Here is a 288,358-nt window from a genome sequence, read left to right as displayed (position 1 = left end):
TTCACTGAATCGATCTAGTGGGTGGAGCATATAGGTTGCCAACGTGATGCTTGCGAGATACACAAAACAAACACACAAAAATACAAAAAAGTTGCTGTCATGTTCTGAAGCCATGTAACAGCAACTTATGCTCGATCGTTCGCCTTATATTTGTTTTTGAGATGAGGTTATTTACGGCGTTGTAACTTTTGCGTACTTGGACTAGAAGTCGTCCAAAAAGTGTGGGTCTCTAAAGCGAAATGAGATATATTGCTCCGAATTTCATTACCACGCTGAGGTGCTGATGAATTGAAGAAGCAAAATTAAAAACTGATAATGATCATTGGCATGATAAGGGAAGCAAAATTTGAAACTGAGCCATAAACTTGCAAATGTTTCTACAGCAAATGACGTAAATAGTAGAAACGAGAAAATTGAATAGAAATTGACAACTGGAGTTGAATTCTCATCAAATTTCTGGAAATTATCAAAGATAAATCGCTATACAGATAATCTTTTTCCAATCTGACCATTTGCCATTTGACAATCTTACCACAACGCCATGTAGTTTCTATTGCGCCCTAGTTCGATGCATCTTCGTAGCTGAAATTTTAACATGCAGCATTTACCATTTCGTTATCAAATTCCATGCATAAGTTCATACACATTGCGGTTTCATTCTTGAAACTTGTGTTGAAACAACGAAAAAGTTGCAATTGACTCCACCTCCTGCGCTTTTTTTGTCATTGTATAAGAAACTGAGATGTAGCTGCAATTTAGTTTCGCATAAGAATTTGTTGCTGTGATGCACAAAGTTCATAATCGAAACATATTTTGCTGCTTGGGTTGGTATCGCCGTTAAAACCAAAGTGCATAACGCCAACAGAGAAGACCGAATTAAAAAAAATTATTAAATTGAAAAAAAAAGATAAGAAATCAATTTTAAGTGTACGTTGTGATCTGATTATCGGTAGTGTTTTCCATTAGATAAATATTTTCCATTAGTGTTTTTTTGTTTTAAATAAACTTTGTTGAACGAAGCAAAAGTTAATTGGGCTATCCCGATCTAGAGCAATCTGATCTGAGTAACTATTATAGGCGAAAAAGACATCCTTAGCTTTCACTTAATAACAATAAAATTGAAAGAGAAATGTTTCTGCAGGAACTGAACACATCACCACAACTGGTTCTTTAAGCATATGAAACAGGTTTTAAGAAATCTAGCATACAGGATAACACAGTAAATTAAAAACAGACATGTTTCCATAATGTTTCAACATAAATACATTCTACCAAAAGACGCAAAAAATTTACAAAATCCATGACTTTTACTATCGAACAAATCTCTAGACTGTTGTTGAACCTATTTTGTAGTTTGACATCAAAGATTGATCTAATGTGCTCCTAATACTACCACTTTTTGATTTTTCTAAGAGAGGTTCAGGATTTACGATCACATTTTGTGAGAACTGTGAAGTGTTTTAATTTCTGGAGATACTTCAAGTGATTAATCCATTTAGAAGTGATATGAAGAACAGTCATTATCTTCGAAGAAATAGTAACAGATGCTTCTACTAGCAAGTTTGTTTAAGATGTCAATTTTCTATCTCTTATATTTGAGAAGATATAAAAGTTCACTCAAATCATACAACGTACTTTCCAAGTAACTTGTTTATTTGTGTTGATAGCGTTTTACAATCTTTATCAAATATATGAGCCCATAAGCATCGCACAGTTTCGTAGAAGGATAGATGCATTTTATCATGAGATTTATCACATGACGCAATCTAAAACAACACCCAACACAAACGGAGAACATTTTATTACTTTCTAGCAACATTTTATTACTATTTGTGTATAAGGACCGCGCCTTAGCCAAAAAAGGTAACAAACTAAAAGTAATAAAATATATGCAGCTACGCGCATGTATGTGTTTTTGCAGAGGAACATACAACCGAAAATCGCAATGCATGTGTTAGTGGAATTTCACTCACTGCATTTGTAGTGGTGCAACGTTCAGGTTCATTTCAGTCTTCTTCACTCATACATATGCAGAATCTCTCCGATAGGCGTTGCAGCCTCAAATGTCAAAATATTCATTCGCTTCATAGGGTGTTTTCTTTTTCCGGGCGTTTTATTATTGTTCCAGTTGAAAATCGAAATATCTCACGACTTTCGATATTTTATCTTATGCATAATGCGCTTAATGTCGCATCTAGTGCGCTCTATAGCGCCTCAGATGCACTTACCAGCGCACTAGATGCGACATTATGCGCATTGTGCATAAGGTAAAAAATTCGGAAGTCACCAGTCGTTATTTGATTTTCTAGAATAGAAAAAGCTGAATGCATGAGATAAAATGCATCCATTCTCTTAGTTTTAACATACTTCTTCGAAATAGCAACTATACACTGGTAAATAATTTAAAATGTTATTGCTTGAGTAAAAACAGAATTCAAGGTAGGCATGAAACATCAAACAACTTCCAAATGTCAGAATTTAAGTGACAGAACCCGAACTGAGTATTTGAGCAGATTTTTAAATAGTACGTAATCTGTTATGGAAATGACATGAATATGACTAGTATGACTGGGTATTACCACAAACAAAAGCCTTGAGTACAATGCCAAGCAAGATATGAACTACAAACGTTGGCTTCATAGACCGATAGGTCTAAGCTATAAACAAGAAGAGAAAAAAAAATACTACAAACATGAACGGTAAGCAGAAGCATGATAGCACTGATTGCTAGAGCTATTTTCTTATAATGAATCGAAAATACATGACGGCAGTAATAAATTTTACAAGATTCAGAAATAGAAAATACAACATTCAGGGTATTTTTCTATAAACCATCCTCCTTAGTGTTTTTATTTTATTCATAACAATGAACTACTTAAATACATGAAACTAAGTTTTCGACGAGCTACATAGGTTAACAATATATAAAAACTATCATCAGCGTTCTAAATCAGCTATTAAAGCTGTTGTTGTTGAATCGAAACGATCTCCACTATATGATATCTTATAAAAATGAAACTGTATAAACTTCAATACATTTTCGCATTCTTCTGCGTATTGCAGATGAAAGACTGAATGAAACTTGAACAAAAGGTCAATGGCAGATATAATATTGTTACATATAAACTTAATGCTATCCAGAATTACGACAATTTTTTTTCTAATGCTTGGCATCGTGCCCTTTCGGCACTATGAATGGCTGTACATTTTTTCCCATATTTCGAGCTTCAAGTCGTCGCGAAGCAATGGTCTCCTCTAACGTGGCCTCTGTCTGCAATTTGTAATGTTCAGAATCAACGGATTAAGAAATATAACCTTGAATATACATTACCGCCAGTATAGAAATAAAGGCCTGTCTACTTTGAAAAAGTGATGGCTTTGTGCGTTTCCTTCCTTTTTTGATAAAATGCTGACGGATTATTAAGGGTAATGCGTAAAACGATAGAAACATGGACGTCTCTGAAATAGTGGTTTCATGTTGTAATTATGATAGACTTTAAATATTATATAATTCTTATATTTCATACAGCTACTAAGACGCAGTACTGTATTAAGTATTTTTTTTTAAACTGAACTTGCTAGAGTTTTTGTCGCTTTTGAGTAATTCCACAAAATAAACGGACATACAATTAAATCGACCATTTTTGTTTTGCAGGAACTTTGCATAGATGTTTTTGTTGGCAAAAGATGCCATTTTGCGCTATTTGGTTTAATTTTTGAAACACGACTCATTTTCGAGAAGCTATTAAAAATGATATTTTGGAAAGGTATTGATGATTACAAATATTTCATAACCAAAACGGTTTGTTTGATCGGTGTGACGTGTTCGGCAAAGTTGTAGATAATAATTTCGTCTTTTCCAAGAAAAATATACCCAACAAATTATATTTTTAGTTTGAAAAAAAAAAGTTGAAAGAAAAATTATTCTGTAAAATAACCCATTTTGAATTTTTTTTTTCGTAAAAACTGCGAAAGATGACCTAAACATTTTTTTCGTGAGGCATATGTTTTTGGAAGGACAAAGTTTTTATCTACAACTTCGCCAAAGTCACTATACCCGTCAGACAAATCGTTTTGTCTGTAACACTGATCTCAATCTCCAATAGACCACTCTATGGAAAAATAAAAACATTTTTTGCAATTGAGACGGTTTGTTTAACTTGCGTAGTGTTTAAGGCAAAGTTGCAGATAATAGTTTTGTCCTTTAAAAGAAAACATACCCTGTAAAAAATATATTAAAATAAATTAAAAATACCTTTTTTTTCCTGATTTCTCCACGATCGGACAGCCTCCATTGCTTAGGTAATCTTTTGTAGTTTTTATAAAAAAAAACAGTTTTTTTAGAAAAAATAACTTTAATTTTTCTTTAAACTTTTTTTCAATAAACAATTTATTTTAGAGTGTATATTTTTTTCAAGGGCGAAATTATTATCTACAACTTTGTCAAAGACGCGTCAAACCGATCAAACCAACTGTTTTGGCACTAAAAATATTTGTAACCTCAAAATATCATTTTTGTAATCTCAAAATAGCAGTTTTTGATTTTCATAAATGATTTGTGTTCCAAAATATTAAAAAAAACAATAGCACAAAATGGCATATTTTGCCCACAGAAACGTTTATGCAAAGTTTTTGCCAATTCACAAACGACAATTAAAAAAATTGAAAATTTTGACATTTTTTGTGGAACTGCTCTCTTATAAAAAATTAAAAAAGTTTTGTTAAACACGTCTTGCGACTCGTCGTTATAAAAGAAAACCTTATAATTTGTCTATTTCACTCATTGCTTACCTGTAAGTTGAAAATTTTCTCCAAAAATCCAAGTCAAACTATTTAATAGCTCCGAGTCTTCTACAATAAATCTCTTATAATCCACGAATACTTTATTGAATCGATGAACGAAAGCAAGAGCTCGGTCCTCAATGCTAACATAATTGAGATGAATTCGTTTGAAGTCCACAGTTATCTGTGCAAAAGAACGTGAATAAATAAAAGAAACTTGTTATTAGATCGTTAATATTACTAATTCGTGCACATCTGCATAGTGAGTTAAGACATCCCATTCTTCGAACGCTAATTTTCCTGTGACGGACTGGAAACGTCGAAGAGGGTAGCTCGTATTCCATAAGTTCATTATTTCTTCCTTTTAGGTAAAACCGACTGTATTCAATTTGATCTTGGCAGCTGCGGGTTGAAATAAAAAATAATTGGTAAATTTGTTCCAATCAAAACAAATTCAAAACTGACTCATAATCATACTCAAAATCGTATCTAAAAAAGAATTTAACATTAAATTGTAATCAATTAGAAATAAAAATAAGATACAAAAAAAAAACAGAATCAAATTTAATAAAAAAAATTAAATTTGAAATAAATATTAAATTCAAAATTAAGATTAAAATAAAATTAAAATTAAATTCGAATTAAAATCAAAATAAGAAAAATATTGATAATAAAATTTAACAGAATCAAAATAAAATTAAAATATATAAAATGTTAAATCAAAGTACATTTTAACCAACACCAAATCAAAATTAGTAATAATATCAAAGTCAATATTAATAAAAATCGAAACTGAAATAGAAGTAAAATAAATTTTAAATAATATTAGAATTTTAATTGAAATTGAAATTTAATTTTAATTTCAATTATATATTTATTTTGAATATAAATGTTTGTTCTGCATATGAATTCAAACTAAAATTACCATTCAAACAAGAATAAACGTCAAATCAACACGCAAATCAAAATAATAATATATTAAAACTAATATTAGAAAAAATGTACTTAAGTGAAATTAAAATTAAATTGAATCTAATGTTTACATTAATTTCTTTTATTTTAAATTTAAATTAAATTTAAACTAATACACTACAGCCGCTTTTGACGCGGTTTTTGTAACGCGAGTTTCTTAAGCGGATTCCGGATTTCACACGTTTTTTAGGCGGCACGTATCCCCCGCGTAATAAGCGACTTTAGTGTATTTACATTCAATTTAAATTCTAATTTTTTTTTTTTCAAATGGTAATATCGATTATAATTTCAATTGAAATTACAATCAAAATTAAAATAAAACTAAAATTAACATAAAATAAAATTTGAATTATAATTGAAATTTAAATAATAATAAAACTTCAACAAAAACTTAATTGAATTAAAATGAAAAGAGAATAATAAGTAGTAAATTAAAATTTCAAATTCACTCGAATCTTAAATCCAAGAAATTCAAACAAATCTGCTAAATCAAAATTTTACATGTAGAGAAAGTAGTTTACCTAGGCATTGATCACGTTCATCCACACTTAAGAGGTTCCAGTGATCCTGAAATTGTGTTGTGTTTCCAGTCTGTTGTTCGATTACTGGAGCCGCTGCTGATGGATGTTTCACGCTTTTCTTGAATCTTGTATCGTGTTGTTGAACATATTTGTACCGAGTGTAAAGTAGCCCTCCGGCTGCTTGGTTTTGAGTTCTTGGAGTGTACCAAGTGCGAGGATCTTCCCTCGGCAATTGATTGCATATAATTTGTGCCATTTGAGTGAAATCCGAAGCGAAAATTTTTCCATTTTTCAAAACGAGGAAATATTCAACAACAGCATCTTTAATATATTTCCGGCATTCCGGTGTACAGATATTACTTTCATTGTTATTGTTGACAATGTCAAGGAATTTACGTCCTGATTCTGATCGCTCACAAATGCTTAGCAAACTCTGTTGGGAAAGATATACGAAATAATAATACGTTTTATTGATAATGCTCTTACACTCACTCTTCACTTGGAAGATTTTTTTTTATTGAAACACACTTTTTGAAAAATATTTTCACCGATACTTCAGCAACCCTTTTCTGAAGGATTAGGGAAAATATTGATCGTGAAGTGTGTTTTGTTATAAAAAAAAATTTCAGTGAAAAATGAGCGGTGAATGGGCACTGTACGATATCTCTTTATAAGCAAAAATATCTTAATATGTATGTACTCACTTCATGTGCGCAAATCGGCGCTGGTAAATTGGTTTGGCACTCTTTGTCTGCTACGATGTACTTTAAACATCGAAGGAAATCCATCCTGTCCCTCAAGTCTGGCAATATACATTGGAGCTCCCCGATGTTTGCTTTAAAGTACCAGAAATCTTCAAATTTTACTCCTGCATTTCCAAGATTTCCCTGAATACGAGCCAACCCGTGGCACTCGAGGGATTCTCGAGCCGCTTGATCTGCCATAGTCGTCACTGTAATCTGATAAACAAAAAATATCGATGTAAGGTATTTTTAAAATTTCTGCAAACAGAAGACGCCATTATGCCACTAGTCAGAAACGAAAACTTGCTCTGTGTCTCGAAATATCACACAATCAGACGGTTATTGAAACCGAACCGATATAAGTTTGGCAGATTTTTATTTCCTTGAAAACACAATAATAAATTTGGAAATGGAATCAAAAACTTACATGGATTTTCGAATGAAATATTTAATTGAACGCCGGCCACTGTTCAACTCACAAAATCATTTCACAGTTTACTCGTAAACGATCAGAGTTGCTATTCGACGTGAATATATGTTTTATAAATCGGCACAAGTTTTATAGTTGAAGCGATGAAAGAAAAGTTTAGTTTTTCTTTCACAGTTTTCAACATTGATTACATTCCCCTGCAAGAACGAAATGTTTGTGTTTTTCTTTAACGGACAGTATTAAGAAACCGCATTTTTGAGTTCAAGGAGCATATAAGTCTCGCATCAACATTTGCCGTATACATGATGGAGAACAAAATGTAGATGGCAGCTCTTGACACATTTTTTCTCTTTACCATTTGCGCACGGCGGGTATACTAACACACGTACACCAGATGAATCGGAGAAGAAACCGGTAATATGTGGTGCGATTCAAAAGTGATGTCTATTAGAGGTTAATGAAGGGGGTTGTTATAAATGATAGGTTGAATTTGAACGCTTTGTATCACAAAATTGACAATTGTTTACACTATGATTCGCACCGTAACGAATTGTGTATCTCATACAAGCCGTTATCAAGCTTTAACAGGGTATTGGTATTGTGGGTGAATCGAATTACGGAATATATGTTTAAAACCTGACATGTAAAACTAAAACAGCAAGTAGTATTTTTTTCAATCTTGAATTTACTTTTACCTTTTTTCGAAACTGTACAATCACTTCTTTGTTTCTGTTACTAAATCACTGAATCACAATATGCATCACAACACAGAAGACAATTTCGATTCGATATTTTTGCATCAATCCGGCGATTAACCACTTGTTAGTACAGTACGCGAAATCAAAAATTCATTCAAAAGGTTGTTCTTTTTCATCTGGTTCCACCGGTGACAGTACTTCTACTAGCTGCTGTTTTGTATAAATGAAGCCATCATATAACAAGGAATTCTTGGTCAATGTAGTTGTTACGGCCATCATGAGATAGTCGTGATTTCGAAACATGAGCAAAATATATGATAGTATGTGTTGTTACTTGACTGGGGATGAATGTTATTACTTTTTAAGTAACAAATTTATTGCTAAAGGGAGAATTTTATGGTATTACTTTTGAAGTAACAAGCAAAAATTTTGCGTGAAGACAATAATAGGTTTTTTATTATTTCTACGCTTCGTTGTCTTCTACATTGCTTGTTTCAAATTTCATTGACAAAGATTATGAATTTTCTGGAATTCTTAAGTGCGGCTACCAAGGAAATCGGAAACAAACAAATGAAGAAAACATCGAAAGGTAATAAATAAATGGTGTCTTACTCTAGATCAGCGATTCTCAACCTGGGGTACGCGTACCCCTGGGGGTACTTGGAAGCCTTCAGGGGGTACGCGAAAGAAAAATCAGTAATGGCGGACACAGCAATTTTTTATAATACTTTATTTGTTGTTCAATCTTGCTTTTAACGTGGAACGGGACGGAATCCGAGCATGGGATGACCGATGGTTTCCTCCAGCATACTACCGAACTTTTGGAATGCGTCATAAATTATCGTTTATTTTTCAACTGACCTGCAATTATTTATAGTTAAACTGCTGAACCAGCACCAGAGCACCTAATTCAATTACTTTGTTTTTGTGGTTTTACCGTAAAACCTTTCAACAAATACCGGTACAAAGCAGTCGCGTAACCACTCAAACTAAGTATTCTATTCTTTTAACACTGATAAACGTCACGATCGAAACTAATTTACACGAAAAATTGGCCGAAGTCGTCTAAAACTTGCCTATAAAGTGTAACGCCTCGAAAAATCCCGGTTTTTGCTCTTTTCTAGTTTCAAGTCAATTGTGTGTGTGTCAAGTTGTGCGACAGTGTTATTAGCACTATTAGCAGCAGGCTGCGCTGGCATATAAAAATGTTCAACCTGATGGTTGTGTGGAATTTTATGGCCTTTAAAAAAATAAAAATTGGGTAACCATGTCCTGTAACCTATAGTGAAATAATGCTTGGATTCCGTCCCGTTTTACCTTAAAACAAGACTGTAGCAATCAAATAAACCATAGTTCAATTTGAAACTTGAGCTAGACTACCAAAACATGATCTACCACCAAGCCAAGGGGTACAGTCGATATGAAAAATATCGCCAAGGGGTACGCGGACAAAAAAAGGTTGAGAACCGCTGCTCTGATGTCATATGTTAAACTTCGGCCAAAAATTCACATGTATTCGTTATAACTCTCTCCCACGACTATTAACATTTTTCCTCCCTGCTCCAAACTTGTACAATTCCTACGGGCTCACGTTTTCGCTAGAGATTGTAAATTCAGGAAGAGAAAAGTTATTCAAAAAACTACGAATTTTCATACGAAAGAATTTTCTGCAGTAAATTAAAGTGAAACCTCATTGAATCCACAAATGGCCGACTTCGAGTCACCACTTCAAGTTTTCAAAAGTACAAGACTCGGAAATACTCATTGCGTTCCCTGTGAAAATTCTATTTTATGTTTGCTTCACCACAGCAAACATAAAATAGCATTTTCACAGGGAACGCATTTACTATGTCTTGTGCTTTCGAAAATTCGAAGTGGTGACTCGGAGTCGACCATTTTTGGATTCAATGAGGTTTCACCTTAATCGACTCTATTGAACGAATGATTTTACAGGGCTTTTCGATTTCATTAACAGTCGTTTTCATCACTGCTCACCAAATTTACGCTCGATTTTCTCACGTTTTTTTTTAGTTTTTATTACGCTTCTTCGTCCTTAGTGCATCTGTATAGTTTAATGAACTCAATTCAATTGCTCACTTTCCTGGATAGGACAAAAATTGCCAATTGTAATTGAACATCGTTTATATTAATTTGAACATTCCATCCTTTTAAAATTCATCGCATTAGAGTATTCTTCGCATCGTTTCTTTTGTTTTGCTCGCCAAAAATAGAACTTATATATGAAGCATTCGAAAACGTTTGCAATCAAAAATGAAACATGATCTCATTTTTCGTAGCATTATAAAATTTAAAAAAAAATTAGAAGAAAAAATAAACCCGATTTTTCTAACCGGGACAGCCTTGACAAGCCACTAACCCATATTTATACTAGTTTTTGAAAATTGGTAATCCGTTTTCGTGTCTGTTGCATAGTGGTCCAGGAATGCAATCTACCGGAACGAAATTAGGAACTCCGGATTTTCTTTGTTTTCTGAGATAGTGTTTTCGACAATGTTCATGAGAATAACCAAGCAATATTTTTGTATGAAAATATTTGTACTAGACATGTACTAAACTAGTACTAAATTTTTCTCTTTATTTTTTTAATTCAGAAGGATGGTTTTTCACATAGTTTTTTTTTCACAACATATTCCAAAGTCACAACTATCCAAGAAGCCACAGTTTATAAAATATTGGTTTTTTTTTTTGACAAAATAAACAAAAAACTTCTATTTTTATTCTATCATTCTTACGCTCTCTATGAATTTCTAATTAAACATTTTTTGAACTCCGAACTTTGCCGCAGAAATGCTATGGTCTGTAGTTTTTGAGATATTAAAAACGAAAATGTTGATGATTTTTTTAATGTGTCATATCTCTATTAGCGCACAAAAGTGCAACATTAAACCTCTCAGGGCTGGAAGAATATTGAAATAGATGTATGCAGGCGAAAATTCAGCCCAAAACTCTTTGGAGTTTTCACTCCGTGAGTAATTTAGTATAATTCTACAAAATTAGAAAATAAATGTGCTATTTTGTTTCCAATATTATGCCAAATGTTTTCGAAGATGTTAAAGAGAATTAAATATGAATCTTTTGGTCTAAAAGTATGCATATGCACAGTTGTTTTATGAGTACCAAACTGTAGGGCAAATTGAAGTTTTGATTGATCTCATCTCTCAGTTGCTCACATAATAATACGTAATTTCTACTTCAAGGTCATTGGAGTAGACGCTATTTACGATTCATTGTTTACAAAATTGAAACACAAACACATGTAACGCACAATGCACAGTGGTCCAAGAATGCAATTTAGTGGAACAAAATTAATATCTCCGGATCCGGAACCGGAAGGAGAATTGAATATGAATGCTTTTTGTCTAAAAACGTGCATTTGTAGCACACGTAAACAATCTTGATGTGATCACAGTTGACATGGTTTAAAAATTGTACCTTGCATTCATGGTGACGTGTGAAAAATCGTTAAAAATCTGTCCACGAGGTATGTGGATGGCCCCCAACCTTCCCGGCCCATTGTTGCGTTTTTGAACGCTTCGGAGCACTTTGGCCCGGTAAAACCCACTGTTTTTCCTGTTGCGTTGACTCAGGAGTGTAGTAATGGATCCAGGCTTTATCCATGGTTATGAATCGGCGCAAAAACTCGGAAAACAATGACAAATTCTGCTGGGAAGTCCTAACACGAATTCGTTTTTGGTCCACTGTGACCAAACGCGGCACCCCTCGCGCGCATGGCTTCTTTATGCACAAAACTGAATGTACGATATTGCCAACGCGTTCCAATGAGTGACCCTACAGCATTAGCTCCCTCTCTCAATTTCACTTTGGGATCATTCAACATAATATCATGGATTTTTTCGACGTTTTAACTGTGCTCGTACGGGCACAACGAAACTCAATAAATCACTTATGAATCGTTCCAATCGATGAAGAAGTTCAGGAGAGACGGAATAAATCCATCAGGAATTATCGAGCATTTCACTCAAGAAAATTCAACCGCATCGTAAACATCGAAAATGTTTTCAAACGCCTTTAACTCACATCTTTCTTTGAATCATAGAACAAAAGAACATTTATTTGTTGAACTACCGAGTGAAGTTCAACATCTTTATAGTAGATGGAACATGAAGTTTAAAAATGAAGTTTGAATTTAAAACTAATACTTGAATTTCGAAGATAGTTTATAAAAAATGAAGAGGAATAGAAACAAATCATTCCTAAACAATGATCCCTTTAGTGTTATTGATTAGTATCTTAAAAAGTAGCTCATTTGAAAAAAAAAAATTTCATAAGACTGTTTACTACCAAGAGCTTTTTGATTCAAAATGACTCTCTGCATCGTTTAAAATCATCAGAATACAAATATTTTGAACAATGTTTAAATTAGAATTTTTATAAAAAAATGAATCTACCATAAAAAAAATACTTTTCATTTCTCCATCCTGGACTTTTTTTTAAAGTTGCGTATTAACGTCAAGTTTCTTTAAAAAAATTAAAAAAAATTCAACTCTTTTTTTTAAATTGAAATTTAATGTTTATTTTTAATTTTTTTTGGTCAAAAAAAATTTTTTTTTGTACAGTGTATATTTTTTATGGTGCATTTTTAATTCCCTACTACTTATTCTCAGACAGTTTTTCTATACAGCCAACGGTTTTTGAGCTACAATGCTTCAAATAAAACCTATGCCAGAAGACATACGCCCTTTTAGAATGTAACTCATGGGTGTAAAAAATCTCTCCACCTGTGAAAAATGCTCAGTTTGCTAAGCCAAATACGTGTGCAAAGTTTCATTCAAATCAAAAATGGTCGATATTCGACCATAGGTCATTTGGCGCGATCTTGCTCTACTGGCTTTTTTATCGCTGGATATGTGTAGTGCCCATTATTGTTGCGATGAGTTGGTATCAGACGATAAATAGATCGAGGTTATTTTCTTTCCTATCACGTAACATCTATTGCCCAACTTATGGAAGCGTCATGCAAAACATCAAATTATTATAAAAGGAACTTGCTTGACAAATAGGTTTAAAATTTTCTTACAATTATATTCACTTAACTGCGGAAGCAATCACAATCTTTTAATGAAATAAAATTTAAAATATATGTAATAGTGTTGATATGTTACCGTTTGTTGTGTGTCAGAACACACAATATGAATTCTGAATAATATTAGTAAATAATTAATTCATCACAAAATATCCGCCCTATTAAAAAAAAAACAAAAGAAACCCAAGTTATTTTTTAATCATTATTTTACGAAATTTCTTTTGATATTTAAGCTCAGACGTTGCAGTAGTTATGAACAAAGTGAACATAAAGGATGCTACATTTTGGTTATGGAAACTGTGTTAAATGTATCAGAGGATCTTGGAAGAAACTTGGGGTCATTTAAGACGACCAATTCATTGACAAAGATGACCTACCTTTGATTAAATAGAAGACATTACAGTAGAATACGAAGAAAAATGGCCCTGCAATAAGAGATTGATGGATAGCGGAATCGTGAGAATAGTTTCAGGAGAAGAAGAATCAAACGACAGATCGTTAGATGACATTGACGATGCTACTGTCAGTGAGTCGCCGATTGAAATCAATGTAAATGATGTCAATTATGCTAGTGAATCTTGCGTTCTTCAGTTCCCCATAAACAAGCAATAAATTCACCTAACTATGCTATAGAAAGGGCAGAACAGTACCAAATTGAAATTGAATTTATAATTGCAATGAGAAAAAATGCTATGGAAAAAAATATTAACCCTCTAGTGCTCAGTGCCGCATTTAGGCGGCCTTCAGTTAAACCTCTGAAAAGCTTCAATCAATACTTAAAAAATATTTATAAAGTTTAAGTGATTTTTTCGAAGTCCGTCTTAAAATTAGCTTGGGCACTAGCGGGTTAAAAACTTTTTTTTTATTCAATATAGGTTAAACTCATAATAAAAACTATTGAACTATCAGAGTGCGTTATTCTTATCGTTTCAGAATATCAATTATCTATATACGTGTTTTTGCGCAATTATAAGTCATTCAACGTTCAATAACCCTTCAAAACACGATAATGGTTAAACACTTTTTTTCAGAGTGGCGAAAAAATGTTCAAAACTAAATTCCCTGATTTTCCATGATATTCCCTGAAATATAACATTAATTTCCCTGATTGATTTCAGCATTCGGCACAAAAAAGTGCAACGTAGATCAACGCTACTCTAAAATCTCACTGGAGATTCACAAAATTCATTTAGAGCAAAATAAAATACACAATTCAAGGTCTTTTTTTTTACGTGGATTCAGGAGTTTACGCGTTTTTTACGCTGATTGCGGAATTTACACGGTAGGTTTTCGCAGATTGCAGAATTGCCTAAAAAGGCGGATTTCGGCCTTTCATTTCTCGTCAAACTTGGCTAACCAAAATTGCTCTAGTTGATTTTTCCTATTTTATTCCTATTTCTGAAACCTATCATGGGAGAGGAAAAAGTTGAGGCCGCTTTTGGTAGACATTAAATTTGGTTGTCGCCATATTAATATTCGCCGCCATATTGATTTTTTTTTTCAGAACAAAAATGATTTTTGGACAAGTGCCCAAATTTTACAAAGATGTGTGCAATTTGACATAGGGTATCGAACGTCTTCGTCAGTGGCTTTCTTCGGCAGTTTTTCTGCAGCAATCTTATGCAAAAGGGGGCCGAAGAAAACCACTGACGAAGACGTTCGATACCCTATTTCAAATTTAGAAAAAATTCGAAAACTTTGTTGAAAAATTTGATTCTTTGGTTTCTTAATCAAATAAAAATGATGGCAATTTTTCAACTCTCCTAAATCAAAAGTAGAAGAAAATGAGTAAATTTACAAAATATTTTATTGTTTGAAAATAATTGAGCTCTTCCTTTAAGTGAAGTTGTTCCTTGAATAAAAATAAGTTTTGATTTGTTCAGTGCGTCTTGAACTGTCCTACAGATCAGACGTTTTTTCGGTTGCTTGTGGACTGGTCTTTGACTGCCTATAGCTTCAAAGTTTGTGTTTTGTCAGTGTGTCTTTTAAAGACTACCTGAAAGTTATTTCCCATCAGTCTTTCTCAAGACTACCTACTTTTGAATTTAACATTTGTTTTAACTTTTTTCGTATCACCTGAAATGGCTGGATGGAAAAAGAAACCTCGCATCGCTGCGGGGAGGAAAAGAGAGGCATCTCTTTCTGACACTTCGAGTGTCTGTAGTGACAATCCTTTTGATATTTTGCCTGAGCAAGAAGCTGGTGAAATGGAAGTTACCAATAATGAAACTATACAAAATATAAAATCTTTAAAAAGGAGAAAGTTCCACCTATTGTGGTAACTATTTCTTCTGAATTTAATATATTCAAAAAGGAACTTTCAACGTTTGTTTCTGACGTTAAAGTTACCTATCAAATTGGCCGTAGAGGTGATTGCCGCTTATTAGCCGACTCAGTAAAGGGTCGTGATCGTCTTGTTCAGTATTTAACTGACAAGATGTACAAATTTTTTACATATGACACCAAGAACGCCAAACCGTTCAAGGTTGTCTTGAAAGGTCTCACCAACGATCAAACCGTTGACGAGATCAAATTTACTTTAACAGAATTACTTGGCATAGCCCCTACCCAAGTAATTCTAATGAAACAAAAATCACGAGGCGAAAACAGTCAGAGAACTGGAATTTCCCTTGTTAATTATTTAATTCGTTTTAACCGCAATGAGGTTAACAACTTAATTTTTTTTTGAAAAAGCACATGCTTTGTATAATGTGCGTGTAAAGTGGGAAATTTATAGGAAGTATGGCGGAGGTGAAAAGCATATCACCCAATGCCGTACTTGCCAACGTTATGGCCATGGTTCCAAATTCTATAACATGGACCAAAAATGTCTTAATTGTGGAGACTCTTCTCACAAAAAGGACACATGTCCTGTGAAAGAGAGTAAAAATTTTCGCTGTGCGAATTGTAACGGCAACCATATGTCAAATTTTTATCAGTGCCCAGTCCGTTTAGCAATTGTTAAGGCAAGGCAAGGTAAACAAAATTCAATTTCTCAATTAAAACCAACTTGAAAACAAAATTCTCCAAGCGTACCAGTGACGCATAGTTTACCTACTCCTTTGCATACCCGTTTAACTTATGCACAGGTTACAGGTAGTTCGAACATTATACCGCCTAGTGTTGGTAGTTCGAAAATGACCGTTAATATGGGTAAGCAAAACACGCTAGAAAATAATTGTACACCTATTACTCCAGCTAATATTGCTGCCGAAAATATTTTTTCTAATGTCAACTGCCTGGGGCCTATTACGGCAGGTAAACTTTCTTTTTTGCAACAGGCAATGTTCGATCTTATGAACGCCATGTTGCAGGCAAAATCAATGTTTGAAGCCATTCAAATAGGCACAAATTTTACTATTAAAATTGTTTCTAATTTAAAATTTAGCAATGATTTTAAATAAAACAATTAAAATATTAAATTGGAATGCTCGCTCATTGAAGGCCAATGAGAATGAGCTTTTTAATTTTTTAACAGTAAATAATGTGCATATTGCAATTATTACTGAAACATTTTTGAAACCTAACATAAAATTAAAATATGATCCCAATTACGTGGTTGATTCGTTGTTTTGCTTTCGTCTTGATTAGACGCAAATTGTTTATCTCCGTTTGATTCGCAAAATAACAATACACGAGTTATCGTACGGGTGTTTTTTTTTTCGATTAGTTCTTGTGTGCGATAACAATAGCCTGCAATATATCGGCAGAAACATCTTCTGCACACTGGTAGGGGCAGGCTACCCCGCCAGTGATCCGATACGCAGCTGATATATCAGCAAGAATAATTCTCCCGCACCGCTGTTACCCCGCTAGCAGCACGGACCACCATACGATCGAGCGAGTGGAAGTCAACTACAAGTGGCATCTACAAGGCCGCGTGTAGGATACGGCCACTGTGTCACAACACGAAGCTGGATCGTCATTGTTTGTTCTGCGGAGACGCTCGATTAATCCTACTATCAGCCGTGAGGTCGTGACTTAGACGTTCGGTGAAGTATTCACTTTAGAATTTTTATCATTATTATTAATAGTATTATTATTATTGTTATTATTATAATTATTATTACTATTATTATTATTATTATCATTATTATTATTATTATTATTATTATTATTATTATTATTATTATTATTATTATTATTATTATTATTATTACTATTGTTATTAGTATTAGTATTACAGCCTTTTTTTTTATTTTGATCCATTGTAGTTTGAAAAATTGTTTTTAAAATTTAATAGCAACTACTTGACCCCGCCTCACATTCGAATATTTATCGTTTGTGTGCGGTAGAGCGTAACGCTCCCGCAAAATGGACGACATGCAGGTGCAACTATTCCTGGATGTGGAAACAACTGGGGAAGAGATTGAGATCTCCCCCATCAATTCCCCTCTACCTTCCCCGCTACCTAGCCCCGTACCAAGGGTACCGGCAACACGGGTGAAAGCTTACCCAGATGCTTCGAAAGGTCCGTTCGTAGTTTACTTCAGGCCCATAAAGAAGCCTCTAAATATAATTCAAATCGGCAAGGACCTGGCAAAACAGTTCTCGGACGTAACCGAAATTACAAAGGTTAGACCGAACAAACTGCGAGTTGTTGTGAGTAGCTTGAAGCAAGCAAACGCAATTGCTAGCTACGAGCTCTTCACGAGAGAGTACCGCGTGTACATCCCTGCCAAGGACGTGGAGATCGACGGTGTGGTTACCGAAGGAAGCCTCACGGTCGATGACATTTTGCGTCACGGGGTTGGCTGCTTCAAGAACCCCCTGATTCAAGATGTAAAGATACTGGATGTCAAGCAATTGCATTCAGTATCCATCGAAGAAGGGAAGAAGAAATTCTTCCCTTCGGATTCCTTCCGTGTAACATTCGCCGGATCCGCACTGCCGAACTACATCTCTTTGGACAGGGTTCGTCTGCCTGTACGCCTGTTCGTACCGCGGGTCATGCATTGCCAAAACTGCAAGCAGTTAGGTCATACAGCCACCTACTGCTGCAACAAGGCACGCTGCAGCAAGTGCGGAGGCAATCATGCTGAGACCGCTTGCAGTGAGGATACTGAAAAGTGTCTTTACTGCGAGGGAACTCGGCATGACCTTTCGGCGTGTCCCGCGTATAAACAGCGCGAGGAAAAAATAAAGCGTTCCCTCAAGGAACGATCAAAGCGCTCTTTCGCAGAAATGCTGAAGAGTGCTGAGCCACCCTCGACAGGAAACATCTTTTCCTTTTTGCCAACCGATGAGGGTACATCTGACGATCCCCTCGAAGGGTGTTCTTATGCCATGCCAGAAGGATCTAGGAAGAGGAGAATGATCAACTCTCCTAATCTTTCTCGCAAAGGTCGCAAGATAACCCCTAGCGGAATGACCAATAAGCCAACACAAAAAGGAAGCGGTGAAGAAAAACCGAAGCAAGTACCTCCCGGTTTTAATTTTAAATCAAACCAGGAGTACCCACCGCTTCCTGGGGCACCAAAAACCCCTCGTGCACCCATTTCTCGATCAGAAGATAAAAAAGAAACAGGGTTCATAAAATTTTCTGATATTGTGGACTGGATATTTAAAACATTCAACATACCAGATCCCCTACAAAATATTCTTCTTGCCCTTCTTCCTACAGTGAAAACCTTTTTGATGCAACTAGCAGCAACTTGGCCCCTCATTTCAGCTATCATATCTTTCGATGACTAATACGGCGAAAGAGGTTAGGAATTTTATCACTGTATTACAGTGGAATTGCAGAAGTATCATCCCCAAATTCGATCTATTTTCTCATTTAATAAATACATACAATTGTGACGCATTTGCGCTCTGTGAAACCTTTCTCAATTCAAACGATCAACTCAATTTCCACGATTTTAACATTATTCGTCGAGATCGAGACTCACACGGTGGAGGGGTACTTTTAGGGATTAAAAAGTGCTATTCCTTCTTCCGAATCGACCTCCCCTCGATCTCGAATATTGAAGTCGTTGCCATTCAAACGAATATGAATGGAAAAGACCTATGCCTTGTTTCGTTATATATGCCTCCATCCGCGCGGATTGAACAGAAGCATCTCACTGATATAGCAGAGTTGCTTCCCGCGCCTTTTTTGATATTGGGAGATTTTAATTCTCACTGTTCGCTATGGGGGTCGCTGTACGACGACAACCGATCTTCTTTAATCTGTAACTTGATCGACGACTTCAATATGACAGTTTTGAATACTGGGGAAGCGACACGTGTACCTAATCCTCCAGCACGTGAAAGCGTGCTTGACCTATCCCTTTGCTCGACATCACTAGCGTTAGATTGCCGGTGGAAAGTAATCAACGATCCCCACGGTAGTGATCATCTTCCAATCGTTATATCAATTGCTAATGGTTCAACTTCCCCGAACCCAATCAATATTTCCTACGACCTTACACGTAATATTGATTGGAAGTGTTATGAGTCTATTATAGCGCAATCTATCGAGACTCACGAGGAACTTCCTCCGGAGGAAGAATACGCGTTCTTAGCTGGCTTGATAATCGACGCCGCGACTCAAGCTCAGACGAAACCGATACCCGGGGTAACGATTAGACAGCGCCCTCCCAACAAATGGTGGGACAAAGAGTGCTCTGAGCTGTACGCGCGAAGGTCCGCGGCGTATAAGGACTACCGGGAGTACGGCACTGTCAACCTGCTTCGAAAGTACGAGGCACTGGGCAGGCAGATGAAGAGCTTAGTAAAGGCGAAAAAACGCGGGTACTGGCGGCGGTTCGTAAACGCGTTGTCCAGGGAAACAGCGATGAGCACTCTTTGGGATACCGCCAGGCGCATGCGGAACCGTGACGTTTCGAATGAAAGCGAGGAGTATTCAGATCGCTGGATACTCGATTTTGCCAAAAAGGTCTGTCCGGACTCTGTACCGGAACAGAAAACCTTTCGCGACGCGTTATTAGTAACTACGGAAGAGCCTCCATTTTCGATGTTGGAATTTTCAATGGCTCTCCTGTCGTGCAACAATAAGGCTCCAGGGTTAGATAGAATAAAATTCAACCTGTTGAAGAATCTACCCGACTCTGCAAAAAGACGCTTGTTGAATTTGTTCAACAAGTTTCTTGAGCTAAATATTGTTCCGCATGACTGGAGGGAGGTAAAAGTCATTGCTATTCGGAAACCCGGGAAACCTGCCTCTGATCACAATTCATATAGGCCGATTGCGATGCTCTCTTGCCTCCGGAAATTAATGGAGAAAATGATCCTCTTACGGTTAGACAAATGGGTCGAAACAAACGGGTTACTTTCAGATACTCAATTTGGCTTTCGCCGGGGCAAAGGGACGAACGATTGCCTAGCGTTGCTTTCTACTGAAATTCAACTTGCCTTTGCTCGAAAAGAGCAAATGGCTTCTGCGTTCATGGATATTAAGGGGGCTTTTGACTCTGTCTCTGTAGAAGTTTTAAGCGCGAAACTTCATTCGCAGGGACTTTCACCAAATTTGAATAACTTTTTGCTCAATTTGTTGTCAGAAAAGCATATGTATTTCTCACATGGCGATTCGACAACTTCCCGAATTAGTTACATGGGCCTCCCCCAGGGCTCATGTTTAAGTCCTCTCTTATATAATTTTTACGTCAATGACATCGATGAATGTCTTGCAAATTCATGCACGCTAAGGCAACTTGCAGACGATAGCGTTGTATCCATTACTGGTGGCAAGGCTAGCGATCTGCAAGGACCATTGCAAGATACCTTAGACAATTTGTCTGAATGGGCTCTTAAGCTGGGTATCGAATTCTCTCCGGAGAAAACTGAGCTGGTCGTTTTTTCTAGGAAGCATAACCCAGCTCAGCTGCAGCTCCTACTAACGGGTAAAACGATCTCTCAGGTTTTAGTCGCTAAATATCTCGGGGTCTGGTTCGACTCTAAATGCACCTGGGCTTGTCATATTAGGTATCTGACACAAAAATGCCAACAGAGGATTAATTTTCTTCGTACGATTACCGGAACTTGGTGGGGTGCTCACCCAGGAGACCTTCTAAGGTTATACCAAACAACGATATTGTCAGTTCTTGAGTACGGCTGTTTCTGCTTTCGCTCCGCCGCGAACACGCACATTATAAAATTAGAGAGAATACAATATCGTTGTTTGCGTATTGCCTTGGGTTGCATGCAGTCGACCCATACGATGAGTCTCGAAGTGTTAGCGGGTATTCTTCCGTTGAAACATCGTTTTTGGAATCTCTCTTACCGGTTGCTAATTCGATGCACAGTTATGAACCCATTAGTAATTGAAAATTTCGAGAGGTTGGTCGACCTTCAATCTCAATCCAGATTTATGACTTTATATTTTGACTATATGGCTCAAGATATTAATCCTTCTTCATACGATTCCTCCAATGTCGCACTTTTAGCTACTTCTAATAATGCTATATTCTTCGACACCACCATGAAACAAGACATTTCTGGTATCCCGGATCAATTGCGACCCCAAGAGATCCCTAAGATTTTTTCCAATAAGTTTAAACACGTTAGTTATGATAAAAGGTTTTACACTGACGGATCTAATCTAGATGAGTCCACTGGCTTCGGTGTTTTCCACGAAAATTTTACCGCCTCCTACAAACTCGATGCTCCTGCTTCCGTGTACGTCGCAGAACTTGCTGCTATTCAGTACTCTCTTGGAATCATCGAAACCCTACCCATAGACCACTACTTCATCTTCACAGATAGTCTCAGTGCCATTGAGGCTCTGCGATCAATGAAGCCTGTGAAGCACACCCCGTATTTCCTGGGGAAAATACGGCGGTTTTTAAGTGCTTTAACAGATAAAAATTACCGGGTTACCTTAGCGTGGGTCCCTTCTCATTGCTCGATTCCGGGTAACGAAAAGGCTGACTCTTTAGCTAAGGTGGGTGCTATTGACGGCGATATTTATGAAAGACCATTTGCTTATGATGAATTTTATAGCATTTTGCGTCAGAGAACACTCAACAGTTGGCAATCATCATGGAACTCAGATGAACTGGGACGGTGGCTACATTCCATTTTTCCTAAGGTATCGACGAAAGCATGGTTCAAGGGGTTGGATGTAGGTCGGGACTTCATTCGCGTGATGTCCAGACTTATGTCCAATCACTATACGTTAAACACGCATCTCTTTCGTATAGGGCTTGTAGACAGTAATCACTGCGTTTGTGGCGATGGCTACCATGACATCGAGCATGTTGTTTGGTCGTGTACCGAATACTGTGGTGTTAGGTCTGAGCTTATAGATTCCCTTCGGGCCCGAGGAAAACAACCGAACGTACCCGTTAGAGACATTCTGGGAAGCGGTGATCTCCAGTACATGACACAACTATACGGGTTTATAAAAAATGCTGGCATTAAAATTTGATTTCTTTTATCTATTTGCTAGAATACAATTTCTGTCACAAACTGAAAGAGAATGATACACCCGGCTGGAGACACTAAAATGAAGACTCGGCATCTCTATGTTTACGCAGACACCTCAGACCAAAACTGCTCAAACAGAACATCACTGGTTAGCCACGTACAAATGAATACATTCTGTAATATAAAATAATTAAAAACAAAATTGTAACACCCCTCCTCTCACCTTAAATCCCCACTAGCTCGTAGTCGGCCGCGAGAATAAAGAAAAGGCCTCCCTCTTTTCCCTGCTAATTTAGAATTTAAAAAAAAATGTACTTGGCTCAGTTAAACATAAATTGTATCGTGCCGTGTCAAATAAACTATTTAAAACTCAATTACGTGGTTCATAGATATGATAGGATTCAGGGTTCCGGCGGTGGAGTTGCAATTGTTATTCATCGCCGAATCAAACATCGTGCTCTTCCCCATCTTGAGACGAAAGTTATTGAAACTTTGGGAATTGAAGTTCAAACTGAACTTGGGATTTTATTTATTGCCGCAGCATATTTACCATTTCAATGCACACGCGAGCTCAAAAATAATTTTAAAGGTGATTTACAAAAACTCACCAGAAATCGTTCGAAATTTTTCATAATCGGCGATTTTAACGCTAAACATCGTTCATGGAATAATTCTCAAAGTAATTCCAATGGCAAAATTTTATTCAATGATTGTTCTTCAGGATACTATTCTATTTTGTCTCCGAATAGTCCTACATGCTTTTCTTCTGTAAGAAACCCTTCAACAATTGATTTGGTGCTAACAGATCAAAGTCATGTATGTAGTGATTTGATCACACATGCTGACTTTGATTCTGACCATCTTCCAATAACTTTTTCTTTATCACATGAATCAGTTTTAAACCCTATGAGCTCTGTTTTTAATTATAACAAGGCTAATTGGGAAAGATACAAAACTCATATTGAGAGAAATTTCAATAATGAGCTTGATTTGCAAAACGAAGTGAATATTGATTCCGCTTTGGAAGCATTAAAATGTGCAATTGTTGATGCCAGGAATTATTCTGTTCCAAAGGCTCAAGTGAAATTTGATTCATCAATAATTGACGAAAATCTTCAACTTCTAATTCGTTTGAAAAATGTCCGCAGACGTCAATATCAACGTTCTCGTGACCCTGTTTTTAAAACTATTTATAAAGATTTACAGAAAGAGATTAAACATAGATTTACTCTTCTGAGAAATCAAAATTTTGAGACTAAAGTTGAAAAATTGAAACCATATTCAAAACCATTTTGGAAGCTGTCGAAGATTCTTAAGAAACCTTCAAAGCCTATTCCAGTTTTAAAAGATGGTGAACGTTTTCTTGTATCCAATGAACAAAAGGCTCAAAGACTTGCTCAGCAGTTTGAGAGTGTTCATAACCCAAATTTGAATTTTGTGAGTCCAATTGAAAATGAAGTCACACGTCAATTTGATTTAATTTCTTCCCAGAATTTTTTACCTGCAGAAATAATTGAAACTAACTTGAATGAGATTAAATCAATTATTAAAAATTTCAAAAATATGAAAGCACCTGGTGACGATGGAATCTTTAATATACTAATCAAACATCTCCCTGAGAGCACAATGGAATTTTTAGTGAAAATTTTCAATTGCTGCTTCAAAATTGCATATTTTCCCAAATAATGGAAAAATGCAAAAATCACTCCCATTTTAAAACCGGATAAGAACCCAGCTGAAGTTTCAAGTTATCGACCAATCAGTTTGCTTTCTTCAATAAGTAAACTGTTTAAGAGAATTATTCTTAAAAGAATGATGTCACACATCAACGAAAATTCAATTTTTGCAAATGAACAGTTTGGATTTCGCCATGGGCATTCCACAACTCATCAATTGCTCAGAGTTACTAATATGATACGAGCTAACAAATCTGAAGGTTATTCCACTGGAGCTGCTCTTTTAGACATAGGAAAAGCATTTGACAGTGTTTGGCATAAAGGTTTGATTGCGAAATTGCAAACTTTTAATTTTCCAATTTCCTAATCAAAATTTTAAAAAATTATCTTACTGATCGAACTCTGCAGATTGTCTATCAGAATTCAAAATCTGATAGATTTCCTGTCAGAGCAGGTGTACCTCAAGGTTTAGTCTTGGGTCCAGTCCTGTACAACATATTCACTTCAGATCTTCCTGATTTGCCTCCAGAATGCACAAAGTCATTGTTCTGCGATGACACAAGCATTTCCGTAAAAGGAAAAAGTCTTCGTGTCATATGCAGTCGATTGCAGAAAAGTTTAGATATTTTTTCTTCCTACTTGCAAAAGTGGAAAATCTCTCCCAATGCTTCTAAAACTCAAATGATAATTTTTCCGCATAAGCCTAGGGCTTCTTTCCTCAAGCCAAACAATAATCACGTTGTCAAGATGAATGGGGTTATTTTAAGTTGGTCCGACAAGGTTAAGTACTTGGGACTAATTTATGATAAAAAAGTTATTTTCAAAGAGCACATTGAGAGTATACAAGCCAAGTGCATCAAATATACGAGATGTTTATATCCTCTCATTAACAGGAATTCTAAACTTTGTTTAAAGAACAAACTTTTGATTTACAAACAAATTTTTAGACCAGCAATGCTTTATGCTGTACCGATCTGGTCAAGTTGCTGTTCAACAAGGAAGCTGTTCAACAAGGAAGAAACGCCAAAGGATTCAGAATAAAATTCTGAAAATGATTTTGAAGCGTCCTCCTTGGTTTGGTACACTCGAATTACATAGACTTACTGGTGTTGAACCATTAGAAGCTATGTCAAATAAAATTATTAACAATTTTCGACAAAAATCGTTGCAATCCTCAATTGCTACGATAAGCTCTCTTTATAGCCAATAAGTTAGCAATTAAGTTAGTTGTAAGTTTACTTCCCCTTTTCTGACAAGTAGGTTTAAATCCCTACGAATGATAAGTCCTAATTGCGAAAGCAAACAAATCCTAACAATTAAAATTACAAATTTCTAGCAGTGTTGAGAAGTCACCATTTGTGATTGGACACACATACTCATTATTTACTAATATTTATCATAAATACTTAAGCTACTAACAAATCCCCCCTTGAAAAAAAAAAAAGTTTTGATTTGTTTGAAGTTGTAAAAGCTCGTAAAAGTTTCTAATGAATTTTGATTAGGTTGGACAAGATAAGTGTCACAAATTTGAACGCATTGTCTACTTCAATTACTCTGTTGGTTTTTGAGAGTATTATTTGAAAATTCAGAAATAATTGTCACGTGGTTCGTAGTAAAAATATTACAAAATCTCTTGGTAAAAGCTCCGCCCTTCTCTTCTGAACAAACGAGGTTTAGGAACGACTCTTTAGATTACATAGCAGTCCTAATGGCTGTTACTAGTTTACGCATAGAACAGAATATATTGACAAGTTCGATCTCGAACATGAAAGTGTTGACGCAAAAACTCCACAACAATGTAATAAAGAAACCGATTCGTATCTATTGAAACATTTACAATTAGCGGCAATGGCTTTTAGGTTAATTTATGACAGAAACCTTTACAAACCATCGATCCCCACAGCTTCCTCGAACGGTGTCAGTCGTAATTAAATGGAGATGGGAGTTTAAGAGGGTGAGAAAAACCATCGGGGTCAAAATCTCCCCTAAGCGTTATTTTTTCTCCGATGAGAGATCATAAATACTACCGATTGTTACGCGCCGTCCTTCAGTAGAATGTAGCACCTCGGCTGGTCAACACCGCCCTGTCTCGTGAATGCAGTTCTATTCGTAGTCCCAACAAAAGAAGAAAAACATGTTTGCTACCGTATTGACTTTCACCACGATCGTATTGATTACTGTGTACTACCAATACCGATGGTCGCGCAGGCGTTTGTATGAGTTGGCTTTTAAGTTACCGGGTCCTTTCGATCTGCCAATAATCGGTAGTATACATCTGGGCTTCCGACGAGGACCAACGGAAATTTTAAACTACTTGATCCAGTTCCTGCACACCGTGAAAACCCCGATGCGAGCATGGGTGGGTCCTTTCCTATTCGTCGCCGTGGATCAACCTGAACATTTAGCGGTAGTTATGAACTCCCCACACTGTGTCAAACGTTCGTATGTGTATAAATTTTTCGGAATCGAGAAAGGACTTTTCAACGCGCCACCAGAGTTGTGGCGAAAACTACGCAAACAGCTGAATCCGTCATTTTCTGTAGCCAACACCAAAAATTTCGTGCCCACATTTAACGAAAAAGCAGACAAATTAGTGTCGAGTTTGCAGTGCAAAGTTGGGCCGGTAATGTTTGATATGATTCACATGGCCGGTGATTATTCTCTGTCCTCATCGATGGTCAACTCACTTGGAATAGACTTGGATAACGATAACAGTGACTATAAGAAACGCTATCTCCAGAATGCCGAAAGGTGCGTATAAGCTTTCTAAAGATGCTTTATTTTTACTATTCTGTTTTCTATTTGAAATTGTATTATTATAGAATGTTTACATTGATGTGGACCAGAATCTATAAAGCGTGGCTTCATCCAGATTTTATCTACAAACTGACAAGCGGATACAAGGAGGAGAAAGAATGCTACAAAATGTTTCAAGAAATGTCACGAAAAGTGAGTCAACTTTTCTCAATTGCAGTATTTTGTGATACTGATTTCAATTAACTATAGGTATTTGAAATGCGAAAAGCGGAGAGACTGAAAAACCTTGAAATGTCAACCGTCAGCCCTAACCGAGACGAGGACAATGTTCGTCGTAATCAAATTTTCATACAAAATCTGGAGCAGATTGCTGCAGAGACAGACATTTTAGACGAGGAAGGTGTGATACAAAATCTGGACACATTTATATTTGCCAGTAACGATACAACAGCATCCGCCATATCTACGACGCTGCTACTGCTAGCGATGCATCCCGAGGTTCAGGAGCGCCTCTATCAGGAAATAACAGAAGCACTCCCGCGCGATTACATCGATTATGAGGATTTATCGAAACTTGTTTACTTGGAGATGGTTATCAAAGAGTCGATGCGTTTGATTCCAGCGGGTGCCGCCATAGCACGTGTGTGCGAGAAAGAAATTCAAGTCGGAGGATATACAATTCCTGCCAACTCACAGATAGTGATCCCGATATTAAAGGTGCATCGTGACAAAAACATTTGGGGTGAACGATCGGAGCAGTTTGATCCGGAGCATTTCTCGCCGGAGAACTGCGCAAAGCGACATCCATACGCGTTTCTAGGCTTCAGTGCGGGTATACGGAATTGCATAGGCGTAAAATATTCGCTCGTAAATTTAAAAATCGTGCTGGCAAAACTAGTGAAAAACTATCGCTTCTCCACCGACCTTAAACTCGCAGATCTCAAGTTTGTAGCATCAATTGTAATGAAAATTGCAAACGGTTATATGATACGCATCGAGCAGCGAACTGGAAAAGTATCTCACACTTAACTCGTTAATACCCGTTATTGTAATTAGCAGATGTAGATGCAATTACCGGCGGGCGGAGTGTGCGTTTATGCAACAACACGCTCACTCATTTAACACCGGAAATGAAGAACAAATGTTGCGTAATAGCCTTGCATGCTATTGATGGTGAGATTGTAGATAACAATATTTGCACTAACTAATGGATCATGTAAATTGATAACTAGCATGAATAAAATGTACAGTTCATATTAGGAATACTAATTGATTCGCATACAAAGCTTTTACTTGAAAGCTCCGGCCGGTATACTAATTGCCGAGTGAATTGTAACTGAAAGGCCAAATCGCTCCCCAATGACAAGCGGGTGCTTTGAAATACACCACTCTCCTAAGAGAGACTACTCGTCGAAGCTTGATTGCCTAGCCAAGGGAAGATTCTTTTCATCCCGTTTCGGAAGGGAAGTTTTAAACGATTCGATATACTCCACGAGACACGTCGGATGACTTTACTTACGCGGTAACCTGGGGCTATTCAACAACGGGATTTGAATTTGAATGGATTTGAAAAGTTGGATGAAGCATAAAGTTGTCGTCTTCCGGTTTTGTGTTCCGCCGGGCAACCGTGGGAGCTGACATTGGTGTCGTAGGGGATGAGTAGTACGAATCAATCAGAAGTAATTTGACTGTTCCATTTTCTACCGCCTTTGGGCAAGATTCAGGTTCTTGTCTCCAACTCTTTACACGCTCAAAATAGATTCGCGCCTAAACCTTAAATGGAGTAGCTATCTAAGGGTCTATCTATGGGATCTATGGGCTTTAAAACGCACAGAACTTTTCGTTCGGCAAAGTCCCACAGAATAGAGAGAAAAAAAGGGTCAATCTACTTTTCGATCAAACCAGTGGTTGCTTGCACAGCAAGCGAAAGTATGGGGACTCGTTGCTGGGGTTGAATGTTTTGCCAATTATTTGATTACTCGCCCTGAACCTGTTGCAGTAACCTAAGCAGCAGATTGTTTTAAAAAAAGTTGAATGTGGTAATCCTGAAATTGATATTAACATGCATTTCACAAAATGCGAAATAAATATCCAGATAAAATCAACTATGATTGTTTATTACCATCAAGTACAAACAATAATAATTAAAATTAATAATATCCCAGATACTTGTTACAAGATGACACTGCAAAGCACACCGTATCTTAATTAATTACTACCATTAGATTCCCATTGTTCATGCTGCTCGCAATCAATTCAAATGGCATAAAACGACAATTTTCCTCCCTCGCCAGAAACAGTTTCCGATGTATCAAACTATCGTGCTATTCGTGATTTTCTCTTCCATCGCTTTTTGCGGCTGTTGGTTATGGCGCGATCGAAAAATTCACCTCGCTTTACGCCACCTACCGGGTCCACCCAGTTTACCGCTGCTCGGGTCCAGCTACTTGTTTTTCGGTAAGACTAGCTCGGAAATATTCTACACCTTCGCACAGCTGACCCAAAAGTATAGCCACCAGGGTCACCCGATTCGGTTCTATCTCGGGACAGTGCCGTTTGTTATCATTAGTCGACCGGAGGATGCTCGAGCTATCCTAAGCTCTACATCAGGCCTCGAAAAACCGTGGATTTATCGGTTCACCCCTTTGGAAGGAATTTTCTCGCTCCCGCTCGGGCAGTGGCGTTTACACCGGAAAATAATTCAGCCTAGCTTCAACTGGAATGTCTTGAGAAGTTTCATACCGTTGTTCAAAACGGAAGTGGACGTTCTTTTGGAAAACTTACACACGATGGCCATCCAAGGAAACGCGTTCGATATTTATGGTTTTGTTTCGGCTTGTACACTGGATATGGTATACGGTGAGTACTGTTTACACTGTGAGTACTGTTAAAACATTTTACGCACCTTTTTCATGAAATGTTAAAATGGGATTTTTTACATGGTAAAAAATTGAAAAAAATATCGGATAGCGAATAGCTTATCTGATTTTTTTTACATTTTATTTGAATATGATATAAAAAACGTACGATTCCAGTTTTTATTACACAATTAGTTTGTATGCAGTATGAAATGAAAATGAACCCGTATAGAAAGGCGAGACGGAAATTATCGAAAAAAAGGGTGAACATATGATGATAACGGAATAAGAAATACACTACAGTCTTTTATAAGAGTTTTACACGGATTTTGAAATTTACGCGGATATCGGAATTTACACTTTGCTTACGCGCTGCGTATCTCTCGCGTTAAAAAATACTTGAGTGTAAAAGAAAATGCCATGAAAATGTGCGTATAATAATGTTTCTATCCTCGTCGTTCTGTGAAACCAACTTGTTTTGCTCCATCTCGGATGGTGTCAATATGGAAAATTGGCGGATACTGTGTACAAAGACTTGTGTACAAGCTGCATTTGATCAAATTTAAACCGACGGCTTAGTTATCATTTTATTTCATTTATTTGGCATTCCGTCATGACCCAGCCTGATAAACAAAGTTTCTCCAATTCACTCGGTTATTGGCTGCTGCTCTCCAATCCCTGGGACACCGTGTACTCTCCGCCAGATCTCGCTCCACCTGATCTACCCATCTTGCTCGCTGCGCCCATGGTCATCTTCTTCCTGCCGGATCCGAGACAAACACCATCTTCGCAGGGTAGTTATCCGGCATTCTTGCAACGTGCCCTGCCCAGCGTATCCATCCAGCTTTGGCCACCTTTTAAATACTGGGTTCGCCGTAGAGTTGTGCGAGCTCATGGTTCATCCTTCGCCTCCATATTCCGTTCTCCTGCATACCGCCAAAGATCGTCCTTAGTATTCGTTGTTCGAAAACTCCGACCACTCGCAGGTCCTCCTCGAGCATTGGCCACGTTTCATGCCCGTAGTGAACAACCGGCCTTATGAGCGTTTTGTACAGGTTACACTTCGACTTGCACTGATAATACGCCTCCGGATCTCACGGCTGGTATCATTTTCCTCAGTTACCAGTGAGCCAAGATAGACAAACTCGTCGACTACCTCGAACTCATCGCCGTCGATCGTAATGCTACTACCTAAACGATGCCGGTCGGCTTCGGTTCCGCTGGCTAGCATATACTTGGTTTTAGACGCATTAATCTGCAACCCAATCCTCGCTTCTTCGCGTTTTAGACTGGTGTACTGTTCTGCCACCACCGCAGTTGTTCTGCCGACAATGTCCATGTCATCGGCAAAGTAAACAAATTGACTGGATTTGTTGAAAATCGTACCCCGCGTGTTGATGTCCGCTCGATTCATTACAACCTGTAGCGCAATATTGAATAGAAGGCAGGAGAGACCATCACCCTGTCGAAGCCCCCTGCGTGATTCAAATGGACGGCTTCCACCTTTCGGTCACCTCACGGTCGTCCGTCAGAATACTACCATCTTTATCCCGGCACATTTCGGCTCGCGGCACAAAGCCTCTGCGGAATGCGTTGAGCTTCTGATAAAACTTTCGCGTTTCCTGAGAATGATATAGCTGTTCCAGCTCTGCTAATTCCTCCTCCTCCAGGCAGCGCTTTTTCTCCCGGAAGATTTGGGCTCGCTGCATCTTCTTCTGTCTATGTCTTTCCACGTTCTGACGAGTGGCACTGCGCATCTTAGCTGCCCGCGCGGCGTTCTCCTCATCCATCACCCTCCTACATTCGTCGTCGAACCACTTTTTTCGTTGGGTTCGTCCCACATGCCCGATGACGTTCTCCGCTGGCTGTTCTGATGGTGTTCCAACAGTCCTCGAGAGGAGCTTCCTCCAACTGGTCCTCTTTCAGCAGCGCAGCTTCGAGCGAATGCGCGTACTTTTCGGCGACGTTAGGCTGCTTCAGTCGCGCGAAATCTAACCGAGGCGGACGCCGGTACCGAATGTTGTTAACAACGAAAAGTTTTGGGCGCATCTTAACTATCACCAGAGTCGACGTTAGCGCTCCTATAGGATCTAACGTCGATGATGTCTGAGAAGTGCCGACAGTCAATCAGAACATGGCAGATCTGTGTTTCTGTCTGATTTGGTGACCTCCAGGTGTACTTGTGTAGGAGGTTGTGCTGGAAGCAGGTACGATGCACGACCATGTTCTTGGAGGCGACAAAGTCGATGAGTCTTAGGCCCATTTCGTTGGTCAGCTGACCAACGGTGCGCACTGCACCTTCCAATCACCGGTTTGTATCCCTGCTCCTGGCCGACCTGAGCGTTGAGATTCACGATGACGATCTTGATATCATGTTTTAGGCAGCAGTCGTACTCACTGCGCGTAGAATTTATCCTTGTCATCTTCCGCTTGGTTAATGTTGGTAAATCTTTGATTTTATACATTCCGGTGATTCACAAGCACATCCACTGTTCCCAATGGGAGTGATCTTAGACCACTTCTTTTGGTACCTATGGTATTTCAATGATGTCTCAGCTCGTCTTGGGATAGGTTGTAAGCTGATGATTTGGAGATTTTTGTCGTTCAAGAATTTTTCTTTTTTTTTGAAGAATGGTGTCGAGATGACGTAATGTGCCTAATATTATTTCATCGTGGTAGTCACCGTGTTTCAACAGCTCACTGGGGAGTTGGTCAGTTCCAGCTGATTTATTGTTTTTCAGCCGGTCGACCTCATCGCGTCAGCCGCGCGTACACTGGCTCCGTGCAAGACGGAGGATGCAGCGAAATGAAGAACAGAGGACAGAGCGCCGCGCAGCATTTAGTTCTGCAAGAGCGATGCTAAAGAGTGCGATGTAGACAAGCAAGAGGACCCGCTTCGGTAGGCTATGCGCGAGTGCCAATACGAACCCGTGGGGTAACGCATACAGGATCGTAATGGTCAAGACCAGAGGAGCGCCGGCGCCTGCAGAGCGATCACCAGCGACGCTGGAGTGTATAATCGGGGAGCTCTGTCCACACCACGAGCCCAGTCCTTGGCCTCCGGCAGTCGAGTCTCACGCCCGACGTCCCAGTATCTCAGACAAAGACCAGAGATGGTCGGCCAACCTGCCGAACATCCAAACAGCCGTGTCGAGATCGAGGAAGAGGTTAGGGTCACGAATGAGGAACTCATCGTGATCGTCATCTCCCTAAAGGTGAGCAAGGCACCGGGAATGGATGGAATCCCTAACCTGGCAATAAGGCTGGGGATAAAAACGACCCCCGTGTTGTTTCAGGCCGTCTTGCAGAAGTGCTCGGATAACTGCCTCTTCTTGAAGAGGTGGGAGCGGCAGAATCTTATTGCGGGAGGATAGCAAACCGACAGGGGACCCATCGGCATACAGGCCTATCTGCCGGCTGGACACTGTGGGCAAGGTGCCTGAGAGGATTATCCTCAACAGACACGGGGGGTGTAAACAGTCTGGCAAGCAACTAGTTCGGTTTCCGGCAGGGCAGGTCCACGCTGGATGCTATCCTATCCGTCACCAAGACGAGGGAGGTGGCTTTTTAGCGAAAGAGAAGGGGCATACGTTATTGCGCAATCGTCACGCTTGACGTGAAGAATGCGTCCAATAACGCCAGCTGGGACTCCATAGCGCTTGCGATCAGGAGCATCCATGTACCGGTGTCGCTGTACAAGATTCTGGAAAATTACTTCCAGAATCGAGTACGTGTTTACAACACGGAAAAAAGTCAGAATTGCGTCCAAAATTACCGTAGGAGTTCCGCAAGGTTCTAACCTGGGACCGGTGTTGTGGAATGTCATGTATAACCGTGTTGAAACTTAAGTTCCCTGTAGGAGTTGTGATCGTCGGCTTTGCAGTCGACATAACGCTAGAGGTCTACGGCGAGTCGATCGAGGAGGTCGAGTTACCGGCCGCGCACTGTATACGCAAGGCCGAAGACTGCATGCACTCCAGGAAACTGGAGTTAGCGCACCATGAGACGGAGGTCACGGTTGTGAATAACCGCAAATCAGAGCATGATCAGGCGGTGATCAGAGTCGGAGACTGCACCATTACCTCAAAGCGACCGTTGAAGCTATGTTTGACGATAAGCTCACATTTGAGAGTCACGTCAACTATGCTTGCAAGAGGGCTTCAACGGCTATTGCAGCACTATCTCGAATGATGTCGAATAGCTCAGCGGTAAACAACGGCAGCAAGCGTAAACTTCTTGCCAGCGTGGTTTCGTCCAAACTTAGGTACGGGGGGCCAATGTGGTCCAAATCGCTAGGTACTAACAAGTATCGTGGTAAACTGGAAAGTACCTGCAGGCCCCATGTACCTGAGGGTTGCGAGTGCGTTTCGTATAATGTCATACCTCGCAGTCCGCGTCCTTTCCGGAATGATGCCTATCAGCATAGCCATTAGGGAGGACGTAGAATACTTCGACCAACGTGACACAAGGGGCATACGAGGTACAAAAAGACCATTCTCGATGATCGGATGGCAACAGGAATTGTCCGATTCCGCGAAGGATAGATGGACGCTTTGCGCTTTGATTGCGCTTTGTTACGGTTGATACTTTTAAATCATACAACACAATTGGGCCTATCACTGCATGGTAGATCCGAAGTGATGTTTCCCATCAGAGCTGACAGGTTTTCACGAAGCCATCAACATCGTGGTATGCTCGTCGTAACGCTTTCAGAATCCGATCCGATATTGTCTGCCGTCTATTCAGCGAGCAGTTTGCAGTTTGCAGCATTGAGTTTCAATCCAAACTCCTTCAAGCAGGAACCAACAAGATTGAGTAGTCTTGGGATCTATGCAGAGTTTTATTCTGCATCTGTTGTTTTAGTCTTCGGAGCACTTGGTCGAGAAGGTACTCTAATAATTTTGGTGACAGAGGACATCCTTCCTGTTACTTTATCGTATGTTTCCGTTCTATGCCCAAACCATTGGAGCGAGGTAGGTTCAGTAAGGCACACGGATACAATTCTGTGTATCAGGTACGGGGGTACGCCCAACCTCGATAACGTCTCGGACACCACGTGTACATCGATGGTATCGAATGCTTGCCCTCAGTCCGACATGATATACGTTGTTCTGTCTTTACGCCAACGCTCGTCCAGCATTTGCCGCACGATGAATTATTGATCTTCAGCAGTTGTTGTAATGACCTGGTTGACCTGGTTGTGATGAACTGATAGTTGTCGACATTACCAAGATATGTTTCCAGTTGTTCCAGTAGGTATCTGGCGTATGTCTGCACTCGTCAGCATTTTTGGCTGTGTGTTTTTTAGAAATTGGTATTGTAACAGTTTTAAGCAACCGATACTTATTTAAATATTTCGTGGATGCGTCGATGCAAACTTTCGGGCCAATATCTCAATAACTTACAGCGTATCGCGTCCACTCCCGCAACTGTAACGTAGGGATAAACTCAGACGTTCTACAGATTGTTGGTGAGCCTGAGGGGTTCGTTCGGCGCTGGAAGCAATACCACTTCTTCGTGACTAGCGCTGACTGGCAGTTTTTCCTTCCATCTTTGAATAGGGTTATACGTTGAGATATTTTTCGTGACTTTGCGTCGATGACGTTTCAAATAACGAAATGTTAGACGCACTCTTTTTAAAACCGAGAAGTTTGCTATGTTTTCAAAAAACAGTAAAACTTTCTCTTCCTGGTGATTTTCATACGCTGTGCTTTTTCTTTTCCGAGCATCTCGGTATTTTCTTTTGAGCTCAGCATGCCGTATGAGCCGTTAAGAGCAAAAGTGGTACATGTGCCATTGAGTAAATTTTTCAGGAGACGCAATAAACAAAAACACTCAACTAGTAAATTATTTTCAACAATTTTTTCCGACATAACTGCACTAAATCATTGCTGGAAAGTTTTCGAAAGACGGTACATAGAGGCATAACGAGTTCTAGTTGAGAAACTTACCCAAACTTCAATGGAAAAACATGTACCACTTTTGTTCTATGGGAAAAAATAATGACAACCAGAAAACGTTGGAGCAAAAGTGGGTTACATGTCCAGTGTGAGCATAAAGGATGCATTAGAGTTCTCTAATCTTAGGGCATTAAACATTCATATCTTCAGCAGAGATGTCCAAGTGATTGAGTACTATAGAATGATGGCCTGTTTGTTGAGGAATTCTGTCTCTTCGTAGCGCTAGTACAGCGCAAATACATGTACATTTGGTAACAGCATACAAGTTGATACTGAAATAGGTAAAATGCTTTCTGTTACAAAGTAGTCACGGGTACACTAGCGCCACGTAGTGAGAAAATTCCAAAGCAGACGGATCCTAATCTGAAAGTACTCAATAGGGTGGGGAAAAATGATCGATTTTCCAGAACCAAGTTTTTTGGTTCCTTTTAGGGCCCCAAACAATCCTAAACATACCGGAAGTCGATTGGTTTTGTCTCCGCTTGGCGCATTGCTATTTAAGTTTGTATGAAAATTTATATGGGAGAACCTACTTTTTTGCATTTACCTTTCTAGAGAGCTCAATAATGATCTAATAATGCACTACATCATGTAAAAGTATAGTATTTTTAGATGCCTAACAACTTTGCAGAAGGCACTGAAGTGCTAGGATGACCCTAAGAAGAACTATAGCTGTTCAAAGTTGAGTATGTCGATTTAAATGCAAAAAATCTTGTTTTCTGCCAACATTACCAATGTACCGGCGTCAGTACACTCAAAATATTTTTCACGTTATTGTTACGTGAAATTTCCTGTACTTATTCATTTTCTGTCAGTTTTCATGATTCATGTGACAAACATAACATCTACGTGAAAATCACATGCATATGTTTTATCACGTAGTATCTACGTGAACTTGGCAACGTCAAACAGAATGAACTCTCCGTGCGAAAATATACAAGAATCAAAATGGCGAAGCTGTTGTGTAATTCGGTCTCTGAACATAAAATTGATTTCATCGATGGCTTGCCAATGAGTGAGATTTAGGAAAAACCATAATTCGACATGGAATCTTTAGCTTACAGATTTTGTACAGATTCAGTTCAAAGATCCAGGAGTTACCTGAACATAAACAGTAGCAGCTAACAGTAATTATAGACGGTGAACGTCTTAATATTTGTCAGTTTTAATGTCGTTCAATCCATTTTCGAATTGGAAATTTTGCATGCCCGTGCGATTTATCTAGCAACATATTTCAAAAAATTCTGAAATCTAATTTCTCTCTTAAGAATTTGGGAAACCACAATCGAAATAAATACGTTTTATAAAACGTAGTAGCTATCCGTTAATCAAATGCTTTTCACTTTGCCGGTAGTTAAATTCTACGTGAAAATCACATGAAACGCATATGTCTACTGAATAATATTCACAGGATAAATCATCTCACCAGATCATGATGAACTCAAATGACAATCACGTAAAATCTACGTGAAAATGACAGTAGAAAATATTCACATAACTTTTCCGGTAATCATAACGTGAAAAATATTTTGAGTGATAGGATTTCCATCAGAAATAACTTGTCGTAACGAGTTTATACACTCAGCTGGATCAAACAAACGAATTCAGGTCAATATTCTAGGCGTAGGCATAATCTACAACGTGTTTCAAAGGCAACTTCTGATGCAAATCTGACTAACGCCGGTACACTGGCAGTGTTGGCAGAAAAAATGATTTGCAACATAAATTTCGACATACTCAACTTTGAACAGCTCCAGTATTTTTTTGAGACACCCTAGCTCTTTGATGTCTTCGGCCAAGTTGTTGAGCATCAAAAAACCTACCATTTGAAGTCATGAAACCTATGGTTTGAGCCACTTTGAGCTTTTTAGAATGGAAAATGCAAAAACGTTGGTTTTTCCATACAAATCTCCATATAAAATTGAAATGCAATGCGCCAAGCGGAGACTAAACCAATTGACTTCCGATAAATTTAGGGTTGTTTAGTGCCCCAAATAGAACAAAAAAAACTTGGTTCTGGCTTTCTGCTATCAAGTTTCGTTTTTTCCATATAACGATTCCCCACCCTAGTACTCAATCACTTGACCAACTTTGCTGAAGACATGATTGTTTTATATCCTAAGATTCTCGACTTACAATTCATCTAACATGCACAGACTGGACATGTACCACTTTTGCTCTAAACGAAATAGTGATTATGTTAATTACCAAAAATTGTGTTGGCTATAACAATGGTTTAGGTTATCAGATCTCGGTTTTTCTTGGATATTCTAGTACATTATTGCGTGCTACCCAAAAAGTGTAAAAATGGCACATGTACCACTTTTGCTCTTAACGGCTCTTCTAGAAGTTGATGGGGACATGGATCTGTTCAGCGTTGTTGATGCAGTGTTAAATACAGCAGTTATTGTTGAATCGATAAGCTGGTTAATGTTACTGCCATCATTTTGAATCTGTACTTTGCTGGTAACTTCTTTAGAGTAGCGCTCTTTTGCTTCTCATTTATCTCCATTCCGCTCAACAACTCGCATTTTTTGTAATAAAATGGCAGAATATTTTCAATATGAGATAAATAATAAAGACGAATTCCAATTTGGAAAGTTCGACAGGTAGTCAGGCGTTATGCCTAGATGAGAATCGTCGTGGTATACGTGCTATGACAGAAAATGCAAAAAGCCGGGGAAACGATGGACTATACTTTAAGTATTTCCAGCGTTATATTTTTGAGCATAGTTTTTATAGACATTGAAACTAATTTAAGTAAGGGAATAGTTGGTACCCCTGTTGTTTATCGGTTTCCAAGAACAAAGCATCCGAGCTATTAACTTTTTACAGTTTTTGCCTTTATAAGATACCTTTGCCACGATTTGTAACAGCTTCGGTTTTGCATTCATTTTATTACTCTAATAAGTTCCTCATTAAATTAACCAACTTTTACGCAAATTTGCGGAGATATACGTAACTTTCTAATTATCCGACAGTATTATTTCAGCTACTACCCTGGGTATGGACATGAACATACAACGACAACCGCGCTGCGATTATCTGACTATTCAAGATGAACTGTTCGAGCTGGTAACAAAACGAGTAACAAACGTGCTGTTGCATCCTGCCTGGATCTATCACTTCACTAGCTATCATCGACGAGAAACCAAAGCGAGGCAAGTTTTTACCGAGCCCGCTAAAGAAGTTTTACGCCTCAAACCAATTGAAAACCAACTTTGGGAGCACGCTGAGGAGAAAAGAATCGAGCCTCAAATTCTAATCAAGCAACTTTATGAGGCCGCCAGAAGTGAATGCCGTTTCGATAGAAATGCTATCGAAAAGGAGCTGAACACGATTATATTTGGTGGGAATGAAACCACAGCAACAACCGTAGCCAACACATTGCTGTTAGTAGCAATGCACCCGCAGGTCCAGGATAAACTAGTAGCAGAATTAGAAACGGTTTTCGGAAATAATCGAGATCAAATTACCTCTGAACAACTGCAACAGCTAAAATACATGGAAATTGTTCTAAAAGAATCCATGCGATTATTTCCTGTCACTACGATTCTGGGTCGAAAAACATGTAATGAGGTTCAGCTGGACCAAATAACGATTCCGGCTGGAGTTAACATTGCTATCGATGTGTTCAACATCCATCGAGATTCACACAACTGGGGCTCAGACGCTGACAAGTTTATACCGGAGAGGTTTCTACAATCTCAACATCATCCTTTTGCGTTTTTAGGATTCAGTGCTGGTCCACGAAATTGTATCGGTAAACGATATGCATGGATTTCCATGAAAATTATCCTAGTCGGTGTATTGCAGCGCTTCAGGTTGTCAACAGAATTACACTTGGATGAAATTCGCCTCAAGGTAGCAATAACGGTCAAATTAATGAATAAGCACATGATTACACTCCCTGTTCGTTCCAACGAAAATTAAAAAAAAAAGATTAGTTCTTTACAATTAAAAAAATCTAGACTCATTGAAATTATCTGTAGTTTTTATTACAATTCGTTGTTACTTCCTAGGTTGTCCAGTTTCATAATCACATCATCAGGAATATCCAATGTCTTTAAATTATCTTCACCAATTTCATCCTCCGTCCTGTAAAAATATGTCAAGGAATAAAACGAATGCAGAACTTGGCATTTAAAACCATACCTTATGAGAACATCTACCACACTTTCACACGCCGCCAGAACACGCGGATCTCCAGCTGGACTACACTCAAATTTGTGCAGCTCTCTCAGAATCTCGTAGGTGCCTCGGTCGCGCAAGTATTCACGGCCCTTCCTAGTAGCGCACAACTGACCTAACGATTCCACCAACATTTTCCTGATATCCGGATCCTCTTCGCATCCTTTCTCTGGACCCAGATATTGCAGCTCTACGGGAAGTTTAGCGTTTGTTTCTTCGTCAAACTCTTCCGGTCCGGCCAACGGCAATAGAATAAAAGGGAGAACATCAACTTCGCCGCTCAAAAGCCATTCGTGTACGGTAGTGTCGAAGCAAATATTTTTCAGCAAGCCAACTGCTCCGCCACGACGGACAATACTGCCTTCATGGTGCACAAAAGGAAGAATCCGTGTCAGCAAGTCCGTTTTTCGATTGCAAAACAGCTCTCGACCACGTTTACTTTGCGACAGGTTGCTGAACAATGGACCTAAATAATTCAAATGTCCTTTCTGTTGATTAAAATTAATCCTGTTGAAACATGTCGCTAGTTTTTCGAAAGCGTATTCAATTTTGTCCAGTTGCTCTACAACTATCTCGACCAGGTGTTCCGGTCGTGTCATGTTACAAAGTACCATACTCCATGCATCTGACATTTTTGAATTTTCGTTTAAAATCGCTTCATACGCCAACGGTACTATTCGATCTGCTAGCTTAAACAATGCTTGAAAACATCACCAATTTTAACTGGTACTATAATAATTATTACCTTTGTCACCAATTGTTCGGCCCCACATTGTTCCGCCGAAAGGTTAACCAGTGTCAACACTGCACCTTTTTGAACCGCCTCCGAATCATCGCCGGTGAGTTCTACGATGTTAATCAACAGTGGTGTACACTTGCCGATGAGCACTATACCATCTTTCGACCCAGTTAGGCCTAGCACATGTGATAGTGAAACCGCTTTAAGATCTAACCGCGAAGATTTGCTCAAAAAAGGAGTTATTTCTTCTAGCGCTTCCATGACTGCACGTACGTTTCGACTTACAGTTTACCTTTATCTCCTCGTCTTTGTTTACTTTATGTGAGCGTCAAACGCACGTGGTGCAATACGATGGAACATATAAATAGTGCGTAACATTGGGCCAAGAACGTGAAGAAGAGGTTCAGCAGCAGGTTTTCGCTCGACGAAACGTCAAATCAAGACGATAGCAAAGAATAAGGCCTCTGCCATGGTGAACGCGAACGCGAGCGATGGGGCGAGAAACTTGCCGTAGGTTAATAAACAGCTCTCCTTACGACTGTTCATTTATTGTCGCTGCAGCACTACTCTGCAATCCGCTGGTGAGTCCAGCGACGCGAAGATTTCCAGCGATGTCATTTTGTATGATTATTTCTCGCACAGTACAATGCAGTTTTAATGTTCTTTAATTAAATTGACATAGTTTTGCGACTAGAATACATTCAAAACTATTAGAAAATATTACAGTGGCACATTTCGGGACATTTTATGTTGAATCAATTGTTGTTATTGTTGAATTCGCTGGAAAATCCTTGTCAGACGAGCGACTCGTCGCTTCCGATTTTTCTCTGCATGCACAATAATTACCTACGGCAAGTTTCTCGCCCCATCGCTCGCGTTCGCTTTCACCATGGCAGAGGCCTAAAGCCTGTAGTACACTCTTTGTCTAATGGTCAAATATTTGACCTTCTGACATAATGGTCAAATTTATTTGACATCATGGTTGTTGTTTGCCTCTCCGTTACGCTTGAAGGCTACCATACCAATCCCTTGGATTTCAGTCTGTTTTCAATTTATGACAGCTTTATGTATGTTCGATCAGTCGCAACTTGGATACAATCCGGATCCAGAAGCGTGAAAATTGAATGTTATCGAATCGGTAGCTCTAGTATCGCGAGTGCCTATCCTAAATACAACAATAAAAAATCACTTTTGGTATTATTGCCAACATTAAAAGATTTCGGTTTTGGTCATGTTTTGGCAAGGGATTGGTATGGTAGCCTTCAAGCGTAACGGACATCTATTTCTGTACCGTTCATCACAAAACTTCCTTTTATGCCGTCACAATTTGCTTCTATTTGTTTTGAGGCACAATTATTGTACAAAATATCACTTAGAATATCACATTACATACAAAAATCTTGAAAAATTGCTCAAAATTATCCTATATGCTGTCAATAACTGCAGTCAACATTTGGTCGGTTTGCCCGAATCATCATAAGATAAGGGTAAACTGACCATTTTTCGGGTGCCAGTGCCAGTGATGTTGGTAACGCGTCAAATGTATGGTAGCTGACAGCGGTGCCATTCCCGTGTGTTTTGGTTTTGCAGCTTGAAAAACAGCAACAATAACAAACGTACAAACGGTGTACGGTGTTGCTGATATTTGTTTGGTTTTTGCGTGCGGTAATGTGCAAATTTTACAGAATAATTTTTCGAGTCTATGTTTTTTTCAATTTGCCGTTGAATAAAAGTTTTTTAAGAGTTTTGAGTTCGATCGTAGTGGAGCATGTTCGAAATTGTAACCAAAGCCTTAAATCCAGAAAAGCGCAAGTTTAATAATCGAAGTACGCTAGCATGATTATTACTTAAAGCTTATGAAATTTATTATTTTACGTAAAAACAAACCAAAATATTTTGTGAAATGACAATGAATGCAAAAACTGTTTGCGATGAATATTTTTTCGAGCAACTGAAAGGTATCAGTTAAAACAATACTCATCGCAAAAAAATGCTTTTTCCTTGGTTCAAATTGACGGTCGATGACAGCTCATTCTGGTTCATTTTGACACTTACACAGCTTCGTATCCGTTTCTCCCTCCCAGCCCGTGGATTGCATTATAAGGTATTTCAAGGATGTGTATTATCTACACGAAAGACTTTTTCACGCGGGGATACGTAGCACGTAAAACAACGCGTAAATACCGCATTCCGCGTAAAAACGCGTCAATTCCAAAATCCGCGTAGAAAAACTTTATTTGCTAAGGGTTTTTAATTATTTCTGCTAAATACTTTCGAAAAAGCATCAATATAAGTGGTAATTTCACCTGCGAATCGAGCTGAATATCAAGGAAAAATTAAAAAATGCTCGGCCAAATCAGTAAATTTTCAGTAATTGGATTAGGTACCAATAAAAACATGCCACATAAAAAACAACTTTTCTGAAAAATTCGTGTAAATTCCAAAATTGGCGTACAAAAAATGACAAGAAATGTCAAAAAAAATACATATACCACTATTTTTTTCAATTTAAACAGTAAAACTATTGAAAAAATCTATTTTAAACTTAAACAGCCGTAAATGATTTTGAGACAACCCTGCCGTCAAGAAATCATGACACAGGGATGCCAAGCCATTTTTCAAATGTCTTCACACGTAAGAATCTGTAAACACGGTTCCCATTGAAAGTTGTCGGAAATCTCAGTAAACACATTCAATCTGGTGCGGGTTTATTAACCAATTATTAGGCTTCCACTTATTCACAGGTCTCCGTGGCTCTGTGGTTAGCGATGTCGGTCGGCTAGCTCTCCCACACAGTTGTGATATCGGGTTCGATTCCCGATCGAGTCGAGGATCTTTTTGACTCAGCACTGGGGCACGGTGTATCATTGTACTTATCCTACACATGCAAAATGTGCCAAAAACAATATCGATAACGAACTCTTTCAACTAATCTAGTTGATCGAGACCGCTATTAGCCCCAAGGCTCAGCGTGCGATATTGTTTTTTGTTATTCACACGAGCTCTAATGTCTTCGAAATGAAGACATGTCTTCACATTTGGCATCCCTGTCATGACACGTTAACCAGGGTTAAATTTTCCACAGGCCAGCAGCAGAAATGCCACTTTATACACAAGCGGTAGTGAAAATTTAAAACTAAATTATTTTTAAATTTCAAAATCAAAGAAAAATTGTAGAGATCTGAGAAAAGTTACGTAGGTTGACAGATCGGTCATCAATTGGTATTAGAAAAAGAAGCTTTTTTTTTAATAGAAACCCCCTATTGTACGAAAACGAGTGACTGAGCAGAACAACCGTGCTGTGTAAAGTAACTCACTGATGTACCGTTTTGATTCTGTTCATTCCGATCAGGTATTATTTACACCCGAAGGTCATTATTTAGCATTTCAGACGATTCGCCTCATATCGAATTGCAAAGACGACGAGTTCATTTTGAAAAAAGAGGGGATGGTCATAAAAAAACGTTCAAGCAAGGAAACATTGATCGAAAACTCCGTGTAAATTTTCAAACAGAAATTTGTTATAAATCCCTTCTACACTAGCGCCGCACGGTGACCTCACTGCTACAACGAAAAGTTTATTCGTTTTGAAATAAAGTAGATTTCGCGCTTAACAAACATCGAATTTTATAATAGTTAGAAAAGAGATACAATTCGCGACTACGAAGTTGAAAGAGATTTTAGAGGCTGTTCGCAGTAAAGTAAAAGTTTTTTCTTCCTTCTTTTTGTCATGCAAAACCAATCAAATATCAGCACCTTCGTAGTCTCGAATATTTCGAAGATTGAAGGTAGATAGTAGCCCGCAATCAATAACCATTAAGGGATGAAATTCCATATGGGTTATGCAGTCGGGACTATATCCCGAACTAGTTGTTAGGCACGTTTTATTGTTATTGATTATGCGGAAGCTCACTTCATACGTTCTCGGTAAAATCTCTATTTGTTTACTATTTGCTAGATTCGCCCTTATCACGAAGTATTTCGGTTAGAGCTTGGACTTATTCTTCTTTTCGTTCAAAATCGCCTTCATGAAACAATTTGATTTTCCGGCACGACGCTTACCAGTGTTTCCAAAATGTTTTCAAGTTCTGAATTTATTTATAATTAATTCGTGGGATAATGATTGCTCATGGAATCTTGAATTGATCTGAAGGTTTATTTTGGAGTTATAAGCACTAGTCATAATTTCGACTCATTCAGGATTTCTTTTCTTTTTCATGAAATGAATCAGCGATTATTCATCATACGTAGTTTCAAAAAACATGATTATTATTTTGAATGTTGATTTTTACAGATATAACACAATTCGGTGTATGAAAAGTTTCGAAAAATTTGTGAGCCAAACGCAGTTTGTTTACTTGTAACTAGAAACAGTGTTAACGAGAAATATCAATAGTTTTCGCAGCATGGCCAACCGTACCGACTAATAACAAAATTTAACAGTGCGCCAATCAAAGAGGGCTTTCACTTTGACAGAACTTTGGGTGATTTTTGGTTTCTCTTGTCACGTCCTGTCCTAGGGTTATAGTTCTTCCACGACTCACGTCGTGCGTCGATATGTTATCGATATGCATCGTGTCGTGTCCCTAACGTTTTCTTTACGAATATAGATTAACCAGTTTATCTGGCAGCCTTGACTGATGGTGATACTTGAGATATTGTGATTTCAGAGAAAAATTAGAATTTTGCGCTCTAACTGACAACCGCAACTGACAACCGAAAATGACAATCTCAGACAGCACCGATAAAAATGCGACTCATGAACTTGTTTGTCAAAGCGTATACACTCTTAATTTACTTCAATTGAAATTGAATAGCATTGAAGCCCCCTTGATTACTTGCTTTCGACTATGCAGCAGAGCCGCATTGATATGGTTTGCAATCAGAATGTTCTACGAATAAACTAGTTGTAATCCATTATTTGATGTTGCTTAAACAGTATGCAATATAACATAGTTTTCATTGACTGGTGAATGACCGCCGGTTAAAACCTCAACAAAAAAATGTGTCGATGATATATATGGGAAAAAGACCTCTGAATTTCGTTCAGAGATTTAGAGGTACGGCTCAAGAGTTTCGTCTTCTCGAAATAAGTCACTATTCTAAATTCCAGCACAATCGGACTTCGGGAAGTCGTGCGGGTAAAATTATACCTTTTTACCAATAAAAAAATAATCGATAAAAAAAATTGTGATGCCAGATTCCTTAAAGATGCAATAAACGTTAAAATCTAGTGTTTTTTTTTTTTTTTGTAAGATTTGGACCACTGGGAACTCTCTCAGCTTTAATTTATTTTTACCATTGAAGACATTTTTCGAAAAACCGAAGCTTCTGAGCCCTACCGCTAAACGAAATTCGAAGGCCTAGTTTCCCCATAACTTCTGTTGGTTCCAGCTTGAGAATTCCTATGCTTCAGAAAATCTTTTTTTTTTTTGAACATTTGTTTCCCGAGATAACATAAATGTCTTCCAGTACCGCAAAAGTCTACAGCGCATCGTTTCTATGTCTGTCTCCTGCATCTTCAAAATTTAGCTTTATAGACATAGTTGTCCCACAACTTTTATTTTATATATCATGGCATTGTTGTGATAAATACATCAAATCACCAAAAGCATGCGAACTTTAACAAACCCGTACCCGATGTTGTCGTATCATATTCACCAACCGATCTAAAAATAGGCGAAATGGTGCCCATCGCTGAAAGCAATAAATCGTACATGCCTTTGATGATGAATATGATATTCTTTGCTCGATCAAGACAAACGAAAACCTAAGAAACAAATAAAGACTCTAATCTAATTAAAGGTGTAGAGAATAAAACTTATTCGGATATTTTTGTATTTCAATTACGAACATTTCACTATCCCCAGTTGATCGTGTATCGAGTGCTATTCCTTACAGCACTTTTTTACCAGTGTTTGAGATGTCTGTCAGTTGCTTCTTCTTTTTCTTAAAAATACCCTGCATTCTAATTTTTTTGTGAAAGGACAATACTCAGAGAAAGAGATAAGCGATGAAAAAAACCGCCAATTTGGCAACTAGGTTTCACATGTTAGAGCTGCCAGATCTCTTCTTAAGGCGCAATGTTGGCTAACTTTTTCATTCGACTCGTATAATTGATGGTGACAGTGGAAGCCCTGGGGTACAATAAAACGCATCACAAAAACCGTGGAAGTGTTAAATTTAATGTTTGTTTAATTTTATATACTTCCACCATTATTGATATTTATTTTGTTGACCATACAAAAGGTTTGTGAACCACCAGTTAAAAATCACTGTGATAAAGCAATTGTGGAGCATTCTCAATTCATTGTTTCGTAATAGAACACGAAAAACGTGTGAAAATAAAAATATTCTTTATTGTACTCGATTGCAATACCTCTCAATGTGTTACCTTTCTTGTTCGTTTGGCTCGGATTTTGACATGTTCTTTTGGCTCACAACATTCTCTTCGCACATCTCTCCCTCTGAGTATTGCTAGGTGATACCGGTGATACAGTATCCAAGTATAAATGACAGTTCTAGAAGGTATGTTATTCACGTCGATGCATTAGTATTAGAGATCCTCAGAGAGAGATAAGCGATGAAAAAACCGCTGATTTGGCAACTAGGGTTCACATATCAGAGGTGCCAGATCTCTTCTCAAAGCGCAATGTTGACTTACTTTTTTATTCGGCTCGTATAACCAGGGGGCTCTTGTGGCTGTCAAACTCCATACATTTTCCATCTACCACTCATTGATTCTGGTACCAGCGTTTCTGGTACCCACTTTTTGGTTGGTTTGCCCTAGAACAAGTGAAATAGAGTAAACGTCCCATTTTGTCGGTAGACTTATTCTCGAGTAAATGTCGTTTTAGATGGAGAAAACAAGAGCTCAACATTTGTTTTTGTCGGTAGACTTATTCTCGAGTAAATGTCGTTTTAGATGGAAAAAACAAGAGCTCAACATTTGTTTTTAGTGCAATGTGCACTTTCAATGAATAAGATAAGTTTTGTAAGCATTTGAAATGAAATATTACCGCCGTGATGAATTTATGATTGGTAGGCATTTTGTTGACATTTTGTTAACGTTTATAGGCCCCTGCGTATAATTGATGGTGACGGTGGAAGTCCTGGGGAATAATAACGTGCATCACAAAAACCGTGAAGGTGTTAAGTTTTATGTTTATGTTTAATTTTATATACTTTCATCATTATTTTGTAGACCATACAAAGAGTTTGTGAACCACCAGTTAAAATCACTATGATAAGGCAACTTTGGAGCATTCTCAATTCATCGTTTAGCAATCCAGCTTTTTACGCGCCATAATGGCGGACGCTATAATGCAAAGTTCGTAATAAATTACCCACCCTTTTGACAACTCTGCTTACGTCAGTTTAAAGTCTTCATACAATTTATCAAAAGAAAAATATATCTGGCAACATTTGTGTTGCCAATTTTTCAGAAATCGCAAATCTGACGTAAGCAGAGAGGTTCGCATATTACGAACACGCATTATAGCGACCGCCATTATGGTGCGTAACAAGCTGGATAGAACCTGAAAATTAATATATTGTTTATTGAACCTTATTGCAATACCTCTCGATGTCATCTTTCTTGTTCGTTTGGCTCGAATTTTGACATGTTCGTTTGGCTCACAACACTCTTTTCGCATATCTCTCCCTCTGAGTTTTGCTTATTAGTATTAGTGAGCGTTATGAACTGTTTCCAAATTTTGTATGAGATTTAAAATGATTAAGCATTTTAAATTAAACTTATATAACATACTTTCCTGAAAAGTTATAGAAATGATGTTGAAACATGTATTTGTGAGAAATACATAAACATGCTGGGGTTTAGGTAACATATGCTGTTTTTCATATTTTGCCGGTAAGCTTTTTGCACTTTTCTTTTTTTTCTTGTACTCTTAAAGCGCTTCTTAAAAGAGCCGCTGATATTTCATACGGTAACAAAAGTCATGAGCTATGACAATGACTAAGATTATGCTTCAACTATTACAAATATAGCATTTTTATATATTTTATTTCAACATATTGTAGCAATTTTTCACACTAAATCTCAAATAATATCAATATCAAGTGTGTTTCAACTGGAGATTCTCTCTCAAACCAAAAAAAAATAGATATAAAACAATATAAAACGAGAAATTCCCAAAAATGTTCCGAAGTACATACAAAACGCGAAAACTTTCATAACGTGATTTATTCGTGTGCCTGTATAGACAAAAATGTAGCATACCTTTAGAACTGTCATTTATACTTGGATACCGTACCGACACTGACGTTAGCGTGATTGTTGTCTTTTTACATTCACACAACCAAAGAGGATCCAACTGATCGTAAACAGTAGAAAAGCACTTTAGATAGAATCGAACATTGAATAAAAAGAGATCACAAGTTTGCAAAACAGTCAGGTTTTCTATGAAGCCTTTCTACCTTGTACCACGGCATCGTTTTGTTTACGCACGGCTGACTCTTTTCTAGGTCATGTTTAGACGAAAGTGTTTCTTAAGTTTAACATATCAATAATACGTCGATAGTGCAATGATCTGTTCGAAGCACAATGAATGTGAATGAAGCGTTTCAAAAGAGCTTATCAGAGGCTTTTACGTCACTTGCAGACTACATATTTCATCAGAAGTAGAGAAAGGAAAAATCAATTCTTAATCATAATGCTGTAACGTCACCTAGTGAGAGTCGAGGCGTTAGTATTTTGTAGGAATGTGTGTTTTGGGATCGAAACCCTTATTATCGAGACGAAAAAAACAGTAATTATAATCTAAACCTGACAATGGGCTCCGTAGCCGAGGAATTGATAGCTTTGAACAATGACACCGTGCTTAACTCAATATTCAGTTTTGTCGGTAAGTGAGGGGTCATTTGTCAACTCTAATGATGTGTTTCTTATTGCGAAAAAATACAGCTAAACCTCATATTTTACAGGACAGTACGTCGACTTAAACTACTCGATATGGCTCTATAGGCTTTTGACACCCTTATTGGTTACATTCGTACTGCCCTCATTCTTTGTGCTACTAATTTACTTATCCATTTCGTTCCTTTATGTATACAAATTACACAGGTCAGTCACACAATTAATCCCGTACATTAAATGACGATGACTTCATTCTGATCTTTACAGTCGGTTTATACTGCAAGTTTACAATGATGGAGACTTTGACTTCTGGGATGTCGCACGAACTCTTGTCGCCGTGGTGTGGGATGCTCACGGATGGATATTCCACGGTAATTTAAACCTCTCATGATTAATACTATTAATTTTAAAATTATCAATAAGCTAAATTATTGCATCATTCGAGTCTTTTAATTAACCGTAGGCTATGAGGTTTGCGGAATGGAAAACCTGCCGGAGAGCGGACCCGCATTAATCATTTACTACCACGGTGCTATTCCCATCGATATGTACTACTTAGTAGCTCGAGTGTACCTCAAGCGATCAAGACTGATTTACACCGTCGGTGATCGTTTTCTGGGGAAACTGCCCGGTTGGGCCTGCCTAGCACGGGTTATGAAAATCAGCCCTGGTACGGTGCAATCCTGCGCAAATGTCTTAAAGGAGGGTAACATGCTATCAATTGCTCCTGGAGGTGTGTACGAGGCTCAATTTGGAGACAGTAACTATGAGTTGCTGTGGCAACGGCGTGTAGGATTCGCTAAAGTGGCCATCGAATCAAAGGCGGTATTTTTTCTACAGTATTTAAAAATATTTCACGCTTGAAACTCTATTTTTTATACAGCCCATCATTCCCATGTTTACGGAAAACCTTCGCGAAGGATTTCGCTCGATCGGATTCGCCAAACGATTATTCATACGGTTGTATAACATTGTCCGGTTCCCGGTTCGGCCAGTATACGGCGGGTTTCCGGTTAAATTTCGCAGCCACCTTGGCAAACCCATCTATTACGATTCTTCACTAACGCCAGAACAGCTGCAGGAGAAAGTAGCATACGCTATCGAGGAGTTGATCAACAAAAATCAACGGCTGCCCGGCAGTATACTGCATGGACTGGGGGATCGCTTCATAAGCAAACAGAAAAACCAGTGAACAAGCACGTTTAGTATAAGGGGACTGGAACAAAATACGTGGTATTTGTACTTAAATAAAGCTTTAAAGTATAAGGTGTGTTTGCCGTTTAAAATGACACATGTGGTTAAATTGAGAAATGTATCAAAATTTTTTTATGTGGAATGCCTTAAGCAATGGAATATGAAATTAGAACATTATAAGGGTAGAATTGCCTCAGAATCAGAACTTTAATCAGGATTGTTCCCATAACAGACTGTTGCTGTTCCTATTCCTTTTTTTGTTGTAAAATTGAGTTTCACACAAATCAAATGGACACATTAATACTTCAAACATAGCTATAATTTTTTTTCTCGATTGACCACTGACATCGGAAAAAGGTCGAGTACGGTATAATAAGGCAATCCACGAGACAGTTGCGAACAGCTGATTTCAGTCTGTTTTCAACTTATGACAGCTTTACGTATGTTCGATCGGTCGCAACTCGGATGCAACCCGGATCCAGAAGCGTGAAAAACAAATGTTTTTCGATCGGTAGCTCTAGTATTGCGGGTGCCAAACCTAAATACAACAATAACGAATCACTTTTGATATTATTGCCGACATTAGAAGATTTCGGTTTTGGTCGTGTTTTGGTTTCGCAGCTTGAAAAAAAGCAACAATAACAAACGTACAAGCATTGAAACGTCACCCGTGGATTGCATTATTGCATTGTCAAGTATTTTACGTATTTTTTTCTCAAATGATACAGACTAAATGTAAATAAACGCTCGAAAACTGTACCTATGAACAAACATGTTGATGTCTAATTTTTAAACTTTCTTTCAAAGAAGTTTCACGGATATCTTTCACGATTTTATCTACTTGTATATATTTGGGTAATATAATGTATATCATAATATGAGATCGTTAGAAAAACAGTCGACCAAAAATAACCCTATTTTAAGTTAAACCCAATTTTAAGAGCTTGGTACAACCAAGATAATTGAAGGCAAAAAATACATGAAAACCAGTGTTATAAGCAATGGAGCTTACCTTATAAAACCGTTGGACAGGTTTCAACATCTTCTACAGAACCCCGGTAGGCGTCGACAATCGCACTCAGTTGGCTGCAAACGCTTCCACCACCGCGAACATTTTGATGTTCTTGCCGGTTGAGATCACCCACGCAAACATAATCGACCTCTGACTTTTCAGAAACAGCCCACTTGGAGTGGTCTTTCAGTGTTTTGAATCGATAATCACCTAGCACCTTTACAGCTTTGATATTCAGAACAGGATAGTGTGAACAGCTGTCCGGTAGATTCCCGGCACCATGCTGCCAAGTCTCCACCAAAAGTCCTACTCGTAGCATCGGAGCAATCAAATCGGCGTACAGTTCTTTCTTAAAGAAACGGTTTTTCGCAAAAGAATGAAAAATTGTGCCGCCAAGGGATTTCACGTTCAGGATGTTATAATGCGGGGGATTTTCATTAGTTTTCATCTCGGTAGCCTCAACAAGCTTTGGAAAGCTATCACGCAGTCTATTTGGTATTTGAAAAGAATATACATGAGGTTCGTTCATCAGTAGCTGTTGTCCAATAGACTCCATTTGATCGGCGGCGACAGAAATGCAAAGAAAACTCTGTCCGTATAGTTTTCCGGTACTTGGATAGTGATACTTCTGCCCTATAGGAGGTGGGTATTTTGGCACAGAATGGACTAGCCAAAAACCATTCTTGCCGTCAGTTGCCACTACTCCTTTAGTGTGGCCGCGTAATCCATCGGTTTGGTTTTCCGGTGGTTCATCGTTATACATGAGAACCAGAGAATTTTCTGTGCTTCCAAGCAACACAGGTTCCAATGTGTTACCAGGAATACTAGTACTATCATTGACAGTACGTTCCGACAGCTTCCACTGTTGCGATGTGTCGGTTGAAGTTATATAGGCATATCGGTACCCTGAAGAGGTAGAGTGGCGGTCAAAGTCTTCGTGCGGTAATTTGTAGAGATAATACCTTGAATAAAAAAAAACATTAGACAATGCAGATAACTATAAAATCTTATTCCTTTTTGAGCAATGGTTGGAGATGCTTAACATCCTTGACACCGTTATACTAACCAGTCAACAAGAACACCGTTTTCATCTCGGCATCCGATCTCGCAAAAGGCACTCAGGAGTTGCGATAGAAATGCAGCTACTAGCAGTATATACATAGTGCTTTAAGAAAAAAAAAACTGTGTTCCGATAATTACACTGTAATTTCTTATTTTATGCTATGACTATATAAATACTATAAAAAACTATTTTTGTATTCTAACCGTTTTTGTATTCATCTGCCCACTAGCATTGGACGTTATTGTGCTGGTATTAAAAAAATCGATACTTCCGATCCGATATTTCGATATTTTGTTTTGTTTCGATACTTACACGCTCCGTTGTTTTTACTATAATCTGATTAAGATCTACTCAGTTTAGTATTCTTATGCAAAATGTCAAAAAGTGAGTAATCAAGATGGGTAACAATACTCAGATTTTTTTTTCTCTGTGTGGACTCATCACTGCGACCAGAGACATTTTGATCTATTGTGATAGAACTCATACTACTCAGATTTTAGTAATGACCATGTTAATTCAGTTTTGAGTTATCATCCGAAGAACATTTGAAAGCATCTGAGATTTGGCATCGCTCCTATTCATGGCTAGCAGTAAGTAATTAATCAGTCATCGAAACATCAATTTCTTATTAAATTTTTTTACAAACAACATATAGCAATATTCCACAAAAATTTCAGCCGAACGTCAGGATCGCGGAGGGTTCAGAAATATATAAATCAGCTCGTATTGGTGGTATTATTCGTGAAGAATTCGCCGCAATCCCCTTGTGCTCATTTGATGAAGCCATTTAGACTGAAGACACTGAAGTGATTTTAAAACATTTATAAGGATTCAGTGTGAAATAAATATAAGTTTTTGAAAGTTTTAAAATTGTTTTTTTCATTGGGTCAGATTTACACAAACCCACCAACATAAAATTTTATCATTTTACTCAAACTGGGTAACTTCTACCCATTTTATTAATTTCTGGCTTGCATAGCAGAATAGGTTTCACTCAGTTTTTGACGTATGGAAGCTTTACTCAAAAGTGAGTAATCGTAAAAAACTCAGATTAGGGTACCTCCACTTCCAACAAAAATGAGTGATATCTTACTCAGTTTAGAATAATAAAAAATGAGCGTGTACAATAAATCTGACGTACAAGTTGTCTGTAATTCTCGCCAAACATGTGAAAAGGGCCCATGTGTCATATGTAAACAAGCCAAATTTTCTCGTTTTTTGATCAATACAAGCGAAATCTGCTCTTACCAATAAGATTTATTGATAAAAGAATTTACTCTAAATCAAACAATCTTATTTGTACGAGTAGATTAAGCTTGTATTCATTGAAAAACGTGAAATTGTGGCTTGTTTACATATGGCACTTGGGCCCTTTTCACATGTTCAGCGAGAATTCGCGTTTCAGCAGAAATTTTCAATAATATTGTTTTCTTGTGGAAAAAAAAATCATAAGGTATTTTAATGAATTTTGCTAATCCAGTTGCTTGAGTGTATCGTATTCTACGTCAAACACAATGAGCATAAAAGGTGAGGAGGAAAGTGCATTTTGCTAGTATTCGTAAACGCTTCAAATGTAAACAACCAAACGAACTCAATGGTAAACCCAAATAGCTACGTCACTATTTGGCATCAACTCTGAGTAGAGGGGGGCGCGTCTAAGTGATAGTAAGTTTCCTCCTCACCTCTCTTTTATACTCGTTGCATCAAACATGCGGTCTTGTCTTGAATTCGGGTTATTCGCATTCGCACCTACTCATATGTAATTGTCAAAATGTGCGTGATGGCAAAAGCAAAAATATTTCTTTCCTTTTTTTCGCATGCACAAACAGCGTTGCCAGGTATCCAGATTTAGCTGGATTATCCAGATTTTTGAACATGTATCCAGATAGACAGATTTGATGCCCAATTATCCAGATTTTTCATGAATGATCCAGATTTTATCCAGATTTTATTTTCTCTGTTCCGCAAAAAGGTCATCACTTCAAATTTGGCGGGAAATTTTGCAATTTTGTCACCTCAAATTTTACGTACCCCAAGACTTTTATTCGAAGAATTTACCTTTCACCCCACGAAATGACTTCCAGATTGTTTCCAGATTATTTTTTTGCCTTTTCCAGATTTTTAAAAAAATGACCTGGCAACGCTGTAGCACAAACCAAACAAATATCAGCAACACCGTCAACGCGGAACTTGTGTAAATTCGCACGACAAGAAACGTACCCAAAATCATTCATTGTTTTGCTTTCGTCTCGATTAGACGCAAATTGTTTATCTCCGTTTGAATTCGCAAAATAACAATACACGAGTTATCGTACGGGAGTTTTTTGTCGATTAGTTCTTGTGCTGTGCGATAACAATAGCCTGAAATATATCGGCAGAAACATCTCCTGCACACTGGTAGGGGCAGGCTACCCCGCCAGTGATCTGTTACGCAGCTGATATATCAGCAAGAATAATTCTCCCGCACCGCTGTTGCCCCGCTAGCAGAACGGACCACCATACGATCGAGCGAGTGGAAGTCAACTACAAGTGGCATCTACAAGGTCGCGTGTAGGATACGGCCACTGTGTCCCAACACGAAGCTGGATCGTCATTGTTTGTTCTGCGGAGACGCTCGATTGATCCTACTATCAGCCGTGAGGTCGTGACTTAGACGTTCGGTGAAGTATTCACTTTAGAATTTTTATCATTATTATTAATATTATTACTATTATTGTTATTATTATTATAATTATTATTGTTATTATTATTATTTTTATTATTATTATTATTATTATTATTATTATTATTATTATTATTATTATTATTATTATTATTATTATTATTATTATTATTATTATTATTATTAGTATTATTTCTATAGTTATTATTATTAGTATTACTGTCTTTTTTTATTTGATCCATTGTAGTTTGAAATATTGTTTTTAAAATTTAATATCAACTATTTGATCCCCCCCCTCCCCCCCACACACATTCGAATATTTATCGTTTGTGTGCGGTAGAGCGTAACGCTCCCGCAAAATGGACGACATGCAGGTGCAACTTTTTCTGGATGTGGAAACAAATGGGGAAGAAATTGAAATTTCCCCCAGCAGTTCTCCCTTACCTTCCCCTGCACCACCCCCGCTACCTAGCCCCGTATTAAGGGTACCGGAAATACGGATAAAAGCTTACCCAGATGCCGCTAGCGGTCACTACGTTGTTTACTTCCGGCCCATACAAAAAACCTTTGAATATAATTCAAATAGGCAAAGACCTGGCAAAACAGTTTTCGGCCGTAACCGAGATTACGAAGGTGAGGCCGAACAAACTGCGAGTTGTCGTGAGTAGCTTGAAGCAAGCAAACGAAATTGCTAGCCACGAGCTCTTTACAAGGGAGTACCGCGTGTACATCCCTGCCAAGGACGTGGAGATCGACGCTGTGGTTACCGAAGGAAGCCTCACGGTCGATGACATTTTGCGTCACGGGGTTGGCTGCTTCAAGAACCCCCTGATTCAAGATGTGAAGATACTGGATGTCAAGCAATTGCATTCAGTATCCATCGAAGAAGGGAAGAAGAAATTCCTCCCTTCGGATTCCTTCCGTGTAACATTCGCCGGATCCGCACTGCCGAACTACATCTTTTTGGACAGGGTTCGTCTGCCTGTACGCCTGTTCGTACCGCGGGTCATGCATTGCCAAAACTGCAAGCAGTTAGGTCATACAGCCACCTACTGCTGCAACAAGGCACGCTGCAGCAAGTGCGGAGGCAATCATGCTGAGACCGCTTGCAGTGAGGATACTGAAAAGTGTCTTTACTGCGAGGGAACTCGGCATGACCTTTCGGCGTGTCCCGCGTACAAACAGCGCGAGGAAAAAATTAGGCGTTCCCTTAAGGAACGATCAAAGCGCTCTTTTGCAGAAATGCTTAAGAGGGCTGAGCCACCCTCGACAGGAAACATCTTTTCCTTTTTGCCAACCGATGAGGGTACATCTGACGATCCCGTCGAAGGGTGTTCTTATGCCTTGCCAGAGGGATCTAGGAAGAGGAGAATGCTCAACTCTCCTAATTTTTCTCGCAAAGGTCGTAAGATAACCCCTAGCGGAATGACCAATAAGACAACACAAAAAGGAAGCGGGGAAGAAAAACCGAAGCAAGTACCCCCCGGTTTTAATTTCAAATTAAACCAGAAGTACCCACCGCTTCCTGGGGCACCGAAAACCCCTCGTGCACCCATTTCTCGATCAGAAGACATAAAAGAAACAGGGTTCATAAAATTCTCTGATATTGTGGACTGGATATTTAAAACATTCAACATACCAGATCCCCTCCAAAACATTCTTCTTGCCCTTCTCCCTACAGTGAAAACCTTTTTGAAGCAACTCACAGCAACTTGGCCCCTCATTTCAGCTATCGTATCTTTCGATGACTAATACGTCGAAAGAGTTTAGGAATTTTATCACTGTGGAACTGCAGAAGTATCATCCCCAAATTCGATTTATTTTCACATTTGATAAACACATACAATTGTGATGCGTTCGCGCTCTGTGAAACTTTTCTCAATTCAAATGACCAACTTTATTTCCACGATTTCAACATCATTCGTCGAGATCGAGACTCACACGGTGGAGGGGTACTTTTAGGGATCAAAAAGTGCTATTCTTTTTTCAGAATCGACCTCCCCTCGATCTCGAATATTGAAGTTGTTGCCATTCAAACGAATATGAATGGAAAAGACCTTTGCCTTGTTCCGTTATATATTCCCCCATCCGCGCGGATTGAACAGAAGCAACTCCTTGATATAGCAGAATTGCTTCCCGCACCTTTTTTGATTTTGGGAGATTTTAACTCTCACTGTTCGCTATGGGGGTCGCTGTACGACGACAACCGATCTTCTTTAATCTGTAACTTGATCGACGACTTCAATATGACACTTTTGAATACTGGGGAAGCTACACGTGTACCTAATCCTCCAGCACGTGAGAGCGTGCTTGACCTATCCCTCTGCTCGACATCACTAGTGTTAGATTGCCAGTGGAAAGTAATCAACGATCCCCACGGTAGTGATCATCTTCCAATCGTTATATCAATTGCTAATGGTTCAACTCCCCCGAACCCAATCAATATTTCCTACGACCTTACACGTAATATTGATTGGAAGCGTTATGAGTCTTTTATAGCGGAATCTATCGAGACTCACGAGGAACTTCCTCCGGAGGAAGAATACGCGTTCTTAGCTGGCTTGATAATCGACGCCGCGACTCAAGCTCAGACGAAACTGATACCCGGGGTAACGATTAGACAGCGCCCTCCCAACAAATGGTGGGACAAAGAGTGCTCTGAGCTGTACGCGCGAAGGTTCGCGGCGTATAAGGACTACCAGGAGTACGGCACTGTCAACCTACTTCGAAAGTACGAGGCACTGGGCAGATGAAGAGCTTAGTGAAGGCGAAAAAACGCGGGTACTGGCGGCGGTTCGTAAACCCGTGGTCGAGGGAAACAGCGATGAGCACTCTTTGGGATACCGCCAGACGCATGCAGAACCGTGACGTTTTGAATGAGAGTGAGGAGTATTCAGATCGCTGGATACTCGATTTTGCCAAAAAGGTCTGTCCGGACTCTGTACCGGAACAGAAAACCTTTCGCGACGCGTTTTTAGTAACTACGGAAGAGCCTCCATTTTCGATGTTGGAATTTTCAATGGCTCTCCCTTCGTGCAACAATGAAACTCCAGGGTTGGATAGAATTAAATTCAACTTGTTGAAGAATCTACCCGATTCTGCAAAAAGATGCTTGTTGAACTTGTTCAATAAGTTTCTTGAGCTAAACATTGTTCCGCACGACTGGAGGGAGATAAAAGTCATTGCTATTCAAAAACCCGGAAAACCTGCCTCTGATCACAATTCATATAGGCCGATTGCGATGCTCTCTTGCCTCCGGAAATTAATGGAGAAAATGATCCTCTTACGGTTAGACAAATGGGCCGAAACAAACGGTTTACTCTCAGATACTCAATTTGGCTTTCGCCAGGGCAAAGGGACGAACGATTGCCTAGCGTTGCTTTCTACTGAAATTCAACTCGCATTTGCTCGAAAAGAGCAAATGGCTTCTGCGTTCTTGGATATTAAGGGGGCTTTTGACTCTGTCTTCGTAGAAGTTTTAAGCGCGAAACTTCATTCGCAGGGACTTTCACCAAATTTGAATAACTTTTTGCTCAATTTGTTGTCAGAAAAGCATATGTATTTCTCACATGGCGATTCGACAACTTCCAGAATTAGTTACATGGGCCTTCCCCAGGGCTCATGTTTAAGTCCACTCTTATATGATTTTTACGTCAATGACATCGATGAATGTCTTTCAAATTCATGCACGCTAAGGCAACTTGCAGACGAAAGCGTTGTATTCATTACTGGTAGCGAGGCTAGCGATCTGCAAGGACCATTGCAAGATACCTTAGACAATTTGTCTGAATGGGCTCTCAAGCTGGGTATCGAATTCTCTCCGGAGAAAACTGAGTTGGTCGTTTTTTCTAGGAAGCATAACCCAGCTCAGCTGCAGCTCCTATTAACGGGTAAAACAATCACTCAGGTTTCAGCCGCTAAATATCTCGGGGTCTGGTTCGACTCTAAATGCACCTGGGCTTGTCATATTCGGTATCTGACACAAAAATGCCAACAAAGGATTAATTTTCTTCGTACGATTACCGGAACCTGGTGGGGTGCTCACCCAGGAGACCTTCTAAGGTTATACCACAGACTAACAGACATAACACTTCGAACAAATTTCCAATAAAATCATCGTTTGGATGATTCCAGTACTTTACGTTAGTAACACTAGCACCATCTGCTGCCGTGTTCGCGCTGCGTTAAATATTTCGACATCAGCGCTAGCGTTACTGCATGTGTCAAATGGGGAACCACAAAATATGTATGTGATTGCATGACAGCGCCCCGGGCGGCGTTGTCGCGCGATGACTGTTATTTGATTAGAAATTTGAAATGATCGTTTTTTTTGTGGCGATGGAGCTAGGTTCCAGTGTTACGTCTGTTAGTCTGTGGTTATACCAAACAACAATACTGTCAGTTCTTGAATACGGTTGTTTCTGCTTTCGCTCCGCTGCGAACACGCATATTTTGAAACTACACGCAAAAGTTGGATGGTGCGAAACCAGTACAAAATTGTGCGTTTTTAGCGCAATTGTTGATGTAATTCGGAACCAGTACAATGATTGTGTGTTGGGCATAACGCAATAATTGCTTTAGCGTTTCTCCAATGTATTTGGCAGCTCCAAACTACTACACCTAAACAATTTCAACTGGTATCAAGCAGCATTGCAAAGCGAGCGAGAAGCAAAACCATTCTCCTCCTTTCTGCTTGAGGACGAGACATATGCTACGCTTTTCAAGTCTTTTGCACACACGCTTTCGAGATACTTTTTCTTCTTCATGCATTCCTCTGAATAGCAGCAAGCACGCACCGACAGTATGAGTGAGACTAACAACACTATGGTATCAAGTATGTACAGCACGGGTGTCTCGCTCATTTCGTGAAGCAACGAAATATTGCCTTGCGCGTCGCAATCTGAATTGAAAGAGAAGCGAAAGAGCAACCTGCAAATTTTATGTGATGTGTCTAGTCTAGTAACTAATACACTCGAAGTGAGAAATAAAGTGTCGGTATATGATACATATTCTGATTTCATTCTATGTCAATGTATTCGCAGTACAACTGTTGCGTTATGCGGTTTACACATTTATTGTGCGATTTCTGTGCAACATTTGTGCGAATCGGGAAGACACAATGATTGTACAAGACTTCAACTTTTGCGTGTAGAAAGAATACAATATCGTTGTTTGCGTATTGCCTTGGGTTGCATGCAGTCGACCCATACGATGAGTCTTGAAGTGCTAGCGGGTATTCTTCCGTTGAAACATCGTTTTTGGAATCTCTCTTACCGGTTGCTAATTCGATGTATGGTAATGAACACATTAGTGATTGAAAATTTCGAGAGGTTGGTCGACCTTCAATCCCAAGCCAGATTTATGACTTTATATTTTGACTACATGGCTCAAGATATTAACCCTTCTTCATACGTTCCCTCCAATGTCGCACCTTTAGATACTTCTAACAATGCTATATCCTTCGACACCACCATGAAAGAAGACATTATTGGTATCCCGGATCAATTGCGCCCACAAGAGATCCCTAAGATTTTTTCAAATAAGTTTAAACATGTGAGTTGTGAAAAAATGTTTTATACTGACGGATCTAATCTAGATGAGTCCACTGGCTTCGGTGTTTTCCACGAAAATTTTACCGCCTCCTACAAACTCGATGCTCTTGCTTCCGCGTACGTCGCAGAACTAGCTGCTATTCAGTACTCCCTTGGGATCATCGAAACCCTACCCATAGATCACTACTTCATCTTCACAGACAGTCTCAGTGCCATTGAGGCTCTGCGATCGATGAAGACTGTGAAGCACACCCCGTATTTTCTGGGGAAGATACGGCGGTTTTTAAGTGCTTTAACAGATAAAAATTACCAGGTTACCTTAGCGTGGGTCCCCTTTCATTGTTCCATTCCGGGCAATGAAAAGGCTGACGCTTTAGCTAAGGTGGGTGCTATTGATGGCGATATTTATGTAAGACCAATTGCTTATGATGAATTTTATAGCATTTTGCGTCAGAGAACACTCAACAGTTGGCAATCATCATGGAACTCAGATGAACTGGTACGGTGGCTACATTCCATTTTTCCTAAGGTATCGACGAAAGCATGGTTCAAGGGGTTGGATGTAGGTCGGGACTTCATTCGCGCGATGTCCAGACTTATGTCCAATCACTACACGTTAAACACGCATCTCTTTCGTATAGGGCTTGTAGACAGTAATCACTGCGTTTGTGGCGATGGCTACCATGACATCGAGCATGTTGTTTGGTCGTGTACCGAATTCTGTGATGTTAGGTCCGAGCTTATAGATTCTCTCTGGGCCCGAGGAAAACAACCGAACGTTCCCGTTAGAGACATTCTGGGAAGCGGTGATCAGTACATGACACAACTGTACTGTTATTTGAAAAAGACTGACATTAAAATTTAATATTCTTTTGTCTATTCGTCAGAATACCCGTATACGACGCTGGAGACACGAACACGAAGAGCCTAAATCTATGTTTGAAAAACAAAAAAGAACACCAGTCGAAACATAAATAGATCGTATATCTTAATTAGTTTTAAGCAAGTATTGTATCTCCTCTCCCCTCACCTTTAATCTAGTTGGGATTAGTAGTCGGCCGCGAGAAATAAAAAAGTGCCTCCCTCCTTTTCCCGCTAATCTAGAAATAATAAAAAGTGTACTTGGCTCAGTTAAACTTAAAATTGTATCGTGCCGCGTCAAATAAACCATATTTAAATTAAACGTAACCAAAATAATCGTGAAATATTTCATTTTGTTGGGTAGCTGGTTTTGGTGGTTTAAATCCGGATTTATATATGCTGCGTGATTTCACCCTCCGGAACTAAGCCAACAGAAACGAAATATTTCAACAGAAAAAAGCATATAATGCAGCGCTAACTGTGGGCAGCACTGAAACTAAAAATGTGAATTAAACCAACAAAATTAATTAAAGATAAAACTTAATAACTTTTTTTTTTACTCTCGCTTATTTTCCGTCGGTCTAGTTCCGCCACTGTTCTTGTGCCAATCACCGACGCCCAGGGAGGCGACTCCACCCAGGGCCCTAACTTACGACCCGTTTATTAACGGACCGGCGCCAACGACTTTACTTCCCCATGCGATGGAAGGCGTGATCCCAGAGATTTTTCGCCTCAGAAAATCTACCGGTGCCGGCTAGGATTGACTCTAGACCAGTTAGGTTGGTTGTGAGTGGATCACGCCACCTCACAACCATCGACACCTATGTCGGCGGTGGGATTTGAACCCAGGCGTCGAGCGTGGTTGGCGGAGACGATTCCCTCTGGGCCCGACCACACTAGGCCCAACCACACTAGGCCCAACCACACTAGGCCCAACCACACTAGGCCCCCGCTCTTGATAATAACTAATAAATAGGCAAGATAGAGCAATATAATGAATTGGAAATGTCACTAGAATCCTAGAAATGTTGGAAAATATTGAGTAGGTCGGCCCAATTGACATTCCTTGTCACCAGGGTAGATATGGGAAAATTCAAGATTTTATTATTTTTCCCCATATAAGCCTCCCCCTTATCGCATATAGCAAAAGTCTGCCTACTGATAGAAGGGGAAGGCTTATATGGGGAAAAATCTAAAAATCTTGAATTTTCTCATATCTACCCTGGTGACCATGAATGCCAATTGGGCCGAACAACTCAATATTTTCCAACATGCCTAGGGTCCTAGTCAACATCTCCAATCGATTAGATTTCTCTATCAGTAGGCATACTTTAGCTATATGCGATAAGGGGGAGGCTTATATGGGGAAAAATCTAAAAATCTTGAATTTTCCCATATCTACCCTGGTGACCAGGAATGTCAATTGGGCCGAACTACTCAATATTTTCCACTATTTCTAGGATTCTAGTGACATTTCCAATTCATTATAATGCTCTATCTTGCCTATTTATTAGTTATTGAGTTTTATCTTTAATTTATTTTGATGGTTTAATTCACATTTTTAGTTTCAGTGCTGCCCTCAGTTAGCGCTAATTATATCCATTCTCCTGTTGAAATATTTCGTTTTTAATGGTTTAGTTCCGAAGGGTGAAATCGGTGAAATCACGCAGCATATAAATCCGGGTTTAAACCACCAAAACCAGCTACCTAACAAAATGAAATATTTCACGATTTTTTTGGGTACGTTTCTTGTTGGGCGAATTCACACAAGTCAACGCGAATACTACCCTCTGCGCTTTGACTCAGTGTATAAATAATGGCTACCACTTATGGTTACCAAATTACTCAAAATCTTCAGTGTTACCAACTTTACCAAAACTGCCCTCCGCAAGTGACTGTCAAATTGAAGCGCAAGAGTCACGAAGTTTAGAAAGAAGTCTTTTTTTGCCGCAGAAAATTGTGAAAATTACGCTGCAAAGGTATCAAGTAGCTAGTAAATTTATCATCAACGGTAAGTTGACAGTGTTTCCTCACTAACAGCTGCAAAAACATTGCTTAAATTGACGATTTAGCGACATAATTCTGTTAATTCCTTTACTTGTTGACATCTGGTTATGATATACTTTGGTAGCGTTTGAATGACTTGTACGATTGAAAGCTTTCGTCCCCAATTTATGTACTATTGCTGCTACTCGCACGTCTCGCTCGCACAACCTTCGGTTCGCCTCCAGCTCGTTTCCTTGTTCGCACGATCATTGTGCTGCAAGCGTATTAATAAAAGATATATTTTCTGTTTTCCGTCATAGTCATCCAATAAAAAGGAATAATAAAGGACGTTAGGAGCAAATAACCCAGATAGTTTGCACAATGGCAGGAGCAATGATGTTCGATCGCGCCCAGTCGATACAGATGAATCGTCAGGATCTGTCCAAGATTGCCGCCGATCTCGAGGTGGATGAGAATGATGAAGAGCAGATTCGTCAGAAAGAGCAAAAAATCATGGAACTGGGAGAAGCCTACAAAAAGGAAGGAAAGGCCAAAGAACTGGCCGATCTAATTAAGGTGACCAGGCCTTTTTTGAGTTTCTTGAGCAAAGCGAAGGCCGCTAAATTGGTTCGGTCGTTAGTAGATCTATTCCTGGATTTAGAAGCGGAAACTGGAATCGAAGTGCAGCTTTGTAAGGAATGCATAGAATGGGCTAAACAAGAAAAACGTACTTTTCTGCGGCAGTCGCTGGAAGCCCGACTGATTGCGCTGTACTTCGACACGGCCATGTACACTGAAGCTTTGGCCCTCGGTAGTCAGCTGCTGCGGGAACTCAAGAAGCTAGACGATAAGAATTTGTTGGTCGAGGTGCAACTGCTGGAGAGTAAGACTTATCATGCGCTCAGTAATCTTCCGAAGGTAAGTAGTAGTGTAGTGATGAATGTAAAAACTTAATACAATATCTTTGTTCTTAGGCCCGCGCCGCATTGACCTCCGCAAGGACAACAGCAAATGCAATTTACTGCCCACCGAAGGTTCAGGCAACACTGGATCTGCAGTCGGGAATCTTGCATGCCGCAGACGAACGAGATTTTAAGACAGCCTTTTCCTACTTTTACGAAGCTTTTGAGGGCTTCGATAGCGTTCAGAGCCCAAAAGCGTTGACTGCATTGAAGTACATGCTTCTGTGCAAGATAATGTTAGGCCAGAGCGACGATGTCAACCAAATTGTCAGCGGGAAATTGGTAGGACTTTAAGGGATAGTTATGTGAAGTGTAGTTGTAACATTCATCAATGTTTTTAATTTTAGGCAATAACCTATTCTGGCCGAGACATTGACGCTATGAAGGCAGTTGCTCAAGCTTCGCATAAGCGCTCACTGGCCGACTTTCAAGAAGCACTGAAACAGTATAAGCACGAACTGGAGGATGACGTGATCGTAAAGGCGCATCTTGGAACCTTATACGATACGATGCTTGAGCAGAACTTGTGCCGTATAATTGAACCATACGCTCGTGTCGAGGTTAACTACATTGCAGAGCAGATTGCGCTGCCGATTGCCCAGGTCGAAAAAAAACTCTCGCAGATGATTTTAGATAAGAAGTTTAGTGGTATCTTGGATCAAGGCATCGGGGTGCTGATCGTGTTCGAGGAAACGGCGGTAGATAAAACATACGAAACTGCTCTGGAAACGATACAGCATATGGGTAAAGTAGTAGATACACTGTACCAGAAGGCCAAGAAGTTGACGTAAATAGCAACCGAAGCGTGCTCCAAACTGTATAGGTACTTTTTTTCTATTTAGGTTGTCTCCTTGTTCGGCGCTTTGAAAATTTAATGTAGTTTTTTGTCATTTCGTAATAAATTGGCTAACTTTCGACTATTTTCTCTCAAACAATAACTTTGGTCATCGAACGAAATACTTTATGCAGTGTAGCCTGGACTGTGTAATGCCATCGTGAAGTTGTACGAATTAAAACGCATATAAACAACGATGCAACTTGACGATTGAAGCTTTAGATTTGGTTCATAACATTGATTCAATAGTTACACAATTTTTAAATAACATACCACGAAGGAGCTGCGCGTATTGTTATTTTATTGGCAGTAGAACCGCGTAACAATACGCGATCCTCTATCAGCAAGTGTTTTCATGATTTAGTAAGACCGTAAATTCAGCAGACAGTACTCAAATAAATTATTTCATAAAAATACACTTCGTTGCGTTCTTTAATGATTATCTGTTCTATTACCGTTATAGCAAATGGTTATAGCAACCAGTTTTTTGCCATTAATGAAAACTGTACTCTTGATAACAAAGCCTAGCGAGTCTAATCGGATTTTTTTATTGTCGTACTACAAAAATTTCGACGAGTAACTCGTCTCAATTAAATTGCATGATCGAGTTATAGGTCCCTCCTATTACATAAGGCGCGGCTAGCTACTCGTCTTATCAGAAGCTCATCTGTCACCAGTCAAATTTTACTTTTTTTCTACAATACAACATTTTACCCATTTTACTCGCCTCTTTTGTAATAACAGGAGCCATAATAAAGATGTACTGATATTAATCACCTTCCTTATATAAGTCAACTAACCGAAAAAAACGCGTTTTAATCTTATTGTCATTGATGGCGGATTGCCCATATCAATCCCAATCCCTGGACACCGTGTACTCCCCGCCATCTCTCGCTCCACCTGGTCTACCCATCTTACCCGCTGCGCACCTGATCGTCTTTTTTCTACTGGATTCGAGGCATCTTCGCAGGGCAGTTATCCGGCATTCTTGCAACATGCATATTCCGTTCTCCTGCACGCCGTCAGAGATCGTCCTTAAGCCTGTATCAGACTAACCGTTGCAGCGGTCAACCGCTACCGTTCCGTTCTTTTTCAACCAATCAGAACACAGCGGTCGACCGTCGCTTATTGTTGTTGCAAAAAATAGAACCTTTTCTATTTTTACCGCCGACCGTTCCCAACACCAAAGCTGCGTACGACACTATCGACCAAAAAGAGCTATGGAAGGTCATGGATAAAAATGGCTTTCCAGGAAGGCTGATTAAGCCTGTATCAGACTAACCGTTGTAGCGGTTGACCGTTACCGTTCCGTTCCTTTTCGACCAATCAGAGCACAGCGGTCGACCGTCGCTTGTTGTTGTTGTAAAAAATAGAATTATTTCTATTTTTGCCGCCAACCGTTCCCAACGGTTGGCGACTGCTGTCATTGACATGGCGAAGGCAAACGAATCTCTTCACACCTACACAAGACCCCTATAGACCCTTTCCCGTGCCCTGTCCAAAATGAAACCATCGCCAATAAATTTGTTGACCAATTTTACATAAGAAATGCTATATTGAAGGTATCCAGCCCAGCGGCTTTTAATTAGTGGAAATTTGGATTCATTTTTGCCAGTGTGCGTTGGTCGAAAATTGACATCGCCAACCAGCGTTGCCGGTGCTATCAATGTTTTGACTGGCTGTCGTGTGTGCCAAAAAGAGAAGCACACATTTTCATTTGTCAAGTCTCTGTATGTGATCTTGTGTAGGTGTGAAGAGATTCGTTTGCCTTCGCCATGTCAATGACAGCAGTCGCCAACCGTTGGGAACGGTTGGCGGCAAAAATAGAAATAATTCTATTTTTTACAACAACAACAAGCGACGGTCGACCGCTGTGCTCTGATTGGTCGAAAAGGAACGGAACGGTAACGGTCAACCGCTACAACGGTTAGTCTGATACAGGCTTAATCAGCCTTCCTGGAAAGCCGTTTTTATCCATGACCTTCCATAGCTCTTTTTGGTCGATAGTGTCGTACGCAGCCTTGAAGTCGAGGAATAGATGGTGTGTGTGGGTTCTGTATTCACGGCATTTCTGGAGGATCTGCCGTATAATAAAGATTTGGTCCGTCGCAGACCGTCTTTCCACGTAGTCGTGCTGATAACTTCTTACAAATCTGTTGGCTAGCGGTGAGAGTCGGTGGAAAATGATTTGGGAATGCACTTTGTAGACGGTATTCAGGACGGTGATTCCGGGGCCCATCTTTATAAGCTCCGCTCCGAGGCCATTCTTTCCAGTCGATTTATTGATTTTCAGCTACTTGATGGCATCCTTAATTTCGCTTATCATTAGGGCTGGCACGTGGTTGGCTGAACGGTTGGATAATGCATACCATCGGGGCAAAGTGCGCCTACTGGAATAAAAAAAGACCACACGTGGTCCTTAACCTCTTATCCAGCCACTCCACGCGTTACTGGGATACGAGCAACCAAGGGAAGATCGGGTCACCAACCCTGGTGGGAACTTGGACGTATGCTGACAGGAAAGGGGGGCTCTTTTGGGTTTCCGAACGTCTGTCCTCCATGTTAGAAGCGGCTCAAAACGGCGTCTGTACTCCAGGTTAGGGGCGGCCGATTACCGTCCTCGTGCCAACGTGGTCCTCTGGCGAGAAAGGGAGTTGGTGCGCAGGCGTTACAAGCCGCCACTGTAAAACATTCACAAGTAATGAACGAGGAACAAAGAAATTCGGACTGGAACAATCGGCACTGACCCATGCGACGAAAACGGACTACCGATTGGAAACTCGGGGCGTGGAGCTGCCGGTCTCTCGATTTCCAAGGAAGCACATGAGTGCTTTCCGAAGTATTGAAATCCGGCAGATTCGACGTCGTAGCGCTGCAGCCGGTGTGCCTGAAGGGCACAATGGTACGTACGTTCCAGGATGGTCAGGCCATCTACCAGAGCTGCGGCAATACGCATGGAGATGCGGAAACGGGTGATTGGGTGGTGGAGGCCAATCAGCCCTCGAATGTGCATCAGCATCCTAGCCGATATATTGTTTTTTAGCTGCTTGATTGCATCTTTAACTTCGTCTATCGTTGGGGCTGGCACGTCTTCTATGTTTGTCGCACCGACGGGATCGCCGCCATGGCCCTCTGCCTAGGCACCATTCCGGTGTTCGTCGGAATGCTGCTTCCACCTTTCGGTCGCTTCACGTTCGTCCATCTGAATACTACCATCTTCATCCCGGCACATTTCGGCTCGCGGTACAAAGCCTCTGCAGGATGCGTTGAGTTTCTGGTAGCACTTTCGCGTTTCTTGAGAATGATATAGCTGTTTCAGCTCTGCATACTACTCCAGGTGGCCCTTTTCTCCCCGGAAGATTTGGGTTCGCCACATCTTCTTCTGTCTATGTCTTTCCACATTCTGACGAGTGGCACTGCGCGTTTCTCAAACGTGCCGAAAAAGCCGGACAATGCCAAAATACACAGTTTTTGTGCGACCGTATTGGGTCTGAAACAAGGTGAAGTGTTAAGAATTCAGAACAGTAGAACCATTGGTGCCTCCTTTGTGAAAGTCGTGGATCTAGCACTGGCGCAGCGTGTATGCGAAGAACACGACAACAAATACGAGATTTCGGTCGATGGTAAAAAATACCCACTGAGGATCACCCTAGAGGACGGAGCAGTGGAAGTGAGACTTTACGACTTGTCGGAAGATGTGACGGACCAGAAAATTGCTGAATTTTTGAACAGATACGGTGATGTCATCGCGATACGAGAACAGCAATACGGTGCCGATGTCGACTTTCCTGGTATATCGACGGGTATTCGAGTTGCAAAAATGATTGTAAAACGAAATATTGAATCGTGGGTGACCATAGACGGGGAAATGACGCAAGTCGCGTACTATGGACAACGTCAGACGTGTCGACACTGCCGCGAGTATATCCATATTGGAGCTACTTGTGTGCAAAATAAAAAACTACTCGTGCAGAAGTCCTACGCTGATGCCGCAAAACAAATGAATCCAGCCTCCATCGCTTTGCAAAAAACGAAGCAACTCGCTCCAGCAGCGAAACTCACAAACCCGAATCCAAACCAAACACCGCCTGGCACTAAACCAACCTCCATAAACTTGTCGCCGTCAGAATCAATGCCGCCTCCGAAACAAATTCCCCACCGCCATCAACAGAAAGTGGTGCAGCCACCAACCCTAACTGATCAAAACTTTCCCCCGTTAGCCGCGACTACGAACTAAGCTCATTCGCCAGCCGGCGGTTCGTTGACTTCTCCTACAGGTCAACAAACTCACGCTGGTGGGAGAATCATACGTAAGACTTATGGAGATAAGACTGATGGAAGTGAAACTGACTCGTCCGTTGGTTCGTCCAGCTCTAGAAGGCAGCTTCGCACTCGGGCTATAGGTAAAAAACCTCGCGTAGGCGACGACGACGACTCGAGAGATGGAAGTATTATTTTATCGTAATGGCTGAGTTCTCCAGTTACAACCAGCGTTGCCAGGTATCCAGATTTAGCTGGATTATCCAGATTTTTGAACATGTATCCAGGTAGACAGCTTTGATGTCCAATTATCCAGATTTTTCATGGATGATCCAGATTTTATCCAGATTTTATTTTCTCTGTTCCGCAAAAAGGTCATCACTTCAATTTTGGCGCGAAATTTTGCAATTTTGTCACCTCAAATCTTGCGTACTTCAAGACTTTTATCCGAAAAATTAACCTTTCACACCACGAAATGACCGCCAGATTTTTTCCAGATTTTTATTTTGCCTTTTCCAGATTTTTAAAAAAATGACCTGGCAACGCTGGTTACAACCTCGCTTCCATCAATATCAACAACATTACGAACGCAACGAATATCGATGCGCTTCGGAATTTCGTACGAACGCTAGATCTTGACATCGTTTTTCTTCAAGAGGTGGAGAACAAACAACTCTCCCTACCCGGTTTTAACGTGATCTGCAATGTGGATCAGGCAAGGCGGGGAACGGCAATTGCGCTGATGGACCACATAATCTTCTCACATGTGGAGAAGAATCTGGATGGCCGCCTCACTGCTCTGCGAGTGCAAAACACGAATCTCCGCAATGTATACGCTCCTTCGGGTACAGCTGTTCGTGCAGAAAGGGAGAGATTCTTCAACAGCTCGATCGCCTACTGTCTTCATCACAACACGCCACACGTCATCCTCGCCGGCGGCTTCAACTGCGTGCTTCGTTCGAGCGATTCTACGAGTGCCAACACAAGCCCCGCTCTTCAGGCGACCGTACAGCAACTCCAGCTGCACGATGTGTGGCTGAAACTGTACCCCGCAACATCCGCACCTACTTATGTCACACACAACGTAGCATCCAGACTGGATCGCATATACGTGAGCACTGGCTTATGCGAACAGCTGCGCAGTGCTGCCACGCATGTCTGTTCTTTCTTAGACCACAAAGCCCTCACAGCACGTATCTGTCTTCCACACCTGGGCCGTAAACAGGGGCGCGGCTTCTGGTCCCTTCTTCCGCACCTCTTGACAACCGAAAACAGCAGTGATTTCCAAACTCGATGGCAGTTTTGGACCCGGCAACGGAGAAATTTTCCCAGTTGGCTGGCGTGGTGGATATCATACGCGAAGCCAAAAATAAAAACCTTTTTTCGCTCTCTCTTAAAGATCGCATGGCCCAGCTGATCGCGAGTAAGCAAAGAGGTAAGATTATTTCTTTCGATCTCGACCACACTTTCGATCGGGTCTCTCATGAGTTCCTGCATCGTACTCTTCTCTCCCTGGGGCTCAACCAGGACTTCATCGGATGGCTCTCCCGCATTGCTGCTGCCTCGTCCTCTCGTCAATGGGCACCTAACACAACCGTTTCGAATTGAGCGTTCCGTACGGCAAGGAGAACCAATGTCTATGCTGTTATTTGTTCTCTATCTCCATCCACTGCTCACGAAATTGGAGCGTGTCTGTGGCAGCGTGTCTGCTGTTGGAGCGTGTCTGCGTTGCGTATGCAGATGACGTCACGGTTATTGCTACATCCACACGGACAATAGAACGGCTGTATCAGTTGTTTCACGATTTCGAGATAGTTTCCGGAGCAAAGCTGAATCGGCAGAAAACGGTGGCAATCGACATTGGATTTATCAATGGGAACCCATTGACGGTACCGGGACTGCAGACAACTGACACCGTGAAAGTGTTAGGTGTAATTTTTAAATTCAGTGCGAAGCATGGTGAAACTAAACTGGGATGCTTTAGTGTCCAGAGTATCCCAACTATTATGGCTGCACAGCATGCGAACACTAAACCTGCAACAGAAGGTAATTCTACTGAATACTTTTACCACGTCGAAGGTGTGGTACCTCTCGTCGGTGATTCCACCACAATGTGCGCACACAGCAAAGCTGACAGCGACAATGGGGACTTTTTGGCTACCAGCACGAGTCCCGATGCATCAGTTGGCGCGCAACAGAGAGCATGGTGGTTTGAAACTTCAGCTACCGGCGATTAAGTGCAAAGCGCTGCTGATCAATCGCCATTTAAAAGACATTACTTCTCTCCCCTATTATTTTTCCCTATTGACCCAAAATATTCCTCCTCCGGCGGACCTGCCTTGCCTCAAAATCCTTTCCCAGCAGATTCCATTGCTTCCACAACAGATCCAACAAAACCCCTTCAGTGATCAAATTCATCGCTTCTACCTAGATCAAACTGATCTACCTAGGGTTGAACAAAATCGACCTAATACAAACTGGCGGAGAATATGGACAAACATTTTTTCCGGCGGACTTTCATCACAATACCGAAGTAACCTCTATCTGCTGGTTAATGAGAAGACGGAACAACGCCGTCTGATGCATGTGATCGGGCGGGCAAACGATCCTAACTGCCAGCGCTGTATGTTAGGCATCGAAACAATTCAACACAAATTCGCTGAGTGTACTAGAGTAAGAGCAGCGTGGGCGTTCGTACATAACGTACGGGATAAGGTGGCTAAATAACCAGATAAGAATTTTAGTTCTTTTATTAAAGCTTTAACACGGGGAGCTGCGTAGCCGCAAGGTTACAGAGTCCGCTTTGTCAAGCGGATGGTCGTGGGTTCGAATCTTAGTAGAACCAGGCCATCCGATGTCAAAAAGGACTTAAGCATGGGTCTATTCTCAGGCTCCCCACCAGTTACCCTTCCCTTACGCTGAATCTACAAATACCTTTGCGTGACTTCCTCTTAACAAAAAATAAGTCCCTCTTATCAATAAAACTGGCCAGAAGGACGCACGACGAAACTTCTCCAGGGAATTATAATTGGTGATATTTGGCAAGCGGAACGAATATCGGTATAGTAGAACATTAAGCGTGTAAGGAAGAGTAGCACATTACACACAAGCACTGATGAACAATAATAATAAGCATGCCACTTCTCAATAGAGGTATTGCTATTAACAGAAGTGCGGGATACAGCAGACACCCGGGCATATCTCACAATAGATCTACGATTCTGGTCGCAGTGAGGAAGCCCATACAGGAAAAAAAAGCTTTAACACAAGCCTTAGTCAAGGACTAAAGCTTGTGTTAAGTCTAGTTTCTGTGTTGTCTGGCTTCGGCTTTTAGTCGGGCTTGGGCCTCCTCTGCCATCGTGAAGTTACGTGTTATGATGTCAAAGTCATCGGCGAAGCCCAGAAGCTGAACCGACCTTGTGAAAATCGTTCCTCGAGGGGGATCTTGAACAGTTCTGCCATGTATAACGAGCCCGCTCGGCAGTCCTTGTTGGCCGGCGACTTTGTTGCTCTTCAGCTTCCCGATCTCATAACGAACTTCATGAACATCGAAGTCTGGTACTCGGTCATCTGCTACTGGTGCTTCTAGGTCAGTTCATATTTCGCTTCTACTGCTGTATCGCCTTTTTAGTCCATTGGAGTACTCCTTCCACCTATCGACCACCTCGCTGGCATCCGTGAGAAGGTTCTCATCCACGTCGTTGCACATATTGGCTTGCGGCGCATGATCTCTGCGAGAATGGTTTACCTTCTCATCAAACATTCGCGTATCAATGGCACGGGACAGCTGCTCAAACTCCTCGTGTTCACGATCCTCTTGTTGGTGTTTTTTTGTCTGAGAATCGTGATCATGTCGTTCTGTGTTCGTTTGTACTTGGCTTTGTTCTCCCTCGTTAGCTTGCCCAGGTGCAGTTCTTCTCATTCACCGCGGACTCGCATACGGTGCCTTCACTCCTAGTGTCGTCGTTGTGGTCTCCCAGATAGCTGTGTGAATCCTGCACCAGCCGTCTCTGAGAGACGATGCGCCAATCATCTCCACCGTGGGTAGAACCGCTTCAAGCTGTTGCGCGCCACAGCCCGGGTGTCCCGCAGCTGCTTCATGTTGAGCCACGTGGTTCGACTGTGTCGTGCGTGATACACGGTCGACAGGTTCGAGCGCAAGCATAGCGCAACTATAGGTAATGGTCCGAATCAATATCCGCACCGCAGTTAGTGCGTACGGCCGTCGATAAAAACGTGGTCAATTTGCTGTTGGTCAGGTAATATCCAAGTGGTTTTGTAGATGTTTTTGCGAGAAAAGAAGGTACCTAGAAGGTTAACGCATCGCTGGTCCCCGATGACGCAGCCCGTAAAACGTTTTTCTCATTACATCGGGTTGTACGTCCTGGAAAGTATTTAGTAGACGGCAACCCATCGCGGCCGTGGGCCAGCTACATATTCTGAGGGCAGTTCACGTCGATGATGGTGTAGTTGTAGAACCTTTTATTCTCAACATACCTGTTGCTGTTCGCCTGCTAATTGATCACAAGACTCTGTTGGTGATGCCGCCGTTCTGGTAGTAATGTGCTCTGCATCCATAAATCCTCCGTATCTTCTATCTTTTCTGGCAAAGCTTCTGGAGCACAACGATGTCGTAGTGGCAGGGGTCTAGCTGTTCCAACATGATCCGGTCGCCTTGTAACGCATTTAGTCACTAAATTTTTCATTCTTGACCTGATACATTCATTTCTATTGTAACAACTTGATTCCTTCAGAACGTTTATCGGGCGTTACGCATAGCTGCAAAATGATAGTCTTCTTCTAGCCTTCGCCCCAGCTGACTACAGTTGGTGAATGAAGTCTATTTTGAGTTTTGCGACCCGCTAGCGTATAAGTATCCCAGCTGGTCTCGAGGTACGATGCTGGCCTAACAAGCCAGTCGTCGTAGGTTCGAGACTCGGCTCGGGAAAGACTGTTAGTGTCAGTAGGATCGTCGCACTAGCCCCGCAATTGTCCTGTACACTTAACAGTTGGCTGCGAAGTCTGTGTATAATAAACAGAAGGCTGAGTTCCGACACGGAATGTAGCACCAAGGCTTTGCTTTGCTTTTAGCGTATAAGCATCCAGCATCCAGTTTTTACTCACCAAATTTTGTACGAGTTGTACAGAAGTCAGACCCGACAATTTGAAGAGCTTCTTCTACAAAGAGGTGATAAGGCTTGCCAAGGGTGCTAACCGTAACACAGTAGAAATTTACCGTTTTTTGTCCACTGAACATATAACTTAAGATTAGCTGGAGTACTACGGAAGTCGTGTGTCTATTCGTATGTAAAATATCTGTTTATTAAAAGGCGAATAAAAAGCAAAGCTTTGAAAAGTACACCAGAGCGAGCTCACAAATAACTTTATTTACAGATTGTTCGTACTGTACAAATGAGTGAACAAATTTCAACAAAAAGTAATATTAAAGTGTTCGAAAGAGCACACATCAGCTTACTCGAACTTGGTTCGTATGTCGCCAAGCTGGCCAAGGGACAACTGAAATCAATGATTACTTCAAATCTTGCATAATATTTTCGGTTTACTTTTTTTCATATGTTTCATGGTTCTTTTGTATAAATAATAGATTGTTAATGTGATCCTATACACGTACAAATCCTTGAAATAGTAGTACTTCCAACTGCTCTCGCTGATTCAGACATTATAAATTGGTTGGTTATAGTAAGTCTATTATTGGTTAAATTTAGTAGGTTGATTATTCCTTCTATACTTTCACTACCCATGAACACATAGCTGTCCCATACAATTAGAATATCCCGCCAACCGTAGAGCTGATATGCCTTAATGGGCAGTTAGGCGAGTAAGAGTCCAGCTGCTAGAAAGTTTTTCTATGTTAATATCAACCCTACTACGCTTGATGTGCCAAACGTGGATAAAAGCATCCAAGTCGGACATTGGATAACCACGTGACTGTGTGTTCACATTCTCTGCTATTCTCTAGACATTATCCTGACATTGTTATTTTCTCGTTATCGACTTGAGCCATATCAAAAGCATATATAAGAGTACCATGACGAATATGCGCTTGTCAGTTGGCTCATCATGAATTCAAAATAAAAAGTACGTTTTTTTTCTTGCAAACAGGCGAGTTCTAGAGAATAACAACACATCAACGAAGGTTTGTTGAAATTATATCTAAATGTACCTAATCAAAGCATTCCCTAGTACATGCTCAAACACACCGATGTGAGGAGACAGCGTTTATGCTTGTCGCATACTTTGTTCAGCCATCGACTAAGCTAAGTCGATTCATCTAAACCACAGCTTCAGCCTTAGAGCGTCAACGCCATTGAGATAATAATGAAAAAGTCGCTTATCCCGAACAAACCCTAGATTTTCGTACAATCGTAGTGCAGGCCGGTTAGTTATTTCTGTTTCCAGCACAACCTCGTCAGCGTTATCTTCCAGCATTGCCTGTAAATAATGTTAACAATAGTAAGATTTAGTTGAGTCTGCATCCTTTGTGTCTGCAAATCAAGTCAAAACCGCACCTGAATAGCCTTTTGCACTAACGTGGTGCCAATTTTCAGCTTTCGGTAATCTTTATCGACGGCCAACATCGCAATATATCCTCTTCGCACATTTTGCCGATGGATATCCAGCTTACAAACAATAGCTCCAACACAACGCTCCTGATGAAGCGCTAGAAAACATAACCGCGGCCAGTTGTGGATGAAATACCGATAAGTGTATATTGAATAGGGTTCCGATAAATCCTTTTGAATGAGCGACATAATGCTAGGCATTTGAAGCTCTGATTCATATACCTGATAAATGATTTCAGGTTTCGCTGGTTCTTCCACCAAAGGAATTTCCTTGACTGGCACCGTCGCAATCAAAGCAACAGATTTAATCTCACTTTTCTGTTCAGTACTACTTCCGGCATCAACCTTCGCTTGTGCAAGATCACTTGAATTTTCACTAGCAGCTGCGAGTTGTTGCTGACTTTTCGACTTTTGACGGTTTCTGTGTCTTTTCTTCGCGGTTGAACTTTTAGATTTAACTTCAGCTGGGTGTTCATCCGCACTAGTTATAGTTCCATTTATTATACCGTTTTGACCTTTTAATTTTAATCCTTTTTCCAGTTTGTCTCTCACTGTATCCACGGGATCTTCGCATAAGTCGCTTTCGGAAATACCGTTAAGTTTCCCACTGGGGCTCAGAGCAACTTCCGCTAGCTTATTATTCTCCCGTCCGAGTGACATTTCCTGACTTGAGCTTGTGCCGATATTTTTAGATTTGTTTTTCCTTTTAACTTTCTTCTTCCCACTTTTAGCAGTGGAATTTGCACTGCTCTCGACTCCATTTAGTGGAGCGTCCTCCGTTTGAACTTCCATCGAAAAAATCCTATCTGACGGGCACTAGCTGCCTCGTTCCTTGGTAGTAAGCCTTGTGTGAAAATGATTTTCCTGTCACAGATTCAGCTGTTTTCTAGGGATATAAAACAGCACTTATTATGTAATCCGACGTCCCGCATCCGACACAGTAGATACTCGCGAAGAAACAAGCTAACTGAACTAAATTTGGCAATGTAATTTGGAGCTTTAGTTGTACGTTAATATTTTTGCTGTATCCAATGATTTTTAAGATTTTTCACACTCCTTTTCCTTCGTCTTCTGAATTATGACAGTTTCTGCGCGATACGAATGTGTCAGTTCGACATTCACATATAGGGTTGCGTGCCGTTACCACAAATATCGACAATGACTACAAAAAATATTTTTCGTACGTAACATCACACCATATTCACACAATACGAACGACAACAAAGTATGTACCATAATATTACGTTGTTAACGTATGAGGAAAAAAATGCGAACAAACTTTCAACTCCAAATTAAAATATTGCGCAACTTATTTTTCTATACTTGTTTGTTTATTCAAGTAATGTAACTCATTTACAAACCTCATAGGAAAAACTCAGTAACTACTAGTTACTCAGCACGGATGGCCCACCGTTTTTCAAGCAGAGGTATATGCCATATATATCTGCGCAAAAATATGTCTGCAACGCAACTACAGAATGCGAAAATCGGTATATTCTCGGACAGTCAAGCAGCACTACTAGCACTTAAGTCCGTCAAATGCACTTCCAAACTTGTTTGGAAATGCATTGAAACTCTACGGGAACTTTCCCGACAGAATTCAGTTTTTCTGTTTTGGGTGCCCGGACACTGCGGAGTCGAGGGTAATGAACACGCTGACTACCTAGCAAGACAGGGATCAGCTCAGTGGTTTATTGGCCCCGAGCCGTTTCTGGGTACGTCCATTTCCGCTATCAAAAGCGAACTACTAACTTGGGAAAGGCTAGAAATAGTATCCCAATGGCGACAGGCACAGGGTTGTAGACAAGGCAAACAGTTTATCTATCCGTTTATCTATCCCTGGAACCGCCAGAAAGCTACTAAGTCTAAATCGTAGCGACCTACGGATAATCACGGGACTCCTCACCGGACACTGTCCCGCTTTTTATCATTTGAAGAAAATCGGCGTAGTGTTGAACGACACCTGCCGATTCTGCAAATCTGAACCAGAGAGTTCAGAGCATTTGCTTTGCTCTTGCGAAGCTCTTGCTTCCTCTAGGTACAACTTCTTAGGAAGTTACCTTTTAACTCCATACCAAGCATGGAGCTCCAATCCCAAGCAGGTCATTAGTTTCACCTACTATGTTTTACCTAATTGGGGTACAGGTTTACAACAAAACAGTTCTACTCCATCAATGAGTACGAACAATCCATAACCTGTGCACAGCAATCGGGGCCCGCCACAAAAGACAATCAGCAAGAATGTCGCAGTGGCATTTCAGTACCCAGTGCCCTTCAGGCATACAGAGAAAAAAAACCCAGCATTAGTAACTCTTCCAAACGTGGTTTTCATTCAGAAGACTAGAGTGATCCCTCCGCTAGCAACTTGTGCAAATAACGTTTCATAAAAGGTGTTTAACAAGTTGTGGTGATTGAATGAAAGTGATCGATCAAAAAATCGACCGAAGCAGATAGGACCTTTTGAAATGTTTCTCTAGAAATATATGAAGACTTCAAACGGACGTAAGCAGAGTTGTCAAAAGGGTGAGTAATTTATTACGAACTTTGCATTATAGCGTCGATCTACCGTGAACCAACAAGTATTGACATCTCTTTTACCGAAGTTCTTGAAAATTCTGCCGAAAACTTGTAGAACATTTCCTGAATTTATCAGTTGTTGAGTTCTCGGCAATAGAATCTAAGTATGTGGATATTGTTTTGAATTCCAACAATCGACGTTTTTGAAGTAGAATACTTCTCTCAGGAAGTTCGGCTACATAGGGATGTGAAATGAAAATCTAAAACCGAAAAAAGTTGAAAATATGTCCAATTTCAAATGCTAATAAATCGGTTAGTATTTGATGGATTTCCTTCGTTTTTGCAGCAATAGATTGGAAAATCTTCTAAGATTCTTCCCAAAAGAAGATAATTCTAATTTTATTATTCACACTATTGTACTATTGAAAATAGTCAAGCCTTGTCAAAACGAAAAATTCGACCTCTGGTTGTTATATGATTGCTTCCCAAGCACGGTCGACAGAATCATATACCTTGCAACTAAAAACATGCTATTTGGCCTATATGAGAGCCTGTTTCAGCCGAAGCCGCTCATTATAGTTCTAGACAGCGACAACAGCAGTCGTCCTCCCTTAGCAGCAGCACTAGCAGTGCAGTGGATACCAGCGATGATGGAAAGCGGCCACAGCTGTGACGTAGCAATGGATAGCGTACTAGTTGCAGCGGATTCCAGCAACGATAGCAGCTGGGCCAGCTGATGCAGGGACAGTGGATACCAATGGCAGCGTATAGCGGCCACTACTGTGGCTTGGCTATGGATAGCGCAATAGTTGCAGCGGATCTCACCATCGATAGCAGCTGATGCAGTGAGGCACTTTAGTGAAATACAGTCTTTGTGCGATAGTGGGCGCTAGTGAATGCATTCAATGAAAAGTTGACTCATTTTGACAACACGTGAGCCGTCTAGTTTTGAGTGTTATATCAGCATTTCACTGTTTACTTTATCACAACGAATACTTTGTTCGCACTGTCAGTGATAACGCAAAGATGTAATCGGCATCTTATCCGATACTAAATTGAACAACAATTTGTCCTTTTCAGGATGAAATAAAAACCTGATGATCAAGGCGGTAATGTTTTCTCTTGAGTTAATTTACATTTTTAAATTTGTAAAAGTTGATTTCCGTGTCTCAGAACGTACTGAATTATCTTTTCCTTCAGTCATGAGCACGACATCCGAAAAAAAATTCATCTCAAAATTTAAAAATTGTCAAGCCTCTATCATGAAGGAGGTCAATCCTTGTTGAAGCGCAAAATTCGATTGATCAGATTAGTCAACGTTTATTTACTAGAAAAAATGACTGACACGCAAGCAGCCGGGTTATCTTTCTTGTAAAAGTATTCTACTTCAACCTTGCGGTCGTGGCTTTGCACACAACCCTCCTGTTTTTGCTCTGTAACCTCTATGGTAGACCATTCGCTTCAAATTTGCTCAGAAAGTTTCAATAGACTGCAGCTGTGGCACCTTTTGAGGATTGTATCCTTTCGGAATAAACCCGATATTGCCTTGCCGCAAATTCACTAAAGTTGCATTAGCATAGTGTGACAATGCAAGGTCTGGCCAAAACACTACTTTGTAATTTTTGTGGTACTTATTTCATGCAGATACCTTTTCACCGTTTTTGGATCTTTCTGATATTTATTGACCAGCTCACGATATGATTTCGCTGACCGACCAGACGTTTCCGCCCCCGATTTCGCTCGAACTTTGCTCTCTTGCAAAGTGCATTTTCGCCCGGAACCAGATTTTTATTTGAAGGTATTTCCATTCTCGAAGAGTTTGTCAATAATGTATATAAATGTTTTTTTTTATATCCAAGATCGTTAGAATACACTTTTAGATTTTTCTTTATTTTGCTCACAAAAATTTGCAAATCAATTTACGACGATCTTTTTCCGACCACGCCTACTAAGCGTCACTTGACAGAATCGACTGGTCGTGTTACCAGTTATATAAAAGTGGATCTTCATTTTGTGGAAAAGGATTTTTCGATTTGTGCAGCACTTCGAAATCGTAGACCAATTTAAAAGTTGTTTGGAGTTTTCTCCTCACACGTTAAATATAACAATTTAAACTTTCATTTAACCTAATTTGTTTCACTTTCATAATTGGATAACAATGTTCTTCACAGTCGCCGTTTAATAACTGCAATATATTTACATTGACACATGTCAAAATTTCAGGGTTTACCATATTATTTATTTTCAATATTTTTTTTATATTTTATTCAGACCATGGCAAAAGTCACACTTAAAATTTATTGCCGGATTTCGATCATTTTTGCCGAAAACGGCACCACTGAGTGCTCGGTTCAAAAAATAATGACAGCTTCAGTAGTGCCGTTCTCGGTAAAAATTACCGAAACCCGCCAATTAATTTTAAATGTGTTTATATTAGGATTAATCAATTTGATATTAACATCGACCCGCCATTAGCCTTGTAGCTTTAGGACAATCTAACGAGCGGCCGCACGAACTGCCTTCAAGATGTCCGGGTCCTCGACATTCTTCAGAATTACATTACCTAATTTGTGCCGTATCAAATAAATGATAGGTGAAAAAAAATACATTGCCTACAATAGTTCGGCCCGCCCATTTCCAACAACATTTTACGTCAAGCTTTCATTAGTAAAACGCGTCAAACCGCTGTGCAGCTGGTACGGGATCATCGCTATGTTCCAGATAGTGGATATGGGACCATAGCTAAGTAACTGTTGGGCTAGATAAACTTAAAAGTTTATATGATAAACATACATCCTATCTCTAGTTCAACAGTAATTTGGCTACTATCCGATGGGCGGTTCCCTTGAACTAACTGGATAATCAGCAAATTGATTTATGCTTTGCTGGAAGTACAGTATATTGTCATAGCTGACAACCAATTTCATTATACTGAACATGCGGTAAACGATCTGTCACTTTTATGCAATTGAGCATTACTGAATAATCAGCAAATTTCATTTTGCTGAACAGATTGCCGGAAGCACAGCACACCAAAAATCGGCAAAATTTTGCTGGTTTCCAGCAATGGAAATTTGATGTGTGCATCAGCTGTTGGGAAGTTTGCCAAGATAAATTAAATGTGTACGGTGAGGTTATTTTTTTACGGAAATATCGGCTGTTTTGTTAGTCGTGTTCAGTAAATCATAAAAATTTATACTGAGAGATTGTTGCTGAGAATGCTGAAATCCCTTTAATTTTCTTGATTTACAGACCGAAAATTGTAAGAAAATTACCGACCAGCAAAAATGTGATTGAGTGTGTAACTGAAATTTCGGCATAAAATATTGCCGAGCTATCACCTCCGAGATTACGGATATTTTGTACCGAAGCTTCAGTTAGGTTAACCGAGATTTATTAAGATTATTGAAATTACCGAGACTCGGCCATAAACTTAAGTGTGTACATCGTGCTCAAAATATCAGTGATTGATCTTTACCATAAATAATCAAACCCCCTAAATTATTTTGTTGGATCGTTAGAGTGACAAAATAAGGTGACCATAATGAAAGCCAGACAAGTAATAATAAATATAATAATTATATTGGTTGAGCCTCCGCTTGGCGCATTACATAATGCATTACATTTATGAAAGCTCAAATCGACGTAATCTACACAGATTTAAAAGCTGCGTTTGATCAGATTGACCATAAAATATTACTAAAAAAATCCTACAGCTTGGTGCATCGCAGAGGTTTATCGGTTGGCTTATAGAGTTTTTCGAGTACATATTAATTCCTGTGGTTCGTCTCAGTTTCCAAGCACCTCCGGCGTTCCACAAGGTAGCAACTTAGGACCATTGCTGTTTACGCTGTTTTTTAATGACGTTTCTTTACTGCTGGATGTTGGCTGTGAACTAGTATACGCAGACGATCTTAAGCTGTATCTGATTATACGCTCTATCGACGATTGTCGGTGGCTTCAGGGACTTTTGGATAAGTTTGTTTACTGGTGTCGCAAAAACCGGTTGACGATTAGCATTAATAAGTGTCAAGTGATGACTTTTCACCGTAAAATGAATCCAATTTTATTCAACTATCAAATCGATAATCAAGACCTAACAAGAGTTGACCGCATTAGTGACCTCGGAGTTTTATTGGATACCAAACTTATATTCAATCTACATCGTACCAACATAATCGCTAGAGCGACGAGACAACTTGGTTTCGTATCGAAAATTGCTCGCGACTTTATGGATCCCCATTGCTTGAAGGCGTTGTATTGTGCAATCTTTCGGCCACTCCTTGAAAATGCCAGCTTGGTCTAGGGCCCCCAACAATTTGTCTGGAATTTGCGACTAGGGCGAGTGCAAAAAAGATTCCTGAGGATTGCGTTAAGAAATTTTCCGTAGCGTGACCCGATTAACCTGCCTCCATATCCTGATCGTTGTCGTCTGCTTGGGATTGACACATTGCAACGACGCAGAGAAGTTCAACAATCGGTGTTCGTAGCAAAAGTTTTAAACTCCGGAATCGACTCACCAGAAATCCTTTCTAAATTGAATTTCCGGGCCTCACAGCGTCTTTATCGCTCTACTGGATTGTTACAACCTAGCTTTCACCGAACTAATTCCGGATTCAACGACCCGTTAGCTTGCTGCATCCGATCATTCTCCAAAGTGGAAGATCTCTTTGATTTCGGCACATCATCATTCAAATTTGCAATAAGAGTTCGTCGTAATTTTTCGAGATTTGCGAAAATATGTGACAGCTGTCATTGTTTTTTTTAACCGAGCACTCAGTGATGCTGTTCTCGGCAAAAAATACTGAGACCCGGCATAAAAAATTTTAACTGTGTAACACTGAAAACGAGTTTTTTTTTGACATCGATTTTAAACAATGGTTGTTCCTTCATTTGAGAGAGGCGTTATTATTGTTAAAAAAATGTTATTTGGATTCATACCCAAAGAAATTCATCATTTTACCGAGGCGCCTCTGCATGTCGAATTCGGCTCCTACAACGAATACTCGTGGGTACTCAAATTGTAAAACACGCACGAGCCAAAGCAAGTCACTGTCCGCTACCCCAAGGCAGTGTGTGTTCGTGCGCGAGACAAGCAAGCAGCATATTTTGAAGAGAAATTTAGCTAGCAAGCAGAAGATACGGAAAATGTAAATTGATTGCTGTAATTAGCGTTAATCTCTATTCAAGTTGCTTGAAATTCTTACTCAAAGTGTTGTAAATAGTGAAAATATTCGACCAACAGGTTTGTATCCGAGTTAGGTCGTAAGAGTTAGGCAAAAAGTTGCTGAAAACCGTTCCGGAATTGCTTTGTTCAATAGAGCCAGGAAACGCGATTTCGCCGGATTTTTGTTGCGTTCTGAGAGAATGAGTGGCTACTAGAAGAAGACAGTGAGTGGTGCTCCAAAATAAAAGTGTGTGGGAATACCGGATAGTGTTGCATGCTATAAGCTAACAAGACTTCACATATACTTGCAGATAAGCTTCTGAAAAGAGTGTTTTAGCTCCAGGTGTAGAAGTGTTGTCAGTATGAAACATTGTCAAATGAGCTTAAAATAATTTTAAGTTTAACGATATCAGACTGAGAAAAGAATGGCAGTAGTTTGATGTATTAGAACATTTTACACTGAACATGAATGGAGCACTGCATTCGGTTTAGATATATGTTGAAGATAATATAAATGTTCAATTTCATTCAGTAGTTTGAGTTCAATTCCGCAAGTTATGTAAAATTATGTCAATTGCCAACCATTTAGTAGCAATCATCCAATGTATTTTATCAACAACTAAAGTATATCAACATTTTTTTATAGTATGACTGATACAGGACAGTTGTGGCATTGTGATTTCGTTGATTGGAATTTCATTGCATGCACAAATTATGAATTCTACTTGTTCGCCTGTGGATTGTGATTTTGATAGAGGTTTGATAAAGGTATTCTTGAAGTTCATTCTTCTTTTTTCCTTGAAGTGCTTTTAATTTTAGCCATTGTGCTCAATATGAAGACACAAAACCTCACTTGTCTTTTTAAAACATCAATATTGTTATTGTAAATAACTGGAGAAGAATGGTCTCCAACAATGGAGGGAAGGTAATATTTATGTTATTTTTCAAATATTCGCAAAAAAATTGCAACCGGGCTCATAAGGATTACCCTTATCTCTTATTGCTCCCATCACTTTAAAAATATTCATATTCATTCACTAAAGTTTAGAAGAAAAAAATAAGAAGAAATGTTGTATAATCCGAAAGAAAGCTTAATTAGTGATTTTTTCATACCCGTATCAAGTTAAAAACTTTGTATTCATATGGAGAGCAAATAAAACCAAAAAAATAGAGGTTTTAAACTTGGGCCTACCCATTTTCGTTAGATTTTGAACAATGTAACCATAAATGGTTGTATAGTTAATTAGAGGGCCTAACATTTAACTACAAAACAAAAAAAATGCCCAAAACCTGCAAAAAAATTTAAACAAGTGCATTTTTGAATAACAAACTGGCACTTTCCTTATTCCCTAAGAAAACTCCAGCAACACTGTGAAATGAGTTCTTATAGGAACAGGCCTCTCTCTCACACACAGCGTTGCATACATAACAGTTTGATATCTGTGTTATACTCACCAGACGTTCTCTCAGTTCCGCAGACGGAGAAGTCGCGAAAAAACAAATGGCGTAACATCGTACATTCGGAACGGGACGAGATCGAGCTAAAGTTTGTGTAAAAAGTCCAGCGCGCTCGTTTTCGGCCAGAAAATTTCAGTATTCGAAACAAGATCAAGCCGTTTGATTCCTGTTTCGTGTAGTATAATGATTGTAGTAGCTATCTAATTCGGCGTGTTAAATAATCTAACCTTTTTAGCTGTATATTTTGTAAAGTGCAACTTTTTTAAGAACATCCCCAGTGAGTAGACAGACACGGCGAAATAGTTCTGTAAAGCAGAATTGTACATAGCTTTTGAGGTGTGATTTGCACAAAAAAAAGCAGTGAATTGACTTTCTGTGGATGAATTATACGTGTTTCCAGGAGGAAAAGTTGCTCCCTGTACAGTTAGTGATAGACATTTTCTTCGGCATTTCCCATTGTCGACTGGCATAGCGCCGTGTGAGTGTTGGAGTGAGCGAGAGCAAGACGAGCGCTTCTGGAGGAATATCTTATCCCGATAGATTCCGCACGGGAACGAGAAGAACTTCAGTTTTCGTAACTTGTGAATGAGAACAGAACGAGGCGAATGTGCGGTTTTTCCTACACCGGATCAGCAGAGTGATTGAGCCCGCACATAAAGTGCGTATTGAATTGTTTGTGTTTGTGCGGTGGGCTCGTCTTGCGGTTCTAGCATTGTATCAAAAAAGATCTTGTTACGCGACGGTAGTGACGGGCGTGGAAGTGGCTGGTGCAAAAAGTGACCTCTGAATGCATCAATGGCTCCCGAGTGAAGAAAAAGGAAGATAATAAAGCAGTATCATTTTGCTGAACGCAAAAACGAGAGAGGAAGTGAATTATTGTTTGCCTGTGTGTATGCGTGCACGAGAGCTTCCGGAAGAGTCCCGGGCTGGTTGAAGAAACTGCTACTGTGTGTAATGGTTAAATAGCAGCTTAGTATCCTTACGTCCGACAGGAACGGGCGATTTAACAGTGACACTAGCGCTAAGGACAGATTTGTTATGTGCGAGTGTTTGGTTTGGGCTGAGCAAGTGTGTTAAGCAGCAAAAGTGCATCGCGTCGCCCTGCTTAAGCGATAAACGGATCAATCGACAACAATTTGAGCATTTGTTTTCAAACAACCCAACGGCAACAGTCACAACACAGTAGAAAGCGTCTTATCTGCTTTTCCCGAGATTTGAAAGCGTTTTCTGGGGTGCGAAGTAATTTGCGGTTTATACCAACTACAGGTAAATAGTTCTAATTTGACGTTAATATTTTGAAAATAACTCAGCGCATTTGCAAAAGAAAAATGGTTACTTGTTTTTCTTTTATAGATTTCTTAAACTATCTCGATTCTAACAGCTTTAAAAAAGAACTTAATAATCAGATCATTTCACTTATAATTTTACAAAAGGAACCCATGTTACGATGAAATTCCTCCGAGGTAATTAGAGGCTTGTATTTTTTCGGTGTGAAAATAAGAGTAGAGCATCATTTGGCTTAGGTCCTCATCCTTAGCCTCAAACGAACTCTCATCCTCAAACGAGTTCTCATCCTTAGCCTCAAACGAACACTGGACGAAGAAGATTGCGTGATTCCGGTTGCTGGTGCGACGCAGGTTCGCTTCATTGGTGGTTCTAAGGCAACAAAGCAAATAGTAAGAATCGAAAAACCACCGGAGGATGTCAAAGGTTAGGACTAATCTACTAACATTTCAACTGCCAAATTAGGCCAGGAGCTTCGACTCACGAAGTCGGATACAATAAGATTGTCCTATCTAATCCTGGTTTAGATTTTAATCTAATTTCGGTTAGAAAATCAAATGAGATGGGCAAACTGATTATTTTTGTAGTTGACAGTGTGTTGTTTCTGAGCTTTGGCGAGGTTATTGATTCGTCGTCGACTAATCAGCGATGCTCTGCTTGAGTTGCAGCATGTTTCGGCAATTGACTACATCAATGTTATGCAGACAAACAGACTGAAGCATACGAAGAAAGAGAAAAGAATATCGCAAGTAATGAGGAGCCTGATGAAGGAGAAGATTCTGACAATGTAGAGCAGACACTAACATAAATATCGGCAAAACTTATCTATGAAAGTACTTCCGAGGATCAGCCTGCAGAAAGTGAAGCAGGAACACCAACACTGAGAAGTGACTGGCAAAGATAAATACCGGCAAGGTGTATTACTAAATGGCAAAGATAACTACAATGGCATCAGCTGGAAAACCTATTCCACAAACCATTGAGTAGTTGAAGAAACGAAATGGTCGGGAGCAGTGGAAAACTGCTATCGATAGTGAAATCAAACCATTTCAAGAAAAAATCAAACATGGGATGTTGCAGATGAAAACATAATCAAGAAGGCTACACTATCAAAAGAGTTTTTCAACATCAAAAAAGACAGACGTCTTGAAGCACGAATAGTGGCTAAAGGATGTCCGCAACGTCCTGGGTTTGATTATGGTGAAAATTTTCCCCCGATGGATAGAACAGTTTTATCCTTGGCTAATGAAATGAAACTGCAACATCCATCAAACGGATGTAAAAATCGGTTTTCTTAATGGGAAGTTTGGTGAGGTTATTTATATGCAACATTCCAATGACCTAATTAGCAAAGGTCAAATGGATTTAAACAGGCTAGCAGAAGTTAAAACAAGCGTTTTGGCCAAGAAGCAGCTTAGTTCTGATTCTTGTGTATAGAGTATTTGTCCGTAGATAACCTTTTGGTTGCAGAAACAAATCTGGATAGAATAAATTGGATGAAATCGGAACTAGGAAAGCCATTCCAAATGAAAGACTTATCTGAGGTGAAATATTTCCTTAGAATGGAAATTATTTTTTTAATTCATACTTTACAAATCCCTCAGCCTGGTTACACTTAACGAACCTTGAAACGGTTTGGTATACATTATTGTGAACCAATGTGGACACTATTGGATACAAACATGACGACGGATACATCAATAGTTAATCAACACCAAGACAATCCAAGTGTTGATAGGGTATGCCAATGCAGACTTTGCCAACGAAGAAGATGACCTCATATCGGTATCTGGATATGCTTTCGAGGTTTAGGGAAACTTAATTGCATGGCCAACGAAGAAACAACAAACAATTATCTGTCGTCATCAGAAACGGAATTGATAGGTTTATCATGCGCGAAGAGAAAACATGTGGTGTTGACCAACTTCTTGAAAAAATTGGATGTAAATAGTAGAGATGGTCGGGTACGGGTATTTTAACTCGAAACCCGTACCCGACCCGTACCCGACGGGTTCGGGTCGGGTTTCGGGTAACGCCAAAAAATATTTTACGGGTTCGGGTCGGGTACGGGTAATTTAAAAACCAAGTCTTCGGGTTCGGGTCGGGCAGGGGTTTGAAAATTTTCGATTAGTCGGGTACAGGTAACAAATTTCCCATACCCGACCATCTCTAGTAAATAGCATACCATCCATAATCATGGGAAACAACATTGCATAAAATATGCAGGGAACCCAGAAGTCACTCGAGAGGATGAAACACTTGGACATAAAGTCGACGTTGAACCAAGATCTTAAGAATGAAGTTTATTATCTGAGATAGATTCTCGTTCCACGCGTCGAAAGTACTCATGACTCCTTGACCGAGGATACGCAGTCTATGTTGTAATACTCGGCATTCGCAGAGAAGGTATTTCGGTTTTCATTCTCAATTCTGCAGATGTGACACTTCTCGACATCGAGCTTAACTTATTCAGACGATATTTGCTCGAATAGTGATTAGTGAAAAGTTCTGTAGTCGTGCATAGATCTTTTCTATAGGCCTGAAATCGCCGCGGTTCCGCAGTTTGGTATTATAAAATATTTGATTGCCGTAAGCCACCCAAGATATACAGATTATCTCTTATAGCCACCCTCTCCCACTCGTCAAGTTCCATTTTCAAAGCCCTTGATGAAACACCTCAGAAGATCCTTGTCTAGCTAGTGAATTGGATTTTCCATTAGCTTCAATTCCGTAGTGTCCTGGTACCCAGCATGGAAGAATTTTTTGTGCTAACTATCGAAGCGGAAGAATTCATTCTCATACTAGCTAAGACTTACAAATAAGTGCTTTTACCACCTTGAGTGATACCTGGCTGTCGGAGACAATACAAATGTTAAGCACACTCAAGAATGGCGTATATTTCAGCATGAAAATCGATTAGCCAGTACCTAGAAACATATCTAGTCAGTATCTAGTTTTATTTATTTATGAGCCTCCAGTGCAAAAGATTATTGAGCCCCGTTGAACTACGGGTCCTCCCTTTCCCTAAGTTTCCCATACGGTAACTATGATTTAATAGAGAATGTCTAATATTCTGTAGAATTTTTTCCCACGAAGTCTGATAAACGTTCTAGATTTTTTGCGTTCCGTAATATTTGTACTACGCCCTAACAAATCTTTCTCACGTGAATAAATCATTGATGGTCTGGTCCGGTTTTGCAGAAATTGCTCAAAGAACCGTAAAAATAATGCTTGAAAGTAGCAAATCATTCTCAATGTGCAACTTTCTGCTTTTCTATGATCAATAACGTAATCGACAACAGGGTACCTGAGAATAAACCCATGCGTAAAAAGTCTTGATTGTACTAAGATTCGAACTCATGACTAATCGCATGTCAAAGCGGACTCTGTTACCTTGCGGCTACGGAGCTCCCCTAAACAAATAGCTTGCATTCAAGATTGTCTTGTCTCGCGTCGCGTAATGTGATCGTCAGTTTTTGCGTTGCACAAAATATCGAAAATACCGTTAAAGATAGTTCATGTCTCACTACTTCTTTGAGAATTTGCAAAAGCTTCATCCGATCACTCACTTTAGGGACGATCCATTAATGATGTCACGCGTTCAAGGGGAGAAGGGGGTTTCAATTATTGTGACATTTTGCGACATATGGCGGAGGGGGGGGGCTGTGGTTAGCTTGAGTGTGACATCACATTTAAACTTAAAAAAATAAATAAACAAAAAAGTCACATACCTAACCACAGAGTTCAACTCAGAACTATTTATGATATTTGCATCATTCATTTATAGTTCTACGATCCCTTTTTTTTTCCAATTTTTGCGTGACATCATTAACCCCTGGGCTTGGTGGTTAGTCTATAGGGCGCGTACTCCCGGGTGGCGGATGGGAGTGGGAGATGAAGAGAGTTGGTCATCTGTAAATTTCCTTTATTCCTATTATGACTTCTCTTGGCTATCTCCTATGTGGGAGAATTCTTCTACAAAATAAAATATGCTCTTAATTTCACAAAAGGCTAGTTTTGAAGAATGGATCTCACACGTGGACCAAACCACCGTTTTATTGTTTTTGTTTTTCTCTTTTTTTCTCTTTTTTATCTATTTTTTTCCTTCTTTCTATGTTTTCTTTCTTTTTTCCTTCTACCTTTCCTAAAAAATGAATCCTTGCTCATATCGTCGGTTGGATTCAATGTTGGCGCGGCTTAGGGTTTTGCAGTTTTGAGTTTTAATTGGCAAACGATGCAAAATACTATTAAATTCCATCTCACAAGGACCCGTTTCATAATTCACAAAAAATCAGGAGTTGTAGGTGGATGTGTTTTTATGGCTAAAGTTTTGAATGTTCTAAAAGGGACCACAGAGTGAGTTTTGAGTTGTGCCGGGGTGGAGTTCATACTGACATTAATGTACACTGAAGTCTTTTATATGCGGGGGATGGCGCGTAAACAACCGCATAAGTCCCAAAATCCGCTTGAAAAACCGGGTGAATTCTGAAATCCGCATAAATTTCGAAATCCGCGTGAAAAAGATGCGTTAAAAACCGTGTAAGGGGAGACCTAAGTGTACCATTATTTATTACATCCTTTTTTCTCCTTCTCATTTTCTATAAAATAATGAGTCAGTTTCAGGTCAAAATAGAAAGAGAGGGGGATAGAAGAAGGTGAAAAAAAAAAAACAAGTAGTATACTAGAACGACCAAATGAAGAACAATCTTGATACATAAGATCCTTGAAAGGATAGCAAACATGGTGCATGAGGGATCAGAGACAGCAAGAACACGAACCAATTCTAACAGGATATATGCTAGATGCTGTCTTTTGCCCATACATATTACATAGTAATAGGCCCGTGTGGGGGATGACAGCTAAACAGTGTTTTAGTGGGTGACATTACCCGTCTCGTCTGGTATGCTACAACGCAAATCTGAAGAGCTCTGCTTAGTTACCCCCAGCCCTCCGGCTCCAGCAGAATTAGGCTCTCCAAAAGACAAAAAAAAAGACAAAGACAATTTTTGCGTGATATCATAATGGATCGTCCATTATTGGCAAAATAAGTTTCTGACATCTGAGTCAGATGTCGTACCTATAGAGATAAGTGACTTTTCACCTACGCACACTAGTAAACGTGTAAACCCGTTTAAAATTGCTTTTGTTTTTTTCCAACCTGTAAATCATCGCTTCGACTTTTATCACTTTTTCACCATTTTTGGTCGATTATATTTAGCGCCTTCTTCCGAATTCTGATCACGAATGAGAAAATTTTATTCAGAAAGAAGTTTAAAACATATAATGAGTGTTCAACTGAATTTTTGTCCAGCAGCTGAAAACATAGCATTGCAAACAATACAGCTAGTTATAAATATTTTCCCCAACTAATGACACTAACACATTCGTACGTGAAAAGGTCTATTCAACCTTTTAACGCGCCATAATAACAAACGCTATAAAATCCAATTGTGTTGCCAAATTTTCAAAAATCCCAAAGTTGACATAAGCAGAGAGGTTCACATATTACGAAACGTATTATACACGGTGTCTCTGGTAGAAGAAACTTATCCGAAAAAACTAAGTATCGTTCTTATACTCATCATTCGAAAGCTCAAGGTGTCCCCTTTAATATGTTACTGAAATTGAAATGTTCTATCGGCGGGTCCAGAACAATTTTTTTTTCAGACATTTTTTTGTAATTGAAAACTTGGTGGAATGGGAACTATGTATACTTATCAAGGGATTTAGGTGCTGGGGGGCCCGATCAGATAGTGTTGAAACCTTCAAGTTTTTTTTTCATATAACGAAACTATATTTGGCATGATCTTAGATTTTTTGGAAAGGGTGAAGTGGGGTAAAAAAGACTCGAAAATTTTGAGTCCAAAAATTGCTGAAAAGACAAAAAAAGCTATAACTTTTTGTACGCTTAATCGATTTCTCTGAAAATTGATATAGTAACTCTCTCCTATAAAAATATACAATGTCGGTTATTGAAAGTTGCTGTCGAGACTACATAATTAGATAATAACATTTTTCTTCTAAAACATGGTGATTTTTGGAGTTTTTTTCTTTTGTCATCAGAACTAGGTCCTAAATTTAAACACAACGTTTTATAAATCAACTCAAGAACTTTTATTGGAGGTATTGAAAAAGTGCGTTTTTTTCATAACAAGGTTTAGGCTATCATTTGAACCTGTTGCTCAAGGAGCGCAACTCCATTTTGTACCTACATTTAAAATGCTTGCTATAGCAGGCTATAGCTCTATAACGCTCCAGTTGGTCGCAAGGTACGATGCTTGTCTTACAAGCCAGTCCTCGTATGTTCCAATTCCGGTTGGGAAAGACCGTTAAAATCAATCACATCTTAAATTTTTGTTATTGATACTCACTTTGCATTATTTACACATAATATCAGAAGCAAATTGGTTTAAAAAATTGACCACCAAAAAATATCGGGTTGAGACGGACTCGGGTTTCACAGCTTCGAGTTCAGGTCGAAATATAAAATTTTCGGGTTAGGGTTTGATCGGAAAAAAAGTTTCGGGTACGGGTTTGAAAAAAGCCAAACCCGACCATCCCTAGTAGCCAGTACTTCAAACATTCTTAATGGTACAATAAGCATACCAAATTGCAGAAAATTCGATGCATTCTACTCACAGTTACAGTAACATTATGATTTTAGCAGCACCTGGACATTAAAGTTTAGGATGCCATTTCACAAGGCCCGGATTTAAGGGGGGGAGGGGAATGCCCCGGGCCTTTCGACACGAGGGGCCCCCTGGTCCTAGGCCAGACGTGAATAAAGGTTGGAGACCTTTTTTGTGTTTTGCTCGTCACTTTCCAGCGAAGCGTTAAATCATTTCAACTATTTTTTTGAGAAAAGAGGTCCCACGAAAATTTTTGTCCCGGGCCCATAACACCTGAATCCCGCTTTCATGCATTTCACCCCACTAACTCCTTTCCCAAAAAACTTATATGTACACATTATTTCATGGATGAACAAACTCTGGAAATTTAAGCTCAATTGGAGGACATCGATACAAAACGGAGTTGCGTTCCTGGTACAATGGGTTTAAATAATGATTTAAAACATGTATGAATAATGAAATTTTCTCGGTCGTTCTAAAACGGCGCATTTTTTAATAACATCAAATGAAAGCTCTTGAGTTGCTCTTTAAAACGTATAGCCTAGATAAAGGGTCCAGTTTTGTTGACAAGCAAAAAAGAGCTGTAATAATCACCATTTTTTGAAGAAAAATGAAAATATCCTGTAACGAAACCATGACAGCAACTGTTATATTTTTATAGGATGAATTACCATGTCGAATTTTGAAGAAATAAATCAAATCAATCATCAACCAAATTATGAATCAAAATCAATATAATCAAAGTTATAACATTTCATTTGTTTTCAGCTGATTTTCGACTCCAAATTTTCGAGGGTCTTTTTTGTCCCACTTAACCCTTTTCAAAAAATCTGATATTATGTGAAGTTTTGTTTTGTTTTATAAATAAAAACAACCCTTAATATTTCAGTACGATCAGGGAACCCTAATAACTTTTTATATTTCTGAAACATATTTTCATTTCACTAGCTTTTCAATTACTAATATATGTTCGAAAACAAATTGTTCTAGACCCCCCGATAGAACAGTTCAATTTTGGTAGGATATTAAAGGGGACAGCTCAACCTTTCGAATGACGAGTATTAGTGCGATACTAATTTTTTTTTGATAAGCTCTTCAACCAGAGACACCGTGTATAGCGACCGCCATTATGGTGCGTACAAAACTGAAGTAGCACCTCCTCGATCCAGCTTTTAACGCGCCATTATGGCGGATGCTATAATGAAATGTTCATAATAGTTACCTTCCCTTTTGAAAACTTTGCTTACGTCAGTTTGACTTTTCACCGAGCTTTTGACATCCCTATACCGAATAACAGTTAATGACAATGAACTCATGTCCTGGGCTCAATCTCACTTGTGCTCGCTGTCAGCTGTCAGATAAATGAGTATGAGAAGTGACGATGATATGCTATCTCGTTTACATATACGTTGGGATGTTAGTCCTTGAAACCTGGCGCGATGCCATAGGGATCTTTTCATGTATTTCGATAGGGAAACAATAAATATGGCAGCATTACTGTTGCCAAAACTCCAGAAATCACGAAATTGACGTAAGCAGAGAGGTTGGCAAATTACGAACACGCATTATAGCACCCGCCAATACGGTGCGTAAAAAGCTATAGATAAATATATTTCTAAACATTTTATACAGTACAACAAACAAAAACACATCGAATATATGACGATCAATAATAGACACAAAATAATTTATCGTAATTTACATTGAAACACCCTTGCCTAAATCGTCGGTGCTCTTAGCGGAGAAGCCGAAAGGTTTTTTTTTTGTATGAATATCAACACTATTTTAACAATCTTCGTCATATGTTCGAATTCTAGCTAGCGCTATATTACACAACAGTTTATATTCCGTTACTTCCGATTTTCGTCCTAGTAACGTGCTTACTCAATTTAAATATTTCGCGCGCATCGTTCGAATCCAACCAAATGATCTTCACTGTTCCTTCGTCAAAGTGCAAAAACAAACAGCAAGCGTTATCAAGACGAAACGTCAAAACTGATCCAAGCAAGTGACTCCAAGAAAACAGTGGTTAAAATGTATCCCCATTTAACACAAGCGTTCGTTTGTTTTTGTTCTTTAGTGCCGGTTTGTTTTTGCTTAGCATGAAGGAAAACTGTGTGATTGCAAGCTGGTAAGGGTTTTGGTTGCGGCTCTGTCATTTTATTCTCTAATTTTCGAAAGTTGCAGATTAAGATTTTGCCGAAACCGGGAGAAGCGGTGGTTGTTTCTGGTAGCACGGTGGCACGTCGTTTTTAATATGGATATGGATAATACAATTGCTGTGACGAATATCTGCAGAGCAGTTCCACAAATAACGAGCAACCAATTTTATCAACCATTTTTGATTTGGAACACGACTCATTTTTGAGAAGCTATTGAAAAATACTATTGTGGGAAGATATTAATGATTACAAATATTTTAAGGGCCAAAACGGTTTGTTTGATCGGTGTGACGTCTTCGGAAAAGTTGTGTGTGTGTGTGTGTGTGTGTGTGTGTGTGTTTTTTTACAATTCATCTCCCACTGGCCGGCAGTGCTTTTATGGAAAAAAAAACCTATCTGCATCTATTTCTATTTAAAGTTGATTTATTTTTTATTGATTTTTTATATATTACATAATACAAAGATGCAAATATTATTAGCCCTGAAGATGAAAGGTGACAGCTCTAGTGTTCATCCAACGACCCATTTCAAGAATGCCTGGTAATACACGTACATTCCGAGATCGTCTTCATAAACACTAAGCCCCGTATGAATACGTTGTTATATCTATTGGACATAACATTGTATTCACACTTCCAGACTAATTTACATTAGTGGCTCGTATTTAATATTACTTGATAATACAGTTACAGTTCAGAACGATCTTACCAACGTCTTATTGAAGAAATTCTTCGCTATTAGTGTACAGATTCGAATCTGCCCACGTTTTCCATGGCAGCTCATTCGTTTACCCGCCACCGAACGGCGGTGGCGCTGCGAGCGTATCAAATTTTACTTCTTGGTCGATGAGTTTTGTGGCTGGTTCAAGTGCTCCTCAAAAACAAAACACTTCGAAAATATAGCGATACCTATCCTGCCCAGAGCGGTCCGTTGATGCTCTTCTTCACTTTTCTAGATATCAGAGGAACCGGAACTTCGCGCTTCCACCAATTACATCATTTTTATTCCGCGGGAAACTACCTTTATCACTAAAATTTTACGTTGAGGTAGAACGCGCACAACACTCAGTTGGCCTTGTTGCCAGTCTCCGGTGTGACGTCTTCGGAAAAGTTTTAGATAAATACCCTGTGAAAAAATAATTAAATTTCTTTTTCAAGAAATCAGCTATTTTTCCTGATTTCTCAATGATCGGATCGGTTGCATTGTTTAAGTAATTTTTTTCAGTTTTTATAAAAAAAATTAGATTTAAAAAAAATGAGCATTTTTAAATAATTATTTTTAATTTTTCTTTTGACTTTTTTTCAAAAATTTAATGAGTTTTTTCAGAGTGTACATTTTTTTCAGAAAGATAAAGTTATTATCTACAACTTTGCCGAAAAATCACACCGATCAAAAAACCCGTTTTGGCCCTACAAATATTTGTAATCATCAATCTTTTAAGCTTCTCAAAAATAAGTCGTGTTCCAAAAAATTCAACCAATAGCACAAAATGGCATCTTTTTCCTATTGAAACATCTATGTGGATTTTCCGGAGCCAGTTTCTTGTGGCGTAATATGTTCGTCCATTGTTGTCGTCGATCACTATTTCGTTCCACTCAGCCAAAATGAACCTCACCGAAACACTTTTTCACTGACACTGACACTGACCGATGACTCAGAGATGCCAGATGTTTTTGAAAAATGTCTGCAACTGCTCGAAAAACCGGAAATATGTGCTCGAAATCTGAAGAAAATCTATCCGTGATCCGAAAAAAATTCGATCGCGCAGGCAAAAGTCTGTAAAAATCTGCACACATTTTAATAAAATCTGCGCATATCTAAGGAGACTGTGACAAAAATCTGCAGAAACCGTGAAAAAACTGCAAATGAATAAAAATCTGCACACGGACTCCAAAAATCTGCGCTTTGCAGACAAATCTGCACATTTGGTATCCCTGTGATGACTTGGCAATCTTCGTTAATGAATAACGAAAGAACGAAAAAAAAGTATATGAACATTGCATTGGAAGTTCCATAGGCAAAGTAAAAAGAAATAAACTGATTTTGCTGCCTTGTTTCCATCGCATGATATATAATGAGGAGTTTTGACAGTTCACTGCCATGCAAAATACGGGAAGGGAGAACTCTGAAAGGTTTGAAAAAAAAAAAAAAACCTTTATGGATGCTTTTTTTCACTTTCACTCAAGAGTTTCAACAAATATCAACCCTGGTTGGATGTCAACACAAAGAAAATCTTAAATATAACTGTTACCACAGAGATCAGACGTTCATCTTATTTTCAAAAGATGTGTAAAAACTTGCAACCGTCATTTAACAGTAAGTGATAATGCTCCCGCTATGTGGCGCTCGCATCACTTAAAAACCAAGCACAGATATCGATAAAATATCTATTCAGCAATATTTATGCAGTGCAACTGGGGCACCACAAGACAGATTTCGTTAGTGTATTATTGTATTTGGATTCAAATTTTCACACACGATTTTCAAATTTCTTTATATGAACATGAATGTCTGTTCTCTGTGCTTATACTTACCTTTCTGAATCCGTCTGGTAATTGCGCGTTTCTAACCTTCAGTTACTTGTGTCCATACTAGTTCCAGTAATAAATTCTTTGGAAGAACACTTTGATTAACAGAAAATTCTTACATACACAACGGTAACTGTGATGTAAGACCTGATTCCGGTTTGCAGGGTTGAGTTCCCAAACTGAGACGCTTCATACGCGTTATATTTTTACGTAAATACTTCAAAATCTCGAGTTTCTACGAAGATTTCGGGGTTTACGCAGTTTTCACGTGGATTTCGAAATTTGCGTTTTTTCTTTTTACAAATTCTCGCATTTCGGCTTTTATATTGGATTCTTACGAATAAGCCGGTTTTTTGCTTTTATGATTCTTTTTTCAATTAGTGCATTAGAGTATTACTTACTTTAGTTTGTTGGCTAACGGATCGTTCACCGGTCTAGGGCCGAACGAACTAGAGATGTCCAGCTTCTTCTGTCTTAAGCAGCCGTTTTCCAGTCTCCTCGTACACCAGCAGATCGTGCATCTTCTTCCACCGCGTACATCCGCCGCGTGCGAGGCCTACCACCAAAGATGACTAGAACAAGATACCTGACTTCCAGTTTTTTCATACATTTTGCCCACGACATCTTTACAACGGTTAGTGCTGCCATCTGATGGCTTAAAACTCGTTGTAAGTAAAATCGATTTATCGTGTATAATCCGCCAGATGAAAATGAAAACTAGATGGCAGCACCATATAAGGATTTTGAAAATTAGATGACCACACCGTGCAAGGATATTGAAAATCAGATGGCAAGACTATTCAAGGATATTGGAAAAAATTGCTTTACCTTTTCGCCACCTTGCCGTCATCATCAAATTGCCAGTATGAAAGTTAATTCGACTTTCGTTCACGCGCAGCGACAATCGTGTCCGCTGGATACTGCAAGAGTCACGAATCTTGTTCTAGTCATCTTTGCTACCACGGAGTCGACGGCCTCTTCTTGGTTCTCTACTGAAAATAGTTTTGGCAGCTCTCTCGTCAGGCATTCTGGTTGAATGTCCAGCCCACTGAAACCTGCCCCGATGTAATACTTTCACTATAACAGCATGTTTGTATACCTGGTACAACTCGTGATTCATGCGTCTGCGCCACACTCCATCTTCAATTTACCGCCAAGTATCAACCACAAAACTTTACGCTCAAAAACTCCGAGCACTCGTCGATCAGCTTCCTTCAGCGTCCATGCTTCATGTCCGTAAAGGGCCACCGGGAGTATCAGCGTCCTATACAGTGCTAGTTTTGTGCGAGTTTGCAAACTACGGAACCGTAGCTGGTTATGTAGTCCGTAGAAGGCCCTGTTTTCAGCTACAACTCGTCGTTTCACTTCACGGCTCATATCGTTGTCACATATCAGAAGCGTACCAAGATAAACGAATTCATCAACCACTTCAAATCGTTCCCGATCTATCTCCACCTCAGCACCAACACCACGGGAACTCCCACGCTTCCTACCAGCTACCATGTACTTGGTTTTGGTAGAGTCAATGACAATTTCTAATCTTGCAGCTTCCCTCTTGAAAGTTACGAAGGCCTCCTCCACGGCCTTAAGGCCCAAATACACACACGGCGTGACAACGCCTTCCTGACGAAAATTGTCAGTACCTTCCTGAAACCTTCTAGTGTGCCTTCTAGCATCAACCACTTTCTGCTCGTCTACACGGAAGGCGCAATCACGCCGTCTCGAACACCGCCGTGTGCTAACCTTCTTGTCGTCATGCCACCCAATTCATGTTTGTTTATGTTTGTTGGTAGAAAAAATAAGGCAACACACTTCTAGAATCACCAGCAGGCGAAAAATGATACACCACGGCGTTGCCAGCACCTTCGTCAAAAGAAGGCAACACAAGACCGTGTGGAAGGTACGATGCGTCTGCACGAAAGGCAGTCAAGTACGCAGCCGAAGGCGGCGAACGACTATCTTTTCCACTAAAAAGCGCAGCTAGAAGGTTCTGGTTGAAAGGCGTCCCAACGGAAGGCGCGATTACGCCTTTTAATTTGTATGGAGAAGGCATCATTACGCCGTGTGTGTATTCGGGCCTTTACGGTCGATACCAATGACATCAATGTCGTCCGCAAAACCAAGGAGCATATGAGATTTCGTGATGATCGTACAATTTCTTTGCACGTTTTCTCTTCGTACTGCACCTTCAAGCGCGATGTTGAACAGTAAGTTAGAGAGCGCATTCCTTTGCTTTAGTTCATCTAGCGTTACAAACGCGGCTGATGTTTCGCCAGTTATCACGCATGATCTCGTTCCCTCCAACGTCATACGAATCAGCCTAATTAGTTTCGCCGGAAAACCGTGTTTCAGCATGATCTGCCAAAGCTCGTTTCTTTTCACTTAATCGTATGCCGCCTTAAAATCTATAAACAGATGGTGAGTTGGTAAGTTGTACTGACACCGATTGGGTTCTTTAGCTATATCAGTTTTCTATATCATCTGAAAGAGCTGTATTTTCTAAGCAATACGTGATTTTCAAAAATTTTCTATCGCTGTCCTTCAATTTTTAAATCACGAATTAAAACTGCTCATGCCGAAACTGCATCTGCCGAAATCGCTACAATGACAGTTCGCCCATGTACCAACTGTCATTGTAGCGATTTAGAGCAATTTTTATTTCTTCAATTAAAAATCGAAGGACAATGATATCCAGATTTTTACGCACCATAATGACGGTCGCTATAATGCGTGTTCGTAATATGCGAACCTCTATGCTTACGTCAGATTTGCGATTTCTGAAATAATTGGTAACACAAATGTTGCCAGATATATTTTCAAGACTTCAAACTGACGTAAGCAGATTTGTCAAAAGGGTGGGTAATTTATTTCGAACTTTGCATTATAGCGTCCGCCATTATGGCGCGTAAGAAGCTAGATAAGATTTTAAAAATCACGTTTTGCTCAGAAAATTATCCTATTTTAGCTGATATATAAAAATCAAAAATCCGGGAATAGCTAAACAACCCAATTCTGGAAGAAGATGTTTCATTATTTGACAGTAGAGTAAGCGAAGCCCAGATACTGATATGATGATTTAAAAGTTTACCGTCTTTTTATTGTTTGTGTACATGAGAATAGACCATTCTAAGAACTGACAGGAGACGAGGTGTTTGTTGATGTTGCTTTTTCATGCGTTATGTCAGCAGTTCCGTTCTCTCTGTCAAAATTTCATTCATGAATTCAATACAATACAATAGCATATAACAAAGCATACTACAAATAACAATAGAACAACTGACATGGTCGAAAACGGTTCTTCTGCCTTACATATCTACGAGTTGAAACGTCCGATCGTTAAATATTTTCTATTACTTGCAGTTTTGCATCCGCCATGTAAATAGTTTTATTAGTTATGCATATTAGATTTTAATACTTGGTTTATTTTCACTCTTTACTTACAGACAAAATTTGCAGATCTAATTACAACTAGAGCACCAGTCGCATCCTCCGACATTTGTCTATTTTAAAATACCGACCTTGCCACAAAAGCTCTCAAAATTCATTTGGAAGTGGTACGTATTCTCAATGGTAAATCGATCTTTTTCTATTATGTAATTGTAGACCTTATCGAGGGTCTTTTTTGTGGATGTACGCTATTGCCCAATATCCAAATGGCAAAAATGTTTGCTTTTACTTCGATAACCGAAGGACCGTCGAAGCAATTTACCGTGGTGGACAAATAGTTTTACAGTAATAAATTGTTTCATATGTATGGGCCCAACGGTGACAAGCAGTGAATTTAGTGCTATCTTTTAGCTTTGATTGATCTGCATGCAGCAGTCTATGGCTAGTTAACAAAGTTCTCACAGTCTCTAAATCACTCTGTGTACCTACTACTCTGTTCTATGCTTTTTTTTGCTGTACGGCTTCGGCTAGATAGATAGAGCATTTTGACAGAACGATGTCCGGGCTATGTGGGAAGGGGTTTATAATAGCCAGACAGCACAGACATCGACAGCAGCACAGGTCAGGGAACGCACTTTACGCGAGAGCTGAGCGAGAACGACGACGGGATATGTGTTATTGACTATGTATTTACTGCTGGCTGGTTTGTGGTAAATCCAAACCCAGAGAATAGATGAAGACGTAAAAGTTTGTGATGTGCTTCACCGGGTGAAGGGAGAGCAGAACATGGGAGGTGAATAAGTCGTAACGTTCCATCGGTCGTTCGCTCGTTTTTTTTTTCCTTTTTGAGTGTTCACTTTTTTGTACTTCTGGATTGGATCGCATGCTCTCCTTCTGGTAGGTTGTTCTGATTTTGTTGCTAGTATTTGTGATGCAGCTATCACTGGTGAGTTCTGAGTACCGTGAGTTGTTGACATCGATGTGTGATTGTGTAGGTGTGTTATTGTGAGGTTCTCACCAGAGCCTGTGAATATGAGTTGTCTTTTTGCAACGGGAATTTGCAATCACTGTTGGATTGATTGATGTACAAATGGCTAGAAAGTTAATCGTACACAAAACGTAATTATAAACGTCTAGCGTAACACTATAGTCTCTATAGTGTTACATAGGCTTGAAAGGAGGATAACATGAATAGGCCGAAAACATCTTATAAAAAGTCGACCATTTTATTCAACATATGTGTTATAGAATATTTAAAATGTTTCTCAGAAAGTATTTGTTTCAGTCAGGCACTTTGCAACAGACAGCTCTGCCGTTCGTTACTGATTAAATTCTGATCACTTTTGATCACGGCGTCTCGAAACTCGGCCGCAGGGTCTCGGTCAAATTTTTTCCGGTTGTGTTTCATATTCACAATAAAATTTGTTGTTGTTAGTCTGAAATACTTGGAAATTAAAATGCGCGCCACAATATCGCAAAAGGAGTGTAGTCGACTCTCGATAACTGCAAGATCTTTTATCGCAACGCTTTTCAACAGCAAGAGCAATAACTACAACAACTTTCAGTTACTGCTCCATCCATCCATCAATCTAATATGAAAATTATGTTTAGCGTTGAAGTGAAAGATATCATTGGGGATTACTAAATGCAACTGATAGTGAAAATGGATAAATCTCGATAAACTTTTCAGCTTTGTTGATTTATGTCGTTTGCCTATGCTCAGACATCATGAGCTTGACAAATTCCATTAAACGTCAAATGTATCCGTCATTACCGCTCGTCGAAAGTTTGATAGATCCTTGCATGGAACCTTACTGATATTGATATTTTCGGAAGGTTTGTTTACATTGGTAGAATTTGGAACGATAAATCGATTGTTTTTGTTCTTACAAAGATTGTGACCTGTTGCATTAGAAAGCGCATAAGAAACTAGTAACAATGAACACATTTCTATAAGAGTGAATTGTTCCCGAAAAGCATTAGAATAAGAATCTCTTTCGGTTCTATCAAAAATAAATCTAACCACACAAAATTTATTAATTGTCAAATGACGTTATCGTACAATAGAGCAATGATCTATGAGAGCGAGTTATTATGAAAAGAAGGGTAACTATAGCAACCTGTGGCGATGTTCTAGGGGTGGGCCAACGGCAATAAACCACTCACTTATCTTTGCGCACGTGGCTCATGGGTCACAATGATTTGATTGTGAGGTTGACAGATCGCGTTGTTTTGATGAACTTCGGTTTACGAACCATCAGTTTTTGGTACGCTTGTAAAGACGTAATTCATTTCCGCAAGCCGTTTGTTCATTCGCGAATAGAACGGGGGTATTCAGCGAAGCTTTATAATGCGCGAGGCCACCATGCAAAATTGCAATACGGGGGGGTTGAGGGTATTGAAAATGGCCAAATTCTGCGTTACGTAATATATGGATGTTCGATATGTCGATGTAACATACCTGACATCCAGCGGCGTGAACTGAAATTTTTATGAGGTTCTAATGTCGGACGTTTTCGAAATTGTGGTCAAGCAAATCTGGCACCGCTGCCTGTCTTAGTTTTAGACTAAGAGAAGAGTGGCCAAGATGATACCTCGGTTTGCTCCAGGTTTTTTGCTCCAAACGTGATTGGCTGATTTTGACAGCACGCGTGTGTGACAATATTCAAAAGGGGTTCAGCCTGCCGTGTTGCTAAACAGCTGGTGTTCGACCCAATCATTGAGTATGTAAAACTGAAATATTGTGGACACAATTTTGTTTTCGTTGCGACAAAAAAAGCAAAAAAGAATTTGAATGAAGTGCCAAGAGTTTGGTCGTAAAATTTCATCGATTTCCCAAGGATGCAGAACCTTATCGCGGAGGCTAAAAATATGCGAAAAATCTGAAAAAGATATTCCAAATTTTAAAATCTCACGCAATAGTCAAAAATGCAGTGAAGGTATTTCTTTTTATTATTATGTTGTTTATTTAATTGTTCGTGGTAACGTGAAATCAAGCTTTTCTTGAAAACAAGCAATTTTCCCCTTGATTTTGCAACAGGAATTAAGTGTTTTGCCTAATTTTTTTCATTCTGCTCTCTATAAAAAGTCCGGAGAAGTCAGAAAAACAAAAACAAAGTTTGGCAGTGGTAGTATGATGATATAAATATGGACGAAGTTTTGTTGTTTTGTTTTATATGTTGTTTGTAATCTAATTTTCATTGTTGTGTTTTTTGTTAAATAAAGATATCAAATAAATAACTTTTTCTGGTTGCACTGGCGTAAGGCAGACGAAAATAATGTTCAACCGGGGATATGTTTCATAGCAAAGAAGAAGAGAAAGAAGCCACTTGGCCGACTTGGCCACTCTTCTCTTAGGTTTTAGACTAAGACAAGACGCGACAGCTGGCTTCTTATTTTTCTTTTCCTAACGGCCGTCATCCCCGTCGAAATTTTTTTGAACGTTCCATACCGTTGATGCCAGAATGATTATTTTTAACAACTTCTGCAGGTCAATGAAAATAAAACAAATTAAAATTGCAATATATAGGCGAATAATACTCAATTCTTATTTATTATTTTATGTTCAATAAAGCATACTTCTATTATCAAATTTTTTCTTCCTAAGATTTTTGGTACTCAATTTTTTTCTTTCTAAGTTTCTTGGACTTCAACCGAAATAGTAATAAACGATTAATCAATGCATTTTCAAAGTTATAACAGTGAAATACATTACTCGGTAATATCATGTACCTTGCATACTTTTGCATAATTATTTATGAACAAATATAATAGCTAAATTATGACTCTCCAGCATCACTGCTTTACAGTGGAAAGTAACCTCGTTGTATTTTCTACGTGACGATTGCGTTATCGAATTCAGCCAATCAGCAGCCGGTTCAAATTGGTTGAACGTAACGGTGACCAGCTGTCACGTCTTGTCTTACACGGTAAGAGTCGAAAACCCATTAATGGGTACTTTTTCAACCATTTCGCCAAAAAGTGAGCCAACCCATTTAGTGGGTAAACTCGATTTACCCATTAACGGGTATACCGATTAAACGTCAAAAACTGGGTACAATTTCACTCATTTTGAGAAATGAATTTTCTCAAGGAAATGGGTGAAATTTTACCCATTATTAAACAAACGGAAATTTTGTGAAATTTTTGTCAAAAATATAATAAGAAGTGAAAGTGAAATCGATTATTTTTATTTATTTGCAAAAATGAATCTAATTTATGAATACAGGAGTATTTCACCTGCTATCATCAATTGTCAGAATCGCTATTCTCTGCAACAAAGCCAATACCATACGGATAGTGAACATTCTTGACCTAACATAAAAAAATCTCACATTGTAAAATTTAATACTTGATATAACATACTCTTTACCTTGCAACTTCTTAAACGACGCAGTATCAAATCTCTTTTAAAGTCCTTCCATGGCAATTGTTGACAAGTAATAAACAAAACAGATCGTAGAAGTAACGCGTGCGAACAAATCGACAGTAGTATCGAAGTATTTTTTCACCCGTTAATGGGTAAACAAATGACCCATTTTTTTTCTAAGAACATGTCTTTCTAATGCGTACAATTTTACCCATTTCACATTTTTAAATTTACCCATTTTTTTGACAGCCGCATATGATAGAAAAAAAATGGGTACAACAATACCCATTAATGGGTTTTCGACTCTTACCGTGTAGGTTTTAGAGAAAAGACGTTTCAAAAAAGTATTTTTATAGTGACGGTTGTAACTCATTGCTACAATAAGTCATTATCATCAAGTTTTTCCATTGATTTTCCGAATTTTGGTAATATTGGAGATTCACAATTGATAAAAATTGTTATTGTAAAATAAAAAAAAAGTACAACATCAATTTAAAAAAGGTCTACAGCGTTATTTACTTATGCAGAGAAAAAGTGTGCTCACATTGAAAAGGGTCGGTGTAACCGGTGTAACAGATGTTAATACATTCACAAAATAAAATGAACAGAAGTAGAAAAAAGCTTCAAATAAATCTCATCCTATCTTCTGCAACGGAATCGTGAAGATTCGGACATTGTCCGCTTGCATTCAAAATAACAAACTGGATTGGATGTGTCCAAGGTTTTACAAATATAGTGAGACCAAAAATTCTTATCAAATCAAAATTCAACATCGTCTGCTGCAGGCATAATTATTGAAAATCGCTGTTAACGCTCTATTGCGTACATCCCCCTCGAACAATAGCACTTCATGAAAAAGACAAATGTCACTCAAAATTAATTTCGCTCTAATCTAACAGTTGCACCACCCACTCGAGCCAGAGGCGGCCGCAATGAAGTTACTGGGGGGACATGACGACGGCGGTGGACGGGGAGCTCCGATCCGGTCCCAGGACGACGCTGCAGTGGGTTACGTTTTCCAGCGGCATCCCAATGAGAACGAGTTCAATCAGTTTGCCCAGAAACAGTCCCGTTGGGCATCCGGGGACGACGCAATTATCGATGTAAGTTATAACTGATTCTCAACGGTCTAGATTTTTCTTGTATCATTGTCGTACTATTTTCTTTACGATCTTTTCTAGAATCAAGATAAATGGAAGTACAATCCAACTCTAACAAACAACAGCACTGGTGGATTGCTTCCGCCGCCGACGATGCATTCTGTAAATAAACATCAAGCACATCAACAAATGCAAGCCCAGCAGCAACAACAGCAGCAACTGCCAATGATCAACCATCCTTCTCAACTGGCGAACCATCTCAACCACCAGAACCATCTCAATCAAACAATGCTCAACCACACGGCTATGGGGAACGCAGCGGCCGCTGCTGCTGCTGCCGGTGGTCTGCCCGCGATGCAAATGCCGATGCAGGGTGCCGGAATGTACGATCACCTGCATCCGCCGAATGTGAACGTGAACGGTGTAGTTCCCAAGCATCCTCCGGGGCAGGAGCAGCTGGTCTATCTAGGTGGTGGTCAGCAGTATGGCGTCCTAGCGCCCCAGAACCAGTACATCGCCAGAAACAATGCAGCGGTAAGTAATAATTAAGGATTTTGGAACATTAACGATAACCTCTCTGGTAGGGATTACAATTTCATTAATACTGTCGTTGTGAATTATAATGCACAACAGTGATACTTCAGTTGAGGTTTATGTTATTATATGTAAAGTTATTCAATTATTACAGATATAAAGGGAGCGATATTAGTGCAATATTTTCGTATTGTTTGCTTTGCAATGGTCTGTGAAATGAAAAAAAAAATGAATCGTCTTTGTGTGAGTTCGATTTGGTTCCATGAATGTCCAACACTTCTCTTTATTAGATGTCCATATGTGGCTATTCAGCACACAGACACAGTTTAAAATATGCAATATTTTTTTATTTCTGTGTTTCAAACTTTGTGTACTCAGACGACATTGAGTGAACGAATCGGCCAGAACGTATGAAGGGAAATGCAAATATGTAATGCGGCTATTAACACTGTTTGCATCCTTCCAGGTGCGCGCTGCCGTATGAAGTTTTTTTTGTCATTGAGGTTGCAGACATGAACGAGTATGAAATACCGGTCACCTGAGCATACGTGCACAAGCGTGAACTTATGCAAAGAAGATATATTCTTCTAACCGAAGAGCACTAGCTATCGAAGTCATTGACCTACCTCTCGGTAGCCGCCGACTAAGCCCGTGACATAATTTAAGAACGAGCGTTTGGCTGTGGTAGTGGTAGATGAAGTATGAAAAAAGCCGGCTCCACAAACAAGTTCTCGTCTTCAGTTGCGACGGTCAGCAACAGCAGCAGCAGCAGCACCAGAGTGGCGATTTTTGCCCGGCCTTGACTGTACCGCGCAAAAGCCAAACACCTTTTGTCAAGGCACACATAGGTGTACCTATACCTAGTTTATCCTTCTCCTTCACGCTGCCGTGTGATCGTCTCATCAGTGTATGCGATTTGTTCTAGTGACCATCTCCACTGTTCTCCGGGGCTGCGCTATTCGTTGCTCTTGTAAGAGTGTTTTGGATCTGAGAGCTTGCGAGAACGCAACAATAAGGTATTATCAAACGATACCAACATAATGGAATATTATGTTATGAGAGCATCGATACAAGAGGGTCTTCAGTTTATACGAATACTTCAACCAGGACGTGAAAACTTACCGCATTTTGTTAGTTTGTTTAGTTCCGAGTTTCTTTTGATTTGAGCATCAGCAAACTAAAACATTTCTCTCATTTTGTGGATGCCTGATACATTAGTAACTTCCCCATGTTATCTCATCAAATATTTTTAACAATTATTTGTTAATATCTTACTGGAAAATATGTCCTTTTTCTAGTTTTGTTATTACCTATGTTGATATTTTTTGGCGAATCTAATAAACTTTTCGCTTTGTATACTGTGTTAAACTTGACAAAATATAGTTAATGTGTTACATATTCAAAAATTTTCATTAAATTTGCACATGTTAGCAATTCGTATATAGCTTAGCAGTTTTCTCCGTGCTACATGAGCATCGATCTCAAGCTGAGGGTTCCAACAATTACTACCGCATGGATGGAATGAGGTTTTACATTGCGGGAAAGGCGAAAAGCGGAAATTCTAACACTTGCCTATTATACTGTATCGTATTGCTCTGCGCTCTGGGGGTGCTGTGTCGGCCGAGTGAGGTGCCCGATGCAGCCGAAGCCGAAGAGTGCGAAGTACAAAATGTATGTGCGAATTTTTGCCGTGCTCCACTGGCTCGTAGATGGGGTTTTATGTCGGGTTGATGGACGATTATGCATGAATTAGGTTGGAATATTGCCGCATATATAGGGAATTTCTGGTTTCCTGTTTCTTTTTTTGGGACGTGGCACCAAAAATATTGTTATTTGGGCAAAGTAAATATACGACAATCAGCAGTGTATAATTTTATGATGGAAAATATTCCAAAAATCCAACAGATGATGTTAATTAACACTTGCGTAAATCCGGATATGCCGCAAGCTAGGAACCATTGTAAAAACAAACATTTTCCCCGGGGCACTCGATTCTCGGAACTCGGCCAAGAGTGGCCAGTAGAGGTCCAAATGGCCAAATACACATGAACCGATCAGCAATGGTCTTGTTTTGCAAAAACTTAAAGTTTGATACGTCGCGGGTTTCGGTTCCGTTTTCAATTTAGCCTGTGTCCCTGGAAGGCTACTTACCCCACGGTTTTCCTCAATAAATCCGGAATAACGGATAATTTTGAAATGTCCTCTACAGTCCCAAAAACTATGATAAATTTGTGATCTTTTAAAAGTGGTCGCATCAAATGCGGTTGAGTTCTTGCGAAATGGCAGATAAAAGAATTTTTTTTTCGGAGGGGTCGGGTACGCAAGTGTTAATCATTGGTTGGGTCTGATGTTTGGGACAGTAACGGAACTAATTTACAAAATCAAAGAAAGGAAAAATGTAATTAACTTTTTGCCTTTGAGAGTATCAATGATGGTTTTTAAATTAGCTCAAGATCATGTCGGGAAAAAATGTTTAATTTTTTTTTTCAAATTGAGAAATTCTGAGAGGGACAAACTTTGTTTATTGTTACATAGAGGAAGGAGTCTGAAATCTAGATTTTTTTTTGCGTTACATAATTTTGTACTGTAAAACAGGGTGAACACTCCCCATAACGCAAGAGAGTCACAATGCCAAAAGCGTACAGCTGAGAAAAACGCAGCAATTCCAATGAAGGAAAAGGATCGATTGATGAGCTCTCACAATATAAACCGTATCATGTTGTGGTTTTGAACGACAAGCATTTTTTTCTTTCCGGATCTTTTTTGATGGGAACGGATGGCAAAAGATGCAGCTCACTCTCGATTAGGCAACATTTGATTACCCTGTTGCGTGTTGCTGACAGACATAAGGATAGAGTTCGAACTGTTACTTTAGTTGTATTTATAGCTGTCTTTATTAAGGCGTTCCAACTTTTTATATGGAATTTATCATCTCACTTTTAATTCTAGCACAGAACGAAAAAATATTAAATCTTCAATCAGCTTTTTGTTTTGTCCTCAAAAGGACAATTATTGTTCAATTAAAAATCGGATATGATGCTGATCGCATTTCTGTGCTACCCCAACCGGACGGATTAAGGTACTCTTAGAACATAGTGAAAATTAGACAGCCGGTAGATTTTGATTACCAGGAGCCAGAAAGCTTTTGTTGATGCCAAATGAAGCCACGGCAAACAGAGATAGCAGTACTATGTAGTATAAATCTGTAGACTCCACTGTTTTTTTACGAAACACTCTGTATACTTATACATACGTAGGAGTGAACGAAATCCGTAGATCTACGGAAAAATCCGTAAATCTGGCAAGCCTGTCGGCAAGTCTGATGCTACCGCTACGCTTCTGGTACCCGCTGCCACTGCCGCTAGCCTTACCGCTGCCGCTGTCGCTGTTGCTAACCGCTACAGCTATCAGCTGCTGCCTAGTAGTACTAGGTTGGAACCGTCCTGCCCTCCTTACCAACATTTACTTTAACTTTTATGGCGACATATCGTTGAGATCATATCCAGAATACGCCTCCACAAAACTCGGTCTTGCGCTGCTCCTCTCCAGTCTCCTCTTACACCCGCTTTTCGGGCATCTTTGTCCACAGCACACATCCAGCGCATGCGAGGTCTGCCTCAAAGTCGTCGGCCTCTATCCGGTTCACTGTTCAATATTTATTATCTTTGCCGGTCGCTCATCCGCCATCCGTGTTATATGGCCAGGCCACGGTAACCTGCAATGTTTCATCAGCTCGACAATTTCGTCTCGCGTCTCACCTTGCTGTCACATGCCACGAGAGTACCAAGTTAAACAAATTCGTCGATTCTTGATGTGAATCCGTCAAGCGCGGCACGTAACAGTTTAATTAGTTTTATTGGAAAACATATTCAAGCATAATTTGTCGCAGATCGTTGCATTTCACTGTATCGTACGTCGCCTTGAAGTCTGTAAACAGATGATGTGTCTACAAGTTGTGTTCTCGAAACTTGTCGAGGATCTGTCTTAAGGAGAACATCTGGTCCGTTGTAGATCGTCCCGCTCGATTGCTACTGCATTGGTAATCTCCAACAAAGACTTCCTGCAACGGTTTCAGTTGCTGGAACAGGATACGGGAGACAATTTTATAAGCGGAATTGAAAGGGGTTATGCCTTGATTTTCACCTCGTCAAATGTTGGTGGGTCCAAGGCTTGTCCGTCCTCCCCAATTTCTATCCCCTCGACGACTTTCCTAGCTTCCTCACCGTTCAACGCCACTTCAAAATGTTGCTTCCAACGTTGGCCATCTCCGATTTATCGGTAATCAGGCTTACTTCCCGGTATTTCTCCCGCGTCTGACGCGTCCCATGATTAGCTGCTACTAATGTGTTAGCGTAGGCCCGTTCAGGCCCACTCCAGCTGTCTCATCGATCCGCCTATAAACTTTCCCAGTATACTCTGCAGCCACCTCTGGATGTCCAGACGTATCTTCCTCGCCGATCTCGATTTAAATACGTTGGACAGCCGGGCACGAATTTTGCTTACCATGAGATAGTGATCCGAGTCGATGTTTGGCCCTCGAAAGGACCGCACATCTATTACGTCTTAAAAGTGCCGGCCGTCGATCTGGGACCAGGCCTCTCCATTGGGGTGCCTTCAGGTGGACTTCCGAATGTTAGGACGTAGAAAATGGGTACTACAGTTGGCCATTCTTCTGGTCGCGGTGAAGTTTAGTAACCTCAAGCCATTGTCGTTGGTGGTAGAGTGAAGGCTTTTCCTACCAATAACTGAACGAAAGAACTCCTCTCGTCTTACTTGTGCGAACATATCTCCGATGATGATCTTTATGTCGTGTTGTAGGCACTCTCCATACGTTTTTTCAAGGAGCTCATAGAATTCCTTCTTCACGTCGTCGTTTTTATCGTTTGTCGGCCTCCACCTAATGACACGCTTATTTGGTTTTCTAGTAGCACGAAACCGACGCCCCGTTCCGCTCGTGGTACTTGAAAGAAGTACCTGGGGTCTGATCAATCGCCCGGAATTCACGTTCTCCAGTTTTTGGCCAACGCACCTCTTGTATGGCTGCTATCTCCACTTTCGCCTTCCGTTGCTCTCTGGCCAAGTTGTTCGCGGATCTTGCTCGTATCTCAGTCGGTGCCACGAGGAGGTAGAGATAGGAGTTGCTAGGCGTTATGGTATGGACCACACTCCTGCCCCCCATTCACTAGTAAAATGATTAGTTTAAGCAGAAGCAGGCTGTTATACAGCTTAGAGAGTTCATTCTCGATTAAATAGGCTTGACAATTTTTAACAGCAGGGGCTAGATGGTTCAGTGTCAAATTTCTTACGAATGCTTACGAAGGGGGAGAGGGGAACTCAAGAGAATCTTACGTAAAATTGATTTTTTTTTAAACTAAAAAAAATTAGGCAGAAAAATAAAAATTAGGTAAATTATTTCTCGCTATGATCTTAACAGCTGAACCTTGACAAAGCAGTGAATTCACCGTCGCTGAATGATTATGTACTTTACCTAATTTCTAATTGATTTCAAATTTTATTTACTTCAACATTATATGACCTGAATTAACTTGTTTTGTTTTTATCGTCTACGAATACGCTATATGTAAAATCTAATGTTTCATCTTCGAAAATATTTTTTTCCCTGTAAAGAAAACTTACGTAAGATTCGTAGGGGGAGAGGGATAATGCAAAATCTCACTAAGCCTTATTATGTTGGGAGGGGGGTCGAAAATTTCGATGAAAAATCCTTACATAATTTATGGATGACGCCGAATAAAACTGACATCAAAATGTTAGGAAAGTAAGAAAAAAAGTAACGGAGCTCAGTGGAAGTTCGTATCAGAATTCACAAAGTAGTTACAGTCTACCTCAGTTTAGTTTTATTTACTTCATTTGCCTATTTTGGACACAGGCCTTAGAGTGCCCTTTCTTTGGCAGATATTCATCTATTTCGACGATTAGATCGATTAAGTCAAATTTTGTAATTATGAGGAACATCTGCGTACAAAATTATGCCCTTTCCTTTTTCACTTCTTATTTTTTCTCACTCTGTTGATACTTTTGTTTTCGTGAACAACAGCTTCCCCCGTAATTGAAAATTATTGTTACCGGTAGTTTAATACACTGCTAACTAGCAGCACCCCGCATTAGTTGCAGAACTGGTTTGTTATATGCACGGCAACGTTTATCCGTAACACCGAGAGTTTCATAGGCCCACTGTTCGCTTGTGGCCCCTCGTTAGAGCTGAATTGATCTCGTGTGATCGTCGTCGCATAAAATACGGTATAAACTTTTTCACGTCACTTCTGGTAACCGCTCGCTATGCTTACCGCAGAGCCGCCAGCGTTCAACATACAGTGTGCATAGTGATATTTTTTTTCTGTGCTACCAAAGCAGGGCGCGCAATCACCCATTCGGCCTAGCTGGGCAAACATCACTAGGAAACCTTCTGTTCATCTTTTGCACTAATTTCTTAACTGCTTTTTTCTCTCTCTCACACTCTTCCCTATCGAACTTGAACCTCATCGTGCAGAGGGCACACGCTATTACCATTATTTCATTTGCTCAATAAACTTACATTGCTTATTCACTTATTCCGGGTTGACGACGATGTTGTAACCTTGTTCTTAGTAAATCGACGAACGAATTACACGTTCAGCAGATGGAAAATTCAGTTAAGGAGAAAGCCACATTTGATTGCAATAATACGGTACAAACTGTTGCCGCAGTGGTTTACTGTGTGGTTTTGCAAAAAATCGGTTGATCATCCGGTGGCCTGCCAATGTTTTAAAAAAGAGCCAGCCAGTTTAACTAATTTTTTCCAAGGTAGCTTGTATCTTTTGTAGGTAGTTTAATTCTTATCTCAAGAAAGATTGATGGTTTTTTCTAGTACAAACATGGTGGTGGTGCTGTTTCGGTTTTTGCTCGAACCTTGTCTATCAGTAATAGCCTTATGTATCTAAACAATTCAATGTAATATTTAGACAGTTATAATAATAGATATTTTGAACACTTTCCAATTTTACAACATTTTGTCCAGTTATGCAGGCTTGTGAATATGTAAAAGTTCACTTTTCGCTGCCACACTTAGGCGGCATCGGTGAAGAGGACCATGTTTTTCGATATTCGCTCTCCACGGCGTTTGTCGTATTGGTGGAGGCGCAATAAATAGGAAGCACACCAGCAGCAAGCGTGGAATCACAGTAATTATATGTGAATTTGGTAGCGCGAAGGTGTTCTATCCGATCTCATTTTCACATGGGTGCCCTCGGCTCTCGTTGTGCCGAATCGGCGCTGACTGTCTTGATTGAGGTACGAAATTCGCGCGGATTGTTTCGAGGTTGTCTGCTGCGTTCCATCCACTGTTGCAGTGATCATTTTCAACTGAGTGCAAACATCACATGGGGATGAGGCTTCCAAAAATTGTAGGTCGCTATGTTCAATGGATAATTATCATTTTCCTCTTGAGAGCGGTCTTTCATTGTTTCAAATTCAGTTGATCGATTTGTTGTAAGTTTTTTTTTCGGGATTAGAAACGTGGGGTCGATTTTATGGTGAAAACTGATTGATTTGATACTGTCTGCGGAATGCGTTCACGTCATTGACGTCAGACGCATAGCTGTTTATTAGATTGACTTTTGGAATTCGTACTGCGGTCACTATTGTAATTATGGAGTATTTTCTTACTATTTTTTTCTCTTTTAATCAGATAACTACTTCAGCAACGAAAAAACTCTGGGAGAAAGGTAGTAGCAACGATGTCAAAGTGGCTACTGGAGCGACCGGGCCGTTGGCTCCACTACAATTACACGGAAGCACCGATCACCAAGTTTGGCGTGATTCCACTTGGTCTACGCAGGGCGATGCGATACTGGCCTCGAGACGCATATTTCCACATGCTCCAGATACGAATCCGACCGGATCGACGGGAATTTTAAGGTATGATTCGACATTTTGCACGTTTGGATTCATGAAGATTTTATGATTTTTTTTTGAATTTTTAGCCCTCGCGATTCAACCGGCGGTCTCGGCGTTAAAATGGTTGAATACGTACTCGGTGGATCGCCCACAAACAAGGAAAGTCCGCTTGCTAGCTTAGAACCTCGATTCAATCGAATGAAATTCGATGATAATGACAAGGTATGCAAAAACAAGTATATCTTGAAAAGTCTAAGCTTAGTTAAAAAAAAAAAATACTTGCTGATCTTTGATTTAAAACACAGTTTGGAACAATTTTGCAAGGAACAAAAGTTTGATCATAACACTGGTCGACATGAAAAGCTCATAATAGTTATCCTAAAAAGATCATTGCCAGATCTAGAGGGGCCATGGCCCACGGGCCCCACACTCTGAGGGCTCTCGCAATAGTGCACTTCCAATGACTCACGACACAAACAATTTTGTGACACTTTCAAAAAAACTTAAATTTGAACAAAACTGACAACATCATTCCATTTTTGTAGCAGGATATGTTTTCCGCTATTATGACCATAGTACGTTGTATTTATATTGTCAAAAATCAATTGTTGTGACTCAGTCATTTTTGTAAAGTTGGTTACACAAGATACAGGAAGGTACATGAAGGAGATCTTTTGTGATTTTTTTTTTGCAAAACCACTTTTCCTGCGTCGTCAAAGAATGCTTCATCGAATCGCCTTTGCTTGTTTTTGAAGCCCTATGTCACAACCCAAGATCAAAACTTCGTAAAACTGCAATAAATGCCCAACAGGAGATGCTATGCATGTGGGTGTAACAAGAGCCCTTAGATAAACTCGGTAGCTCACAAATATATTAGGTATTGATGTTTTGTTAGCTGCGACTTTTTTGCGGGAAAAAGTTTGAGTTCTTTTTTCGATATTTGTTTGAGTATTACTGTACATAACGGTTATCGAGGATTTTGAAGTATACATTTGAGCATGCTTAAATAAAAAGAGTATAAAAATAAAGTATCGTTATTTTAACGATTCAAGATAACGCTATCACCGTGGTAATTTGAAGCATTTGGGAACTTCAAGAGTTCGAAGCAAGACGCCAGCGTCTAGTCGAATTTCTGTTATTTGTTAATATTCGTTGGCAATCATTTGCAGAATAAGTTAAAATGTACGACATACACCAAACTATTAACTCAATTTTCATCAAATTGCTATAGGTAAACATTCCACTCCTTTTTTGTCCACCATTCCATGTTTAACTCCCCTATCTTTCTTTATTCCATTAGGCATCTGACGATAAAGACAAAGCTAATTCGCCGTTCGAGTCGAACGGCCTGAAGAAGGAGGAAGTGAACTCGACCAATGGAGTTGTGATCGTAAACGGAATTGATGACGACAAAGGATTTAAGTATGTGCTCAGTACACCTAACAACCGTCGGCAATTGCACTGTAGTTATATTTTCACTTCCAGTCGCACTCCTGGCTCCCGCCAGCCGTCACCGGCGGAGGAGCAGCTGCCTCGAGGGTCGAATCTGCTTGATGCACCGTCACACCATAGTACCGGATTTCCACAGCATCCCTCACTGCACCATATGCTGGGATCTGCAGCTGCGGCCGCTGTCGCTGCTGCGGCCGTCGGCGCAAGTGGCGGTGCCAACGATGTTGCCCAACAGGCAGCTGCAGCCGCGCTGGGCTCATATCATCCGCAAATGATTCCCAATCAGATGAGCCAGATGAATCAGCTTAGTCAGATGAATCAAATGAATCAGCTTAATCAGATGCAAAGCCACGTGATGAATGGAGTCGGAGGAATTCCGCAGATAACGCAGGTTTGTTTTGTTTTAACCTACAGCTGTGCAGTTTAGAGCTGAAATGTCATTTTTTTTTGTAGAGTCAAATGGTTAGTCAACCTGGACAGGGTCCTAACCAGATTGAATCGCCCGCCAATCTGCTGCAACAGCCACACAACTTCGATGTTCAGGTAAGTGAAGCATTTAATTCTGTATTGTTCATCCGAATTATTGCTGCAAGTGAAACGAACGAACGATTTGTCACCGTGATCAACTAACGGATCAGCTGTTCAGAGGTTGACATTGCTATACCGGCAGCGACTGCGCATGACAGTGAGAAGCGCTTTCGATATGGCAATTTTTCTGTTGATAGATGGCAATAGCTTCTCCACAAAGAATTATAACGAACGAGAGAAATGACATATGTACATAGAAGATGTTCTACATACGTTTCGTGGCTTATGTTGAAATTTTTTTTCATTAGCAGTATATAAATTTTGTCACAGTTGTCTACTCGTATACTGCTATGAACATCAAAGATGTGCTTACATTTTTTCTATTTTTCATTTGGCTCTTTACAAAAATAATTATGGTCTCTGGATTCCAAGAAATTTCTTAAAAGTTTATAACAAAACACGTCACATTGATTTTTGGTGGTATCGCCCGAGTGTTTGCCGTATTTCGCGCTTCTCTTATTAGCATTATCATTTTTGGAAGTAAGTGAGTTGATCAATATAATTCGTGCTTGTATGTATGATTTTTTCATCCTTTCTTTAAACACTTAGTACTCCGAGCTTCGCTGTCTCCAGCTAATAATATCGCCAATTAAAATTCCCTGGTGAGGTTTCAACTGAATATCCCTCTGGCCAGTGTTGTTGTAAGAGGGGTCTTATTTTTGTCAAGAGGTATTTGTCGAGGTTTTGTGAATTTAAATTCTTCCAAACTTAATTATTGAGTTGAATATCCAACCGTATTCGAAAAATTAGGATTTATTCCTGAAAATTAAAAATTATTTTGTTACATATTTTTAACAACATTATGATGTCCCCACAGAAATCTGTGTATAATAAACAGAAGGTCGAGTTCCGAATCGGAATGTAGCGCAAAGGTTTTGCTTTGCTTTGCTCATGATGTCCCCTATTTTAATATTTGAAAATCTGATTTAATTCACCTATGATGAAATCTGATTCTTCTTACTGAGTCAATTGAAGATCATATCTGCAACAAGCGCAAATATTCATTTTACATTAATACAAACATTCAACATATTCTAAATTGTGTTTTACCAACTTACTTTTCATTATTGGCTGCAGCAAAAAAATTGAAACGGTCATATTCGGCAGGCCCTGATGAAATTTCTGCTGTCATTTTTAGTCGTTGTGCCACCACTCTTGCTGCAGGGGCGACTCGTCCATAGGTACAACCTGTGCATTGCACACGAAGTACGCCAGACAAAAACTACATTCCAAACGCAAATTTAAATTTATATTTTATCGATTTTTAGTTTCACTTTCCAGCAGTATCAAATAGAAGGACTTGTGTGTTTACGTGGACATGATTGTGATTACTTTCTCAAACTGAGATTTCCAGAATTTGTAGTTGAACAGGCAGGTTCAAAAGCCACGAGTCGCCCCTGGCATGAAGTAACGTATTTTATTTCATACTCTTCGTAGTTGAACAGGCAGGTTCAAATACCACGAGTCGCCCCTGTCTTGCTGTTTTGTCTTTTACGCAAGAAAAGTTACCTGAAGTTTGGAAGTAGTTGCGAATGTTTCCCGTGCTATAATCCGGTGACTAGTCTTTCCGCTGGGTCCAAACTATTCAAGATCATAGTAAGCGGTTATATGCTTTCCCGCACTAAACACTATATTTCAACCACTCAGCATGGATTTATGCCGGGCCGCTCGGTTTGTACCAATTTGTTAGAGTTCACCACGTCGTGCATCTCACAAATGGAACAGAAAGTAGATGCAGTTTACACCAACCTCAAAGCAGCTTTCGATCGCTTGTACCATTCAATAGTTTTGTGTAAAATCTCGCGCCTAGGTGCCTCCCACCGGTTCGCTTCATGACTGAGCTCGTATTTACGAGGAAGAACGCGTAAAACTTGGTTCTACTATTTCATCGTAATTTACTAACAAATCAGGAGTTCCCCAAGGAAGCAATATGAGGCCTGTGTTATTTGCATTTTTTTCAATGACGTGACACTGCTGCTGACGATGGCTACAAGCTGGTGTACGCAAATGATTTGAAGTAAGTTGTTTCTGGACGTTCGAACTATTGAAGACTGCCATTGTCTAGAATTTTTTTTTGAATGTGTTTACTAGCTGGTGTCGAAAGAACTGGCTAGTGGTTAGTATAACCAAATGCGAAGGTATAACCTTCCATCGTGTTTTAAAACCGGTTATCTTTGACAATCGCATCGACGGATTGGAACTGAAGAGGGTTGGGCGGCATCCATAAATTACGTAACGCTCTTAGTGGGGAGCTACACGCCAGCTTGGTTTTATATCAAAAGTCGTTCGTGATTTTAATGATCCGCACTGCCTAAAAGCGCTTTACTGTTCCTGAGTACGCTCACTGGTTGAGAACTGCAATCTGGTCTCCTCACCAGCTATCTTGTAACTTGCGGATTGAGCGTATCCAAAAACGATTCGTCCGTATTGCACTACGTGACGCTCCCCCGGCGTGATCCTACTAACTTACCACCGTATCCAGATCGCTGCCGCTTGATCGGAATTGATACACTTGAGCGCCGTCGCCGATTGCATCAAGTTGTGTTTATAGCCAAATTCCTCCGTGGAGAAATCGACTTACCGAAGCCTTGGTCTCTCGTGAACTTTCGTGCATCACAACGCGCTTTGTGTTAAACTGGATTTCTGCAGACCCTTTTTCATCGCACATCGTTTGGCTATAATAAGCTGCCTATATTAGAGTTTTTGCTTGTGTTTTGTAACAGAAGATTAAAAACAACGAAGATTTTATGAACTTGACATGACACTCAAATATTGTTATATTTTTTAAGACCTTGGTCAGATAAATTGTTGAAATAAATAGTAACAATATAAAAAGTTTTTCAAGGTGCTTTGACCACGTACACTAGAAATTCGAAACTGAAATCAACACAAAAATCCCTTAGAATTCATTCAAAAAATACTCTAACATTCGGGTCTCTCGTTTCTATACATACCGGAACCTTCTAAAAATGTTCCGGCAACAGATAACCAAAATTAACCAGAACTTACTGAAACAGGTACAGGTTTACCTTTAACCTTTTCGTTTAGAACCAGGCCTCTAAAAAGACGCCATTTTTTTATGACCCAAAACTAACATGTGACATTATGGAAACACACCGATCACAGCAGAAACTTAACCAAATTCGAAAGAAGAAAGTCACGGAAACCAACTGAAACTAAGCAAAAACCACTAAGGACTGATCGGACTGATCCTGGAAACCTTGTTCAGTTGTTCCTTTTTGCGAAAGAGGTCATTTTATGATATCAGTTCTTCGTGTGGACTCGCGACTGCTGTTTTAAAAGGGCCTATCCAGAATGGTAAATACCGAATTAAAATTACTTGTTTGATTGAAATGGTGTCGTCAGCAAAGTTATAACTAATGAAATTGCGGTTATAGAAAAAAAATATGTACACTGTGGTTCTTATTACAGGAGCCATTTCACCGTAAAATCAGGATGAAGTTAAGTCCTATTACGGAACTCACGTAAGTGAGATAAACGTCGCAAAGTGACATCTACCGTGAAATCTGGTTTATTATGATTGTCATTTCACTGAAGTGAAACGGACGTTTCGCGTGGAATTATTTCACGACCATTCTGAACGGTGAAATGATTTCACGAAGCTGGGGAAGGTTTAAAAATCGATTGATTTGTGATCTAATGATAATATATATCGGATTTGTTCTTCAGTAACAAGACGAATAATTTTTTTGAAATCGATTCTCTGGGACTTACAAATTTTTGAGCTGCGGCCAATTGACCTATGAATTTCGTTTAGCGGCAAGGCGCAAAAGTTTCGTCTTATCAAAAAATGTCCTCATACACAATTTCAGCTCAATCGAAAATTTTGAGCTGGGAAACTCACTCATTTCACTTGTTCTATTCTTATTTTCACTTCCCTGTCAGTTTCACTTCACGTAGCTAATTTTTGTCACCTCACTTGGAATGGAATCGTGGTGGAATCGGGAATAGGTCTAACAAAGTGGAGTGAGCGAGAGAGTGAAATCTATTTCACCGTGAAGTGACTCTCGTAATAAGTACCTGTAATTTTTTTTCTGTGCCAAACTTTCCAAATTGTCACAAAATTGTCTCAAAAAGTATCTTTTTAATGGTTTAATTGAGAAACCTGTCTCTGCTTAACCTCCTAGCTCCCGGTTCTTTAAATTTGGATTTACTTGATATGAACACGTAAAGTATTTACCTTGTGTGTTCGTCTCATTTTTACAACCTTCTGATAACAGTGTGAGTTACTCATATTCAATTTCAACAGGGTCAGTAAAAAAAAGATCTATTATGGTAAAAAACAACGCGTTGGATTGGTATCATGCTCTTAGTGACAAATTTTTAACATTGTAATGAGAAAAAAACCTAAAAAAAAAATCAGAGTGAAAATGTCAAAATACTCAAACGTTCATAACTCTTTTCATTTCAAATCAAATTTTGACTGATAATATGACATATTGCCGTCTTAAGTGTGCGAAAAAATTAGATTTAAATAAAAATGTGTGTCAATTTGGAAAATTTGGCACAGGAAAAAGAATTTTTATTACGATGTATATATTTTTTTCTGGAACCACAATTTCATTACCTACAACTTTACTGAAGACACCATTTCAATCCAGCAGGCCGTTTTTTTGATATAGAAAATTTTATCATCAGTCACATTTTTGGGTAGGTTTTTGAGTGAAACAGCAGTCGTTAGTCAAAATGAACAGCGGATATTATAAAATGACCTTATTACCAAAAAGGAGCCACTGTGAAAAGTTGCAGCGAAATTGGAAATGGTCAATCAGGATCAATTTGTGAGGTAGCATGGATGACTCAATTACTTGACTATAGATAACCATGCGTTTCCATTTGTTGGCATATAATGTAGAAGTTTTGTACTTGGATTTGATTCAACGATAGGCAGTGAACCACACAATTTCAACTTGCATATAGGGTGTGGGACTACTTCGGCAGGGGTTTTCTTCATCATATATTTCTCATTAGAATGAAGCAAAAATTAGGACGAAGAAAACCCCTGACGAACTAATCCCTCACCCTATAGAATAAAAATCATTTTTGACTCATTGCATCACGCATTATAAAATCAATGTTTTCTAATGAACAAGGCAATGATAACACTGCATCTCAAAATTATAAGCTCAAAGCATGTGATTATCCAGGAAAAAACTTTGATTTCAATACATAAAAATGTTTATTTTTGGATCTCTTATGTCAATACCGTCCAAAAACCCTTACAGCTAAGTTAAAAGGAAAAGTTTGCTTTCCGTTCAGATGAGGTGATTCAAAAATTATGATTGGTAAGTGCACACGTCAAAACTTATTGTTAGTTTGTATCATATTGACATGATGAATTGCCGAAACATTGTTTTTTTTTAACCCTTATAAAGTGCACAAGGCGCAAAACTTTTCGGTCGCTCCAATATAACTTTCACATATATGTAGCTACTAGGGAACTGAAGCAATCAATCGTGCCATTTTCCAGGGCAGCTATAAATATCAGTTCAATTTACGATACACTTAATACTTGATACGTGGTAAAACTATTATGAAACTATAAAAAAATAATATAAAAGGTGGTCAATTCAGACGCTGCCCCATCATCGAGAATGATTCTGGTAAACAGCTAAACTGTTGTTGGCATCAACATGTTGTTTGATGTCAGCAAAAAAAAACAGATGAATTGTTAAAAATAGAAACGGCCAGAATAATGCATAAGTCACGTCCTTCTCCACACCCGGGGGGTGTTCGTTGAGGGTTGGAAATTATCAACCCTTTTTTCTCTATCTAAAGTACAAGCAAAGTAGTAGCCATTTGATCGTGAGGGGTCGGTGCACATCATTAGTCTTTCTCCGATGGTAACAACCATGATGATGGTACCAGCGACAATCAACTTTAATTCTACAATGACGGTGCTAATGATAATGACATCTATTGAAAATGATGTAACAGTTGGACACCTTTTCTCTGACAGTGAATGATGAGCATAGATGTGTTAGCGGTACAGTTGTACAGCTTGCCGCACCCCTTATCCTTGTAGCCGCTGTAGCGCTATCCGGCGATTATCGCTAGCATATGTGTCGGACGATTACTAATGATGATTGCTCGTGATGTTTGTCGCACGCTATTAGCGCCAAGTTGGGTCGCTTGTTTGTTGAAAGCCGGTTGCTATAAAACACAATCTCTTATGGTGCGCGATGTGTAGGTTGCAGTTAAGTACCTCGCGTCTCCATCGAGACATTCGATCCAATTGTAGTGCGAGTGCTGGTACACCCGTTTGAATTAGACAATCGTTCACGATTGGAGCGTTTGTGTACATCGACGACGCTATTGTTTTCAGCGGAAGACTATCGAGAGAATATCGAGCGGTTACAAATGACTTCCACCTTTGCGTTTCTAAGTTCAGCAATCGAGTGCAAAAAAAATTGTTTTTCGAATTCATAATAGTGTGGAATAATGTGATATCCTATCGGGTGGTAATACGTCTAGGTTTATACTATATCAATACTAGGGCGTTTATTGCTGCTTTAAAAAGCTTCTCGTTTGTTTTATTCCATTGGTGAGGCAACCTTTTCCGTTCGCTTAACATCGAAATTCACGGTCTAACGTTTTTTTTTCAAGTCATATAAAGTAGCTATCTAACACGAAGGCTCAAATGCGAGCATTTCATGCAAAGTAGTTGTTTGCCAATATGCAAATAAAAATTCTACGGAACGTAAGCCTAGGTGCTGTTGCTGTATCCCAACTATCGGCAGGATGAAAAAACGACGACTGTAGTGTTGGTTTAAAGATCATGATCCGATGTTGTTTGAATATGTATGTTTTTTTTTGTTTTGTAAAATTGAGGTTTACGTATTAAGAGCGTAGCAGAGATCAATTTGTAAGATTTTTTTTCCGGTACGTGCAATGCCATAGTCAATTCGCAAAAAACCTTACGCCCCTCTTTTCCTTTTCTAATCGCAAATTTAAATACAAATTGCCTTTACATGTTATTATTCCGTCAACTTTAAAATACATTTACTGGGGACGACCGTTCACGTCTTAAAGATATATCGCAACACCTATTGTATCAGGGCAACTGAAAGAATGCTGTTTAGATGCGCACCGTAGATTTCGTATTTATTTTTATTACAAATATGAATTCCATCTCTGTTTATCTATGAAATTAAATTTCATCGTCGCTCAATATGTTTGAAGAAACAGGCCGGCATCATTTGAATTCCGGTTGGTAAAGTGGCCACTACTTCCGAGTGGTTGCTTTGCAAACTTTGCTACGCAGTTCTCGAAATGCGGGTTTGCATTTTTCCGTAGAAAGCCCAGTTGCTACAAGTAGGTGTTGTGGTTTATGGTAATCGTTTTGCACTATCATCAAACAAGCTCAATCTCGTGCTTGTTCCTGTACGCTCCCGGCAAGAGCGTTTGCTTGACAGGACAGCCTTTTTCTAGCAAGCGTAGTGTATTTGATCCCTTTTTGATTGCCTCTTTTCCCTGGATGGATAGATTGTCCTACGGCTGCAAGACACATGCCTAGCACAAGGATAATAATCGAAATCATATGAATGAATCGTTGCCGTGATTTGTACTGAGCAGTTATGAGCGTCGTCTGTCGGAATATCGGAACGTCATTGTCTAAGCACCAGGAACTGCACATTTTGTGCCTATATCGATGTATCGATGGAAAGTCAGCTACTCCGGTCTTCATCGGCTTCCGAGCGAATGTAAATGAAAGCTTTTGCAATTCATTGCGCTAAATAACGCTGAGATAGTCGGTTCTGCCCCTGGGAATGGGAAATTAATTTTTACCAGGCTTCATCATTGGTTACTGAGCCCTAAGCGGAAGGAAGAACAAGCTGATATTGATGATGCTGTTGCTGTAGTTGACACTGACAGGTTGGAGCAGTGGTTTTATTTTTCGTTCTTCTATTGTACTACTGCTACTGCCTGTTGTTATTGTTTGCGATGAATCCTGCAAATGACGTTGAAGTATCAATCTGATGTGGATCTACCTGCACGATAGGAAAAAGTGACTCTCTACACACTGATGTTCGGATATAGAGAAGCATTACACTTGAACTGAGCTCCCCATTCAGGTTATAATTGATTTGAAATGTGCCGAGGTAATATGGGCACCATTGAATGTTTTGCTTTCCCATCGATGGAAGGCAGTAAGTTCACTCCAACAGAAAGCATTTTTAACTGAAGCTCACATAACAGTGCCTTATAAAACTATAGACCTTTTTTTTGAAAATAAAATAATCATATGGCTTTGATTCATTAGAAACCAATACAAATTGTCCCGATCTTAGCACCATTCGAAAAAATTTACAACCTAATTAATTGTTGTTAATATTCTTTTTTTAATGTTCAGCTTCAACGTTAATGGTGGCGCCTGTTATTTAATTGAAGATAATCTCGCTTCTTTATTATATTGGGTGGGAATTTACATGTACATCAAGCACTTTCCTTATCCTCTGTTTTAGTGTTTTAAATCATGCTTATTCCCAGTGGAGGCGCATAATTCGTAACGATTCTTGCGATAACAGTGATTGAAGTGAGGTTGACAAGCTACAAAGTGGATAGAAATTCGAAAACTCAAGCAACTAGCGAATTGCTTTTTCCCTCGAAAAGCAATTGCATCTACTTTGCCTGTATTTCATGATGTGCACGACAGAATTCTGAAAAACATTACCTGAATTTGATAAGTGTTGGTGAATGGTAACTGTTTGTTCTCGCTAGAAAAATCAAATTGTATTTGCTAACGAGAGGGAACATCGAAAATTTTTCAATAGAAAACAGTTTCTCCCATCTCCCGCAACACGGCTTAACTGCAGGTAAAAATTTGAAATCACTTAGTTTCAAGTGCAGACTTTACTCCAGTGTCGAAGAATATTTATTTGGTTTTTCGGGGGAATTGACATGCAATCTATATTTCATTTTCTCTGAAGTGAAACACGTGGATTGGTCGTTCGCTAGAAAATCAATATACACAACATCGTGGCCCCCCTGAGGGGTAAGAAATGTCCTTTCACTATGACTTTGTATAGCTCTCCCGCAGTGGGTACGTGTAATTACATTCAGTTGAAGCAGCCACTAAATCGACCATTAATTGCGCGTCCACCCGCATTCATTTCTGTAGAAAATCCGATACAACCACGCCGGCGGCCTAGTCATAAATTATGCAAAAGGAAATGCTACTGACCTAATCAGCTAATGAATCATGAAACCGATCGAATTCCACAGCCAAATAGCTTGGGTTTTTAGAAGTTGTGTTTGGTATGTAGATTTCTAGTAATTTGTGCTGTCTCTATCACCACAATCTGTCGAAATAGAAATGCTAAAGGTCCTTTCTCAGAACTGTTAATAATTACAAATTATAACGCATTCAAATCCACGAAAAAGGTAGTCTCCCACAACATATACCAAAAAAAAGGGTGTGCCTATACAGATATTATTGACCTTGAAATTGATGCTTTTGTAAGCAAATGTTCTTCTGGAGTTACCCACCAATTCGCTCGTTGATGGTGGAAGTAAAAGTTAGAGTACTATTACTTCCAACCTTTCTTCCCTTCGGTGCAAAATATTTGCCTAAACGCCCTTCTGAAAAAGGTGAAATGGTAGCACAATCGCGGCCCTATTCAGCCCCTGCGAACACCCAAAAGGGAATGCGAGATAAAATATTCAATTTTTATTTCCTCTCGAATACATGAAATATCAGTAATCGAGTGGAATTCAAAAACAAATAGCAAAAGTCGACCTGACCAAGGCAGTAAGGACGGATGGGAGGGTCCTTTTGGCCGAGGGTTATAAAAAATATGGTGTGTTCGTGTTTATAGTTTCTGTCTCACAAACAGCGTCAGCCCTACAAAAAGGTACCGACGCGCTACTAGAGTAGAAGGCGATAGCAATCAACCGTCAACCGTCATGACATTCGGTACAGCTCCTGCCGGCTCCGACTGTATATGTGTATGACGAATAACGGCTACAAGTTATTCGAGGCAGCTCACGGTAAAACGGACGTTAGATATGATTCCATCATATTATTGTGGGTAACATGCCAACCACGCGTCATAATCGACATTCTGCAGGCTTCAGTGGCAGGTAACCAGTTGACACTGGTTAGATTTAGTAGTTGTAACCGGTGCTTACTGATCAAAATCCATCGTTAATCATGTACTTAAAGCTTTGTAGTATATAGTCTATAGTCTTACGCAACCTTACCACGAATATTCATGCATTTCTGGTTGGGTTTTCTCACTTATCACAAATAATTGATCGTTTTTTTTTTTGCTTCAAATTACTTATACTCTATAAAGTTATTAAATATATTTTTAGTAGTCAACCCATTTTAATTATTAAATCTAGCTTAGACGTAGGACTACGTCTTACCGCAATATGTCGGGGTACATTCTGCGGATATTAAAGCCAAAGTGTGACTTCGGAATGAAATATTTCGAATGGTAATACTTGTGTAACCACATGATAAATTACAATAATCAATATGTCTTTAGATTGATAAAATGATAGATAATCATGTGATACTTCAGCTATCAGAAGTGAAAATTGCTTCCTTCCATGAGCCTAGACGATTTTGATGTCTCAAAAGAAAAACTTTTTCGAGAAAACTTCCTTTAAGCGGCATCCATAAACTACTCAACGCTCATACGGGGGAGGAAGGGGTATCCCTCAGCGTTACGATTTGTTACATAGGGGAGGGGTGGCGGGTGAAGTGAGATCAGCGTTACGTTCAAAATATCTCTGGAAGCAGGGTTGATATTTGTTGACACTCTTGAGTGAAAGTGGAAAAAGCATCCATAAACGTTATTTTTTTACAATCCTTTCAGAGTTCTCCTTTCCCGCTTTTTGCATGGAAGTGAACTGTCAAAACACCTCATTATATTTCATGCGATGGAAGCAAGACAACAAAATCAGTTTATCAGTTAACGAAGATTGTCAAGGCATCGGTCAGTGTCAGTGAAAAAGTGTTTCGGTGAGGTTTATTTTGGTTGAGTGGACTGTTTGTTTTTCTTTTTCGCTTTGAAGTGAAGATCATTTGGTTGGATTTGTCGTCAAATTTTATTCCGTAACCGTGAACGATGCGCGCGATCTATTTCATCTGAGTATAACAGCACGTTACTAGGACGAAAATCTAGTGTATCTGAAAGAGTGCTGCGATCATTGGAAGTGGAAATTGAAAATGATTGGCTGTAATTTTCGAAGAATTTTGCTGGGGAAAATGACTTTTATCAGCACTGCTGGAGAGACTCTCCAAAAACGAGCATTTTTATTACGCAAATTTTTCTACCTATTCTACATATTTTTGATGAGGGGGTACATGTTGGCGTTACGTCTCGTTACATATGGGGAGTTGGGGTCCAAAAATTGGGCTTTTTGCGTTACGTTCTTTATGGATGTCGCCTTATCAGACAGTTTACCGATCTTTAAAATGTAATGCATAGTTGTTAATGTTAATACTGATGTCTTGAAGGAAAACATACTGGCACAGACAACAGTATCGCACCGTGTCATGCATGAGTAGTCACAGCGCTATTAACTCGTTGTCTGTCAGTGCAGTAGAACTTAATTTCTATTTGTGCAGCAAAGTGAAAACTACATTGCGCACTGGGCCAGGAATGGAATCTAGCGGAACGAAATTATTAGCGCTCTCAGGGTTTGACCAATCGGTTTCCAATCTTCTACAAAGTTTCTTGGTATAGTAAGGGCTTCATTTTGGATGTTTGAATTAGTTCGGAATTTGGCCGCGAAGGTGGCATTGCGATGCTAACTTCTTTCCCTTACACGGTAGAGCTTTGCGATTTCCGAAAAAGTTGTAGATCTCTAAATTCTATGAAACTTTACAAAATATACAAAATTTCAAACTTTTCAAGTTCCAGAGATCTACGAGTTTTTATAAAATTCGTCTGATTTTCACGTGTTATTGTGATAATTTTATGAGTTCACTCGAATTAATTGCTTACAATTTTTTTCTCGATAGAAATTGAATAATTACATCGTTTTCTTCCGAGAACAGAAGTTTTTGAAGTACTAAGGTGAAAATATTACACAAAATTTGAAAAAAAAAAACATAATTTTGTGAATTAGATATCTCATAGGTTAGCAAGTATCATGGTTTGCTGATTTTTTCTAAAAATTGTCCATCAAAAAATCTTTATTTTCTGAAATTTTGAAACAAGTGTTTTTTTTGTGTTTTTGTGATATTTCAATTTGAATATAACCACAGGTTTCATATAAAAATACAATTGCAATGTTTTTATTGCATGAAATACACGATCCAGTACTCTGATACTCTATCCAACCCATTTGCAGTCTTCAGCAAAGTTTCCCAGTGTAATAAGAATTTCATCTTGACGTTCAGTTTAGTTCGCAACTCGTGGATTTCTTAACTAACGCGAATTCATGCGAATTTCCCAAAAAGTCGTTTTGTGGTTATTACCCAGTTAAACTGTGGATGATGATTAACCCCAACTTAGGGACTTGTTTCTGAATGAGGACTTTACGCCATCAAGTACTGGTTACGAATGCATGAGTTTATTTCAATATCACTAAATCGAACTTAATGCTAGTCAAAATACATAATTGGAAAATAGAGAGACGAGAGGGTCTCTCAAGAAAGAGAGAGAATTGGAGGTACCTGGTAACAGGCATGTGTACTTGAATTTTATGACGGTTGTCAACCCGTCGTGAAATATGGAAATGCTGTAATTTGAGTACGGTCGAGGCTGAGCCTGTGAACTTGCATCGTTGGTGGTTCTAACATAGGCAATTGAACCCAAGCGTTATTGCTCACGCTGCGAGACCTCAACGATAGAATTGAAGGTTGCTATGCCACATCTGTTTGCAATATGCAACTCAAATATTTCATACTACATCTTCCCCTTTTATGAAAAATGATGAGCGTAGGGAAATCATTTTTAAATCATAAAATGTTACCAAATACCTTCAAATTTTAAATCTAGTTATATAATAATGGTTTGATATCGTTTTCAATGTTACGTTATAGTTTAATTATTCGGTTCTTATGTACTGTTTTTTGTCCGTTTGTGATACAATTTTTTATTGTTATATTTGGGTGATTAATTGATATTACCTCGTGTGGGCCATTGTATACCATATCTAGTTTTCTATTATTTTCAGATTTTAGTAGTATTTTTTCTCCGATTGAGATATCTGTAGGTTTTGCTGTTGCTGATTGTTTTGTAATTCTTTTTTGTTTGGATTTTATTAATAATTCTCTAGCCTTACTTGCTGCGTATTGTAGTCTGTAATTAAGTTCGGTATAATAACTATCGTAATTATATATTGGATCTATTTTCTCGGGATTTGCTAATCTTTGAGGATAATTTGCCAAATTTCCAAAGACCAATTCATATGGTGTGTAATTATGCTCAGTGTTGGGAGTAGTATTATAGCAGAAAGTATAGTATTTAAGCCAAGAATCCCAATCATCTTGTTGCTCACTAATAAATTGTCGTAAATATTCATTAAGGCATCGATGATTGCGTTCTAAGCCACCTATTGTTTGCGGGTGGTAGGCTGTAGAAAAATTGTGATTAATTGAAAGTAATAGACATATATTTTGGAACAGTTCGTTCTTGTATTCCGTTCCTAAATCTGTTTTTATCAAAATTGGGCATCCGAATATAAGTATAAAATGATCTACGAATGCTTTCGCAAGAGTTTGTGCTTGCTTATCGGGTATAGGTACGGCAATAACGTACTTTGTGAGATCACATTGTAACGTCAAGGCGTATCTATTCCCGTTTATGGTTTTTGTCATAGGACCTATTGTATCAATAGATACAAGGTTGAATGCTTTACTGGGAGTAGTTGTTTCAGTAAATTTTTCCCTCGTATGTATCGTGTGTTTATTTCTTTTACAATCAATGCAGTTTTTAACGAACTGGTTGATAGTTTTTCGCATGTTTTTCCAGTAATATGTCGTTCGTAGTTTATTTAATAATCTTGTGGTTCCAACATGTCCACCTAGAGGAGACGTGTGACTTTCAAGAATTATTTTGTCGATGTCAGTTTTGTTTGTTATAATTTGTGCTGGTGTGTAGACTACTAGGTCTACTTCATTTAGTGATTTATTATATAGCGCTTTAAAATTTTCAGAGTTGATTTTCGAAAAAATAACACTGTTTCTTGCAATTGCTAATCTTTTTATATTTAAATGTGTGGCCATCACATTAATTATGTCAATTATTTCTTTGACATCTTGTATTTCCTTGCACTTATTTTCAGAAAGTTGCGCTTGAGCAAGATTCTTTTTCATTTTTTTATCATATATATCCATTGTCAAAGTTGGTGTGGTTTCATTTATTTTCAAAACTAGTTTCGGGAGATTAAAAGCGTCAATATTATTCACCGAGTCGTATGCCCTAGGGTGATCAGTCTCAGGGTTTCGAATTTCAGTGTCGTTATTGGCTTTACTTCTTGTCATAGACCTTGTCTGTATTGGTAAAACAGAGATAGATTTCAGTTCATCTGAGTCAACAATTACACGTGAAAGTGCGTCGGCGCCGATATTTAGCTTTCCTTCGACGTGTTCAATGCTGAAATCAAACTCTTCCAAATCCACTCGAATTCTAGTCAATCTAGAGGAAGGATTTTTCATCGTAAAAAGGTATACCAATGGGCGGTGATCAGTTTTCACTGTAAACCGTCTTCCATACAGGTATGGTCGAAAATAGGTGATTGCCCAGTGGATTGCAATCAACTCCTGTTCTATGGTGGACTTATTGCGTTCACCCTTAGTAAAGGATTTACTTGCAAATGCCACTGGCAAGTAAATGTCGTCATATTGTTGAGTAAGCACTGCGCCACAAGCTATTTGGGATGCATCCGTGCTTAAAATAAAAGGTTTTCTGAAGTCAGGAAATTTCAAAATTTGTGGAGAAATTAATTTGTGTTTTAAAATTTCAAAACAATTTCCACAATCTTCTGACCATTCAAATTTTACATTTTTTCTTAATAAATTGTTTAGAGGATGTACTATTTCTGCAAAATAGGGTATAAAACGCCTATAATAATTACAAAAGGCGACGAATCTTCTTACGTCGTCTGCGTTCTGAGGAACTGGGAAGTCTTTGATTGCTGAAAATTTAGATTTATCGGGTTGTATCCCCTCATTGGAAATATGGTGACCAAGATAGGTCACATCAGAGCAAAAGAAGTTACACTTCGCTGGGTTTAGCTTCAGATTTCGTTGGCGAAGTTTATCGAAAACAAGCTTTAAATTTTGTAAGTGATGTGTAACGGAACATCCAATGACAATTATGTCATCGATGTATAAAAACGCACAGTCCGCAGGGAGACCACTCAATGCTATGGTCATCATCCTTTGGAAACTGTTAGGAGATATATTCAGACCAAATGGAAGTCTTTTAAACTCGTAATGGCCTGAATCAGTGGAGAAGGCTGTATATTTCTTCGAATTATCATCAATTTCTATTTGATGAAATCCGGACATCAAATCTAGAGTAGAGAAATATTTAGCTCTACCTAGTTGATCTAAAATATCATCGATTCTAGGGAGAGGAAATTTATCCCCTAGAATCTTTTTATTCAATTGTCTGAAATCTACGACAAGACGCCTTTTTTTGTCATTTGACGCAGACTTCTTGGGAACAACTAGAATGGGTGAGTTGTAAGGGGATAACGATGGTTGTATGATATCTTCCTTCAACATTTTGTCAACTTGGATTTTAATTTCTTCCCGATGAACTTCAGGAAGTCTATAATTTTTAATGTAAACAGGCGAGTTGTCAATGAGCTCGATTCCCTGTTTATAAAAATTGTTACTCGTTAAGTTATCAGTCTTTAGGGCGAATATATCGTCATACCCCTTACATAATTCAATGACTTTTGAATTTAGTTCTCGCGGTGTTTGATCCAGTTGTAATTCCGAGATCAATTGTTCTTGTCGTTTTTCTACATTTTTATTATGCTTATTGAAAGTATAAACGTCGTAGTTCTCGATATCGGTCAAATGATTTTGAAAATTTCTGCTAATAGCTACCATTTTGTCGGTAGTATTTAAGAATTTTAAAATTGAATTTTTTGAATTTACTAAAGAGTTTGCGACGAATACTCCTGGTTTAATTTCGTTAGATTTTACTAAATATGTACTAGTCGTGCTTCCAATATTGACCTGTCTAAACACTTCGCAACGAGGTGGGATAAAAATGTTGCCCTCGATGCTGTCATGAATGGGAAATTCAAAGTTTTCAGATTTATTTCTACCTGTCAGAATCCAGGTGTCATAATCAATAGTACAATGGTACTTGCATAAAAAGTCTCTACCGAGTATTCCGTCGGTAGGGATCGGTAAAGGATGGTCAACTAGATGAAATTTATGACCAATTTTATTTTGATTTTGTAAAGTAATGTAGGTAAGTGCGGTACCTAAAGTAGGTACTGCAAAGTCATTTATTCCTGAAACAGAACATTGGTCATTGGTGTCAACAAATGTTGCTGGATTAATTCTGTTTGTTTTGAAAATAGATATTTCAGCACCAGAATCCACTAGTAAAGTGCATTCTGAGTCGAGAAAATCTAGCTTCAGGACCACAAAATTACTACAGGTTGAATTAATTGCAAAGAATTGTTTCGTTGGTTTTACTGGCGCTGCACTATTTGGGCTAGACGCACAGGTTGATTTTGTTGCTGTATTTGTTGGTTCGGAAGTATTCCCCCAATTTGTTGTTGCTGTTGGGGGATCTGGACGTTTCCCTGGTTCTGATTTGTGTAATAAATTTGCTGTCCAGCTCCCTGATTTCGATAGTAGGATTGCTGGTTACCTCTACCACGCCAATTATTGTTGTTACCAGTTCTGTAACCGTTATTATTGTACTGATTAAAATTGCGGTTATTGTTATAGCGTCCACTATTATTATATGTGTTTCTACCTCGAGGACCATATCCTCGTCCGCTCTGACCACGTTGGTATCTGTGTCTTCCATGACCTCTCTGTGTTGCATGGAAAATATGTTTTTGTTGCAATGACTCTGAAGAGTCATTTTCTTGCAGTTTTTGAACTGCATCATTGATTTTTTCAAAGTTTCCTGCTTTCAGGATTAACTTTGTATCTTGGCTTTTTATACCATTTATTAATGTTTCCACTCCTCGTTTCGTAGCCATCTTTTCGGCTGTGTCTGGAGGGATTCCTTCAGTGAGGTAGGTAGATCTCAGATCGTTTGTTAATTTTTCAACCGCGTCGCAAAATTGTTCGGAGGTTGAATTCTGTTTTGTTATTTTTAGTTTGGCCAGAATTGCATCTGATGTTGCTTTTGAGGCACATCGAAGTTTTATAGCGTTGAGTATTTGTTGGAGCTCATTTAGTTCTCCAATCGCTTGTCGCGCTACACCGGTAAGCCTCGTTTTAATAAAACGGACCACTGTGTTTTGCGCTGTTACTTTTTGTGCAGCTGTTGCGGCCTCAAACTCTGCCTCGACGGTGTCAGCAAATAATGTGACCGCGTCGATAAATGCATTTAATTGCGCTGGTGAACCGTCATAGGTATTAACCAATGCGGTGCCCAGTTTTATATCTACTGACGGCATTATTATTATTTTTCTGCTAGCTCTACTCACTTTTATGCAAAATAGAACTGCCAACACTATTGATTTAAATTAAGGCTATTTTTCGCAAAAGGTAATTTTGCCTCAATTAGATCTTTAATTTCAAGAAAAGTTTGTCTGGATGATTTTATATAGAAGTTTAAAGTGTCCGGAAGAGTTACACTTTCGATTTTAATTAGCGTTTTTTCTATATTTTTAAAAAGTTCCCTAGAATATGTTATTTTTTTCAGCAATGTATCTTTTTTAAAATTCCTATAGGGGGCTTTTTTTAGATTATTAAGTATTCGAGTTAGTTCTCTTATTCCGTTTTGAACTCTTATGTTATCAACTTCAAAATCCATCTAATTAAAAAAAATCTCCATTTACGGTAACTTACGATTTGAAATCGTCATCTGCATGTCGTCGTTGGAAATCGCCGCTCGCTGGTAACCGTTCCTACGGGTTCGTTGTGCTCTGCTGCTGTCGCTCGCTCTGCTGTCGATCGTGTTGTTCCTCGCTGTTCCGTTTTTTGTTGTATTATGTGTTTGCTTTTTTCTTCACATTTTTTTTTTGCACTGTTCCCTAACATGAAAGTCACTTAAAAGTCAGATTTACCATTGATTGTTCAAATCACTAGAAGAGCTTCATACGTGATTGATTGAAGCCATGCTTTTGGCTGCTTTCAAAGCCTGCTTTTTTGTGTGCTCCCTGAAGAGCTTATACACCATAACGGCAAACTGCACTATTAACAAAGCCAGGATTATGTTGAGTTTTGTATCGTGGCTGCTATGTAGTTCTTCGTGTACTTGTAATTGATTCAGTACTTGCACTTGAGGGTCTCCGTTAATTTCGGTGTCTTTTGACTTGGAGTTGCCCATTTTATCTTGCACAGTTGATAACTTGACTGGTTTTTACACAGGCACTAGCACTATTGGTAAATTCAATTTACCACTCAGATCAAATCAATTGAGTTACTGCAATAATTACAGGTCTCTTGTTCCGAGTTACGGTCAGCCATGTGGTTATTACCCAGTTAAACTGTGGATGATGATTAACCCCAACTTAGGGACTTGTTTCTGAATGAGGACTTTACGCCATCAAGTACTGGTTACGAATGCATGAGTTTATTTCAATATCACTAAATCGAACTTAATGCTAGTCAAAATACCTAATTGGAAAATAGAGAGACGAGAGGGTCTCTCAAGAAAGAGAGAGAATTGGAGGTACCTGGTAACAGGCATGTGTACTTGAATTTTATGACGGTTGTCAACCTGTCGTGAAATATGGAAATGCTGTAATTTGAGTACGGTCGAGGCTGAGCCTGTGAACTTGCATCGTTGGTGGTTCTAACATAGGCAATTGAACCCAAGCGTTATTGCTCACGCTGCGAGACCTCAACGATAGAATTGAAGGTTGCTATGCCACATCTGTTTGCAATATGCAACTCAAATATTTCATACTACAGTTTTTACGCGGCCTATTTTAATGGTTTTTCATTTTCAAATCGTTTACTTAGAGTCTCCAATGAGTTCACTCAATCCAAATACTAAATATTCACTGACTTAGCTTTACCTTTTTATTTTTTTCTTAATTTTCAGCATGAATCGCAGGTGGAAATAACAGTGCTATTGATTATATTACGAAAGTATTTAGCAGAAATGATTAAAAGATTTCAGCAAATGAAGATTCTTTTACGTGGGTTTCAGAACTTACGCGTTTTTTACGCAGATTTCGGAATTTACGCGTTTTTCCAGACGCTACGTATCCCCCGCGAAAAAAGCTTTCACGAAAATGGCGAGGAAAATTTTATAAAGGTTTTAATATTTTAGAAAACAAAAAAATCCTTTTTTTGGCATAAAAAAAATCAGTTAGAAAATATGTGTCGTATTGAAAAATTAATGAATTGTGTTCTTTTTTTATAATTTTTTTGCTGTCCAAATGGTTAGATTTAAAAAATATGCGGTTTTCTTTTGAGTTGTCTGTATAAAGGCTTCGATACCTTTTCAGAGTAAAATTCGTATAACAAATCAGTCCTAAGTAATGGACTTGATCGGACCAACTTCAGACCACCTCGTTAATCTTGGTGTATTCGAGATGAATCGAGCTCTTGGCTTTTGTGAAAATAGAATGAACTCTTTTTTTTGTGCATTGGATGGAATTCTTGGTGTTCATTCAAAAACTTCTACAAGCAGGTGTTGTAAAAAATATGATAAAGGAGGGATTTTTGGGAAACCTGAGAGTGAATATTACGCATATTTACAGTTACTGGACGCATATTTACAGTTACTGGCCTAATTCAGTAATGATTCGAACTGAACCTACGATCACGCGCCTTGAAGGTGGACTTTTTAACTTTCTAACTATGAAACCCCTGTTCAGTCCTATGTCACCATTTCATACAACCCCTAGGACTGTAAACTTTGCAGTATTAAGACCCTTCACTTTATTTATTTTCAAATGACTTATTAATGTAGTGAGATTAATCTCATCTTAATACAGTGACATTAAATTAGCTATTGTAAATTACTGCTTACAACCTCAGCCTACTAGGAAAAGATCAGTGATTGTATCTGCTTACAGTTTTCACTATCAATCCATTCAAACTTTGTATAGCATACTAAATACTTCAAGAATACAGGGTGCGCCATAATTATTGCAACAAAAATGCAAAGTCGGTTTGCGGGTCGATATTTGTTGGGCCCAGAAAATGATTAACAATCGAAACTAGACCTTCATGCAAGACGTGGTCTCGGCTCACACAAAAAAGACCTGTCAAGACTGATGCGCGTCCAACTTTTTTACTCATCACCAAGGATGAGTGGCCTCCAAACTCGTCAGATTTCAACGGGATTGGAGATATTAGAAGCAAAAGTCTTTTCACGAAAACACACAAGTTTGGACGAGTTGTGGCAGTCTTTGCTCAATTTGCTGAGAGGGAATTTCTCAACATGACATTCGGTCCACCGTCGAGTCTTATCCTAAGCGTCTCCGAGCTGTCAATAGAGCTGAAGGAGGACACATTGAAAAAGTTGTTGTTTTTTAATTGTTTTTATTCAATAAATTGTTTTTATTTTAAAAGTTGTCTCACACTTGTCAAAAACAAAGTTAACGGTCCTCTATTTCTTGTTGCAATAACTTTGGCGCCCCCTGTACTTTACAGGGTGTTTAATCAGTTTGTACACGCTTTAAAAAGGCTGTCATGAATCGAACCTACGATCACGTGCTTTAAAAGTGTACTTCCTAACCTTATAATTATGAAGCCCCTGTTCAGTCCTACGTCAACATTTCATTCAACCCTAGGATTGTAAACTTTGCAGTATTGAGACACTAATTATTAACTGTTTTATATTTAAGTGACTTATAATTAACATAGTGAGATTAATGTCATCCTAATACAGTGTCATTAAATTAGGAACTGTGAGTTACTGCTCACAGTCCTCGGGAAGATTCAGTTATTGTATCTGCTAGCAGTTTTCCCAATCAATCCATTCAAACTTTATATAGAATACCAAATACTTAAAGAATACAGGGTGCGCCATGATTATTGTAACAAAAATGCAAAGTCGGTTTGCGGGTTGATATTTGTTGGGCCCAGGAAACGAATAACAATCAAAATTGGACCTTCATGCAAGACGTGGTCCCGGCTCACACAAAAAGACCGGTCAAGACTGATGTAAGTCCAACTTTCCCGCTGTCATCACTAAGGATGAGTGGCCTCTAAACTTGCTAGATCTGTCATCAGAGCTAAAGGAGGACACATTGAATTAGTTGTTGTTTTTTAACTGGCTTTATTCAATAAATTATTTTTATCTCAAAAGTTTTCTCACACTTGTCAAAAACAAAGTCCTGTTGCAATAATTTTGGCGCACCCTGTACTTTACAGGGTGTTTAATCAGCTTAAACACGTTTTAAAAAGGTGTTAAAAAATGAAAGTAAAGATATTTTTTCCTGAGTTATTGTTTATTGAGAACCTTTACGACACATCAGCTGGGAGCACCCAGCTGTATGAGGAGTTTGAGACGTTTCTCAAAAAAATCACACGCGGTATACACCAGGTCCATAGGCATCTCGTCCCAGGGCTTGGAAATTAGCTTTTTTAATGTTTTAAGTTTTATTCACTTTATGTTCGCTCTGTTTGGCCAGCATGTACGACCTTACATGAAAGTCCAGAAGATTAAGGTCTGGGAATCAAGAAAACCATAAAGTCTCATCAAGAAAATCAGCCAAGTTCTCCCGACACCTCGCTTGGATGAAATTCGCCGTGTAGGCTGGTGCATCGTCCTGTTGAAAGACGATATGATACTTCCAGTAGAAGTTTCGAAGTACCGGGGCCTCAATCTTCTCCAGATCCTCGGTCTTATAGAACGCGGTGTTTTTCTCCATACACCATCTCCGACGCGGTACTATGAACCCGCACGATGTTTATGTGGGACGTGGGGATGCTGGTCAGTTTCTTCTTCGTTGTAGCCTTCGCTACCACGTGAACCTTGTGCTTCTTGTACAGCATGTTTCCCAGGTCCTTTGTTATGATGATGTGAGCAGTCCCGATCCACCACATTCGGATCAGCAGCGGTCTTCCGGATCGATCGGTTCATTATTCGAAAAACCTGCTCCTTCACCACCTTGAAGGCTGCTGGCGTCATCGCCGAACGCGGCCGCCTGGATCTCGCACGGTCCTTGGCCGAGTCCGTCTTCTGGTACCGACGGATGGTGGCATAGATGAAATTCTTCTTTACTCCGTGAGGTTTCAACCGCCAGAATATCATCGGGCCGCTCACCTACGCTTTGCTACGACGTCGCGGTAATCCTTCATCCAGCGCGGTAAACAAACAACAAATGACAGCAAATCGACACCGTGCGCGTCGTTTATCCTATATATGAGGCTAGCGCTGACACTTATACCTATACACAGAATCCACATGGCGCGCATCTAAACAGCGATGGAATGTTGTATTCGAGTTTATAGCACCCTGTATATAGAAAACTAACACCTTCATTACAACCTCTTTAAACCGTCATAAAATTACTTGATTTTCAGGTCTCATAGCTACCTGCTACAAAAATAAGAAGAGCTTCAATTTCGTGTTTTCGAAGTCGTCCTGACAGTAGTTTTGATCATTTCTCGATACTTTTATTTTCTTGGAAGGCTTGCGGTGATTATGATGTAAGTCCAGCAGTTCAACTGAAATCATAAAACCCGAAAAAATATAAATCATTTGAGTATTTGTATCGCATGAAATCGTGAAGAAATTACGTTTGTCGAAACAATCTATCAGAATAGTTTACAGAAACAATAATTCATAGCAAATCCGACGTAAATTTCTCAAATATATCGTGTTTTCAAATCTTAGAATTTGCATCTTGATTAGAACAGTAGAAAAAATGAAGAAGCGCATGATACGAGTTAAATGAGTAATGCGAGAGCTCCACGATCACGATCCCAATCAAAAATCTCAACAAACAGGTTTTTACTTGAAATGCATTACTTTCGTGCCCACTTGGTAGAATATGGTTTTCCATAAATCAGACTGTAGGGTAGCGTGAAATATAGGCTCCGCCGAATGACACATGCGAATAAAACTGCGGTGCCACGATTTGATCACCCCGAAACCCATAACTGTACCACTCTCGCACGCTTGGCCTTTTCACGAAATGTGTGCGCCGCTTGATGTGTGCATACTCGTCACGTTAGTAACCAGTAAAACCTTTAACCACCTAAATATAGACAAATTGTATTCTCACTACGTTGTGGAACTTTCTCAAGTAAGTCATAGTTGTTTATTGCCTCCCTCACTTGACGCTGGGGGTGTGCAATGAAATCGTTTCTTTTCTAGTCATGTGAAAATATAAACAGGTTCTTGTGTTTTAGCTTTACCCAAGTGGCTATAGTTTAACATTGAAGCACGCTTTCCCGCTTCCATGCTCGCGACGGGGCGGACTGCACAAGTCACCCAAATGGAACACTCGCAAAGGTTAGTCCTTTTTGTCCCTCCTGATGACTGACATGGCCTCCTTGCGCGAATTTATGTCTGGTGCCACTTTTGTTCACGTGGACCAGTGAAAGGTTCCACCCTTTAATTTATGCACTCCAGTGCTGCTTTGTTGATACCGTCAAGTTTGCTGCAAATGTAAGTACTTCAGAGTTGTTCGCTGGCAACTGGCGTAGACGCGAAAGTTCAATTTTCTCTTTGTAAGGATAACACACGCTTCGAATTAGTTTGCAAGTATTTGACCTTGCGTCGCGGAATACCCAAATGGCAAAAAGTTGTTGGATAGTTTAATTTTTCGTCGGCGCTTGTTTGGTTCGGTAATGAAGCATTCAAGTATCACTTAACAACTGGACAATTTGTGCTTCCCCTTCACATCGGTGGGAGGTGAGAAAATCATATAATGCACACATGAAAGTAGGTCACATCCTTGGTTAACATCGTTCTTCCGCTACGATGGTGGATGTTACCAGTACCTACACGTTTTATTATAGTGACGTTTGTAGTGACTGACTCAAGTTACAGACATTTTTACATTTCCGTCAAAGGTTTTCCTATCGCCTCTGAGCACGGTCTGTAGAGTAGTTTTAGTTCAATTGTATTTTTGATTCAAAACGTAATTCGAAAATAATCACTTACAACATGAATAACCAGGAGAAACAACCCATTTGAAATGTCAATTTCCCGTAGAAATTGATCGCCATAAACGACGTTCATTATTTCGTCCTTAAATCATAGCATACCCTCACCACACCACGTCGCTTAGTGCCGATGATGGATATCTAACATACCCATTGGCCCCATTCCAATAACAGATTGTTCATCCACGACAAACCGATCTGTCAATCTATGGCTACCTCGGCGCTCCGTTCCATCGATGTCAACGGTGTTGGAACAAACCTTCATCGCAGCAGCGGCGTGCAACAGATTGGAAAGTTTTTCTTCTCCCCATTCAACCGATAAAACTCCCTCCGCCGGCCGTTTAGTGTCGTCCTAATTGGGGATTTTATCACTGCTCTGTTAGATTCCAAACAGCTGGAAACAAAATTAGTGAGAATTTCATTCTGTTTTTTGCAAATGCTGCTATTATTCGCACAGTTTATGGATAGATGGGTGAATTGGTAAATTAGCTTCCATCGAGAAAATTGAATGGTTCGTAATTGTTTCCTAAACAAAAATGATTTCATGATTGAGGCGACCGGTAATAGACCGATGCGGACGGAGAAAACAACATTATCAGAAAAATTAATGATGCAGTGTCTGGAAAAACTATCTATTTCCTTCACAGAGGTTTCAAACTGATATCAGGTTGCTTGTGAACAGACAAATTAGTAAGGATGATGAATGTTTCCGATGTACTGCTTAAAAGAATAATATTATGTCAACATGAGATGATAAAATTTAGATAAATTTTTCGGTACTGCAATAACAGATCGGTTGATCATTGTTGCCTTTCTCCTGGAAAAGTATAGCAATCACTTGCAAAACCGAAAGTATAAAAGTGCTCCAAAGGGCCGAATGGCATATATCACTCGACTCAGCCCGACGAGCTGAGCATTTTCTGTATGTGTGTGTGTGTGTGTGTGTGTGTGTGTGTGTGTGTATGTGTATGTGTGTGTGTGTGTGTGTATGTGCAGATTTTTATTCTCACTCACTTTCCTCAGAGATGGTTGGACCGATTTTCATGAAATGAATTGCAAACATAACACCCTATTGAATTTCATTATAATCGGATTTTTAGTTTAGAGGTTATGATTAAAAATGTGAAAATCATGAAACATCAATATCTCAGAAACTACACACTCGATTTGAACAAAATTGGTCGCAAAAGAACGGGCTTCCTAGAAAACCCTTAAGTTTTGAATTTCATAAAGATTGAACTTGTGGTTCAAAAGTTATGAAAAGAAACGTGTTCTGTAGACTGTTTAATCTCACTCATGTTTCTCAGAGATGGCTGTACCGATTTTCATAAAATCAGTGCCAAATGGAAGGTCTAATTGCCCCATAAGACCCTATTGATTTGTTTTGCAATCGGACTATTACTTTGCCTGTTATGTTTAAAAATGTGAAATCCAGCTATGCAAAGGAACATATTCCGAAGACTACTTGGAATCACTCACTTTTCTCAGAGATGGCCGACCCGATTTCCACAAAATTAGAGTCAAATGAATGGTCTAGCTGCCTCAGAAGACCCTATTGAATTTTACTGTAATCGAACTGTAACTTCATTTGTAACGTGCCGACTTGTGAAAATCACGAAACTTCATTATCTCAGAAACTACACAACCGATTTGATTATAATTATCAGATGAGCGGGCTAGTTAAGGGTTAACTGATGAATTATGATTGAACACGTGGTTTCAAAGTTTGGCTGCCCTACTCGTTCCCATTTCATTTGATTATATTCGAACTTAAGCAACCGTTATGTATTAAATTGTTAATAAAACATCGAAAGTCTATTATTTTAAAGATTACATGACTTATTTGAACATAACTAGTGTCGTACGAACGAGTCATCTCTCAAACTTACAAATAACAAACTTCATAACAATTTGATATGTGGCTCAAAAGTTATGGAAAGAGAAGAAATTCAAAGGCTATTTAAAACTATACCTGCTTTGATCGATATATGTGGCCTCAACATAATTTAAATGTGGTGTCGTACTATTTGAACGTTCCGAATTCATTGATTCCTTGCGATGTGTTTGAAGTCAGCAAATGCACGACGAATCGGCCATAGAATATGATCAAAGTCAAATAACAAATCGTTTGAAATGATTGGTTTTATCGAAATGACAACATCCTCGTCTTTTGGCTTCTGTACATCGCCTTAATTCTGAACATATTCATATTGGGTGGTATTCGGTCATTTTCAGCAAATTTTCTGGCATCAATCTGACACCGGAAATACTCATATTGGGAGGTATTTTTGGTTGTTTTCCAGAAACTAAAAGTGGTCGTCTTTAAATTCAAAATAGTGTCCAGGGTCAATGTTTGGTTTCTTTGCATCATCACGTTTACGGAAATATCCATATTGAGTATTATTCGGTCATTTCCGACTGTTGCCTATAAGTTGCCATTTAGCAATTCAAAATGGTGCCTGAGGTCAACTGTTAGCTCCTTGCATCATTCTGGTTCCAGAGATATTCATATTGGATAGTATTTGTTTATTTGAGGCTGTTTTTCACAAACCGGTAGTCGCCATCTTGGATTTCAAAATGGTATTTAGGACACTGGTTAAAGAAAAACTCATATTGGGTGATATTTGGTCACTTTGGACTGTTTTTGAGAAGCCGAAAGTCGTCATTTTGGACTTTAAAATTGCCTGTGAAATCAATTTCTGTCATCTGGGCGTAATTCTGGTTCCGAAAACATTCATATTGAATGGTATTTGGTCATTTCCGGCTGTTTGCCAGACACCGGAAGTCACCATCTTAATATTCAAGATTGTGTCTGTGATCAATTTTAAGCTTCTGTGCATCTTTCTGGTTCCAGAAATACTAATATTTAATGAGAATCGTCCATTTCAGGCTGTTTTCCAGAAACCGGAAGTTGCCATCTTACAATTTAAAATGTTGTCTGAAGTCGATTTGTGGCTCCAGTGCATCATTACGGTTCCGGAAATACCCATATTGGGTGGTATTTGGTCATTTGCCGCTGTTTTTCCGAAATCGGAAGTCGCCATTTTGGATTTCATAATGGCATTTGGAGACAATTTCTGGATTTTGAACGGCATACTGGTTAAAGAAAAACTCATATTGGGTGGTATTTGGTCATTTTCTGTTGTTTTCAGAAACCGGAAGTCGCCATCTTAGAATTTAAAATGCTATCTGTGGTCGATTTTAGCTCCTGTGTATTATTCTATTCCGGATACTATTATATTGGGTGTAAATCGGCCATTTTCGGCTGTTTTCCATAAACTGGAAGTTGCCATCTTACAATCCAAAATGTTGTCTGAGGTCGATTATGGAACATATTTGTTACCACTAAAAACATTCACCTGCCAATATGGTTCCATTTAGTTGATTAGTTCGCGAGATGTGCAGAAATTTGTGAAGAAACATGTACTTCCAGAAGAGGGAGGGGCGTCAAACCATTATGGACATATTTGTTACCTCTAAAAACATTCACATACCAAATTTGGTTGTATTTTCTTGATTGGTTCTTGAGCTGTGCGAAATTTGTGTTTCATTTTCATGGGATCCCTCCCTTATAGAAGAGGGAGTCGGGTTTCAAACCATTATGTACATATTTGTTACCACTAAAAACATTTACCTGCCAAATTTTGTTCCATTTGGTTGATTAGTTCTCGAGATGTGCACAAATTTGTGTTTCATCCAACTATTATGGACATATTTGTTACCCCTTAAAACATCCACATGCCAAATTCGGTTTCATTTGCTTGGTTTGTTCTTGAGTTATGCAGAAATTTATGTTTCATTTGTATGGGACCCCTCCCTTCCAGAGGAGGGAGGGGTCTTAAACTATCGTAGGAACCTTTATCGGCACCAAAAACCCCTACATACAAATTTTCACGTCGATCGGTTCGGTAGTTTTCGGGCCTATATGGATCAGACAGACAGACAGACTTGACTGCATTTTTATATGTATAGATTACAACATCAATATTTTAGAACCTAAAGAGTGAATATACATTTATTGGATTGAAGCGTTCATGTAAATCTATTTTTACAAATAAAAAATTGAATGAGAAAGGCTTGGTCTGACCGCTAGGTGGATTAATTTAGGTTTTCACTTTGGCAGCGGTCCAGTTTAAGTTGTCGATTCATTGTATTGTATTTATGTTGCAATACAATCAAGTAAACTAAATGTCTATTTGTGGATGAAAAATACTGAGTTAGGCCAAAAGTAGTTTGATACTTTTAAATTTAGAGAATGATTGTATTGCACGGGACCTGGATGATTCTTTAGTTCAAAACAACTGAATATGGAGCTGATCAAAATCTCTAAGTATCTTTGATAGTATTTAAAATACCGTTAATAGGCATAAGGGTGGCAATGGAAATCGACTTTTCGAATTTCGTTTACAGACCGGAATCGAAAGTTTTGTTCTTTCCGAAATGTCCCCATGCAAAATGTCAGCTTACATGCCACAAAGTTTTATGTTAAATGCCTTAAAAATGCATGAAACGTTTAAATCTGATGCAACATTAAAAAAATATTTTTGAAAAAAAAACGGCTTTCCGGGACTTAAAATTTCATGAGGTAAGATGAATAGAAATGGAACGAATCGAAAAAATTTACCTTAGATTTTCGTGTAGCGTTAGGGCTCAAAAGTTTCTTCTCCTCGAGAAATGCTCTTATACAAAATTTCGGCTCAATCGGACTTCGAAAAGTAGGTATAGAAATATCTTGCATCAGAATTCTTCATTCTGCTTTGTGCTGTGTTTCTATCGCTCGTAGAAAAATAATACACTTGCTGCTTACACCACCGATGAGCGAAACAAGAGTGGTGAATCACTCTATTGAAGATACACAGATGACAGAAGTACACCGCGTTGTTCACTGCTGAGATAAATTTGCAGGTATTTGAAGAGCAAACCTGCGTGACGGGCGCACACTGTTTCCAAAGGTGCAAAAACGTGATCGAAATTATTTTGACCCAATAAACTTGATTTTATAGCCACAGTGTCTTCACTAAAGTTGTTCCATTAATTATTCCGCATGTTACAGAACTTACAGTTTTGTGATCAATCCACTTAACAGTTTAAAGCGAATTTTACCTTTTTCATTTTTGCATATAAAAATTTATCGTGTTCGGCAAAGTTGCAGCACATTTCATAAGAAACAACTTTGTCAAAGACACAATATTTCTATCTGTTTATTTAAATGGACTTATGTGGAGTTTTCTACAGATTGCCACTAAAAACCAGTTGTTTTCAATATAACTTTTAGTAGTGATTTTCTACAATTTTTTTCATTTTCTATAATATTTATTTCTATAACAAAATAAACAATATTTGCGAAGGAAGTTTATTTTTATTTCACATATTTTTACAGCTATTAACGAATTCTACCTAAATAATGCACTAATTCACACTAATTATTCAATCGTGGGAGAAAGCTCATACCAGTTTATTATCTCTTTGGAGAGATATTTCAGATTCTACCGCGGTGTTTTTTTGCCAGCTACTCAGATACACACGATTCGCTGCTCTCTTCAAGCAAGTGCGTCGCTTTGCCCACCAGTGTGAGAGTAGTTGTTTTCGCAGTGAGGGTTCTCTGTGTCAGTTCTCTGAGGATAAATGACAAGCCTGCTCGCAGGTTTTTTGTTGTTGTATAGTAACTTCTAATTTACCGAGCATTATAAAAGGCTGTTGCAGCCACTATTTGGGCCTGTATCGGACGAGTAAGGTTTGAAAGGTCAATGATGCTAATTTCGTCCACAAGGTCCAAAAGAATATGAGTCATTTCTTCGCACAATTTTCTTCCGGAAAACACATATCAACGCAACACTGAACAGTATAATTAACAATTGGTTTTTATACATACTTCAGACTTTATATCGTCACGAACGAGCAATCTAACTTAAGATCCTGAAGGTTGATATGGCATTATCACTGTTCATTTCATGCTTATTTTACCATAACTCATTTAATTAAACTGGATCGCATGCCTTTTTGAAATCTATAAACAGTGCAATTCTACAAAAAACGGGCGACTATTTTTATCGACTGTTTTTAATCTAGCTGAAAATTTGCACGGAAGTTCCTCTGGGCTAAAGATATCATTTTGTGCTATAACTAATTTTTTTTAACCACGACCAATAACATAGTGTCTTCAGAGAAATTATAGATAGTATTTTTTTCCTTCCAAAAAATATACACTCTAAACAAATGTATTTTTTAGAAGATTATACCTATTATTTTGTTGTTCATATCTCCAAGTTCAGTCAACTATCTTTCTTTAGCTAACGTTGTGTAGTTTTCGTGAGAAAAATTAGATTGAAAATTCCCTTTTCTGTTATTTTATTCATATTTTTGTCTCATGGTGTAAGTTTTTTCTTGGAAGAAAAAAAACTGTTTACAACTTTCCCGAAGACAGTGTACCTACCATTCAAATAAGCTGACTTCAATTTTTTTTCTTTTTTTTTTCTTCATCTATAGTTTATTTGACACGGCACAAATACAATTCAATGTTTAACGGCGCCAATTATATCTGGTAGCTTACTTTCTAAAGTATCTTAATAACTAAAAGCAAATTTTTTATCCTCGCTGCCGACTACGAGCTGAAACTAAATCTAACTTAAAGCTAGAATATTTTGCATTAAAAGCACAGGTTTGCTGTTTGATGATTTTCATTGCCATAGGTAAGCAGCATATTAAATTTGTTCCGCTGCTGGGCCAAGATATTACGGACTGGCATATTGGGTTGTTTCCATCGGGCCTTGAGAGTATCGTGCGGGTCTGATTGCTGTTTCCGGATCCGGGGTCTTAACGTGTTCTTGTCGTTTGGTTGGATGTAGGCGGAAGGGGATAGGACTAAACTGGGGCGTGGATGGATTTCAGGAAAACGTATATAAGGGACATGTAGGATAGGTCACGGCTCGCCAAGACATCACGAACAGGAACAGCCGGCTGCCTACCTTCGGCCTGCAGGGAAGCTATTAATCTAGACCTGGCATCACGGTGTACAGGGCATGACCAAACAACGTGCTCTATGTCGTGATAACCTTCACCACAGGCACAGATACCACTCTCCCCGAGCCCAACACGACGGAGATGCGCGTCAAATCTATAGTGATTGGACATAAGCCGGGACATCACGCAAATGAAATCCCGACCTACATCCAACCCCTTGAACCACGGGTTCGTCGATACCTTGGGGATTATGGAATGTAACCACCTTCCCAGTTCCCCCTTGGTCCAAGAATTTTGCCAACTGATGATCGTATTCTGACGTACAAATGCGAAAAATTCATTAAAGGCAATTGGTCTTTCATAAATATCACCATTTGTTGCGCCCACCTTAGCCAAAGAGTCCGCTTTCTCATTACCCGGTATCGAGCAGTGAGAAGGGACCCACGCTAAGGTAATCTGAGTAGATTTTTCGGATAAAGCACTCAGATGTTCCCGTATTTTCCCCAGGAAATACGGAGAGTGCTTAACATCTTTCATCGATCGGAGAGCCTCAATGGAACTGAGACTGTCCGTAAAGATGAAATAATGGTCCGTGGGCATTTTTTCGATAATCCCTAGGGTGTACTGAATTGCAGCTAATTCTGCGACGTAAACAGAAGCAGGATTATCGAGCTTATGGGAGACGGTTAAATTGTTATTGAAGATACCGAAGCCAGTGGACCCATCAAGAAGTGATCCGTCAGTGTAGAACATATTGTTGCAGTTGATGTTTCGATATTTATTGGAAAAAATTTTAGGGATCTGCTGCACGCGTAAATGATCCGGGATTCCACGAGTTTCTTTTATCATGGATGTATCGAAAAACACAGTAGAATCAGAAGTATTTGATAAGTCGACACGATTTGGAATATTCGAAGAAGGGTTAATATTTTGGGACATGTGATTGAAATACAATGTCATAAAACGGGTTTGAGAATTAAGTTCGATTAACCTTTCAAAATTTTCAATCACGGGACGGTTCAAGACCTCACATTTGATTAGAATACGAGAAGACAGGCTCCAGAAGCGGTTTTTCAATGGTAGTACTCCAGCTAAGATCTCCATACTCATCGTATGGGCCGATTGCATGCAACCCAAGGCGATACGCAAACAACGATATTGTATTCGCTCCAGTTTGATCAAATGTGTGTTTGCTGCGGAGCGGAAGCAGAAACACCCGTACTCAATGACAGACAATATCGTTGTTTGGTAAAGCCTTATAAGGTCTCCTGGGTGGGCTCCCCACCATTGTCCGGTTATTGTACGAAGAAAATTCACTCTTTGTTGACATTTTTTCATCAGATACCTCACGTGACAACCCCAGGTGCATTTAGAGTCGAACCAGACACCAAGATATTTGTGTACCAAAACCTGAGAAATCGTTTTACCCATTAATTGTGTTTGAAGCTGAGCAGGTTCATGCTTCCTAGAAAAAACTACTATCTCAGTCTTCTCCGGAGAGAATTCGATACCTAGCTGTAAAGCCCAAGCAGACAAATTGTCCAAGGTATCTTGCAATGGTCCTTGCAAATCGGCAGCTTTGGCTCCTGTAACAGAGATTACACTGTCGTCTGCAAGTTGTCTTATCGTGCATGAATTTGCCAGACATTCGTCGATGTCATTTACATAAAAGTTGTAAAGAAGGGGGCTTAAACATGAGCCCTGGGGAAGACCCATGTAGCTAATACGAAAAGTTGCCAAATCGCCGTGCGTAAAATGCATGTGCTTTTCGGACAACAAATTGTGCAAAAAATTGTTCAAAATTGGAGAAAATCCTTGTCGGTGCAGTTTACCCGAAAGAATGTCAATAGAAACGGAATCAAAAGCCCCCTTAATGTCCAAGAACGCAGACGCCATTTGTTCTTTGCGAGCATACGCCAGCTGAATATCTGTTGAAAGCAACGCAAGACAATCATTCGTCCCTTTGGCACGGCGGAAGCCAAATTGAGTATCTGATAGTAGACCATTTGATTCGACCCAATGGTCTAAACGACGGAGTATCATTTTTTCCATCAATTTCCGGATACAGGATAGCATTGCAATCGGCCTATAAGACTTGTGATCAGAAGCTGGTTTCCCTGGTTTTTGGATGGCGATCACCTTCACTTGCCTCCAATCCTGCGGTACAATGTTTTGCTCCAGGAACTTATTGAACAAGTTCAACAAGCGCCTCTTGGCATTGCCGGGTAGATTCTTCAACAAGTTGAATTTGATTCTATCTAACCCAGGCGCGTTATTGTTACAGGACAGGAGGGCAACTGAAAATTCTGCCATCGTAAAAGGTGATTCTATCGCGTCGTGGCCCGGAGACGCATCGCGAACAATGTTTTGCTCAGGAACAGAGTCCGGACATACTTTCCTGGCAAAATCAAATATCCACCGACTTGAAGACTCCTCGCTTTCGTTGACCGTTACGCGATTCCGCATTCTTCGGGCTGTGTTCCAAAGAGTGCTCATCGATGTCTCCCTCGACGTCTCGTTCACGAACCGACGCCAATATCCGCGTTTCTTTGCTTTAGCCAGGCTTTTAAGCTTGATATTAAGCTCCGAATACCGTATATAGTCGTCGGGTATACCTCCCTTCTGGTAGGCCTTAAACGCGTCGGATCTTTGCGTGTAGACATCGGAGCACTCTTGGTCCCACCACGGAGTGGGAGGCCGTTCTTTGATCGTTACGCCGGGATATTTCTTCGTTTGGGCTTGCAACGCGGCGTCGAGAATCAAACCCGCGAGGAGGTTGTATTCTTCAAGTGGTGGATGATGTTGAATCGACTCGACCGCTTTTGAAATCATTTCCTCGTATAACTTCCAATCGACATTCCGTGTGAGGTCATATGGAATGTCAACTGGTCGCATGCGAGTTGACCCGTTATTAATTGAAATAAGAATAGGCAAATGGTCGCTACCGTGAGGATCGAGGATTACCTTCCATGTGCAATCCAACCGTAGCGACGTCGAACATAAGGATAGATCCAAAGCGCTTGGGCGCGCTGGAGGTTTCGGGGTACGTGTCATTTCACCGTTGTTTAAAATAGTCATGTCGAAGTCATCGCAAAGGTTATAGATTAAAGAGGAGCGGTTATCATTGTAGGGGGAACCCCAAGCCACGCCATGAGAGTTGAAGTCTCCCAAAATCAAACGTGGCGAGGGAAGAAGTTCTATTAAATCAAAGAGCAACCGTTGCCCAACCTGTGCTCTGGGAGGAATATATATTGAGGCAATACAAAGCTCTTAACCTTGTATTGTCATTTGACATGCGACAACTTCGATGCCTGGAATCGAGGGGAGGTAAATACGATAGAAAGAATAGCACTTTTTAATCCCTAAAAGTACTCCTCCATATGGGGTGTCTCGATCAAGGCGAATAATATTAAAATCATGGAAGTTGAGATCAACATTTGAAGTAAGCCAAGTTTCACAAAGGGAAAATGCATCGTATTTGTTTTTATTTATCAAAACTTTAAACGAATCAATTTTTGGTAAAATACTTCTACAATTCCACTGTAAGACAGAGATAGAATCCTTCATATACGCAGTTGAATTAGGCATCGAAGGATACAATCGCTGCAAGGAGGGGCCATTGGGCAGTCAACTGCTTCAAAAATGATCTAACTGTTGGGAGGAATGCTGTAAGAAACATTTTAATTGGATCGGGTACATTGAAATTTTCAAAAATCCAGTCCACAATGTCAGAAAATTTCACTAATCCAGAGGTTGTTTCATCAACTGGGAGTGCAAAAGGAACAACTGGGGTTTTAGATGTTCCTGGCAGTGCTGGGAACTCCTTCTGGGACTTTAAATTTGCAAGCCCAGGAGGAGTTTGCTTCGGTTTTTCCGCAGCACTGTTTGGTTTGTTCGTACTTTTCATTACACTTTGGGAAATCTTAGGACCTTTACGGGGAAGTTTAGGAGAAGAAACATTTTTCCTCTTCCTAGACTCCCCAGGATTGGCATAAGATGTTCCCGCTAATGAATCGTCAGAATCGGTTTCATCAGAGGGCAACAGATCAAAGGGGTTCGATGTTATGGTAGAAGTGGTCACGGTCTTCTTCAGCATCTCAGCGTAAGAACGCTTTGAACGCTCCTTAAGTGACCGCTTGATTTTATCTCTGCGCTGCATGTACACCGGGCATGTGGAGAGCTCATGCTGGTTTTCCCCGCAGTGAATACATTTTTCAGCATTAACACTGCAAGAATCTTCCGCATGAGTCTCCCCACACTTGCTACATCGTGCCTTATTGCAGCAGTAGGCGGCTGTGTGGCCTAACTGCTTGCAATTGGTGCAATTCATAACACGGGGTACATACAATCGCACAGGCAGACGAACCCGGTCGATCGAGACGTGGCTAGGGAGTGCAGATCCGGCAAACGTAACGCGAAACGAGTCTGACGGAGTGTAAACTTTTTTACCGCCGACGAGAGACATGGACCGCAATTGCTTACAATCCAAAATCTTCGCCTGTGTTTCGGTATTTTTGAAGCAACCGGTTGCGCTTTTTAGGATACACTCGACAGACAGACTCGAATCGGTTATGACACCGTCGATCTCCACGTCTCGTGCGGGTATGTAAACGCGATACTCGCGTGTGAAGAGCTCAGAGCAAGCGATAGCATTGGCCTGTGCCAGATCACTGACCACGACACGGAGCTTGTTAGGTCGGACCTTGGAAATTTCGGTCACGGCCTTGTACCCCTTCGTCAGGTCTTTAGAAATTTGCAGTATGTTTAATCGCTTTGAATTCACTCCTGCCTTTGGACGAAAATAAACAGTATAGCTGCCCTGTTGAGATCCGTCCGGGTAAAGCCTGGGGCGAGGGGGGACTGGAGAATGAACAGGGGAGGGGGTAACAGAAGGGTCAGGGTCAGGGGGGTTTGGTGATGGTGGCACGGGAGGCGAGGGATCTATATCCATCGCGCTAAATGTAGCGCACTAGCGCACTTGCGCCGACAAGAACACGTACCTCTTTACTTCTTCCTTCCAGCAGTGGTTGTCCGATCGTTCGAAGCTGCACCCAAAGCAGCCAGCAGCACCAGTACAGCAGCACCAATACAGCCACCAGCAGTGAGCCGGGTGTGAGATCACTCAGCACAGCGACACGGACTCGACTGTCAACTGATGGCCTTGAATAATACACTCTTTTGTTTGGCTATTCGTACACACGGACCGGATTGTAATAGAACGACCACTTTGCACGTCCGTTTCTGTCGGGTGTTCGACGCGGAATGAATTTTTTTTTCTTTGTTTTTGGAACATTTGAACTAATTTTCTTATTTCTCCATGATCAGACAACCATCAATGTTCAGCTAACCTTTTGTATTAAAAAAAATAAACAAAATTTTTAAAAAGTAAGAATTCCGGATAGTCGGAGTAAAAAAAAGTTTCGAGACTCCGGATAACCGAGTGCGACCTTCAAATCATTCTGAAATAGTTGAAATTATTTTTTCAATTTCTAAAACTACAAAAAAAACCTATTGTTTTACATTTCTTCACCTTGAACTTTTTATCAAAATTTATGGAATAACTCCAAGTTTTTTTTAGAAATTTTTCAAGGAGGCGTTTAGGAAGTTGATCATTACAAGCTTCCCGATTGTAAACTTAATCATAACTACTAAAATCATTTCATTTTATGAAGTGTATGCCAAAAGTCTTTTTATAGAAATAACTCTTCAGTTTCGACTGATTTGTATACCCGTGGGAAATACTCATTTTGCTAAGTCAACGTTTTATTAAAATCAAAAATAATCGATATTGGACCTATTGTTCAATATCACGGCAATGGCTTAGAATGGCTCTGTTATTATTGGTTGTTGTCATACAAAAAGTAATTGCCAATTAGCTTTCTACTCGAGAACTCGAGAAAAGGTAATTTTCTATTAGACTGTCTAGTCAATCAAATGCGTTAATCATTTCGTAATCGTTAGAATCTTCAAGGCATTCAGGAACTTTGCAGCAATGCCGTTCCGCAGATAAATCGAATTGTCTCTAAATTTATTCGCATCGAAAATAAATTGGTATCTGCTAGAGAGTTGCCAGCTTCTCAAGCCCTATGGGCATTCGTAGGGAAAGAATTCACCGAAGCGTATCGTTAAACTTAACTTAATTTTATCACTCCTAATTGGTGTCGTTGAGTCTGGTAGAAAACCCGGGGGCGTAGTAATCGAGCAAAAAACTTGGAATTCTGAAAATTCTCTATGCTGGGCAAAGTTTTACGATAGATGCCATTCCAAAGCCTGTATGTGATACCGTACATACACAACAAAGTGGATGATGTGATATCTACCTTCACACGTCAGAACCTCATCAAATACAGAGAACGAATTTATTGATAACTCTGTCTTGAAAAGTTGGCTCGTCAGCCTCATGAATACTCTCTAGCAGGAAATAGTTCCAAAACTGTTGCGTTGATACTGCGGAGTAGCTCTAGACGAAAAAAAAAACAATCAAGGGTTGATTTTTTACATACGTCGTTGCATTCTCACAGCTAAAGCTACATATACAGCGACACGAGATGGATGGTCGCTGTTACTGTATGTACATATCAAGGGAGTTGGAGAATATTTTCAGTTTTATTCAATTAAGCGTTATTAAATAAAAGTATAAATTGAATAGTAGCTTGTTGTGAAGATTTACTCGGCTCGGTAGCTCGACACACATAAACATTGAAGTTGCAAACGACAACCTCGATCCAAACGCGATGAGAAATATGCGCTCAATAAAGATTCCCTGTCGGTTTGCTGTGTCATCGTTTCCCATGCCATCAGCCAGACGGATGAATCTGTTAGAAGCTGTGATGAGTTCGACTATTGAACCATGGCTGAGCAACGAGGGTGAGTGAGGAGCGATAGAAATTGTCACAAATGTATCATCACAATTGTATATGTGGTTAACTGGATCATACTTGCTGCTGATGAGTATTGAGGGTGTTGAAAGTACTGATGATGGAATGAGAAATGTATATAACGGAGCTAGGTTATGCACACGGTCAGAAACTCTGTCGTCTGATTGTTCTGCATTATTCCAAATTATCTAGTTACATCCAGTTTTTTTTATATTGCAAGTCTACCAAGTAATCAGCCGGTGCGATGCTGCACCTCATTATTAATATTTCGATGTTTGTTTTCATGTTTATACTCACCTTTCTGTTACAAAAGTGATACAACTTTTCACAAACAGAATGGACGCGAGCGTCACTCAGAATTACATTGGTCAATTAAAGCACAAACAACAACTGAACACCGATCGGCCTTTGAACCGCGGGTGCACATAGGGAGAGATAAATTACCAGCCAGCAGCCAAGTTGGTAGCGCTGTGTGGCTCCCTTTCGGCACCCGTAATTATCGGTGATTGCCTTTGTCGACGGATGATGGGTTTGATTTCGTTTGGTTTGATCAGGAAACCTGTACCGTGGGTCCTACAATTCTCGGTAAGAGTTGCTTGACCTCTTCGACGGGCTTTTTCGAGAATACCGTTCGATGATAACGTTTTGATTCTGCTTTATAATACTTCTGGCGAGATGCAGATCAATTGACATACACGGCTCACATTACAGTGAAAAGTTACAAGCAATTTTTTCTGCTCGAATGTATTACTGTTCACTTGTTTTTATATTTTTTTATATATGTTTTATATATTTTCAATCGTGAAAATAAATCTAAAAGGTTTGCTTTGCTAAAACATTTAAATATTTTTTTTCAGCATGCCTTCAGTTGTCACTTCGTAGTGTCTAATATTCTTTTTATTACAAAATGTACAGCTGAAACTATTTTGCGGTTTCGAATCTTGGTGGAAACGGGTCATTTAAGGTCAAATTACTTCAAAAATTTACAGAAAGGAACAATATGGCAACCCTGAGATGTCACACATGTGATTTAAATTATACTTAATATTCTGTTTCAAGCTTCATCTATTTGTGGAGGACTTGTGGGATACGATTGATTCAGTTGAAATTTAGTTTTCTTTCCATTAAAAAAGTTTATTTTTGTTTGAGTTATGAGCCAACTTGGTCGTTTTTAAAGCCGCTGAAATTTTCGAACTGTTTTAGCTGACGTTGATTGCACTGGTCAACACAGGTGTGGTTCTAAAGCTCAAACTAGAAAAATATGAAAGGTTTTCCTGTGCATTCCTGTGATTTTTGGTGCCCCCAACCAGAAGATTTTCTTACCCTCAAAAACCTTCACATACAAACTTTGGTTTCATTTGCTTGATTAGTTTTCGAGTTATGCAAAAAATGTGTTTGACGTGTATGAGAGCCATTCCTTCCAGATAAGGGAAGGGGGAGGGGTATGCCAGATTAAGTTACATTTGCTTGATTAGTTCTTGAGTAGTGCAGACATTTGTTTTTAATTTGTTTGGAACCCCTCCCTTCCAGAAGAGGGAGGGATGCCGACTCACCATGAAAGTATTTTTTGCCCTCAGAAACCTTCACATGTCAAATTTGGTTCCATTTGCTCGATTTCCTTTCTTGAGTTGTGCAGAAAGTTGTGTTTTATTTGTGTGAGACCCCTCTCAGAAGAGGAATGGGTTTCGAACCATCCTAGTTATTTTTCTCGATCTTTGAAACCTTTACATACAAATTTTCATGTCGATTGTAGTTTTCAAGTCTATATGGATTAGATATACAGACAGATGGATATGCATTTCTATATGTTTATAAATTAACCCTCTAGTGCCCAGTGCCGCCTCTAGGCGGTCTTCAGTTGAACCTCTAAAAATCTTCAACAAGAATTTAAAAAATGTTCATAAAGCTTCAAAGTGGTTCTTCCGAAGTCCGTTTGAAAATTAATTTGGGCACTAGAGGGTTAAACAAAAAGACACCATTCGCAGCTAGTGAGAACTCTTGAAGTTCATTAAGTTCGGTTAACATTGGAGTCATTCCATGCTAATTCGCAAATCGATCCTGATCGACCATTTTCGATTTCGCTTAAACTTTCCACAGTTTTTCTTTTTCATGAAGAGGTCATTCTATGATATCAGTTCTTCATGTAGACTCGCGACTGCTGTCACAAAAGGGCCTATCCAAAATGGTGATTGATGATTAAAAATGTTTATATCAGAAAAACGGCTTGTTTGATTGAAATGGTGTCTTGAGCAAAGTTGTAGGTAATAAACTTGCGGTTCTAGAAAAAATATATATACTGGAATTTACTTTTCTGTGCCAAGAATTTTCAAGTTTTCATAAAATATGAAATATCTCAAAATATACCATTCCTTAAAAATCTAAAACTGTCTGCAAAACCTGTCTCTGCTCAACCTCTCAGCTCCCGGTTCTCTATATCTGGATTTACTTGATATAAACACTTACTGTCTAAGCTAATTCCCTTGTCTTCCCCCTAAGATAGCTCCCCAACCCCCTCTCCGCGAAGGAGGGAGGATCATCTGATGCAAAATTGTTATTGTATCTTTGAGTATCGCTTACACTCTTGATATTACATTAAACAGATTTCAAATAAAATAAATTAACGCCGAGATAAACTTAATTTAGTATTGTAGGGAAATTGGGGCAAAATCAACATGTTGCTGACATTTTACGTAGATTAGACACCTACCAATCGATTTCTGAGATTTTTTACTCAATATAAGATATAATTTGATTTTTTTTGATTTGACTAAACTCGGGGAAATTTGGTTTTGCATCAAAATACACGAAAAAAATTATATATAGAAACCAAGGCAGAAAAAAAGTCAATTTTTGTTGCACTGTGTTATTTTCGAAGAGTCTTCAAACGACTGGACGTCAGTTTTGGAAGACCCCCGAGCACAATTATGGTTGTGTTGCATACACCGGCATTCAGTAAAGCCTATTGTAGGAAAAAACATCGATACGGACACTGCTGATTAACGATTTTTAACATGAATTGACATGAAAATTATTGTCATCTTCAAATTATGAAAAAATAGATTTTTGAAAAAGGTACCTTTGAGACATTTGATATTTTGTGACGATTTGGAAAATTTGGCACAGAAAAACAATTTGTTCACCGTGTATATATTTTTTTTTCTAGAACCGCAACTTTATTACCTACAACTTTGCTGAAGATACCATTTTAATCAAACAAGCCATTTTTCTGATATAGAAATTTTTATTCATCAGTTACCATTTTGGATAGGCCCTTTTGGGACAGTAGTCGCTAGTCTACATGAAGAACTGATATCATAGAATGACCTCTTCATCAAAAAGGAACAACTGTGAATAGTTCCAGCGAAATCGTAAATGACATGCTAAAATTTTTTTTTTTCTTTTTTCCATGACTTTTTTGGTGTTTTTCAAGGTAGCAATATTGGCCCATTTTTTTCAATTTGTACAAACGATCGACAACACTGCTCGTAAATAAAACTAATTTTAGTGGTGTAAATAGTACTAAGGAATCACGTGTGATAGTGAAGGTGACCATAAAACCGCTGCTGCTAAAGATAAGTATAGTGCACAGGCAGAAGACAGTTTAAAAGTTACCTTTTTGTTACTTCCAAACTTCTGCTTCGAGTGGAATCACGCCTCTTCAAAATAGTTCTGAATCAAGAATGATGGAGTTTCAGTTGTAGAAAGTGCATTTAAAACATAATTCTCATAACATAACATCTCATAACATAATTATATCTGTATAGTTTTATGAACTCAATCTGCTCATTGTTCTGGATAGAGTAACCAAGTGTCATTTCTGGTACAATTGACGTGTGTCATGATTTTGTGAAAATTCGTAAAAAGCGTATTTCCTTGACTTTGGAGCGAACATTACGTATTAATCGAGCAGTTTAGGTAGAGGATCTATTCAAAACTCAGATTGCCATGGTAATTTTTTTTTTCTACCGTGATAAAATCGAAAAAGCACAGTACTTGGGAATTAGACGCTACACTGTTTTTGAATGATCACATAGAACATGTTCAATACAAAGATTTTCGTCAGCGACTAGCTTAATATATCGCGTGAAATTGCTTATTCCCCGTAATGCACTCCTTAATTTTTATTATGAATGTAATATTCTACGTTCCTACGTTATAGTAATTTTACGCACAATGTGCTCCCATCACAAAGGTTGCGTGAGTTTCATACTCGTTTATTTGTGTATGATATATAAAAAATCCCACCATAACCAAGTTCCAGTTTCGATAACAGTTACTATTTACTGTAGTCGTCTAACTTTAAAAAAATTAAAAGTGAAAATAAAAACAAACGAGAAATAATAGAATATTAGTTTTCTGTGTCCCTTGAAAAAGGCCACGAAAACGGCCGAAACGTCGGGCAATTAATCTAGATTGTCGTGTACTTTCTTTTTAAAAAGGACTGAGAAAGTCAAAAATAAAAAAAACATCCGCATTTTGTAACAAGATTTTTCAAAAATGAAACTTAAGCATTATAAACTTGTGTTCTTCCAAACAGCTACCACAGTATTATCTACTGACTGTGACATCTTTCGTTTGCCTTCGATCGATTCGCAGCTTTCAGCGACTATCTTTATTCACAGTGAATCTTGCAAGATAAACTGCAATGTCATATCCAATTCGCGAAACGTTCCACTATCCGCATTCAGACTTCTCCTAACCTTCGTCGTAAATATGATTGATAATTTAAAATTCTGAGCATTCAAGCGAGACAACGAGAAAGTAGGTATATAGCAAGTGCCCGATTTCATGAGATAGCAAGCATTACTACTCACCCACACCCGCAAACCTAATCATTGAATACGATTCTAATATTGTAGTGGAATCACTTAATGATTGCACAATCAAAGATATCGCGATGACGTCATTAGGTGTGTCCCCCGATTTACGCTGATAATGCATAGACGATTTCATTTCGATCAAAATGCAAATCCTGCGTAGGCGTTTACGTATTTTTATTATATATGTACGTAATGTAAAAGAAATTACCTGAGAGCATAGATTTGAATGGTTGCGGACACACAGTACCTACAATATGTTTGGTTTCGGGTTTGACATTTCGATAACTTTTTTTTTGCTTCCAGAGTTCATGACGCTAGAGCAGAGTCGGAAGGGTGTTTCTACTTTTACATAATACAATCAGTTGCCTTTCGTAGAACTCAACTCTGGGAGATGTGAAACTGCGATTGTGGGTGGGTTGGTTACTCACCGTATGATTTTTGAGAACAAAATAGTGAGAGCGTGATAACGCCATTCCGCACCATATGGTTGCGTTATTATTGTTGTTCAGAATGTTTCGCTTATTTCATCTACAAATAGGTATTTGGTTCTTCAATCGCTAAATCAGTTAAACCCATTTCTGTAGCCCATAATGCGCTACTCGACACATGCAGGTCCTGCAGTTAGCGTTCCATCATCAAATCACCTCCAGCTGAAGGCAAACGAACAGATGATGGCGGCAACCTCATCAAAATAAATTAAAATTCATTATAACCGCGGCGGACCCGTTTCGTCGCGTTTGGCGAGATTGCGAGCGGGAGAAAAGTATACAACAGTACACAGGAAAGAGCGATGATGCCGGGAGCTGGATAACATAGGAGGAAGTCGAACTATATTTTTTTATGCTGGTGATGAATGTATCCGTCGGGATGTGTGTACTGGAATGACATTTCGCCACGCGCACACTCCCAAGCACTCTCCGGTAGCGTTCGATCAACCCACTTCCCTCTAACGGTTTCTCTCGCGCCCGGAGCTGGAGAGTGCGAGCGGTATATATATGTAGATAAAAATTTTGATTCCGATTTTCATTGTTTTCTTTTCGCTGCTCTTCGTTATTATTGTACTCATTTACTTTCTTTTGTGACTTCCTGGCTCTCTGTTTTGGTAGATCGCGATCATTCGCGAGCGAGTCACTCACTCTCTACTATGGCGATGAGAAGTTAGTCATTTTTGCTCACGAGTTTCTCTCTGTTATGTTTACAGACTGTTTAACCTATGTGTTATTTTCCGCTCGTTAGATTTACCATTCATTGGATAGCCACGAAAAAGCTAAAGAGCTTTCGCCGAGTGGATTTTGTTTGTACAGCCAGAGCATGAGTGATCAAATTTTGGATTGAGAGAGTGAGCTCGGTGAACTGATGGAAATCAAGTGCAAAGTAAAACAAGCTTTGGAACACTGTTGATGAACAAACGCGAGTCTTAGAGAATATGTGAACCCGCAGGTCTGCGGTCTCCCATCTGGTAACCGTACCAGTTAGTCTTTATCTGACTTGAAATGAATTAACTTCTTTCTACGGGACATAGTGAAATATTGTAAAAAAAAAGTAAACCGCGTTGCCGCAAGAAACATTTCGACTTGGCCGTGTGTTTCTCGTTTGTTGCCTTGTAACGACATTATCAAAACTATTTTTTAGGCTGAGATAAAAAATGTTAAGTGGATGAATGTATACAGTTATGTGCTCTTTGAAAGAAAGCCACAGTGATTAATAAATTATAAACATAACGGAAAACACCGCTTCTATTTACTTAGTGTAAAATACCTAACCCACCGGTCTCATTTACACCACCTTCTGGAACAGTAAAATCACAATCCAAAACCACCCATTGCAATCAATATTTCGTTAAAAAGAACCACAGGATATGGTCAGTGTAATAATTCAACGATAGAGAAAAAATTTCAGTGTTGAAAAGTAACAACATTTTTCATGCTCCGTGCACAAATGGAAAGTGATTGATCAAGTGCTCTAAATCAACTCAGTTTAGATTTTTGTGTATAGGCGGCTCTATGTGAAAATTCGCTTGTGGATATTGAGTAAACATAAGATTTCTCCCGGTGTATATACAATTGTAAAGCGTAGCATTTGCCGGCATTGAAGTAAGCTTCAGCGATCGAGAGACGCCCGCCGCTCTACGGAAAAGGTGATTATTTCTCTGCTTATTCTTTTTTCCTGGTATTAATTCTTACCACTTCCAAATCATACTTCATCTGTGCGAAGCTCTCGTTGCGTTAGAAGTGGAAAGTAAGAAACACTCGAATTAAGCGAAGGAGAACCATCAGAAGCAAAAGTAGAAATTGTATGTCCATCCGTCCGGCACCGCTCTTCGAGTTCGGCACCACCCGACGGGGGGAATTAAAGTGTGAAGTTCATTGAATCTAACAGTACTCCGTCGAGGCAGGCAGGCAACGAATGCACGAGTGGGCACTTGGCAATAGTTTGTGTTTTCTTTTCGTTGGCAAAGATGGCGGCGCACAAGCAAAAAAGAGGGCATTAGATTCTGGGGAGTGTGTTGATCAACGGAGAAACCGGAATTGGGAATCTCGTGCCAAGGTAGCTGGCTGCAGCTTCTTGGGCGGCCGATTGTTTTGCGACGTTGTTGACTTAACGGATCGTACGGTTCGCGGATATGCCTTTCCGAAAGCTGAATTCCGCTTTCAGCCGCCAGAAAGATGTTTCCCTTCACTAATCAGTTACGCCTAAGTTACCTGAGGACCTTACGCTTTTATCGCTTTTATAACATTGAAAAAGTAACTCAATCGAACTCGCGATTGGTTTACTGTTTGCATTTTTGACATTAGAAGTTAGCTAAATGATATGTTTAATTGTTGTGGTTAACATCGGACCTGGCAGAGTTCGGAAACTCTAGTCTAAACGAAATTTCATATTTTTTTTCGGAAAGGAACCGGAACGTAGTGTTCTGGACCAGGAAATGCTTCCGCCCGCAAAAATCCGGTTCAATTTCGACTGTAAAACTGATTAAAATTCCAGACAGAAAATCGTCGATAGTGCTCTCTCACAATTCTATAAAACTTTCATCAAAAATTATAAATTTATAAATTAAGGATTACATATACCTAAACGTATATGTTATTTCCTCATTCAAAACAAACAATGTTTCACGGTTTTTGCCCGGTTTGGCCACCGCCTCAAGAACGGTAAATTCCAATTTTTTAAACAAATAATGAAATGTGCCTTTTGTGTTGAATTTCTTTAGAAATAATTTCAATCTTTCTTACAAGATATAAATTACATTGATAATATGTTTTATCTATAATTTTTGAGAAGATAATTTTATGGAGCTCTTCCATAAAGTACTATGTAGTTTTTTTCCGTCTTATTTTTTTTATATTTTCAAATAATCGACACGCCCTTCAAAAATTTCGAAATATTTTAGAATTCACTGTTTATAATCTAAAAATATAACCATAAATGCTGAGAAATATTCTTAACAATTCGGAAATATAAATAAAAAATCTTAAATCTAATCTTAGAAAAAACTTCTCGGAAAAATTGTACAAAAAACATTAAAATAATTGCACACTTACAAAAAAAATGTTCAAAAAGCATTCGAAAACAACAGTCCATCCCAAAAATATTATCACTTAAAAACTATAAATGTCTGTAGGAAAATATTCATGCGAAATTAGTTTCGCGTATAACTTTTTTTTAATAGGGGGGGGGGATGTTTTGTGATGAATTAATTATTCAGAATTTTTATTGTGTGTTCTACCACAAACATGTACATATATTTTAAGCTTTATTTCATTAAAAGATTGTAATTGCTTCCGCAGTTAAGTGAATATAATTGTAGAAAAATTGTAAACCTACTTGTCAAGAGAAAAAAAGGAGTTTAAAATTAAACCTAAATCTAATCTTACACCTATCTTACTAACTATAAAGTGAGCTAAGCGTTGTAATTGAGGATTGCAACGATTTCTGTCGGAACTTATTGATAATTTGGTTTGACATATTTTCTAATGTTTCCACATTAGTAAGCCTGTGTAGTTCATTCGTGCTGAACCAGCGAGGACGCTTCAATATCATTTTAAGCGCGTATAACTTATTTTCTCCAATTACAGAGACACCGTGTGAAATAATTTAATATAACAGTAAAATTTAATACTTTTCTGATGTTTTTCGGCGTTTTCTAACACCAGTCGTTAGTTCGTCTTTTAAAGGATGTTGAGGTCGTCTTCCGATATTGAGTGAAAGAAAAAGTTGTAAGAAATCTACTTTTATTGAAATGAGATGAACACAATGTTTGTCACTGCTTAATTTGCTGTGGTTTAGTTTGAATAAAAATTACAGCTAGTTAGAAGCAAACAAAGTGTTTTTGTCTGGCTTTTATTTTACGTTGGCATGCTATCAAGTTTATCGCGTTTTCTTATTTTCAAAATGCATGAAAAAGACGTATTAATGATTCTGTACTTGTGGTTTGGAATACAGTGCCGTTTCGATTTTATCACGGTCAAAAAACAGTTTTCGGTAAATCTAGCGACATTGTGGATTCGAGGAAATGATGAAAGTTAGTGTTTTTTGTTAAATAGCATTGAAATCTGACAAAAAATATCGATTTTCATCATTTCACCAAGTCCACAGTTTCGTGGGATTCACTGGAGGATGTTATTTTTACCGTGATAAAATCGAAACAGCACTGTACTTTGAATAATGGCACTAAAGATTACTAAGGAATTTGTATAAATCGGTTATTTTCATTCTTTGGCCTGAATGTACAATCAATGATGAGGATACCCAGCCTCAAAGGAAGCAGAAAAATTTAACAAAATTCGGGATTTGCAATTCCACTACACTAGCAAATTGAACAAACGCAGCTTTCATCGCAATGAATGGCACACCGCTCGTCGAATTGCGGGGTTGGGCTGCGGAAATGCGGAAAACCTATCTAAAAAATTAAAGTTATGCAACTAGTTTCCAAGACAGGGTCTGTTTGTTGCTGCAGGGTTCTGGGTAGCTCTTTTCGGCAAGGTATGGGGGGAAGGCACTGTAAAAAGAATAATGTAGTTCTTCGTGCTTCTTCCGCCCTTGCGACCCCAGGAGCCAGTGCGGTGTGTGCGCGGAGTGTGCACTGGATCTTGTTCTCCAGCTGAACCGTGTTACTCCGGTGGCGGCCAGTCGGAGGTAAACGTCCGTCTGCGCTCGGAATACAAGCCCGACGATGTTCACATAAACGTCAAGAAAAAATCATAGGCATGCGAAGATATAGACGAAGCAGTGGCCAAAAGCGAAAAGCATGAATATTTATCTCTGGCAGAGGTATATGGTTTGGTTTCCAGAGCATGGAAGAGTGTGGACGCAAAGAAGGGTATTTATATGTACATCAGTAAGAGGCTTTCATGGGGCATTTCCCCCTTTCTTTGGCCGTGATTTCGCTGCACCCGTGCCGGATTTGGGCCTCCATGGAGCGGTCTACTTTATAAGGTCTATAATAGTCTAGCTTATTATCAGCAACCGAGTGGAACTACGTCCGTGTACTATCATTCCAGTTGAAAGCAGGCTGCACAATGCAAGCAAACGTACAATGAGACATCCACAGCATGGTCGGTATCTAGGATTTGTTTTACTATCAAACAAACAGATGATTTGAAAGGCTACTTCGAAAATTTTACGTTGGTAAATGAAAAATTCAATCGAAACTGTCGGATAACTCGAAATTCGAAAACGTACTACTCGTTGTTTCGAAAAAAAAAAAAGATCCTCGATCGAAATTGTTCCTTTAAAATGAGAAGAACGAATGCTATCACCACGTTTCGCTTCACTTGTGATGTTGCCAGACAAACTGCCAGATTTCCTGTCTCGATGATGTCGAGGTGATGATGGAACGTTCCCATTTTTTTTCTGCTTCTGCAGAGGTTGAGCTAGCCGCTTTCGTCATTGACAAGTATGGACCATATCAGTCAAAGTGGAACACTTATCGATGAAGTCTTTAATGGGATAGTAGGTATTGCTGAAATGCGTATCTCACAGCGACTGCAACTCGTTTGTTGGTTTATTATTGTAGTGAAAATATTTTTCTTTGGACTTCAATCTGACTGACAGGTTAAGATGCCAAGTTGGACATATTACGGAAGACATTTTCGTCTCTTTCGTATGTGCGTCCTGGTGTGCATTGTATTCATGATGTGGAAATGGACGGCAAAATTAAGGCCAATTCTCAGAGATAGTTGAATCGATTTTCACAGTATTATTTTTTAATGGTTTCACTCATGATTTTTGATTATATTGTTTTGAATTTAGTTTCGTCTTATAGAAATAAAAAAACAATATCAACAGACTTGTGAGCCTTCTAAGTCTTCAGTTATTCTCGTCGAGAGACAATCTTAGCTCGAGGCAAGTGACAGACTTCTACTTTACAACCTCGGAATGGTTGTCTTCATTTCAACAAAAGTTTAGGTACAGTAAAAATTTCCTTCCGAAAACAACGCTGTCTCACGCCATCGATTTTCTTAGGCGCTTTTCTGAAAATAGCAAATCCAAGCGTTAATGATAACGGAACCATTTTATGAGGGCGATTATTATTTGTTTCTTCTTCGAAAATCTCCAGAGCAATTAGTTGCAACTACTAAATATTGCTTTAACGTCACTCAAAGTTTGCCGCCACCAACTTCGTCTAATTTCAAATTAAAACGGGATCTAATTTAGGGCCCCGGTGTTCGTAACGGTATCGACCGTCTTCAACAGGTTACAAGTTCAGCGTGCTCCAGAAAGAGGCACAGAATAGCTGTCGTAAGTGGTGTAAGACCCCGCGCGATTGCCTAGCGTCAGCAGCAGTGCCATCTAGCGTAACGGTATTATGGCAGCGACATTAGCGCGATTGCACTCCAGTGGCTGTCAATCGTGGCAAAATGTGTTGGAAACTGATGCTCTTGGAGCATGCAGAAATTTCTCTTTTCACTGCAACTTTCACGCCAAATAATTGAATCGAAGATCATTATGATTAAAGCTCGTAAATCATCGTAGATGATTAATTGGAGCTGATTTTTCTCGGTTCAGGTTTGCTGTTAGTATCCACGTGAGACGCGAACTCGTCAATCGTGATTTTATGCGTGTGCCTATTATGCTTTGCGTACTCAGGCTGAGTGCGGTGTTTGTTATTCAATTGCCAATTATCGTGAATAAGTAAGTTATAAGCTTCGACATTCGAACAATGCTGGCTTCACTGATAACTTTCTGTTTCGTGTGTTTTGTCAAATTTAGTATTTGAGAGCATAACAGACTCTCTGTGCACTTCGCGTTTCTGGGTTCGAATTGCAATGCCGACATAATTGTCGATGGTTGTGGGGTGCCATGATCCACGCACAGCGAATCCAACTGGTGCAGGTTCAATCCTAGTGGGATGCCGTGGAATTTTCTGAAATCTCTGGGATAACGCCTTTTATCACATGTGGAAGTAGAAACGATGGCAGCCATTAGTTAGGGTCCTGGATGGAGTCGCCTTAGAGTTCAAACTAAAAATAAAGAAAGGTGATGGCTTTTCAACCATTCATGTGATTTTTGGCGCCTCAAGCAAGCTCGGAAGTTCGTAAAGTCTTCAGAGACTTGATTAAAGTTTTCTCGTAAGCAAACGTAAAAGCAACGAGCCCCGTCTTTGCGGCCTTCTAACACACTGCCGAGCTGGCTAAGGGCACCAAAACTAACAGGAGCGATAAAAAGTGGTAATTTTTTATTTGTTTTCCAGTTTGTGCTCTAGGGCAAACTTGTGTTGACAATTGATCGTAAAGAGCAAAAAAAAATTACGTTAGTAGTCCAAATGAAAGAAAAAAAGAAAGATTATAGCTTTTTAACCAGTCATAGGAATTTTGGTACCAATATTAATAACTACGCAATGTATACCTATAAAAAAATTGCGTCTTCCGAAGTGCGTTTGCTTTCTCGAGAGTATTCGGTATTGGACATAAACAAATATTTAAACATTTGGATTCTTCGGGTGTTGGATAGCTTACGCGCGCGCCGCTTGTATATTTTCGCGGTGTATGACATTAAAGATTCTTCGTTCGTCTTCGTAATGGACTTACTTCGCGCGCAACATTGTTCGATTCTGTCACTTGCCACGGTGATACAACCTTTCCTTTCCGTCGCAGTCGTGGAGATGCAGAGGTAAACTCGGTCTCCGACAACAACGACTGTTACACCTTTTTTTTTACCCTGAGGATCATAATGACGTGGCCGGCGCCGTTATCGATCCATACAAAGCGGTAGCAACTGAATTGTTGTACACTAAAGGTGGCGAATTAATCCCAAGTATCCATATATGTGCTTCCTTGAGCAATTTCACTAGCTTAGATCGATCACAGAGGAGCAACTACGAAATGTGCGGTCGTCAAGCTTAAGCTCAAGCACATGTGAATTTTGGTACCTATAGTGAGCTCGGAAGTGCATAAAGTCCTCAGGGATTTAAATGATGTTTTCCGTAAGCAAACGTAGAAGCGACGAAACCGGCGGCATTCTCACGCACTTCCTAGATAGCTAGGGGCACCAAACTTCACAGGAATGGTTTAAAAGCTACACTCTTTTGTATTTCTCTAGTTTGAGTCCTGTGATAAAACACCGTGTTATCTAACAATATTCTAAATCGGATGAATTGCCATGACATACATGAGATACGCCCCTAGGTGTAATCCTTCAACTAACAAAAAATAGTAAATTTATTCTAATTCTCTTTAAATTCAATCAATTTTGCTTATGAGCTAAAAATACCATGATTCTGTTTGCTTTTGAACCATACGCTTTAAAAGGAATGCTTATTCTGAGTTATGATCGAATTTGTTTTGCACCATATCAAAAGTTATCATAAAAAATCTGATTGGAATGTGTTCTTCAAATCGACATGAAAACTTTTCTCTCCAAAAATGATATTTTTTCAATCAGAATTAGTAAAGAGAAGCTGCGTAGCCGCAAGGTCACAGAGTCCGCTTCGTCAAGCGAATGGTTGTGGGCTCGAATCTTAGTAGAATTAGGCCATTCGATGTTTTTTTTTTCTCAGGCACCCCACCACTTACCCTTCCTGTACTCTGAATTCTATATACCGTTACATGACTTCCTCTTAACAAAAAATAAGTCCCTCTTATCCCTCTAGTGCCCAGTGCCGCCTTTAGACGGTCTTTAGTTGAAGCTCTTAAAAGTTTCATTAGGAACTTAAAAATGTTTATAAAACTTCATAGTGATTTTTTTCGAAGTCCGTCTAAAAACTAATTTGGGCACTAGAGGGTTATCAATAAAAGGCTAGAAGGACGCACGACGAAACTTCTCTAGGGAATTATAAATGACGGTATTCAGCCAAGTGGAAGGAGACGCTCGGTATAGTAAAGCCGATAGCATGTAAAAAGAAGGACAAAATCACATTACACACAAGCACGGATAAAAGAATAATAATAAGCATGCCACTTCTCATTAGCGGTATTTCTTATAATAAAAGTGCGGGTTACAGCAGACACCCGGGCATATCTCACAACAGATCAACGATTCTGGTCGCAGTGAGGAAGTCCAAACAGGGAAAAAAATCAGAATTAGTTTTCATAAACTATTTAATTAGTTGATTTACTCATTTAAACTTACAACGGATTCTATGATTGAGTAATCAGAGCGAATGAGAAGATCATCGATTTACCTACAAAAGGCTGCTGCTTTCGACGGTGGGTCGGCAATCGGTTTCAACTGCAAAATGCTGCATACGATGGATTTCTCACCGACGAGCGACGATTCAAAATTTCTGCTTGGAAATCTCTTACACAACAATCAATTAGATCGAATTATGATTCTACACCTAATGATGTCAGAAACTAGATTCGATTCACGGTTTTCTCAGACACGAAGGATCAATTTTCACTTCCTGCTACATGTTGGCATCGGTACCTTCCAAAATAAATTCCTGTTCTGATTACACTGGTCAACACAGATTTTACCCTAGAGCTCAAACTGGAAAAAGCTAAAGATCATAGGAATTTTACCATTCCTGTGAATTTTAGTGCCTGATAGTCATGATCACTTTTTCAGAGACCTTAATCAGTTTTGTCGTAAGTACGTGTAGAAGCGACGAACCTGGCGGGCAAATGCTCTGCGGTACTTTGCCGCACTTCTGCACTGACTAGAGGCTCCCAATTTCACAGGAAAGGTTAAAAAGTTATAATCTTGCTAGAGCAACGTGTTAACGTTTGTAGACCAGTGATATTCTGGCCTAACAAATAATGAAATTCAATTGATAAAAACTTGCGACACAGACATTTCCTAAAATACTCGTAAAAAGTGCTGACTACATTGGCTGTGCTTGTTGAAGTGTTTTTCCCAGTTCGTCTCAATAGAATATTTCACAAAAAATAACCTAATACTTCGTCGGTAACGATTGCTGCTCAGAAAGGCGTCCGTCGAAGCATACCCAGTTCCGGAGCATATTCCGCAAATTAAGAAATTGACAACATTTTGCCTCTGTTTCCACTACTACTCCGTATCATTTACCGCAACCGTTCCATTGTGTTGTTTTGATTCGATCAGCAAGCCTGCCAATCGGCATCGGCATTACTGTTATGTGCTGAAACAATGACGCAATTTATTTACCCTAATGGAACAAGACGCGCTGCTTCTTGAGCGTGTATGCGTGACTGCGAATCGAGTCTTGATAAGTCACTCCGGAAAGTGGTACAAATCTCGAAGAACGGTACACCTAGCGGGGTATATTTACGCTACTAAACTCCTTCTATTCGTTGCGAATAAAAAAGCAACCGCGGCACCGCACTTATCTTCAGCCGGTCGCTGGCCACGGCAGCTTGAAGCTGGAGTTAGTCTTGTGGTGGGTTGTGTTGAGCGACCGGTGAAAGTGTGTCATTTTTTGTCATCTTTCTTCGACTGCGTTCGTAACGCATTCACAAATGGTGCCATCTTTCTCTGCGGTCGGTCGGTCTGCCGTTGGCTCATCAATTCGTCGTCTGCGTGACGACTGAAACGCGCTTATTGAATTACGCGGTTTTAAGTATGTTCTAGATAGAGGATTACTTGAATGTATTACACGCGGCCCCTGAGACTGGGGGAGGTTTAATGCCAGATGATGATGATGATGAAGGTGATGTTCTGTCGGGAGGATGATTTTTCACTGTCAGACAACCACTCTCAACACAAGGTATTACGGAAATCGACAAGTGTTGGTTTTGATGGTATTCTATTTTATTCCAGCTGTAAGTGGATATAAGTGAACGGAGCACTTGAACCACAAATAGTAATTTTCCACGTTTTATCTTTATTCAACACAACATTTAAGTAATAAATCTCACAATAATGCAGTATATTAACAGAAATTCAGTAAAGTTCTCCTATAACAGTCCGACCGGAGCGGTTGAGTAAATAACATTTTGAATAAGTGAGTGCGCACCATTTCACATAATCAAGAATACGATTCACTTTAGAGTTGCAACGCGTACGCACGTGTACGGTACGTTCGGTTCCCATGCAATAGAAATGTAAAAATATGAAATGCAAGAAAGTTTTCCACAAGGCCAGGTGAAACGCTGGTACCTCAACCCACTATTGCTATGCTGCGATCTCGTTATCTCTAGTCGATGAAAAGGTATCTGTTGATTCGTCTGCTTTCTCTGTGCTATTTACCAAGATAAGCATAGCAGTCAACAAACTATTTTTTTCTTCCCACATGCAGTGGCAAAATGTTTGTCGAGATTGCGGTACATCTAGTGTACGGAAAATTGAAAACTAACTGAACACGCACTAACGGTTAAAGTTCAGTGCTTTCGTTGCATTGTAGAGTTTGTTCTTTTTGTTTTGTAAAAATTAGCTGATTTTTCAGCGCGGACATTTTCACGTCACATCTTCCGGATGTCGAATTTTTTACGTCTTTTTTACTCCAGTTTGATTTCAGATAGGATTCACTCTAAACACTTCAACGACTGGCATGAATCATGACTGCCAATATGGGCAGTTAACTCCCATGAATAGCTGAGCTCTGCACTTTCTGTGCAGCATATCAAACTGGGAGATAGGTTTCGATGGGCGGATGAGAAAGCTTTTGTTGTCCGCATGTACACAGTTTGTGGACGCATCGAAGAAGATTATATTATCCAGATTTCTTTTTCCCATCACGTTTAGAGCTATCATGAACATTCGGCAGCCTGGTGAGGCAATTAAACACAATGGGTGCCGAAAAAAAAACCCTAACAGTCCAAACGCAAATTTAGTAGTGAAACCCTGCACTGCCTGGAAAAACGTTAAATATTGCTCGCACTAACTTTTCGTGACCGGAAAGTAAAAATACCCATCCTAAATATACACCACCTTGGTAGGCAAGTAAACCTGTAAATTGTACTAAATTTGTACGTACGTATTCGTAACGGGCTGCTATAGAAAAAGTTGAAGGCTCTCCGAAAGCACTAAAATCGATAATAACTCTATATGTAAACAATTCTACTGAAACTTTTTGCGTCTCACTACATTGGACTCCACTTGGGCACACCTACAAAATATGTAGTTGCTACACTCAGAAAATCAGACTGGCAATCTCACAAACGCTGTACAAAAAAATGGGGCTTAGAGCCGTTTACAAAGTAGGATTCTTCCAGTGCAGAATTTGTTTACACGATGGGTGGCGGGCCATCTTCTACGCCGGAAAGCTCAATTCAGCTCGTGCGGTTCGTGTTTACTGCACCGTCGATCCTCGTTCAGTTACGGGCTTTAGTATTCTCGACTTTGATGGATGCGCTCATCTCTTTTTTATGTAGGTAACGTAGAGAAAAAAAAAAAAGAATGCAAAAACGCCTTTTATTTGGATTTTCAGATTTGCAATGTGTGTGCCTCGCTTACTATCCCATGGGACGGGCAACTGTCCCATAGAATGAACCAACATAACACCAGATAAGATTGACCGAGATTGAAACGATTTAACTGTGGTTGTATTTGGTCAGAGAGGAAAACGTTGAATCTTTCGAGCTTTCGTTTAGCTTCAGAATAAATAATTTTGCCCGGTATGCAAATGTGGTGAAAATTGCGGTTGGAATTCGCCCCCTCAATCCACCACCTAGCGGTTGGTGGTTTTCTACTTCCTTCCGTTGTGCGGAAGCAAGTAACTACATTGGTCAAAAGCGCTTATTATTTCATTTGTTCAAGTGTAGAATCCGTTTGCAATGGGTTTTCCTTCTTCCATGTCAGTGCTCTCTCCCATAAAGCGGTTGAAGGTTGTGCATTAAACAATTAAAAGGCTGTGAATAATTTTGGAAGCAAGCTTTAACTAGCCGTAGGCTGACTAGGGTTTCGTGAAATTTGGAATCAATTTATAATCCAATCGAAATGTCATTAAAAATGCATTTCCAAAAATCTGTCTAAATTGGGCTCGCTTGTATGCATTATTGAGCTGTTTTTCCTCCCTTTTCATCGTACCTAAGTGAGCTTGAAGCGACGATGGTATGATTCTGTATGTTCTGCTGTCGGGTGCCAGGTTGCTATTATGATCTTCGCACCTCAGCAACCTGTACTGTGACTCCAAGCTGTTTGATCTCATCCCCCCTTTGGTGCGTGGAGTTTGCGCGTGTGTACCGCTAAAGCATCCCTTTTTCACAGATGGCAGAATTTCGCTATGGTGTAATCGACCGTGGAAGTGCAGAAAATCAACACCCGGGATTAGGCGAGACATGGGAAGCGAACCAGTGAAAAGTAACCGAAGGGGAGAACAAGATTTTCACTCTGTGTCGTTTTTAAACTTCACGTATGTTACGTATTGTACTGAATAGTGCAGTATTCTTGAAATTTTTCGAACACAGAACCATTACGAATACGATGACTCACCACCTGTCGGGCGCCGGAATGCTTAGCAATAAATCAATTTTATGTACTACTAAATTGGCGTAATACAGCCAAGAGAAGACACTGTTTTCCGAATACCTGCATCGTATTTATTTCGTTTGTTCGGAAAAGTTACAACTGCCATGATCTTCGCACCTTAGCAACCTGCGCTGTGACTCCAAATTGTTTGATCTCTACAGAATTATGGTGTAATAGACCGTGAAAGTGCAGAAAATCAACAACAGGAATTTGGCTGGACATGCGAAGCCAACCAGTGCAAAGTAGCCACAGCGGAGAGCAAGACTGTGACACGTTGTCGTTTCGAAGCCTCACGTATGTAAGCATTACTACGTATTACAGTGGATAGTGCAGTATTCTGGAGTTCTTTTGAACCATTTGGAATACGTTGACTCACGACCTGTCGGGCGCCCGAAAGTATAGCAATAAATCAATTTTATGTACTTCTGAATTGGGGTAATAGAGACAGCTAAGGGAAGGTACTGCTTTCCGAATACCTGCATCGTAGTTTTACCGTCGTTCGGAATACCGTTCGTGTGTCAAAAATCTCAGTAAGTTTTTCAAGTAGAGTAGTTTTTCAAGTAGACTAAGAGGTTTTTTTTTTTTTATTCTCGCTTATTTTCCGTCGGTCTAGTTCCGCCACTGCTGTGGCCAATCACCGACGCCCAGGGAGGCGACTCCACACCCAGGACCCTAACTCACGACCCGTTTATTAACGGACCGGCGCCAACGGCTTTACTTCCTCATGCGATGGAAGGCGTGATCCCAGAGATTTTTCGCCTCAGAAAATCTCCCGGTGTCGGCTAGGATTGAATCTAGACCAGTTGGGTTGGTTGTGAGTGGATCACGCCACCTCACAACCATCGACACCTATGTCGGCGGTGGGATTCGAACCCAGGCGTCGAGCGTGGTTGGCGGAGACGTTACCAACCACACTAGGCCCCCGCTAAGAGGTTGTCAGTCCTTATATTTTGCCGGGCCTGATCTTGATTAGGTATCTCAATAGATGAATGTTTGGAATGTAATAATATTGCATCATTTATTTTAGCCAAAAATTAATCATCTTGAGAGTAACAAAAAGTATGAACTTTCTTTCCTATATGGACTCATGGCTGCAACCACAAAGGTTGCAGGTATTGTGATACTGCCTGATGTCTGCTTTATTTCGCCCCTCTATTTTTAGCAATGAAGAATTTCACGCCAACTCGACCAGGTGTTGGTTGGCAGCACCCTTTCAGAATTCAATGAAATTTTGTGCGTGTGTAGGCCTTACTACCCTTGGCAACTTTTGATTTTTTATTTAATTTATCTGTACTAACATTTGATAAGGGATTAAGTTTTTTTTTTTTAATTAATCTTTATGTCTGAAAAGTAACAAGAGATAGAGAAAAGTTTTCAGAGTATGACTTCTAGAAAATTGTCTGAACTTTTACTCGAAAACATGAAAAAATAAACTTGAGACACTACACAAAAAAAACCATTGAAAAAACAATACGTGTTATCACCCAATTCGGTCATCTCTGTTTTTTCTCAAAATAAGTTTCTTAGATAGACAACTTAGTTGCCTGAAACTCTTTTGAAACAAAAAACCAAAGTAATTACTCTTAAGAAAAAAAAAATTGTACACGCAAAAGTTCAAGCTTTAATCATCCAATGTGTCCTTTCAATTCGCACAGAATTTGATCTGACTTCGCACAACCAATGCGTGATACGCATAACGCAAAAGTTGTACAAGGAATACATTGATAGAGTTCAAAATCAGAATATGTATCATATACACAAAAATCGTAATGTCTCGGTAAGCTTCGTCTTCGGGCGAATGATCAGTTTCGAGGCGCTCAAAAAACGTTCTTTATTTTCGCGAGCCGGTGCGTATCAACGGCTCGTGCATCCCTAAAAATCGTCAGCAACCGAAACAGCCAATAGCGAGCCTTGTTGCCGCGGAAATTATAGACACTGGTGCCAGTAACGCAGAACCGAATGCATGTGAATGAAACCAGAGTCATAATTAAATGCAAAATGTTTTGAACTAATCTCATGTTTTTGTTTATTGTTAATGATTGAATGACGTTTTCAAATGACCTGATTCATGAAAGTGAATCGATCAGACAATAATTTCTTCAATGGAGTCAGTACCCAACTTATCAGTATTGATTGCTGGTTGCACTGTTTTAACGATGCCAACCTTCTGAACATCGGCTGATGCTTTACAAGTGTAGTGGTTTGGAGCTGCGCAATACATTCAAAATACGCTAGAGCATCAAATGCGTTATGCCCATCGCACATTCGTTGTACTGGTTCCAATTTTAATCAGTAAATGCGCTAATTTCGCTCATAAATGACCTGGTTACGCACACTCCAACTTTTGCGTGTAGGGAATTGTATTCAAATAAATACATTGTTGAGAGTGTTTCATTATTGAGTCATACAGTTTGCTATTATTTGTTCAAATTTTAATTGAATAGCCATCATAGATTTTGATTTATGCTACTCGAAATTGTTTAACAACACAACTGATGGGCATTTTTCATCATCCCAATTGGTGAACAAGCGTCACGAACAAACGCTTTCATAAAAATAATGCACTTTTTGGGTAAAAATTAAGTTTTATTCGTTTTATTCTAAAAAAATTAAGTTATATTCGTGGTAGAAATGTATACACGAGAAAATCGAAGAATAAATGTGAACTGGAACCGATTTTTAAATATACATCCGAATCACGCGAAAGTCAGTGAACGAATAAATGATGATGCGATGAAATAAACCCGTACGATTGTCTCAAATACCTACGGAGAGGACTAACGCCACAAGTAGGCGGAGCTACGGATGTGGTATTATGGAGGAATGTAAAAAAGGTTGGACTGCATGGCGCATTGTTTTTAGGTACAAAGACTAACGTTGCGCGAGAAGTATATTAGTTTTTTGTCAGTTATTCAGCTGTCAACAAGCACATCTTTAAAATGGTACTTAGGACATAAGCGGGCTAAGGTCAAACGGCAGAGCAGCCAATATTAAACTCCCGTACTTTTGCTGCTACTATGAGTCAATTACGCCGGGCCCGAAACTAAAGCCACGAAATACTCTAGCTTAAAGTGAATTGTTTCGTTCCTCCTGCCAAGTACAAATAAGGCCGATGTTATACAGGATAAAAACGTTCACGCGGCGAAAAAGTATGTTTTGACGCGCGTCATTTTTCATTGTTGATATTTTTCCACACATGAGAAATGACGCGTATCGCGCCGCATCACCTTCGGTGTAACTACTTAACAATTGGCCTTGCTGAAGGTCACAAACACGTTCATGAAGCAACGCTAAATTTTCTTACCTTGCGAATTCTGGAATAGGCAGTTCAATAACAAGACGCTGTCACTTGCTGTGCTGCGGCAAGTCTGCTCATCCTTTTTCTTCAGTGATCGGATAAAAAATGAAGACTATGTGACTAATTACAGTTATACTTCCAGTGGGCGTGACTTTGTGCACTCGAGTGAACAAAGCATCAACAATAACAACAAATCGTTTACAAAGTCAAATCGTTTGTAAACTTTAGTGTCGGCTGTGCTGGGGAAGTGCCTGGATTGCATCATTACAGATAACAACAAGCAACAGTATGTTGACATAAAATCAAATTTGTTATGAATTCCAATCTTCTTCCCATAAATTAATGCTTCAAAAATTGATTCATGAAATCAACTAGAGAAATTTGTTTTCTATCCAACGAGATATCAATAACTAAAATTCTTTCTGTCGTTTCACTCTATTTCCGATATTTCGGAATGGCACCCTATAAAAGTAGGACGTAGGGGAACTGCCATTGTTCATCTCAGCCCAGCTCTTATACAACATGAAAACACAGTTGAAAACAGGAAAAACGCATATTTTCTAACTAAACCAATCTGCTAATCCATGGAATGGATTCTTCTTAGTTCACTTTAGATTTCTCATAAAGTAGAATCCTCAAAAACTCACTTGAAAGCTCTAAATTTGATATTAAAGTCGGGCATCTGCACCCGAAAACTTATTTTATTCAATCACCTACCTCAGAAAACAAAAACCCGAACATTGTTCTATATGGCTACAACGGGACTCGTTCAGCAGCCAACCAAAGTTTTTTTACATTTTTTTATTCACTACACTAAGAATACTTCAATCTTTGAAATGTTCACCTCAAATTTCCTAAAACAAGCTTGAATTAGCAGAAATATATGAGATGAATTTCTACAATTCCTAAATTTCAACTGTATGTATTTTCATCTGTTTTCACTGCGTTGAAGAAAATCAAGCGTTGCCAAATCAGTTCCTGTTAATACGAAAAAATCATACTGAAAATATTGAATTATTCCGACATAATTGACATAAATCTACAGCACTGTGGTGGTTACCTAGGCTACCAGTTTTGCTCGTAAACAACTGCAGCGGATATCTAGGTAACCTACTACGACGGGCTGTGGCTACGTTCATTCATGATAATGTGTTTCATTCATGATTAACAGTGTGATGAATATGGGGGCGTCCTGAGATGAATAATTGAGGAGTGATTCAAGTTTTGAGATGAACATGGAAGCGTTGTGTAAAATGGTTTTGTTTTACAAAATTTAGGATAAATCTAGCTAATTTTACTAAATATACAATGCTGAACGATTCCATAAGAGTACGTAAGCATATTTAGTTTATTTGTTCAATGATTTCGTGAAAATTTGGTGTTTATTCCGTGTATTCTTCGTGAATATCGGCTTAATGAGATGAATAATGGAGCAGTTCCCCTAGTAGGCTGAAAAGTTAAAAATTTATTCCTCCATCGACTCGACTGTTGTAATGGAGACGCATGGTTATTTTTTTTTCGACTAGCTAAATTTTAAATTTTTGAAATAATTTACAAAATTATTATATAATAATACTAAACATTCTAATTTATATACAATCATATGAAAATTGGACATCATCAATTTGTTCCCTGTGCCTTTTGTGAACATTATTAGAGTTTTTTTTCTGTTTCATTCTTAGAATGAGTAAAATCTGTTAATCAATCATCATTTGTTCGCATGAGTTGTTTACATTTCGAAGATGAGATGACATAATAACCTAATGTCCAAGCAGTGAAGCCTATAGTTCGTTGAAAATAAGAATTTTCATTTTACAGTCCGATTAATCCATATCAAATTACATGACGTCAATCCGGTCTCAAAATTTAGAAGCACAAATTTTTCTTTTCCATTTTTTGTGTGTTTCGAGGCATCCTCCCAATGCCAGTGGTGGCGCAGACAATGCCCCGAGTCAGTGGTGGTCACCGGAAACAACCGTCGGTGCGGTGAGCGAAAAAGAAAAACAAACGAAGCACACAAACGGATAAATATAATCACACTAAAACGTTTTCGTGTGACACTCCTTGCCTGCGGCCAACAATGTGGCCAGCACATGCTAATCGCGCATTTCGCCATTGGTTTCCGTCACTGTAGACCCTCTGCTCGCAGTCTTATTATGTGGGCGTTATAGTTTGTCGATGCGATAGTGTCCTTTATCGGTCTGCAGGATGGACGCTAGGCAGTTGGTAACGAAAGTGGCACAAGAGAGCACGCTATTTTTTACCACGTTTCTCTTGTTGATGTTGGCGTTTTTTTGTGCCTGTTTGAGATTACCGACCACCATTACCCTGGTGCAGGGCGTTCCGTTGACGATAACATAAAGGGAAGGGTGTGAATAAGTGCTATAACATAGTTTCCTCCTAGTCGTAAGATTGTTGTGTAGCGAACTAACTCTCTCCCAGAGGCCGAAGAATGTCTCGAATCGATTGAAACAAGCTGGGATGCGGCCGAATGAATCGACGCTGTTGGTACGCTCCTGTGTTACAGAAAGTTATAAATGATGATTCGTTCCCGTTTACTTTCTGGAGCTCGAACCCCTCTATCCTGTCGCTGAATGACTGGCGTCCGCGAAAAAGCTTCCTTGTCTGGGCAAACGAGGCATCGTAAATTGTGCCCTTCGTGATTGCGGTTGCCATCCGATTACTAAGGAACCATATTTCAGATCACCTTAGTTGCCTGGTAGCAGGTAATAGTCCTCACAGTGCTGACTGTGGGCGTCATTAATCGCAGGAAGTGGCCCATTTTAATAAGATGTTACAAGTTTAAATTGATTTTGTTATGTTTTCGCCGAGGTTTGTTCTCCCTCTGTTTGACTGTGTTCCGTGTAACATTATGCTGGCTCCTTCGAAATGAAGTTTCATCAATTCATGAATGGCATTTTAATCGATTACGTAAGTTTGCTACCGGAAAGCCACAGAAATCTTCTCTCGGGGTAACGGAAGCCCCGCTGAGAAGCTTCTCTTTCGTTTTTGCACTCAACAACGAATGCATTTGAGCTGTAGATGAACGGTGCATCGCAACTGGTTCTTTTGTGTTGAAGAAATTGAAAAACTTTTCTCCTCCGACTCAGTCAGGCGGGTATTGCATAAGTTTGATCTGAACTCAGCATTATGATGCGTTTGCATTTATCGTGCTTTAAGGATTTGGTGTCGCTTAGTAGTGATTGCGAACTATTTGGAACTACATCAATCGAACAATACCGTTGAGTTGGAACTAATGTTTAAACTTATCTTTTAAAACAACGAAACAAACAATTGACATGATATAAAAAGAAACTTTTCGATTCCAAACAACTGGTGAGGATGATGGAAAAATCAAGTGAGTAACACTTGTTGCCTACAGCAGAGCATGAAATGAACTCTCAAGATAGCACCTTTCGAACGTTAGTATGACGAACAAATAACAAAAAAAAAGTCTACAACATGTGGTGCAAAATGTCACCCTTACTCTCCTGATAAACTTAGCAGGCACTCCTAATACTGAAAGTTTACAAATGTCATCCAGGATGTCACTGGTATATTTGTCATATTCGCCACGAAGTTTGCGGAACCGAAATGTCCGCTACAGAAGACGAGTTATCCGTCCTATGATTACCTTTGGCATTCATCGGAAACGCGCTACTGAACGTTTAAGATGCATGGCTAACATTCCTCACCGAGTGGGAGTACTACAGATCTCACCAATACAAGTTCCCTCCTCGAAAGGCACGTGAAGATCTCCCATGCGAATCGGACGGTAGTTTCCTACTCTTGTGGAGCAGCTCTATAAGAAGTCATTTATTGCACGTGAAGACACGTGAGACTTCCCACGTAGCTGTAAGGGCTGGAAAGGTGGTCTATTTTATTCTAGCAGTGGAAAATAGTTTTCATCATTCGAGGCTTTACTTGGTATACGAGGCTACGCCCTGAAGGGTATATTTTCTTCACTTGAGCTACATTCATGACGAGCCTCAGACATTCCTTCACTATCGTATGCGCCATGCCCCGAGACCGCGGAACTTGAGGTAATCAAGTGAGGCATTCGGATCTTGAAATAAATGATTTTCTTTATTTTGCTACAATCTTTTCCCCCTTGTTTGCGGTGAAAACCGCTTTGGCAACCCCTTTATGGTGGCCTCGGTTGGAAATGGTGCTTCACCGAATAAGGATTTGTTACCCACTTAAACCGAATGGTGGCGTTGTCTACCCATAGCCAGCCAGAGGCAAAACTGCATACTGTGGCGTCTAGTAAACATGCAAAAACTACTGAATAAATGATGAATTCCGTTCATCGCGTTTTGTGGTTAGTTGTCTGACTGCTTGACTAGCGGTGTGGCCACCTCATTTCTTCCAAGTGACACACCGAATAGAGCGTATTAAAAATAAACATTCTGATGACGCTATTATGATGATGTGACAGGTACATCACGCGGGGCGAGAGAATTTCGTTGGTTTTCCGTGAACCGGAGAGGCGAGGCCTGTCGTGAACGCAAATTGTGGCGATGTGAGGAAGGTGTGGAGCTGCGGTACGACTCCAAATTGCTAACGGCGTTTTTCGTAAATATTTTTATGGTGCAGCGGTCGTTAGTGCCTTCTACCGGAGATGGAGCACCTATTTTGCGGATGAATGCGATGAAATCGCCGGTGTGAGTTTTTCGTGTGTGTGTGTGTTTGTGTGTGCCTTACAAGTAGATGATGATCAGATGTTGTGGGTAGACTGTGCCTGGTGGCAAATATGCAACGCGTTTATTGCAAACATTTGGAGCTAAGGGTTGTTTCTGCGCTATTCGAAGGTTATGCTGGATGATGAAACAGCTTCTAGCAGTGGGTTAATTCTTACGTATTTATATGTGGTTAGAACAATACGTCTTTCATGCTCCTGACCTATTTAAATCACATTGAAACTGAACCATGAACTATTTTAATTGTATTTTATGTGTCTGGAACTTGAAAATTGCTACTCTCATGCTCATCATTACTTACAAAATCTTCGAAATCAAATCTTCCATAGCGGGCATTCGAGGTGTTATTTTTTGACCATCTATCGGCACGAATCGTATTCCTCTGTATTGGAATTCGTTCGTGAGTAACCCAGAGATATTGTCTCTTGATGCAATGGGGTATCATCATCGAATCGACCGTCCGAAAATTATTTACTCGAGTATCTTCAACAAGTAGTTCAAATTTGGAGGATAGCATTCATACAAGTATATGTACACACGCAGCTTTCCTTTAAGTTTTCTGTCTATTTCACACACGCATCTTTGTGGTTCGACTTGGCCGGCAATTTCGCGCTTATTAGAGAAGAAAAAAAAACACCATCCACAAGTATACCGCGAAAGGCGAAGTTCATTGGACTTTACCATCATACAGTAGCAACAGCAGGGAGGCTACGAGACTGGAAAAGCTCTTGTCGATTTCGCGCTTTCATGATCTCGGTTTGCTGCGCGGTAATCTATTCACTCTATAGATCATTATTGTTTGGGTATACCTGCTATCATTAACGAAACCGACCAACCGCCGGGTCTGTGAAAAGATAACAAAAAAACGAGGTAGGAGGAGAGCAGTTTAATAAAAAATTACTTAAAATTTTCATCAAAATGGAGAAGCCAGGCAAAGCCGAATTTTTCGCTCTTCCATAAGCGCCGCTGTTGTAAATGCCCAGAAATGAAATAGGGGCAATGTAGTTTAATTACCTGAAATGAAACATTTGTCTCGAACGAAGTTTCGGTCTGCTTTCGGTTGAATAATAACATTTGCAAGCTAAAATCATTACTGCTTGCTGATAATCAAATTAGCATTCAATCACGCCTGATTACAAACAATCAACGCGCGCAGTTTGATTGTGCACTATTTACCACCATACCTGTGCGATAAAGCTGTTGTGATAATCTGTTCTAAAGAAAACCGGATTAGAGAAAATATCCCTGAGCTGATAACGTTTCTGTTCGTCAATGAAGCTTTGTCGAAGCGTGTCTGATAGGGGAAACAATGTCAAAGCTCGGTGGTTAGCCATCAATTCGTGGTTATCTGCGCACTCGTGGATTCAACTCACGAATGCGATATTAATTTTTGGAACGAAAAAAATAACTTCACTTATTGTAAATTTGTGTTTCTTTCATATATGAGCAATTCTCGCAGAAACCGTCCCACTGGTGACATGAGGTCCTTTAAAAAGGATATTTTTATGTCTAAATGATTGAAATTAGCAAAAAAATGAGAAAACCCCTTTTGTTAGTTCATATTGATGGACCCTTCAGGCACAAATCGATTAAACGGTTTTTACAAAAATTGATTTTTGAGCAATTCTTGATCTTTTTATTGATTTATTTCTCTTAAATTTGTCATTGAACCCCCTGCAACCAACACATCGTTTTCAAGAGGAATGATAGAGCTTTCATTTGAAGTAGAAAAAATTGGCCGCCATCTTGGATCTCGCCGCCATCTTGGATTTCATCAGAAAAACGTGTTTTTGAGCAAGACATCACCATTGGAAAGCTGAGAAAAAACGCTTTAAGATACATCCAAAATATTAGGTGTGTATTGAGGTAATCTTGTCATTCTGGTCACTTTTCAAAATCGAGCTTCAACAGTTCAACGCATGACTCGCGACCAATATCAAATCAACGCAATATACTGAGCCTGTGGTGTGTGTATGATGTGGACAGTCAGTATTTCTAGTTCACAGGTAGTAAGTGCACCCACGCACCTTTAATTTTTGAATAGCCTTTAATCAATTGGCTCAATTTCGTTAGGTAGCAAACGTACCCTTTTCGTCGATAAGAATTTGCTAGGGATGAAAGAAGTGATTATTACACAAATACACAAATCTTCTCCAGATTACTCGGAATATACTTGATTCATACTATACACTGGGGTCGCTTTTTACGCGGTTGGTTGTACCGCATTTAAAAGATTAGATTAGATATATTCATACTAAGCTTATTTGATACCGCGTACAAACAATCTTCTGAATCGAGTAGAAATAATCCGCGTTATTGTAAAAATATCACGTTCAAAAAAACGCATAAAAACAAACCCGCGTAAAAAGCGACCCCAGTGTACCTTGGTATACCATACCTAAGTTTGTTGATAGTAGTTTAATGCATGAAAACATCAGTATATAACAGTAGCAAAAACAACATCTAACATTAATTTGTTTAATTACTAAACACGCGAAAACTGTCCTCCGTACAGGGAACCAACTTCGTTCTAGCAAAAAAATCGTAGAAAAGCTTAATCACAAATTACGTTACACTCAAGGAGGAGCGACGGAGTGAAGAAATAAACAATGTGAATGCAGTGAAAAGGGATCAAAGATACAATTTTTTGCTTTACGTAAGTTGTGAACAGACCCAAAGTCACACAGGCATTGGGCCATCCACATTCCACGTGGACAACTTTGGGGAGGGGGGTCTGTGTGATGTCCACGGTCAATACAAAATTTTGAGAATTTATATGAGAAGTTGTGGGGAGGGAAAGGGGGGGGTGGGGTAACAAAATCATTAAAAATCTGTCCACGTGGAACATGGATGGGCCCCAATATACACTACACACAGACACACACCACAGGCTCAGCATGATTTGATATTGGCCGCACGTCATGCGTTGTACTGTTTGAAGGTCGATTTTGAAAAGTGACCAGAATGACAAGGTAAACTCAATGCTCACCTAATTTTTTGGATGTATCTTAGAGCATTTTTTCTCAGCTTTCCAATGGTGATGTCAAATTCAAAATCGGTGGTTGCGAACTTGCTCAAAAACATGTTTTTCTGATGAAATCCAAGATGGCGGCGAGATCCAAGATGGCGGCCAATTTTTTTCTACTTCAAATGAAAGCTCTATCATTCCTCTTGAAAACAATGTGTTGGTTGCAGGGGTTTCAATGACAAATTCAAGAGAAATAAATCAATAAAAAGATCAAGAATTGCTCAAAAATCAATTTTTGTAAAAACCGTTTAACCGATTTGTGCCTGAAGGGTCCATCAATATGAACTAACAAAAGGGGTTTTCTCATTTTTTTGCTAATTTCAATCATTTAGGCATAAAAATATCCTTTTTGAAAGACCTCATGTCACTAGTGGGACGGTTTCAGCGAGAATTGCTCATATGAGAGAATACCAGTTGTATTTTAATGTATACTATCTGTCCCGCCAAACTTCGTTCCGCCCATTTTTATTTCAATGATTTTAAACATTCTATGTTGATTTCATTTACATCCAAAGATTTCGATTTGTTTATAGTCTGCAAATGCATTACAGATCGGACATTGGATATGTTCAAACTAAAAAAAATCGTTTAAAATGTTTGGTTTCATCTGAATGAGAACATCTTGGCATTGCAGGTTTTGTACATCGATTCGATTCTGAAAATTCACATATTGGATGACATTCGGACATTTTCAACTGATTTCCAGAAAAGGTCATAAACTTGGAATGCCGTGTGGAATTATTTTCTGGCCTCTGACCATCATTATGATACCGGATTTACCCATATTGGGTGGTCATTTTTGGCTGTTTACCATGTAGTGCCTGAGATGGATTTTTAGTATCTGTGCATCATCATGTTTACTGAAATATCATATTCGGTCACTTTCGAATGTTTCCCAGACACCGGAAGTCGTCATTTTGAATTTTAAAATGATATGCGAAGTTAATTTCTGGCCTCTTGGTGTCATTCTGGTTCCGGATATACCTATATATGGTGGTATTCGGACATTTTTTGATTATTTTCCAGAAACCGGAAGTCGCTCTCCGCCCCTTTCCCCCTCTCTTCCTCTCCCCCCCGCCCTCAAAAAATCTTACCATACCAAATTTGGCTCCGTTTGCTTGATTAGTTCTTGAGTTGTACAGAAATTTGTGTTTTATTTGTATGGGACTCTTCCCTGCCAGAAGACAGTGTCAAGCCACCATGAAAATATGTTTTGCCAAAAATTTTCACATCCCAAATTGGTTCCATTTGCTTGATTAATTTTGGTGTAATGCAAAAATTTGTGTTTCATTTGTATAGAAGCCCCCCTTTCCACAAAAAGCAGGGGTGTCAAACCACTATAGGAACATTTCTTACCCTCAAAAACCTCCACATGCCAAATTTGGTTCCATTTACTTTGTGTTTCGTTTGTATGGTAGCCCCTCCTTCCAGGAGTGAACCACGACACGCCAAATTTGGTTCTATTTGCTTGATTTAATTTCGAGTTATACAGATATTTGTGTTTCGGTTGTATGGGAGGGCCCTTCCAAAGTAGGGAGGGCTGTCAAACAAATATTTCTTGCTTCCTAATACATTAACATGCCAAGTTTGGCTTCATTTGCTCGATTAGCTCTCAAGTTATTGAAAAATTTGTGTTTCATTTGTATGGAGGCCCTCCCTTCCAGAGAAGGGAGGGGTCTTAAACTATCATAAGAACCTTCTCCGGCCCCAAAAACCCCTTCATACAAATTTTCATGTCGATCGGTTCAGTAGTTTCCAAGTCTATAAGGATCAGACAGACAGACAGAGCGACAGACAGAACTCCTTTTCTTTATGTATTGAAGATTCTATCATAAAATTGCACTGTAAAAACTCTTTCATCTGTCTTATTTCCTTATTAACGGGTGAAAACTAAAAATTTGAAAATTTTTGAGGCTCTCTCCACAACAACAACAACGGGGAGCTGCGTAGCCGCAAGGTTACAGAGTCCGCTTTGTCAAGCGGATGGTCGTGGGTTCGAATCTTAGTAGAACCAGGCCATCCGATGTCAAAAAGGACTTAAGCATGGGTTTATTGTCAGGCTCCCCACCAGTTACCCTTCCTTTACGCTGAAATCTACAATACCTTTGCGTGACTTCCTCTTAACAAAAAATAAGTCCCTCTTATCAATAAAACTGGCCAGAAGGACGCACGACGAAACTTCTCCAGGGAATTATAATTGGTGATATTTGGCAAGAGGAACGAGTATCGGTATAGTAGAACAGTAGTAAGCGTGTAAGGAAGAGTATCACATTACACACAAGCACTGATGAACAATAATAATAAGCATGCCACTTCTCAATAGCGGTATTGCCATTAACAGAAGTGCGGGATACAGCAGACACCCGGGCATATCTCACAATAGATCTACGATTCTGGTCGCAGTGAGGAAGTCCATACAGGAAAAAAAAAACTCCACAACAAACACGCTGAGAGAGGATTGAGATTATGTATATGAAAGCTCTCGTGAAACTTAGCTAAATTTATCCTGAATTTTGTAAAACAAACCATTTTTCACAACGCTTCCATATCCGTCTCAAAACATGAATCACTGCACAATTATTCATCTCAGGACGCCCCCATATTCATCACACTGTAAACCATGAGTGAATCACATTATCATGAATGAACGTAGCCGCAGCCCGTTGTTGTAGGTTACCTAGATATCCGCTGTAGTTGTTTACGTGCTAAATTGGTAACCTAGGTAACCACTGCAGTGCTGTCGATTTAAGTCAATTATGTCGGAGTAATTTACCAGTTTCGGTATGATTTTTTCGTATTAACAGTACCTAACTGATTTGGCAACTTTTGACTTTCTTCAACGCAGTGAAAACAGATGGAAATACATACACAGTTGAAATTTAGGAATTGTAGAAATTCATCTCATATATTTCTGCTAATTCAAGCATGTTTTTGGAAATTTGAGGTGAACATTTCAAAGATTAAAGTTAGAGCTTTTAAGTGAGTTTTTTTTAAAGATTCTACTTTATAAGAAATCTGAAGTGAACTAAGAAGAATCCATTCCATGGAATAGCAGATAGGTTTAGCTAGAAAATATGCGTTTTTTCCTGTTTTCAATTGTGTTTTCATGTTGTATAAGATGAATATATGGGCTGAGATGAATAATGGAGCAGTTCACCTATCTTCATGAGAAATATATCAGTTTTGCTTTAAGTTTATCCGCCTGTTTTCGACAGCAGTAGATAAAAATTCCAAATTTTTAGTTGTCACCCGTTATTTCATAGATATTTGAATTCAGGGACTACCTAAACTGTTAAACTTTGATATACCCGCTTATTAAAACTACTGATAAAAAGTCACGATAATTTAAACATGCAACATCTGAGTGGGGGCAATAATAAGCATAGTTCCATTCGAATCAAGAACAGTAGCATCCAACCATGCTATTTGACGTGGAAATGTTCTATTTCTCTACCAAGCTTTCGATTTTGCCTCTGCCATTGTTCCAGTTGATCTCACATTGAAATCAACTTCCTGTTCATTGCTTCGTCCTGGCACATCTAGAATTTATCTATCTGCACGGTGGCTGAGTTTAGCCCACATTTCCACATTGAGGATGTTTTCATAAGTAATGGAATATAGCTCGGTTCGATAAAAAAGGAAACAACAAATCTCTCTACTGAGACTCGTTTCGGTTTATTCCTTTACCGGCACTATTGAGCATCACGACCTTCTAACTGTCCGATTTTGCCGTGTTGTACATTAGATAGTATTAATTTCTCACTAGTCCGGTGGCGGTATTATTATGAATAATACCTTCGACAAAAAGAATGAGTTTAATTAATACTAGCTTTGCGATTTTAAATGAGATTTCTAGAAAGTGCACTTCCAGAAGCAGTAAATATCTCATTACAAAACTAAAAAAAAAAAAACAGAAATCTGAATCTACTTCGCCGCCATTCCTCGATGATGAGCCGTACTCAATTAATCTGTATGCTATAGTTATGGCTGGTTCTACCTCTGCGCGGGGCTTCTTTCATGCACCGCCTGCCCGATAAAAACCAGCTCAGTTTTCCATCCCTTCTTGCACAGACTAGCGCAATCAACCGGCCATGACGGAGTTTCTCTTCCGGCACATCCACCAATCAATATTTCTGGTACGAGCGTGCCTCCAAAGCCCGCTCAGTTGCTATCTGTGGGCTTTGCTCGACAGAAGCGCCATCAGCTTAGCCATTTGAATTTATAGTCTTTACAGGCAGGGTGTCTCATTAAGTGAGACACATCTAATGGAGTCGCTCTGAATTTTGGGATTTATTTTTTGAAAATCTACGCGTAAGCAATTTGGTGTAATCAAATGAATTCCTTTTTCGTTCCACAAGACAGTCAGTACCATCACCCTGTTTCAGAATGACGCTAATTGATGATTACGGAGTGCGGTTGGGGCAATTTTACGTTTCGAATAAGGTCTTCAGCACGGTTCTTCACTGTTGCTTTTTGAGTTGCATGAAAAACTTTTATTTGCATTAGAGCGCAGCAAATTTGGTTCACGCGACGTCAAATCGTCTAAAGCGTGTTCATCATCGCGTGTGGTTACACTCGAATGGTATGAAGCCAACCTTTATTAAGGGAAAGCTTTGTTGCTTAAGGGTGTAATAAAAGTTTTGCTAATTGGTTAATAATAGCTCGAATGTTTGAGTTAGCACATTGTCCATGATTGTTGAATAAGTTTGTATCACATTTCTTTTGAGTAAATAACAAAGACTGCGAACTGAAAGCTTCTATTTCGTGTTTTATTAGCAGTAAAATGATGCTTCACTTCCTGAGATATTTTCCTGTGATGATAGAGATTGCAATTTTAAACAGCAAGCTCAGATTACTTTATATACATGTAGTAGTGTAATACACGTGAACCATACCGTTGTATATTTCAGTGAAGCAACAGCAAAAGCATGCACTGAAAGTTAGCTCTATTCTGATAGGCGGGCTTTCAATACACAGGCTCGAGTTGTATGTCTGCTAGTTTCGAAGCTTCCCTGCACCGCTGTACATGGTGGAACAACTCGATAGAGGTGAGATAGGTAACCTCAAACATGCAAGGATAAAGAACGATGAGCACGAAACTGAAAAGATTCTGAATTATTGAGCGTGCCTATGGACTGCGCCTCACATCCGCGTAAACATTACGTAGACATCAGAGAAAAATGCTCCATTTGTACCTGAACGTATTCATGGTCTCGTTTTGTCCTTTGAGATTAGATAGAAGTTAGCAAGTGGGGACGTGTGGTTGGAAAATTACCGGATTCCGGTTTTTGAAGATTGAGGTTAGGTTGTCTCACTAGTTTAGAGTCGCAATGTGAATACCAAAAATATGTAGAAAAAATTCGGCAGCTTTTTAATTTAAAAACTTAAAACAAAACCTTAACTCACATGAAAATATTACTAACTTGTTAGAAAGGAAACAAGATTGATTGAATGAGTTACAAAAAATACAAGCTGTCTAGTAAAATGGTTCATAAGTGCCGATTGAGTCATTAATTGGAACATTCCCCACAATCCTGAAATTAAGAAAGCGTTATTGGTTGTAACAATCACTGTCGTTAGATGATAAAAAATGTAAGAGAAGAAGCGAGGTAAAATTTAATTCCACCAATTCGAACAAATGCCAAGTACTAATGACCTACCGCGTCATGGTTACTCCCCTGCTAGAGTGGAGTTACATCGATTTACTTCGGCGCAAGGATTCGTCGCTGCGTGAGCCCCAAATTGAATTAATTTCGAATTTATACCCTAGTTATCGTCCCAAATCTAATCAGTGCCTGTCTGGTGGGCCATTTTAAAAACTCCCGAAGCTGAATTTCGAGTGTGTGTTTCGTTCAAAAGTACCATTTAGAAATAACGCCATCGCCCGCCATCCGTTACTTCGGTCGTATTCTGGTTCCAGCTGTCGCAGGGTTGGTGCGGCAGACACACGAAGAGTGATATTTAATCAACTTAAAAGCTCATTTTGTTCCACTTCCACCCGCTCAGTGCTCATTTGTACACCTTCACCGGGTATTGGTGTTGTGTTCTATGGTCTTGTAATTGGTGCTATCACGCAACGAATAACTTTTCCAAGTATTACGCGTGCACGAGAACAGAAACTCTTCGATCAAGAAGTATGATTTGGTGGGTAGGAAGCCAGCGGTATCCTGTTTGGATTCCGAGGGTGATAAAGGGACTACTTTCTAATTGAAACTGTGTTTTTCATTCTTTTTTTCCCTCAGCTAGCAGCTCCGCATAGGCTTCCTACTTGTGGCAGTACCTGAATCGTTTATATGCTTTTTGTGTATTGCCGGTGGTCATCGATATCGCTGGTGATAAGGAAAAGGTGTTCGATACCCTAATGCTGACCGGCTGCGATCGATAACGGATAACAACACAACGAGCGCTCGTGTGTGTGTGCCTACATTGGCCAATCAAACAAATATCGTCGGCGACATGCAAGCATCAATGCTGATAAGGCATTGTGGTTCAATAATTACGCATCAGCAGATATATTGACACTCTTCATCGATAAGTGCGCTTCGAGTTGCCTGCCCCAAGAAGGCTTTAGTCGGACTAGCTTCTTGTTACAAATAACACGTGTGTTTAAACGGTACTTGCGAGGCTCTGGGGACCAGTTTTATAGTTTTTAGACTCTTCTTGATTCTATTGATGCCCGTTCGATCTCTAGTTACTAGCGAAAAAAGGATATACACCAGTGGCCTCTAACAGAACAATTAGCACAATACATAGATTTATACGCATAAAAATATTTGTCATGAAAAATTAGTATTTATGGAAAGCCTTACAACGTGCACTAGACGGCGGAGCTGACCAACTCACAACCGCCAAAGGCAAACTCATACAGGATACGATGGAAAGTTTCCGCTGAAGTGATATCATCATTACTGTTATCAAGGGAAAGAGTGCCCGAATCGAGTTGACAATTGTGTGGCTTTAGTTTTCTGTCGATAGTAAAAAAAGTGGTGAAAGCAAAGCGGGTATAATACATATTCATAGGCGTTTGTTTGGCGGTTCAAGATAACTCTATGCAAAATATGTATAATTTACGATAACAATACGGACCGAGGACGATAAAAAATAAGAGTGAAGCACAATAACAAAGCGCAAAGCATATTTTTATCATTCGTTCATTTCCACGCGCGCGCGGTCGATCGGCGTGTGATTTTTGGTTTGCAGTGTTCTCGGAGACGGACGAAGGACACCGAACTCCAGTCAGTGAACGATAGTATGGCACGGCCCAGTGGTGAAACTAATAAAAGATAATGAGCGAACAAATTATCAAAATAATAAGAGCGCTACTGACAGCGTAGACACAGTTGTTGTCGTCACTCCAAGGACTCAGGAAGCATTCGGACCAGGAGTCCGAGGAAACCACACCACGGACAAACAAACGAACCCCGATCCCACCGGTTTTCAATAGCTCACATCAGGCGAAAACAGCACACAGTTGTAACAAGCGTGAAATTTTGACACGCCTGACGGAACACACTTTCTTCCAACGATTCACGTTAGGGCGCAGCGCCCCATAACGTGGGAGGTGCAATCAGAGCGCATCGTTAAAGTAAAAGAGACTCGTGGTGCGGTGAGAGGGAAATTGCTGTTTTGTTTTGGAAGAAAGCAAATCGAAGAGAAAGGATGCACTGAGAGAGAGATAGAGAGTGCTGTCGCGATTGAAGAAAGGACGATAGTAGATAGTCCGTGTGTGAAGGCGACGCAAAAAAAAGGTGCAACTAAGTGCGGTGATAATAAAATCCAATAAAATTAATGAAGAAAAAAGTGCTATCTATCTAAGGTTATTTTAATTATAAAGCACAATCTGCCCCAGTGTTTGTGGTTTCAAAGGGCACTCTGTCCTCGTTTCTAGTGTGTAAAGTGTTAACGAATGGTAAAATAGACCTGCGGCGTCCTACGAGCGTTTTGACTCGCCGCGAGGGTACAACAAAACAGGTCAATCAAAAATTGAAACACTACAACAGTACGGCTGCTGCAGCACTAGTGGTGCCAATCGTGTTTGCTCCACAGCGGATAGGATGGTGGTTCTGGAACATACAACAATGACTACCGCCCTACTGGGTGGACCGTATGCCCAGGGTGCCCCGGCTCTGAAATTGATCCCGAAGCGCTTCCTTGGGCTGCACCAGTGGCTGAGTCCGTTGTGCGCCACAAAGGACATCAAAGAACTCGTAAGTTCAATGAAGTTTTGGGAAGAGATGGGGAGAAAGTTGTTTGAAATTTATATATTGTCCACAGAACTCAGCACTAATTGATTTGATTCCAAAAAATGCAGTTTGTGGGTTTTCCGTTCATAAATTAAGTGTTACAATTGCTCACCTTTTCTACGTGCTTTGATCGATTCTGCAAGAATTGTTCTGATTTTTGCTGCTTTAAGAATATACAAAATATATATTTTATAATCTCGAATGTTCGATTTATACTATAAGTTATCTTTTTTTTTTCTAACAATCATGTTGTATAACAGTTCCTTTTAGAACGCAGATATATTACCTTGACATTGAAGAAATGAAACAAGCAACATTACCTTTTTTATGTTTTTTTTCTGCAAATACGTACATAATCCTGCCGTATTTCTGACATTGCTGAACTTTGTCAATCGATGGAAACAAAATTTTGTCGCAAGCCTGAATGAATCGTTATCCAAACGGTCGCCATCGTGGTCGTTTTTTTTTTCTAGAAACCGAATGAACTTTACCTCTGAATCGTTATACAACAGAATCCAGGTTATATTTTAACGAGGTACTTTAACACCCTCCTTTCGTCCCTGCGAAAAGGTCAAGAGGGTGGTGCTTGAGCGAAAATGTCACTATAATTCATTCGACTATATGGCGACGTTTGTTGTATACGAGAACCAAGTCGGTCATGGCGCGTCTAGGGGTCATCGTTTCGGTTGCTATAATGAGCAGATATGGGGTGGTTCTTTATCGCTACCTGTCGAGTCGCAGCAAACGGAACGATACGAATCTCAAACGTTATTCGACCGTTTTAGTTTCTAAATGGTTTGTTTTTCGTTATATTATTAAACGAGAGACGAATATCAAATACTGAAGAACAACATTTTTTATGTAGTATTCTTTGTCATAGCACACAGAGTAGCGTAAACTACCTCTGACTTACACACCAGGTTGGGTATAGCTTTTTAATAACGCAAAATAAAAGACATTCCCACTTGGTATTCTCTTTACGCCTTCTTGAAATGAAAGCAATGAAAGGCTTTAGAAAAACACCCATAACACTATAAACTTTCATTGCATTCATGTATCAAATGTACCCAAGGGATGGATCTCTTTCACTTACACACCCCGTGTACTTGAGAACGAATAGAGTTGTACACGCTTAAATGTAGAAGTGTAAATAAAATTTCAGTGGTGATTTATATAGGTCGTTTTTTGTCAATACAAAAATTTTATAATATTCTGGCATTCAGCTGTTGATTACAATCGATTTTGAACACTCACTAAACGCAGTCATCAATAAACTCAACTTTTGTTCCGACTATCTCAGGTTTTAGAAGAGTAGTAGTTTCGAAAAGGGCGTCATGATGACATAATTGAATAACTTGTTACGAAAAATTAAATGACAAATATACAATATCAATATTATTTTTAGGCCTTAGAATATTGTGGTTTTTTTAAAAATAGAATTTATCATTACATCATTACATTACATCATACATTGTAAGAACCATAAGTGTTTGTGTCCCGTTTAATATTCATTCGCGAGTTCTTACGTTGCACTAAAATTTAAAATTTAAAGTAGAATTTATCACCCCATGCCCTTTTTCAAATTTTTAAAATCAAGGTAACTGAAAACCCGAAAGATTTTTGTTTTCAAACCCGCTCGAATATATGGTTTACAATTCTGGGAACGATTTCGCAGGAAATACCTTTTCTCGGTTATCCCGATTCTCTAGAATAGAAATATTGATTCCTGGGATTCCGTAATTCCCAAAATCCTTGAACAAATTCTCACCATTTACTATAGATTCTTATAGAGCATCGCAATAAAACTAAATATCTAATAAAAACGGAACGGTGACGTCATTGAACTATACAGCGATACTAAAGCAGGTATTAGACGAAGCAAATATTTGCTATTTTTGGTACGGATTTTATTTTGTGCAAATAAAATTCGTACCAAAAATAGCAAATGTTTGCTTCGTCTAATACCTGCTTAAGGTGGACATTACACGAAGCAAATATTTGCTTGAAGTAGCAGACAATATATATTTGCCTGTGTAACATCTAAATATTTGCTTCAATTTTTTGTTAAAAGTTTTCGCTGTCTTATTTGATAAAAAAATAATAAATAAGGTAATTATTTGCTTAGTCTAATGTTGTTGGTTGCTAGAGAGTTTACTACAGAGCTAATGTTTGCTTAAATTTTTTCTTTGCTCATAAACTACAATAGAGGGCCTCCAGGTGTTACTTCAAATCAAATTTTTGGATTTTTTTTTTCGACGCAGTGAAACTGATACGATTTCCGAAATCGAAATCGGCGATTTACGGCAAATTCACAACACTTTTTCTTATTTGAAGCCATTCTTTCTCGAAAAAAAATATCGAACACTATCACCAATTAACCAGAACCATAAAAAAGCAGGTTCGAGTGACAGATGAAATATTATTTTGCTAATGAAAACTAAAGGGTGTTACTGTCAAACATTGGTAAAACAAAAATGTGTGTAAATCAGTATTTTTTATTGAAAAAACAAATTACGTTTCGCTGTCAAGCTCTATTTGTATAGAATAAAGGAAAAATATTGACTTGAATATCCTTTTTATCGGATGCGAATTGGCGGACCTATTCTTGACTTCTTCCATCAAGTTTTGTACAGCCTTCTTGGTCACTTTGTTTGCCGCAAAACGTCAGTTAGCCTTGAACTGCATCTCGTTGACGACTGTCTTTCGTGTCTTCTTGAGGTTCCGCTTGACGGAAGCCCAGTATTTTTCTATAAAGCGGAGCCCTGTTGTATTGGGAGGGTCCTTTGGCACCACCTGGACGTTGTTCAGGACAGATGGCCTACTACACGAGATATTTCTTTGCTAACTTCGAAAGCTTAATGTGTTTGAAAATCTTCGCCACCTTCTTTCGTATAATATTTGGTCGGCATCTTCACGTACAGCTTTCGTGATCGTTTCTGACCGACTTGTTTTGCTTATCGTCACGATTTAGAGTCACCACCTTTTTATAAGTAGACAGTCCAGCTCGTTTTTCAGCTCGATTCACTGTTGTAGACGACATTTCCAAGCTGGAATTCTCGCGACTTCTCGGATGAAAAGTTTGGAATTCCGCTTGAAACTGCTGACCACTCTGTTTGTCGTTTCTGTGGCCTTCGGATTCCAATTTTCTCCCAATCCTGTCTTCCTGGCAGTCGAAAAATGTTCTCCAAACGCTTTTATCAGGTTGGTGACGTTTGATTTGGCCTCATTCAACAATCTTGCCAGCTTGACGTGTGCGAAGTCCGGATTTTTGGGATGCGTGAGCAAAATTTTGATGCGTCAAAATCAAACTCACGGCATGATATTATACACACAAATCTTTAAAATGAGAGGTGTTCATTTTTTTTTTTTGAGATACACGATAAAAATAATACGGCATATTGAAGTTGACCAATTTTTTGCCGTTACACCCTTTATATTTGCTCCCCAGTTTATCATTTAACAATAACACTGGTAAACACAGGTTTGCTCAATCTGGAAAAAATGAAAGATTATAACTTTTTTGACGCCCCTAGTGAAAATAACTCAGAGACTTAAATGAGTTTTTCGAGAAGCGACGAACCCAGCGAGCAAATACTCTTGAGCCTTTTGACTCACTTCTGCATTTACTAGGGGCACCAAAATTCACAGGAATGGTTGAAAAACTATATTTTTGCAGGGCAACTTTTTGAGCTTTAGGGCCTTTTTTCGTTTTAAAATGAACGAAGAGGTTTAGCTACCGTTCATTAGTAAGAGAATAGTATAGCATATATATTTGCCCGAAGAAAAATGTTACAAAATAAAATTCGTACCGAATGCCTCGTCCGAAACTGAAAGAATTGAACACTCCCATTCTGATTGAAATGTAGCAAGAGCTAGAATTGATGGTTCATTAGTATTCTAGAGATCAAACACCAGTGGCCGATTCTGCGGACTTACGCAAAGTTTTACAGAAGAAACTAACAACATTTCGGCTCAGTGGATTGTTTGACGACCTGAAGACTCTGAAACTCACCAAGACGGACAGTGAGCGCGTGTTCTTCTCATCTATCATCACTACATTTCTTCGGATCAACATGGTTTTCTCCCCGGACGATCTATGACAACGAATCTAATGCATTTAACGTCGCATTGCATTTCAGAACTCGAACGTAAAGTACAAGGTCGATGTCATTTACACAGACCTCAAAGCTGCTTTTGACCGAATCGACCATAAAATATTGTTAAACAAAATCTCCCGTCTTGGTGCTTCATCTCGGTTCGTTAAGTGGCTTGAATCGTTCCTGCGTGATAGAATTTTACAAGTCAAGCTGGGATCTGGTGTATCGTCTGCGTTCACAAATAAGTCTGGTGTACCACAAGGTAGTAACCTCGGGCCGCTTCTCTTCATTATTTTCTTCAACGATGTCGCTGATGCTCTTGGGATCGGTTGCAGATTAGTTTACGCCGATGATTTGAAAATATACTTGACGATTCGCAACATCGAGGATTGTTTTCGTTTACAATCACTTCAAATACATTTTTGACGTGGTGTAAACTAAACTCTCTGATTATAAGCACTACAAAATGTGAAGTGATCAATTTCATCGCACTCAAACGCCAATCATTTTTAACTATACTGTCGATGTAGAAGTGCTGCGTAGAGTCGATTGCGTAACTGATCTAGGAGTTATTCTTGACCGGAAGCTTACTTTTGATAAACATCGCGCTGCAGTTATTTCGAAAGCAAGTAGGCAATTGGGGTTCATCGCTGAAGTTGCGCGTAACTTCAAGGACCCTCACTGTATGAAAGCACTGTATTGTTCGCTAGTCAAAAAAAATCAAAAAAAGTCGTAAAAATATAATCTGGCAAAATAATTCCACAAAAATTGTCACAATGCATATAAATTGGAAGAATTTAGTGGGAAAATTTTCAAGATTCAATTCACCTGCCAAAAAAACCATAACTCTAAACCGTGCATGTAAAAGCAAAGCTATTATATAAAATTGTTGTAAAACATTCCCAAGAATTTGTAAATAAGATAATTTTCGGCAATTCGAAAAAAATGTAATCTGGGAAAACTTCTACTACCATTTAAAAAAATTCGCAAACTATCGTGCCGTGTCAAATATACTATTGTTGATTAAATATGTCACAAACTGAGCCCAAAATTAAAAAAAAGGTTCCTATGACGTTCCGAATTGCAAATCTGTGAAGATAATTCCCATGTTTCACATTCATTTTCCTCAATAATTTGTATCAACCAAAAAGTTCGAGAAAACGACAGTTTTGTTCGTTTGCATACAAAGATGTGTGAGCTGTCGTTTGTTCTCTGATTATCATTATCATTTTTTCAAGAGAATTTTCTTGAAAATCATAAAAACTACGTGTGTGAAACTTTGATCGATTGCTTGCACCGCTAACGTATGCCTAAAGTACCAATTCGAGGGCTATTAATTAGGTGAAAGCTGGAATTTTTAGGTTCAAAATCGTCAAGTGAAAAGAAACCTAACCTCAAAATTGTGTGAAAAAAAGTCGCTGTCCACTCTCATTGTTTTTAAGCAAAATTTCTTTCAGATTTTCATACATGAACTTCGTTCTAAAAGTCGTTTGTCTTTTACATGGAATCATTCGGTTTCAATAACAGTTTACTCAATCTCAAAATGCATACAGTTCAGTGAATGAAATCGAACTTTCTCTATAATGGCAAGCACGAAAAGCATACTCAGTTGGAAATATTAATATTATTATTAGCTTGCTTCGGGAAGCTTGGGTAACTGCTTGCATCAGCACAAAACGATTTGCCTTTCCATCAGAGCGGACAACAACGACGGCGACGACGACTTATTTTCTGTTTTCGGAAGACGTAAGCATGGATTCTGATGATGTTTCTTTTTTTGTTCATGCAACAGCAACAGTTGCGCTGTTGTGTGCTTGGTTGAGAAGGAAATTTCAAGATATCGGCTTTCAAAGTTGGTGACAACGCCGGAATATTTAGTGAAGCATTGCGCTTACGTAGGTAGGTTGGGTATCTATATTTGCTCGCAAACAGCACCGGTAGAGTCGAGCATGTTTGGATAGATAAGCAGAATGGGGTGTATGGTCTGCCGGCCCGCCCGTTCAAGAGCTGTTCAATCGGTAGGCAGTTCAATCAGCCAGTCGCAACATTCGTACTCGAATGAGTATGACCGACATGTTTTCGAATTGAGTGCTTCTGCTGATGACAGCCATTGACTGGTAAAACCGAACTTTCCATTCACTACTACTAAGTCGAAGTCGTGAAAATTTAATTCTTTTTAAAAATTTTACCCAGTTTGATGTACCGTACGACATAAGCTTTAAATTTCGATGATGTTCGTACGCAAAATTCAAATAGAAACTGCGTTTTTTTTTGAGTCAAGGACAAGATCTTTCGAGTAAGAACCAAAAATAATCGAGCATTGCGACTTTAGAGTGCAACATCGACAAAAAGACATGTACGATAAACTCAAGCAGCAATCTTCATCCATCATCCTGAGATCTTAATCCTTTGTCGTGTCACTCTGATCGTTTTTTTTTCTTTTCATTTAACGTTGTGGCGTATCGTTTTTAGAGACTCTAGCTCAAACGGAGTGCAATGTTGTAAGCATTATTTTTATAGCTAGAAACATAGCCCATGTTCAACATAGATATTGGCAACATCAAAAGCACCGCTTCTTCACAACAGGAAGCGGAAAGGGCGCATTGGTCTTATCTGAAATTATGGTTCGTGTCTCACTCAGCAGAGGAACGTTAAATTTGTGCAATGAAACCCGGCGCGCGAGAATGGCGCTTAATTTTCCGCTGTTGGCAGAAAAAAGTTTGTGCGAGGGAGTTGGGATGTTGACATCCTTATTTTTATGTACTATCGATTGCTAGATGATGGTGCCTAGCCCTGTACCCGCGAAGGATAGCCGTCTGAGTGTATGTAAGGCTGGGAGCTTTTTTTTTCCTCTCTCATTGTACACTGTATGTCATTAGGGAAAGCTTTCGCACGGCTAAATGATGCTATGTGAACATGCTATTCTATATTCACGGGATTTCACCACTAATGACGTCGCCATCAGCGGAAGGAGTGCCATATCATACACATGAGTTGGTTGGTAACGTCGTTGTTGCGGTTCCGGTGTCAAGCGAATGTCATTCGAAGCCTGCTGGCGGAGCAGAGAGGAGCTTTTTATGGAATTAAACTAAAATTGCTATAGTCATCGATTTTAAATGCTGCACGCTGAGTAGCAGCAATCTTCAGGGTGAACTTGGGAAAACTATAAACATATACATATACGACTTAGAGGAGCGTAAGTTTTCAGCTTCCCTCATTAAAATTTCATTTAAATATTTTCAACTTAGTATAGAAGCAAAAGTTCATGCCTAATATATCTGTCGCTTGTATAAATTAAACTTTAGAATTTTAAAAACTTCGAGTATTTTACCTTTGATTAACACAAAACATTTTTTGATAGTAATAATGATGTCATTATTTCGGAAATCTGGTTTAATTCCAATCTTCCAAACCTTAAAACGTTCGTTAAAAGCAACAAAAATTTTCTTCATAAAGTTTTTATACTGACAAAAAAAAACAATGGTTGAGTTTGAAGCTATCATCAGCTATAATTGAATTAAGATGAGAGGCTCGTTGGGAGTAATAAATTGATTGTAATAAAACACATTATCTGTCCTAGCGATGACTAAAGACTAATCGATATTCAATTAACTAGCAATTTCGTTTATTCGTAATCGAAATCCAAAATGGCGTTTAACAAAATTTTTTAATAAAGATAAAACAAGGTTGTCTTGTTGGACAGAATATCAAAGCGAATTTCAGTGGCATAAACTCAATTGAAGCTCCCATGCTCTGGAAACAATTTTTATAGTTAGTGCTGATATGACGATCAATTTTCGTTCCCTGTGTCACTGTCGAAAAGTGTTGAATTCAAACTACAACAAGTGCTCCGCTTACTACAGATTCGGTACATATTTACTCCACCCGAAAGTGTCACCATTCGTTCCAACGGAAGAGTTTCACCATAATCGTGTCATCGAGAAGCAGAGCTCACTATTATCACCAGCGCGCTTCCCCGCCGGAAGGCACAATGCCCGCCTCGTGCACAAGCGATCCATTTCGACACACATACGACCGTGGTTCGCTGGGTGCACTCTAACCCATATGTATATTGATTCGATCTAATGTCTACGGGCATAGTCGTAATAACTTTCAACGAAAACATCAAGAATTGTACGGCTGACGGCTACAAGGGTGATAGTCTGCAATACTGGGGAAAACGGTTCAAGATACAGCAAGCAGCACTGAGTGAGCGCAAAAAAGAGTTGTTTCTATAGTGGTGCAGAGGAGAAAAGGGCGTATCATCGTTACAGTGAATGCTAAATGTTTATAGCGTCCATATTACTTTGAGCATTGTCAATACCCGGTGGTAGGCAGCATTTTTTGTCAGGGTAGTATTGCGATCCACTTCGATAACTGTTTTGATTAAATTTAAATGTTTGCTAAAAAATAAATGCTGGAATATCAGTCAAACTGATAACTAATTTCACATTTTTCCATCGAAAACTAATCTTTGCAATATCTGGCTATGGACATTTACACCATGATGTATAGTGGTGAGAAAATTAATCATTTAATATTTTGTAGTGCTCGACCAAAATTATACTTCTCATAATATCGTTATGCTTAACAGAACAATAAAATATCTTGCATACTAAATTTGTGAATTAGAAGCCAATTGTTTCTTTGAGTATAACGAATTTGTTGAAACTGACTCTTGGCGCCCAATCACCGTTAGACAAGTTAAAGTGATTGGTGATTTTCTTGTAATTTCCATAGAAATACTATCAGAACAGAACGCACTAAAACTATCTGAACGTAATATTACTATTCAAGAAGTTTTGAGACCCGCTTATAGAATAAAGTGTTCAATTCCTCTCTGCAACCACTCGACTTATTGCTGAATATGCTTTTACCTAGCTAGGTTCGATAATCGGACCAAATGTAATAAGCGTTTTATAGTTTCCAACGAAACATTATTATACTTTTTCCTGTATTTTTCTACAACCGCTTATTTTCTGAAAAATAGATTTTTTTTTTCAATTCGTGTGCTGTTAAATAATATAACTGTTTATCATAAACACCCTTTTTTATTTGTGATTAACTGATCGATACTCTGCCGGAGACTGCATTTCTGTTTGATAGGCCGATTTCAAGATGCATATTTTTTGTAGTTTTGTGCACGCTATTCAATATAACAAATTAACGTTCGTTGGTCGTGAATGTAACTATTTTAGCTGAATGGGATTAATTGATTCAAAAATTAAATTGTACCCAATACTACAGCAACAATAAATCATAAAACATATCAACCGTGTTTGTAAAATTGATAGATTCTATTTATACTTATCACGACATATCTAATCTTGTAACATATTTTAGGTTAATATGACTAAGTCTAAACCCAAATAACTGAGTAATAAAACATCAGATATCAATGCTAAAAAGTAACCAGACGCCGGTGTTTTGGTTTCGTAGATGGATGGAACACCAACTTTGTAACTGGAAATGTGCTAACGTGCTGCTTACGTGGGTTTCGCTATTGATATTACTATCTGTTTATAATGACAGTATTTTATAAACAAAAGCAATGACAGATTACTTTCAATGTATTGCCGACTGATATTCTCAGAATTATTTGAGTTTGATACAATCTACGTAATGTGCGGCAGAAAATATTTATTTTTTTCTCAGATAGAGGTAAATAATTGCATTCTGTATGGCACAGAAAATTAAACTCATAGGTAATATGCCAAACTAAATTTGTACCTCGAGCAACGATTAATTTAATTTGTTCATAACGGTATAAGGATAGCACAGTGCAACAAAATTTTACTTTTTCTTCTGCCTTGGTTTCTATGTATGATTTTTTAAATAGTTTGATGTAAAAATAAATTTCTCCGAGCTTGGACTCATTTGGGGAAACAATGGCGCCATCTTGAATTTTTGAGAAATCGGAAATCATCGATGGTTTTTGGACGCCATTTTGTTTTAATGCCAAATATCAGTAGTCAAATTATGTCTTATATTGAGTGAAAAAGTCTCAGAAACCGATTGATAGGTGTCTGATCCAGGTAAAATGTCAGCATGTCGATTTTGCCCCAATTACCCTACAATACTGAAATAGGTTCTTCTCGACGTTAAATTAACTTATTTAAAATCTGTTTAATGCAATATCAAATGTGACTGCATCAAAAAATCATACATAGAAGCTAAGGCAAAAAAATGTTGCGCTATGTAATTCTTCGAAACGAAATCCCGTTCTTTTATAATGTTGAGATGAAATATTGGTTACACAGATATTTTGGTAAAACTGGGTTTAAGTGTTTCCTGCCATAATACTTCAAAAAGTATCGTTGTTTTTTTTTTTTGAGCGCGGTTGTACCTATCAAGGAAGACTGCCATCTAACACCTGGAAAAAATAAATTGTTATGGAGACGCATAGTTGTCTGTACCTTTTCAAACAATTAAGCGTCTCCGGCAATCTTTCGCGATAACTAATTTTAATTTTTCTCAATTATTCACCACAGGGCTTACATTTCCACACAAAGTACCACGTTTATATACAAAGTAATGTCGCTTTGGTGACAGCAAAAGAAAGTCGTTCGTTTCACTTCGCGTTAACAGCGTGCCGCCCGGTCAAACCCCATAAACCAACATTAGGTTTATGGCGGTGCTGCTCTAATTAGCCACCACCCGAAACATTTTTATTAATTCTTTTTTTTTTCTTTTCCTTTCAGGTAAGTTATGCCCACAATCTGTTCACCCATCGCAAATTTTCAACCGCATGCGCGCAAAACACCGTCCGAGTTGACCAGACAGTGGCAGCCTTGCCTTATAGAAAGCAGTCCGGCTTGCCCGCTTTTCCAATTAACTCTTCATGTTTATGACATTAAGGCACACGCGAAAGGAATCCTCGTGTGCCGTTGGGTAATGTGTCACCACATTTTTTTCAGCAGGCTCTACTGCTAGCTTTAGCGCGTGTATATTTCGCAGCCTCAAATAATAGTCTTCAGATAGAGGAACTATCTACGGAGTCCCAACCGGCACGTGCACTATATGCTTGTTCGTAAACCCAATTAACAACTAGCTAGGCATAAGTTCTCGTGCAGTCGTCAAAAAAGCTCTGGACGAACGAACACTATTCTAGTATGGGGGAAAAATTCGATAAATTGAATTGCAGCCACGACACCGTGTGGAAAAGGGTCTCTCACGTAGATTGCTTTTTTTTGTATGATAGATTGCTGACGCCAAACAGTGGTTTGGCATCGAGAAACGAACAAAAAACTTAGTTGAAATGGATTATTGATTCGCCTGTGTTAAACTCCATCTGTAGCAGTAAGCACACCTGGATGGGTTGATTTGTTTCTGCTGCTCAGTTTTCCAAGCCATTTCCGACCAGCACTAGCGGACAGCTTCGGTGTCCCATTTCGACGTTCGCTGGAGAATGGGTAATGGAATATGTAGCTAAGTGGTAAAAATATATCGTTTTGAGAGTGAACTCAATCACTTTCATGTACTATGCCAAGGAAAATGAAGGTGGAGTTAAACTGCAGCCAGTTGGTGTTGATCCGGTATGGAATATTTTTTTGATTTTTTTTTTGTGGTTTTCCGTATTGGTTGAGTGGTTCCACCACGGCAGTGACATCATGTTCGATTCCCTATTCAATTGGGAATTCTCTCGGGTTGTTGTGCTATAGTGCTGGTGTGTAGTTTTTGATTGTGTCATCATAAAACAAGGAGAATTATCTTGTGATGTGATCTTCTCTTGAAACTGTGACTGGGACAACAAAATTGATTTTTTCAGATGTTTCGCAGCATTAATTTTGTTGATTTAAAGTGTTGCTTCTTATCATCAAATTGAAACTAATAGCTTTTCCGCTACATATCACACAAAGGGCAGCTGCAATTTCACAAACTACAGAAACAGCGAAGTGATTACCGGAGGAATCGAAGGCAGAAACGCAATTTATCTTCCAACTCCTTCGTTCGTGAAAGGCAAACTACTTTCGTTTGACCACACAAAGTGTAAAATCCAGTTTGAACTATATATAATAACAAACGTCAAGGTCGAACGCCGATAGATTTTGTTGGTCTGTGTGTCGGGGTGCAGGCAGCAGCGTTTTATCGCACATCCGTTCGCGTTACAGAGCCATTTTAAACTCCATAAATCCAATTTTCTGTTAAATTGACCCATAAAAAAGCGATTTCAGAGCTCAAATCCCCCAAAGCACATTTTGAAACCCGCGAACCAGGGTGGAAATTGTTTACAACGTTCTCATGCTGCACTAACTATCTCATCCGTTCCGAAAACTCGCCTGGCAGAGATGTAAAAGTAAAGTTTCGAGCGAGTTTCCGGACAAATTTCCCAGCACTTTCTTGTTTCGCGCGAATTCTCCGCCAACGATAAAAAAAGTGAAAATCCGAAGCGAATGTCGTTTCGGAACAGAGCTCAAATTCCGGCATCTTGACATTGCGTTCTTTATAAGACGCAGGTATTGCTGTAGTATCATGTGCCATACCCATGATGGCATGAGTTTGTAATCCAATGCTTGCGATTGCTTGCTTTGCCAACTCTTGAAATTTTGCTATGCTTCATTTTCTGTTCTGTGGCGTACTTGAACGCGAGTTGAGCTTTGAGTTTTCTTCGATGGTACTACTTTCTTCTGTAAAATGTGGTTAGAGTTACTAACAATCTATCGCTTGAAAAAGTTTAACTTTTTGTTCACTTTAGAACAAATGTTGTAGGTAAAAACTAACGACATTGATTCTAATGAAAATGGAGACGAATAAACATAACCTGTAATTTGCTATCCAAATGTTATAAAATAAACTGAAATGAAAACGGTTCTGAAAGCTTTAATTTTTCAAATTTAAAAATTTGCGCTCTTGTGCATTTTCATTCTGTTTTTTGGATTACTTGAGTTTTTTTTTAAAAGAAACTTGGAAGATTCAGTGATTTATTGGTAAAGTTTTTTTTTTAATATTGAGGAATTTATGGAAAATTATTGATAAAACTGAATAACACAATAAAACAATAATACGAAATTAACCAAAAGATAAAGGGCGAACAAATTTATGCAAAAGTTGCGGGAAAATTAAACAAAGAAATTATTATTTCTTCAACCTAGTTTCGAGGTACGATGCTGGCTTAACAAGCCAGTCATCGTAGGTTCGAGTCTCGGTTCGGATGAGACTGTTGGTGTCTGTAGAATCGTAGTACTAGCCCCTCAATTGTCCTGTACATTAAACAGTTGGCTGCGAAGTCTGTGTTATAAAAAACAGAAGGTCAAGTTCCGAATCGGAATGTGTAGCACCAAGGCTTTTTTTGTGTATTATATTTTTTTTCCATTCCGCGTATGTCAAAAACACACTTTTCACACGATCCGGATTTTTTTTTGCAAACATTAACGAATGCAGCAAAGAGAACGAAACGTGTAGGAGTCACCCCGTGCAAAATCTGTCACAACCTGCGGCAGCATTTTGATTTATTGAGGTTTATGGTTTACAGAGTTTAAAATTCTATCATGAAAAATTGTATGCACTGAGGGTTATGTTAACAGATGACTTTTGAAAAATGCTTACAACCTGCATGACACAAACTGTAATGACATGGCTTCCATCTAGAGATATAGCACTCCTCTATGAGAGAGAGAGAGATTAGTTAATAAATCTCGTTTTTAACGGCAAAACTAAATTACTCGAAACTTGTTTTTCCTACAATCATATTGAGGGTCTAAGGACAATTACTTTCCAGTTCTTTTAATGAACGGTAGTTTTATAGAGAATTGGTCTCGAGGTACGATGCTGGCCTAACAAGCCAGTCGTCGTAGGGTCGAGTCTCGGCTCGGGAGAGACTGTTAGTGTCAGTAGGATCGTAGCGCTAGCCCCGCAATTTTCCTGTACATCTAACTGTTGGCTGCGAAGTCTGTGTATAATAAAGGTCAAGTTCCGAATCGGAATGTAGTACCAAGGCTTTGCTTTAGTTTTATAGAGTTATACGAACAACGATGCAACGTTGCAATTAACTGCTATAAAGTGAGATTATTTAAATGACCAATAATCACGTAAGTCCGGATTCCAAAATGGATGCGGAAATATACAGGGTTTCACAGTCAAAGTGATACACTTAGTTTATGCCATAAAATTAAATTAGATGAAATTTCTTTTCTGATTCTTTTTTTTTGTTATCGTGGTAGAGTGGTACAGTTGACTCAGTTTAAAACCAGTTCGCGAGAACCGCAACCGCCTTTCTGAGGGACGTTGTTTTAATGTTCTCCGATTGGGCTGAAATTTTCAGCGTTCGTTTGTCTATTCCAGGTAGGAAGTTTTGCAAAATTTCCATTTTTTTTAGGTTAACTGGGGTAAAACGATCTTTGGAAAATGATATGTCAAAAAATGTCCAAATAATAAAAAGTGCAATAACTCCTGCTAGACTTGATGAATTTTTCTAAAAATTTGTGGTATTATTCTACACTCGGAGACTTCAAAACGCATGATCACAATATATGGCAAAGAGGTAGCATTTTTCTTTTGAAAATTGTCAATTTTCAGGGTCATCGTATTCTTCGCAACATCGCTAGAAAAATATCTGAATATATCGTTCAGTAGAGCAATTCAAGAGCTTTAATGTCATGTATAAGCCAAGTGTGCCAAATGGGGTAAAACGGCCTCAGAAAGTTTTTTTCAAAAAACCGTCAAAATCACTAAAATTACTGAATTTCCTGCTAGACTTGATAGATTTTGCTGAAAATTTGGATAATCACTCTACCTTACCAGAACTACCTAATTTACCAGAAGATACGTCATTTAGGGTAAAACATTTCTTGAAGAACTTCTTTTAGAAAAATGCCGTCAAAATCACCAAAACTGCAAGAACTCGGGTTAGGCATGATAGATTTATTGAAAATTTAGATTATCACTCTAGTGAAATACGAACTTAAAGGCACGATGACAAAAGTGACAAATAAATTTACATGACGAAAAAAAATTTTCTTGGAAAATACTTGGCGATTTTCGGGGTGCTATTTTCTCTACAGTAAACAGTCCAGAACCCGAAGTTAGCATTCTATTGAACAACTAAAGAGCTTTTATTTGATATAAAATCATGATGCATCATTTAGAGCGGGGGCCTAGTGTGGTTGGTAACGTCTCCGCCAACCACGCTCGACGCCTGGGTTCGAATCCCACCGCCGACATAGGTGTCGATGGTTGTGGGGTGGCGTGATCCACTCACAACCAACCCAACTGGTCTAGATTCAATCCTAGCCGACACCGGGAGATTTTCTGAGGCGAAAAATCTCTGGGATCACGCCTTCCATCGCATGAGGAAGTAAAGCCGTTGGCGCCGGTCCGTTAATAAACGGGTCGTGATTTAGGGACCTGGGTGTGGAGTCGCCTCCCTGGGCGTCGGTAATTGGCCACAACAGTGGCGGAAATAGACCGACGGAAAATAGGCGAGAATAAAAAAAAAAAAAGATGCATCATTTGGAAACTGACTAAAAAGGACTAAAATTTTTCTTGGATTTTTCACTAAGTTTCAAGAAAAGCATCAAACAAGGTAAAAAATATTATCGATACGACGGTTGCGAAAATAAATAATTCCAACCGAGTTTCTACTTATCCGTGGAGCAAATAAAATCATTATTTGCACGTTTCCTGCAATATTTATACAGGCAAAACTTAGCGTAAAGGAAGATGGTGCTTTGATGAACGTTGAAGAACATCATGAGTATAAATTGTTAAGCATTAGTGTTCAAAGTCGTGATTTCTCTAAATGATTGTTTATTTTTATTGATACAACAGCAACATGAGTAACATGATTTTTGGCAACACTCTGAAAAAAAAGCGAAGAATGAGATCGATGACAATAAATTTAAAAGTAAATCAAATTAAAAAGATTAACATGAAACTCAAACAATAACTGACTTCATTTGCTTCTACAAAACTCGAAATATTGCAGTCTTTCAGCAACCGTCTTATCGATGATGTCCTTTACCTGGTTTGATGCTTTTCTTGAAACTTAGTGGAAAAGTCAAAGTCAGTCCTTTTTAGTCACTTCCCTAACGATGCATCTGGATTTAGTTGTTTTATAAAATGTTAACTTTAGGTTCTGGACTGTTTTCGCCAAATATATTCCAAGAAAAAAAAATTTTTTTTCGTCATGTAAATCTATCTGTCACTTAAGTTCGTATTTAACTGGAGTGATAATCCAAATTTTTAGTAAATCTGTCAAGTTTAACCCGAGTTCTAGAAGTTTTGGTGATTTTGACGGCATTTTTCTAAAAAAAGTTCTTCAAGGAACGTTTTACCCCAAATGACGTATCTTCGGTAAAGTAGGTAGTTCTGGTAAGATAGAGTGATTGTCCAAATTTTCAGCAAAATCTATTAAGTCTAGCAGGAAATATAGTGATTTTTGACGGTTTTTTGAAAAAAAAAACTGACTTGGGCCGTTTTACCCCATTTGGCACACTTGGCTTAAACATAGCACTTGAGTTGCTCTACTGAACGCTCAGATATTCAGATATTCAGATATTTTTTCTAGCGATGTTGAGAAGAGTACGATGACCCTGAAAATTGACAATTTTTAAAAGAAAAATGCATTTTTTTTGGCATGCTACCTATTTGCCATATATTGTGACCGTGCGTTTTAAAGTACTCTTAGTGTAGAATATTACCACAAATTTTTAGAAAAAATCCATCAAATCTAGCAGGAGTTATTGCACTTTTTAGTATTTGGACGGTTTTGGACATATCATTTTCAAGGGCCGTTTTACCCCGCTTAACCTCAATGTAAAAAACTGAAATTTTGCAAATCTTTCTACCTTGAATAGACAAACAAACACTGAAAATTTCAGCCCAATCGGAGTTTAAAGTCATGTGTTTCCTAGCAAAGCAAAGCCTTGGTGCTACATTCCGATTCGGAACTTGACCTTCTGTTTATTTCTACACAGACTTCGCAGCCGACTGTTTAGTGTACAGGACAATTGCGGGGCTAGCGCTACGATCCTACTGACACTAACAGTCTCTCCCGAACCGAGACTCGAACCTACGACGACTCGCTTGTTGGGCCAGCATCGTACCTCGAGACCATCTGAGAGATTCCTAGCATGTATCCCAAAAAATTGAAGTGCAATGGATTCAAATCGGAAGAGGATGCGAGCTATTGCTGATAAAAAATGATAAATTTTTGTTACACCAATTCCGAACAACCAATACCTTATGCGCTGGCGCTGAATCCTGTTGAAAGCAGAAACTTTCTTCTCCAAATAATTTCTTGGCACAAGGTAGCAAATGGTTTTTGATGACGTACTCTTTATATATATTCACACCCCTGCCGATTGATAGCAACTTTCTTCTGATGGATATACATAGCTCCCCAAACCTTTACAGCTAAAGCATTCTGGAATAGTCTCACTTCTCTTTTGTGTGCTGGAATATATGCAAACAAATTCTCTGCTTGCGGTCAACCGTGACAGTTTCCTCGAATCGTTTGATGGTTCTGTAGACGAATAACCTGCTCAAATTCAGATGTGACAGCTTTCTTCTGATCTTTATGTTACTTTTTCAAGCAAGATACAATATCTTGATTTGTTCTCTACTTGAATCCATTGCAATTTCCCTCTAAACAACTAATACACTTCCTTTATCACCTGCAAGTGAACTATTAACATGTGTCGCAATCAAAACAAGCACAGCTTATTAACAGGGTAGCCCTCCTGGAGCAAAAAGAGGTTCTCAAACGTGTGTATCATTTTCACGGTGACACCCTGTAGTACCATCCGGACTCTTTTACTTCATAATGTAGGCCGTACGATGTGATTTAAATAACAATAGCAAACAACTTATCGAACCAGAAATTATAAATTTGACAGAAAAAATGAATAACCTAAAATGTCTTGGCCATCATCAAATTAGCTAAATCCATCCACGATAAAACTTTTTACAACCTGTTGGGCCAATTTTAACCGTTGCGTTGTCTGCAACTTGCACGATTTTCTTCTTCTTATTTTCCGCCCTATATTTACAAGCGGTAGTAAAACTTCACGCAATTAATGAAGTGTGACCCACTCGCACAGCGATTTCTACTAACAGGTAAACTTTACTGGCGCAAAACGAGCGTTGTAAACTTGAGACCGAACTTTGTCTCTACCTATATAGAGGTTCCCCTAGAAAACAGGAACTAGCGTGCCAAAAAGGCGGCTTTCAATCGACCTTATGCATCACGCCATTCCAGTAGCAGCAGATGGTCTACTTTCACAGCAGCAACAAGCAAAATCTCTAGGAGAGCGACTATATGTCCATATTTATCTGTGTTTTTCTTTGCACCTATCATTCGACGCAGTAATTTATTTTTAAAAAGAACTAGATCTGAACAGAAAATCATTTTCCACGTACTCATGGTTACGTGTGAGTATGACCAGCGGCGCTCGCTGTACCAAGCCGTGAAATGAAAAGGTGAAAATGAGTTTTCTGATGTCTTGTTGGTTGGTAGCCAGTCGAAAGTTGGGGCGGTATGAGTAACTGAGGAGCTTGTTTTTTTTTCATCAATGTAGATTTCGACGGTTTTGCGCCTTCTTCCTTCCACCATAGATGATCGACTAGCTCGTCAGCTGGACAGTGAACTAGACGGAAGAGGTGACAGGGTTTCGGGACGATGCTCTTTATTTTGTGCCATACATTGATGGACTGACGAATGGATGACCCAACGCTTCACTGTCCGTTTGAGTCCAAAAATGACTTCTCACGTGCTGTTTTTTTGCTAGTCGATTATCGTTGCTGTACGTATGTGTTATCCGGCGGACGCTTGACGCATTCACTAGCGTAACTGGTTTGTTCAAAGCTGAGTGCCTTTACAGGAAATCGGATATTCTCGATAGACGGGATTATCTGAAGTCGGTAGTGGTTAACACGCTACTTGCGTGCGCGTTTGAGGTTTACATCTTCTGGCGTTGTAGAACAATATTTCATCATTCTAAAACATGGTTTTATTTCAATCAACTGCCATCATACTCAGCAGTATACTGTTTTGCATTATATCGTAATTAGTACCTACAATCAATCAATACACTCAACTGAAAAACATGTTTAAATTTTAATTTCAAAATAATACAAAAAAATTATAAGTGACATGTTCCGAATACTTCCTATAAGCCCTTCCAGCTGGTCTCAAGGTACGCCACTCATCGCAGAATCGAATCCCGGCTCGGGATAGACTGTTAGTGCCAGTAGAATCGTAGCGCTAGCCCCGCAATTGTCTTGTACACCAAACCAAGTCCGTGTATAATCAACAAAATGTCGAGTTCTGAATCGAAGTGTAGCACTAAGGCTTTACTGCTTACCCGGATACTACATTAAACAGACCGTAAATATTGATTTGGCCCAGGGAATAATGCATGTAAAGAATCAATTGTTTGTTCATTTAAACATGAACAAATTTTAATTGTAAAGAACAACACGGCAACAATCTTAAATAAATCAATTTATTTGAGAGGCACTGGAGGTTTAAAAGTTCTTCTATTAGTCAAAGGTCGGAGTCTATTCTTGCGTTAAAAAATAAATAGCGTTCTAGATCTAAAATGGCACAACTACACATTCTTCGTATCGTTAGACTTGTAATCTTAGCTAAATTAACTGTGTTTTTAATAAGGGTGTTTATGATATTTTATAACATCTTTTGCTTTTAAACACGGGTGCGTAGTTTTATGGTTTATCTATGTGAAGAAATGCTACCGGGAGCTGCCAAAAAAATCAAAAATAATAACAAAGATATGTGACTTTCACCTTATTGTCACACCATTGAGGAAAGATTTCACAAAAAATTATCTGCTGGTTTTACGTTATATACTACTTCAGTGGAACAGATGAATTTCTCTAAGATTTTTTATCGGTACATAAAAATACCGTTCTATTTCTTGTGGGCATCGATTGCAATGATGTCGACACTCGGCCCGTAACCGGTCTGTCGAATTTATTTATTATTGATGCTGAACAAGGTTCTTCTTTCTTCTCACTCATTCCGATCCCTCGTGGTTTGTTTTGTGATGACGCAGGAGAAGCTCTTGATTACAATCGAAGCATGAATGGGAAAAACCGTTGCTACGTTAGCCCTGTGGGGAAAAGGAGTAACGGGGAAGAAAGACTTTTATTTTTATGATTGTGTAAATAAATAAATAATTACATTTTCACACATGCATCTAGCAATACGATGAAATATGGGAACCACCAATCAGATATGAAGTTGTAAATAGCAGTTAATGATTTGATAGACTGTTATGTTCAATGTTTCGGATAATTTTAGAGATTACATGAACTAATATTTTTTATTCAATTTATTATGGGTTAGAATTGGTCTCATACTCAATGTTAGCTGTCTATAATTCAATACCAATTAATACTTTTACTGTCTCACCCCATACTGTCAAATTAATTTTATTTGAAATATTCATACAATATTTTTTCGAATCCCAAATAATATGATTAGATGATTTTTGATAAAGTTTATTTTCATGAAGGCTTCTGATAATAATCTATTTTTAGATTAGATAATAATAACTCCAGATCCAGATAGGCTCGAGTCTCGGCTCTGGAGAGACTGTTAGTGTCCGTAGGATCGTAGCGCTAGCCCCGCAATTGCTGTACACTGAACAGTCGGCTGCGAAGTCTGTGTATAAATAAATAGAAGGTCAAGTTCCGAATCGGAATGTAGCACCAAGCCTTTGCTTTAAGTAATAACCGTGATTTTGATTATATAAAGCAAGAATTAATATATTTATATTATTTATTAATTATTTATTTTATCAAGATAATCTATAATTTTATCTAGATAATAACGTACAGGCAATAAAAGCTACTATGACTTAATTCATTCTGTCTATAACTTACACAGATAACTATCAAGTAACGGATTCTTTAATAAATTATGTTTATCTGGTTCGAGTACAGCTTTTTTTGTGGATGAATCCACAATTAGCCAAAACTATTTCTGCTTCGTTCTCTCATGAACTGGCGAAATATCGTAACATAAAGCCCTTATCGGTGGCTTCAGCTGGGACGCCCAAAGCCCATCATCCCACTTTGTGCGGACCCAGCTCTTTCGGCTCTTACCGTTAGACCTAACAACACAGTTACAAAGCGGCGTTTCATAGCCGGTTTGTATGCGAAGAAAAACTGGTTTTATGTTGGCGTGTCTGTTTTCGACGCTTTGTTCAAATCCACCGCAGAAGACCCTTATCATTCGTGACGGCCCTTTTTCGCGGCACAATCTTGCACGAAAATTTCCTCTTTTGTGGGTACGCCTCCTTTACCGCCGGGGAAATTCTGTATTACTTTCTTACGGTTTCAACTACTGTTTAACGGATCGCGGGCGAATAAAACACAAAACCTGTTTCAGAGTAAAGGCAGTATTATAGTCGATTGAAATTATTTGACCACAAAAAATGCTGCAGAAAATTTTACGTTCGAATAATACGAAGCAATTGGTAATTATTAAATAATGGTGATTTGCTTCCGGTAAGTGGTTACCATTCAATTTATGCTATGAAAAAAGCTTATGCACTATTTCAACAGGGTGCAAAGTCTATTACCACTTCATGTGGGCCAATGTTATGCTGCAATAAATAATTCGGAGGTATAACAATATATATTAGCACTAATTCAAATGATTATTCATCCGCCGAATTTAAATATGTAGCCTAACAGTTTTTTTTCGCATTGCTGCAAATGCCCATTAAATCCGTCTTTTAAAGTACAGGAAAGGTGAGAAGGTGGTAAACTGTGTTACGTGTATTTGAGGTCAAATCAGATTTAACAGTAAAGATATTATTGAATGTTGCTTGCAACATTCTTAGGCAACGCGTGTTTCGGTGTACAGAAAGATGAAAATTTCAACCCACATTGCTGATTGGGCTTGAAAAAAAAATATATTGCGAAATACGAACTAAAAATGGAATAACGAAAACTTGGTTCAAATGTTTAATGGGATTAAAACACAAAACTCACAATTCGGTGGGCGTGACTCATGTTGATCTATACTATTTTTAGCGGTAGGTAGGTGATTGGTTCCTTGTTGGGAGTATTTCTGGGACTGATAGAGGGCCACCTTCGATGAAAAAACTTTTCTACGCATATGGCCTAACGGTAATCTACTCGGAGTTGTTCAACTTTTAATTTTCGTGGATACTGATCTATTAACTGACTGAAATTTTGAATGTGTATCACTGAGAGCAATTCTCTCTCTACATTTAAAAGCTTTTTCAGCTTCACATTATTTACTAGATACAGCTTTACATGTCTGAATGAATGTATGAATTAACGTTCTGTGAGTAAAAATGTTAAACAATATTTTTTGTTTTTTGCAGCTAGAATTGGACGCTTTTAACAATGGTCGGAAAATTGTGATTTTCGGCCAAAATAATTTTTTTGTGTTAAAATGTTGGTTTTCTCCTGTAGATGATTTTATCTTTTGAAAAAAGTGTTTTAGTGGCAAGGGGCTTTCTATAAACCACGTGAGGCAAATCCTATTATTTTTCGAAACAATGAATAAAATCTTCAGTGTATACAAGCGAATAACTATACTAATTTTACGTTCCCCCGGTGTGTTTTGGACCAAATTGGTACGATATACGATGAATTTCGTTCATAAATCACCCAAAAAATCGAAACTCACAGACTCAATGAAAAACTTTCAATCATCTCTTTTTACAAAAGCGCAAATTTTCCTTTAAACTTTCAACATTGATTCTTGAAGAGCAGGGCGTTCAGGCACACTATCAGGAACTTTGCTTATACATGCTTATATTAAATGTTTTTGAAGGTTAAAATTAGTAAAAGCTCACATATTTTCTACGTGGCCTGCGATAAACGCTGTAGGGTTAAAATCAATTACTCTTTAAGGAAACTAATAAAATAAGCTTCCAATTGTATGAAAACATACCATAACAGCTTTAGTAGGATTGTATATACAAGGTGTTAGGGAGCTTACTGTAAAACCTTCAAGGAGTGATAGAAGACTCTATTTGATGAAAGAATCTTTCTGCGAATATGGCCAAAATTTAAGTGTGCAGCTTATTGCTTTTTAAGTGAAATAGCAGCTAAACTAGAAGAGTTAGATACTTGATGTCAAAGAACAACTTGTAGAGTAAACTTTAGTATTCAATTTAGTAAACAATGTTTCCCAATGTTCCCAGTGATTTCCCAATGTTGTGAAAATAGTTATAAAAACAATAGTTGATTGACTGCTACAGTCAATTTCAATTTCCCATGTCCCAAATTTGCTTGCCGGAACTTTACGCTTGAACAACCGCAACATATCAAGCCTTCGCCCCTCGAACGACTCGCAATCGACTACCGCATGAAAATATATCAACGTTAATCCGACTATTTGTGCTTTCAATTCTTGCTCTGATTTCCGTGAAAATTTACCAAACCTGGTCGCAACGTAGAAAAAAAATGAATAAAAACTTGACCTCCTTTGCAGCGCATGAATCTCTCACTCTTGCACTGCGTGCGACCGCAAAATTGGATCACGCGAAGAAAGTCGGAGAAAGAGGCGAGGCCTTGTAAACGCCAAATACGCAAAGAAAGCAAACGATCCGGGAATCCGGAGATAGATGGCACAAGGTCCAGTGTGACTCTGCCGCTACATCAGCGGAGAACACGGCGAACGAGTACACGGAAAAGAAAGGAAACATAATTTGTTCACACAACCGTTATATAATCGGTCAAAATAACGGTATTCTCCTGAAGGCGGTTGCGCTCCTTCGCGTTCAGCGATGTCGTCGAATTCGTCGTCACAGATTCTTGCGAGAAATGCACAAGAGTGTCGTGTACCTACAAGGGATGTCGGTGTACGAGTGTTGCTCGGTGATGCGACTCTACCTTTTCTCCACACCCGTTCCCGATAATTGCTGTTTCGAATGCAACCCAAGTGGGAAACCGATAACAAGAATCAAGTGACGTAGCTTCGCTTCTTTGCACGGTCTAACATTCAAATGAATCACGGGTGAGCCAAAAGTAAACAAGCCTCCTGACTGGTTTGCTGCAAAGGATGGTCAAAACCAAACATGACGATGATAAATACAGTAAAGATAGATATTGTTGGAACACTTCCCTTAAGATCAATTGAGATCATATTTTGAACCAAAAAGCAACAGTCAATGAAAAACTAAAAAATTTTGCCAATTAAAAAATTGTACGATAAAAATTACTCTATACTGGAGAATCTAAAAGCATCAAATTTAACATAGGTTAACACCCTGACTTCCCAACTATGTCAACCCACTATGTAGATCGATGAAGCACGAACAAAACCTGCTTTTCTGCCCTACTAATTCAATCGTTGGTGTGAGTGTATTTACTTGCTGCAAACGCTCACAACGCTTGTCTCATGATGGAAATCCGCCAAAGCATTGGTGGCGCCGGAATCCGGACGGAAAGTGATGGTAGGTTGCGGTACCTATATTAACCAATCATTCAGAACCAGTTTTCGAATCCTGTTGTGATGGTTTCTTCGTGAATTCTTTCTCCGCGGGCATGCGATCCGTTGAACAGATGTTCCTCTCTGAAGATCGTTGGAACCACTCATGCTCTGGGGAGCTCGCGGGAAGTTACTCGCACAGTGGACTTGACAGCACTTGGTTCCACTAGTTGAGACCCACACGGCAAGGGTGATTTGTCAGTGATTGGGTGCCCACAATGAGAGTCGAGAGCGTTCGCAAAAAATATACATGCTTTTGTTTCGTATTGAAGATGAAACGTCAGCAAGACCATACAAGAACACAACTACAGTTATTTTGCGGTTAATGGGTGCTTTAATTTCAATGAGGATTCTCGTCAATGGTTTCCTGCTCTGGTATGAAACCAGCGATTGAGACACGGGCTACTGAATGTCGGCGTCCGCTCTTGTCTCTGCAGCTCGGAGTTTGAAGTGACAGTGCTAATGATGCTGTGGTTTTCTCTATATACTTTCTTTATGTTTTCCTGTGTATGCTGAAGTAACTTTTATGATTACCAGAGTGGAATCGAGCCTATCTTGTTGTGGCATGATGTGACAGAAATAAGCATTTTTTGTTCTTCTCAAACTGGCAAACCATGCGTCGCGACGGTCGGTCAGTCTTCTAAAACTAAAAACACGTTCTAATGAGAAGAGTTTTTTTTTCTAAGTTATGTTGTAGGCGAATGTTTAGAAAATTGTACCCCTGCATGATAATTAAAATCTTTTGTAGGTACATATATTGTCTGGATTCTGTTAATCTTTTTCATTATTGTGGTTTTTTTGTTCTTAACAATTTTTTTCAATTTTCATTGAAATTTTTTTCACTTCGTCATACCCACCCACAGAAAGATAAAAAAGAACAAGTTCAAAACTGCCCAATCATTCTCCGGAAAATGCAAATCTGCTCAGTTCATTTACGGTTGATTCCAATGAATGATGATAGAGTCCTCTGTCCAGCAAACTAGAAAATTATGTGCATTTTGGCATTGGCGTAACTAAGAAAAAATCCTAGGGGGGGCTATTTCCCTTGTTAACTTCCATCTTGTTCAGGGCATGGCAATTTTAACAGCTAGTCAAGTTGGCTTATATGCATAGCAACTTTATAGGCCATGGCTTTAAAGAGGTTTATCCTCTATGAGTCTGTTTGATTTCCAGGTCACGATAGTCGACATTCCTCTAAACATTTTCGTTTCTAGAAAACTAACGTTTTTGTTGCGTTTTCATTATGTTAAAACAGGTTTATTTGATGTCAATTTGAGGCATCAAAAAGCTCGTGAAATTATCTATTTTGCATAATTTGTAGAATGAGTAAAATGGAATACCCGATTTCTCAACAGCTAAAGCCTTGGTGCAACATTCCGAATCGGAACTTGACCTTCCGTTTATTTATACACAGACTCGCAGCCGACTTTTTAGTGTACAGGACAATTGCGAGGCGAACGCTACGATCCTACTGACACTAACAGTCTCTCCCGAGCCGAGATTCGAACCTACGACGACTGGCTTGTTAGGACAGCATCGTACCTCGAGACCATCTGGGAGTTACCCTAATGAGTTACTATTGATCGAAAAATACACTAAAATCAAAAGCCGCCGATAGTCTAGATGACTTCTTTCCGATAATTATTTCACTTTCACGGCAACAGGTCGTTAGCGACCCACTGTCGAATCCAGAATATGTCTTCACATCACTCGATTTCAGGCTAGTCTTCTCCAGTTGCGCCCAACACTCGCTGATCGGGCCATGATTTGACAAAAAGGAAACAGTCCTTTTCTGTCCACTATCTGGACCGTCTTCCATTACCTTTCTGGCGGATTATAGTTGAGGTTTGAAAGAAACCATACGCAATAGAAACCGGAAGATTTTCGATTTCAAAATGGTTTACCATGAACATTTTGCCAGAATTGTTGTGCAGTGCCTAGCGAACTGTACAATGCACTGTCGGAATACTCCTTGTTTGGACGCCATTTTGAACCGAACTGAGCATGCATCGACAAAACAAAAAATCCTGGCATAAAGAGGAAAGATATAGCTTTCTTATACGTCTTCTCATTTATCTCTGGGCGTTTTTGTTGTGGAGTAAAAGAGTCCCAAAATTGTTTTACTTGTCACCCGTTATCATTGCTGGTCGCTGTTCCGATATTCGTGCAATTCGTGGTCAGCCCACTGTAGCCTGCGGTATTTTATCAGCTGGATGATGTTCACACATTGGCAGACTTGGTTCATGTTTTCTGCCGAATATTGTACGAACAAGATTCTAAGTGCTCGCCGGTTGACCTTCTTCACCGATATCCATCTCTTCAATTCGCGGCTTACGCGGCTTCTTTGGTTTTTTAGCCCCTTACGAGCTTCCCTGACCACGTCCAAATTTGGCCCCAATACAGCTTGAGCATCCTCTTCAATTTCTCTCTTGTTTCTCTCTCTATCCTTTTCGCCGTTTAACAACACCTCGAAATATTGTTTCCAACGCATGGCCACGAGTGTCTTCAGGTGGTTATCAGGTCCTCTTCCCTGTCGTTGCACATGGCAGGGATTGGCGCAGTTCGGCTCCTGATTCCACTTACCACTTTATAGAAACTCTTCACGTGAAGCACACCTCAATCTTCGCAAAAGATCATTCGAAGTGCTCGCTTTTCTTACGTTGGTGGTGGCTTGATAACTCTCCTTCATCTGGCATGTCACACGATTCGCTACCACTATCGTGAGAACACGGGCCCGGTTTTGCTCGTCCGTCATCTCTTGACACTTGGTCCTACCCAACAACTCTCGCGCTGTATGGCTAACCATATCTCGGAGTTGCCCCCACTGGTTCACCAATCCGCTCATCAACTCTCAGGGTGTACTCAGCAGCAACTCCGTCAACTGACAAACTCTAGTCCGTTTCTTCCTCGAAGTGCTCGACTTGTATACGTGGGCCAACCGGGCGCGAATCGTTCCTATCACGAAATGGTGATCTGAATCGACGTTTGGGCCTCGGAAGGACCGCTAGCACATCATCATATCACTCACACAGCTTACACATACATCAGCTATATAATCACACAATAAAATATGTAGGTATCGCCCCACATCCAACGGCTCTCCGTATAAGCAATACTCATAGATCGTTCAGTGCTCCGAAGTTGACCGCGCGGCGACCGCTAAAAATGTTGAAACTCGTTACAAAAAATTGGCTCGATGAGCATGTTTTTACGCGACGCACCTAATTTTCTGAATGTATCTTGTAGGATTTCTTCTCAGCCGGTCTAAAAATTGGAATCGGTGGTTGCGAGTTCAAGATGGCGGTCAAAATTTTCAACACTATACGGAAGCCCGTATTTTTTTTTCATATAATGACGTGTTGTTTGTAAAAGGTTTTGGAACATAATTTGGAAATACAGCTCGATGAAAATCTTAAATTTTCACTTTTCTGAATACTTGTTCACCCCTTGCGAACGAGGGGCTGAAATTCTCAGCGTTTGTTTGTCTATTCAAGGTAGGAAGTTTTGCAAAATTTCAATTTTTTTCATTGAGGTTAAGTGGGGTAAAACGGCCCTTAAAAATGATATGTCCAAAAACGTCTAAATACCAAAAAGTGCAATAACTTCTGCTAGAGTTGATGGATTTTCTTAAAAATTTGTGGTATTATTCTACACTAAGAATACTTCAAAACGCATGGTCACAATATATGGCAAAGAGGTATATTGACGAAAAAAACGCATTTTTTTTAAATTGTCAATTTTCAGGGTCATCCTACTCTTTTCAACATCGCTAGAAAAAATATCTGAATATTGCGTTTTGTAGAGCAACTCAAGAGCTTTAATGTCATGTATAAGCCAAGTGTGCAAAATGGGGTAAAACGGCTCTAGAAGCTTTTTTTGTTTCAAAAAACCGTCAAAATCACTAAACTCACTATACTTCCTGCTAGCCCTAATAGATTTTATTGAAAATTTGGATTATCACTGTATCTTATCAGAACTACCTACTTTACCAGGATGCGCAATTTGGGATAAAACGTTCCTTGCAGATTCTTGCAGAATCACCAAAACTGCAAGACTTGGGTTAGACTTGTTAGATTCACTGAAAATTTAGATTATCACTCTAAGTTAATATGAACTTAAGGGCAAGATGACAAAAGTGACAAATAGATTTACTTAACGAAAAAAAATTTTTTTTTCTTGAAAAATACTTGGCGATTTTAAGGGTGCTATTTTCTCTACAGAAAAGGTCCATCGCCCGAAGTTAGCATTTTATAAAACAACTAAAGAGCTTTTTTTTAATATCAAATCCAGATGCATCATTTGGAAACTGATGCCGTTTTACCCCATTTGGCACACTTGGCACTCAATTTGGCACTCAAATCTCTTTGTATAGTAACAACTGCACTCTATTCCGTTCAGTACATACTAATAGCGAATTTCTTTATTCCACCAGCTCACCTCGTTCTTACCTGGAGTCGCACGAACTGCTGTCATAATCCTTTATTCGCTTGAATTTGACCCAGAATTGACCTGGAAGCGCCTGCAAAACAGACAGATTCGCACTGTAACTTTTGTCAGTTTTGCGAGTGGGTTCACCAATACTATTACATCGTATCTGTCAAAACCAAGGGGCTCCGTGGCTGTGAAAATCCATACATTTTTCATCTACCACTCAATGATTCTGGTACCAGCGATTCTGGTATCCACGTTTTGATTGGTTTGCCCTAAAACAACTAAAATAGCGCAAATGTCCAATAATTGTCAGTAGACTTATTCTCGAATAAATATCCTTATAGATGAAAAACAAAAAAAAAAAGAACTCAAGTATGTTTGTTTTCGGTACATGGTGGCGAACCAGCCTCTGGCTGAAAGCCACCCTAATAAAGTAATAAAAAAAAAATGTTTTCGGTACTATGTGCGCTTTCAATGAATTAGATAGTTTCCGTAAGTATTTGAAATGAATAATTGACACCGTGAAGAATTCACGATTGGTAGGCGAAATTTTTGACGTTTATAGTCCTGGTCAAAACGGTCAAAACACGCGGGTGATGCTGAAAACAAAAGAAAAATGTGATTCGTCGCTCTGTGCAGTGAAATCATGAAACGCAAACGAGAAATAATTGCTGCAGCAAATGTGTTTGTTATGGAATTAATGGAATCGGATTTAGATTTGGATTCCGATTTCTAGTTCGAAAGTGCTTTAATCACAATTTTCAGTATGCCATCGAGAACAAGCAGGAGTCGGTTGGCGAATTTTGTCATCGACGTAGTTATAAAAAAAACGGATATACGGAAAAAGTATTTTGACAGCATTATATTTACATCGCACATGGCCCCACGCATTAGATCGTAGATCGAAATCGTTTTTTTATTCCACTCGAAAGTTGGCACTAACCCCGTGGAATAAAGAAATTCGCTATAAGTGTTGAGGACCAATTGACTTGAACGTTTTCGAAAACGAATTGTACGACTTTTCTCTCACCAAAAAATCCTATTTCAAGCAGGCAAGGTGGTAAATTCTTGTCACTTTAGAGCTGAATATACTTAATTTTCATAACGTGTTATCGCCGGTTCAGCATCGCGAAGTCACGTGTCTGCATTGTCGGTGGCGTAATTTGATTCTGCAAAAATACATGTTGGGATTTAACGGGAATGAAAACTCAGAGTGCCGTCGTCTGGTAATTTAAACAGGATTATTCGCATTCGCATTCACCGGAGACGTTGGATTTGAAGTTCGCTGATTGCATAAAGTAGATAGAGAACAATAGATTTGTTTCTTGTTTTGGACGGTTTTACCAGCTGTTTCAAGCGATAACACAACAGCAGTTCTTTTCCCACAGTCAGTGGTCCATCAGATAACTACGATGAAGTAATCAGATGTCCTCTGAATAACATACAAGTTATGATAGCTTCAGAACTGATACCACTGTTGTCGTTGTCGTTCGCGAAACACATTCAATGATTAAAAATATGTGATAAACAACTTTATGAATTTTCATTACGTTAAAATTCGGATGACAATTTGATCCCTATTCCAAATGGAATATATTTTCATTTTAATGTGCAAAAGCAGACTGAGCGGTGTTCGAAACAGAAACCTAGCTAGGAAGCCCAATCTCGAAAATATATTCATGAAAATGTGTTTGAACTTTGCCCGCTTAACAAAACGCATCACAGTGGTAGAGTGAAAGCGAAATCATTCTGCTCTGGCCCATCCATAGTGGTTGATGCAAAAGTGGAGCTTCAGCATAAATTTGCATAGAGAGGGGTTACTGCAAACTAGCAAAATATCCGTTGCCAGCAGAAATATTCGTCATATGAAAACTTTTCGTTGAGTGACATGCGGCGACGATTCGATGATAGCTTTGGTTTGATGCACTGTAATTTTTACTCACATTTTCTAAATTATCTACAGAGCAAGCGGTTATATTTTAAAGATGAAACTCTTGTTTGATAAACGTTGCTTTGACACGGGCAATACACGATCGACGACAGACAACGTTGCGGCCAGCAGTTTATGCAAATTAGAACATCGTCAGTGTTTGATGATGGTGTAGAAAGCTGAAACGAGAAAGCGGGCGGTTATGCGTTGCTTGTGTATGCACAAGACAAAACAAATATTGAAAAGTATGAAAATGTTAAGACTTTCAAACTTCCACAACTGATCGTGATGCTCTCGAACGGCAATCGATATACTGCAAATTGATTTTGGGAATGAATTGAAACTTGTTCAATATGAGTTTAAAAGCTAACTCAAAGATAATGTATACAGTAATACAGTATAGTACCAACTTGCAAATATGCAAAATCGAAGCAATTTTTTCTCCAAGTATGATTCAATTATATTTTGTATATTTAAAAAAAATTGAAACCCCAAATAGTGACACATTGAAAAATGGGGTGAAAACAAATAATTTCATTATTGACAAAATCAAAAAGAAATACTGATGAAATAGAGAGTACACATAACCCGTAGGTGGTACAATCAGACAGGTTTACTGGTTTACTTGTACACTTTGATAATAAAATATCGTAGTTTTTATGATTAATCGATATTTTGAAGCGACCATTTTTGCATGCGGAATATGTTGAATATGTCCACGTTGTGCTTTCGCCGGCAACCCAGTAGACACGTTTCAAGTTTTCCATTCTTTGCGTCTGAAACACGGACAGGCGAATGGCTGTTCTACCACCACCACGTGAAGTAGACACAAATAACAATAAGACTCCGTTTCCTCTCCAAACAGCGTTCCAATTTGCTCTGATATCTACTTACCTTCCAGTGGTTATAAATGCTGTGCCGATCTTATTGTATATCCGTGATGTCAGTTTCAGTTTTTACAGCCAACTGTATTTGAAGTGCAGTTAGCTGGCAACGCCATTATCAAAGCCTAAGGATTTTCCCGCAGTAGTAGTTTTCCTCCTATAAACGTAGCAGTAGCGTAAAGAATTCAGCGGAGAAAATTTTATCCAAACATCCTGCAAGCTGATGTGACAAGTCATTGCTTGATTTTTCGCTGGCGAACATTTTACGCTACATTTGCCAGGACTGTGCGTAGTGGCTCTTGTTGAAAAGTGTAGGCGAGTCTCGTCCTTCGAAATGATACCAGAGTGGCGACAACAGTTCAGGATTTCGTGGCTCCCAAGTGTCTACCCCGTTCTCTTCAGCTTTTCTCGGCACTTTCGGGGCTGAATGTTGTTTCCGTTAACGAGTACCACTTCAAATCACTGATAGAATAAAAACTTATTATTAAACTTGTTTAATGATTTATTAAAGTTATATAAATATGAACATTCATCACTAATTATTTTTATTTCCATTTTCTCTTTTCAGGTATGTTACGCTAAGCTTAATAATAAACTCAAATATTTACAATAACACCAGTCAGGTAAAGTACAGCCTATGTATAAGGATGGTGGGAATGAAATATACATTATTCTACATTAAGTAGCATTTTATAGCTTCTTTCGCTTTTTTCTGTTATGAGCCAAAGACAATAAATTGATTTTATAATAGCTATAACAGACACCAATTCCAACACAATAATCAGGTTATGTAATCTCGAATCAATTATTCTGCCTGTTCTATGGTTTTCATCATTCATGTTGATGTGTGTCGTTATCTACATATTAGAGGTGAAATGAAACCTCCATCTGTCTGGACGAAAATTGATTGTGATTGTGATATCATCTTTTCGCTGCTTGCGTCATCGCTCAAAAAAAGCAGACAAACAGCAAGCAATGAAGTTTGTCGTCTTGGAGTATGTGGTCTGGTTTCTTCTAGCCCGACGAAGCTCGACCAGTTTTTACATGTTCTTCAGCTCTTTGGGCATGGCAGATCGAACTATCGAGCTAAGGACCCGTCATCCAGATCGATCCTTTTTATGTCGGTCGACAGCGAGAGACATGACTGACGGAATGTACAGGTACATATTGATTTTTTCTTCAGTTCCGTTTGGGGAATAACATTATCTCTTTGTGTGTAGTAGCATGCCACTATGAGATGTGAAATATAATCCCCATTGAAATCGGTAGCAGCAAATAGCCTGGAAAATATGATAGGGCAAAGGATTTTTTGCTAGGAAGACTTATTCTTTTGTTAACTTGTGCTTTTACTGTCATCAATCTTTTTCAGAGCACGTTAAACTTAATAATTGGTTTGATTTTGAGTTTAAAACGAGAAAAATAATATATTTAGTGGTTTCCACTGGATTTAAAATTATTGTTTGCGTCTTTGTTCACTTCCAGTAAACGAAAACACAATTTTATTACTACATGCTTTGTCGGCAGAAACCGTAACTTGACGTTTCCTAGCATGTTCCAAAGCTCTAGATTTTATCCGGAAGAAAACCAAATTCAATTTTCCGTCAATTTGTGAACGTTACTGACACCGGTCCTATTCCTTAAGTTCGTTTTTATAATGTTTTTATAAAAAAAAATCAGAATCATGGAATTAGTCAATTTGTCTGGAAGCTTGTTTATCATGAGTACGAATAACAGTGGTCCTAGGTGACTTCCTTGAGGTACTCCCGAATCCACAGTGAACGAAGCAGAGACGTGTCCCTTTATTTTAACATACTGAACTCTTCCGACCAAATATGTTTGCAACCAATTGTAGAGTGGACCGCCAATGCCGAAGTCACTAATCGATCGAAGAATGCTGTCCGTCTTAACCGCATCAAAAGCCTTGCTCATATCTGTGTAAATACAGTCGACTTGATTGTTTTTATCGGAACTGAACATCCTCGCCTTTTGCCTGTACATCACTTCGATTTTGATAATACTTATACTGTGTGGAATCCAGTCATTTTCAGCTGTTTTCCAGAAACAGTAGGTTGTCATTTTGAATTTCAGAATGGCATGTGGAGTCAATTTCTGGCCTCTGAGCACCAATGTGATTCCGGACATACCCATATTGGATTGTATTAGGTCACTTTCGGCTGTTTTTCAGAAATAAAAAAATGGTGTCTGAGATAGATTTTTTGCTTCTGTTCATCATCACGATTCACGATTAAGAAAACACCTATATTAGGTGGTATCGGCTGTTTTTCAGAAACCGAAAGTCGTCATCTTGGAATTTAAAATAACGCCTTAGGACGGCTGTTGGATTCTGTGAAGCATTGCTATTCCGGAAATACTCAAATTGGATGAAATTTAGTCACTTCTGCTTGCTTTCCAGAAAGCGAAGGTGGCCATCTTGGAATTAAAAATGCCATATGGAGTCAATTTTTGGTTACTGGGCATTATTCTGGTTTCGGAAATAGTGGTAGCCATTCTTGGCTGTTTTCCAGAAACCTGAAGTTTCCATTTTGGATTTAAAAATAGTGTATGAAGCCGATTTTTTGCTTCTGTACATGTTTCATTTATATGGGAGCTTTCCAGAGTATGCAAGAGTCTCAAACCATCATAGAAACATTTCTTGCTCCCAAAAACCTCCACATACCAAATCCGGTTCCGTTTGCTCGATTAGTTCCCGAATTATGCAGAAATTTGTGCTTGATTTGTATAGTAGTAAGGAGGAAAGGGTGTCGAACCGCCATACAAATTTTTCTTGCTCTCGAATACCTCCACATATCAAATTTGATTCCATTTACTTGTTTAGTTTCCGAGTTATGCAAAAATTTGTGTTTCATTTGTATAGGAACCCTCCCTTCCAGAAGAGGTAGGGATTTCGAGCCACCATAGAAATATTTCTTACTTCCAAAAACCTTCACATACCAAATTTGGTTCTATATGCTTGATTAGTCGTCGAGTAAAAAGACACTTGTATGGACCTCTCCCCCCTTCAAAAGTAGTGAGAGGTGTCATATCATTATAGAATCATTGTTGCCCCCGAAAACCATGTCAAATTTGGTTCCATTTACTTAATTAGTTTATGAGTTATGCAGAAATTTGTGTTTCTTTTCTATGGGAGCCCCCCTTCTTCTAGGAAAGGGGGGGGGGGGCTGTCGATCTACCACATGAATATTTCTTACTTCTTCATACATTAACGGGCCAAGTTTGGCTTCATGTGCTCGATAAGTTTTCGTGTTATGCAAAAATTTGTGATGCATTTGTATGGGGACACTTCCTTCCAGACTCTATTTGAGTAAAAAAAAAACCATTCGAGTAAAAACTATCATAACAACCTTCTCCGGTCCCAAAAACCCCTACATACAAATGTTAACTTTTTCATAAACCTAAATGAGTTTTCTCGGATGCAAGCTTGAAAGCGACGAACCCGGCAGCAATTACTCTACATTTGCTAGGGCAACCTAAATTCACAAGAAAAAAACAAGAATTTTTCCACTTTCAGTGAGCCCTAAAAATTTTTTTGCGATTTTTTCTCAAAATAAAAACCCACCTTTGATTCAAAGAAATCAGGGACAAGGTATCCGAAAACTAACGCTCTAGAAAAAAAAACTGAAAGAATAATAAACTTAGCATATTTGTAATAAATTTTCAGGTAAATAAATAAATTTTATGAGAGGCAGTAAATGAATTATTTAATGAGAGGCAGTGGCGTAGCCAGGAATTCGTGGAGAAACCCCCTCCCCCTCGCGATGATGAAAATGTGAATTTTGTTGATGAAAATATGAATTTTGAGAATATTGAAAAGAGAGTAACCTAAATCAATGACTATCATGTAGCAAAACGGGGTTAGAAAAACAGTGGTTTGGCGCTCATATCACTTACTCTCAATACGGGTTGCGTTTATAGTAGAGATATGAGTGCGGGAGAATATTGAAGAAAGAGGAGAGAACACCGTAACACATGAAGTGTTTTCTTGCTACCTTCAGCGATACCTCTTACCGAGCAACGCGCGTGTTTTTGAATAAACCGTTGCATAGTTGCATCATTAAAATTGTTTTATATCGCATGACATTAACAGTAGGATGTCAATGGAAATCGACTTTTAGAATTTTGTTCAGCGGTAGGTATCAAAAATTGTGTCTTCTCGAAAATAGTCCCCACGAAAATAATAGCTCAATGGTTCCCAGAACCAGGTATAGTCACAAAATTCTATTTCCACAGATAGACAGACATTCGAAGCAGCCCTCTGTTGCGTAGTCTGGAATAGTATATTTTCTTGATATTCCCTCGCCGACATAGACTGCTGATACTAGACACCTTGTTTCCCTTGGGAGAAATGACGATGGCCGCATGGTAGGTAAATAAGTAGGTAACCAAAAAGAGAAGTGATAAAGTTCCTTCCTTTCTTCCTTGGTAACTACAGGTGACAGAAACAGAGCCAAAAACTAGAGAATGATAGGGAGTAAATTCGGAAAAGAGAATTGTTTCTCTCCGGCTTAGTTAGAATTTGTGTAATAAAATCAATCTATGTAGCAACAGATTTGATTCTGGTGTCTTACAAGTTTCTGGCAAAAATCTCGAAGATTAACATAATCTTTGCAATCGCACTTCCGGAAGTCGTGCTTGAAAGCCGTCAAAGTTGCGCTTTTTTGACAAATGAAAAAAGCATGACTTTGATCTTATGCTTTTATCTAAAAAGTTTACTTTCAAGAATCAACTTTTTAGCAGTCAAAAAGTTTTCGAGCTGAAAGACTTTTCCAGAAAGTTTTTTTTTTAATTTTTTTAAGACAACACCAGTTTTCGAAGTTTATTGTATTTCCAAGACCGTTGGTTTAAAAGAATTCGATTTCTACAATTCCATATCGATCATTGCTGTGCATTTTTCCATCGGTCATAAAAGTGAAAATTTACCCTCCCAGCTGGTCTCGAGGTTCGACGGTGGCCTAACCGTAGGTTCGATTCTCGACTCGGGAGAGACTGTTAGTGTCAGTAGGATCGTAACGCTAGCCCCGCAATTGTCCTGTACACTTAACAGTTGGCTGCGAAGTCTGTGTATAATAAACGCATGTTGCTTTTAAATGGGATCAGCAGCAATAGTTAACTTGGTTGCATTCAATGTTGCTTTTTGTTTACCAGAATGCAGCGCCTAACAAATCTAGTGATGGAAGTCGATTTCCTTATTATGTTTTTGTTACAATAGAAGCTTCTTCCAATCAACGAATTTTTTAAAATTCAAAAAAATTATCGAGAAGATTAAGTTCAGTTCTGTTCCTGTAACTCTTTTTTTTCGTTAATTCTGAAATTTAACGGTAGTCACACCATTAAAAGGATAAAAATGGAATGTCGTCATTCAACTTGCTGCACGGGTGGGTTCCGAGTATATTCAGTTTAATCAACACGAACGTCGTCATTATCATTCGACAGGTTTTTTTTTCGCCGGGTTCGGTTGGTTTTCCTTCATACTGCACTTTATTGCTCATAGCGGTCCATCGAACAACGCGCCAGTTTGACCAGTCGATGCAGGCCAAGCTCTTATTACGTTATGTAGCAGAGCAGGTCTGCGCGGAAACGGTTTACAGCATCAGTCAAGCGAAGATATAATTTGAATGTGCATTCAGGCGGGAAAATGAGCAATAGAGAGGGAGAGAGAGTCTAATCGAGGTGAGAGGCATTGATTGCTGCGGCTGGGTTGACTGAGAAGGTATCAATTGGTTGTTCGTTTAACGGTTGTTTTCGATCAACTGTCGATACTAAGAAGTCGATGAACTTTGTGCGGTCTTCAAGTAAGTCAAGTGATTACTTGTACAGTACTGGATACTGTTAATTAAAGCTGAAGGATTGAGTTTCGTTAGTCCTAACGAATGACAACACCTACAAACATTTTTCGCAAATTAAGATTGTAAATTTATACACGTTCCAGTTACAACGCGGGTGTTTGATAGTTTATAGTTTGTCATAAACCTTATCTCCTGCTGCGATAAAATCCATCTTCAGCCTTCCTTGCTGCTTCACAGCGTGTAAGAGAAGCTATTAACAGTTGCCAATTTCGCCGGATCTGGCCGCTATCAGTTTTCCTTCATCTGGTGGTCTACATGAAGCATGCTTAAGCTTTTGCTACCAGTATAACCAACAAGCAATTCCAACAATGGCATGCTCCATATAGCCAAGCTTATCGGTGAACATAAAAAATGGAAATTTAATATACATAGATATCTACGTTTGTACACTTCCTGCCTGGATACCTCACGAGAAAGCAAGCACTGATAAGAGGAGATAAGATGGATGGAATATGAAAAATGTTTTGCATATTAAAAGCTGCTGACGCCTTGGAAAATCAATGTCACTTCTATTTTCCTCTCAGTTGGAGCTTCCCCTGGCTGTGTTTGCAAGCTGTGAGGCCTGTAACAGCGATCGACGTACTTTAACATTCCAAATTGCTTGTACAATAATGCGTCGTAACAGATTATGTACGTGCAATTGTACATCTTTCTGTTTACTTTTTTGAAATTTTGAACTTTTTGCAATTTTTTAAAGTTTTATTCTATAATATTACGATTAATGTTCATACAAATTGTGGAGACCTAATATTAAAAAAGATATTATTTTCATTCTGCAATAGTAAACTGTCGCGAGAAAAATGCAGCAGAAAACAGTCTCGTAAGATCCAAAAATCGAAACTGAATAACGAGCAAAATGAATAGCACATCGTTTATATAAAACATTCTTGTTCACCATGTAACGAAATCACGAAAAAGGGCTATTAACACATTCTTTTTCCCACCCTAAAAGCTCGTTTCGTTTGTGTAACCTCGATTTGTTCCCGCAACTATACACTCAAGAAACGATGATCAATTTCTTCTCAGGCAAGGCAGCTTTTTCGGCGTACTACTAAAGTATGTTTAAGTTAGGTTAGAGCTTGGCTCTGGTGGCATTTCTCGTTGCGACTCAACGGTTGTGGCAACGAGAAAAGTATTTGCAGTTATTAAATATGTGCGCACATATTGAATTACAAATAGCTATGGCGACCCTGGTAAGAGAAAAAAGAAAGAGCTCGATAATGTGGCATTTCTTTCCTCCATAATCAGCAGCAGCTAAGGACGCTCAAAGGTCATCCTAGTTGTGGATATAGATTACAATACTGAGCCGGTTCACTGCGTCCGTTGAGTCCTACACTTGAATCATTAATTCGATGCCATTTCTGAAACGGTGACGGGGCTGTACGGGGAAAGCTGCGAGACTACAGCGACGACGCTTAATGTTTAGATATTCAATCGCACTCTCTGAGTAGCACCAGCATTGAATAGATTAAATCTGGTATTATGATATTGATTTTTAGATAAAAAGCATTAATGTATAGCATCACCATACGCCCCCGCCACAAATTCAGCCACTTTGTTTTTAATTCGTACCATTGATTGATAGTTTTCTTTCATACACACAATCGTATAGTTTTTTTTTCATGAACACAATCGCTTAGTCGGTTGGTTGAAAATTCAAAGTTTTATGCCCTCATAATACCAGATAATTGATTTTTAATCTCTGTTATAAAATTCGTGCATTTTCTACACTTTTATTTTTCTAAGTCAACCCGATGTAAATTACGTTCGTTGTGGTAACGAAAATTGTGTTTTCTTGCCCTGATCCGACAGCGCTGCTGTTGGCGGCAGTCAGTAAAAATATATCGACCGGTCCGGTTCAAGATGACAACGCATCGCTCTTCGTCAGCAGCAGCAGCAGCAGCCACTATTTGATGGACATGTCAGGGTCTCATCTTTTGTTTCCCTCTGCGTTAATGTTTGCCTACGTACGGCGATAATGTTCGTTTGCGTTGACTATAGCGTGTGTCGTTTTCCTTAGCGCACATTTTGCCGCAGCTCGACTTCCACCGCGGGGCCACTCTCGGGAAGTAATATTGCTGAAAGCAATCAGTACCATGTCAATTTTCAGTGGTTTTGTTGGTTATTAGTTGAGTTGTTCTCAATATCTAAAAATACACATGCCACAAAAATATTTTTACTAAGAGGTTACATAACAGCTTACTTGTAAAGATCAATAGTGACCACCATTACTTTTAAGTGATGAATTTGAGTTCTCATTTTTTCTCAACAGATTTCATTTTCGAACGTGGTGGGTTATCTAATTTGTTTCATAGACAAGAATATTTCTACTGTAGGAATTCCTTGATTCCCTTTTTATCGACTTATAGCATGACTAAGCGAAGTTAGTCAAATACACTGGATTCTTCCGGTACGATTGTCTTACTCGAGAAAATTCTTTCAGAACAAAGAGAATTCCTCAAGCGAAATTAATATAAATGCTGCTTCTGTAGACCTAAGCTTCCGAAAACATGTCATTATCATTCAGCGGATAACTCTAAGAACCGATTACAATGAACAACATGGAATGTTCGGGAAATAGGAATTGTTTGGGTGGGCGAACATTTTACCAGAAAAATGACACTAATTCAATCGATTTGTGTTGTAATTTGCAATGCTTGGGATTAATGGATCAATGCATTAAATACGTTGTAACTGTTAGCGTTATCTGACAATTGAAGATTTGTGCACAATCAAATCAGAAGTTCACTAGAACTACCTAATGTATGTATACCAGGTCCGGCAGTACAAATGCGAAATTGTTTAAACTTTTATATTGACGATTTTTTCATACCGTACCTTTTGAATAGTAAAACGAAAATTCCTAATCAAAAAGTAGGGTAAAGGAGTGTGTCAGTGTCAGTTTTTCTCGCAATCAACTCATGAGGTTGTTTTAAAGATTTGACGTCAGGTCATGGAGCAAGCTGTCGTTACTGACGCAAAGATATTAAGCTCCAACGGTAGCCAAGAAGTATCAAAGGCGTTTTACTTTCTCAGCTGGGCTTGTAGGATGCTAATCATTCGGAAATAATGCTCCGATCGTCCATGGCACACAACATCGGAAGGGAACAACTTATTAAGACGGTGGAAAGCCGATGTCTTACGGACAGGAAGTCCCACAAAGAGAGTCAGTATCTTATATTCGTATCTTACAAAGCAAGTCGCTCGAAGCGGATAAGGTTATATATAAATTCATCATTAAAGTGCACAGCTTGCCATTGCTACGAAGCCCGCTGTGAGGTAATATATATACCCCAACCTGGGTGCTATCAAAGATTGGTGTCCAAGGTGAAAATCTAAGCTGTCAGAAAGACAAAATAATAAAGCCAAGGAAGAGAAGTATTATTTTGTACCGAATTTTACTAATTATTCACAATTAGCAGAAATTTATTTTTAAACATTTAGTTAATTTAGTTGGCTAGTTTCGTAAAATAAATAAGTTATTTAGTAAATGATCGAATTTAGAGAATTTTATACATTTGTTTCATCTTATATTACTACTTACGTATCGGTAGGCATCGAGTTTGCAGTAAATCGTAAATATATTGTTTTATGAAATGCTATGTGAATTTGTAATTAATATTTTTTCTCGAAAATTTGTCTTGATATCTTGTGAAATTGTTTTATTCTACTAGCTGTGATAACTGAGCCACAACTCTACGGCGTTTGACACGCAATTCGAAGAAATTGAATTTTAAATGTACTTGAAGGATAATTAGCATCCGAATGTCAATCTAAATAATTGCAGGAAAGTTTGCCTAATGAATTGCCAGCCTTTCTATAACTGTCACGGAAAGACAAATGTTGGATGACTCGTTATAGAATGTACTGATATAAGCTCATACGTTCCCGCAGACAGTACATTGGGCGTTTGGTAGACTAGTCCTAATACCCAATCTCTAAATAAATTGACAACGGCTTTTTCAATAAACAATTTCATAATCAATAATGGTCGATAATACCTAAAATTTTGCAGAAAAAAATACTACACAATGGTCAATCTTTATATTTGTACAGAAACCAAACAAAAAAGCATTTATGGTTTTAAAAAGCTTAAAATGTAAGGATGACAAAATTATTAAAAAATAGTTGTCTAGAAAACATTTGTCCTTAATGCTTTCAATTTCACGTTGTATTTTTAATGCATTTATTTATTTTTTGCTTCGAAGATAAAATAATTCCGATGCGTTATATTCTGATTTATAATTTTATCTCTTGTTTATGAAACAACATACAGCCCTAAGAAAATCCTCCTGGCTGTAAAAAATGTTCCAGAACTTTCGGAGACGGAGTCCTAACTTTAATTCACTGGACTATTTCCTGTGCGGCGACGTTGAATTGGATATCAATAGAGCTCCACACACAACAACCGCTTCGCTTAAATCCAAATTTTCGAAAGTGATGAGTTCATTAGTCGTAAAAAACAGGCAATTTAAAAAAAAACATTGAATAATACAAACGATTCAACGGAGAATTGCTTTCTGGACAAATGTAGTTTATTTAGGTTATTAGTTCCGAAATATTGCACGCACCGTGTATTTTGGTGCGTCAGTCTAGCACCAAGTGTTATTCTTACTTGCGAATAGGTTGAAAAGGTTCAAGTAAGTTAACAAATCAGCGAACTCTATGCCATACGATCCACCTTCAAAAACATAATTTACATGTGATGAAATAACAAATCACCCGGATACCACGTAAAGATTAGTTTACCGACAGTATCACGCGATGTTATGATTGTGCCCAGTATGGTTGTTAAATATATTAGCTCGAACATTTTCGTCTCGGATTTATTATTACTGCGATGTTATATGTAGTTCGATTTCCAAATTTGTCTCATAGTGACCTGCTGTTTAAAGAATAATTTTCATTTCATTTCACCTTAAAAAATTGCGATGAACTATTCAATCGCAAAGACGGAAGAGAAAGATACAGAGGAAGAGGCAAACAGAAACAAAGAGAGAAAAACAGAATGAGATAATGAGATAATCAGAAAAAAAGATAGATAGGAAGCGGTTGAGAAAAGGTTAGAGAGTGAAAGAGTTAGATATAGAAAGAGCTATAGAGAAAAAAAATAGAGAAAGAAAGAGTTAGAGAGAAAGAGTTAGAGAGAAAAGAAGCTAGAAAGAGAAAGAGTTAGAAAAAGAGAGAAAGAGTTAGAGAGAGAGAGAGAGAGAGAGAGAGAGAAAGAGTTAGAGAGAGAAAGAGAGAAAGAGTTAGAGAGAGAGCAAGAGTTAGAGTGAGGAAGAGTTAGAGAAAGAAAGAGTAAGCGAGAGAAAGAATGAGAGAGAGAGAGTTAGAGAAAGAAAGAGTAAGCGAGAGAAAGAATGAGAGAGTTAGAGAGAAAAAGAGCTAGGAAGAGAAAAAGTTAGAAAGAAGAAAAGCTAGAGAGGAAAAGTGTTTAGGAGAGGCAGAGTTAGAGAGAGAAAAGTTAAAGAGAGAAAAAAATAATAAAGATAGAAAGAGCTAGGGAGAGAAAGAGTTAGAGCGAGAGTTAGAGAAAAAAAGCTAGGGGGAGACAGAGTTAAAGCGAGAAAAAGCTAGAGAGAGAAAGATTTAGAGAGAAAGATTTAGAGAAAGGAAGAGTTAGAGAAAGAAAAAGTAGAAGAGAGAAAAAGTTAGAGAAAGACAAAGAGCTTGGTGAAATAAATTAGGGAGAAAGAAATAGTTAGAGAGAGAGCGAAAGGTAGTGAAAAAGAGACAACTGGGGAAGAGAGAAAGGGAGAGAGATAAATGGAGATAAAGAGAGACAGGGAGAGAAATAGAGACAAGAGAAGAGAGAGAAGGGGAGAAAGAAAGAGAGAAAAGAGGAGAGAGAGAAGGGGAGAAAGATAGAGAGGGAGAGGTAGAAAAAGAAAGAGAGGGAAAGGTAGAAAAAGAAGAAGAGGTAGAGGTAGAGGTAGAGAACAAAAAAGAGAACGAGAGAGAGAGAGAAGAAGAAAGAGAGAGAGCGAGGGAGATTAGCTGTTTCTTGGGAAGTTTTATTAATGCTTAAACCGTCAAATGTCAGTATGATTTCGGGGAATCTCATAGGCAACCGGATAATGAGTTCTGTTAGTTCTGTGTGCCAAAGTGTGGTGTAACATACATATTAGATAGGCTCATCGTTACACGGCAAATTTGAAACCTAATACAACAAAGCTGTAACCTAGATTAATAGAATCATAAACGATCATACGATGTTCGATTCTGCGCTTTCATTTTTAATTTTTTTTTAACTTTTAGTTCCACAAAAATGTCCCAGTTTTAATAGGGTAAATGACCCAATAGTGGAGGAGCTAAGCACGAGTTATGCATGTTTAGCCATGTTTTGACTAAGAAAAACGAATCTAGCTGGTCCGTTTCACTATTTTCTGTTGAAATGGGTTCTATTTGATAATTTTGCACACTAAAATAAGTTGCACGCTTTTGTTCCAATAGTTGCGGTAGAGTTCCTATAGTTGTGAATGGGTGTTCCTGTAGTTGCGGTATATAAAACATTCGTGTTTGCTTGGTTTAATAAAGAAATTTGCCTCGCTTGAAGTGGTTTTTGTTTTACTATTTATCATATTGTTTTTAATAGGTTGACAAGTCGGTTTGTAAGTAAATACAAAAATGCACGAAGTTAACTAAGAGACGGATTTTGCGCCAATTTGGTCAGATGTTGGCAAAATTCAGTGAGGGTATGTAGGTTTTATTAAAATAAAACAAAATTTGCATACTTTTTATAAAATGTCTTTAGACTAACATTTGAAAAGGGCTGAAATTGGCTGAAGAGAAAGACCAATGGCGCTCATTTTGAAATATTCAAAAGAATTTTTTTTCACAAATGGTGACACTGGAACACTGGAAGTTAGAGTCTATTACCTCTGCTTCGTACCATGTTTGCACTTACATTTTTGACGTTAGTGTTTACTAAAAGAGCGACTGAAGCTGTGAAAGGCTCGTTAAAAGAATTACAAGACCAAAAGCAGTGGGTAAGCATCGATTAAGAGGTCATAAATGCCTAATACAGCATTTTAGGAGTGAGAGCGATAGCTTTTGTGGCCGATCATGTATGAAGTATCGGTAAACACACGGTGGCAGGGGAAGGTGGGGTTCAAAAATTGAATAGTAATAAGTTACATCATTTAGGTATGTCCCCCAGTACCTGCTTGTCCCTAATATACACAAGTAGTCCCACATACATATGTTCTGATAAACGTAAATCAGAATTGCGAAACATACCGCAACTATAAGAGCATAGTGTATCCTGTGACCCAATAGTGGAGGAAGTAATTTATAAATAATATGATCATCTATTAACGAACTCCACCTGTGCAACAGTTTCCATAATAAACTGTTATCTGGGAAAATAATTATATGAGTAATAATCGTACTAAAACCACACACATATCTTAAAACAATCGTGGAAAAAATAAGAAAATGGGTAGTGAGTGGTGCCTTCCGGGTAAGTTTCTGAAAATTACAGTATTCTTCAGTAATTTAGATATTTTCAGTATATATTGTTGTAGTAACATATGAACTTATGTTTAATCTATTATTTCTTCAACATGTAGCATAAGCAATTCGGTTCGGCGGGGGCCTAGTGTGGTTGGTAACGTCTCCGCCAACCACGCTCGACGCCTGGGTTCGAATCCCACCGCCGACATAGGTGTCGATGGTTGTGAGGTGGCGTGATCCACTCACAACCAACCCAACTGGTCTAGATTCAATCCTAGCCGACACCGGGAGATTTTCTGAGGCGAAAAATCTCTGGGATCACGCCTTCCATCGCATGAGGAAGTAAAGCCGTTGGCGCCGGTCCGTTAATAAACGGGTCGTGAGTTAGGGTCCTGGGTGTCGCCTCCCTGGGCGTCGGTGATTGGCCACAACAGTGGCGGAACTAGACCGACGGAAAATAAGCGAGAATAAAAAAAAAAAAAAATCGGTTCTAATCAGTTAGAAGTCAACGATGAATTTAAAAGCGATGCCGCAACTATTGGTGCTACCACAATTATGGATCATCTACCCTATATATTTTTAAATTTTCATCTTTGATTTGGCTGAAACTTTTCAAATACGTTTGTATAGGCAAAAGATGTCATTTTGTGCTATTTGTTTATTTTTTTGGAACACGACTCATTTTTGAGAAGCTATTGAAATATGCTATTTTGGGAAGGTATTGATGATTACAAATAAGTTTAGGGCCAAAACAGTTTGTTTGATCAGTATGACATCTTGGGCAAAGTTGTAGATAACAATTGTGTCTTTCCGAAAAAAGCATACACTCTAAAAAAAATTTTTGTGAAAAAAAGTCAAAGAAAAAATAAAAATTAATTATCTGGAAAAGCTCAGCAAATCTTTTTTTCCATAAAAACTACAAAAGATTACCTAAACAATGAAACCGGTACGTTCATGGAGAAATCAAGAAAAAAAGTTATAATTTTTGATAAAATTTTTGTTTTTTTTGTGTTCATGGAAGAGCAAAATTAATATCTAGAACTTTGTTAAAGACACTATGCCAATCAAAGAAACCGGTTCGAAATTGAGAAATTTTTTTTTTCAAAAAAACATAACTTTTTTTCTTGATTTCTCCTTGATCGGTTTCATTGTTTAGGTAATCTTTTGTAGTTTTTGTTGAAAAAAATACAGGGTTGTTACAGTCGGCGCGAATTTTGCGTTTTTTGCGGATTTTGCGTTTCTCACGGATTTGGCGCGTTTTTACTACTCCATGGCGCGGATTTTGCGGAAAGCCTTGCAACCTTGTTTTCAGCAACCTAGAATGTAATATTGAAGGATTTCGCACAAGTTCGACTGAGTAGTTGGCAGTATCCTCTCAGAATTCAATGAAACTTTGTGGGCAATTAAGCAATTTTGCATACTTCCTGCTTTTTTTCAAAATATTATCTGGACTAGCATTTGAAAAGGACTGAAACAAATTACTTGAAAAGGACTATTGAAAAAAAAAATATTCTGGAAACAAAAAATGATTTATAAAACGGTCATCTCTGATTTTTACCAAATTAGGTTCTTAGATAGACAATTACACTGTCTAAAACTCTTCGGAACATTTCAAAAAAGAGCACTCTTAAGGAGAAAAAGCTTATTTATCCGCTTGAGATTTCGCTTCAGATGGGTTTTCTTAAAATTTTATTAAATCAATCAATTTTGCAAATGGAGATTATATACCACACCACAGGTATGACAAGGCGCCAATCACTTGAAAAGTAGTATTCTCGGTCCAGGTCACAATCAAAAATATTTAGCAATCTTACGCCTAAGTCAGCCCTATCCGAAAACAGATTTTACAAATTTTTAAATAGTTGCTTTATCCATCATTGGCTCTTCTGCTTCTACATTGTTTTTAATTTTTTTTCAAAATTTTATGTCATATTGCTATCAATTTGGCTGAGTTCGTGCAAGCAGAGAATAGAAAGAAAAAAATGAGTGAAATCTTATTCACTCCCTCTTAATGAAACAAGATACAACTTTTACTTAAAAAAAATATTTTCAAAATAAACAAAAACAACGGAAACTGATAAAAAATCTGGATAAAACTGGAAAAATATACAAAAACTCGATGATTTTGTGATTCCACTGTTTAACTGGATTACTCGAAAAAACAACTGGAAGAATCTAGTTTAAATTGGAACATTGGCATCTCTACTAACATATTTTTAGAATTTTGTATGGAATGGTACGTCTATCTTTCGAAAAGTGAGGTTGAAAGATTCGGTATGACGGTCTATTCGCCGCGACTATTTTGCAACCTAGGCAAACTTAGCATTTGCGTTAAACTGTCGTTTGAAGCTTTGTTTACAAAAGTTAATACGTACATAAAAAACTCTCTTTCCATGTTTTTTTCAGATAAATATAGGTTGAATGTTAAACATTAATTTGAGCTCAGTTATTTTTATGTACACATTTTTCATCGAAATGAAACATTTTTATAAGTAAGCTTCATTTTTACAATTTTACTAAGCTAAGGTTTGCTTCTACTTTTCCGAGCTTGGTGCCATACTTTAACTCGTAACAGTAATAATATCTTTTAATTTTCTAACTGGAACTTAACTCGGCCTTTTGGCCTTTTGAACTGTTAATTTTTGTAAAACTTTCTATGAATTGCATTATTACCTACTGATTGAATGTTCCCGGCAATTTACAGGATTAAAGAGTTAGATTTTAAAGTATATATCATACCTCTTATATTTTTTAAATCTCATCATTCAATTCTCTCTTCACACATCAATTTTTTATCTTACTGGTACGTTACTCGTTATAAACATACTTCTCTAAACAGAGGAAAGGAGAGGAAAAATTAGTAATACAAACATTTTGCATTTATAAACATGATTTTTCAAACAATTTTTTCAGCATTATTTCTTATCATTGCGATGCTTGTAGGAACCATGCTTGAATCAATAATTTTAAATAGTTTTTTCGGCTCGGATTCAGTTCTCACGGCGCGGATCTTTAAACTCATTGGCGCGGATTTTGCGGATTCAAAATCAAGATTTCTGTAACAACCCTGAAAATAGATTTTTTAAAAATAAGCTAGATAACTAATTTTAAATTTTTATTTTAATTTTTTTCACAAATTTTTTTTCTTAGAGTGTAATTTTTTTAGGAAAGAAAAAAATTGTTATCTACAACTTTGCCGAAGACGTCATATCGATCAAACAAACCGTTTTGACCCTATAAATATTTGTAATCATCAATACCTTCCCAAAATAGCGTTTTTCAATAGCTTTTCAATACTTAGTCGTGTTCCAAAAAATTAAACAAATAGCACAAAATGGCACCTTTTGTCTATAAAAACATCTGTGCAAAGTTTCAACCAAATCAAAATTGGTCGATTAAATTGGTTGCCCGTTTTTTCTGGAATTGCTCTGTTGAAATCTCATAAGTTATTCTATATTTTATTAGTTTAGATCAGTGTGGCATTGTATTAATCAACGTAGAATTCAATACTGTTTCATGTACCAGAACTGAAAGAAAAGAACCAGTGCTGAATAAAATAACCACCCAGAAATTCAAACAGACTGATATCAAGGCATCCTTACCGTCGAATATCTTTTATATACACAAACATAAATTGTATCTAGACAAACGGTCTCTAGACACATCGAACTATTGATTTTCGATGAACACATTTGTAGGTATACATTCCTTAGTCAAAGTTCACAACTAAATTAAATGTTGAAAGGAAGTTTTCTGCATTGGTTTGTCCCGCTACAGCTTTACCAGAAAAATGTTTTCCAGCGTTTTTATCCCAAGAGATACTAATATGCTAATATGTATCAACTACATGAAGAAAATGTTGAGTTTCAATGTTTTGAAATTTGATTGATGCTTTCAACCACTAAAAAGAACGGAAGCTTTGAACAAACATAAGACTATCGGAATCACTATAAATTTTTCACCTCAAACTATTGATTTTACTCTGCTATTGCAACAATACGACTGAAAATCTTAGGTATAATTTCTGCTCCGCGAAAGTGTTTCTTTAAAATCGATCTCTATCGTCTCTATCAAATTTGAAACTGTTAATATGGTCTGATCTGCCCATAATTCGAAAATTGGCTAATATGCCATAGGCATTAAATCGAGAAAAACGCATTTGAAAGTTTTTTGTCGGTACAACATATTTTGACCTTTCATGACAACTTTTTTATTGAGTATATCACCCTTCATATATGCTGGAACCTTGCCGTTGAGTTGAAACAAAGAAATCTGTAGAAAAATTCCATCCGCTACGTATTTTTAACACAGTAGCCGTTTTTTCAATTATAAACGAATGGTCAGTTGACAAAACGGTGTGCAATTTGGCTAATATCCATACGATGTGAATTATATCGTACTCGTTGGTGATGAAAATGGTTTTAAATTTAATAAAACAACACGGAAGCACAAGTGAGGATGGAAAGGACGACGAGACAATTGTTACGTGCAGCAATATAATAATATAACGAAAATATTATTATTCATGGTAATCTCACAATCCACTTTTCTATTTTTTCTCATCAAATCCAAAATGAAATCTGAATCTTTTCTTCATTAATATTACTCTTAATCAAAGAGCTAAATATCATTTTTTTTTAAATGTGAAGATTAATGACAGAAGGAAACAGTCACACGTTTCGATCATTGGGATTCGCAGTACAACAAATAAATTCTTGTAGCATCAAATATTCTTCGTGAAAAAGTCAAATTTGATGCAAGGGCCTTACGATCGCTCACCTGTCGCCAGTAACCACCAAGCTACAACACACGTTCGAAAGTTAGAAGAAACACAGTTCAGTAATAATACACTGGTTCGTGAACATGCCACAGGTTCATATTGGATATTGGATATTAGCCAAATTCTCAATTATTTTGGATATTAGCCAAAATTGTTTCACGTTTGCTGCCTTCCCAAATGCATTTCTTGACAATCGGTGTGTACCATCACGAGAAACTGTTTTCTCGATTTTGGTAAAAATGGCATATTAGCCAATTTTTGAATTATGGGCAGTGATGGGCTGTCAGTATTGCTGATATATACAAAATATACTTTTGAACATAATATAAATAAACAAGCAGGCTTGTTATTCTCCTGAATATGTACATAAAAGCAGAGTGAATATTCACCGCTCACTTCTTGCGCAGCATGAGCGCTGGGTATAACAATTTTTTGCACTTGAATCCCTGCTTCTGCTTTGTGATGTGTTTCTACCAGTCGCAAAAAATAATACGATAGCATTCGAAAAGCAAACATGCGTGAAAGGCGGCTGGCTTTTTTCCAGGTTCGAGAAAGCAAACAACGCAATCTACACTCTTACCTAGATGCTCCCTTCATTTGATACGTGCTTAAGAGACACAAAGTAGCACTGCAGTGAGCCACAAGTGAGCTCTGTTGTGTAATTATTGAGCGTAAGGTCCTTTCGTGTGAGAAAGATTACACCAGTTTTTTATCTCTTTAGAGAGAAATTTCAGATTCCACTGCGGAGTTTTTTTTTTGCAAGTTGCTCAGATACATGCGATTCGCTGCTCTCTTTACCTACCAGAATGAGTACAGTTGTTTTCGCAGTGAAATTTATTCTCCTACACGCTAGTGATTCTCTGAGGAGAAATGACAAGCCTGCAAAACAATTATCATGGATCTGAAAACGGCTATTCATTTTAAATTATTATTTGCAGAAAGGTGTTAATTTTGTTCAAGGATAAGTACAAATATCATGCACACTCACAATTCAATCCAACAATTGGAACAAGATGCAAATTTATGCTCGTTGTAGGTTCGTGCTCTAGCAATAACTCACCTTATGTAGATGAAAGTCTAATTACGATTAATTGCTAAAATCATTTCAAACACACTTTACCATTGAGCTTCTCTTGTTGTAACAAAAATCACCTTGTTAGAATGTTTCCAAACGGACATAGTAAACTACACCAGAAGCAGCCTTTACCAATCGGTGTGAATTAAGATTGGCTTTTGTTTTCTGGTTTCCGCTATCAGCCCAAATCTCGTGGCTAAAACAGTTCACAATCTCAGACGGGCGTAGCTTCACCATCAAATCATCCACTGTCACGTGGAACCGAACGATAATGTGATTTCATTTCCGCTTCCGACTCCATCGGAAAGCCGCAATGATAGCCGTGTAACAAACATTTATTGTGCATAGCATTCACAAAAGGCGAAGGAAGCACCCGAAAGGGCACATGGATGCTCCCGCAAACGAAAAACAATATCGTATAAGTTCGTACGCTATCAGGACTGCACGTCAAAACAGCAGAAAGCACTTATTGTTGTTCGTCATCCTTGCGTCATGGAAGATGAAGACACGTCCGTAAACACATTACACATTGTAGCATTTGATGCTACACTGTGTGTGTGATTATGGCTACATGCTACGTATTGATTTCACATTTCCGCCCACAAAGTTGCACTTTTAGCTTTCATGTGTCTGTACTTCCTTCCAACTGCATGCCAGCTGAGTAGGGTAACGGGGGTATTTTGGCCAGCTTTGGGAAGTGTTCGCACAGTTCATTAAAAACAAACACAATTTTTCAACATAAATACCTACTCTATTATACCATTGTTAAAAGCTAAGTGTCTATTTTAATTTACACCGTTCAACAATGCAATATATTGAAAAATATCCTAGAAATATCAAAATTTCTACGAAGTACTAAAAACATATTTTGGTCCACCAAATTTTTACTTTGGCCCACCTTTATATCTACAGACGTGAATGGAAAAAGTTTGAACTAATTATATTTAAGATCATCATCGGCATTTTTAGAGCAAAAATAGTGGGTTTGAGGAGAACATCCTGCTACTGTGAATTTTTGTAAATTTTAGGCATTTAAAAATGAAATGATTTGGCTTATAGCGGTTTGACAGGCATTTTCATCAAATTTCATATCGTTAAATGTGATAAATTAAGAAGTAATTACCTGTAAATTGTCACAAGCTGCGTCTTTGTTCACGTGCATCGGCCGAACGGTAATCAAAGAGATGTCAAAACTTGGAATGGCCAAAATATGTTTGCTTCGGAAAGAGGCAACATATTACGGCCATGCGTTTACCCACTTTTTCAACTTTTTCCAACATGTTAGAGTATACAAACTGTTTCTATGACATTTTATTGATGTTTCTACAACAACGAATTGTTTCAAAAGCATACATATTTGTTACAATAGCTCCCGAACGTTGACTTGTATATTACCACTTCCTCTTGACTTTGGGTTGACTCAGCCATGATTTTGAATATGTATGAACTAATTCCAAAATAACACTACCTAGAGCCAGTGTTTCGCCGAAAATTATAGTGTAGTATGATTCTTAGGTGTGTTATTCAATGTTGCATGCGTAGTTTTCTAATATTCATTGAATCTATCAGATAAAATGCGTAAAATGTTACCGGGTGGGCTAAAATATGTATGTGGGCCAAAATACCCCCGTTACCCTATAGCCAGAACAAGAAAATGTGGCAAATGACGAGGGTGGGTGCGATAGAGACAATCTACCGAAGTGCTTTTTGTACCGTCGACTTGTCAAGTCTGGTTTGGCTAGCCTTTTGATAGCAGATAGTTCTATTCTAGCCGCTTGCAATGTGGATTGTGACAATGTGTCACCTTTTGTCTTTTCATCTCTCAAAACAGTCAGCAAAACTTTCCAACCTGTCAAGTTGAACATTTCGATGTTACAATGTATCAGTAATATTCGCATTTCATCAAACTTTTAACCGGGGTTGAGCTTCGTTGAGATTTATAATCCTTTAATTGCAACCACATTCGGAACGATTCGTGACCAGCTGTGCAGGTCGTCTATAATTTAAATTGAACATTTCGGTCTGTTTCAAAATCCAATCAAATTTTATAGTCAAACACTTGTCTTCTGGCTCGCATGCATTAAATTTCTTACGCTTCCGTTAGCTTCTCTGCCCAGCCCTACGGAGATCGTTCCCTAGATTAAGTACTTTTTGATCTGCATCCCATCTGCTGGTGGGTACTATTCTGTGTATGAAGAAGCAGAATGACATTACTGACCGGTGAACCGTATTTCCACTATGTGCACAGTACAAACCGCATCACACTACCGGGCGGAGCCGAAGGATGGCCGGAATTTTAATTATCATCAAATAGCGTAGAACCAGGCATTGGACCAGCGCAATATGAATTCCAATCCGAATAGTTTGCCAGGCCGAGCTAGACTTTGTTGGTTGAATCTACCTATAATCTACCTCACTCTCACTGTATCACTGTCTTTTTATATAGGTCACCACCTGTGTACGGTTTTTTTCTCTGAACCAATGCTGAGTGATCTAATTGCGGACTAATCAAAGGTTCAAATATCCTAGTCGTTAGAATTACGAAAATTGTGCACGAAACGTAAATGGCAAGGTAAACCGATAGTTAAAAGTGTGCAAGTTAGGGAGAGGAATGCGATAGAAAGTCTTCTAAATAACATCCAAATAAATATGATTTGATAAATGAGTTATTTTGAAACAACATATAGAAAAAAAAAGATGTGAAAAGTTCAAGCATAACTTCCAATCTTACAACCATTTGTCAACGTTTGGCATGATTTATAGAATACCTTTCATTTATTTACGACTTACGGTTCGGTTGCTTGAAACGTCCAAAAAATACCTTGTTCTGCACTATCTGCTCATCAACCAGACAGAATTTATTTCTGATAAGCAGTGATGTATCGTGCACTGTAAAAGCTAACTTTTGCTACACTCTATAGAGCAGAAGGAAGTGCAGAAATTGAAACATTAGCAATCGGATAATAGCCACGTCGGTCGCTCCACCTTCCTATCTAACTGCAGTTATGTCATTCGTGTGCCACGTGTGTTGGAGCCGAGCCGTCCATGTTACTGTTTGGTTTACAATGGCATTGCTGTAGGTAAAATAAATGGTGCTATTGTTAGAAGATCGGATGCAGTGAAAGCGGGTTTACATTCACGCCGAAAATCAAAACGATATATGTACTATAGCGCATACAGACCGGTGTCTCCGAAATTGCATATTACACCAAACAAAAGCATAGTTTCTATAAAAAGTACTGGTGTTATTTTCATCGCTTTCTGTTTTGTTTTGTTCATATTTATGCGTAGTTTCTAATCATTCAAATCTTGTTTTGTCCACAGCAACTGTTCCGATCGAATCCCGGCCTCACTGCTGCCAACTCAGCCGTTCCCGGTGCCCCGAACGGACAGCCACTGCCACAATCAGCGCTCTCGCTCTCCGCACAGCAGCAACAGTTTCTAGCGCAACACAATGCAGCCTATGCAGCGCAACAAGCGGCCCCGTACGTCATCAACCCGGGTCAGGATCCGTCTCCGTACATGGGCGCCCTGATCACCGCCGGTGTACCGCAGTACTATGGAGTGGCCGCTGCCCCATGGGGAGTATATCCTGCCAATCTAATACCGCAGCAACAGTCACAGCCCCGAAGGCCTCTGACACCATCGCAGCAGGGTGCTGAAAATCAGCCATACCAGGTGAGTTGGTTCCCGAAAACCACATTGCTCCACTGGGTTTGGTCTACTGTAAAAAAATGCACTTGGCTCTGTTTTCACCCATCGAGGGCCGTAAGTTTTCACCTAAACGTTCAACCGTTTATACCAATTAAGCAATTTTAGTCACCCCCTTTCGGCCCTCATCCACCCCGGTGACGTTTTGCTTCCTGTCGTAATGTTGTATCCATGCAAAATTTAAAAAAAAACGTGTTTGCAGTATAAACGTTCCACTTAAGCAGGTTACGGGCCGGAAAACGGAGCCAACCACATTTTTCCGACTGTTTTAGTTTTAGCCACTTTCCACATGCTTTTTTTTTTTCATCGCAACTATCGTTATTCCCGTGTCAAATTTACATTCGGAACGTTTACGTGTATACATAAATAAAAGAGTCTCGCAGTCTTGTGTTGTAGCCCCGGCACATAATTTCACCATCCGCATTTGGAAGGTGTCGCGCGTTAGATGTATGTTTTTTTGGTATGAAAGCTTTAGCCCGTACTTAGCCCTTTGCGCTAGGCGGAGCCATATAGGGTGCTTGTTGGATGGTGTCATATATTCCGTATTTCATGCACTTGCACATATAATTTTAAGAAGAAATTTATCTTGAAGCATTGAAGCAGAATTCTCTATTCTAAAATATTAGTTCATATACGGGATGCATGGGTATAGTAAATCCATCGAAAATATGGTTGAATCGAATGGCATTTTCTAAAGTCGGTAATAGATATTACTTCGAATCATTTAGGTCCATAATATGTCAATGTTATCGACTTGAATAATTTAATAATAATCAGAAAAGTCTGAAAACTCGCATTCCTGATTAAGTTTCCGAATTCAATAAAAACAGGAAACATATGAGTATAAAAGTTCATGAAATTACTCCAGCGGGTCCGTTTTATAATATTGAGTTATCAGATGTGTTACTAAATCGCCATGAAATAATGGGGCGACATTATAAATGTAGTTACTCATATTAAGGTGAAGGAGGGTATTTTCTGCAATGATTAAAATAGAATCTCAAGGGTTAGGAGCAACCTACGAAACTAATTTTTTGCAGTATGATACATTGAGTTGAGAAGCATCATGCAAAAAATTAGCTTCGTAGGGTGTTCCTAACCCCTGAGATTATATTTTAATCACTGCAGAAAATACCCTCCCTGACCCTTATATCTTCTACTATATAAAAATGGAATTCCGTAACGCTTGATCTTATTGATATTATTCCCTCAGTCTCTGTTGTGTACAGTATTCATCTTCATTTTGAATCGTTCTAAATCAAAAATAATAAGCGGTGACATGTAGGTTTTTTAACATGAAAATGTTCGCTGATGTTCAGAAAAGACATAAGTTATAAAAAAAGTAGTTATCTAATTACTAAAACTTGAGATATTATTCACAAAACTACGTAAAACATGCAAAATTATGACTTTCTGTGCTAAATTTGCCTCTAAATCAAAATTCAAAGCGATGACATATGATTCTTTTTTTCACTAAAATGTTTGTTAATGTTCAGGGAAGACATTCGAGGAAAAATAATTAGTATCTGATTACTAAAACTTGAGATATTATTCAGAAAACTACGTAAAACATGCAAAATTATGACTTTTTATACTTAATTCGTCTCCAAATCAAAATTCAAAGCGATGACATGTGATTCTTTTTTCATTAAAATGTTTGTTGATGTTTAAGAAAGATATTTGAGAAAAAATAATAGGTATCTGATTACTAAAACTTGAGATATTATTCACGAAACTTCGTAAAACACGCAAAATTATGACTTTCTGTGCTAAATTTGCCTCTAAATCAAAATTCAAAGCGTTGACATATGATTTTTTACACTAAAATGTTTGTTTATGTTCAGGAAAGACATGTGAGGAAAAATAATTAGTATCTGATTACTAAAACTTGAGATTTTATTCACAAAACTACGTAAAACAAGCAAAAATATGCTGAATTTGCCTCTAAATCAAAATTAAAGCGATGACATGTGTTTTTTTCTACATTAAAATGTTTGTAAACGTTTAGGAAAGACATTTGAAGGAAAGTAACAAGTATCTGTTTACTAAAACTTGAGATTTTATTCACAAGTTTACGTAAAACTTGCAAAATTATGACTTTTTATGCTGAATTTGCCTCTAAAACAAAATTTAAAGCCATGACATGTGATTCTTTTTTCATTAAAACGTTTGTTAATGTTCAGGAAAGACATTTGAGGAAAAATAAATAGTATATGATTACTAAAACTTGAGATATTATTCACAAAACTACGTGAAACATGCAACTTTATGAATTTTTATGCTGAATTTGCCTCTAAATCAAAATTTAAAGCGATGACATGTGATTTTTTTACATTAAAATGTTTGTAAACGTTTAGGAAAGACATTTGAAGGAAAGTAACAAGTATCTGTTCACTAAAACTTGAGATTTTATTTTATAGATAGAGATAGATATTATAGATTTTTTAAACAAGCAAAATTATGACTTTTTATGCTGAATTCGCCTCTAAATCTAATTTCAAAGCGATGACATGTGATTCTTTTTTCATTAAAATGTTTGTCAACGTTCAGGAAAGATATGTAAGGAAAAATAATTAGTATCTGATTACTAAAACTTGAGATATTATTCACGAAACTACCGAAAACACGCAAAATTATGGCTTTCTGTGCTAAATTTGCCTCTAAATCAAAATCAAAGCGTTGACATATGATTTTTTTTCACTAAAATGTTTGTTAACGTTCAGGAAAGACATTTGAGGAAAAATAAAGTGTATATGATTACTAAAACTAAAACTAAAACTAAAACAAAACTGCGTGAAACATGCAAAATTATGACTTTTTATGCTGGATTTGCCTCTAAATCAAAATTCAAAGCGATGACATGTGATTATTTTTTCATTAAAATGTTTGTTTATGTTAAAATATAAAATGTATGTTTGAAGATGATTTTCTGTATACAGCACAACAATATTGCAGCCTTCTAATAGCGCTCTCGATCAACCAGATTAGATGAGAAAATTCGTTATCGATATTGTTTTAGCACATTTTGCATGTTGTAGGATAAAAACAACGATACACCGTGCCCCAGAGCTGAGTCGAGAAAAATTGCAGTTCGAAAAAATTCTCGACCTGATCGGGGATCGAACCCGATATCACAACCGTGTGGGAGCCAATCGACATCGCTAACCACAGAGCCACGAGGACCACCTACAGCATACAGAATACAGAAAATCACCGAAAAATATTTTATTTTAATTTATACGTTTTTATACGATTACATGCGAAACTTTAACTTTTTATGCGCAATTCGCCTCTGAATCAAAATTCAATGGTTTGTTTTTTATTGCAATAAAATGTTCGTTGTTCTTTCATCTACAATTTTTTTGCAGAACAACCCATGTCTCGAGCATGAACATTTTACATTTCTGATGTTTTCGTAGTTTTGTGAATAGTTACATTTTACGGCATTCGATTTACTTTTGTACTTTTGAATTTGAATTTGATTTTTATTAGAGAGCTTTTAACCAGAAGGTCATTCAGCTCTTAATCTTACTGTTTTACTTTTTTTGCGTTCATCCAAACTAAAACTCACATTTAGCTGCAGGAATGGTTACGATTCATTTGCTTGAATATCGACTAAGAGGCAGCTTAAGCATTAAAAATCTTTTATATTCTTATTTTCTACAAAGTTTTGTGGATTAAAAAATGGCGACTTCCGGTTTCAGGAAAATAACCTAAAGTGATATATGGCCAACAATTTCAATACTTCCGAAAGTGGACCTCCATATGTCATTTTATTGCGATAACACAATTTTTTTTCATTAAAATGTTTGTTAACGTTCAGAAGACCATTTGAAGAGAAATAACAAGTATCTGATTACTAAATTTGATATATTATTCACAAAACTACATGAAGCATGCAAATTTATGACTTCTAAAATGATATTTGGCCAACAATTTCAATACTTTCGAAAGTGGAACTCCATACGTCATTTTGAAATCCAAAATGGTGACTTCCAGTTTCTGTAAATCAGCCCAAAATCACAAAAAACAATCCAATATGGGTATTTCCGTTCTGCGCGTTCTCAGAATATTGAAGTAGGGTATCGAACGTCTTCGTCAGTGGTTTTTTTCAGTAGTTTTACTGGCGCAATCTTATGCAAAAATGGTCCGAAGAAAACCACTGACGCAGACGTTCGACACCCTACTTAAAGTGATGATGGAAGTATAAGATGTAAATTATATTTTTGAAGTGAGTTGAGCTAATGCAGCAATGAAATATAAAAAAAATCTGTCTTTGAAGCCTTTGATCCCGAGCATCGCCGGGAATGTTCAACTAGTAAGTAACTAAATTTATAAAGTTTCCCCGTCATTTCATTATCACTACCCAACATGATTTAATTCAACCACTGAAAATTACTAAAAATCTCAGGGCCCAGAGGAAACTGTTCCAGGATGTCTATTCATGCATTTTTGTGTGAAAATCTCTGTAACTGTATTAAATACGCATCTAGGTTCCCGTTGTTTACTAATAAATAGGTCCTGCAGTCAGTGCTAGCTAATTTCGACATTTTTAAAATGTCGTGAACAACGCTTAAACATAATGGTAAACTGATGAACTGGTAAACAAACAACCAAATGGAATATTTTTGACTGTGTGAAATGCGGGAAAGTTTTTTTTCTGTTATTCGAAGAAAATCTTTACCCAAACCACAAAATCTTGGAACGTTAACAAAATGTAAATATTAGTCTATAAAAGTCGCTGTGATTATGAATCCTGAGTAGTGTATTATTTCAAATCCCCATTACTGAATGAGTCTAGTCTAAGGAAATTATTTTTGTTAAAGCCTAATCATAGCTAGCAGTAACATACCTATTAGATGGCATACTGCGTATGAGTGTAGCAGCTAATGAGCGTTCCAGATTAGCTGAATTCATTGCTCAAGAACATTGCCACTTCACCGGCTCAAGGTTAGCATGATAGAGCACCCAAGGGCAAGGGAAGCAAACCGAGCATGACGTATCTTGCGGTCACTGCCCAATAACTAATTGCATTCGGCTGATGCATGCATGGGCTGGACGTCGTCTACACGCAATCTGCTCCAGTGTCGGGATACATAGTACCAACGGAACACATACCTGGCTGGATTACATCCACAATACACTGCAACATGCAACTTACCACCGCTTAGTGGTCGCAACTTTTACCCGGTCATTAGTGGTACATCAATGATTCTCTAGCTTTTACCATCGTTTCAAATATGTTCAAATGGAAAAGAGCTGAATATGGAGAGTTGTCTGCAAAACAAAAACGACCGAATCGAGCCATACGTCTATTGGCCTAATAAAAAAAACATAAGACTCATCGTATAAAAAGAGAATTACGACCTGAATTATGATAAAATAAATTTTATCAAAACTATTCATGAAATAACTATCTGATTTACTTTGTATTACACGAATGATGTTAATTGTGCAAATTCATTCATAAACCTTTAAATTTCCTGATAAATGCTATAAGTTTGTATTTTTGCTCTAACATACTTACAACACCTTGTATAAACAATCTGAGTTTTACTGTTAAAATCATTAAATTCATAATTATTTCCAATTTTTTGAAAATTTTTTCTGTCGTCATTTTTTACATTGGAGTTTAGAGATTTTTCTAAATATGATTTATCGTATAGGTAACTGTAACAAATATTTTATTATGGAACAAATGTGAAATTTTGGAGTAAAACATAACACGCATTTATTTTTTTACCTTTTTAATCCCAATCTACACAATCACATACGTTAAATGGTGCGAAACCACATCAATACTGTGCGAGATAAGCGCATTGATTAAGTTTGAAACCTGTACAACGAATGTGTGTTGGACATAACACATTTAATGCTCTAGCGTATTTTAAATGTATTGGGCTGCTGCAAATCACTACACTTATAAAGTATCAACTGGTGTTCAGCAGGCTGGTATCTTTGAAGCAATGCAGCCAGCAATCAATACTGATACTTTGGGTACTGACTTAATGAGTGAATGAAAATATCAACTGATCGATGCCGTTATGCATTTCACACATTTTTTGTGCGAAATCAGAGCAATTGTTGTGCGTTTTGAGGGGACACATTGCACATTGTTTCCAAAGCTGCAAAAAAGTGATCGAAATTGTTTTGACCCAAAAAAAAATATTTAAGAGCTGTAGCAGCAATGTTCTTCCACCAATTATTCTCCAATTTAAAGTTCCATTTTAAATTGCAATTTTGTGATTAATCCACATAAAAGTGTGGAATGAATTTTTCTTTTCTCTTTTTTGCTTAAAAAAATTCACTTTTTTCGTCCAAGTTATAAAAAGTTTTGTAAGAAACAACTTTGTCGAAGACATCATTCCTCCATCTACCTATTCGAAAGGGCTTTTGTGGACTTTTCTATAGAATGCCCCTTGAAATCTATATTTGTAACATAACTTTCAATAGTGATTTTCTACAATTTCTGAATATTCTACAATGTTGTTTGCTATAACAAAACCACAATTTCAATCTTTTGTATTTCTTTAGTCTCTTGCATTCGAGAATCAACTAAACAGTTCAATTCTATTATATTTTTACAAGCTGAGACGCTCATTTGCAGTAGCATTCTACCAAAAGAGACAATTGCCTGTATCTGGATTCAATGATGTTTGAGTTATACTTTAATATAGAAATGGTTTTGTTTGCGGATATTTGCGGTTTTTGTAGATATCTATTAGGGTAGCAAAAGGCTTCGACAGTGGTTTTCTTTGGCAGGTTTTCTACAGCAAACTTATGCAGAAACCTGCCGAAGAAAACCACTTCCGAAGCCGTTTGCTACCCTAGTTGAATAGTGCAATATTTTAATACAAAACTTCAATAATTAAAAATATATAAGAGAAAAAAAAAAACACTTTCTACGATGACATTATGTACCTTATTATAGTGAACAATTTTGTAGAACATTGAAAAATTGTAGAAAATTATTATGAAAAATTATATTGAAAAAAATGATTTTAAGGAGCATTCTTTAGGAAACTCCACAGAAGTTCAGACAGATAGAAGTATGGTGTACATGCTTGTCATTCTCCTCAGCATGTAAAAAGAGCGGAGAAAAAATGCACCGCGCACTTCTCTTTCAGTATATGTCTGCGTGATGCAATGTTTTTACCACACTGCTTCTTTCTGCACTCCGAAGTGTCTCTACCACTTACAGAGATACAAACACACCAGAGACAAGCTACCAGCTCACCCCACAGCTGAGAGTAATAAGAGGGGTGAATCACTCTAAGACGCAGAAGTACACCACAGAGTACACTGGCAAGAAAACAATTTGAGTTTTCTCGTATGTAATGTAACGTATGAGAGTGATACACTGCGAAAACGAGTTTCGCAGTCTTATTTTAAAGCACCGCAGAAGCCCTACTGTGTAGTTATCGTGCGCAATGTTCATACATATGAGAAAGTAAACCAAAGTTCATTGACTCTCAAGAGAGAGGTTTCAGATTCCACCACGGTGGTTTTTTGCAAGTTCGCCAGATACACATGGCCCGTCATCCTCTTCTCGCATGTGCGTTGATCTGCTCTCCAGTGTGAGAGGGATTGTTTTCGCCGTGAAAGATATTCTTCTACACTCTAAAGATTTTCTGAGGGAAAAGAAAAGTAAAATTCGAGTATAGTTAATCTTAGAACTTTTCTGAAGACACTGTGGTTCTAAAATCAATTTTTTGGACCGAAACAATTTCGATAAGATTTTTGTAGCTTTGGAAACAGTGTGCATTGGTTGATTAAAGCTTAAACTTTTGCGTGTAGCAGTTATTGGCGGATGTTTTTTTTTTTTTTTGTTCTCGCTTATTTTTTGTCGGTCTAGTTCCGCCACTGTTGTCCGGCTCCACCCATGAACCTAACTTACGACCCGTTGATTAACGGACCGGCGCCAACTGCTTTACTTCCTCATGCGATGGAAGGCGTGATCCCAGAGATTTCTTGCCTCAGAAAATCTCCCGGTGTCGGCTAGGATTGCATCTAGACACCAGTTGGGTTGGTTGTGAGTGGATCAAGCGACCCCACAACCATCGACACCTATGTCGGCGTTAAGATTCGAACTCAGGTGTCGAGCGTGGTTGGCGGAGACGTTACCACCAACCACGGTAGGTCTTCAATCAAAATTTACACGTTCATAGCAATATATGCGCTCTACAATTTACTAACATAACAGTTTCGCATGTAAGTTTTGCATACATTGAGTTATATTTACATCTTTCCGATACCAGCGCCCCCACAGCTCTGAGCGAATCTCTTGGCATCTCCATGTCAACTGTTGTTCTTTGCCTTCGCATCATTTAAATTTTGATGTCGGTGCTATAACTGCGAACGTCGCACAGTGGAGTTGTTTTGAAAGAAGACGATCAACAGTCTTATCTCACTTTTCCTCATATTAGGGGCTTGGTTGTTCAGAATACTGATTAGAATTATCTAACATTTCCATTTAATTGCTTATTAAGCTAGTTTTACCTTAGAAGAATTAACTTTTTTATTTTATGAGATATCCAATTTTTGTCTTCAGCAAAGTTGTAAAGCTATCGATTTCATGAAGCTTTGCCGAAGACACGAAGTTCCTAGGTCTTACCTTTGATTAGATAGAACTGTTTTTCTTAAAAGACTACTTTAAAACTAATTGTGACGTAGGACTACGTCTTTGTTTTCTATACTAGATTACATTCTGTGAAATTGAAAATGAAACTGCAAATGTTGCTTCAGATTTCAAACGATTATAGCAAGCGAACGACTTAATGCATCTTAGTCATTTATATGTCGGTGGATAGATAAAATGTGTAACAATTGTTTGATATAATGTTTAACATTGTTGCTTTACTGCTTAATGGTGAAAAAAGGTGAATAGCTTTCCAAGCTTTCCCATACGTTTTCCTTGCTATTCCCTTGCTTCCCGAGCACGGATAACAATAACATGGACGGAATAAATTCCACTGCCTACATATTTTGACTCTACAAAGTGGTTGGTTCCGTTTGTCTTTCTCGAAACTGCGTGGCCACGCCCTCATGGCAAAAATCTACGCTGAACTCGGTACAAAAGACTGCGTGTATAAAATTCAGCTTCAGTCTAGTTTGTCACACAATAGCAAGTGGAGTATAGCTGTTAGAGGTACGCGACAGTGAGAAACGAGAGCTGCATACGAGTCAACTTCCAGGCACTGCGGAACATGTGACCTTTATTTTGCAGAATATTTTGCTGGCACAGCGGCGAGCAAATTTTAAATTTTATCATCAGCGTTCTGTAGCACACATTTCGAGCTGAAGATGATGGAATCAGTTCTTTTCAGAACTATAAATGCTTGAAGATAAGAGTTATGAGAATTTTCACAACTACTACTAGTGTGAAATGTTCAACTATTTCTCAATAATCATTTTTACATCAACGACCAGGGTGCACCAAAGATAAACGGTAGTGTTGCCTATGAATAGTTTTTCACAGCAAGATATAACCCTCATTTCAAGAATTTTTCACAATTGAGTGATTTTCCGGTTTTATTGTTTGTTTGTGCCCACTCGAACACCGTTATCAGTCAAATATTAGTAACGAAAATTAGTTAATCTAAGAACCAGAGTGATTTTCGTATCGGGAAAGCAGGTGCTTATTGAAATCACTTAGTAGTATCGAAGGTGTTTTGTTTTGTTTCTCTTTTTCTAAGCTGCGTGGCCACGCCCTAATGGCAAAAATCTACGCTGAACTCGATACAAAAGACTGCAGAAAATTCAGCTTCAGTCTAGTTTGTCACACAATAGCAAGTGGAGTATAGCTGTTAGAGGTACGCGACATTGAGAAACGAGTTGCATACGAGTCATCTTCCAGGCACTGCTGAACATGTTACCTTTATGTTGCATACGCCAGCAACAGTTACCATCGTTCGCTGCAGAATATTTAGCTGAGTCGGCTACTGGAGGGTACAGCGGAGAGCAAACTTTATTATGCGCGGTCAAGCAAAATATTCAATGCTACCGATGGTGCGATCATAAGCGTTCTGTAGCACGAATATCTAACTGAAGATTATGGAATCGGTTCTTTTTAGGACTATAGATGCTTGAAGATAAGAGTTATGAGAATTTTCGCAACTACTACTAGTGTAAAATTTTCATGTATTCATGCATCGTTAGTTTTACAATAACGACCATCAAAAATAAACGGTAGTGTTGCCTATGAACAGTTAAGCGCAGCATATAATATATGCACTTAGTCCTACGTCACCATTTCATACAACCCCTAGGGCTGTATACCTTGTAGTATTTTCACTTAAATCATATCTTAACTACTTCTGATCAACTTGAGATGTTCTAGGAAGTTTTAGATAACACCAAAATACAATTTTTTTTCTTGAAAAAGAAGTTAACGTAAAGTTTTCTTAAAAAAGTAGTTGGTTTAAGGGGTTATATACCTTTTTGGTCGAGAAAAATGAGGGAAGTTTGAATCTATTTTTAAGTGCATAGCACCATTTTCATTGCATCAAAGGGGTGTTTTTCTGAAAGTACAGTTTATCAACAACAAAAAATACGTTTGATTTTGAGATATACCAATTATTACTGGAGTAGTGGCCGTTTCCCCGAAACTCTATTTTTTTGCAGAGGCTTGCGGTGATCCTGGTAGAGGCTCAGCGGGTCAACCGAAATCAAAAATCTCATATTATTTCATTAGTTTAGAAGTGTGCCGGGTCCTTGAACGATCGCTTTTATGAGTATTTTGTTTTCAGTTTAAATGGGAACATTGTTCCCAAAAAATGCACGTTTTGAGCGCTAAAAATTGCATTAAAAATTTTTTTGCGGCAAAATGTAACTATGTTTCGAAAAGCGATCGTTCAAGGACCGGCGAATTTAATAACGAAAATTTGAAAAAAATGATAAAGGAAATCGGTTCAGTAGTTTTCCCGCAATCAGGATCACGGCAAAGTCATTTTTCGGAAATCACTATTCCGAGATAATCGCTCTAACTTTCTTCCTATTGCTCAGATCTTTATGAAAATTTGTGAAAATGTTCTCAACATGTTGTATTTGAAGATAATACATTAATTTTTTTTTCAGTTTTTTGAAAACTTAAAAGTTATATAACCCCTTAACAGAAAACTAACTCCAAGATAGAGCGATTTCAAGATAAAATTTTGTCAATTTTTAAAATCAAATTATTTAAAATTGTGAAAGTTTGCGAGATATAACTCAACGTCGTTTTTTTTAGCATGTTTTGAGCTACAAGTACACTTATTTTTCAGAACCGTTAACCGTTCCTGTAAATGCTTCTAGACAAGCTTATATAATATGTATGTATAAAGTCTTTAGAAAAATAAATAAAGTTTTCTGTGAACAAACATGGAAGCGACGCACCCGACGAGCAATTACTCGGCGGCCTTTTGACGCACTTCTTTGTTTGCTAGGAGCACAGTGAGTGAAACAGCTATTATCGTCCAATTTATCCATTTTTATCTAGTTATCCAGGAGCTTAACCAGGGTAAATTTATTTTCGCTTTTGTCGACCAGTGTAATCATTGTGGTATGCTTTACGCACCATTTTCGAGCAAAATCAGATCAAAACTAGTGCGCATTGAAACAACGCATAAATTGATTAGGGCTCAAACTTTTGCCTTAAGGGGCACTTAATTGTCGTCTGTGTTTGGGAAGTCAGAAAACGATAAATTTAAGTTTGCCATGCAAAACTGTTATCGTTTTTAATATTAAGTAATTTTATAATAATAATATTTGCACCAAAATTGGCTCTCTTACTACACAACAAATACGCTCAGAGTGAGAAATGAGAGTATCTTTACTTACTACTCTCCTCTTTATACCAGTATTTTTGTTTTTTTTTTTATTTTTTTTATAGGGGGGAGAATGTTTGTAATGATTTATTTATGTACTAATATCCATTCAGAATTATTATTGTGTGTTCTGCCACAAATGGTGACATTTCAACACTATTATATATATATATATATATATATATATATATATATATATATATATATATATATATATATATATATATATATATATATATATATATATTTGTACGCTTTTTTTATATTATTGAATGTTATTAGCTTTCGCAGTTAAGTTAATGTAATTGTAGGAAAATTATTAAACCTACTTGTCAAGAGAAAAAAAAGGAATAAAACGAAACTTAAAATAAACTTAAAACTATCTTACTGACTATAAAGTGAGCTAATCGTTGCAATTGAGGATTGCAACGATTTTTGTCGGAATTTGATGATAATTTGGCTTGACATATTTTCTAATGTTTCTACATTAGTGAGCCTATGTAGCTCGTTCGTGCTAAACCAGAGAGGACGCTTCAGAATCATTTTCAAAAGTTTATTCTGAATCCTCTGAAGTGTCTTCTTCCTGTTTGTACAACAACTTGTCCAGATGGGTACTGCATATAACATTGCTGGCCTAAAAACTTGTTTGTAAATTAACAGTTTGAGACAATGTCTAGAATTCCTGTTGATAAGAGGATATACTTATTGCACTTTGACTGGATATTTTCAATGTGCTCTTTGAAAGTAACATTCTTATCATAAATTAGCCCTAAGTATTTAACTTGATCAGACCAATTTAAGACCACACCGTTCATCTTAATAACGTGCTTATGGGTGGGTTTGAGAAATGAAACTCTTGGCTTATGAGGAAAAATAATTAACTGTGTTTGAGAAGCATTAGGGGAAATCTTCCATTTCTGCAAGTATGAATAAAATATATCTAAACTTTTTTGTAGCCGACTGCATATAACTCGAAGGTTTTTCCTTTTGCGGAAATGCTTGTGTCGTCACAAAACAGAGATTTCTCACAACCTGGTGGTAAATCAGGAAGATCAGAAGTAAAAATGTTATATAAGATTGGGCCCAAGATACTCCCCTGAGGCACACCAGCTCTAACAGGCAATCTATCAGATTTACCATTCAGATAGTTAACCTGAAGAGTGCGGTCAGTTAAATAACTTTGTATCATTTTGGTAAGGTAAAGCGGAAAACTGAAATTTGACATTTTAGCTATTGAACCTTTATGCCAAACACTGTCGAATGCCTTTTCTATGTCTAGAAGAGCAGCTCCAGTCGAATGGCCTTCAGATTTATTAGTTCGAATCATATTTGTTACTCTAAGTAACTGATGAGTAGTGGAATGCCCATGGCGAAAACCAAACTGCTCATTTGCAAAAATTGAGTTCTCATTAATATGTGTTATCATTCTATTAAGAATTATTCTTTCAAAAAGTTTGCTAATAGAGGAAAGTAAACTAATTGGTCGATAACTTGATGCCTCAGCTGGATTCTTTTCGGGTTTTAAAATTGGAGTGACTTTGGCATTTTTCCATTTCGTAGGAATGTGCTAATGCAAAGCATCTGTTAAAAATTTTTACCAAGAAATTTAAAGAGTTTTCGGGAAGTCTTTTGATGAGGATATAGAAAATCCCATCATCTCCTGGTGCTTTCATGTTTTTGAATTTTTTGAGAATAGTTCGCACCTCATTCAAGTTTGTTTCCAATACCTCTTCAGAAAGAAATTCTTGGGTGGTGATCTGATCATACTTTTGGTTTACTTCATTTTCAATAGGACTTACTACGTTCAAATTGGAGTTATGAACACTCTCAAACTGCTGAGCAAGTTTTTGAGATTTTTGTTCATTCGTTAGAAAAATGCAATTGCCATCTTTAAGGACTGGAATGGGCTTCGAAGGTTTCTTAAGAACCTTCGAAAGCTTCCAGAAAGGTTTTGAATAAGGTTTTAGTTGTTCAACTTCTCTCATGAAACTCTCATTTCGCAAGAGAGTGAATCTATGTTTAATTTCCTTTTGTAATTCTTGAAAAATAATTTTCAAAGCAGGATCACGAGATCTTTGGTATTGACGTCTCCGTATGTTCTTCAAACGTATAAGAAGTTGAAGTTCACTGTCAATAATTGGTGCATTAAATTTCACTCGAGCCTCAGGAACTGATAAATTCCGGGCATTGAGTATTAAGCTGCTAAAATTTTCTAATGCTCTGTCAATGTCAGCATTATTTTGTGAAATAATATCATCATTCAAATTTTCTTCGATCGTAGAACGATATCTATCCCAATTAGTCTTGTGATAATTTAACACAGATCTAGTGGAATTTAAAATAGTTTCATGGGAAATAGAAAATGTTATGGGAAGATGATCAGAATCAAAGTCAGCATGAGTTAATAAATCACTGCATGAATGACTTTGATTTGTTAGTACCAGATCAATTGTAGATGGATTCCTAATAGAAGAATAACATGTAGGACCATTTGGAAATAAAACTGAATAAAATCCAGCCGAGCAATCATTAAACAATATTTTTCCATTGGAATTGTTTTGAGCATTATTCCAAGATCGATGTTTCGCATTAAAATCACCGATGATTAAAAATTTAGATTTATTTCTTGTGAGTTTTTGCAAATCTCCCTTGAAATAATTTTTTCGCTCACCAGTGCATTGAAAAGGCAAATACACTGCGGCTATAAATAAAATGCCAATACTTGTTTCAATTTCATTCCCAAACTCTCGATAACTTTGGTTTCAAGATGGGGTAAAACACGATGTTTTATTCGACGGTGGATAACTATTGCAACTCCACCACCGGCAACATCAATTCTATCAAACCTATGAACTATAAAATTTGGGTTCTTTTTTAGTTTAATATTTGGCTTTAAAAGCGTTTCAGTCACAACTGCAATATGCACATCGTGGACTGTTAAAAAATTGAAAAATTCATTCTCTTTCGCTTTTAAAGAGCGAGCATTCCAATTAAGAAAATTTACAGCATTATTTAAAATCATTGCTGAATTTCAATTTCATAACAATATTAGTTGTAAATTTTATACCTTCTTGAACAGCCTCGTACATCGAGTTACAGTTCAACAAAACGGACATTAGCTGCAGCATGGATTGTTGTAGGTATTCAATCTTTTCTGGAGTTGGACTACCTAAATCAATACTGGCTGACTTTTCAGCACCAAACACGAATGGTTTGTTACTGTTTGAATTTGAAATATTACCTGTAAGGACACTGGCATATGAACAGCCTGGTGTTGCCTGAACAGATTTTTTGTCTGAAATTTGTTAGCTGAATTTAAATTATTACCTACATACACACCTGCTAATGAAAGTGCTGGTGATGCCTGACAACTTGACAATTCCGACATTGAGTAAGATTATGGATTTCTCCATGTCTCTTGAAATTTTCCCACTTTATTCGCACATTTAATAAAACACGTGCTTTTTCCAAACATTTTAAATTATTTACTTTGGTACGATCAAAATGTACTAAGTAATTTTCCTGGTGTATTCCAGTTTGATTAATTTTGGCATTTGCCTTTCGTTTCATCAAAATTACTTGGTTGGGGGCAAAACCAAGTGATTCTGACAAACAATCTTTGATTTCCTCAATAGTTTGGTCATTTGAAAGACCTTTCAAAACAGCCTTAAACGGTCTCTCGTTTTTGGCATCAAAAGAATAAAATTTATACATCTTTTCAGTCAAATACTGTAAAAGATGTTTATGGCCATCAAGAGATTCGGCCAAAATACGAATTTCGCCTTTGCGGCCAATTTGAAAATTAACTTTCACATCCGACAGAAATGATGAAAGTTCTGATCGAAATGCTTTTAAATTTGCTACAAATACCACAATAGGTGGAACTTTAACCTTCTTCATAACAGCTTTATGCTCAGTATGAGAAGTTTGGATTTCTTGATCCCCAACGGAAGAAAGAATATCATACCTGTTAGTCGAAATTTCAGTGTCACTTGGAGGAGATGCCTCACGTTTCCTTGAAGACGACTAAGCGAGCTTTTTTATTTTTTCCAGGCATAACTGTAAAACTTCACTACACTTTCACATCACTATAGAATTTGGGTAGAAATATCTCAAATTAAATTTACTCACTAAACACTCGTTAACGTTAAAAAACAAATTTATTACTTTGCGTTTCAACAGGTAGTCTTTTAAAAAGATTGCCTGTTGAAAGCGAAAAGCAAAATTTTAATATCTCTCGGTAGTCTAAGACGAGCTGTTGGTAAAATGCGACCGTACTGTAGGACAGTTCAAGTCGATTTGAGTATTTCTGTTTATGCATGCCCAGTATGGTTCAAAATGGCGTCGAAACAAATTAAGGTTCAACCCCAGTGCTTTTGCTGTCAACCAAGATGTATCTGGTATACGAATATTTGAAGAAAATTTTAATTCCATTTCTTCGAAAAATGAAATGAATGAAAGGTACCTAAGTGTTTTGGCCAGATAAAATATCATCACATTACGTCAAAAAACACAAACATTACTGAACAACCATTCAGTGACAGCAGTAGAAAAAAAATCCAAATTTTTATTTGTTATTCGACATTAGTACACTCTTTTCTTTTCTAAAAGACCCGTGAAATCAATCGGAATCTTAAATAAAAAAACGCTATTATGAAATGACATTTCCATCACAACCAAACGGCTGCGAAAAACTGCAGCTAAATCGAAAAAAAATGCTCATAATCGATTCGTAAAAGTACGTGGAATGTCTGTGCAGAAAATACTTTCCGCTCAGTTTATTTTTATCTGAGGATACGGTTAATTTCAAAACTATTCCAGAATTAATTTTAATAACAAAATTGTACATTGATGTTTACATATAGGCAAAAAATCCACTTTCCAACGGAGTTTAATGCAATCTTATAGAGTCAATCTATACCAACTACTTCTTGCAAGAGAATTAGAAGCAAACTTTTCCATCAAACAGGTTCGTTGAAACATTAACTATCGTGTTTCTCATTAGGAAGCACAGTTTACTCTTGGATATACATAAAAATGTAATCGTTGTTTGTATACAAAAGATTACGAATATTTCAACAATTGAAACAGTAATAACTTTTTATTGGTAAAAGTACAATTATTTCTTTGAGGCACGACTAACTTAAACACATCAAACTATTATCAGACACCTGATACGAAATAACAACAGACGTTTAGTTGCAATTTTTCACTCTCTCTCTCTCTCTCTGTGTTCCTGAATTGAAACTGTTAAGCTAACCCTTGTTCGCGGGGCAGTTGATGACTGTACAGCAAAGTTTAATGTTCGCCCTAATATTGTGCCGTGATTTCATCTACATTCATTTTAGTTTTAAGGTGATTTACTACACGAATGAAACATCCATGCGGTGAAGACTTACAAATAATTATGTTGATTTTTAGTTTTCCAATCGAATAGATCCTGAAAGTAAATTAAAATTTCAATGTTTCGAATGGTGTGCTATCCAGCCATTGTATCAACCTGCATAAGCACAGTTAAAATAAAATGTGATTGTATGTATCGTCAAGAAAAATTTTGGAAAAAGCTTTTTGTTCCCATTCAACTGAGTTTTGAAAATGCGCGGATTAGTGGCGAATATAATAATCATCGATACAAATGATCAAATATTTTCCTGCTTCGCTTAAGGTTACATCAAACCTAGTGTATCGGTTACCAATCGATGCATGGAAATATAATTGCAGGTACCCTCGTTACCACAAGAATGAACACACTTTTAATTTAGTTGTCGTCTTCAGTAAACATCTGTTCGCTAATTACATGATACTGTCCTCAGCGTGCAGAAAAAGCCTATATTATTGTTCAGCCTTTTATTTCTAAATTGACTAGAAAATCAAATCGCGTGGTAGTGCAGCATATATTTTCCTATTTACTCATTTGCACCATTAAATTTATGCGGTGCGTACCCTGCGAAGCTTCCTCCTATCACCTTCGGAAGCCAATCGTAGTTTCACCCTCACACAGCGCAATAATGGCGGCTTCTTACATACAGGCACGCGATATTTTTTTTCTTTAATGCACTACAAGTAGAACCAATTGCCATAACTTTTTCTGCACATCTGGCAGTTTCTGCAGTTGGGTGAAGCGTGCCACCTAGCAGAAGGCACACTTACTTCTAATTAGGTAGGTATGTTTACCACGTAAGCATAATCAAAACCAAATGCACACTTCGTGGTTCTCCTAACAACTGGAAATAAGCAACACGGGGAAGCTGGTTATTATGTCCCGTAGTTGAACGATCAACAGAAAATAAACAACAACTTGTAACGTGGGGGCTTGGGTTCTATATTTTTCTTGGAAATTGCTTCACTTACCTGCAGAAGCGCAAATTTATGGCTTGTACAATGTATCAATTGTTGGTTGAAAATAAAGTTTCCATAAATGCACGATTTGTGCTCTTGTACCGTGACTGCGGGTAATTCCGCGCACTCATCTTAAAAAACTGTTTTTCAACAGTAAATTTTACTGAAACATATTTAATTTCTGTACTATCATGATAAAGCACACAAATTAGTTGTGTTTTAGTGAAATTTACTGTTGAAAAATAATTTTTTAAGATGATTGCACGGAAAGAACTGCTGCGCGGAATAACTCGCAGTCACAGTAGTTTCATAACATAAAAATACTTCACCGATATGAGTATCAACTGTTCAACGTAAAAGGGACAAGAGCAGGGATGCTGTAAACTGTCCTCGAACATTCAAATGATCCAAAAGTGCTCACTTATACATATGTTAAAAATCTGAGTTTCATCAGTTGTGACTTTTACTTAGTATCAATAACTGTAACTCTTTACTCAATATATGTTTTATGTATTATAAATAAATTTCAAACTAGGTTTCACGCCTCTAATACTAAGCTATTAATTAAGGATTGTATATAATGTCAATAATTCCCTAATGTATGTTTGTACATTATTTCTTTCTCTTTTTGCCGTTTCTTCGCATATCACAACAAACACACGACATTCCAAATATTTACCCACATACAAAAAAAACAATCACACCCTCTCGGCATCATCATGCGTCGCCTTGCGTGTACACACTTCCTACCCCCCACACCACTGCTGTGTACACAGGTGATATCGGCTTTCTACGATCAGAGCGGTTCCCTGGTGATGGGCCCGCGCACAGGGACACCCATGCGGCTGGTCAGTCCAGCACCGCCGGTGTTGGTTCCGCCGGGTGGACCGCGAGCTCCTCAGGCACCGCCGACTATTTATCAACCACAGCCTCAGACAGCCCAGCAGAGCATGTACTCCGCACAGAATGGATCCAACATGGGAGGTAATGTATTTTTGATAGTAGTTTGTATATTCGCAGTAATTGTATATTTTGAAAATCTTGTGTATTTATACGCTTTTTAACTTCTTAGGTTTGACCAAATTAAAGCACAATCGCGGACAAATAGATATTGTTTAATCAGCGGACTGCTGAAATATTGTTTACATCTATGGGTTAATATTTGTAGGGTCTGACCATCTGTTCATAGCGCATATGTTAACTTTACTAAAGCTTACCAGCGAAAACGATAAGCCCAATGTATCTAAAACATCAAATTTGTTACACTTCTGTAAATAGAATATTGCACAAGCAAATTAGGTTTTTTTCAACCGAGTGATGTAAAAGAATCTAATGTAAAAAGTTAAAATATGCTCAGAATTGACCCGGATTAGAGTTATGATGTTTGTTATTATATTGAACTTTTTTGTTAAATAATTCAATCTTAGATTTACGAATTATTGTAATTTCTTGTGTCAACTTCTGACGTAGCTTGTAGATTCGTTTTCGTAAACCAAAACGAAGGCTGAGATTGCAGTTTTGTATTTGCTGTATGATGAAATCAAGGCTGGTTGAATTACTGCATTTCTAAGCCCTTGACTACCATGAGAGATATTTTGTTATCAGACATCTTGTTCGGAAAGCTTTTGTGTCTACTTTATTAACCGTTATGTGCTTGACAAAAAACACCCTTACATGCCCGACGGGGTACCTAGATACTCACAAATTGAAATTCTTGAAACTTTGACAATTTTCATCGGATTCAACAGTTTTAGCACTAAAAGATTCAACAACTTATCTTTGAAACTAATATCAGTAGTGCACCGAGCGAATTTTCTCATTGCCGGAAACCTGGTTCTCCAGGTATATGTTCAAAAACTGAGAAATTTTATGATTACAGGTCGGACTCGACTATCCGGAACATCAAAAAAAATTTCACTCCGGATAATGGAATTTTCCGGATAATCGAATCACAGAAAAATATATTTTTCTCTTTTTTTATTTTACTTGTATGATGCAGTAGCGTAACCAGAAATTATTTCTGAGGCGAAAAGGGGTAAAATCTTGAAAATAAAAAAAAAATGGACACTGTTTATTTTAACTTAATTCGAACAACAATAAATGGTAAAAGTGAAAATTCGGAATAAAAATTTAAAACCGAACACCAAAAAAATTAAATTCCGGATAGTCGAGTCTGAAATTCCGCATAATCGAATTTGATACAATTACAAATGATACCTACGATATGCGTACTTTCAGAGTCGGGCGAATGTCCAGAGACGTGAAAACAACGTTAGTAGCCATTTTGAATATCAAAGTGGCGTCTTCCGGTTTCTGGAAAAGAACCAAAATTGGCCGGATATTATTGAAAATGGTTATTTCTGGAATCGGGATGATGCCCAGAGACCGGAAATCAACTACGAATGCCATTTGATATTCAAGATGGTGACTTCCGGTTTCCGGGAAACAACCAAAATTAACCAAATCCCACCTTATATGAGTAGTTTCGGACCTGAAAACAACCCTGAAGACTATTTTAAATTCAAAAATGGCAACTTTCTGGTTCTGGTTCTAGAAAAGAACCAAAAATGACTGAATACTACCCAAAATTGTAATTTCCGGAGGTTGGTACCTGGAGACCAGAAGTCAATTTCACACGCCATTTTGAAATTTAGGACAGGTGACTTCCGGTTGGTCTGGTGTCGTTTTATGGTCTCCGGGCAGCATCCTTATTCCAAAAGTATTCATATTAGGTGGCATTTGGTTAATTTTGGCTGTTTTCCGAGAACCGGAAGTCACGATCTTGAATTTCAAAATGACATCTGGAGTTAATTTCCGGTCTCTGGGCATCATCGCGATTCCGTAAATACCAATATGCGATGGTATTCGGTCAAGTTTGGTTCATTTTCAGTAACCTGAAGTCGCCATTTCAATTTTCAAAATGGTTTCGGGGGTCGTTTTGCAACCTCTAGATATCATCCCGGTTCTGGAAATACCCATATTGGATGGTTTGCCACGTTGTATTATTTAATTGCAGTCAAGAATCTTTTAAGCGCGGCTGTAACCGATATCGTATTGACGTTGGGTGACTTCAATCTTCCTTATTTGAGATGGCAATTGGACGACGAGGTGACACGATGTCCTCATGTGGTTTCCATCAAGTCAATTGTTTCGCTAACGTTTATGGAAATCTCCTTGACCTCGCATTCACAAATTCACCAGAGCACCTGGACTTAATTGAACCGCCCACGCCACTGTCACGGCTTGATTCCCTGCACACGCCATTTGTTTTACTGATTGACGTAAGCCCTGACAACTGTATCATGCTTGACGACTGTTTAGACAATTTTAGTTTCAATTTCAAGGCGTGTGATTACGAACTTCGTTCCACGTAAAAAACGATTGTTCAATTCGACCTTCAACCAACCCTGGTGGACCTCTGAGCTGCGTCTTCTGCGGAACAAACAAAGAAAAGCACGCCACTGTTTCTTCCTAACGAAATCTGACAGCGACAGACAAAAACTGCATGATGTTGAAGCTGTGTATAAAACGGTTCTACAGGCCACTCACGATAATTATATATCAAGGATCCAGGCTAGTGTTAAACAGGATCCCTCACGCTTTTGGGATTTCGTGAATAAGCGAAAATCATCTTCTCGCATTCCATCCAACGTAAATTTTAACGATGTTCAGTCCAGCTCTAATTTGGAAGCAGCAAACCTTTTCGCTCTTTACTTCGAAAGTGTTTTTAGTAGGTCATCACCAGTACCACGTCGCAACCGTTTCGCCCACATTCCGTGGTGTTTCCATTTTGTGTTGTCAAAGTCTTTGGGAAACTTGTGCAAAACGTGCTATATACGGCATTAGCACCTCTCATCTCCGACAGCCATCGCGGTTTTAGGAGACATCGGTCAACTACAACAAACTTGATGTGCTATGTTACCACACTATCACGGGAAATGGAAATGAGGCGGCAAATCGACGCGGTGTACGTCGATTTTGCGAAAGCATTCTATACCGTTCCTCACTACCATATCATCGAAAAAGTGAAGCATATTGGCTTTCCAGAATGGATTTTGGACTGGATTCTGTCATATTTATTCAGCCGCACCTCATATGTTGTAGTCAACTCAGCTCGATCCCGCTCATTTTGTATCACGTCTGGCGTGCCCCAAGGTAGTGCTCTTGGACCGCTGTTATTCAACATCTATGTGAATGATCTGTACCTACTCATATCCTCTTTCAAACTCTTTTTCGCCGATGACCTGAAAGTATTTCGTGTAGTTGCGTCTACGGATGACCACACTGCCCTTCAGGAAGACATCAACATTTTGCTGATTTGGTGCGATGAGAATGGGATGCGTGTCAACGATACAAAATGCAAAATTATATCATTTACACGCTTTACCAATCCAGTTCAGCACCGGTACAGTATAGGGGCTGAAGTGCTCCAACGTGTTTCGTCTATCTGTGATCTCGGTGTGACGATTGACAAAGAGCTCAACTTCAATGACCATATCGGGATTATGACTGCTAAAGCTTTTTCTGTTCTGGGGTTTTTTCGTCGTCACGCATCTGAATTCACGGACATTTTTGCTATTAAGTCACTCTATTGCACGTTGGTCCGCAGCATTCTGGAGTACGCTTCGCCTGTTTGGTCTCCGCACTGCCTAGGACAAAACCTCGCAGTTGAACGCGTGCAGAAGAAATTTGTACGGTTTGCTTTACGGTCACTCCCTTGGAACAACCCAGTGGAGCTCCCCCCTCTACCCTGATAGATGTCAGCTTGTATGTTTAGAATCGCTGTCAGTCAGACGTGATAAAGCGCAGCTTCTCTCCGTTTTTTATGTGCTTCAAAGAGTAATTGACTGCCCTGCGTCACTCGAGCTAATGCCTATACTCTTCTGGCTACCCGCTACCACAGAACCAACTATGACTACAACAATCCCTTGGAGAAATGTATTCGCTTGTTCAACGATGTGTGAATGTTTTCAAAGACCGCACTAGTAGATTAGTTTAGTTGTTAGAATAATATAGAATAAGTTTACAGTCTTCGAACTGAATTTCTATTTTTAACAACGGCTTTTTCCCGTTAACACGCAAGTTCATTAAGCAGACAGTATGTGAAGTAGAGAAAGAACGAAAAACAAGCGAACTGGGAATATGATAGATTTTGGAAAAATATACCGCATCCCGACGGGACTTGAACCCGCAATCTCCCTGTTTCCGGCATGGTGTTTTGACCAATTAAACTACGGGGGACGGTGGTACTGTTCCACAATCTATATCGTATCACATTCCGCTGCCGACTTATTCTATTGCTCATCCCTAAGTACACACACTGCTGTGCAAATTATTGAAACCGGATTAAAATTGTCAAAGTTACAAGAATTTCAATTTGTGGGTACTCTGCCTGGGGGACAAAATTTAAAATATTTTTTTTTTCATCAGATATTTAAATTCACACCTTGGTAAAATAGTATTCCACTAATTTCTTCCACTTCGATATATGAAGCAAAGTTTTTCCATTTCTAACCCATTTTAAACATAAAGAGCTTTTTCATAAGTCATTTTTAAACGGATTGAATATCGTAATTTTATGAACTCATAATTTTCGTTTCAAAATATGAAATTGATCGGTGCGTAGAATCATTTCTCCATTGATGAGTAATGAAAGATACACAGTTTACAATTGGGTATTTGTATACGAGCTCAGCGTGAAGACCCCTAATGTTTTTCTGGCGACTGGTCACTTAATTTCGACTCATATTAAATGGTATACTGTTTTACTGATTCCAAAATTACATCTGGAGTCGATTTCCGGACTCTTGACATCACTCTAATTCGGAAAATATTGGGTGATACACTAAGGTAGCTTTTTACGCGGTTTTTTTTTTTTTACGCGGATTCAGGAATTTACGCGTTTTTTCACGCGGATTCCGGAATTTACGCGGTTTTTTTACGCGGATTCTGGAATTTACGCGGTATTTTTTTTTTGCGCGGATTTCGGTTTCCCTTCACTCGGAATGCAGAATTAACGCTGTTTTTTTTTTTTTACGCGGATTCCAGAATTTATGCGGATTCCGAAATTTACGCGGTTTTTTTACGCGGAATTTACGCGTTTTTTTTACGCGGCACGTATCCCCCGCGTAAAAAGCGACTTTAGTATATTTGGTTATTTTGTGCTGATATCCGAGAACCGGAACTTGTGACCATGGATTTCAAAATGGCGTCTGGTGTTTATTTACGGCCTTTGGTTATCATCTTGATTCTGAAAAAAAAAACACATATTTGGGAGTCTTTTAACATTTTATGTTGTTTTCTAGGAACCGAAAATCACCATCTCAAACTTTAAGATGGCGTCTGGAGATGATTCCCGGCCGCTAAACATCAGATCTATCGGAAAAAATCGGAAGTCACCTTCTTGAAATTCTAAATGGTGTCTAGGGTCGATATCCGGGTACTCGATGTCATCCTGGTTCCAAAAACCCCCTTGTTGGATGGTATTTGGACTGGTTTTCTGCTCTGATTGGTCAAAATGTGCATGCAAAATAAAGTTCTACATTTTTTCAGTAGTACAATCACAATTTTCCGCATTATGTTGGACATATAAATAATTTTCCAATAGATTGCTGTAAAAATGAAAAAAATCCGTTTCAAACTGACTGAGTTTTGAGCATTTGAAAGAGGACAATTTATATTGGGGTGTACCAAAATATCATTTTGTCAGATAGTCTGGGGGCTCAACTCGAAAATGATTGGTTAGGGTGTAGCAAAAAAACTTTTGTATGGCGACAACTCTGGAAAATGTTTAGTCGATGTGCTTATTTGAGTTTAATGAAAAAACTTTTGTATGACGACAACTCTGGAAAATGTTTAGTCGACGTACTAATTCCAGTTTTATGAAAAAAATTTTTTTCACGTTTTTTTTATTCCAAATATTTTTATCACATAAAAGTTTTGTAAAATCGAACCCAATTATATTTTTTCCGTATCTTTCGAAGTCCAAACTAAGAGAGAAAAAATGTTATGGCTTGTTATGGCTCAAATTTCATTATTACAATTTTTTTAGCTGTTCTCAAAATTCTGAATTTTGGTGTTTCCTGAAATTAAACCCTTAAAAAGCGTACCAAACTTTACGCCAGCAACCATTCCATACAACAGAAAGATGGGAAATTTTATGAGGAAAAACTTCCCAGAAGACACGTGAAGTTTGGTACGCTTTTTAAAGGTTTAATTTCAGAAAACACCAAAATTAAGAATTTTCAGAACAGCCAAAAAATTGTAACAATGAAATTGTGGCCACAACAAGCCGTAACATTTTTTTTTTCTCTTAGCTTGGACTCCGAAGGATGCGAAGATAATATATTTGGGTTCGATTTTACAAAATTTTCATGTGATAAAAATATTTGAAATGAAAAAACGTGAAAAATTTATTTTTTTCATAAAACTGGAATTAGTACGTCGACTAAACATTTTCCAGAGTTGTCGTCATACAAAAGTTTTTTTGTTACACCATAACCAATCATTTTCGGGTTGAGCCCCCAGACTATCTGACAAAACGTTATTTTGGGATACCCTATTTTTTTATATGTAATGTTGCTGTAATTGTACGTCAAAAAATCAAAGCGACGAAATTATAATTATAAAAAATGAGGTGGCTTAGTTGAAGGTACTATTTCTAATCGTAGAAATTGAATAGGTTTCGTGAGCAATAGTCTGAACGTGGACGCGATTCTCGTTGCTATTTTTCCGAACTACATAGTCAAAACCAACGCAAAATGCCGGGTTTCTGGTTCGTTGTCACGTGAAATCTGGCAACGACTCAAGAAAATGTTGTACTCTAAAGGGTGCTACGATCAAAAATCGGTCTAACAAAAATGTGTGTAAATCGTTCCTTGTTTTATTAAAGAATCCAATCATGTTTCTTTGTCAAGCACAATTCGTATCGAATAAAAAAAAATTTTGACTCCAACTTCTTTTCTAGCAAAGTCGAATTGCCGTACCTTTCTCTTGACTCCTTCCATTAAGCTTTGTACAGCCACCTTGGTCACGTTGCTCGCCGCAGAACGTCAGTTAACCTTGAATTGCATCTCGGTGACAATTGTCTTTCATGTCGTTTTGAGGTTCCGCTTGACGATAACCGAGTATTTTTATATAGGGCGGAGCTCTGGTGTGTTGGGAAGGTTTATGTCCTTTGGCACCACTCGATGTCCTTTTCACATAAAAGCAAAATGCCAAATCCGGTTAAAATAGAACGGAACAACTGTTTTGCTTGAGAAAAGGTTACAGCGGTTTTTTCAGGCCCTCCTGCACAAAAATTTCCTGGTTGGCGGAAGCATTCGCGACCTGTCACACGAGATATTTCTTTGCCAATTTCGACAGCTCAATGTGGGCGAAAATCTCTGCCACCGTTCCTCTTCCATTTGCTGTTTAATATTCCTGTCCAGAAAGCTGTTTAAAGTCTGCCTTGACGTAAGTTTCATCAACCTGTACTACGCAATCCAACTTCGTCAGCATCTTCACGTACAGCTTTCGCGATCGTTGTTTGGCCGACTTGTTTTGCTTATTGTCACGATTTGAAGTCACTACCTTTTTGTAAGTCGACAGTGCGGCTTGGCTTTTAGCTCGATTTACAGTTGTAGACGACACCCCAAGCGTGCTTGCGACATCTCGGACGGAAAGCTTAGGATTCCGCTTGAAACCGCTGGCCACTCTTTTCGTCGTTTTTGCGGCTTCAGGATTTCGATTTCCCCCCGATCCTGTCTTCCTGGCAGCTGACAAACTTTCTCCAAACACTTTGATTACGTTGGTGATTTTTTTGTTTTTTAAGTAGAATGATAATTTTACCAATTCATCTCTCGTGTACTGTAACCTAATTTATGAGTATTCTTGATATTTGTTAACGTGTGTTTCACTTTAGTAGAATCAGTACCAAGATATTGGCTAGACTCTCGCAAATTCAGTATGCATGAACACAAACTAAATTAAAATTATGTACCTACCTTACAAAACATCGAGGAGAAAGTAGAAGGGTCTGTGCTTGAAAACACGAGCACAAGCTTGACGTAGGACTACGGATGCTATGAAAATTATCAAACTTTTCACAATTTCGCTCTGTGAAGCTCAGTATCATGTTAGTAATTTGAACTTGCTACGAAGACCGTACACAACCGTACGTGTCAGGAGCCTAACGCAAGCTGTAACATCAGCTGTACACAAGATCATACAGCTAATGTGATTTCACACCGTGAGGGCATCGTAACTTAACTCTTTCGTACACAGGATAGAAGATATGATTGTACACTACCGTATGGGTCAGCAGCCAGACACGAATATTCGTACTACAAAGCTGCTTTTTATAGCGCTTCCCTTGCCAAGCTACTGGCACGACATTGTGAGATTTACATTCTTTCAAGTTATATGAAATCTTGCGTAACCTACATGTTACATGTTCATTACAGCTTTCACAGAATGTACTCCGGTGTTAGTGAAGAAATTTGTCTTAGTATTGCGCGTTGTATTTTTATGGTATAATCAGTAACGATTTCAGTACAGTGTAGGTTATGTAATGTATGTACTATTTACCTACATACTTCGATTTACTAACTCTTGAACTATTTTTCGGAATTACTCAAATATTTTTGATTGATACTGAGCACACATACTCTGTCGAGATTCTTTATAAGCATCAAATAAATACGATCACACTAAGTTGAGTCCCACTTGAAATATCTACCCGATCCAACCAACATCTTCGATGCAAACAGAAATTACTTAACCGGGTCGAAACGCTGACATTAATCTTATCTATTCGCTGTCCCTTCTTGTCCATTTCGAACTACATATATACATAATTCAGCAAAGGCACTGTCAAATTGCTGTGTTCCAGTTTTGCCTGTTCTATCGTTATTTTCATTCACTTAAATTCAACACAATAAAAAGTATACAATCTGCACAAGGGGGAGGATGGAATTAGTTTTTCTTTGCGTTTTTCGTGCAACCACCGAAGACATGATAAAATTGCCATAGAAAACTGACTCTCGAGGATAATTGATAACCCCGATAATGTTTTTCAACTCTGTTGTAGTCTAACTGTGATTCACTGCCAGCCGAGAGTGAGCATATTCCATTGCATAATTTTAAAATCGATGCCACGAAAAGCTATAGTCTTTCCAATTTCCAATCTGCGTGGGCACATTTTTCCAACAAATTAGTTTACCTTGCAATCCTACGAACTATTGAACCAAATCATTTCAAATTGATTTCGATCGAGGCCCGCGGAACGTGCGGTTTCTCTTTGTCATGCGAAAGCGATACCGCAACCAACAAAAATTTCATTATGCAACGGATTTACTCTAATTGAATCCGATTTTTTCCGCTACTTTTCTAGGTCTCGCACTGAGTACGTCGTCACTGACCGCACGGAGAGACTCGTTCGATCGTAACACCTCAGCGTTCAGTCCGTCGCTAGATTACACGTCAGCATCCACCAATGCTGTGGTGAGTAACGCAGCTGCCGCAGCCGCTGCTGCTGCCCGGAAATGGCCAGTTGGTGCGGGAAGTTACGGTGGCCTAAGTGCAGTAACGGCCTCAGCTAGCCCATTAGGAACGTCTATCACTCCTCCGCCGGTGTCTGGACTAGGAGCGCTGGTAACAAGTCGCGCTCCAGGAGCAGAAACCAAATATAGGCAAGTTAATCAACTTGCACCAGGTATATCAGCGAATGCTATGTTTGGTTCGAGTAACTCGTTGTTCTCCAAATTGCCTGGATCCGTAGTACGACCGACGACAGCGTCAGCAGCCGCTGCTGTAGCAGCTGTTGCAGCCGGTGCGCCTGGACTTGACCGACCCCCAGGACGCTCGCGACTATTGGAAGATTTCCGTAATCAACGCTATCCGAATCTACAGCTGCGAGATTTGACAAATCACATCGTCGAATTTTCCCAGGATCAGCACGGTTCTAGATTTATTCAACAAAAACTGGAGCGCGCGACAGCTGCCGAAAAACAGTTGGTGTTCAACGAAATCTTGGGCGCCGCTTACAGTCTAATGACAGATGTATTTGGTAACTATGTTATCCAGAAATTTTTCGAGTTTGGATCTCCTGAGCAGAAGCAAGCTCTGGCACAGCAAGTAAGAGGACATGTTCTGCCACTAGCACTGCAAATGTATGGCTGCCGTGTGATTCAGAAAGCGCTAGAAAGTATTCCAGCCGAACAACAGCAAGAAATCGTTCGAGAGTTAGACGGGCACGTGCTCAAATGTGTTAAGGATCAAAACGGAAATCATGTTGTACAAAAATGTATCGAGTGTGTTGAACCAACGGCCCTACAGTTCATTATCGACGCTTTCCGCAACCAGGTATACTCGCTGAGTACGCATCCGTATGGGTGCCGAGTTATTCAAAGGATACTCGAACACTGTACCACTGAGCAGACCGCTCCAATCCTAGCTGAGTTACATGCAAATACGGAACAATTGATTCAGGATCAATATGGCAACTATGTGATCCAGCATGTGTTGGGTAAGAAATGCTTTATTTAGTTTTTTTTCTCATTTTTTATTTGTTTGCTTTTGATTTACAGAGCATGGAAAATCGGAAGACAAGTCGGTGCTAATCGCTGCTGTGCGGGGAAAAGTGCTGATACTTTCACAGCATAAGTTCGCATCGAATGTAGTTGAGAAGTGCGTTACACACGCTACCAGAGCTGAACGAGCGCTGTTAATTGAGGAGGTTTGCTCGTTTAATGATGCGTAAGTATGGTTGCTTACTTTTAAACAGATTTTTCACTTTTCAATCCAATTCAGTATGTTTTTAAATTATTGCTAAAACAGTGCATTGTTAATGAATGTGACTATCATTGGCTGAAATCACATATTTCATATTAATGAAGTTTAATGAAATATTTATTGCACTTTCATGTGTTGTACTTTATTCCAGCGGTCTGCACGTGATGATGAAAGACCAGTACGCTAACTACGTCGTGCAGAAGATGATTGATGTGTCAGAACCGACGCAGCGAAAGGTGTTGCTGCATAAAATTCGCCCGCACATGAATTCACTGAAGAAGTACACTTACGGTAAGCACATCATCGCCAAGCTAGACAAATTCACGCTCAAAACACCGAACACGATCGGCGGGGGTAGTGCTGGCGGAGTGGGAGGTACAGGCGTAACCGGAGCGACAGGAGTTAACGCAAACCAAAACAGTGGAATTGGTGCCGATGGCAATAATACCATTGGAACAAATGGAACTGTACCCGGGGGACAACAGGTTGCTGCTACTAACGGTGGAGGTCCCGGTAGCGTACCTAGCAATGGAAGCAGTGGAATCAGCAACACTGGCAACAACAACGGGGGAGCAACTACTTTGGGACCCATTGGGCCGCCACCTACTAATGGCGTTATGTAATTGGGGCGTAGCAAAATGTAATGTTAACAACCTTCTGATGGTACCTTCAGAACCAGAAGAGATTTGCGAGGTTGGAGAAAAGTTATAAAACGTCATCACTTTTCTGGAAAGAGAAAAGCGAAAACATGCACTGTAATCTGTCTTCGGAATGTGCCTTCGATCTGCGGAGGAAAGTGAATGAAGTAATCTTTTTGTAAAGATCAAAAACATAAGCATTTGTAAATATTTTTTAACTCTACAGAGATTTTTTTCTCTCGCAATGCTTTTGTTCTAGAATAACGAAGGCTTTTTAAGCGACAGGGTCAGAACCGAAAGACTTTGAGTATTTAGGGAACAAATTAATTCGTTATTGCCGAACGAGATGTACACTTATTATTGTTTCCCGGATCAGCTGTTAAGGCATTCTGTGGACAGACGGATCTCAATCCTAATATAGAAAACAAAAAAAGCAACCGTAATCGGTTTTAAACACGAACAGTTTTCCGCATTGGCCGTGTGTGATTTTAGCGGTAAACATACTATATTTTTTAGAATGTTATATATATTCTCCGCGATAGAAGCACATTTCGAATGAGATTAACGGCACGATATGAATTATCTTTATTTTTTCTGCTTGCAAACCCGCCATAGAAGACACAGAACCTAACCTCTTTTAGTCGAAACAGGATATAAAAAAAAACAATAAACAATTTCAAAACCAAGGATTAAATTACGATAATAGTGAAGCAGAAGCTTGAACTTTTTGGATTTACGAAAACTAACGCACTTATAAATAATTGATTATTGGTAGAAATCGATCTTGAATTGCACGCGCTCGAGTCGAAAGCGTTGTCATGTGCACTCCAAGTTAGCAGCAGACACTAGGCTAAGTATAAAATGAAAATCTGTATAATTTGTATCATTTGGTGGTTAAGTTGCATTAAAAGTTGAAAATATGATAAAACAAGTCAAAATTCGACGTTGACAGCGATTCGCGTATTACACACTCAAGGGAATGTACACTTTTTATGACGAATTTGATCGGTTTCGCGTAATATTTATATATATTATAATCTCAACCATATGCGTGCGATTGCTTCTTATGTCTGAAAGAAAAAGCGGTAACGACGATGATGGCTGCGAAATGATAAAGGTGATAAAAATCGTCTACCTTTCGTTGTTGCGAGCTTAACCAATAGGCTCTGCGCGAACAGAAAAATGCTAATCCAAATGTTTGCCGGCATATGTAAACTGCCTCGGTCAATAGACGTGTAGAAAAAAAGGTCTGTCGAGGAGAATAGAATGCAAATGAAAAACATGCTGCAAGTTCCCAGAGTTGAACTGAAGAGGCAAGCAGAGGATCGATCGCGCTAATCCGGTTTATATATACAAACACGATTAATAAGTACTGACTTAATTGTGATGTGCAGAAACTGTTGTGCACTGATCTCTTTTGAAAGTGTGCGTCCACCTGTCAACCGGAAAACCGCTTTTCTTTGCTTAATTCATGAAGCAGTAACTCATATTGCGAAGAAAGCTAGATTCCATCTTTTTGAAGGGCATTATCCAGTTATGTTCATAGACGCCAGTGATTAAGCACGCGATATTTTCATTGATTCCGCAGATGTTTATGTTCAATCTTTGCGATTCGTTTTAAGGAAGAGCTGAATACGAAAATAAAATTAACCACACAAGTTTCTCAGCTTTGTCTACCCAGAAAAAAAAGGTGTTAAAATGCATTAAATAGGAGGCAACAAAGTATTGATTAGTTATTTTATTAATAAAAAAAGCTGGCATAGGGATCATTTTTTCGAAGAATATAACAGACTTTGAATAAGAATAACGCACTGTGATCCATACCGAGACACACACAGGTACATGCGTTGCAACGGTGGTTTAAGCCACGCATTACAAAAAAAACTAATCGCTAACATAATTTCCAAAATGTGTGCATTGTGCTAAACGTACTTTACCTGAGCATAAGTTTTACCAATCACGGAAAATCGAAAGTCCCCTGTTATTGCTCTCTATCATTTTTGCTTTGTGTCTTTCGAATGTATCAGGTAACCCAACGTTGTCGTTTCATTTTCTCATTGCAACAACTAATTTTATTCGTAACCAATAAATACAATCATTCAAATGATCAAACGAACAAACTTGAAAGCAGGAGCAGGAATAGTTGAACAAGAATTGCTTTGAATAGAATACACGTTCATTAACCGACGTCATCTATGACGTGTTAGATAAAAAAAAGAATATTAAATTGGAAAACAGTTTCAGATGGCAAAACTATCTCAAAATCATAGGAGAAAAGTGCAGTGGCATCTTGTTTTCAATGAAACTTACCTTTTTTTCATTTACTTTTTTCAAATTACTATATTCAATATAAAAATAAAACAATCCCGAACATGTAAGCATATAAAAGAATAAATAAAATGAAACATGATAGCATTTATTACGAAACACGTAAAGTTGCGAATAAGAACCTTTTCCTCTCCAATATTTGAAGGTAGTGTTCAATGGCAGGATTAACGTAAGGAAAAAATAAAAAATACTAAAAAATAATTCTAATAAATACATAAACAGTAACAGTTATCTGTAAGTCAATCTTTAGTAAAGTATAACATCGTAAAAAAATTCTCCTGATTTTTTGAAAACATTCATTTCTTGTCAATTTTCCATGTAATTGTGAACTGTTAATATCATAAGCCAGTGTTACAACCGCAGGGAGTTTCGCACGTATAGAAATACACACGTAAGCGTGGACGAAAGCTGTTGTTGCAGTGATAGTGGCAGTAGTAGTAGCAATAGTCGTAGTTCTAGAAGTAGCAGTTGCGTGTACTCAATGTGTATTCATGTAGTCTCCATGAGTAGCTAGCGGGCACATACTTGTGTGAGAATACGCAAAAACAAGTCCACTATGTCTTACCTATTGTTGCGGTAGAATATGCGACCCACAGTGTAATGCTGTCTAAATGTAGGTTACTATGTACGCACGGAATAGGAAAATGTCTGGGTTTTCAAACTGAGAATGGTATCTATTTTAAACCAGACATTCGCGGATAAATAGTGGATGCCTTTGAATCAAAATTATATGGCTTTTGACGTCACTGCTGACTGTGCTACAACCTATGATGTATCTTATCTGCAACAGTACCAGCTACTTACTCGGTTTGATAACCCTACAATCATTTTAAAGAGTACAAGATTCTAGTGTACTCATCCTTGTTAAGCACTTTTACAGAACTACGTGATACATTAAAGAGCTCCCATTTTCTAAAATTATCAACAAGCAAATTGGAAATGGAAATATTTTTCTAAATTAAACGCTCATATAAATTATATTGCTTTAATACGATCAGCAGTGACCGCATTGAAAACGCAGGCCTCTCCTCACTAAATCATTATCGGAACAACATCTTCTCTCAGCTAATTTTAAACCCAGAGCGGTATTTTTGAGCCGAATGTCGGCTACTCTCACTAATAGTAATAGCTAGTAAGTAATTCGTATAGAAGTAATCTGATTTATTTTTTGTGTTTTTCGTATAAGTTAATATTTTAGGTTTGTAAAATGCATATAAAACAATTATCGACAGTGCACGGAACATTTGATGAGAAAACGTGCGCGCATGCACACACACATACATGCATAAACACAACCATATAAACTGAGCGTCCCTGTGACTCTCCTTATATTAGAATCTCTGGCCTCGGCAGAATGCTGCTATGAAAACAAGTCGCTCATCAACTGTTAAGTGCACTGAACGTGAAACTCGTCACTTATTGGGAAGATTGTTTTCACAATAATCGTACTTCGGTTTGGACTCTTAGAAAACAGCTCTTTTTAAGTATCTACTTATAATAAAAGCTTGATTATTGGAAGATTAGAGTTTTTCGTAGACAAAACATTAGAATAAAATTTTCTATTATACTAAAACAATTGCATCCGGCACTTAATTAGTGGATTTAGCAAAATAAGGAAACAATTCAAAACACACGCATATGTGAACGAAAGTAATGTTGTATATCGCTGTACAAAATTTATATAGTTATTTTATACTGAACAACAAAGATAAAACGAAAAATCTTTTAGCAAACAAATAACACGAAAGAACAAAATTGAAGGTAATGTTACTTGTACGATAGAACTCTTGTAGAATTTAAAAATTGGACATACCATCGCCTCCTCCACCGTTTGTACTTGAAGTGAAAATTGACAGTTACTGAAATTAGAAGAAAAAAAACACAATATTAGTTGCATGAAAAAGAGCGTCCATTAATTTTCAAATCACATAATACTGCTCCAGGTAGTAGTATTTGATAACATTGCTTCTTTTACAACGCAAGCCTACCTGAGTAGACTTGTACTCTTCTGTTGTAGTCTTAGATATGAACTTGTCGAACAAAGTTAAACATATCTCCAACATTAGATATTATTAAAATAAATTTACTAATTATTCCCACTTCCTATTTTTTGTAAATTTAGTCTGTAAATTGTTGCAACACCAGTGCATTTAATTAAAACAAAAACAAATTTACAGTATTTTTGTATACGTTGTGGAGGATTGAAATAAAGTCCACAACACAATACGCAACATGTAATTTGCTATATAAATAATTTCTTCACAATATGGTTCTTGTACAAATATCGAGATCATGCTCTGGAAAACGACAAAAATTAGCAAAAAAAAATTTCTTCCATTTCGATATTGGAAGAGATATATGTAATGCAAAATATAAGTTTTTGAATTGAAAGGAAAAGTTACACAAAGCACTGCATTTTGTTTTCTAGTGCTCGATTGGGTGTGTTTATTTAGTGGATGTATTCTGAGATTCGGTAATCCAACTTTGTGTGGGTAACTGTAAAACACGCAGTTTGTTATTTGTTTTAATCCATAGGGGAAATCTATTGTTGTACTCGCACCGGGGTCGAGACCCAAATTGAAATGAAAAACAATTATAAAATATTGTCATTGAGGTAATCCGCATTTGAAGCGAATGAGAGCGCACTCTATTACCAAGTATCAACCCGACAGTTCGTTAAAACAGCCTGTGAGAAAAAAAAGTGTAAAAATGTAATGAAATAATTGTAATATGTTTGTAAATCGGACTTTTCTATAGATATATTTTTAACAAAGCAACCCACGCGAATCTGTAAAGACAAGTCATCAAACTAAAAGAAACAGTAATCATCCAGTGTTAAGGCTAAAAAACGTGATATGTACAGAGAATGCTTTTTTTACTAACCCCGGAAAATAAAAACACCCAGAAGAATACATTATCATCAACAAATTCACACTCTGGATCACAAGAGATGGCTCACAGCAAAGGAAATTATTCAACACTCGCGTGAAGAACACCTAAAAGCATACGCGATTCGGTCACTAAGGTATAATGAGAAATTTCGTTGATACTCTTGACACAAATAAGGCAAAAAACAATCTGTGATTAACTTCTTCTTTTTCATTTATGTCCTTTGTTTTGACTATTTTAGTATTTTGTTCATAGAAAAAGAAGAAAATAACTAACTTTGAACATAGTGCGACCCTATAAAGGGTTTGCTGTAAAATGTGTACAATTTTATAAATAGGCTATTTTAAAAATTGACCGAAAGGAATAATTGAACAATTTTTTCCGCGCCTTCAAGTATCCTTAGGAAGACATAAAAAAATGAGAGTGACAAACAGTGGAACAAGTAAGTTTTTTATCCCATATACCCATGTGTCGTGTTGGCTAAATTTGAAGCATAGATCATTCTAGAGAATGCATTTCCAGAAAGTGAAAATATTTTTGTATAGAGAAGGGAAAACGGCAAATTTTATACACAAAACACACACGGTTCGGACTGAGAATTATGCTTTGTAACATAAACGTGTAAATTTATTTTACAATCTCACTGATTTGTAATTATAGCAAAATCAAAAAGGCGAACTGAACAGATAGAGACTCAACCAGCGCGAGAGAGTGGACAAAATCTGTACATTTTTGTGAAAATATCATCTGTACAAAAAAAAAATAAAAACACACACTTACACACTAGCGGATAACGAACCCGCTTCGGAAAGGTTGCAACATTTCCAAGGCGAGAACACTAAACACAAGAGGTCAACCAAATCAATGACAATATTTTTAATTTTCATTCCGCTTTACGCAATTATTTGCGTTATTGAACTTTTTTTTTGTTCAAGACATGCTTGCAAGCTTGCGAGATACAATGTACAATTTTGTGAATTTTACTTTTTAGGCATACAAAAATAATAATACTAAACAGCGATGTACATAAATAGTAACAGCGGGATCCTGTTCCCGTTGATTTATAACAACAGTAAAAAAGAATAAAAAAAAAACAAAAACAGAATTTTTTAGACAGGAAATAGGTCACGTTTTAAGCAACAACTGCCACCACTTGCAAGATTAATTGTAAACAGTACGAAACATTACAGAACTACAATACATATTAGCAAATGTAGCAGCAGCAAAATGCCTTATTTTCCCATTTTTCTCAATTGTCGTAAATTTTTGGATTAGATTTCCGCATTAATTTGACATCGGGACTGGTTCAATTGCAGAAGCCCAAACTACTTATAGATGAAACCAAATAACGAAATGAGTGCGGATGTTTTTAGTTCATTTTTCAAACGGATGGTCATCTGCTTCTGGATTGAAGATTAGAACAGCTTAGCAATCGAGACAGTAGTTGATAGTGAGGCGATGATAAAGATTTTATTTAGCATAAAACTAGATGAACCACGTAACACGATTCCCAGCCGATTCAGGAGAAGAAACCTATAAATAAACATTGAGATTTTCCAATTAACTTTAGTTTACAATAGAGATTTGTCGGTAAACGCATTTTTGTAATCAAAGCTGCTCCAATATTTTATGAGTATGCATGGAGACCTTTTTTCTTCGAACACACAACTTGTAAACAATGTAGGTATTTCACTGAACCCATAGAATAAGGGAAAACTATCATAGTTTATAGCAGTTAATCAAACAGAGTATAGACTTGCGCATCATTTTTTCTGCTCATTTTCCTCATTTGTATGTTTCTATATGATCATCATTACAACAGGCGTGTAAAAAACGCAACTCTCCTCTATTATCGCTAGTTATTTGATCATTTATCGTAATAATATTATATTAACTTTTCTTATTTAGTGATAATCCGAAAAAGCTTAATTTATTTCATGATTTCCAGTTTTCATATTGGAACGCTATCAATGTTCGTTGGCAAAAATTAGAAGGAATCAGTGGAGCAGTAGGGGAAATAAAGTAATGAAAAATGCTATATGTATAATTTTTGGAGAAATTCTTTGGAATAAAGCCCTATAAATAATGCATTATATATGAATACTAAAAATAATAATGATGCAACTATAAATATTATGCTATTATCAAGTAAATATAAATTTTCTGTAATATTGAATTTCGTTAGTCTATTCATTTCCGGCCGAAATTATTTTTTTTTTGTAACTAATATTTATTTAGGCCCAACCGCGAAGCATAATGGGGCCGAATGTCTTTTTGGAGTAGGGAAAAGCCAGCTTGAGTAGAGCTTGTATCCCGACTGCTCCTCCTCAAACAGGCATAAAAACCCTCTCATCTTTTCTCTTCAAAATACAATTTAAAAATACAAAATTAATTCAACCTAAAACTAATATGTACATCTATCTTTATCTATCTATATGTAAAACGATCTATAGATATATATATATATATATATATATATATATATATATATATATATATATATATATATATATATATATATATATATATATATATATATATATATATATATATATATATATATATATATATATATATATATATATTCTTCTTGCAAGAACAAGGCTCCAGGACCGGACAGGATCAAATTTAATTTGATGAAAAACCTACCGGATTCGGCTAAGATACGATTTCTTGTACTGTTTAATAAGCTTATCAGGAACAATATGATCCCGGAAGCTTGGAGACAGGTTAAGATTATCGCAATCAAAAAGCCAGAAAAACCTGCCACAGATCATCGCTCGTACAGGCCGATTGCAATGCTCTCATGCATACGCAAATTGCTTGAAAAAATGATCCTGCGTAGACTAGACAACTGGGTAGAAACAACTAACCAGCTATCAGAGACCCAATTCGGCTTCCGTAGAGGCAAGGGCCCTAACGATTGCCTAGCATTGCTAGCCACAGAAGCGGAAATGGCTCTTGGTAGCAAACAACAAATGACCTCAGTTTTCCTGGATATCACAGGTGCATTTGATTCAGTTTCAATCGAAATTCTTTCCGAGAAACTGCATCAAAGAGGATTCTCCCCTATATTGACGAACTTCTTGATCAACCTGCTGTCTGAAAAGCATTTAGTTTTCAACCACGGTTCTTCAACAATAATACGAACAAGCTACATGGGTCTCCCCCAAGGCTCTTGTCTGAGTCCGCTGTTATACAACTAAAGCAACGATGCCAACCGAGAATCAATTTTCTTCGGATAGTAACAGGAACCATATGGGGAGCTCATCCAGAGGATTTGATACGACTCTACCAAACTACGATTCTGCCCGTAATAGAATACGGCAGCATATGTTTCAGAGGTATCGCAGCCTCACACATGCTGAAGCTAGAGAGGATACAATACCGATGTTTACGTATCGCTCTAGGCTGCATGCAATCGACGCATACCATGACTCTCTAGAGGTCATAGCTGGAGTGCTACCTATTAAAGAGAGACTTTTTGAGCTGGCCCTACGTTTCCTCATCAGATCGGAAATAGCAAATCCAATGCTTATTGCAAACTATGAGAAATATCTGGAAGTTGTTCAGAAACCCTGTATGTCAGTATACCAGCGGTTCATGTCTATGGAGATAAATCCTTCGGTTGTTGCTCCATACCGTGAGATTTCAACATCGCTCAAAAATCCTTCTGTTGTATTTGATTTGACGATGAAACAAGAAATCCATGGAATTCCTGAACACCTTAAACCAACAGTTGTGCCATCAATATTTTCGGCAAAATTTGGCCACCTCCCAGAACAGAATTCCTTTATCACGGACGGATCTGTAATGGATGGACATTCCGGATATGGCATTTTCAACATGGATCATCGCATATCCCGCAAACTGGCACAACCTTGCTCCATATACGTAGCGGAACTAGCTGCCATACACAATTCGCTGCTAATTATCGAGCTCAAGACACCAGGTAATTATTTCATCTTTTCGGACAGCCTCAGTTCTATCGAAGCTCTCCGATCGATCAAACCGGTCAAGCACCCGTCCTATTTCCTCCCGGAAATTAGACGGATATTAGAAGTGCTGGTTGATCGGTCTTTTATTATCTGCTTTGTGTGGGTCCCCTCCCATTGCTCAATCCCAGGCAATGAAGAATCTGATTCACTAGCGAAAAGGGGTGCCATAGAAGGAGATATATTTGATAGACCGATCACCTACACCGAGTATTCTCACCTACCCCGACAACTGGCTCTGGCAAACTGGCAGGAAAAGTGGGATTCTGGCGATTTGGGG

General features: G+C 38.6%; 8 protein-coding genes and 1 long non-coding RNA gene across 15 annotated transcripts; 5 read left to right on the top strand and 4 right to left on the bottom strand.

Moving 5' to 3' along the window:
- Positions 1-2,888: 2,888 nt before the first annotated feature.
- LOC129727794 (uncharacterized) lies at positions 2,889-7,547 on the bottom strand. Its single transcript, XR_008728591.1, has 7 exons — positions 7,446-7,547; positions 6,980-7,234; positions 6,276-6,708; positions 5,024-5,184; positions 4,792-4,966; positions 3,332-3,459; positions 2,889-3,271 (listed from the first exon to the last, which is right to left on the bottom strand). It is a non-coding gene; the product is annotated as an uncharacterized LOC129727794 (long non-coding RNA).
- Positions 7,548-26,320: 18,773 nt separating this feature from the next.
- Positions 26,321-29,015, top strand: LOC129727789 (probable cytochrome P450 313a4). The gene is made up of 3 exons (XM_055685969.1): positions 26,321-27,007; positions 27,079-27,205; positions 27,263-29,015. Exons 1-3 carry the CDS (start codon positions 26,391-26,393, stop codon positions 28,040-28,042), a joined length of 1,524 nt encoding a protein of 507 aa, XP_055541944.1. The 5' UTR covers positions 26,321-26,390; the 3' UTR covers positions 28,043-29,015.
- Positions 29,016-29,324: 309 nt separating this feature from the next.
- Positions 29,325-39,943, top strand: LOC129727792 (cytochrome P450 4C1-like). The gene is made up of 3 exons (XM_055685974.1): positions 29,325-29,470; positions 29,526-29,872; positions 38,824-39,943. The coding sequence occupies exons 1-3, from the start codon at positions 29,382-29,384 to the stop codon at positions 39,762-39,764; spliced, it is 1,377 nt and encodes a 458-aa protein (XP_055541949.1). The 5' UTR covers positions 29,325-29,381; the 3' UTR covers positions 39,765-39,943.
- LOC129727793 (protein HGH1 homolog) lies at positions 39,804-41,061 on the bottom strand. Its single transcript, XM_055685975.1, has 3 exons — positions 40,768-41,061; positions 39,987-40,711; positions 39,804-39,929 (listed from the first exon to the last, which is right to left on the bottom strand). Exons 1-3 carry the CDS (start codon positions 41,020-41,022, stop codon positions 39,830-39,832), a joined length of 1,080 nt encoding a protein of 359 aa, XP_055541950.1. The 5' UTR covers positions 41,023-41,061; the 3' UTR covers positions 39,804-39,829.
- Positions 41,062-47,147: 6,086 nt separating this feature from the next.
- LOC129731813 (plancitoxin-1) lies at positions 47,148-53,155 on the bottom strand. Of its 2 annotated transcripts, none has more exons than XM_055692136.1 (3): positions 52,909-53,144; positions 51,843-52,804; positions 47,148-47,547 (listed from the first exon to the last, which is right to left on the bottom strand). In XM_055692136.1, the coding sequence occupies exons 1-2, from the start codon at positions 53,001-53,003 to the stop codon at positions 51,844-51,846; spliced, it is 1,056 nt and encodes a 351-aa protein (XP_055548111.1). In that variant the 5' UTR covers positions 53,004-53,144; the 3' UTR covers positions 47,148-47,547; position 51,843. The 2 variants fall into 2 exon arrangements, with proteins under 2 accessions (XP_055548111.1, XP_055548112.1); XM_055692137.1 differs by lacking the exon at positions 47,148-47,547 and having other exon boundaries at positions 51,381-52,804; positions 52,909-53,024; positions 53,109-53,155.
- LOC129731815 (transmembrane protein 68) lies at positions 49,051-50,922 on the top strand. Its single transcript, XM_055692138.1, has 5 exons — positions 49,051-49,625; positions 49,705-49,843; positions 49,904-50,007; positions 50,100-50,461; positions 50,520-50,922. Exons 1-5 carry the CDS (start codon positions 49,553-49,555, stop codon positions 50,826-50,828), a joined length of 987 nt encoding a protein of 328 aa, XP_055548113.1. The 5' UTR covers positions 49,051-49,552; the 3' UTR covers positions 50,829-50,922.
- Positions 53,156-63,855: 10,700 nt separating the features above from the next.
- Positions 63,856-66,179, top strand: LOC129727309 (26S proteasome non-ATPase regulatory subunit 11). The gene is made up of 4 exons (XM_055685022.1): positions 63,856-63,991; positions 64,287-64,884; positions 64,941-65,210; positions 65,276-66,179. Exons 2-4 carry the CDS (start codon positions 64,348-64,350, stop codon positions 65,717-65,719), a joined length of 1,251 nt encoding a protein of 416 aa, XP_055540997.1. The 5' UTR covers positions 63,856-63,991; positions 64,287-64,347; the 3' UTR covers positions 65,720-66,179.
- A 9,192-nt stretch (positions 66,180-75,371) lies between these two features.
- LOC129727604 (N-alpha-acetyltransferase 30A-like) lies at positions 75,372-77,715 on the bottom strand. Of its 3 annotated transcripts, none has more exons than XR_008728563.1 (3): positions 76,554-77,715; positions 76,208-76,476; positions 75,372-76,153 (listed from the first exon to the last, which is right to left on the bottom strand). XR_008728563.1 is itself a non-coding variant. In XM_055685589.1 (2 exons), exons 1-2 carry the CDS (start codon positions 77,397-77,399, stop codon positions 76,312-76,314), a joined length of 1,011 nt encoding a protein of 336 aa, XP_055541564.1. In that variant the 5' UTR covers positions 77,400-77,715; the 3' UTR covers positions 75,372-76,311. The 3 variants fall into 3 exon arrangements, 1 of the variants encoding a protein (XP_055541564.1); XR_008728564.1 differs by having other exon boundaries at positions 75,372-75,877; XM_055685589.1 differs by having other exon boundaries at positions 75,372-76,476.
- A 6,487-nt stretch (positions 77,716-84,202) lies between these two features.
- On the top strand, positions 84,203-286,259 carry LOC129732785 (maternal protein pumilio). Of its 4 annotated transcripts, none has more exons than XM_055694019.1 (15): positions 84,203-84,369; positions 86,002-87,015; positions 101,796-101,922; positions 107,008-107,211; positions 107,290-107,742; positions 115,430-115,659; positions 115,725-115,860; positions 116,939-117,060; positions 117,106-117,481; positions 117,544-117,633; positions 247,927-248,280; positions 267,233-267,440; positions 276,829-277,962; positions 278,024-278,192; positions 278,380-286,259. In XM_055694019.1, the coding sequence occupies exons 3-15, from the start codon at positions 101,920-101,922 to the stop codon at positions 278,849-278,851; spliced, it is 3,951 nt and encodes a 1,316-aa protein (XP_055549994.1). In that variant the 5' UTR covers positions 84,203-84,369; positions 86,002-87,015; positions 101,796-101,919; the 3' UTR covers positions 278,852-286,259. The 4 variants fall into 4 exon arrangements, with proteins under 4 accessions (XP_055549994.1, XP_055549993.1, XP_055549996.1 ...); XM_055694018.1 differs by having other exon boundaries at positions 85,985-87,015; XM_055694021.1 differs by lacking the exon at positions 84,203-84,369 and having other exon boundaries at positions 85,748-87,015; positions 101,796-101,906.
- The last annotated feature ends 2,099 nt before the right edge of the window (positions 286,260-288,358 follow it).

The sequence above is a fragment of the Wyeomyia smithii genome, chromosome 3 (assembly GCF_029784165.1).
Source record: "Wyeomyia smithii strain HCP4-BCI-WySm-NY-G18 chromosome 3, ASM2978416v1, whole genome shotgun sequence".
Taxonomy (NCBI): domain Eukaryota; kingdom Metazoa; phylum Arthropoda; class Insecta; order Diptera; family Culicidae; genus Wyeomyia; species Wyeomyia smithii.
This window is presented reverse-complemented; position numbering and strand designations above follow the sequence as displayed.

What these genes read in the sequence shown, in the direction of transcription:
- LOC129727789 (XM_055685969.1), top strand. Translation starts at nt 26,391, where the DNA reads ATGTTTGCTACCGTATTGACTTTCACCACGATCGTATTGATTACTGTG. An exon ending in TATCTCCAGAATGCCGAAAG is followed by an intron (nt 27,008 to 27,078) that starts GTGCGTATAAGC and finishes GTATTATTATAG; the next exon opens with AATGTTTACATTGATGTGGA. An exon ending in TTCAAGAAATGTCACGAAAA is followed by an intron (nt 27,206 to 27,262) that starts GTGAGTCAACTT and finishes AATTAACTATAG; the next exon opens with GTATTTGAAATGCGAAAAGC.
- LOC129727792 (XM_055685974.1), top strand. Translation starts at nt 29,382, where the DNA reads ATGGCGCGATCGAAAAATTCACCTCGCTTTACGCCACCTACCGGGTCC. An exon ending in GTCCAGCTACTTGTTTTTCG is followed by an intron (nt 29,471 to 29,525) that starts GTAAGACTAGCT and finishes CCAAAAGTATAG; the next exon opens with CCACCAGGGTCACCCGATTC. An exon ending in TACACTGGATATGGTATACG is followed by an intron (nt 29,873 to 38,823) that starts GTGAGTACTGTT and finishes GTATTATTTCAG; the next exon opens with CTACTACCCTGGGTATGGAC.
- LOC129727793 (XM_055685975.1), bottom strand. Translation starts at nt 41,022, where the DNA reads ATGGAAGCGCTAGAAGAAATAACTCCTTTTTTGAGCAAATCTTCGCGG. An exon ending in CCGAACAATTGGTGACAAAG is followed by an intron (nt 40,712 to 40,767) that starts GTAATAATTATT and finishes GCATTGTTTAAG; the next exon opens with CTAGCAGATCGAATAGTACC. An exon ending in GTGGTAGATGTTCTCATAAG is followed by an intron (nt 39,930 to 39,986) that starts GTATGGTTTTAA and finishes ATATTTTTACAG; the next exon opens with GACGGAGGATGAAATTGGTG.
- LOC129731815 (XM_055692138.1), top strand. Translation starts at nt 49,553, where the DNA reads ATGGGCTCCGTAGCCGAGGAATTGATAGCTTTGAACAATGACACCGTG. An exon ending in CTCAATATTCAGTTTTGTCG is followed by an intron (nt 49,626 to 49,704) that starts GTAAGTGAGGGG and finishes CATATTTTACAG; the next exon opens with GACAGTACGTCGACTTAAAC. An exon ending in TCACGGATGGATATTCCACG is followed by an intron (nt 50,008 to 50,099) that starts GTAATTTAAACC and finishes AATTAACCGTAG; the next exon opens with GCTATGAGGTTTGCGGAATG.
- LOC129731813 (XM_055692137.1), bottom strand. Translation starts at nt 53,003, where the DNA reads ATGTATATACTGCTAGTAGCTGCATTTCTATCGCAACTCCTGAGTGCC. An exon ending in AACGGTGTTCTTGTTGACTG is followed by an intron (nt 52,805 to 52,908) that starts GTTAGTATAACG and finishes TTTTTATTCAAG; the next exon opens with GTATTATCTCTACAAATTAC.
- LOC129727309 (XM_055685022.1), top strand. Translation starts at nt 64,348, where the DNA reads ATGGCAGGAGCAATGATGTTCGATCGCGCCCAGTCGATACAGATGAAT. An exon ending in CGCTCAGTAATCTTCCGAAG is followed by an intron (nt 64,885 to 64,940) that starts GTAAGTAGTAGT and finishes CTTTGTTCTTAG; the next exon opens with GCCCGCGCCGCATTGACCTC. An exon ending in AAATTGTCAGCGGGAAATTG is followed by an intron (nt 65,211 to 65,275) that starts GTAGGACTTTAA and finishes TTTTAATTTTAG; the next exon opens with GCAATAACCTATTCTGGCCG.
- LOC129727604 (XM_055685589.1), bottom strand. Translation starts at nt 77,399, where the DNA reads ATGGAAGTTCAAACGGAGGACGCTCCACTAAATGGAGTCGAGAGCAGT. An exon ending in TAGTGCAAAAGGCTATTCAG is followed by an intron (nt 76,477 to 76,553) that starts GTGCGGTTTTGA and finishes CATTATTTACAG; the next exon opens with GCAATGCTGGAAGATAACGC.
- LOC129732785 (XM_055694019.1), top strand. An exon ending in CACACAACTTCGATGTTCAG is followed by an intron (nt 117,634 to 247,926) that starts GTAAGTGAAGCA and finishes TTTTGTCCACAG; the next exon opens with CAACTGTTCCGATCGAATCC. An exon ending in GAATGGATCCAACATGGGAG is followed by an intron (nt 267,441 to 276,828) that starts GTAATGTATTTT and finishes CTACTTTTCTAG; the next exon opens with GTCTCGCACTGAGTACGTCG.